Source organism: Pezoporus occidentalis, unplaced genomic scaffold, assembly GCF_034315485.1.
Source record: "Pezoporus occidentalis ecotype Australia unplaced genomic scaffold, CSIRO_AGI_Poc_V1 ctg71, whole genome shotgun sequence".
NCBI lineage: Eukaryota > Metazoa > Chordata > Aves > Psittaciformes > Psittacidae > Pezoporus > Pezoporus occidentalis.
Window position 1 is genome coordinate 1,657,151 of NW_026916062.1, and position 288,358 is coordinate 1,945,508.

A 288,358-nucleotide genomic window follows, 5' to 3' on the forward strand; every position below is an offset into this window, starting at 1 on the left:
CAACCAAACTGTCTGCACTGAACTGCCTCCTGAGCATTCTAGCACATGAGGAGGACTTTGCCTGTTTTGCAAAGAAAAGGTCCATTTTGAGGAAGCTGTATTGTTGGAGCAAAGGAGATCTGGGGTGGCTGAATATATATAAATACACTAACTCTGTCATACCTGGAACATGAATGTCCTTTACATAAGTTGTACGACTGGGCAAAGGAGATTTGCATCCCCCAGGACTGGTCATGGTTTGGTTGCACATTAGCAAGCCTCAGTTGTCTGGTAGCAATGTCCTGAAAGCACTGTAGATGCTTGGCTAGGCTCCCTAGGGCTCAGAGAGATAGATAGGAGCATCAGCAGTGCAGGGCTGGAGACACACAGGTGATTAGAGCTGCCCATCTTTTGCAAATGATGATTATTTTCCTTATATTATAGGCATTAAACTGAATGCACAGTAGTAAATGCCAGATTTTATCAGACAGAGAATGTAATTTAAGAAATGAGCATTGAGTTCTCAGGAAGACTTGCAGCAAAAGCCGGAAAGTTTGTAAATCACTTCTGAGATTTTAGACAACTTGTTCTATTCTACAGACACCCCAGTAGAATAGAAAAACCTCTTTGTAAGAAAAACTGCATAGACATCATATAATGTTTCATTATACTGCTGAGCTAGTCAATGGGATATACAAAATATTCAGACATCAATACCAAAGACTATTTGCTAACTACACCCAGTGGTAATATTATAGCATTGGGCACAGCTAGCCAGGAGAAAAATAATCTGATACCCATTAAAATTTGTCTGCTGTTTCAAGACAGATTATCTGACCAAGATCAGTATGACTCAGGAGTTACCTCAGAGGAGACCTCCTGAGCTATATGGTATTCAAAACAACATCTGAATGAATAAAAATGAACACAAGTAAGTTTCAGAACTAATGAGATATTTCATCATAAGTTCATCAGCGGACATCTTACCTCACAAATAAATAAATACAGAAGGAAAATGATCTCTACATTTACCTTGGTGTAACTTTGCATTTTTTGCTGAATGACAGAATTTATAACTTTCTGCCCAGAACTTCATTATACATCTGTTTTTGAGAACATTCACTCGTACAACTGTGATTGCCAGAGCAATCACACTTGCAGCCAAGCTACAAAATAATCCTCCACTTATGACTCGTCTACGCACAGAGGTGTAAGCACTCCAGTAAAGGTAGAACTTAATAGCTCATCCCACTTCTATTGATGGAATTAATCAGGACAAACTGATGGTAAGGCAGGCTTCCCTTTTAATAAGCAGAGAATAGTCATGAGTCTGCACACATAAAGAGATGCTATTTGATGCCCCTGAAATGTACAGCAAGGCAAAAGTCAAACTTTTGTATAAACTTATTAGAGATGAGATTGGAACAAAACAAATAAGTTATGTGTATGATTAAGTTGCCCCATGAATGAAGGTGGTCACAAAGGCCACCAGAATAAAAAAGTTTGGGTTCTAGCATGGTAAGAAAGCTGCTTTGTGAACCTACAGCTTTTCTATGGAGATTCCTGTGTCATCAGTTCCCTGTTGCTCATGTGCCATTAATTCACCAGTGTGATGTGCAAGCTCAATCACATAGATGCTGCATGAATTAGTGTGCAAATAAGTCTCAGGATGTCTACAAATCCTTTATATGTCTGTGCTGAGTCTCCGTATGGCTGTGCAAGGAGCTGAGCAGATGTGTTCACTCACACTTCCAACAGTTCTAAGTGCAGTGCTCTTTAGGTCTAGCTGATGAGATTACCTGTTACGCTATTTCTTTAAAGAGACACAAAGAAATCTTCACAAAAACCCTGAACATACCTAATATTTCACACCAAAGTGATGGGAATACTCTGCAGCATTCTTTGCATAAACTTGAAGTATGCACCAGGACAGGATGTTAATTCCCTCTTATGACTGCTGGTAAATGAAAGACAGTGAATACACATATATCTATCTCAGAAGATGCATTAATAAATTTCATGAGTGTTTTAGGAATTTCAGATGAACAAAACCAAAAACTATGAAGTGGCTTTTAATGATTTTCAAGACCAATAACTGTGTGTCTCAGACTCAATGCAACTTCTCTGAGTAAATAAAAAGCCTTGGCTTGTACAAAGAACTTGAGAATATGAAAAGTGTCTCCAATTTCAAACACGGCTTCTGTTAACCAGAGTCACCCAAGTTTTGTTTTAGGGAACAATTGATAAGATCTGCTTGGTTGGTTAGTAAAAGGGTATTAGAGTGAGTATGAAAAATGTGCATCTTTGATTACAAGCCAATATAACAAAATGAGTTGCATTAGTAAAAATGAACCTGAGCATTTTTATTTTTTTACTGTGTTAAAGACTGTTGTATACCTAAGGGATATTTGACGGAGGGTGTGGGAACAAGCCCTTATAAAATCTGTGAATGGTATAGCATCTGCAGCTGAGAATGCCTGATGACTGGGTAATGATGGGAGTGTTTTGTGTAAAGATGTGAGCTTATATCCTGTATGAACTCTTAGGGGTAAAGACCTTGCAATTTACTAGCAGAGAATTTTGCAGAATACTTTCCTGATACATTAATTGAACCCTTAGGTGCTTGTGTAATAGAGTAATAACGATTAACCATATAGCATGTGAGATGCAGAACAAAAGTTTAGGCTAAGAAAAAGACAAATAGGTGACTGCAGAGAAGTACAATAATTTGTAACTTAAAAATTGTATTAAAGAGTGAAGCAGCTTCTGAGCAAATAAAAATGTTCTCACAGAAATGTAAGATTACCTCTTAACGAGATTAATCTACATGGTGTTTAGATGTTTCACTCCTTGGTACTCTAAAGCGTATGATTTGCGGTAAGTCTATTAATCAAAGTGATGGAAGAATAAAATCTTCACACTCAACCAGGAAGACATCAAGTCAATATCAAAATCATAACATTTTAAGTTAAAGCTGTCTATCTGGACTTTGGAAATGTTTAGACTACACAACCAAAAGTTAGAAACCAAACATTTGAACTAAACTGATAACAAGTGATCATTAATTAAGACTGAAGTCAACAATCTGGCACTGACGAAATTTCTGGGAACCTGTGCCAAAAGTCTAAAGTAAGACATCCAAAGTAAGTTCATAATAATTCATCATCAATTTGAGATGAGATAAGCTCACTGGAGGAAGCCAGATGTGGATAATAAAGGGACTACAGGCAGTCTGTACAATAAGTATTAACTTATTTTCTGAGAAGTAGGCTAATGGGGACTCATGGTTCAGCTAATTTAGGACTTTTTTTTATAATTGGATAACCAGTAATTTAGGGCTGAGGATACTATTATTGATGCTGTCAAAGATTTATATTGAGATGCCATCTAACTACTAAACTCAGCTCTTGAACCCAGTTGTGCCAGGCTGTGTCCCAGCACATATTAGTGCCAACCCTTTCTTCACCTCCACTCTTGGTCTAAAACCCAACAGTTTATTACTACAGGAAGTGTACTAACAGCTTCAGGAATCATGGAATCATAGAATAGTTTGGGTTGGAAAGGACCTTAAGATCACCTAGTTCCAACCCCCCTGCCATGGGCAGGGACACCTCACACTAAACCATGTCACCCAAGGCTCTGTCCAGCCTGGCCTTGAACACTGCCAGGGATGAAGCATTTACCACTTCTTTGGGCAATCTGTTCCAGTGCCTCACCACCCTTACAGTAAAGAACTTCCTTATATCTATCCTGATCTTCACCCATTAAGTTTAAACCCATCAGACCTTGTCCTGTTGTTACAGTCCCTGATGAAGAGTCCTTCTCCAGCATCCTTGTAGGCCCCCTTCAGATACTGGAAGGCTGCTATGAGGTCTCCATGCAGCCTTCTCTTCTCCAGGCTGAACAGCCCCAACTTTCTCAGCCTGTCTTCATATGGGAGGTTCTCAAGCCCCCTGATCGTCCTCGTAGCCCTCCTTTGGACTTGTTCCAACAATTCCATGTAAACAGAAGTGAGATGTGCTCAGTTCACAGCTATTCAGTGGCAAAGATCCCAGCGCAGGTTATGAGCAGGGTATGCTCTGCTGGGCATTGGGGATTTTCAAGGAACAGCTCATAGGCTGCTGGTGGTCTGCAAGGCACTCAGAAGTGGGTAGCAAAGGCAGAAGTTGTATGTATCACTGTTTCTTCTGCTGTGACTACTTTTGCCCTATGAAATGGTTCCCAGTTTCTTTTAACCATCTACTGTCCTTCAAAAGCTTCTTGAAAAGGATGGTTGTCCACAGATTAGAAGACATAGGTGAGGAGCTGAAAGAGGACTCTGCAGTGACGTATTTTCTCTCAAGCTTTCGCACTTGCAAGAGGTAGCCCTGGAGAGTAAACAGCTGCCCGTATGCTATTTATATAAGCTATGACCACGGCACGCTGAGCACCCTCCTGTTTCTCTTCCCCAGGATAGTGTGACACATTTCTGTGGAGCTGCTGGCTATGCCTGAGGAGATGCTTGCAGTCTTGCATGGATGATTTGGACTTGGGGGTGGCCCAAGTGCAATCAGTGTAGGTCATCCCAGCCTTGCTCTGGGCAAATGCAAGCAGTGGGCAGTCGTGGCTGCTGGCAGGGAGGTGAGGTGAGGTGAGATGAGAGGCAGCTGAAGATAGCCAGAGACAGGGGAGGAGTGGGGAGGGAGAGACCTGTGGTGTATGAAATATCCACTTCCACCAGCAAACGGGACCCGACGTGGCGCTCTCACAACACTCCATGCAAACGGAGCTGCTGTGATGCCTGCAGCCTGGTGCCCCTGCAGGAGCCTTCCCACCAGAAAAGGGGTGTATGCTCCTTTTGCCCTCCTTGATACTGTAAACAACGTCATCCGGAGAAATACTCACTCTCCAAACTCTGTGTTAAGTCTCACTCCTCACACAACAGTCATGCACATTCTGTATCGTAATGGCCCTTCTGCAGCACACGCTCTGCACCAACAGAAACTGCTGCCAGAAGAGGAGAGTCCATTACATGTTTTCGGTTATGAATACCGCCTCTCCTATCATCTCTCAGCTACAAACAGCTCCTGCAATACCCCTATCCTGCACCGTAGATGGCGGTGTGCAGTTACTTTCCTTGGCATATTTACTTATTAGCTGCTTCCTTGACATTTGCTGGAAAACTACTTCACTCAATAAACAGCAAAATTGATAGCATCTGAGACTATATTTAAACACTATTAATTTCATATCTGAAATAGGAGTATTTGTTAAGTGTTTGCTGTAAACTTTAGTGTATCATAAATCCAGTTGTTTTTATAGGTCAGATCCCAGAAGAAATCTGAGCGGAGAGACTGAAATGTAGATAAGCAAAAGAAAATTTCCTCTGGTTGTTGTATATAAGAATAATAAGCTATTAATTCCCCAAGCACATGACTACATTCGGCATATGTGAATACATTCAAAGGCTAAATATTTTAAATCCATATTATTGCTCTCCAAAATAACTAATGTGTTCACCAAAGCATTTTATGAATCGACTCTTAGTTCTTTAAGATTAAGTCCTTTTTATGTTTCCTACATGGCAGAACGTAGCCTGTACTGGTTCCGCATTCAAAGATGTTTTCCCACTCAATTTTTTCCTTGTGTGACAATCAGACATCGCAACTGCGTTGCACCTACGTAGTGGTAATGCTCTAAAGTGGCAAAGGGTGAAATGGGCTTGTGCAGACCCTGCTGTTTGTGTCATGAAGTACAGTTGATGCCAGACAGGAGGATTTGAGCTGACTTTTCTTCCTTAAAGCTGGGCTTCAGGACAGTCATCTGATGACTAGTAACTAAGCATGAAGGAAGAGATAAAGCTTTTGTTCCTTCTCTCAAAGGTTTTATTTCCCAAGCAGGAAAATTGGTGTGGAGAACATGAAGAGAAAGGACAGAGTGTGCATGGGGCTGTCTGGCTTGAGCAGAAGTCACTTGTAGGCTGATGTCGGAGCCCCTAACAAGCCTCTAGGTTCAATGTTGCTGAGCAAGACTTTTCCTTTCCACTCCAGCAGAGCCATAAGCAGAGGTGAGATGGCTATAAAGCACACTCATAGCTGCCTGCTGAAAGTTCTCCAGTGAACATCTTGCCTGGAATATTAACCACTGCAAACCAACCCTAAGTCCTCTCAAGCTGAGGCCTGAGCAGCAGTAGCAGGCTTGAGTTAGTGACACCAACTTACCACTGAATGCACTGTTATTGCACTTGCATGAAAAAAGACGGAGGTTAAAGCGGTCCAGGCCCCTCAGGGAGCAGATACAGCATTTGAAAGTCACAATTCACTAAACAACAGTGACAGAGAAGCTGCTCACACACTTTGTGCCAGGGTTTTTATGCCATCTTGCAGGTACCCTCCACCTGGGGAAAGGCTCATGCCTGGCAGTTATTTGTGTGAAGGATGGTGTAGGGGGAGCAAAGATGGGAATATGTCATATCATCTCTCCAACTAAGATAAGTGGGTTGGTGCATCAAGTTAGGCAACAGTTTAGTTGGTGTATCTTCCTTGCCTTAGCTGGAGAGATGAGGTTACTCCAGGGAAAACCGGTCAGACTGTGCACACTGTGCCTGGAACTATTGAATCAGGTTTGTGGTGATGGCAAGAGCCAGTTTATAACTTACCAACTAGTTTGAGGTTAATAGGTCTCATATGACAGCCAAACAGAACAGCCAAGTTTAGAAGAATTGTGACAAGACCTGAGTGAATCAGGTGAGTGGACGACCCAAAGGCAAATGAAATGCAGTGCCTGCAAACATAAGGAATAGTGGCAAATACCCTTTAGAGAGAGGCACATTCAAACTTTAATTTAGACACTTCACAGGACTTTCAGTTCACTGTATTATTTCAGAAAAAAGATGACAGTTCAGTGAAGACATCTGCTCAGTGTTCAGCTGCCTTCAAAAAAATTTCTAGAAAGATTTTGCTGACAAGTATTAGTCCTGCTCTAGGACTTGAGTTAAAGCCAGTCCCCAATTATTACTCATCCAAAGTTTAAAACTATTCTGTACTGGACTCACTAGATAACACCTCTTTCCTGCACATAATGCCTCATTTGGGTAAATTTCAGGAATGTGCACTTGAGACCAGAATCTCCAAGTATTTCCTCTATGTGTACCCTGATCAGCTATTCAGCTTGCTCAAGGCACAGGGGAGGTGAAGGCGGTGTTTCTGTGGGGCTTTTTTACATCCCCTGAAGCAGTTATTGATGTCCAGAAAGATGAGTTTGGATTAGGTGAATGGCAGGACTCATCTTGCCTGGTATGTGGAAATGCAGCCTGTCAGAAGCAACAAGCAGCTGAGCGCAACTTGCAGCAACTCTGCAGCTACTCAAAATGATTCCAGTTTAACCCAGTCCCTGACTTGCCTTAGACTGTGAGGGGCTAAGGTAAAGCTCTTCCTTAAATCTACTCATCTCCAGCAAGAACAAAGAATATGGGTTTCACTCTTTAAATTCACCTAATCTTTACTTCACTGACTGGATTATCTTAAATATAGATCTAATTTATGTAATCAAATGCTATTTTTTTTTTCAGACCTGCAATGCCTTATGTACTTTGGGAAATCTGCTGTACATAGGAAGGGTTAAGAGTCATGCCAAAGACAGGACAAATACAAATACAAAACCTAACCATCTTTTATGAACATGCAATGATGTAAATGCTAACCTGAATGGGTGTTCCTCATCTGGGTGAAACAGCCTGAGGAAGCAGGTGTGAAGGACATGAGCCAGATGGACAGGGGGTATGCTCCCAAATTCAAAGATGCAGAATTTGGCCCTGATTTTTAGCATTGGATAGCAGCTATTTAATGCTAAGAATAATTTGGATACAGCAGTAATGCAAGCACATTTTAAATTCCTGATCGTTTAATAAAATTATCTAATTCGTTGCTGTATAAGTGTCAGGGACAGTTTATTTTACCAGGGTTAGTGCTACAAAGGAATTATTCTTTCAGATCCAGACGATCCCCTGATGATGAGCTATTTATGTAAAATTTTGATATGCTATAAAAATACTAGTGTTGGTTATTAATATATCCTACAGAACTAGCTCTCCCACAGTTCTGTAAAGGATACATCTTACTTAAGGCTTAAGACATTCTGTAACCCGTCCATCTGAAGATTTTACACAGCAATTGCTAGTTATTTTCATGCTTTACTTCGATAATAATAAAGGCATACTTTCAAACTTAGGCACGTTTATTAGGTACCCCGTTAATTAAGGATTGAAACAGTGCTCTCATGTTCAGCAGTATTTATTTTGAAAAAAAAAACCAACAAAAACCATTGGTATGTATTCAGTTTTTCTTTTTGAATGTTCAAATGCTCTTTTTCTCAGTGCAAGTGAAAAAAAACCCACAGCTGTCTTCATTCCCTGGTAAGGGACATTTTCTTTCTACACTCAAATGTCATGTTCTCTTGCATCCTTTCACTTTTCCTTTTGTCATTAATTCTGTTGCAAGGAAAAAGAACTGCACACTCCGCTGCAGAGCAAAGCAGGTCCGACTGATGCTCTCTCCTCTGATCTTTCTGTAGCACTATTCTCTAATATGACTACAGCACTAAGCCTTCTGTTTGGGGGTAGGCAACTGCAGGGCAATAGGACACAGCTTTCCAATTCTAGCTGCGAGGTTTGGTACTGTTTAAAAAATGGTTACAGCTATGACAATTGCTGGAAAACACAGTTATTTACCAGCAATAACTCATTCTTTCTCTGCAAGTTACCAAGAAAGAGGTATGTGCGTGCTCAAAATGTGGCCACATCTCAATCTTCTTTTGTTGTCAAAACATGTTTAGTGCTTTGAAAATAACTGTTAGAAATACAACAACTAAAAAACAAAAAAATAACAAAAATACATGCATTTTTTTTTTATTATTTTTGTTTTATTAATTGGCTTTTGTAGTTCTAGTGGTTGGTATAGTTATGCTTGTTGGGTTTTTTTCTTTTTTTTTTCTTAACCAGAATTTGGAACTGTTGCTTCAGGAATTTGTTAATTAAAATAAAAGCAAATTAAGTACCTCTTCAGAAAACCCTTGCTCGGTAGCCATAAGACAGGCTATTTAGCCTCAGCTGGAGTGAAGGAAGGGTAACTGCACATTCCATAAGATCACCAATTCCTATCTCTTCTAGACATCTGTCCTTGCTCTTTGACTTGTAAACAGCTCTATGCACACCTGGATGCTGAGACAGCACCACTATGGTTGTATAGAAAGGATACATTCGGTGAATATAAGTTACTGTATGTGAGTCTCTTCATCTTTTATGACATGGTCTATATAGAACTCAAGTGTAAGACATGAGTGACATCATAAAATGATAGATGGGGCATGGCTGGGATAATATGTTCCCCAAACAGGGATGACTGCACTGCTAGCTTGAAAATGTCTTCTGCTTTTGATGACTTAGAAAGAGAATAATGACTTCTGATGTCTGAACCTAACTCCTCCACCTAGCAGTGCTACAGATTTCAGATAGGAACATTACTGCAATATGAGTATATATATATAAAGATACCAGTAACCCAGCATCCTGCTTCTTGAGTAAACCCCAAGGCACTTACAGTGTGACTAATCTCACTTACTTTGCCAGTCATTAGGCTGAGATAGCCAGACTTGTACATTTTTCTCCAAAAGCTGTAACCGGCTTTCTCAATGGGTTCGTTGTGGGCAGGTGTAACTAGTGCTGCTTTTAACAGCCTGCCCACATAACATTACCCTCAGGTATTCTTGAGAGAGTTCAGAAAACATGGTGATATTCCTGATTGGGGTGAAAAACAAGGCAGTGCTGGTCACATCCCAGAAATATTTATTCAGAAATATATCCTAACAAGTTGACTATCAGAGCTGCAGCTCCCAAATCAGACCAGACCAGAACAATCCCTCCCTCCCAGATATGAAAGGATACTGAGAAAGAAGAAAGGCAAAAGAAAGAAGAAAAGCACCACATTTCCCCTCTATTCAGTCAACCAAAACACACTCTGTGCTTTTCAAGGTCTGTCTTAATTTGCTGATGTGGGCAACAGGATGAGGCTGTGCAGCCAGAGGAGTGGAGACATGGCAGGACCCTCTGGGGGTGCAGGGCAGAGGCTGAGGCACGACCCAAAGCTCCCATGAGCTGTCCCAGGCTGGGAGACGCATAGAATCACAGAATCATAGAATCGTTAGGGTTGGAAAGGACCTTAAGATCATCTAGTTCCAACCCCCCTGCCATGGGCAGGGACACCTCACACTAGACCATGTCACCCAAGGCTCTGTCCAACCTGGCCTTGAACACTGCCAGGGATGGAGCATTCACAACCTCCCTGGGCAACCCATTCCAGTGCCTCACCACCCTTACAGTAAAGAACTTCCTCCTTATATCCAGTCTAAACTTCCCCTGTTTAAGTTTTAACCCATTACCCCTTGTCCTGTCAGTTCCTGATGACAAGTCCCTCCCCAGCACGTGGCCTGGAAGGTGACAGGGATGCATGTGGCCCGGCAGGTGGCCGTCCAGCAAGGCGGTCGCAGGATAGGCTTTATTAACAACCAGCTAAGAATAAAGATGCAGTTTTAGAGAGTGGTACCAGGTTTTAGTCTGCCTGTGCTTAATGAAGCAACTCATGTAGCTTAAGGGTTTACAATTTGGACGGTGAATTGGTTTATTTTTAAATAAACAGCCTGCTTGCACCAGGCTGTTTTTAGAAGCTGGTAACTCAGTTTAGCCTTTATGTTCTTAGAAATTCAAGACAATCTTTAATGAAGAGCCAGGATGAAATGGCCAATCCTGATGGTGGTATCAAGCAAAATACAAGCTGAGATTGGAGTGTGGCATTATTTATGAGTGTTTGGAAGGTCCAGTCTCTTCTCGGACTCTATTAGCTGAGCCAGTGTCCCAGGGCTTTACTAACATTGGTAATGCCCCCCTAAAATGGTAACACAATTGGCTCTCATGCTAGAGCTTGCTTTATACACTGAAGGAACCCTGAAACTATCATAGTGAAAACAGGAAAAAAAAAAGAAAAAAGCAAGTGTAGTAAAATTATTAGTAGGAACTATGAATCTGTTTAAGGAGATTTTAATATCTGTTTTTATAATCAATCCATTTGGCAGAAGCAAAATAATTACTGCATGCATGGATGCAGTAATTCCAGAAGTCATTTAAGAAAAAATGTTTGATCTTCCACTGAAGCATATGAGGAGCACTATAATGTGCTTTCCCCATGGGTTTGCTGTGGGGACAGTAAGAAAATCCTGATGAATAATAATACATTAAATGAGAATGAAATTATCTTCTCTGCTTCTTATATGACTAATCTCACCTTCATTAGTATTAATGCTAAGCTTTTAAACAACAGCAGTCAGAGCAATAGCTAGATGAGCTTTTAAAAACACTGTTTTTCATTCAAAATTAATGATGACACACCACCTGGAAACTGGAAGGCTTCAGTTAAGAATAAGAAATAAGCAAAGCCAGCAGGCTTTTGCAGGAACATTACCCAACAAAAAGCAGTCTAAAAGTGAGGTACTCAGAACCATCTGATGTCCTCAAATTGCAGATGAAGGATGCTGCCCAACAGTCTGCATGATATTTTTTCCTCTATTTTTTATTATTTTTGGGTTTAGTTTAAAGTAAATAACATAAATAGACACAAATGAATTTGCTAGCATGTCAGACTCTTTAAGGATGCAACCTTTACAAAAGGGGAGCAGAGCAAAAGTTTTTTTTCTCTCCAGTTCAACTCCAGCAGAGTCACATCACCATTTCAGAACAAGCAAAAAATAAGCCCAAAAGGTCAGTTAAGACCTCAGCAGCTCATAGGAAAACTGCTCATGTATCTCCAGACTTTCAAGGTTGGCTGCGTTTGCAAAAGCAGTACTGAAGTCTGCCTCTGATTTTTATTTGGCACAAATGAGATAAATTCACTCGAGTGATTGAAATGCCATTTATCCACACAAAAATAAACCAACCACACATGCGCTTTCAAGCAAATACTTCAGCCCTTACAGGATTTTTCCTGCAGGATGGGGCAATTTGGGATTCAAATAAAAAGAAGGGTGACTGTGCCCGTTTGATGGAAATCCTGTACAGCTGCCATCAGCTTACACAAGAGGGGAGCAAAGAGTAGCCTCTCCCTAAAGGGGGGCCAACAAAGACAAACTTTACTCACTAGAGGTGCAACTCAGGAGAAATAAACCCAGGTCAAAATCTTGCTGATGCTTGTGGACTGGGAGCTCCCCTCTTTATACTCTCCCCCAACTCCCAACATCTCTGCAGTTCCTGCACTAGCTTAATAGATAAATAAATATATAAATATATCACAGACACATTTTTCCATACTTTTTTCTTTTTTTGATTTTTGAGTCTGCTGAATTAGCAAGACCAACATATGAACTGTGACACATCTACTCAGCAAGCCCTACCAAATGTGGCTTTCCTGCAAATCTGACAGGACAGCTCTGTTGTCTGTCTGTCCTCTGCACCTGAGGACAGACATCTAAATGTACCATGAGGACCTTACCAAGCTCCTGCTCCAAGCCTCATCTTGGTCAACAAAGAGATTCCTTTTGACCTTCCTGGAAGCTGGATTAGGCCTTTAAAAGCCTTACATGTTAAAACATTCCATGGAGGCTATGTTTGCTCTAAAACCACAGTGAAGTAAATGCAAAACTATATTAATATTTGACATTGGCCTGTAAAAACTAGGAACTCAGAGTCAGGACAGCTGGTACAAGTTTAATTCACATCATAATTTCAAAATGAAAAATGCAGAATATCACATCTTCACGTTCAAAATCTACTTGTTTTTCTTTCATATCCAGTTTTGTTATTTCTATACCTACACCTGTTAAATAGCCATGAAATATATTTGCATTTATGACAGTTTTTTGATTTGCTCTCCCTATCTGATTGTGCTGGTTACACTGAAAGAAATCAAAACAGAAAAAAAGGGTCAGAGTGGAAAAAGAAAAAGAGAGTAGATTAGTTAAAATAAAACCAAACACAAATATTGTGCTTGTGGACTGTATTGAGGGGTTGGCCAGAAGTCTAAGGTCTTGATAGATGGTTCTCGGCAAGCAGTTTTATTGCTGGTACACAGCACGCTTTGTTCCTTTTGTTTCACTAAACCTGTCAACTTTGGAAATTAGTGACACGGGCATTCCAAATGTTTGACAAGTGGTCAGGCTCCGATATACATATTCATACTCCAGTGGTAAATGATGGCAGGCAGCTTCAGATGCAGTAAAAATGAATTCTTTCGTTTAGCCCAACTTCAATATAACGCTAGTTTCGTAAGCACTTCCACTGCTGAGGCAGGAGTGCCTCTTAGATAGCACACAGGGGAGGCATTGTTTAAAGAAATGTTTCTTTGCTTGAACCAGAAGTCCAAATCTGCTCAGTTCATTTAAAACATATATATATATATATATATATATGTATTTTCTTTTCCTCTGGAATAAATGAATAAGCAGTTCCTTTTGTGGTTTTCCTGATGCTCAGTGACTTACTATTATTCTTCCAGCAGAAAAAGGATCAAACTGTCGTATGAACAGATGTGTTCCTCCTCCTCAACCCCACACTCGCCCTTTCTCTTTGGAAAATGAAAGCGACGAGCCTGGTGTTTGACTAAAAGAGGCTATAAATCTTCTGGGGATATGCTGCTATGTCTTTGCACATAAAAAGTGTCGAGGAAAGGAAAGAGGTTAAAAAGCAAAGAGTACTTGTAATAAATCATATGCTGGGCTTGAGTTTTTAACTCTTAGAAGGGCAGGGCTGTTTTCATACACTAACAAGGCAGGAAACCCTTCTGCTCCGGGGCTCAGGGCAGCGGGAAGGCAAGGGGCACATTCAGGTGTGCCCGCATGCCGGCTCCTCCCGCTCGCAGCGCCCAAGCTGCCGAGAGGAAGCAACCCCAGGAATGCAAACGCTGATCCGCCCGCAGTCGCCGCTCCGGCCGCGCTCTGCCCCGTCCCACCGACAGGTACGGAGCGCGAGCGGCAGCGACGTGCGGGGCGCCGGCGACCGGGAGCTCCTGCGGCGGTGGAGCGCGGACGGCGGTGAGACGGGGCGGCAGGTGAGGCGGGCGCGGGAGCGGCGGGGCGGCCCCGCGGGGGCGCGGCCGCGGGGGGCCGGAGGGGGAGCTGCCCCCCACCGCCGGACTCGGCGCATGAGGCCCCGCACCGCTCCCGGGGCCGCCCCCTGCCTGCCCCGGCGGGGCGGGCGGGCGGCGGCGGCTGCTGGGCGATGGCGGGGCGGCTGCGGGCGCTGCTGCGGGCGCTGCTGCTGCGCTGCCTCTTGCTGGGGCTGCTGGGCGGCGGCGGCGGCGGGCAGCCCGGCGGGGGGGAGTACTGCCACGGCTGGGTGGACGCGCAGGGCGGCTACCACGAGGGCTTCCAGTGCCCCGAGGGCTTCGACACGGCGGCCGCCACCATCTGCTGCGGCTCCTGCGCGCTGCGGTACTGCTGCGCCGCCGCCGAGGCGCGCCTGGAGCAGGGCGGCTGCACCAACGACCGGGACCCCCCCGACCCGGGAGTGACCGCTCGTGAGTGCCGGTTCCCGGGGCTGTCAGAGCCCGGCTCGGCTCGGCTCGGCCTGGCGCGGCGGGTGGGCAGGAGGCGGGCGCGGCTCCAGGTGCGCACAGGGAGGAGGCGCCGGATGCTCGGGGTTGGGAGCAGTGAGAGCGCCCCGGGATGCTCCTGGTGCGGTGGCTTCGCGGTGAGAAGCGCCACCAGCAGCTGGATCTATGCTAATTGGAAGGCGCGTTTGTGTTTTAAGTTAGCACTGGGAAACTTAACAGCGCCTGTTTAACTTCGTCTTTTCCCGGAGGTGCGGCTGGGCTCCCTCCTCCGGTGCTCTGCAGGCGAGACCCCGACGTGCAAGGGCCCATCGTTTTTTCAAAGAAAAGAAATCCGGCAGCGCACACGCAGAACACTTTCCCAAGTGGCACATTCTGTGCTTATTTTCCACGTTATGAGTGGGAGCGACTTAACAGCATCTGCAGCATTTTGAGTTTAGCTTGCAGGTTCAAGCTGTTAACATTGGACAGCCCCGGTGGTTTTGGGGGATGAGGGAGGGGAGGTTGAGTGTGATTCTTGGGCGAAGCTGAACTAGAACCAGCAAACGGGGCATGGTGTAGACAGCTTTTACCGCTGGTTACTGTTAAAACTGTCAACAGAAAGAAATTTTGAGTGGTATGTACAGGGTTTAAACCTTGATACTGTTCTACTGGTAATGGTTGAAAGCTCTGTTTTCTGAGCAGCTTCTCAGGGCGTTAGTGGGACTGAAAAGATATGTGAAACGATGGACTTTATATCTGCACAGCAGACCTGTTACTTCCGTATGCTAATATGCATGGCTTTTCTTATTCTTTCTTCTCTCAGAACCAATCTACATTCCATTCCTCATTGTGGGATCGATATTTATTGCCTTCATTATCATAGGCTCTCTGGTAGCGGTTTATTGTTGCACATGTTTAAGACCTAAACAGTCATCACAGCCGATACGATTTTCTCTGAGGAGCTATCAGACCGAGACTCTTCCCATGATCCTGTCCGCGACGAGCTTCAGGACACCGTCAAGGCAGTCTAGTACCGCGACAAGTTCCAGTTCAACTGGCGGATCAGTGCGCCGGTTCTCCTTTCCGCGGGCAGAGCCAGGGTGCCTTGTGGCATCGCCACCTCCGCCGTACACATCTGGCTGCTTCCAGACAGCCCACACAGTGCACCTGACCCAGCCGTCGGGATTTGTGGTGTCGCCACCGTACTTTGGGTATGCTCTCCAGCCAGAGCCTGCTCTGGCTGGGAAGAGCTGCTCCGATTTCAGTCAGAGCTGAAAGGAGTTGTGAAGGAATAGTGCAGCCTTGTAAAGGAAGCGCAGGGACTGCTGCTGTTGGGTGTCACACTGACATGATCGGTGGCTTCGGAAGTCAGAACTGTTCCTGTGGGTGAGTTGCCCTTGAAAAGTGCAAGGTCTCATTTGGGATCTCATTTCCCAAACTTGGATCACACTAACAAATGTATTGTAGAATATTCCAAACCGTTGCTCTAAAAACTGACTGTCCAGTCTAATTTGTGCAGAATGTCACAAGCAGAAAAAACATTTGGTGGGTACAGTTACTCATTTCATGGTGTTATAAATGACATTTTAACCCTGAATGCTAATAACTTAGTTAACAAATGGTGGCTGCATTCCACTGATAATAATCAGACTAGTTCTATAATGCAGCAAGGTGCCTGAGAAGTAAGAGAGAACTTGTATTTACCAGGGATCCTGAAAACAGCTGACTGCTTCCCAGTTCTATGAGCAGTGAATGTAAGAGGAAGAATTGTATTACAGCTATCAAAATGCTTAGGATTTTTAAAATATGCTTAATATACTTGAACATACACTGCATATTTGTGTTAGTAAACTTTAACTATGATAGATAAAACTAGTACTAATTAGGCTAGTTGAAAATGAATCAGTCCCAAGCAGCCAAATAATTGTCTGAGAGAAGCAGAAGGTATTCAGCGATATCACTAACAACTTCTCCACGTGAAATCCTAAAAATGGTGGGTGTTGTGTTAAAGCATTTCTCATAAGGCAGTATTTATTGCTGGCTTTTTGCTCAGCAATGTGTGTAAGTTGGAGAAACTGATCATAAAGTTCTATGTATAAAATGTAAAGACAAACTTGTAAATTATAATGTATTTACAGCATTGACGACACTAATTATTTAGTAGTCACACACACAAGATTATCAATAAACTGTGTGGTTGAAATGCTGTGTCATCTGTATGTCTCCGTACAGTGCTTGAAGAGCAAATTTTCACTTAGGTGTCATAACTATACTAGTTTTTTTTCCTGTTAAAAATAGTTATTTTTTCTTTTGTAAATGATTTACATTCTTAATTGCACCTGTTGTGCAGATTTAATATATAAAATTCTGACTGTATAGTAAACTAACAGAGTAATTAATGTCTCTTATATGTAACTGCAGTAAAAATGTGGTAAAACCTACACTGATTAGTTGGGTATTTTAATTTAAAACATCCTGCCCTATGAATAAATTCTGTTTGCCCTTCTACATTCCTTCACCCAAGTAAACCAACAAGCCAAATGGAAACGCATCTAAACCAAACACATGCAGCCAGCAAATGGAAAGTACACAAGAAAAAATGCAGTCATTGAAGGGTTTCTCTGTACACTTACTTTTGTGAACAAACAAAGTCATTCTGTGTGTCAGAATCTAAAGTATCGGGCTGAACTTATTTTATCAGCCCCAAACTCCCTGTGGGCAGATCTACAGTACATTATAGCTGAGCTGTTTCACAAGTACCAGTGTATTGGTGCATGTTAAAATTACAGCGCTTCTGTCCTGAATTACAGTATCTTTGTATTTTAGAAAAGCTTCATCGGATCTTCCTCAAGAGTTGAATAAATGCTCTTTCTTAGCAGATATGGAGCAATCAGTATCTTAGCATCGTGAAAAAAATGATTTTGAAATAACTATTTTAATATATTGCATAATTGATTTTACAATTCAACAGATACTACTACTGGAAATGTGATTTCTGAGCAGAAAGACAAGTTGTATACAATAATGTTTTAGGCAATAGGCTTTAGTTTGAATGCTGTAATTGTTAATTTCAGCCTAAAATCATGATACACAGTAGTGTACCCGTTTTATAAAAATCTGAAAAGTGTATACAAAAAAGTATATTTCAAGTATTGGGTATTTTCAAGTATTGGTAAAAAAGTGTATTTCAAGTATTTGGGAAATTAATTGAAAGGTAAGTGTTTTTTCTTGCAATTTTTTAGGGAAACAATCTTCAAGGAAGGGGGTGGTTAAATGTTTACCCACCTTTGGTGATGTTTCATAGGACTCTGCGCATTTTGAATGGGTAACAAATATGTTCATCAGGTAACTTCTGCAAAAATAATTTAATACTGCAACATATATCAGCGCTGTTGTCTGGAAGTGTTCCATGAGACCTGCTGATCGTTTTTAGCTAAGAAGGTGTAATTTTATGTACTTTTTGATTAACGAGTGATGAGTGATCGAGGCACTGACACAGGTGCTGGGTAGCTGAAATTTTGTATTCTCCTCAAAGACAGGCTGTACAGTGAAGTCAGGAGCTGGACGCAGTTACTGCCAGTTAACATTTGGCTGTGTATGCTGAACAGGCCAGGCTGCCTCATCGTCATGGTCTCAGTGGGCTCTACAGGCGATTTATTTGTGTTTTAACACAGGGACAGATTTTTGCTACAATTGTGTACAGTCTTATAGATTTTAATGATCATTCAGCTTAAGTCAGGGCTGTGAAGTTTGCTGTGCAGTGTGAAACTCAGCATAGCAGGGATGACCCCTCTGAGCTACTTCCTTTCCTGCCCTGATGCTGCATACTGGGCTTGACCTCATAAAATGCTTGAAGAACTTGACACACAGGAACAATTTCATTGAATCAGACTTCTGCAAGTCTCTTAAGATTATAGAGGGCTAAGCACTTTGCAGGTTGATAGCCAGAGTGCAACAAGTCCTGCAGATGGGGGTCTGAGGCTGGGAAAGATCAGGCATAGTTAAAATAGCTGTATAGGTTTACCTGTGAAGCAAGTGGGGTGGGGATTTTGCAAATAGAAGACTCTGTAAATTAAGAAGAATCTATATTATAGATGTACATATTCATATTCATGTAGCTACAGTGGCAGTGACCTCTGTAACTGAAGGGAGAGGAAAGGAGGTGGCCCACAAGCTTGTGAACAAAAATGCTATGCTCGTTGCCTGTGCCAGTAGTTTCCAACCCAGATGGATTCAGCTAAGAATGCTAAACGTCTTTCCTAGTGAAAAGGACCCGTTGGTACTAGGTGCTCCTATGATTTATAGGAAATAGTAATTTTTGTGAAACTTCCAGACAGAACACTGATACAGTTTTAGTGACTAAAGAAGCAGTTTGAAGGGCTAGATATGTGCTGGAACTAAAAGCAGTTGCTTGCTATCAGAAGTAACATTTACACAGTACTTGATTTACTGACGTTTATTTTTTAACAAAGTAGGTTTAAGTGTTTCTGTTGTAGTACTGGAGTTAGATTATTCCCTTTTTGCTAGAGTGATACCAATCTACAATAAATTAAAATGAAAAAAGAATCACACCCATTAAACTGGTTATTATAATTGCCCACATTATGCACAAAATCCTTTGATTGCCATTAAATGGTAATGGCATGTATGAAACTCAAGACTTCTGTGGGTAAAGAGTAATAGTGACAGGAATTAGATCAGCTGTTTGTGTTTTTACACTGTGGGTTTCTTCAGTGTGTTATCTTCGAAATGGATCAGAACTCTTCAGTTCTAGGAAAAACATTGCAGGTACTTGCAAGAATGTCCTGCAGGTTTTATTTGTAACTTGGTAAGCGGTACAGTACATGGCTATGTAAACCAGGGGGAATTACAGACCAGTCAGTCTCATCTCTGGTCCTGGCAAAATCTTGGAGCAGATTCTCCTGGAAGGCACGCTAAGGCGCATGAAAAACAACAAGGTGCTTTGTGACAGCCAGCATGGCTTCACTAAGGGGAAATCCTGCCTGACCAATTTGGTGGCCTTCTAGGATGGGGCTACAGAACTGATGGACAGGGGTAGAGCAGTTGATGTCATCTACCTGGACTTGTGCAAAGCGTTCGACACTGTCCCACACGACATCCTTGTCTCTAAATTGGAGCGACATCAATTTGATGGATGGACCGCTCGGTGGATAAAGAACTGGCTGGATGGCACACACAAAGAGTTGTGGTCAATGTCCCAGTGTCCAGCTGGAGACCAGTAACGAGTGGCATCCCTCAGGGATCGGTGTTGGGACCGGTCTTGTTTAACATCTTTGTTGCTGACATAGACAGTGGGATTGAGTGCGCCCTCAGCAAGTTTGCTGATGACACCAAGCTGTGTGGTTCGGTTGATAACCCTGGAGGGAAGGAATGCCATCCAGAGGGACCTGGACACGCTTGTGAGGTGGGCTGATGCCAACCTCATGAAGTTTAACCATAACAAGTGCAAGGTCCTACACCTGGGTCGGAGCAATCCCAGGCACAGCTACAGGTTGGGCAGAGAAGAGGTTCAGAGCAGCCCTGTGGAGAAGGACGTGGGGGTGTTGGTTGATGAGAAACTGAACATGAGCCGGCTTCAGTGTGCGCTCGCAGGCCAGAAAGCCAAGCGGATCCTGGGCTGCATCAAAAGGAGCGTGACCAGCAGGTCGAAGGAGGTGATCCTGCCCCTCTACTCTGCTCTTGTGAGACCTCACCTGGAGTATTGTGTGCAGTTCTGGTGTCCTCAACATAAAAAGGTCATGGAGCTGTTGGAACAAGTCCAGAGGGGGCCCATGAGGATGATCAGGGGACTGGAGCACCTCCCATATGAAGACAGGCTGAGAAAGTTGGGGCTGCTCAGCCTGGAGAAGAGAAGGCTGCATGGAGACCTCATAGCAGCCTTCCAGTATCTGAAGGGGGCCTATAGGGATGCTGGGGAGGGACTCTTCATTAGGGACTGTAGTGACAGGACAAGGGGTAATGGGTTAAAGCTTAAGCAGGGGAAATCTAGATTGGATATAAGAAGGAAGTTCTTTTCTGCAAGGGTGGTGAGACATTGGAATGGTTTGCCCAGGGAAGTTGTGAATGCTCCATCCCTGGTGGTGTGGTGTTCAAGGCCACGCTGGACAAAGCTTTGGGTGACATGGTTTAGTGTGAGTTGTCCCTGCCCATGGCAGGGGGTTGGAACTAGATGATCTTAAGGTCCTTTCCAACTCTAACTATTCTATGATTCTATGGATTGTTTGCAATACTAATCCCACTGGAATAATAACAATAAAAAAGTGAAAATGTCCAAATTATTTTGTCACTACTATTCAGTTACAGCTTGACCATGACATTAAAGAGATGGAATCAATTTTCAGTGCTGTTTTTCTGCATGGTGTAATGTGCTGTGTGGACTTAAACTACTCTGAACAGAGCTTCTATTTTTTGGGACGCGCACACACACACACACACCCTACTGCACCACAATAATCACATAAGCAGTGTTTGATCCACAATTACATTGAGGCTGTAATTCCATGTTAGGCTGTATTCAATAGCAAATTGAATTCAATAGCAGTATGTTAGGGCTCTGCTGAAAATCACTGAATGGCAGACTCATGTCCTCACCCCATCCTTTCTTTTTTTAACTTTTTCTGGACTTCACATGAGAACTGAAAAAGGCATCTCAGAGTAGGTGTTTAAAAAAAAACCCAACCAAAAACTTAAAACCGTTTTCTGATTTTTCAGTTTACCTTAACATAAGAATTCGTTGGTATCTGTGAAATGCTATATATAATATATCCCATTTTAAAGAATTCTAAAATAAGAGCGCTGACATACATGTTCTCCTTTGAAAGTAATTGCTACCATTTACAACAAATCAGTTCAACAAAGCTTCTTTATTTAATGGCAAAGTTTATTCATTTTTTAACAATTAAAAGACAAAACATTTAAAATTTGCAGTTCAAAACATGCACATTCACCAAATGCCAAATGACATGTAACACTGCATGGACCTGAACGTGTTACTAAAAGAGAAGAACTATTTAAAAAACACAGTGCATTTAACATCCAATTAAAACTAAACCTGAGAAACTACCATAAACACCGAGTCAAAAAGTCTTCATTCATGCAGCTTCATAATTTCCACAACAGTTTCAGCAGTAATGGCTTAGTGGAGCTGTAAAACCTCACTTTACCTTGAATGCAAATTTTGCTATTACAGGCTGACCACTTTCTGCAGCGGTTTATACATACCACACACTGAAAATCTTGATGGAAAATTACGCTGAAGTAAAAAAACCCAATATTAATACATTTAGTGCTTCTATTCTACAATAAAGAAACACCATAAAATATGATTTTTAAAAAAAACTTGTTCTGGTCACAGCTTTGCAATTACAAATCACTACATGAAAATGCTTTCATTTAAGTTAAAGTATCAAGCCTCCAAAGCGCCCAACTTGGCACATCATTGCTTAGATGAGTAGTCCTTATACTCACAGTCCAGTTGAAGCCTACATGAGTAACGGTTTGCATAAGCAGGAACCAGGTTTGGAATGCTAAAATATTCCTTTGTTTAATAAAGATCTATTGGTTAACAGCGAGGAAAGTGGGGGAGCGAGGGCAGAGGGGGAGAAGGAGAAACTCATTTGTTGAGTTTTGTTACCAGTGAAAACATCTACCAAGAAGGCTGAACTGACAAACTCATTTGCTTACACAGCGCTAGCTTCTTGATATATTATGAGCAGACTTTTAATGAAGGCATTAAAAAACAAGGAACAGCAACCACCATGCACTGCCTCAGAACACTTAGAAATATTGCCTCATGCAGACAGAATGATAAATCCATCAGAACTACAAATACTTTTACACAATACATAAGAAAAAAGGGAAAAAAACTTCTCCTTAAATTTAACACATATTCAAAATTACTCATCATTCAAGATGGGTTTAAATGTAACAAAAGAAGTCTTAAGACACTTAACACGCATCTTCGTAACTCAGTGAATTTTATGGATGCATGTGGACATACAGGAAACTTCAGCTATCTTTTAGTGTTTCAAAATATTTTATTTATTATTTTATACAAATAGAATGATGACTAAGTATAAATCTGTTGAAACTGCTTTGCAAAAATAAGTGTAAAATTAGGAAATGGCAAGAAAAAATTCCAAATACAAATTACCAATAGGTTTCCTAAAATTTGCTTCCTGTTACTTTTTGGACTCCTTTATATATATAGGTATATACGTAAAAATAATCAAGCAACAGTATGTATATAAGATACCCGATTTCTAAGTGGCACTGGTTCAACCTTTTGCTGGACGTTTTTAATACTAACTTGTAATCATTATGCAGTGCACAAGAAAGAGATGGAAAAGTCCATGTGATTTCTGTATTTAATACACATCTGAATGTTCAGGCAATAAGAACAGAGGCATTGTTATGAGCATTTTTGCCTAAACTGTTTTTTCTTTAAACAAACACCTGCACAATCCCCTTATTTTAACAAAGATGTACTAACAGGATGGTAATAGATTATATTACTGTGTATTCAACGTGAAAATAAAGTGCATACTGTATACTTGACCTGATTTAAAAATAGGCACACATAGCTAAAATTATCTTATATTTTAAAATGGAATTGTATGAGCAATCAAAAAACAGAACTGCCACACTGTCTTTTTTACTATTTCCAAGTGGTATCTTCCAACCACTAATTACCAGAAAAAGCAGAGAGATGGGAGAAAAACCCTTAATTATCCTAGAAAACTTAAATTACAGCTGAAATTTAGTACCTTAGAGCTGTTTGAGTTGCTTTCCTTCTTTTTTACATAGTTAAACTGGGGATATACTGTGTGTTATTCTCCACAAATTGTATTACAATAGTGAGACAGAATGCCATTTCAGAAGAGACCATCTACATTTCCCACTGTAAATATTTTACGATGTATTTTAGTCATCATGTCCTTTTCTGCAAAATCAGCTGGTAAACCATTTAGAATAAAAAAAAAATTCAGTAATAAAAATAAATTTGGATTGAGTCATTTTATATGAGTTAAGTACATTGAAAGATTATAAAGGAGCAACACTGTCATGGTTAATTTCAGAAATGTTTTGAAGTTGGTCATTGTCCCTTGGATGACAGAAAATAGGGATCCCCATTTCAGGAAAGGGGCATGCCCCCAAATTTTTTCTTCCGTTAGGTCAAGTGATTTGGCCCTCCCATATTGATCCATCTATTTATCTATGCCTGAAATCGCTTTTCTGAAGGCAGTTCTTGTCTGCATGACTGACTGGCAGTACTGTTTCTAGTGGGATACGTTCCTTTTGTCCCTGTAGCTTCTGTTTAAAGATCACTCCGGGAAACTGGGAGGAAGACATTGCATAACATGCATATGAAATGCAGACTGCCTTCCCATTGATACGCCTTCCTAAATATGTACTTCCATACAGTGCCTTTTGTTGGGCTTTCCACGTGTATTTATAAGTTTCTTTTAGAGCATAAGAAAATCTGATAGTGCAATAAAGTTGTATATTAAGTGTTTAGTTTTATGAAAGGCAAGGACATAAAGTCACCTTTAGTAAGTATATGACTAGTGAAGGAAGGCAGAGAAAAGATGGGATTGGATGAGTTGTTACTTTTGAGTTGAAAATAGGTAATTTGGAGAGAAAGAGGAAATTCTTAATTTAACAGATCACTGGGGATGCCATTGTTCTGTTTTTCCATCTAGTTCATCTCCACTCAAAGAAAAGAGAGAAAATCTCTGTGCAGTGCACAGAAATGCAATTAAAAAATAAAATCAACTGCTACTATAGAAAAAAATATTTTAAATGTGATTATGGTGGCTTTTAAACTTAGAATTAAACATGGACTAAAAAGCTACAAGATTTAACTGAATTCTGAAGTTAAAGTAGCTTTTCTTAGTTTGAAACCTGATGGTTGCTGGGAAGTAAGCTAAGAAATACCAATACTACTTTAAAAAGTTATCACAATGTTCTCATTTAACACCTCCCTTTTTTTCTTCTTTTTTTTTTTTTCTAAAATCAGGTGTGCATCTCTTTCTATAGCCATTTCCTCTCCATTTTTAATTAAAGATGAGAGCATACAGGTATTCTGCATGACCAGTAAGTTGTAAAGAGTCTGCTGCAATGCATTTCACACCTTTATAGGAAGTGGCTTTAGTGCAAATAAAACAGTACTTACCACAGGCTAGCAAAGGGCATGCTTTGCTCTCTGTTTCAATGTATGCATTTCAAATAATCTTAGTATAAAAATGTTGAAAATTTAATTATTTTTTTTAAAATAAGCTAAACTTTCTTTTGAACCTACAGTATAAGCAGATACAATTAAGCATTGCAAAAATAAAGTTTGCTAAAGGGAAGTAAGGCAGAGCAATTCTTAAAAATTGGACAAAATAATATGTGTACTCACTTTTACAAGGTGGCAGCCATTTTCAACATATGCAATATTAAATGAAAGTAAGGGGAAAGCTTCTATAAGGCCAAAGGTGCAAAGACTTGCAGTTTTGAAAGTAAATGCCATAAAGGCCACTCAAATTTGACTCACTGTAGTATAAATCTTTCTCCTCAAGTGCAGAGACTCAAGCATGCAGTTCTGAGATCAGGACTGGAGTTAATTTCCTTTCAAATTATTTCTAACAACAGAAAATTTATGGAACTTCTTTGGCAAACGTTTTTAGGTTAGTTTGACACAAACATCTATAAACATCTTGACCCAAAATCTTTCTTAAAGAAGGTGAATTAACACCATTGATATACTTTTTTTCAGCACTTGTTGAAATCAAAGGCTTTTTATCAACTGTATTTAAATATATTAACACTTAAAAACCTTCACAGATGCTAATGGTCTATCAATGTAAAGTATGTTTAGCATTCTGACCATTGCCTTCTATGACCAATACTGATTCAACTTCATTGTAAAATAAGCAAGCTGGCAAGATACAAGATAAATTCCAATCTGTTTACAAAGGCTAAGCAAATACTTGTTAAAAAATTTAGAGATGGTGTGTTACAGTATAGTTGCACAGTGCTTATGTCTACTGAGTACACAAATCCAATCTTTATGGAACAAGACCATCATAGATCTTTAGACCTCAGACAACTGGGCCATAGTTGCAGCTCCCAGCAAAGATCTAGTAGTCTGTCTCACAAAGTAACTACTAAGACCCAAATCTTGAGCTGTGTTTCTTCACCATTCCTCAGGCCTTTGTTTTGTTGTATCGTAAGCTCGTATTACTTCAGACTGGGAAACTATTCCATTTTCATCTTGAGAGAAGGCATAGCCATCTGCAGATATAAAACAAAATAGGAACCAATTAAGTGTTGATCTGAGTTTTTATTGAAGCTTTAATAAAAAGCTCTTAATAAAGGTCAAAAAAAGAGGAGAATAAACCTCTTTTCAGCACTTAGTAGCTGGAAAACCCATGACATTTCTTACATATTTTTTCACTTACAGAACAGCAGAAAGAACTCTGTGCATACAGTATTTTAGGAATAATGAGAAATCTACAAACAGGCAAAGAACATGGTCTACTGGGTTTAGGATACTGCATCTTTACTATAAAAAAAATTGTGATAGTTAAAGTTTCACTTCTATAGTATTAATGAGGATATTAACTTCTATTTGATTTTTAATTTACTTATTAAAGCTTTATTTAAACTTTTATTTATTAATTAACTTACGAAGCAAGTTTTGCTGCAGAGAGTCAGAGCGATACAAGTTCACATGGTTCTTCTTAAAAACATTCTTCAGTAGCTGGGCTCTTTCACTTAAGCTAGAAAGAAAGTGAAGGTATGAAAAATACTTATTAATTACAGTATCCCTCTGTTGTGGAGTCTGCGAAGCCAAGCCATCAATTATTAAAAGTGTCCATTATCCTTTTTCTTTTTTAATTGTGCCTGAACTAATTATTAAGAATGTGATTACAAGTGTGTGTGAAGGCAGATTCTGAAGTCCAGATCCCTGGTAAGGTTTTCACTCTTCACAGCAGAGGCAAAACATGTGTTTGAAGCACTTGTGCACTGACAATGCAAATTAATGAATAATATTGTAAACATCTGAGAGTGACTCCTTTAGAAACATGCAGTATAAACGGAAGGCACTGGCCTCCTTGACATAGCATGGTCTGATTAGTGCCAGGCTGTATTACAAGTCTTTTTCTTACAGAAGAAAGTGCTTTTATAGTACCCTAAAGGGAGGGCAAAAGAGATGAAAGTAAAGTGACATCTGTGGCCATCAGCTGTGTATACAGAAACATATGACTTCCATGAAAAGTGTTTTATCAAGGTGTATTCCCCATGAAACCTCTGAAGGTGTTTTTCTGGATTTCATACTACCAACTAGAGGTTGGTCACTTCAGCCTATCTCCCTCCTTCTCAGCAATACTGAGTCTGTTGTAGTACATATTTACTGTGCTCTAATGTGATCCAAGTAGAAAACAGAGTATTAAAGAGTATTAAACAGTTTTTAAACCAAGACTCAAGCATCAGCTGAATGCTGCAAACTGTAGTGAATGGAGTGGTGAAGTTACCAGGTTTCCTTTTCATCCACCTTTCTTACATGTAAAGTTCTGTCAAATAGGATTTACATTACTAAATAAATAACAGACTAGCCACAGCTCAGAAAGCTTTCAAAATCTGACAATTCTGATAACATATTAAAGATGTACAAGGGACTATATTAAAAAAGACTCACACGAACCCAATAATTTCTTCTTTTAGATTTGATATTCACTGTGAATTAGAGCTTGTTTTTCAGAGAAATACTAACCTCTCACTTAAACGTTTTCAAAGCTGAAAAATCCAGCCGCTTCCCATGCGAACTGGTCTAAAAATTACTTCACTTGGGAAAAAAAAAAAAAGTATTTTATGTTTATTCTGAGTATATAGTGATTTGACTTTGCTAGTTTTGCTAGATTACTGAAGTTGTTGCTTGTGTAAGGGCGTAGTAGGTAAAACGGACTTCACATACCTACTAAGCTTTGATCAGTCAAATTACTTTTTAATATTACTGTTAATTAGATCTGCAGACCTTCCTTCCCAGGCTACTGACCAGACAAAGTGGTGCAAAGAATAGCTAGATTGGTTCCCTTACTAGATTAGCATTCAAACCATTACATTAGAAAGGCTCATTCTTTCTTCAGTAAGTATATATTTCATATGTACGAAGTTGAACGACTGTGTTAAACTGCAGAGACTAACAAGTCACTACCTCCCCTTTCTGTTCCCCTCATCTGGTGGTGAAAACATATACCAGAAGGTGAAAGCTTGGCTCTTCAAAGCTGGAAGAGAGAAATAAACCTACACCCATAGAGGAATGCTAACTCCAAAATCTACAGGGTAATGGGATAGGCAGGGAAAGTGCTCCTGTGGCCATGGTTTGAACTGAAAGATGGAATGAGGCTTCCTTGCTAAAAAAAAAAACAAAAAAAAAACCAAAACCACAACAACACCCCCCACACACAAAAAAAAAAAAAAAACACAAACAAAACCCAGGAAACACAACAAAAAAAACAACCAACCAACCAATCAAAAAAAAAATTAGATATCAATTCCAGGAAAGCTGTTGGCATCTGCTGACTGGAGAGGTTGGAGTATGGAGACAGATCTTTGTCTCAGTGTTTTTATAAGCTAGCTCTTTGGGATTACTCTTGCCCACTCTCCCTGCCCACCAATTGCTCCTCTAGGCTGCACAGAAGCCTTGTCTTTTAGTTCAGAACTACAAACTATTAAAGTGACAAGATTAATAAAAAATTATGGACTGAGGTTTAAACCACATGGATACAGAGAGTGAATAAATATCTTCATGTAAGATGGGAAAGAGGTGGAAGACCATGTGAATACCTAGATACAGTTATCAGCTGTATCTGCTTTGCAACACACGTGAGAAATCCTTCTTAATGTGAGTTGACATCGGCTAATTTCTATGAAATTTTTGTTTTTGACAGGTGCTTTCTACCAAAGCCCCATTTTACTAAAAATATAGCAGGCATATTCTAGAATTTTTGGTACCATCATTATTCTTTGCTTGATGCCAGAATGAAATGTTCAGATTGTTTTAAGTGCCTTAAGTTTTACGAGAATATGAAGTATGCACGTTTCTTAGTTTATGTTTAATGAAACGAAGTTCCCACTGTGTAGGTCTGATTGCTGGTACAGAAAATACAAATAAAGAAGGAAATACATTTGGGGAAAGAAAAATGCTTCCAGCTATTCAGGTATCAAATTCTGCTCTACTTCTATACTTGAAATAGTGCAGACTCTTTATTATGAATCACCCTGTTGCCATTCAAAAGCATATTTAAAAAAACAAATGCAAAGCCAAGAAAACATGGTTTCATAATTAACCAATGATAAATCATAATACCTATGCTTATGCCTTACTAAATGCCTATGCTTACTATGTGTACCTTATGGACAAGCAGAATATTAAATATTTTTGAAGATGAAATGTATACAATTACGGGTATTTAATGGCATTTATAGAAAACATTTTTACTACTTGATATATTCTTGACCAACCACTTAGATGGTCTAAAAATAAATTCCAAGGGCACTGAATGAAAAACAGTAATTATATGAAGCAGCATTTGCAGTATATATATATATAAAGATGTTTCCACAAGTCTGGGCTGTTATTTATGTTACTGTTAGTCTATGCAGTATTCAATTCAGTAAAAATATTTTTGTACTATTAATAGTGTTATCTCAATTTAAGCATTATACACATGATATCAGAAAAACTGTTTTTGAACAATGATTTATATACAAAAAGTATCCTTTCACCTTAGTAATTTCAAGTAGAAATGGCCTTTTGGCATACCAACCACAAACACTGTAATGGCAGAATTAATACTTTTTGTGGAATAAATTTTTTAATCCACTGAAGCTATTCTAATTGCTGCATCAAAAGAAGTGTGACCAGCAGGTTGAAGGAAGTGACTCTGCCCTTCTACTCTGCTCTTGTGAGACCCCACTTGGAGTACTGTGTCCCTTCATCAGGGACTGTAGTGATAGGTAAGACTAATGGGTTCAAACTTAAATAGGGGAAGTTCAGTTTAGATATAAGGAGGAAATCCTTTCCTGTTAGGGTGGTGAGGCACTGGAATGGGTTGCCAAGGGAGGTTGTGAATGCTCCGTCCCTGGCACTGTTCAAGACCAGGTTGAATGAAGCCTTGGGTGAGATGGTTTAGTGTGAGGTGTCCCTGCCCATGGCAGGGGGGCTGGAACTAGATGGTCTTAAGGCCCTTTCCAACCCTAACCGTTCTATGACTCTATGCTATCAAAGCACCCTGAAGTCAATAGTGTTCCAACATGAAAGTTAATTTTTCTGTTGGAAAAGCGACCATGCAAAATTTTCACCTTCTTGATCAAGATGTATTTCTAGTTAACTGACAAATATATGTGATAAAACCAATTTCAATGTGTTGCCTATAGAATAACAGAATAAAGTATTTTCATAGAATCACAGAATGGTTTGGGTTGGAAGGGACCTTAAAGATCACCTAGTTCCAACCCCCTACCACCGGAAGGAACACCTTCCACTAGACCAGGTTGCTCAAAGCCCCGTCCAACATGGCCTTGATATTTTTGGAGAGTTCTGCGGAAAAATCTGATTGCACATCCTTACATACGCTGAAACAGCAAGATACAATAGGAATGCTTTTCCTGAGCCTTCAATGGTAACAATTTTAAATCCCCTTCAAAATCCCTTTCTGCAACTTATGAGACTCAAAAATATTCCTAATAGTTCAATCATATTTCTGAAGATGCAAGTCAGTTCATCATAGCAGTTCTTTAGTAAGAATACTTTCTCCATAAAGGGTGAAGTATTGGCTCCATTACCTGAATTCAAGATGTAATTTTTAAAAAATAATAGAGGGAATAAATGCTTAAGAGATATTAAGATGTCTAACATCCATTGATTTTCATGCTAGGTGGATGCTTGTATACTTCAAAGAATACAGGTCTAATAACTCCATGGAGAAGGAATGGACCTAAGAAAAGACATTCTGTCAGGTATCTAAACAACCTTCGTGAAGCTCTCTTAACTACTTAATTGCGGGATAAAAAGATAATTATAAAATTAGCGGTGAAACCCCCAAGTTCATCTTGCCTAAATAAGAAGGGATTTGGAAGACATTCTGCAGGATGAAGGAAGAGCATACTGCCTAGACAACTGAAGTAAAAGTAGCTAAATTTGGGAATACAGCAGTCTCAGGAATGCAAGTATGGAACACTAAAACCCTAGGTTTCCTTACTTTCTTCTGCATCCACAAGATGTTTCCCTTTTAGCACTGTCTAGTACTAATACCTGCTTTCTTTTCTGGAATTCATTCTTTTATTACTTTGCTCTTTGCAAAAGAGCAAACAGCACATATTGCTCCTGGCTCAAAGCTCAGCACATTGACATGTAGCTTTGTTAATTTAGAGGAAGATCTTGCCCTGAAGCTGCCTGAATAAGCACTGCCACTGGAGAGAGGCATCCATAACCATCAATTTAGATCACCTTTAAAGGTAAGAGTACTTATTCTTGCAAGCACTAGTTGGATCTTGCAGCAGTGAAGGAAAAGGATGCTCAGTGCAGGAACTGTCATCAACTAGGGGATTTTGCAGTACTTGCAGTCTGAAGCTGCTGCTACAAAGATAGCATACAGAGCCTCATAGGAGACACTATGCAGTTAAGTGCTCCTATGTTGTTGTGGTTTAAGCCCAGCCCGCAACCCAGAACCATGCAGCTGCTCGCTCACTTGCCCCCTTCCTCCCCCCGCTCCTGGAGGGATGGGGAGGAGAATCAAAAGAACGTAATTCCCATGGGTTGAGATAAGAACAGCCCAGTAACTAAGGCATAACACAAACCACTGCTGCTACCACCAATAGTAATAATGATAAGGGAAATAACAAGGGAAGAGAATACAACCTCTCATCACCCGCCGACCAATACCCAGCCCGACCTGAGCAGTGATCTAGGCCTTCCAGGTAACTGCCCCCAGTTTATATAGTGGGCATGATGTGCTGTGGTATGGAATACTCCTCTGGCTAGTTTGTGTCAGCTGTCCTGTCTCTGCTTCCTCCTGGCTTCCCCTACTCTCTGGCAGAGCCTGAGACTCAGAAAGTCCTTGGTCAGAGTAAGAATTACTGAGCAACATCTAAAAATGTCGGTGTTATCAGCACTGTTTCCAGGCTGAAAATCAAAATGATGGCACTGCACCAGCTACTAAGAAGGAGAAAAATGACTGCTACTGCTGAACCCAGGATATATGTATACCACCACACTAGACTAAGTGTTCCATAGGTGGTGGGATGAGCTATCAGGCCTCATGGTACCGCCTCTCATATTTGTCTGTGGTACCAGGGATGGTACTAGAATGCCACCACAGACAAAATGTTTTTGTGACAATAACTGCTAGGAAAAGAAAGGAAAAGTAGGAGCAAACACAAGCTGAATATTCCACCCATTAGAAATGGTGGTATCCAATATAATTTGGTTTCAGCCTGGCAAATCCTAGTAAGCTGATGAAGGAGGGATCCAGGGATTCAGTAAGACTGAAGGAGAAAGGAAACTTAAGTATCTTTATGAACAGAAGGTACTTCCTGAAAATTGAGCCTAAAATAAAAGAAGTGTCTGGGGTTTTTTTGTTTTTTTTTTTTTTGTTTTCTCCTGGGCTCTTTTCATGCGTAGCTTGGAAGGAAAAAAGCCTTCTTGGCTAAGTCGTTTGCCATGAAGATACTAAAAGAACAGCAATCCAAAGGAAAGAAAGAATGTGAAAATCAAGTATCAAGTTTTGGCTTTTTTTAGACTTCACAAAACTCAGGAAAATGAAGGAAAGAAAGCCCTATCTCAGCCAAATGGCATGAATGAATTGGAAGTGGGGGGAAAAGGGAGACTTTGACATCTCATAATCCCATCCAGCAAGTGCTTGCTATAGATTCAGTTGGGGTCAAAAAATCTGAAGTATTTTAGTGAGTGCACACCTTCAGGCTGAGTTTACACATATAAGAATGTCCAATTGCTCAAATTTACCTTCTCCCTTTTCAGATTACTTGCCTAACCCATGGAAGAGGATGTAATAAGGGAATTCTTGTGGAATCTTCAGTTACAATTATTTCTTACCTCATATAGATTAGTCAAATTTGTTTGCTCTGGACTGGCATTAGATTAAAAGCCAGCTTGTTATATTAAATTTCAGCAAATCCTAGACAGATTTTGCTCTTTGCCCTTATTTACCAACCAGGTCTTAAATGTGTGTGTATATGTATTTTTTTTTAATTGTGCTTAGGCCAAATTTATAACTATACTAGTGAATGATGTAGGTTTAAACTCACTGTGACTTTGTTAACACAGTCTAAAGTGACTCAATTAAAATCTGTCTCAAGTTACCTAGAAATGTATCAGTCAGCTACAATGAAACACATCACTTAAAGCCTTTGGTAAAAACTTATATCTAAGCATATGAAAAAACATACGGTCTCAGTAGACCTGAAACCTCTTACAAATGCTTTTTGTTTGTATGGCTTTTGAAAAATAACCTTTTGCCTTTTGTCTCTGATATATGCATAAGGCAGAAAATATTTAGATTTTTTTTTTTTCTTAAAGAAGAGAATGATCCACAGATTTTTACAGTACCTCTTGCCATGCACAACTGCTCCAGGATCCTCAGACTTCGCTTCCAGCTCCTGAACTTCATCTACCAGTGTCTTAAAAGTAGCTCTCTTTACTCTGTAAGTAATACAAAATACTGCCAGATTTACTCTTCTTGAAAGTAAAAGAACAGATTGTTTTCATACTTACATAAACATTCAATTTACAAATTCATTTTTCCCAGATGACTCAAAATTAAACTTTACAAGAAGAAATACAAAGCAGGTCTAAGTAACGTATTTTACCAGCTGTTCTGGCAAATTAGAAGCAACAAATATTTAATAAAAGACATTAAATTATTGAAACATTTAAAATACCACTAATGCTTGTAAAAAAGTTTGTCAAAAATAAACAAGGTGAAAAATATTTTTTTATGATAACCAGAGCTGATCTTAATTTGTTTTTCTTATGCTAGTAATTAGAACAAATATTTAAAAGTCAGTACTTTATCCCGTAAACCTCAGTATTTCTGTACTCACACTTTGTACACTACATCAAGAAGTAAAGCTGTCAGAGGAATACACAGAAGTCCCATCCAAAACACTCCAGAGCTGAACATCATAGCTGCCTGAAGGGAATAAAGCACAAAATGTAACAATGTCATTACAAGAACTGGGAAAAAAACCCTAGAAATCTAAATTACTTGGTTGAGAGTATCAAAAAAACAAATTTAAAGGAAACATTCTAGACTCTCTAATGTGAAATAAAACTTGAACTCCTTTCTAAAATCCCGAGTCACTACAGAAATCCAGTAGATAGTAAGTACTAATTCATGTTAAGAAGCTGGTAGAAAGACCACACCACTTAGCTCTTTGGGGGGGGGGGGGAATCTATCCCTCCACAACCCTGCTCTACACCACTGTGCTGACTGTAGATGTTTCCATTAAAACTAGATTTATTGAAATTCCCTCCTTCCCCAATCTCCGTCAATACATTATGAGCACAATTTCTTATTTGCAATCAACCCTAACAGATTTCTCAGAACCCTTGATATGGGTATCAAACACTGTTAACAATAATTTTGCAATATAACTCTGATCACTCATTGTACTGCAGTTCCCACACTGGTCTCCAAGAAACTGCTTAAAAATAAGAACCAAGAAAACTACAAATTATGGAAGTATGCAACATATTGCTTAATGAAGGTTTAACACATTAATGCATGGTGAAATATTTACAAACCAGATCACTGCTTTTAGCTGTGTGTTGGCTTTTTTATACACCACTTTACAATATATAACTATATATAGGATGTATATTTCTGCTGTTCATGACTTGGTCTGTAAGCATACTAAAAACTAAAACACAGTAAAAACCCAAAACAAACATAATGTACTGACATCATAGGAACAAAAAACAACCAAAACCACCTTTATTCTACCCTTGTAATTCATGTCCAAGTATCTACAACAACAATATTATGGATGCAAGGAGTATGATAAATACATAATGAAGTATATTACTGAAGATTGTTTTGCAGTCAGTATCAAAAATATCCCTATAATGTAATTAGATTGCACAGAAGCTGAATATAAGATTGCTACACAACAATACTCTTTCAAATCCTTTGCTTCATTACTTGGAGACTAATTCCTTTCAAAGGTTAAACCTCAGTATGCAACTAAAATAAATAAGTTGACATTTTCCTAATATTAATTAGAAGAAAACTGCAGGTAGCTTCAGCACCTGAGTCTAATTTCTGAATGTGCATACATGAACATTTTAGAATTATATGTGCTATGTCAATGCATAAAACCAAAAGTGAACTATTTTCAGAAAAAAAAAAATCTCATTCTCTTATGAATCACATAAAATGTTCTGTTTACCTTATTTTTGTATCCAAATTCTTACTGGCACGGATTCTTTGGAAAGCATAAGAATGTATTTCAACTGAAAATTCAAGAAACTTTCCATAACTACGTTAAAAGGACATAGCTATTCCCTGAAATTCTGGTAATTATTTCTGCCAACAGCTGTCAGCAAAGGTGTAAACACTGAGCAGTGCCAGGTTCAAAATAAAACAATTCATATTTTCAACAGAGTTAAAAAAAAAAAGAAAATTTTGTATCAGTAAGTGGAGAAAATGCATTAGCACAGTCACTTTATAAGCAAAACATGACTTGACATATTTGATGAAATAGTAATTTCTTTAAACTGCAACTAATAGGAAATGTCTACTGCAACTACATTTTGCAAGACATTTTATAATTACGTGGCAATCAGAGAGACCAAGTTTCCTATAAACAAGCACAAAATACAACTTGAAGTAATTATGACTTTAGCTTCCTATTATTAACAACATTTTTTTTAATTTGTAAGGACATAGAAAAGAGCTGTCCTTGCCTTAGCCACCCTGTATTAAATGTTTGCTGGTGAAACAGCAAAAGTGATAATGTAGGTCTTAGGATGTTAATTCTGACTATTGTAATGCTAACTATGAATGGAGGAACAACTGGCGCCTACTATTCAGTCCATCCAGCCTTTGGCTTTACAAATGAACAACATGAATTGAGAGAAAAAAAAAAAAAAAGAAAAAAGTTTTTCTGCGTCATATTTGAAAGCCTGTCAGATTTTTTTTTTCCTTTACAGAGTTAATCCAAACCTAAAAGATTTAAAGCTGACATTCGCATTAAAGACAGAGGGCCTCTTTGTATTTTTTGGATGAAGAAGGGAAAAAATAAAATCCCACAGAGGTATTTCCTTCCTTTCTGTACAAGAAAGCTCCCCCCTCACTCTGTAGAAAACATTTTTGTCTCTAACTTTTCACATCTCTCTACACATAGGCAGGTCATTTGGGAAATGGCAAACCAATCCTTTTCAGACAATGGCACTAACAGGAGCAGGCTGTTCTGGGGACGGACTCTGGCTGCCTCTGTTCGTGGTTTACAAATTGTTCCTAATGTGAGAGATTTGTGGTCTATGCCAAGTTTTCCCCCTTTAGGCCTTGTGAAACCAAATGGAATCTGCCACAAAAGTGGCTCCCAGGGGAATTCAGAAGTAATCCAAAATGAGAGCTGGGAAGCCTAGTTTATTGTAGGACTTACAAATCCTGCAGGGAGAATAAGTAATTTGTTGTATGTGTAGCTCATGCTTACTATTAGGACTTTCTAAAATGAATTAACATAGTTTATTCAGTGCAATGCACAGATTTTTGTATAAATTCTTATTAAAATGAAATAAATTCTGAGAAATACTCCCTTTCATTGCTTAGTGGCAGATTAGAAATATTGGCTGTAAAACATTTTTAATGCACTGACGAAGACGTACTGTTAGGAAATTACATGCCAAAATGAACAGAGAATATCCCCTTTTTCATTATGAAATGGTCTGCCAGAACAGCCAGCTCAGATTTTAAAAAGCCTTCTAGAAGAGAGAAAGATGAAAAGAACACTAAAACTCTTGCTGCAGAAAAGCTTATGAAAACACTATCGTAACACTTTGGTTTATCTATTTCAGATATCATCAGGGTATTTATCCTCTCCCTATAAACTACAGAACCATTCAAGTAATACCTCCTCAACACTATCAAATGAGCAAGAGCTTCTCTTCTCAACAACCTACAGAGACAACACCACTAGTTTCAGTTACCTGCATGTGTTCGCCTTCATACATGCCGAAATCTTACTGTTGCATTAAAACAGATCTGCAGTAACTCTTAGTGCAGTGAAGTTCCTACAACTGAGTTCTTGTAATGGCTCTTATCTTTCTTTATTATTTACAGTTTAAAAAACATCTCACAGTTACTATTAAGAACTACATAGGAACTCTGCTTATTAGGTATATTAAACAGGGAGTCCCTCCATTTTCTGCAAATACAAACCGAAGCCTTACTGGCTTCCCCAGAAAGGGATGAAATGCAAGACTGCACCTTATTACATATTCCTGTACTAGCTTAGAGCGGCATTTTAACTTTGTGAATTAAGTTTACAGACATTTAATTTCTTCCTTGCATTTTATGAAAGTTTCCGTTACCTCAATAGATATTTTACATTTGGGAAAAAAAGCCCAAAAACGTCAGCAATAAATCATAGTGCCAGAAATAGCAATTAGGAAAAGAAATTATCAGTTGCTATATTTGTTGACTTCAGACAGTGTTTTCAAAGATAAAAAGCAAAGAAAGAGTAAAGAAAAAAAGCTTCACAATACATATTAATACCTGGAAATTTCCTCAAAAAGCTGGAGAAGAGAATGACACACAAACAAAAAAAGCTTCCCTGAGAATTAGGAAGAGAAAGAGGTTCTGTTAGTAAAGGTTTGCCTAATGAGGTTGTGCTACATCTTGAACTAACACACCTGAAAAACAACCTTTAGAAAATTAAAAAGAATTAGCCACTTGGATGTGGAATCAGATAAGCTACCAAGACAACATGTATCACACTACTTTTAGTTGTGCTTGTAATCAGAGAATGTTAGTTGTTCTGCAAGAGAAAGCTACACTGTCCTCCTTTGCCTCAGAGTAAAAGATGCATAGGGAAACTCCAGTCGAATCAAAGATGATGTAAGAAATAGTATCTGGCAAAAGAAATGTAAAGCCATGAAGAACAGATGAGTTCTTGTGGTTCTACAGAGTTTGTCACCAGGATAGGGGCTGTCTGCATTGCAACAGGTGTAATAGGAAGGAGTACAGGAAACACTGAGTTTCAGTAGAATTTGTAAAGAACTGAAGTCATTCCTCACTACTGCACATCAGAAGATGAAGTTGCTATGGAGAAAGTAGGCATCTGAATATGATCAATCTTTTAAGCATTGCTGTATTCGGAACTACAACAGGAATGTGCACTGAATTTGATTAGTAACATTATAAACAGAAAAAAAAACACATAGCTTTTGATTAGAAAGGAGATTACAATAACATGCTGAGGAAAAACATTCAGTTAAATGCCAACCAGGACACTAATCAACAAAAAAGAATATTAGAATGGTAGTATCACCAAGACAGACCATCATAAACAGAAAAGTTAAATTTCGTAGTTCAAAGATCAGCTCTGTGGTTTCTGTTTGTACCTGTGCAGTCAAAGAAGAATGAGAATGTAACCACCGAATATGGAAAAGAATCTTTGAAGTGTATCTGGGAAAAGCATATTCTGGCTAACAGGTACCTAGTACCAGACTAAGTACAATTAAACCGTGAAGATCTGAGGACTCAAAATGAAAACTACGTAATGGGAAAAGAAAAACCCCTTCTGAAAATATTTTGGATTTCTGAAGTGAAAGACTAAAAGCAAACTTTAAAGAACTAGACAAGGTAAAATAAGTTAGTCTCAGTACGGTAACATAATTTTAGGCTCTCAGGTGAGGACAGATGAATAAAATGAATATGTGTTATGGGATGAATTCTGATTCACTTTAAAAAAAAAAAAATCAATAAATCACTGCGATTTTTAAAAGTAATATTCTCCACAAACATACACTGAAAATTTTTATTTCTCTAAACAAGAGGTTCATATATGTATAGAGGGGAAGACAGAAAAATATTACTGATTATTGTTTTGTAAAGACTCACAGGTCTGTAAAAGCAAGCTGGGAAAACTTGGGAAGGGGGTGAAAATGTGCTAAAAATGGGGAAAAGGCCTATAGGGGCCTTTTGCTGAGAATGCCTTGAAAATATTTTTGGATACGAAAGACCCCCCGACCTTTTGTTGTTTAATTTCAATGTTCTTAAAAACTGTAGTACAGACATGCTCTCTAAATAAGTAACAGTCCTTTGCTGAAAATTAGTAAACCCAATTACTTACCCCCAAAATGAAGAACCAGAATCTTGGATAATATTTTAATCCAGATCCTTAATAAGCAGTGAAGCGGGGAAACCCCCCCCTCAAACAAAACCAACAAACTGACCAACTCAGCATAACTACCTCAGATATTAGCGACTGAAGAATGGCTACTTTCCACAAGTTTTGTGATAATAAGAATTGAGAGACTTGGGTATTTGTTTACCATATAGGGCTCAAGAAATAAAGATTGTCAACTGAGTTATCTTACAGGTTTCCTTAAAAGCATGGCACAGTACTTTTCTTGTTTCATTGAGGAACTTAAATAGAATCATTATTTTTCAAATTTTAGAGGCATTATTTATAACTCCCCAGCTAACACTGAGGAAAAGTAACACAGTAATTTTCTTAAATATACAACCATTTAAATTTATTTATTCTGCTGTATCCTGCAAAAGTTATTAAAATAACACTCATCTGGTTTTAAAAATCCAAGAGACAAGTATCCATTAATAGCACCTTTTACAGCTGGAGGGACAACACAGCAGGGAATAAACCGCAAGAACCTCCTAGAGAAGCTGTTGATGATCAGGCTGGATGAACAGCCAGTGAGGTAGACTGAAAACTGGCTGAATGGCTGGTTCCAGAGGGTGGTGGCACAGACTATGGGGAGGCCACTAACTAACAGCATATCCCAGGCACTAATACTGTGGTCCAGTCCTGTTTAACATCTTCGTTAAAGATCTGGATGATGGGGTAGAGTGCACCCTCAGGAAGTTTGCTGATGACAAACTGGGAGGAGTGGCTGATGCACCAGAGGAACCTCAAAAGGCTGGAGAAATATTTAAGGAACTAATACTGTTAATATAGTATATTCTCATACATCTTTCCTATGTGGTGCAGGTAAATTAGCCTGCAAGGAGTATTACTGTTTTTCATAAAGATTCTGCAAACCTCAATCAAATGATCCAAAGTTCTGTAAAATACCTAAAAGGCTTGTTCTTTAACTTCAGTTTCCATCATTTTTTTTATAGATCCCCTGGGTCAGACAGAGCAGAAACAGATGGTGCTCTGGAGAACTTTACACTGCATTATCTACAGTACCACAATAAATTAAAAAGTTCTGCAGATATTGAACTTTTGCTTTTAATCTCAATGTCATACTTCTTATTCCAGTAAGTGTCATAATTTTAAGTTATTAGTCACACAGGTGTATAAAAAGAGGCCTAACAACTCAAACCACGTAATGGTAATCCAAGGAATCAGGAGTTGCATTGGTGTGAAATATACATCAGGTTGCTTTTTTTCTTCCCCAATTACAAGTTTTCATCTCAAAGCACAACCACACTTGAACAAGAAAGAGAGAACCATATCAGCTTAGAAATGTATCTATTTTATAATTTAAAAAAATCAGTCTACTTTTTTAAAGTGACATTACAACGAAAAGTAGCCTTTGGAATTGCACTGATGGCAGCATTAATGGAAGATTCTAGCAGCTTTATAGCTTACTGACATGAATGATAATGACTCTTAGTAGGTGATGCAAGTTACAGAAACTTCATTAGTTAATGCAATTATTGCAAAAGGACTGCACGGATATAAAACCATTTAATCACAGCACCACTTCTTTCAAGTGCTTACAATGCACAATACGACAAAACAAGGGCATCGGGAAACTTCTAGTTTTAATCACAGATTTAAAATGAATTTTGTTCAGCATCACAGAACAGCCTTTTGTGTACTGGAATTTCAAAGAAGGAAAAATTACACCTACACAGTAAATACCTCATCAAATATGAAGAGGCCTGGCATTTACTTTTAGATACTTATGCAAACTACATGTGGTTTAAACTTAGAGAATAGTGTAATTTGCTTTAAAAAATACTGAAAGAATAGTTAACTTACTCTGTTAAAGTTCCACATAAAGAAAAGTATCAACTTCAGTTATATCAATGTAGTGGAGAAAGAGATCTAGGCAGTTGATTTACTCAACTCTGCAATGAAAACATTCTAGTCTGCAGTGGTACCTTTTTTGAAAGCCAATGGAGATTATTTTATGTAATGGGTCAAAACAGATGTCCTGCACTATGACCCACTTCCCCATAATGGTGTTAAATCTAACAAAGAAGGTTTTTGGTTGGTTTGGTTGTAGATTTTTTTTCTTGGTTTTCTTTTTTGTTTGTTTGTTTATTTTCCCCATTTCTTTCCTGTATATCTATACTTAGAAGCACATTTTTTTACAGCTAAAACAGTAACAAAATAATCTTTAAAGCTAGTTGTTCAGATGTGAAGAGACATTACTGAAGATAAACACTGTTGCTGTAATAAAGACTCTGTTACAGGTACTGCAAGATTATTATAAAATCACTGAAAACTTTTGAAATGCTTTCCATGTTTCTCTCTCATATGCTGTGTATGAAGTTCCCTTCAACAGAAATCATGTTTTGCCACTACTGCTAAAATTGTCTTAGCAGAAAAGGTATTTTAACAGTTTGCTATAAGAAGATAAAACTCGAATTCCTAATATTTTAGGATCCTTGTCTAGGACTAGAAGAATATATTTCCTAATTCTTAGAATAAAGTTAAGAACAGAAATTTTAACATGAGTAAGTCCGAAGTACAAACAAAAATAATATGAAGATAAATAGTAGCTTTAGCTTTATTAATGCTAAAAAGTCTTGTTTTAGACTACTAAAACAATCTGCTACAGTACCTCAACTAGCCATGGATACTATATAATTAACTACTTAGGTTACCACCCCATTTTTACCACATATCCTTCAATTTTACAGCCCATTTTTCCATTTTGTTATGCTTCATAAATCCCATTGCTTCTCCCACACTTTTCATCCATTTTTCCTTCTAGGCTGTCTGCAGAAAGAGAATGGTAAACTGGCAGTTTTCATCTGAACATCATCAATCAGGGAAAATAAATGAAGTTTTCTTCACTACGAACTTTTTTAATTAAACTGGAATAGAAACTGTTTCAAGGCTGACAAAATGTAACTGGTTTCTTGTTTGAAGGTTGATTCTAAGATTTTGCTAGAATTTTACAAAGGAAACATTTTTCTGCTACTGTAATCCAGATGCCTGTTAATCAGTCTCTAACAGTGGCCTAGACGATCACAAAAACTGCTGGCACTTTGTCAGAAAGTCATCATTTTTCATTTCACTGTATTTTGTTTCAGAGCACAGCACTCTACAGTCTTTCCTTCTGTATTACTTCTGTATTACTAATGCATAGCAACATATGTAAAAGCTAACTTTAATTATCTTTTCTATAGTTGGAATGTTACACAAGAAGAAACAAAATTAGTTTAAAAAGCAGGGAAAACTTGCAAAATTATGTAAGATAATTGTTTCTTTGTTCAGTAAATTACTGGGTGATGCTTTGATACTAGAAGATGAACACAAACCAGTAATTCTTAGGATTTAACTTTGGGCTGCTAGTTTCAGTGCTCTAACATATGATTGTTTTTGCAGCATAAACAGACTCTTCTTCTGTTACAACTTTATTTTTCTCTTGAGGCATTATCTCGAGAGTTCTCTGTTTAAACATATTCATCAGACCTGTACGGGTATCTTATAGAAACAGATGAAAAATATGAGTTTCAAAATATTTAGATGACACTTCTCTGTATGAAATGAAGTCTTTCCACCATCTCCATATGTTTTTTTCTCGTCCCTTCAAAAGCATTCATTTTTTTTATAGAATCAGCAATAAACAGAAAAATCATATTTTTTTCATGACATTAAAATGAAGAAGGTAGTCTGAATCTTTTTTAGAGTGTTTCAATAGGTTTCTTTTCTGTCTAAAAGAAGCCATGAAAAAGGTGTTTGTAGAAGATGTATCATCATCTAGCTGGCACTCAGTGGTTGGACTAATATCAAGAATACTGACTGGTAAGACTATAAATCTACTAAGGTACAACTGTTGTTATCAGCTGTTAGGAGCTGAAAGAGAATACATTTAAACTTGATGAGGATTATTGGTAAAATCTCCTTATAAATATACAGTTTATTAAAAAGGGGCACTTTGAATAAACACATTTTGAGGGAAAAAAAGCCCCGAAAATCTCCTTCAGCATAATTTATGAGATCAGGCCAGGGCGAAACAGACAAAAAGCTACAAAAGCAGAGGTCAGCTTTTGACTTGTTCATTTAATTTCTGCCAAACTTACTTGGACGAAGTCTTCAAGTCTGACCTGCGCATTTGAAGAAGCTACATAAGCAGTATTTGCACAGGCAAGCAGAGATATCTAGATGGATGTTTCTATCATACCACAGTCTTGTCAACAGTTAGATTTGTGAATCTTTGAGTTTGAATACTTATGGAAGGCCTGGACTTGCTTCAGAGGTATCCAGTGAATTCTGCCCTGCCAGAGACCACTTGGTCAGTGAGGGTGCTTCGAAGAGAGCATACAAAAATCCTGCTTTCAATCTGAGCTGCAGTATTCCTTGACAGGACATTTAGCCACACAGAGTTCAGCTCAAAAAGCTAGACTAGACCTTTTAAAACAAGTTTTGTGGTCCCTGATGGGTTTAGGAGATTTTATTCAGACTTCTAACTGTATTTAGGAAGAAAACGAAACCAAAACCAACTTCACCCAACAATACCGCCCTCAAAAAATGTGTGAACCATACATACACACATCAAAATCTACTATATACACATGTGCATAAGCAAACATACTGACAAAATAAACTGCCCATTTCAAGTACAGTTACAGTTTTATCATAACAAATAAATGAATTTAGGTTCATAAAGTCAGACTAATTTGTTGTCATGCTGAACTGAAACCCCAAGAGTATTTATTTTTTTTGACAGTTTCCTCTTTACAAAGAATTGTTTTTCCAAGTTTGTATGAATTACATTCCCTTCAAAAATATATTTTTCTTACAACAACTTCAGAGACTGCACGAGTACTAAGAAAAATCAACACTGAAGTAGCCATCTTTATGTCATACCAAGTATAACACACCCTGCCAGTTCATTGTGCTTGTCAATATAGAAGTTCTTCTGTCTTAAAAAACAATGCATAAAGTTTTACAAAATGTCTAAAAATAAATTCCAACCCCATCCTATTTCTTCTACAAAATATGAGGAAAAAATAATATATATATCTTCTGTAATATATGAAGAAAAATGCTGAAGTATGACAGCTTCAACTACTTTAATTTAGAATAATGTACATAATTAATTTTGAGGTGGGAAGGCAACATACTAATGTAAAAAAATCTACATATATACATGGGTAAGAGGTTATAATAGAAAAAACAGCATGAAATTATATAATTTCAGTTTTTTTTTCTTAGGTGTACAAGTACTTAAGCTAATTTCTTGTGCTTTTCCATTAAAATGCAGTAGTTATATAAATGCCTACATACTATTTTTCCTATAGCTGCTTATGTAGGAGATGGAATTTGTGTGTCTGAATTACCTCCAAATGAAGGACAGATATGCACCTGAATTTCTACATCCTGCATGAATTTTTAAATTGCTGAATTCGGTAACAGTGGTGGAGTTAAAGGCACTCACACTTGTATGGGTGTAAGGCCTGATTTAGATGGTATGCTTTGACAACCATTAGAAGAATATTTTTCTGAAACAAGCAGGTATTCTCAGTTTTGATTCCCATTGAGAATACACATAGAACTCCTCAGCTCAGCAAGTACTGTCCATGCCCAGAAGCAGACATAAGTAGTCTGGGAAATTAATACTAAATTTCAGCTGTTTTGGGATCTCAATGGTTTTGAGAATTTGGAAGTTACAATTCGATCAGCACAGGCATCAAGTAAGCATCTTGTATGAATTCAGTTCTATTTGCAATACTCAGAGTAGGTTTACACAAATTGCATAATAAATGAAACAGAAACTGGTAATTACTGTGAAAAGGTTAAAGATAACAGTACAATGATGCATTCAAAGCAGCAAGTTAATAGAAAAGTAAATGAGTGCATGTCAAACAGCTGCTCATGCAATGTTACAGCACCTTAAATTTTTTGAGGTTTTACAGTTTCAAATACTTGGCAAATTCATAAACTGAAGATCAAGAAACTGCTTTAACCAATGCACTACTTGTGCTACCTCATTACAGAAAAAAAACTTCCAGCCAAATAAGCACTGTAATTCCAAGCTCTGAATTTTGAAAACTTATCTTTAGAAAATGAAAACTTACTAAAGAAGTGCAAAGCAGCTTACCTGTCTACTCTTCTTCCTAGACCCTATAATGATAGCCTGTTAGTTGAGCTCTATTTTCACAAGAGTAAAATTCATTATGCTTTAAATAAACATGGTTACCACATTGAACATACAAAAGAAGCAACCTTCTTATGCGCCTTTGGTTAACACAAGGATCTAATAGTGATTAGTACTAAAGATTGAAACACTATTTTTTGTGCACATTTGGATAGTAGTTAAAATATACTTTTACCTCTCCTGACATGTCGGGTGCCATAGGAATGACTGGCCACAAAGAAGAATAGATTCCAAAAAACACTACCCAAAGTGCTATGCTGCCCCAGATAGCTATATGGCTGAACTGTAAAAAAACACAAACAAAAAACCCAGAAAAATCATCACAGGTGCATTATGACACAAAAAAAATCTTTCCTACTTAGTATTTAAAATGCAAATCTGATGTATTGGATGAAATTTCCATGACTTGTATTAATTTAACTCTGTTACTTCAATTAGTTATTTCTTAACACAAAAATCATAGAATCATAGAGTAGTTAGGGGTAGAAAGGACCTCAAGATCATGTAGTTCCAACCCCCCTGCCATGGGCAGGAGCACCACACACTAAATCATGTCACCCAAGCCTCTGTCCAACCTCGCCTTGTACGCTGCCAGGGATGGAGCATTCACAACATTCTTAGGCAACCTGTGCTAGTGGCTCACCACCCTCACAGTAAAGAACTTCTTGCTTATATCTAACCTAAACTTTCTCTATTTAAGTTTAATCCCTTTTCCCCTTGTCCTGTTGCTACAACGATACTTTCAGCAGCAATATTACTGCATTTTAAGCAAACTTAAGTAAAGTTACAATCAGTTCAGAGTAATTTGATTTTTCTAGTTTAAGGATTACTTTTAAGTCTTATCCCAATGTCCTTCTTTTCAATATAAAGCATTACTTTTTGCATGTGGATATTCTTTCCATGCAGTAACCACAGTTTAGTTTGATACTGTGGGGAGGGCTGACAAACTGTGAGGGTGTAATACAATAAATGAGAAAAAAGAACATAGTTATTCATCACATTTTATAGAACATTTAAGAATATAGAAAAGACATTTGCTTACCAAAGTCCAATATGAGGTCTCTAATCCAGCCTTCAAACACACAGTCAGAACCACAAACTTGAAGAGAGAGAGAGGATTCAGAATTAAGATGAGAATCTTAGCATACAGAGTTCATTAGTTTGGTTGAACTTCCAGGAGAACAGAAGAAAAAGTTCAATGATTTTCATACTTCATGTTTACTTGCACAAATGCAATAAGGGAAAATATAATCAATCTCTTAAATTTAAATGTGATTTCCTTAATAATAGTCAACAAAGTACTATGTGTGTCCATGCACCTAGCTCCTTTTATGGAGCAGTCTCTGAAAACATCATGTTGTTGTCCTGTAGGACATGCTCCATTTTAGTTTAGATGAGCAGTAGGAGAAAATTTATAATTTCACAGCAAGGACTAGTTGATTCAGGAAAATCTCCTTCCTTTGAAATTCACACAAACAAAAATTCTTAGCAAAGAAATAGTTATTAAATTTTGTAAATCACATGTAAATATGTATCGCAACTTCTGCTTTATGTGCAATCTGAAGAACATGAGGCTGAAAGACTGAGTCACAAAGACCAAGCTCCAATGGTTACAGCTATAGTTTAAACTCTAGTTTGTTGTCCAGGTTGGCAGCAATGATGTACATGAATTTGTCTGTGGCTGAACTTCAAGAAGATTTAGAATTCAGAAATTTACTTCAATCGGAAGCTGAAAATAACTGGTTAAATATAAATGACAATGTCTGTGTACTATGTCTGGTGCACAGAAAGATACAAATCCTGCCAGAAAGCTTTCACTCTAGTTCTGTGTTTATACTTTTAATTCTGGAAGCTCCTATTTCAACTATTGCTGCATTATTAAGAACAAAGACAGAAAGAAACAAACAAAAAACACACACAAAAAAATCACAGTGCCACAACTTCCTTATATAAAACGTGTGAAATCTAATGAGAAGAAAAAGGGCCATGATGAGTTAGACTTAGTCTAACCATTTCTGGTGCTATATTTGGACAAATGAAATAAAGTAATTATGGCTAAAAAAGTACTCATCTGGTAATGCCTGCTTGCTACTGTTGTGTTGGTCATAAGAAAGAAAACATCCTTTAAGATCATGTCAGGAATTCTTATTGCATAGACAGAGTATACACAAAACAAACATTGCATGTCTCTATAAAAGGAGATAGACACTGTGTGAATATACACCCTCCCTGCATCTTAACTAACACCCCTAACAAAGTTACCAACTATACACAGCAGTTTCCTCAAGAATGTGGGTTTTATTGCTCCCTCTCCCCCACCTTGATCCAACCTAACAGTAGCTCACTAAATCCTACCCAGGAAACAAGAAATCAAACTGGTATTTTGTATAAGGCACTGAGCTTCTTTAAAAAGACCTCTCAAGAACAGTCATACAAATATTTTCATAGCACTCCTATTTGAAATTTATGGTTTAAGAAATGATTCCAGGACATGATATGAATTCCATGCACATTCCTGACCTCCTCTGTGGATCCAAAGAAATTATATTTATTTCTGAATTCTTTTGCTACTGATTTTTGCCCAACTGATAAATGTAGACTTCTTAAAACCAGATTAAAAGCTGTGGGAAGAATGAGAAGTACCTCAGCCTAATGATTTTGATATTTTAAAACGATGTCTGACAAATGTCAGTGCAGATACACTGCACAAGCACAGATATTTTTAGTCTTTAATTCTCCTTTCTGCTCCCCCAATTGTGAAACTCTCTCAGATCTTCATGTGTTTTCCAGACCTCCCTGAATTCCTGTGCAAGAGGAGGAATACATCAACTGCAACCTCCACCTCTCCCTAGATTTTCAATCTGAAGTGGATAATCTGGAAAACAAATGAAAAAGCAGGTTGTCTGGACTTAAAATTGTGAAATGATGATTTCTTGGGGATTCTTTGCCATTCTGCAGGTTAATAGCAAGCAGTTAGCCTCTGGAAATGGTGCAGTTTCAGCTCTCCTAGTTGAAAACCAGTTGCAGAAGGTGACAGAAAAATTACACTGACTTTTATTTTAGCATTTATGGATATGCTTTTCAAAAAGTAATGAGTAGCTCCAGATTACTATACTGAAAGTATCAGAAATTAATTTCTGAAGGTGGTGGAAAATATAATATTGCTACAAATGTGAAAATGCAAGCTTTTATGTTTATGTTTTATGTTTATCAACTGATGTCACAGATGATACTTGGATTTTCTGCAGTACTGTAAGATTTCTAGACTTATCCATTGATAGGTTACAATCTAAACAACAGCATTTTTCAAATGCTCAGTTTCAAAAGACCTAGTGTAATCCAGTAAACCCCTAGCACAATATATGTAACTTGTTTTCTCCTGGTGTCAAGCTTTGCTTTTGGAAAGAAGCACAGAGCAAAGTGATTTGGGCAGATGAAGTTCTGAGTTTGTTTCAGGAAAGAACACCAGCTGTGATTGCAGTATGTTGAATAGTTGGGTTTAGCAAGGGAACAGTGCTAACTCACTCTACAGAATGATGGCCAATACAAAGAATACTTTTAGAGCAATCAAGGAAAGCAGATGCTATCATAAAACCAGGCTTAGGTGATAGGACAGGTAAGGTTACGCAACTCATGTATACATACATAAAACTCATAAAATAAACTTCTGCTGAATTGAGCAACACTGCAACTTCTAAGTACATAGATCAGTGAAATTAGGATTAAAGTAAGGTGAAAACCTGGTCCTTAGAGTACCTCTTCTCAAGAAGAACATGTCTTACTTACAGCAACAGGTGGTTCTGGTAGATACTCTTATGAAGTACTTATCAATATTGGGGAATGCTGTGACACTCAGATAAATGCTGACTTCTAAACACTGCTCCGTGTTATGAGATCATAATACAAATAGACCCATGTCAGTTGAACTACTTCTGTCATGACTGAGCTATGACAATGACTGTGACCTTACATCTTAATTTTGTTAAGACGTGCACAGAAAACACCCAGAATATTCCACCCATCCCTAATGGAGATCAGTTCATCATATGATAGATTGCATGATCATATGCAACTACTGCTGACAAAACATGCTAGGCTTGCCTTTTGGAACATGGAAAGGGAAGTGTAGAGAAAATAAACTTTTAAGAGATTGTGTGAACAAACAAAGTGTGCCCAAAAGAACCAGTTTAAAGGCCAAGTACTGACTGGCAGAAGAAACATTTTATTTTAGCTGGCACAGAAGCAGGAAATACATAGAAGGGGCTGTGTTTACTCGGTCTTTTATGCTCTTCAACCTTTCTGGTCAGCTGTCCAGAAAACACTATTCAAAATGTTCTCTGATATGTAGATGTTGACAGTAGTTACATTCTCAGAGGACTATTTCTAGAACATTTTCCTTTTATCTATGTTATGGTATCTCCCTATTCCCTAAGGAAAGATTTTTGCAAGAATTATTTGTACTGAAAAACAGATCTTCAGCTTCATTAATTTATTCTAGGACATAAAAGATTAAAAGAACAAAACAAACCAATAATGACTAATATTTCTGAGAATAACAGATTACTGTCAGGTGTGGGTCAAGTAGGTGTCATTTTGGCAGTCTTCTTGTCTCTGAAGAGACATCCCACAAACCTTGGTTCCATGTGGCTCTAATTCCTCTTTCAAAGCCCCATGATAAATTAAGAAAGGGAGGACAGAACTGTATCTTCATAAATCCACAAACCAGTTCTAGTAAAGGATAGGTGTATCTTCTGCATTTTTATTGCTTTGTCATTATTTTATATGCTTTGTTTAAAAACTGGAATTAGAATACAAAATGTACTTCAAAGCTTCTCAAGGAGTCATTCAAGAGCTATTTCCTACTCTTAAGGTACTGCAATGAATCAAGTTTTCCCTGTAGAGAATTATAAATAAAAATAAACCCACATCACTTTAATAGTTAAAGATAGAGCCAATATAGATAGACAATACAGCACCACATAACTATAGGAAGACTTACAGTGTATACAGTGTTTCCCAGGAGCAGGTAATCTGAAGTTTTGCCATTGCCAAATACAGTACCTGGAGAAGGAAATAGCGATAAAAACATTTAAGCACTCACAATTGCAGTCCCTATATATAAAATCTTTTTGGTACAACAGAGATGGCAGCATCTCTAGAGGGTGCTAACACAAGATTCCACCTTGAACTCTATTGAACAGTAGAGAACTATGACTTCCGTAATTTTTAATCCCTTAAAATATTCAGTGACTTCAGGAATTATGCTAGAAATAGGAGCTTTTTGTAACATCATATATGAAATGAGTAATATTTTATTTGGCAATAATTTAGAGCAACTTTTACAATCAGAGATACAGTATCATACCTTCAGAATAATATGAAATATAATCACTGCAGTGCACATTGATTGTAGCATATAAGTAAACACAAAGGTTAGAGAATCAGATTTTCACTGATTCTGGATATTTCTGGTATAGAAATTTATCTTTGCTCTTATCCAAATTTCTACAGAATATACTCAATTTTAAATCTTGAGATGCTTGCTATGAGTAACATTTTCAAAATTTACCCAACAAATCTGTGGCTTCTTATAAATATATATCCATTTTACACACATGGGTACACACACAGCATTTACACAAAGAGTCAGTGCCCTAAAGAGATGTGTTTGCATAAAATTCACGTCTACTGTAGTTCTTAAATTCAGAATTCTGAAGCGGTGCATTTAGGCTTGTTTGACAAAACTTATTTTATGACTACTGCTAGAGCAAAGGCTTTCCTGATCCCAGTTCTATGGAAGTTCCTGGCAGACTTGGGACAACACACAACTAAACTACACAGAGGGAATTTCTCATTCTCAATTAGAAGTAATGAGCTTGCTAAATTTTCACATATTCGGTTTAGAAATGCTTTTAGCACTTAAGATTGTTCATATACTGCAACTAAACCAGGACACATATTCTGTTGTAGCAGTTCTAATCACTGGGATACTTTTTTTACTGCCATCATATAAAAATATATCAAGGTACTGTGCATGCACTAGGGAAAAATAAAAGTACAAGACCAAAAAAAAAAAAAAAAAGGAAAGAAAAGAAAAATAAAAGAAGAAGAATAAGAAATCCTGCTAATACTGAGACAGCATAGGAAAGGCTGTTTTTCAAAAGGTGTGTTGGGGGAAAGAATAATAAAGGTGTTTGTTCTTTTCCAACCTTCATATCACCTTTACAATGAAATTAATTTTAGTCATGGATCAAGACTGTTCCTTCTAAAAAGCTTTTCAGGACCTGTGAGGCCAGTTATCACACACACACAAAAAATCTATGTATTGATGATTGCCTCTTCTGGAAGAGACAGCAGGTGGAAGTTCATACAAATAGTCCTCCTTAACCAGCTGTCTCGCATTACACAATGAGGAGCTCACAATGGCTGCCTCCTTTGCTCTAGTGATACTGGTTGCATTCCTGGCACTTCCCTGATTTAACTTTCTTCCTGGACACACTAGCACATCACAAAGGACTACAAGAGTTCTAGAAGCCTGAAAACACAGCTGAGACTGTGGTTCATTTTAAAGGTTAGAAAAGAAGCAGCAGTTGTACACAAAAGTTTTGCTTCTGCCATTTACTGTCATGTTGACAAAGCTGTATCAGAAGAAGCCTTTGTAAAAATTTAGGTCCTTGTTGCCTTTCAAGTACACATGACAGTCCATAATGTACAAAGACTAGTTTTGTGTAGTGTTGTTCCAGAACATGGAGCAAGCTCTGACAAACAATTGCTACGACTCTATACCTATTCTCTGATTGCGTATTTCTTGGTACACTCTACCACAAAGCATGCAGCTTGAAATTTTCCACTTAGAGACAAGAAAGAGGTGAGACTACGTTGTAACTCAGACTAAATTGTAAACAGGAGAAAATACTCAAAAGAAAATCATAGAATGAGAGCTCAGACATTTTAATGATCTTCAAGATCTGATTATCAATATCAAATTGAGTAGGTATTCTAATAAATACCTGCTCAAACTTGCACTCCACTGCTTTACAATATATACATAACAGTAAAAGCATAATGAGCATAAAACAGAGGAACAGGCAGGCAGATAAGTCTGTTCCCATCACATGTGCTGGGACTCAGCACCCATATGAACTCTTATACACGAAGCTGAGCTATCCCCCATTCTTCCCATTCCTCCTTTTATGTCTCAGGATCCTCTCTGGGCCTCTTTGCTAAGACAAGGTAGAGATCTGTTCTCAGAAATTCCTCTCTCTGGTAGATCTCTCTGGCACTCATCAGCCCCTCCCAAGGAAACTAATAGCATTATTTCCTTTTCCTCTTCACATGCACAGACATCAGATTTAATTAACAGCAGCTCCCATCCTGTGCTCATCTCCCCTTCATGCAGAACTTCGCACCAGCTGGACCCATAGCAGGTTCTGATTATACCACCCATCAACTACACTATCTCCAGGTCCCAGTTCTGGTCCCTTACTCACCTGGCCTTTCTCTAAGAATGAAAGAGGAAGACAAGGCAATTTGTTCAGACATGTAGAGGCCACTTGCCAGCAGGTCAGTTCTAGCCCAGGGGCTTTGAGCTGAAGAGGCCTGTGCTACACTGCTCTCACAACCAATCATGCAAGTTATCTCAGCTTTGCCATTCACACATGAACTCTATTCTGCATCATCACATAGAATCATAGAATGGTTAGGATTGTAAAGGACCTTAAGATCATCTAGTTCCAACCCCCCTGCCATGGGTAGGGACACCTCACACTAAACCATCTCACCCAAGGCTTCGTTCAACCTGGTCTTGAACAGTGCCAGGGACGGAGCATTCACAACCTCCCTTGGCAGCCTTGCCTCACCACCCTAACAGGAAAGAATTTCCTCCTTATATCCAATCTAAACTTCCCCTGTTTAAACACTTTTCCACTGTGTAGAATCATAGAAAGGGTTGGAAAGGACCTTAAGATCGTCAAGTTCCAACACACCTGCCATGGGCAGGGACACCTCACACTAAACCATCTCACCCAAGGCTCTGTCCAACGTGGCCTTCAACACCACCAGGGATGGAGCAGTCACAACTTCCCTGGGAAACCCATTCCAGTGACTCACCACCCTTACAGTAAAGAGCTTCCTCCTTATATCCAATTTAAACTTCCCCTGTTTAAGTTTTAACCCATTACCCCTTGTCCTATCACTACAGTCCCTAGTGAAGAGTCCCTCCCCAGCATCCCTATAGGCCCCCTATTAGATACTGGAAGGCTGCTATGAGGTCTCCACACAGCTTTCTTCTTCTTCAGGCTGGCCAGGCCCAAATTTCTCAACCACTTGGCATGGTTAAACTTCATGAGGTTGGCATCAGACCACCTCACAAGTGTGTCGAGGTCCCTCTGGATGGCATTCCTTCCCTCCAGCGTATCAACCGAACCACACAGCTTGGTGTCATCAGCAAACTTGGTGAGGGCGCACTCAATCCCACTGTCCATGTCAGTGATGAAGATGTTGAACAAGACCGGCCCCAACACCGATCCCTGAGGGACGCCACTCGTTACTGGTCTCCAGTCGGACACTGAGCCATTGACCACAACTCTTTGCATGCAGCCATCCAGCCAGTTCTTTATCCACCGAGTGGTCCATCCATCAAATTGATGTATCTCCAATTTAGAGACAAGGATGTCGTGTGGGACGCTTTGCACAAGTCCAGGTAGATGACATCAGCTGCTCTAGCCCTGTCCATCAGTTCCATAGCCCCATTACAGAAGGCCACCAAATTGGTCAGGCAGGATTTCCCTTAGTGAAGCCATTCTGGCTGTCACCAACCACCTCACTGTTTTTCATGTGCCTTAGCACGCCTTCCAGGAGAATCTGCTCCAAGATTTTGCCAGGCACAGAGGTGAGACTGACTGGTCTGTAATTCCCCGAGTCATCCATTTTCCCCTTTTTGAAAATGAGGGTTATATTACCCTTTTCTAGTTGTTGGGAACTTCACCTGACTGCCATGATTTTTCAAGTATGATGGCCAGCAGCTTAGCAACTTCATTCGTCAGCTCCTTCATGACCCGGGGATGGATTTCATGAGGTCCCATGCACTTGTATACATTCAGGTTTTTAAGAAGGTCTCGAAGCAGATCCTCTCCTACAGTAGGTCTAGGGTCTTCATTCTCACAGTCGCTGTGTCTGACTTCCAAGTCAAAGAGGTCATTATGAACCTTAGCCTTCTCCAAATCCACGGTAGCCAGTGCTCCTGATAGCTGCCAGAGATGGCCCATGTTGTCCCTAGACTGTCTTTTATTTGCAATGTACCTGTAGAATCCCTTCCTGTTATCCTTAACATCCCCAGCCAAGTTGAATTCTAACTGGGCCTTAGCTTTCCTAACCTGGTCCCTAGCTTCCCAGACAGCATCCCTGTATTCTTCCCAGGGCACCTGTCCTTGCTTCCACCTTTTATAAGCCTCTTTTTTCCCCTCTAAGTTTCCTCAGCAGCTCCATATCCATTCAAGGAGGTCTCCTGGCCCTCCTGCTGCACTTCCTTCTAGTTGGGATGCAACATTCTTGAGCTTGTAGCAGGTGATCCTTCAATATCAACCAACAGTCATGGGCCCCCCTGCCCTCTAGGGCTATATCCCATGGAACCTTACTAAGCAGGTTCCTGAAGAGGTCAAGGTCTGCTCTCTAAATGTGCAATGCATAGATCTCTCACATGGACTGATAACAGCTTTGAACAGAGATTTTGGTTTGGATTTAGTTTTAGAGTATGCATTGACATTTTGGGACATCCTTCCTCCTGGTCTGTCTAAACCTCTCTAATGCAAACTACTGCCACTGAGCTCACTCAAATCCAGTGTGAGAGTGGCCTCTCAGAGAAAACAGCCTGCTACCTAATTCCCTTTACCCATCAGAAGTCACTGAGCATAAAATACTCTGCAACAAGTCTTCCCCTTAACCTTTTTGAGCACAAACAGCTGTGACCGTATCATTATCTAGTCTCAACAGTTAGAAAATGTTCATAGGAGTATTTCTATCTTATATGCTGGGCCAGACTGCCGGGTTGTTTCAGGGAAACTGAGCAGACTTTTAGTTTTACAGAAAAGCTGCAGCCCCCACAACACTGCCACAAACTGGAAGCAGTGCTTTAAAGTTTTGTCTAATTAACACAGCTTTCCTCCCAACCACTTCCTTCTGTAGCTCAGGTGCAAACACAACAGTTGAACTGGAAGAGTGATGAGACTGAGCTGTCCAAGATGTCCCAGTTTCCTCTGCCACAAGCCAACTTACACAGAGGTAAACTAATGGGTTAGTATGCCCTTTAAGTAACAGGAGAAAAGGTCAGCAATAAAAGTTTACAAAACGTAAATAAAATAAAAATAAAAAAAGTTTACAAAATGTAAGAGATAATGCAAGTGACAGCAGTAATTTAGGATCTTGTAGGTATTTATCATGGCAGTGTATTATATACAAAACCTAGCATAATTAAATAGCAATCTCTTTATCTCCATCTTGCTTCAGTTTGCTTAAAACCCATTCATATAGTTTAATGTATATGTACATAACATTACTCCTACTTTTCAACAGATTAAAAAAAAAAACACATTAAATATACTGCACTTACTCTAGTTCTAGAAATAGTATCTTGAAATTTAACCACACAAACCTGTTAGCATTCATAAAGTTTTATTAAGAACAAAGAAGGTATTAAGGTATTTCATACCTTTCAACACTTATATTTTTATTTTTTGTAAGACTTACCATGCTGGAGGGCTTTTAGTGGAAACCAGAACAGAATGAATGAGTGGAAGAGGCCATTTAAACAATGAAACCAGAAAACCTAAGGGAAAACAGAAAATCCATGAGAACCATTTGCAATAAACTAGCTCTGTGAACCCTGACCTTTCTTTTTATCTGTGTGTTGGAGTCACAAAATGTGTTTTTGTCAGGCCAACACTGTGAAGTAATATAACTGACAGGCACTTTCTGCCTCTTAGCTCTTCATGGGTCATTTGTTTATTTTTATGCTTTGAAAAAAAAAAAAAAGTGTGTATTATCTCCTTCTTTTAATTTCAAATCAGAAGGCAAATTAAAAAGTATACATATGGGAATATCATCAGAAAAATTAAACTAAACCAGACAACTGGAACGATTGCTGCATTCTAGGTAGAGACTTAAAAAGGAATCTAGCTTTTACAATTTACATTTTGTGTAACAAGAAATTTTGATGGCAGAACAATCAAAACCTGAGTTTTACATATACCCATCTACATACTTCCACATACAAACAAATTAAAAAAGGACAAATAAAAGTATCTTTTTGGATGCCTCCTTAGATGCTACATTCCTGAAGTACATAGCTTCATCAAAATAAACTTCCTTTAATGTATTTGCTAAATAATTCACATTTTAATTTTCATTTGTAAAACATGCTTTCTACGGAGAACAGTATTAAGGATAAACAAGCTACTGATGCTTTCCATAATATATTGTATAAAAACATAGAAAGACTTAAATAAAAAATATGTAACTGATTTCCTGTGGTATAGCAATCACGTTTTTTCATTAACAACTCTTCTGGCTATCACAGCCTTTATTGTAACTAACTGACTGATGCGCATTATGAGTGTTAAGGTGCTCAAACAATTGAAATGAAGTTGCCTGCCTCGCATTTTCCACAATGTCTCAAAGTCTTTTGTTTGATTATACAACTACACTAGGTTGTATGATCCAATTTACACTCCAATACTTTGCACATTTGAACTTGTGCTACTCATTAACCTTTGTCTCTCTTTCTTGCTCTGTCATTACCAGAAGTTTTTATTTGACAGAAAGCACAGGTGGGTGCAAGAAAAATTAGTTCTACTTTTCCATTTTCCTGACCAATTCTTATTTGTCACATGCTAATCCTTTAACCTCTGTCATGACCTTATAACCTTTGATCCCTTTTACCATAACAAACATCTGCATCAACATTCAAGGCAGTAATGTTTCCAAATCTTTAACACCAACTATTCAACTTATATAGGTGGGAATTTTGTAGCTGGGAAGTTTGTAGATGTTTACTCATAGAAGTGTTGTATGTGAATAGCCACAGAATTTCCAATGAAGTTAACAATACACCGGTACAATAATAAAAATAATAAGGCTTATTTAAAAGCAGGAGAAAAATCCAACAATTGTAACTCATGACTTAGATTATTTATTAAAGTCACAACACAAAAGTGGCTCTATTAATGGACTCTAAAAAGTCTGACATTTGTAAAGCATTCACTGTGACACATGAAACTATTTTCCCTAGTTTCCTTACAACTTTCAGGTTTGTTTTTTGTAGGTGAAGCAATGAAGTGCAGAAGTAGAAAAATCTCATGCGCTTCAGTGAACATAGATAGTTTAGACAAATAATTCTATATAGATAAGGGTATTCCAGTTTTACAGAACAAGTGGCACAGATATAAGAGCTAAGCATGCTGCGTTGGCTTTACACGTCTACTTACAGAGCAGGAATTGTTAATTCAATGACAGACTGAAAATATCCAAGTTCAACATACAATGATATTACTTGAAATGTCCGAATTATATTTAGAAAAATCAAATATAAACTCTTATGAATGCCACAGTATTCATGAAATGGAACTTATTCAGGGATAAGTTTAATTTAAATTTTTTAAGAGATTACTTATGGAATACGTCCATAGAAATTGCTTATATATTTAATATATAAAAGTGTCCTACATTCTTTTACTACTTCTTGTGCTAGTATCTCCAAAATGTTGTCCATTTCCCACTAAAAGTAGCCTTGGATACCTTTTGATCTACTCTGACACATTCTTAACTGACTCAAAGTATGTTTTCCTAAAACTCAAATTAAACCATAAAATCACAACTCCAAATTGACAAAGAATAGTACCAAGTCACTCCTTCTACAAATCTAATGACAGTTCTTATTGTCCTCTGCAACACTTCTCCACAGGCTTCAGTAATCCATTTCCATATAACAGTACAAACACATACAGCCCAGCAACAGAGAGGTCTAATCGCTTCTGCCTATAGAAGACAGCTTTATTACCAGCAGAGGAAATGAAATAAGGGCTGAGGAAAAAAAATGCTTACTGTCCACTTCCATGCTTGCTAAAAATGAATAAATATGATTTGTACCATGCACAGACTCATGGACAACTAGAAAGAGTAGTCATAAAAATGCCCTCCGTTTTAAAATATGAGCAGTCTAGTACAAAAAGAATAACAATACTGAATTCCTATTAATTTCTGCTTTAATTATATTTGAATTTTTTTTTTTTTTAAACATACCTTAGTATTGAAGTCCAGTGCATTTTGGGAAGTCTTGTATAACTCAGGATATTTCAGCATATTTTCTTTTCGGCAGGATCTCTCAAATATACCAAGAGTTAGTGGAGGCATTGCTGTAAACATCTAACAGTTGGATTGAAACAAACAAACAAAAACATACTGGAAAACTTTAGAGGACTTGCTTAAAGATTACTTACTCAAGAAAATTTCATGTTTATGGTTGAAAATAACTGAAACCACACAAATCATCTTACCACATTGTAAAGACCTATACACCATCTTTCAAAAAGAATTTGTCCAGAAAAACCATTTACAAATGCAAACCAGACCTGAAAAAGATGAGAGTCACATATTACTTAGATATCTTGCAAGGTATGATAAATACATTTTTCTTCAGCTTCACAAAAAAAAAAAAAAAAAGGTATCCCTAAAACATGTTTACAATGCAATTGAAAGTGTTCTGATTTAAATTTATGCAAGGAAAAAAAAACCAACAAAACCAACCAATTTGCGTTCAAGACCAGATAATGGACAATCTAGTCAAATATATGAGCAATTCCACCTAAATATAAAAACATTTAAAGGAAGTAGCTATTTTCAGAAGAAATGTCATATTCTGTAAGTATTTAAGAGTGATTTAAACTCATTGCATTTATACTGCACTTAATTCATGATGAAATGAAAATGGTCTGAGAAATATGGTGTGTGTGTGTGATCCAACACATAAGAAGCAGTCATTTTACCATTAGCAAATCTCCTAACTAACAGAATTCATACAGTAAAAGTTGCAGTTTGAAACTGAAAAATGTACCAATATTCCTTTCTCATACATGAAACTCATGAAAGGATAAGGCTTTACCACTAAATCAACTACAACTACTTCTTTAAAAAACACTAACTCAACTACAGAGTACATTAGAGAGGCAACTGGATATTTATCTCTTTCACTGCCTAAGTTTTATCACTTTTTGCTAAAAAGTTAAAAAAAAAAAATAGAAAGCCACAATAACACATTTTCTTAGGTCTTTTATAAAAGCATGTAGCATGGCTTTCTCCTATTTCTTCATTTGTCTCTTATTTCAATGACAAAGTGGAGAAGCAGCATATCTGATGAATCTTTATTAACAAGTTACACAGAAACTATATATTGCCTATGACAAAACATAAACTGAAAGCTGACAGAAGTGAGGATCATCTGAACAACGTTCTACTCAATTTAACACTCATGTTTTTCAAGTGAATTCTTAGTTGCTGCTTTGCAGAGACTTTCCTGCAGCTCATATTTCGTTTGACTTTACCATGGAAGCATGAATTGCTACAATCATAATGTATGTCTACCAGTATGTATGTACTCAGGCTGGCCTCCAGGTGACCAGACTCTATGGCGAAGCTCAAATTTTTTTAACATATGGTGGAATGTCTGAACATGTTTGTAACTACTTTGAGATGGCAAAAAATCCTGAAATTAATAACAATTTACATTAAAAATGAGAAGTAAAATCCAACTCAAAAACTGCTATTTGTTTAACCAATAAATGAAAACTAAATAGATTTTTTTTGGTGGCTAATTATTGCACACAAGGTCATGAATGTTAGAGGTTCCGATACAGAGATACAGAATTTACTGAATTTTCTGAAATCTTATAATGTTAATTTTATTTACTTTGGTTAACCAGTATTTTCTGACCTTTCACTCTATTCACACTGAAAAGACAGTAGAATTAATTTATGCCAGTAGAGTCAGGTTTTTATAAGCTCTTGTCTATTTTGATTTTTGACTTTTGCAACAGTAGTTATCATTTAACCATGATGAATTTAGCAGACATTCATTAGCAGCAGTTTCTCAGTTGCTGAGTATGAAGGAACGAGATGAGTGCATAATCAGTTGTTCACTGCTGAACACATAATCATGTACTCAACATCAGCACAGTTTTTTGGCTGCTTTAGAACTAAGCTAAGTATGTGAACCTAATCCAGGGTCACCTAATCCATCATCACTGCTTGTATACAAGTTGTGGTCCTCAACTGCCATCTCCCTTTTCAACCTTCTCACTATACATAGGTCCTACGTTACTTTATTCCCAACCTAGGAAGATTGTTAGGAAGACAGCTCTAGAGAGAGGAGTGAAAGAATAGATATTATTACGATTTACCTCCCTCTTCCTTTGTTGTTTTTTTTTTTTTTTATCAAATACTGAAGTAAATTTTCGAATTCTTACTTTGAAAGAGTTAGGGTGGTGGAAAAGGGTCTTTTCAGTAGAGATTACGTGATTCAGTACCTGGCCATAAATATATGTGCACCTCATTACTGGTAATTTTAGACAGTTTAACAGAAGTACTGCTTTCTAGGAAGAAAATAAGACACACCGCAAGTAGATGTATAATTGACCCTTCATAACCAAGGAGCATACAAACCAACATTAACTTTCTGTTGTGATTTAACTAGCAGTCAAAATGTTACAAAACTCTCATTTAAAAAGAAAGGACCAAATATATTTACTGGATTTATTCCACATGCTCACTGCTCTTAAAGATAAGTGATGTTAAGCAACACTTGAAAATATTTTGGAGTCACTTTTATAAATAAATGAAAGTATTTAAGAAAAAATTCATTTACAATGGAATGGCATATACAAAATCGCTCCCAAGCCTTTTATTCCTTAAAAAGCATGTTGCTTTCAGTTTTAGTTTGTACAGAACTTAAGAGTTAAAAATTTTCAAGCTATTTAAACTGAAACCAGTTTTACTGTAGAATTGTAAAGAAATGCTTTAAGGCATAACATTAACTTCCTTAAACACTAGCATTTACTTTCTTCTAAAGAAAGCATGAAAGGTACAAGCATTTTAGGTCAGTTTAGTGTAATAAGGGACTGGAACTTATGTCGGTCAGAGCTCTAGATCCAGGCCAAGAAGAAATGAAATTTGGTAGCACCCCTGGATTCTAAAGTTCTTGTTGAATCTATCAAAAACCGGTTGGGAAGAGGAACTTTTTAATGTGGCTAAAACACTGTGCCCTCTGTAGGAGAAACACTACTATTTAGTGGAATACCAGACATACTGCTTAAAGAGACAGAGCATCTTTTAGTATCTAAACAGAAACATGGATTTTCTGTTGTTTGCAATAGATAGTTTTTGAATGTTCACATTAAGAACACCAATGGCTCAAAAATAACTGGCAGATGTAGAGGGAAAAAAAAAAAGGCAGGAAGAATAAATACAGCCCTCATCTCAAACTGTAAGAGGGGAAGAAAATAAGCTACTTTTTTACAACTTTTTACTTACACGAAAAAGCTACTATGGAGTTTAATACATTATTAATAGCTATAGTGACAAACTCCTCACAGTGAGAAATTTATTCATGGAAAGTATATTTCATTCTGATTATGATGGACAATGAAGGCAGCTGTACCCGCAAAGTAAGTTTTTAGGACATGCTGTACCTGATACTAATTTAGCAGCAGACTCAGCCACTTCCCTCTTAGAGGACAGGTCCTGCTCTAACTCAAATTACTAATCCAGCATCCCTATACAGCAAGATAGGTGATAGGTGTCTTTAAGAAGTAATTTAGACTACATACATGAGGGGGAAGTAAAAATTCAGACCATTTTATAGTTTTAACAGCTACATAATTTCCATGGAAAACAAAAGAGTTAGGTTCACAGCCCTTCTAAGATGAGACGGGCCTCTGTGCAGAACCTTGTATTTCGAAGTTTTCAAACCTTATAATGCAAAAAAGGGGGCATGTGCACAATCACTTTCTCCTGTTGGTGCAGTTTGCATACATTAAGTAAAGCATGACATATTGAACAACAGCACCTAAACTCCACACCTCAGAACCAGGATGAGTATACACAGAAAGCCTGCTCACAATTGGGGTTATGCATAGTCTGGGTCTCAAAATGACCACAGGCACTCATCTGATGTGTGTCAGGCACAGGAAATCGGGAACAAAATGGTAAACTTCAGTTATGGACATGACCAGCACCAAGTGTGTAACTGCACTGGGTTTGGGGTGGGGGAAGGGAGAACTATCATCCAAAGTTTATGAAGCAACAACAACAAAAAAAGGGCATTGCAGCTCTAATTACTTAGTATAATTGAATTGTTTACATAGCATCACTTAAATTGTTACAAACAACCACGTTCAAGGATCTGTAAGTAAACTGTGAATGTGAACTCCATGCACGTGTTTTTTCTGTTTGTGTCCTCTTTTATTTGAATTTTTCCCCACATGAAACATGAACGGCCTATGAAGATCTTTAAATCCTTCTTTTTTTTTTAAATTGTAAGCCTTCTTTTTTAACATAAGCCAGTTTATTCAATGTTATTGCTAGTTATTGCTAGCTAGCAGAACAGAAAGTAGGAATAAGAAAATTTTGTCCTTTTGATGCTGAAGGGAGATTTGCTTAACTTCAAAAATGTATAGTTTAAAGACAGAGTATACACAGTAATGGTAATTATAAAACCCAACCCAATCCATGAAGGAGTTTTCAATCACTAGATCAATCTCAGTCCCAAACATCACTATAATGTAATGACAGCTCCCTCAAAATAAGGATGAGGCTCTGCATAGCTTATCATAGGCTGCATACAGGCACAGGCATAGTAATGCACATTAGCTGTCTACTGGAAATTCAAAGCTTTCACTTGCAATTTAGAATGATACTTCAAAACATAACCTCTAAAGCTACTGGGACTAGGCCTGGTCAAAAGAGAAAGCCCATGTTTTAATATCTACTGAATCAAGACACAGACTAGAAAAAGTTATTACAGAGAATTCTTATGAATAGCAGTTTAAATGTTGAGAAACACTAATTATTATAGACCTTTACCATTTTCTGAAACAAGAAACCAATGACACTTATTTTGCATCACTCCACTAATGCCTAAGAAAAAGGCTGTATTTTAGATTAAATCGAATCTATTACTTATTTGACTGGTATTGTGCAGAGATTTAAAAATGTAATATACATCTATTAAGTAAAGGCAGGTATTTTTTTTTTTTTTTTTAGTTATTGTCAGCTAATAATAAAGGGAAACGTGTTTAAAGCAACTTCCAGACATGCCTTTCATAGCATTATTTTCTAAACTCCAAGACAGAGGACGTGTGGCTACAAAAGCTTCACAGGCATTTTCCTGATACAGCATTTCTGCATATTAAGCAGCAGCTTACAAATACTCATTGAGCTCTGTGCTCCCACGCCTGATCCGTACAAAAACCTGAAAAGAGAGATTCAAGACTGGCAGTTGTCCTTTCTAGAGGCATTCAATGATGAATTTATGTCCATTCACTCACAGTATTGACATGAGCTATTAACATCTGTGAAAGTTTTCTGAGCTGACAAACGGGTATACAGGAATTCAAGTAGAAGTCATCTTGTCTTCCAGAGAAGGTGTATATGGTAAAATGCTTGTATGGATTACATATAAAGCGTCATAACTCATACAAAATGACCTCTTTGCCCTTCTGTCTGCTCAGGAGACAGAGACTACCTCTTCTAGTCTTTTGTACTTTTTAGGCTATGATCTCTGTACCTTGCATTTAATTTTCTTTCACAAAGAATACAAATGGTGGGATATTTACACCCAAGTTGTAAATTTACAATGTGTTTGTAGGTGACTGCCAGAAAATTGAGAAAAATAAGTTAGTATGCTCTAAAGCCCAACTTTGCATGTTTTCCATAAACACAAAGTATACATTAATTGTTTTTTCCAAACACTTCAAGAGCTACAGCTAATCAGTTCTGGAAGTCTGATCATTTAAGCAAATATTGAGTTTTTGAAATGCAGGATCTAAAGTCTCCCATCACTTCTAAAGTAAAAAGGATCTTTAAGGGACTTGCTTTTTCTACAGCTTCCTAGTTTATGTTTTTCTAAATGGGCTGCAAAATTGTTACTACTTAGATTGAAATCTGTTTGTTAATAACATAATAAAGAGGAAAACCAGGAAAACTTAGAACATGAAAAAAAAAAAAAGCGTCTTTTTGACTACAATACTTGTTTATACAAAGATGTTTGAATTACCTTCAAATATTGCAACATAGATATCAGAATCAGAAATATTAACCTAATGTTTACGACAGAAATGAGCCATGTTCTTTCAGTAAAACTGGATATATACTATGCAAGTTTAAGATATTAATTTGAAAATATATATAAAAACTATTAAAGTTTTTAAAATAACTCTAAACACCATGAATGTAAAGATACAGGAGACATACCAGTAAAAGTTATTTTATAATCAAGCTTTGCAGCAATCTTTTTTCCCACATTTTTAACACGAAGTATCATTGTGAATATAAAGTTTGACTCAATTCTAAACATAATTACTATACATATTTGGTTATAAGAAAGCGAGCAGCTGTTGAAAGAAAAAAGAGCAAATAAAGGTGGGGGGAATTTAAAAATAGATTCAAAAATTTAAGGATACCATCTAGTCATGAAGGTCATGAAAACTATAGCTATGCATGCTATTTTAACCATGTACCAATAAAGTACATTTATTTCAACACATGCCTCTCATACTACTGTATTTTTTACAAGACTCCAGTAAGAAAACTAGGTCAATTACTTTCAGATAAATATTCCTCTTCATGAGCTAGCGCCTAAGCAGGCATAGTTACCTCATCAACAAGTGAAAGGTATGCAACAGTGTAACTAACTAAACATGTATGTAAAAACCCAAAGTACTGTTCTGAACAGCAAGAGCCCTGCAGCTCAACAGTGACCTGAAAAAGAGCTTCAGATAGTGAACTGGACAGCTACTATAGCTCAAAAGCTGGTGTCACATTTATTTCTTGGTAAATCACCAGCACATGCATCTCCTGGTAAATTTAAGGGTATTTGTTACTCTATTCCTTAAATACTGTAATGATGTTACAGATATAGGATTTCAACAACCTAGCAGTATTATGCAACACAAACTTTGAGTGCTAATATTTGGTACATATTTTTAAGACAATTAGATCTTTGACAGTTAAGAAAAATCACTACTATTAATGAGCTTTTTAGAAAACAAGACTTAGTACAAGTGTGTATTGGCAGTTCAAATGCTACTTTGAAATCATACATAATAACTGAAAGCTCAAAATAATAATGTCTGTACTTTCAAGAAGTAACATTAACTGTACCATAAAATTACCTCGATAATATAAAGGACTATATTCTTGTAGAAACAATACAAGATGCATTTAGCTACTCTGTTATAATTCCAGGCTCCATGAACCAACAACAAGTTCTTCAAATACTTGAACTGCAAAAAATGAAAAATGAACATACAATGAAAATGTGAATACACCAATATTAATCTGATATCAAGCTATGTTACTATAATATACAGAGTAATGACTCACCTGAGCAATTGAGTAGTCTGAAGAATTTGCAGCTTGTAGACCTTCATTCCCACTAATACCAACACCAACGTGTGCTGTTTGTATCATACTAACATCATTTGCTCCATCACCAATTGCTAGAGTTACTACCTTAACTTGTTTTTTAACCATTTCTACAACTTCAGATTTTTGAAGCGGTGATACCCTAAGGGGTAACAAAAAGATAAAACAATACAGAACATTCAAATGAATGTACTTTTAAAACATACTACTTAACCTGTGAAAAGGTAACAAAAGCAAGCCAAATAACATCCTTGTCAGCAGCATGGTATTGCTATTGCCCTTTAGGCTGTATGTTAAAAGCACATTCTCAGCAAAATTCATAGTACATTTGGGTTTGCTGAAGCAAGATGTTAATAGGACTGGAGAGTCATAAGTCAAACAGCAATGGGCCCTTCAAACAGGGGTAATGGAAGGAACCCCAAACACTGCCACTACTAGTATTATAACTGCAGATTTTGGCATATTATATTGTTATGGTTTCTATTTTCCTCTCTGTTTAAACATGTATTTTATAAATAAACAAAAGTTATTTAAGACACAAATGTCAAATCAAACAGGAACAAACAAACAGAGTGGACAGCACTATGTTAACTTAGCCTACACCACTAAATTACAAAAAGCAACTTTGAACATTGACTTTTGATCCTCTACTTCATCTAACAGCTTGTAACTTCTCCCTCATTGTTTTCAGGACTATTTCAATTATCTTTCATTAAGAAAACATCCGTACACAGCTGAAGGGACAAATTATTCCAGGGATGACTCTCAAAAGCTCTATTGATGAAACTGTATCAATTTTGGCTCCATCTACCATTGTGTGTCACATATGTACCTTTCATTTCATGTTGTTAAAGTTCTATTCTGTATGCTGAATTTGAGTCCTTGTAGTATTTGAGATGTCACAACTGCAAATAATATATAGAAATCAAGTGCTAGGACTGGTGTTTTTCACAGGGTAACAAAGCAAAGGAGCAAGCCCTAAGCAGTGTGGCAATCCACTCTTGTGCTTCCTGGCACTGCAGGCAACGTTTAAACCCTGCCCCTCATTTCATGGTACAAACAGAAACAAGAAGAAATGTTAAGAGCTCTGTATGTCTCCCCCACCACTGCTGTTTACAGCTTTCTACAAAGGGAGCAATTCTAGTACCAAGGCATGACTCCTGCTTTGGAGCTGGTGATGTGCAGTTGGTGAACTGTCCTTTCCTCATCTACCTTTGAACTTTCCAGATCAACTCATTCCAGATGCCTCCATGCAAAAACTAGATGTGACAGGAAGCAGAACTTGCCACTGGACAGAACTGACACTAAGATCTGGGGAAAAACATGTATTTCTAATTAATTTCCTACTAGTCTATATGCACACTGATGGCAATGACCTGACTGGTACCGTAAGCTGCTGGAACTTCACAATTTGGGCTCTGAGAGATTCTCCCTGCAGTGACAAAATTTCAAGGTTAAGGCTTATGTAGGGATGTTCATAACCTGACCTAACTTTTCCAGGTCAAAAATTAAAATAACAGAAATATACAAGAAATTAAGAATACAGATTTTTTTGGGACAAATTTGCAAAGGAAAAGCACAAAAGAGCAATTACTTCTAAGTAACGTTCCTTCCTGAACATGCTCTGTATACTGCTACTCACTGGGATATTGGCAAGTAACACAGCCTATAAAGTTCATGGATACAGTTCTTGCCTGAACCATGACTGCTGTATGGCACTCAAGCTCCATAACAAAATGAAATACTACCAGCAGACACCAAAAATTCAGCTATATTATGGCATCTGTGCAGTCCTAAAATTCCTCACAAAAGATCCTGCAAGCTGAAGGTCTCAAAGGCACTATTCTTATAAGCATGTGAATACTGGAAGGTCTCATGATACTTGAGAAAATGGTACTATATTATTAATGAGATCCTGATAGGTGAGTCATAGAGTGGTTTGGGTTGGAATGGATCTAAGTTCCAACTTAGATCCGTTCATCTAGTTCTAACCTTCCTGCCATGGGCAGAGATACCTTCTGCTAGATCACGTTGCTCAAAGCCCTGGCCAGCCTTCCCTTGAACACTACGAGGGATGGGGCATACACAGCTTCCCTGGACAACCTGTTCCAGTGTTTCACCCCAGTCCAGGTAAAGAACTTCATCCTGATGTCTAGTCTAAATCTATCCTTTTTCAGTTAAAAGCTCTTTGTCGTATCCCTACATGTCTGTCGTGGTTTAAGCCCAGGCGGTAACTCAGAACCACACAGCTGCTCACTCACTCCCAGTTCCCCCATTCAACCACCCCATTCCTGGACGGATGGGGAGGAGAATCGAAAGAATGTAACTCCCATGGGTTGAGATAAGAGCAGTCCAGTAACTAAGGTACAACACAAACCACTACTGCTGCCACCAAAAATAGCAATGATAAGGGAAATAACAAGGGAAGAGAATACAACAGCTCACCACACACTGATCGATACCCAGCATGACCTGAGCAGTGATGTCACCTTTCTGGGTAACTGCCCCAGTTTATATACTGGGCATGACATGCTGTGGTATGGAATACTGTCCTGGGTTCAGCAGTAGCAGTCTATTTTTCTCCTGCTTGAAAGCTGGTGCAGTGCTGTGTTTTGACTTTCAGCCTGGGAACAGTGCTGATAATACCGATGTTTTCAGTTGTTGCTAAGGAATGTTTACCCTGACCAAGGACTTTGTGAGGCTTATGCTCTGGCAGGGAGGAGGGGAAGCCAGGAGGAAGCAGAGACAGGACACCTGACACAAGCTAGCCAAAGAGGTATTCCATACCACAGCATGTCATGCCCGGGAGAGGGCAATTGGGTGTCGTGGTTTAAACCCAGTCAGGCAACTTGTTCACTCACTCCCAGTGAGTGGTGCCGAGCTGACAACAATCGAGGGCCGTGCCACCCCCCCCCCCCCCCCCGGGGCTCTCCCCTTCCCCGCTCCCGGAGGAACGGGGAGGAGGATGGAAAGAGTGCAACTCCTACGGGTTGAGACAAGAACAGTCCAGCAACCAATGTACACAAATCACCACCGCTACTATCAACTACAACAATGATAAGGGAAAATAACAAGGGAAGAGAATACGATACCACTGGCCAAGAAACGAGTCCCACCCGGAAGCCTGTGTCCTTCCGGGTAACTCCCAGTTACCCCTCACCCCCGGCATGACGTGCTGTGGTATGGAATAACCTCCCTGGCTAGCCCGGGTCAGGCGCCCCATCGCTGCTTCCTCACGGCTTCCCCTCCTCCCTGGCAGAGCATGAGCCTCACAAAGTCCTTGGTCAGGGTAAACATCACTTAGCAACAACTGAAAACATCGGCTTCACCAACACTGTTCCCAGGCTGGAAGTCAAAACACAGCACTGCACCAGCTACCACAAAGGAAAAACATGACTGCTACTGCTGAACCCAGGACACTGGGCGTTCCCTGGAAGGACATGGGGTCTTCTGGGTTGGACTCGTTTCTCGGCGGGTGGTATTGTATTCTCTTCCCTTGTTATTTTCTCTTATCGTTGTTGTTGTTGGTAGCCGTGGTTGTGATTTGTGTTGTACATTGGTTGCTGGACTGTTCTTGTCTCAAGCCGTGGGAGTTGCACTCTTTCGATTCACCTCCCCATCCCTATGGGAGCGGGGAAGGGGAGAGCCCCATGGGGAGGGGGTGGGGGGGTGTGCTGGACGCAGGCCTCGATTGCTTCCAGCCTGGCACCACTCACTGGGAGTGAGTGAACAAGCTGTCTGGCTAGGTTTAAACTTAAACCACGTTTGGGTCAGGTGTCCTGTCTCTGCTTCCTCCCGGCTTCCCCTCCTCCCTGGCAGGGCATGAGCCTCACAAAGTCCTTGGTCAGGGTAAACATTACTTAGCAACAACTAAAAACATCAGTGTTATCAGTGTTGTTCCAAGGCTGAAAGTCAAAAACACAGCACTGCACCAGCTACTAAGGAGAAAAATGACTGCTACTGCTGAACCCAGGACAATATCCTCACGAGAAGCCTCTCCCTTTAGAGTCTGAAGAATTATAGGGCAAAAAAATCTACCAAATCTCGTAAGTGAATGTAGCAAAAAAACCCCTTTTTTTTATACTGATCTATTGTAAGATTACAAACCCAGTGCTAATGAGGGCAATAATAAAAGCAAATCACCTACAGAAGAAACAAAATCATTCCAATGATATACATTAGTAAAATTATTTTTCAGAACATAGTATAATAAAATGTAACAAAAGCCAAATGTATACTGGGCTGCATCAAAAGGAGCGTGACCAGCAGGTCAAAGGAGGTGATCCTGCCCCTCTAGTCTGCTCTTGTGAGACCTTACTTAGTGTATTATGTACAGTTCTGGTGTCCTCAAAGTAAGAAGGACATGGAACTGTTGGAACAAGTCCAGAGGAGGGCCACGAGGATGATCAGGGGACTGGAGCACCTCCCGTATGAAGACAGGCTGAGAAAGCTGGGGCTGTTCAGCCTGGAGAAGAGAAGGCTGCGTGGAGACCTCATAGCAGCCTTCCAGTATCTGAAGGGGGTCTATAGGGATGCTGGGCAGAGTTTCTTCATTAGGGACTAGAGTGACATGACAAGGGGTAACGAGTTAAACAGGGGAAGTTTAGATTGGATAAAAGAAGGAAGTTCTTTACTGTAAGGGTGGTGAGGCATTGGAATAGGTTGCACAAAGAAGTGACAAATGTTCCATCCCTGCCAGCGCTCAAGGCTGGGCTGGAGAGAGCCTTGGGTGACATGGTGTGATGTGTCCCTGGCCATGGCAGGGCGGTTGGAACTTGATGATCTTAAGGTTCTTTCCAACCCTAACTATATGATTCTATGGGTACTGTCTGCCCAGTGACCTTTGGCATTAAAGCCAAGCCTGAATGATTTGCCTGTCTTGACACTGGACAGATTGACACTATAGGTTAAAATGGATATTGCTTTCTATTTGGATCAAACTTTTGATCCATAACAGGATTTGAGAGGAAATGTTTCCTTTTCCAACTGGTGGTATAAATTCCCTCATCACACTTCTTCCTGAACTGCTTCCAAAAAAACAGAAACAGAACAACCCACCCATCTCTTTCAAAGCAATGAATTACACACTACATTATCCACATTTAACGGTAAGTTTTTACAGTTAAAGTACACTGAAACACCGATTATGTTCTTTTCATTAAGCACACAGATACTAATGGCAATACTTGGCCATTGCTTTTTCTAGCTATCTGTAAACCCAAACATACAACCAACAAGCAATTACACGATTGCTGTAGCTAATGGCATTGCCATCAGCCTTCTATTCTGCTTGAATAAGAATGCAATTAGAAGACAACTTTTAAAAACAACAACAAAAGAAAAAAATGCCCCCAAAACAAAACAGAGAGATAGCATAAAAAAAATTCCAATGTTCACATGACAGACAAATTATAGACTTAAGGAAACCAAACTTGTTCTTAGAATTGACAGCTGAGGCTGGTGACTGATTTCATGGTGTTAATTGAAAAAGTAAATGCAGCAGAGGGGTGAAAAAGTTCAGAAAAAATCCTAACTCTCTGACATCACACTGATGATATTATGCATTATCCATTTAATTTATTAACAAATCCAAACTAGAAAAAATTGAAACAGTCTTTCAGAAATTTTTATGAAAATGTCATTTAGAAATGCAAATTTCACCAAAGCTACATTAACTTCCTATTATAAAAAAGCCCTTTCCCACTAAAATAAAGGCTATTTAAGCTTTTAGCCAGCTAAAGTTTACGATGATTATTCTGAAACATACCTTAAAACTGTAGGAAAAAACAAAGGTTTTCTAGACATGCATTTTAAGTTCTGAAACATGCATTTATTCTTGTAACATCCTTGAAGAATTAAGTTTTGCCTAAACCAGTAAATTACAGTAACCATTACAGTTCTTACTAGTTAGAACATTTCTGAAACTCAAGACTACTTAAATACTGAGAGTATGCCAAACATTTCCTGGTGGAGGAAGTCAACTTACAAGCATATTAGAGAGCTGGTTTAAATCTAATTTTAAACAGAAATGATTAAGAAAAAAACAAATAAATTGAGTGATCATTATCTGCCTTCTTGTGTAATTTTATGCATTTTTACTTCTGAAATTAAAGCACACTATTTTTTTCCATAAAAACCCATTCGTTAATATCACATTTGAAGCATATTTGCTACATTATTATTTGTTTCAACCACAATCCCCCCTTGTTTCTTGTAGAACAAGATCTTATGGATGCATTATAATCACACAACTTCATTACACACCATATTTTCAATGGTATCAGTTTATGAATTCAGTCCTTATCACCAAGGTACTCTTTTCACTATGGAACAGACTGATACTCGATTCAATTTCAGTGTCACAGAAGAAATATGAAGGAATAGTATAAGTCTCATAGCTCATTGGGAAAAGAAAAAATATTTCCCATTTTTGTCTAGCAAATGTCACTATTTTTTCATTTTACCAACTCTATAAAGTTTCAATGAGTAGATTAAACCTCAACATTAGACAGATGACTGAGCTGCCAGCAAAGCAGGACACTAATGATGGTTGCCTCTCTTTCCTAGACCGTTGTGCTTAACATTGAGACAGTGCTGTGAAAGGAAACAAGGCACGTGGTATCTACGCTCATCTTTGCTCACATACAATACTCTAATTACCACTGGCTTCCAGGAACATCCTTGTAGCCCTTTCCATTCTCCTCTCCATTTGCCAGAGAACACCTTCTCATGGTTCACCTTTGGGTGATGCTCCACCAGTGGAATGAAATCTCCAATCCTACCCTGTGCCAATTAAGTTAAATTTCTTATGCTTTAAGTGCAATTAATCTGAGAAAATGGTTGCATAAAATTTAACTGCATGATTTTTCAAAAGCAAGAAATAAAGGAGTGAAAAATAATACAGCCTTTGGACTGAAGGTAGCTATTTAATTATTTTATTCAGCCTACAGAACATATGCTAGCTATCGGACTTTTGAAAAAGGTACCTGGGATGTGTACAGCCTTGTGATGAACCTGGGATGAAAGCTTCCGGGCAACAGTCCTTCAAAAAAAAATTCTGTGGTCCAAGTATATCAAAAAGTGTTCCTATGATCTTTTGTTACACGTTTTATTTGAACTGTGCTGATGAGTGTTGCATCAAGATTCACTATAGACGGCTTCTATAAAAGACTCCTGACCTGAGAACTTCTTTTTCATCTTTTTAACTTTCCAGGAATGGTGGCTTATTTTGCTTTCAGACAAGCTTACAGGGGCAGCAGGAAGGTGCATTTCCTCTCATTACCTGGTGCATCAATTTCATGGTGAAAATAATAAATAACTTTTGTTCATTTTGTTCACTCTTAGCTGTACATTTTTACAGAATACTGAATAATCCATTTAATGTTTTTCTCACACATACTGCTCTGAAGCCAATACAGAGTTGGAATTCAGTTTGTCAAAGTCTTTAAGCCAAACATCTGCTTGGAATTAACAACATAGAGATTTTTTTGAAGTGAAATATCTACTGAGTATTTGTCATCTTCATCTGTGTTATGGATAGTCTTAGGAAGAATCCACTGATAATAGAAACTTCAAAGAACGTGATATAATTTGTACTTTTAAAACCAAGGAGTGCTTAAAAGTTTACTGCCTTTATATGGGTGCAAAAAAGGACTAAATTTTCATTTAATCACGACAATATATATTTAAATTACTTACCTTAATTAAAAATTGACATTTTTAACTTTTTATTTTCACATTCACAAACAAGGAAATTAAATTTTTGCTACTAAAGACGGAACATTAACAGAAATTACTATTTTGACAGAATTTTTACTTTTGACAAGAATAATAGCTCACTAACCAATGAATGTTACAAACAAATATTTTAGTTTCAAACCTGCAGCCAATTTTCATACAACCACAAAATATGTCAGAGCATATACCTAGACACGTATTGAAACCAGCTGACCCAAGAATAGTACGGAAACGCAGAAATAACAGAGAGAATGCTACTAGAACAGAAAATTTAATTTTGCACTTTTTGTTGTTACATCATAAAAATGCTACCACTAACAGCTACATGTACAGAATAACCTTCAATGGTTCTATGGGTCAAAAGAAATGGCAATATTGTCTCTTCAAATGGCATAAAATGTATTTTCAAATCAAGGAAAAAGAAGTAGCATAGATGAATCTGCTTTATCTTAATTATTAAGAACATTATTAAACCCTTTACCTGAACACAAGAACCCTGAAATTATTTATCTTATTACTGAAAAGCAGATAATCTATTAAGGTGTATTTACAATAGTTTTCACATTTGTACAGACCATGTCTCTACCTTCAGGCAGATAACAGGATAGGCAATAATGAGGTAGTAGGAAGTAAGCTTATATCATTTATTGAAAGAAGATTTCAATAAGAAGTGATGCTTGCTTCTGCTTTTTGATAGACTGCTTGGCCTAAACCAAGTTTTTAAACATTGACAGAAGCAGTTCTTGTGTATCTAGTTATGAAGCACACAAATTCCTTTTTCATTCAATCATTCAAATGTAGAAAAGGTGCTCAGGAGATATTTGCCATTTTCGTGTTTAAAGACAAAAACACCAGAAGGTCCCAAAACACATAAACTAGCACTTATGCAGTCCTACGTATTTCTCCCTTAATGTAAATCTAGAAATATTAAAAGGCATGCCAAACTGCTTTCATATTGTGTATACTTAAAAAAAGCAGATATTTAATTTTCTTTTATCTGGACAAAGTTCCCATGTTACAGGGAGCTTAGAGCTTTAATAGCTGATGTTTACAGGAAAGGATGAAAGGTCTGATTGCGTAAAAGAACCCCTAAACAATCAGAATAATAATAACAACAACAAAAAAAGGTGTTTTAATCAGTTTCAGAAAATAAAAACCACCTGGAGTAGTACCTTTAACATTTTTGTTCACTTATGCAGTGTAATCCATAGCTTTCAGAAAAGTGGAGATATAAAATCCTGCCTGCAGAGGAAGCTCTACAAAAATCCCAGATGTGATAAAACCTGCAGTTAACTGTAGTATCAATTTAAAGGATAAGATTAGTGTCTCAATCTCACTGAGACTACCCTTGACAGATAACGAATTATTTTTCTGGGTATATGCAATCTGAATGACTCTGACAGGTACACTATGTTGCAGACTGCTTTACAAAAACATTTTGCTTGAATGACTATATCTCGTAACTTCAGCTACTGAAGTTTGTGGTTTTTTTAATATTTCATGGTTGTAAGACATAGATAATGTGTATTTTCTCTGAAACGGAAGTTTCTTAATTTTTATATGCCAATAAAACTACTGCAGAGAAAGAATAATGTAAGCCTTACCTGCAACAAATAACAGCTTTACAAGACAAAGCCAAATCCAGGAAATACTGTCTCACTCCAAATGTCAGAGCATACTTCAGAGATTTACCATCAATGATGAGAGCAAAATCATTTTCCTTCCTTAAAGTATCACCAAGAGTACTGCAGTGATGGCTAAGTGTCTCTCTTGTTCCCTGTTGCACAAAAAAAGTTGTGTCCATTATTTTTACTGCTCTTAAGTCCAACTTATAATTTTTTTTGTGTGATCAGAAACACTGGCATTTTCTGAGGAATTTCCTTTTTGATTAGGCTATCAAATAGACAGTATTAAATGAAAAAAGTCTTTGCAACAGCTGCACTATTAGAAACCACAGTAGAAACAGGGTGTAGGACTGCTCTCACACTGCCAAAAAATAATGTGTGTATAGATTATGGTGGAACTTCTCATGCTCTTTGAATGGCAACAATAGTTGCATAAATGTTTGCTAAAAATAATGTGTCCTATACACCTATTCAAAGGAAGATTCATATATTATACGTATCAGATGAAACAATTTGTGTTCACTTTTACATAAAAGGGTCTTAAATGTTTAGAAAAAAAGGAAGAGAAACCGAGATAATTCATAATGTAACTACAGGTATTATAATTGATAACTATATCACATTGAATTTATATTTTATGATAAGCCCATATCAACTAAATTTTATATAAGGGATCATATTTTTGATTTTTCAGTTGCTAAGGACAGTTTGAATCATAGCTACACATCACTAATCTGTGATGCAGAACTGAGAACTTTGGATTATATTCAGTAGATAATACATTCAACTGTAGGTCGAATTTGGAGAGATCGCTAATACCTACTTAATTACAGCTCTACCATAGAGTGCCATGAAGAAGGAAAAAAATGCTTGTTGCGTTTCCTTCTTTTTGAATGGTCTTCATAGATCTACAACATACTCTTCTGCTGTTTCCTGCTTCACTCAGCCCAGAAGAAAGAAACATTTTAGAGAAGAAAGGAAGATAGAAAAAAACTGCTTCTGCTTACAAAATACTGAACTTGGAAACCAGTAACATCTTATGACATCAATGTTCCTATTCTGCTGAGGGAACTGGGCTGTCCAGAAGCCCTCATAGGAGCACAGCACATTTATTTAAAAAAAAAAAAAATTGTTTAATATCTATTTATTCAACTTTTAATTATCACACCAGAAGTAGTTAATGTGCAACACTTGTTTAATGAGTTTTTATTGTACTTTTAGTAGTTAAATAAAACTACCTCACTTCACTTCATTACATATGAAGAAGTATACAAAATAATCAATCCTTGTCACTTCAGCTCTACTAAGTATTGCAGTAGTTCTGAAATCCAGAAGTCTCTGTAAATGACCTCAATATAGATCAGAAATAGTAGTAAAGAAATAATGTAGAAATTCTATAGAAAGCAGTAAGTATTTTAATTCTTGTTGTAGCCTACTCTTATGTGCTACCATGGAATCCTTCAGTTAAGGCACTCTTCCCATACTTTCTTTCCACTTTCTCTCCTTAAGTCCTATCTTGAGCAACCTGACCACAATATAGAGTAAAGGTAAACTTCATTTCAAGTTTTCCTCCTGAAGACTTCTGGTCAGTACGTTTTCCAATGGAGGAATTTCCTCCACTTTTAAGTTCATTTAAGGCTCCCTTAGAAAGGGTGGTAAAATGATTTCTTTTCCCTCATGGGATTTTTCACTTAATATTGCATTCCTACTTTACCTAAAGAATCTCTTCTCTACAAAGCAGTATATTTGAAAGTTTGTAGTTTTAACCCTTACTTGTATTTCAAAATCTGATTATAATTTCAGCTGTTTAACCACACAATTACAATTAACTTCTGTCAGATGGTAAGTATTCCATAAGGAACAGCATTAGCAAGGAACTTCAGTTAGCTTGTTTGGGTACTGCTAGGTACTACTAGAAGCATGTGAAGCTCCTGACTTTATGCCTGTATGGATGGAGTTATTTCATTATGTGGAATTGTTTGCTTATCATTCTGAAGTTCATTTGTGTAGTAGCCACACTGTAGTTCTGGAAGGTGTAGATAAGTTTCTATTAAGTAACATTTTGTCACAAAGACCATACAGTCTTTCAAGTATGCAATAATAAAATTAACTCAAATTTTCTCAAATCAAACAAAAAAAGCAACCTCCCAAACCAAAGAAACAGAAACACCCCGCCCAACTGTGGTTTTAGCAGAATTTTCAGCGTTTGTCCAGATGAAGTTATTTTTCAGGCTACCTCCACCATGATATCTGGATGTTTTAAGCGGTAACATTAAGTGGTTTCATTAACTGAAAACTGAGATTTTACTTACATCAAGAGAGCCTTCATTTATAACAATCAGCCCCATGTTCTTTCTCAGAAGTTTACAAGAGTGACCTGTCAAAAACATTTTTGTTTTCAAAAATTTGTTCCACAAAATCCATTATAACATAACAAAGCATTTTTTCCTGTAAGAGAACTACAGACAGAATTAAAAATAAGATTTCCACAATTGAAATCAGTGGTAAAAAATTACACTGCATACTATAAAAATTAGACACAGGTACTAAGTCAGAACAGCGTATCTTCCTTTCTGCAACTTGTGAGTTGTGCCTTACTCAGTGGTGCTCAGCAGAAGGACAAGAAACATCTTGACACAGAGTTACAGAAAAGAGCAAACAGATCTTCTTTAGCCTTGCAAAATTTTGGAATGCAACTTTCATTTCATACATAATTTGCATATATACACATTCCCATTCTTTTCTTATGTTCTTTGATGTTTTAAACATAATGTACACTGTATGCTAATGATGCAGGCTGCCTAGATAAATATGTATCACCATTCTTATCAAAATGAAAATACTGGTATTACATGTATTGCCTCAGACCTGGAGGTACTAATGAAAATAACCTTAGACCAAATGTATCATGTGCATACAAAAAGTTCTCTAATAGTAGTAATAAAAAGAAATAATACTTTATTTTAGGCACATTATGTAGGTTACTGCAGAAGGGCTGATATGCCCACATGCAAAGAATATTAAATCTTAAATGCAGCTTTCATGTATTACTATTTAAAAACACAGGTTTATTGCTGCTGAAATTAGTTAATGTGTGAGGGTTTTGTGGTTTTTTTTCCCCTCCTTTAAACAATAAAAGGAAACGTCTGATGGATGGTAAGAAGTTTATAGCACTTTAAAGTACAATCCATATTGTTTTGCTTCAGTTAAGATCATGGTCTCTACCAGCTTTCTTGGATAGACGAAAAAATACAGAATGGAAAATAAAAATACTTATATTTTCTTTTTATTATTCTTGCTGTCAAAACACAAACGACGTATTCAATTCATTGTAGATGCTACAAAAAAAAGTACAAATGTCTATTTTTTTCTCCTCTCTATGATAATATGACTTTTTCTTAGGAAGAACCCAACAGTCCCTTTTATCCACCTACCAGCGACTGAAAACCAAGTTAACATTTAAATTCTGGAATGCCATATTATTTTTACAAGATACATTTCTGTTCTGGAGCAATTTTATTCTAGCAACTTCTATAATTTGTAAATCTGTAACAAAGCCATCAAACAAATGCAAACATGATACCGATGTTAATGGCAGTCTCTTGTTTGTCCCCAGTAAGTATCCAAATTTTTATGTCTGCTTTCATGAGAGTCTCTATGGTTTCAGGCACTTTGTCTTGCAGTTTATCTTCAATTGCTGTTGCTCCAAGCAGCTGAAGATTCTGTGAACATACAATATTCAGTATACACAGGTTTTTTTTGATTTAAATTAAGTTTTAATATTCTTAAATTTCCTTTGTTTAACTTTACATATTTATGACTTGATTAATGCTCTCTAAATTCATTAATCAGATCTGGTATCAGCTAATAAAGATCCTCCAGTTTATTCCTATGAGCTTTAAGATAAATAACTATGTGGGCTTGCAAACTGCACAGTGAGACCATCCAAACTTCACCCATTATTCACAATCTCAGTGTTTGTTCAGCAACAGCTACCTTTTCCTGAGAGGTACCTCTCTGATTTGAAGACTTCAGGAGTTCTATTATGTCTTCTACCACTTGTAGTGATTTCCCCCGCAAGTGAAGGAAAACCCACCTGTGAATTCATCTTAATCTTAAAACTATAATCTTGATTATGTTGTTTTAAACTTCTCATGCAGCAGATCTATATGTTTTTTGTGAATATGTATGCTTGGCTACTCCAGCAGCGGCACTGCCAGAAACTCAAGGTAAAGTGATTATGGCTCTGCTCTTGTGAAGATGCATCTGGATATTATCTCCCTTTCTGGGCCTTCAGTACAGGAGTGGTTGACAAAGTGGAGTAAGTCCAGCAGAGGGACACAAAAATAGCTTGGGAACTGGAGCATTCTTGGGAGTGTCTGAAGAAGCAGGACGAGATTAAGATGGGGAAAATATAAAGCTAAGGGAAGAATTCCATGGCTGCCTTCTGCTAACTGAAGAGGGCTTGCAGAGAAGCCATCTTCCTCTAAGAGGTGCATGGTGAAAGGGCAAGAGGCAACAGTCCCATTCTGCAGTAACAGAAATTATAATTCAGAAAAAAAGAAGAGTTGAGCATGAAAATAACCAAATAATTGCTTACTGCAGCTGGGAAAACTCTCTCCTTGCAGAACCTCAAAACTTCATTGAAGTGCTGGTCAAACAAAATCAGCCCTGCTTTGAAGGATTTATGTCTACATGACCTCCCTAAGTCCTTCCAACCTTAACTACTCTATGTCTCTAAGCTAATCATAAAATAAAGCAGATGTTGCTTGCCTGTTGTTACACTTTTTTATACAATTGAGCAACTCTGAAAAAAGCTTTCCAGTAGTTCAACTCAAAATCATCACTTTCTGGGAAGAAAACTACTTGTTGCAAGCACTTTGTCAAATTAATCTTTCCTTCACTTTGACCATTTAATCTGCAGGGACTACATGACAGAGCTTCAGGATACTGCCAGATTTTTTTTCTGCTTAAGCATTAGTCCTCTGTAATGATTCACATTTCATGGTGTAGAAAGCAAGGACATTAATTAAAAAAAACCACTCTCCTCATGTGCCCCATCCTCTTCCCCCCCCCCTCTCAACCCAAGCCAACTAACATCCCCAGAAAGCTACACATACTTTTTCAATTAGTTCGTAGCTCTCCTCAAGTTTAAGTGCTCTGTTTTGTAAAGCTGTAGAAGCACGGTGATAGACATCTAACCACTCTTGATAATCACTTTCTGAAATCTCAGCCACAGCAAAACACAGAGTTCTTAAACCTAAAGAGAGAGCAGACAGTAAGTATGATTCAGTAGTTGTTAGTCCCTTCCCTGATATGCCTGCAATGAGTAACTACCAAAAGATGAATTTATTCTGTATTCTGTGTATGCTTATGCCTGATTTTCAACTTACTGCTGCATATTGAAGAACTTTCAAATATGTATACGGTAAACCAACATGACATAAATTTATCCAACAGAGTAACTGTTTTAAGGTAGCTGAATGCAATACAGGTGATGTACTTCAATGGAAAAAAAAAAAAATTCACACAAGTTTGATTTATCTTAAATTGTAAACAAAATATGAAGCAATCCCAAATGACACTTCCTGAATAAATATATATATATTAGATTTTTAGGAACATTAAAACTTTAAGATTAAATTATATTTCTGACAAAAAGAAATTATAAACTTAAATGTTGCTACACTGGAAAGCAGTATAACAGCATCATGTTACAACTACCCCTTTTCCAACCCTGTTCAATGTCCTCATGAAATTCTTGGCTGAAGTTTAAAATTCACTGTCTAGAAGCTGACCTTGAGTCTGCTCAGATTTAATTTTCCATCTCACAGATTCTTTCAGTTTCCCAAATTCTTAAAATAAAATCTTTTTGTACAGCAACATTTGTAGATTTTACCTAACAATCTTTGAGCTGCTTCTATTTCACAGGTTTTTTTCCTACAGCAGAAATCTGAATTAAGCACTACAGTGAGAATTTGAGGCTGCAAAATCATAAGAGATCTATTTTTTGACAACACACATTTACATTCAATTTAAGTATCCAGGTGTGAATGTTCTAACAGTTCATTTTCACCTATTACAGATTCTTATATTTCTAGAGCATGAAATTATTATAACTCTTTATATACAGAGAAGAGCAGTGCTCTAGCCAAATGATGTCTTATGAAGGCACAATTTTCAGGCATGTAGATTAAGGAGGGGGCTAAGCGGGACTTAGTGCCTTTGTTCATTTGCCCACTCTGCTCCAGGAGATGAACAAGCACCATAACCAAGGATGGCTAAATGCAATCTTTACTTGTTCATAGTTTTTTGTGTGTATAGTTCAACATCATCAGCAATTCTGAAGTGATCAAGAGGTGGGCATGAAATAATACATACGTGTCTCAGATTTAAGACAGTAATTTAGTATCTTCAGCATGAAAACCATGTGCAAACCTAATATCTTGACAGCTCAACAGTATTAGAAACACAGGTTCTCGCCATCCATACCTAGAGAGCAAACTTAAGACAGACAAACTGATTTTTTTTTTCCTCTGTGTAATAAGCATATACTAGCAGGGTCCAAAACAACGAATATGAGGTGAAGGGGTGGAAAGGAATTTATGCCTAATAGTAATACTATTTCCACAGTTCTTTCAAAATAGTCTATGCAGACGATAAAATGAAGAAATCAGTGTGTACCACCTCCCAGCAAACAAGCTTTTCAAGTAATTTTTCTTTTTAAAATCAGAGACTAATTTTTTTTTATTTTTTATTTTAAAAAAGATTCTTTTCATTGTGATTCAAAAGAATCTTCCAAATGAAAAGTGGAAAACAAAGTATCATTAAGTCTGCTTCTTAACAGACTGGAACAGCATAGGAAAATTACACACTTTTCCTATTTATCCAAGCAGACATTAACACTCGAGTTTAATAAATGCTTAAATGCTAATGCCAGCCATGCTAACCACTTCATTTTTGAACAACACACCAAGAGCATGCAGTAAATGCCAAGGACATACTGTACTGCCACATGAAAGGATACTCATGAGAAACTTTGCAACGTCATTGGCTGCAATTTAAATCTCATGCAAAAATAAATACTGATTTCCTTAATCGATTCCAGAGAGAAAGACATACTGATTTTTTTTTTTAAGACTGAATCTTATGCTTTTGAAAGGTTAGAAATTCACTCTCTGAACAGTAAATCTTTTCATCTGTTGAAAATAAGGATACATGAAGTACTTGAACAAACTTAACACTAATACTTATATACAGTGGTTTTAAAGATGGGTGGAATTTTTCATGTTTTATGTTGATTCACTTGGACCACCCTGACTGCTAAGGAAAAAAAATGATATCAGCTGTACCACTGATTTAATGAGAACAGTAATTAAGAATTGGATTGAAATTTTCGTATCAATTCACACAGGTAGCAGATACTGACCTATTTTTACCTTTTCTGTAACCCAGTACATAGTCTTATGGACCAAACTATCTTCACATTTAAGTACTTTTCCTTGACTGATCCTGATTTGACCTTTATAAAACCTCAAACTGGCCAATCAACTCATACAACTAGATTCAGGAGCTCAAAGGGTGTATCTGAAGTTTTATGTTGCATCATCAATCTTCTCTGGTTTTAGTTCCGCTTTAGACTTCATTGTATAATTTATTGTAACTTTGATACGCCAAGCTTATTTAAGGCTAACTGAACGTTCCCTGCAGAGATCTTGATATGGAAAACTAACAAAAGAAACAAAAGATGGCTTGCTCCTGCTGTCCTTACCACAATCAAGAGACTTAAAGTGCTGACCATGACACTAATAAAAATGCTGAATTCCATTATAAACCAAAAGAGAAAAATTAGAGAAGTTGTATGTATGACAGACAGGAAAAGGATCTTTCCTGATACAAGAAGATTTGGCCAAACATCAGTCATCAAAAGGCAAGGATTGTATTTTAGAAAGAAAAGATTTTAATAAAGTTTGATTTCCAGTGTAAGCTTATTTAAAAAAAAAAAAAGGTAAAATATTGCAGTTCAGAGTCCCACAGCTGTTATAATTCTGATTCCAACTGCCCTCTCCAAACTCATGAACAAATTAAACACGATGATACTTCACAAAGCAACTCTATAATCCTTTACTAAGACATCAGAAAGGGGCATGGCATTGAAGATCTAGGAACTGTGCTAGAAATACCTGGATGAAAACAGAAACATTTTCTACAGTCTGCTTTTGTAATCATCCAGTATGATTAAATAACTCGCTGCTTACATCAATCATCTTCATTTTGCAGTCTTTTAAATTTTTGTTACTATTTCTATTTCTTGAACCCTCATGAAGAAGTTCCCCACCATCAGCAGCTGCTTTGTAAGAGTGATTGTTAAAACAGCAGAGACACCAAAACAAACTGTATGGAACATTAGTGCTGGCAATTTCCTTTATTGTCATTGGTGACAGAAGTAATATAGCATAAAGCTACCTTAAAAGCACCATGCTAGTAATTTTTTTACGCATCTTCACTTTGGCTGCTTTTTCCTGTGTGCCTTCTGTACAGCATTCATTTGGTGTGGGACGTGAAAGTGATTGTAGGAAATGAGATTTTCACAGAAACAAACAATATGCAATGTGTTTGCTCTCTGGAAAAATATATTTTGTTTAAAAGACTCCATTGTAGTATGTGGGTGATTTTTTTGTTTTTTTTTAAAGCATGACCTTATTACTGAAATTTCTCAGTAAGATTTTTTTAGAAGGCATCACTAAAACATAATTTTCAAACTTAATGTGAATAAAACATTACAGCAACATAAAAGTGACAAAACTGAAAAGTTGAGGGGTAACTGAATTTCATGTTTAGTTTCATATTGAATAATATTACCCACCTTCCGTAGCAAACTGCTCTAGATGTTTTAAGGTGATTTCTTTGTATTTTGAACTTTCAGCAAGACGGTCATAAATTACAGTATCCTACAGAACACATAAAATGAACTCAGAACAGTTGAATAGGAAAAAAAGATAGCTTTTGGCGTAGGCAATACAAATCACATAGCAAAAAGAAATAAAAATATGCAAAACTGTGTTAATTTATTTCAGCATCAAAACTGAACAGAAGCAATTTTATCTCAGAGGATGGAAAAAAGGACATTCCAAATCCTTAGGATGATCTCAATTTACAAATTCTGCTATGATACAGTTTTTCTATCCTACATTTTTTGCTGTTATTTCCCTTCATTTTGAAAAGCACTGCTTCTTCCTTTGGCTTGCCATGTGAATTCTTTTGATCTCCTAAAATTCTGGTCTTCCTCCTTTTTAATACTAAGCCTACAAGGTAAAATTAGTGATTCAAAACTGCCATTCTCAGTTTTTTGTAGCTAGCTTGATATACAGAATATTAACAGTAGCTTCTTTCCATTTGAGAAGATACAGAATAGACATTTATATTCCATCAATTTATTTTTTTAAAGCCATTTAGCAATTGGATTTTCATTCCCCTCCTCCAAAACTGACTTAAGATACAGAACAAGAACTAATGAGCAATTTTGCCATTCCCAAATACATTATGATTAAGATATCTTCCCATAAATCCCATTTTTAGGAAAATTTACCTCTGGCATAATATCAATGGTAGGTTAAAATTTCATTTAGTACCTTATGCTAGATTACCATTTCTATCTAGTGATTCATGCTCAGCTACTCCAGCAAGTAACTAATAGATTAAACCATACAGTCATCCATTTCCTTGGAGTACAGAAGGAAAGAGTTAATAGGAAGCATGAAGTTATTAGTCCGGAACAAAGAATATGATGAACAAAGGTCTGTCATACTTTTATAGGCAGTTAGTAAAAAAGACATTAACTAGTCCATCACATTAAACAGCTACATAGTAAAATGATGTAAACTGAAAAAGACATCAACCTTCCTTCTGCCATGTTTTCAATATTTAAACTGCAGTTAAAACAACTTTTTGCTTTCATATTGTATTTGTTGCACATGTTGACACAGGGAAAACAGAATGAAACTCACAGCTCCTTTGCAGTAAAGTCTTAACTTTCCCGATGGTGTGCGAACAATCACTGACATTCTCTTCCTTGTGCTGAAAGAGAAATAAATGCCCTACATAAGGTGGCTTATAAATATAAATATTTACCAACATTTAACCTAAGAATATCAATCTTATATATGACAAAGAAAAAGAAGTAAGGGCTATCTGTTATGAATTATGTTGTCAGGTGACTGGGCTGAAAAAACAGTTTTATTGTCTAATAATTAGAGCGAAAGATGTTTTTCTGTGTATAATTCTGTAGGCCCATAAGTATGGGGAACAGCAAAGGTTCTGAACAATTCCTTGAGCTTATGGTACCACAGCAGTGGTGGCATCTGAGCAGAGTATATGCTGGAGGCAGTCTAAACTCAGCGCAAGTTATCAAAACACTATTTGGTCCACAGAGATTAGTACTATATTTAGGAATATTTTTCAGCTGGTTAAGGATTATCAGTTGCTTTCAGTATGCTGACCTGCCAGTTAGAGTGAGAGCTACTTCCTTGCTATGAAAAAAGTGTAATTAGCATATTGTATGTCTACTACTTCTCTTTCCACAGCCACAGCTATAATCACTGTAAAAGAGAATACCATAAAGGACGACTGTACCAAGAATTCCTAGAAGTTTTACTTCTGTAACGTACTTCTCTGAAAACTATCCTATCAAATGTTGACAATGCTGTACTCTGCTTGCAGAAGAGTCTTATGTGGCTTGTATTGGTAGGTGGCAAGGAATCAGTTTGCATTTTTTTCTGGGAAAAACTCGGAACACCTGGAAACACTTAATTCAATAGTTTAATCGCTACAGATTACTTCTCTGAAAGTACACGCTCCTACCCATAGACATAGTGCTATATTTTGAAACCGAAACTTCTCTTGCTGTGGAACAAGGGTGACCTCTAGTGCCTCTAACAAGTCAGTTCCAAGCAAAGTTAAGTAGAGTAAGAACAAAACCAGCTATAAAACTGAAAGCTTAATAAAGTTGGGTAATTGGTATCCACCAAAAAACTTAATCCTCCAAAGGTTAGGATTTAAAAGCAATTCTTCTTTCTTCATAAAGCACCACTGCTTAAATGACAATTTTAGACTGACACAGAAATTTAAAGAGATCTATGAAATCAAGACAAAGCTCAAAACCAGAAACAAAGGAATCCTTCACTACTACTCCATGAATGCAGTATGTCAAACATACTTTCACGTATGTCAAACTAACAATAAATGCACTTTGTGCTACATATTTGCTAACTTTCCAGAATAGAAAGTGAAAGTAGTTCCTACAGAAAAATGAAACCCTGGTATAAATCTGAAAAATTTCAAGTATTTCCTCTACAATATACAAAACTAACATTAATTACAAGCAGTCATGAAAAGACATGAAAAACTATAAAAATTGCTTTCTGTTGCTTCTCCCCCCAGCGCCAACTGTGGTGATCTTGATGCCTCACATTATTATCGTTATTATTGTAACTATAGGCAAATACTTCTTTCACCCAACCTCTACATGTTCAGTCTCTCTCCAGTATTGCCTTTGATTTTTATTTCTTGATATTTTTTTGCTTCTTTAGCTAAGCTCAAGTGAAACACAGTAGGTCAGAAAGGGAAACAATGAACACTTTCCACAGGCACAAGTAATCATTCTGAGAAAAAAAAAAAAAAAGTGCTTCCTCTACGTACAAATCCCTTCCCCATCCTGTGCCAAAGTAAGCAATGGGCCTACACAAACACTTAGAACACAGCCAGCATACATGGATACACTTTAAACAGATTTATATAACAAGTGAAACTACATCCAGATTTCTTATGGGTACCTTCACAATTCCAGGAGGTCTGACATTAAATTTTTACTGAAAGCAAAGCATGTGACTGACAAACTCAATTTCCAAGAAAACTATCTGGCCAGTGCTCTAGTGCTCAAAAAAGAATAGCTTTCAGTCTAGAGTATTTAAGTCTAGAGTATTTAAACAAGTCATAATTATGCAAGTGTATTTAAGGTCAAATGGAAAATTTCATTCTATCAGTCAAAGCAAACACAAGTTATGTTTTAAAATTACTTGAATCTTCTGCCCCCAAATATCCATTTTTAACAAATGACAGGGGGCCATGGTTTTCAGAAATACCTTTTCAAGTACTTTCTATCCTCTTTTTTCACATAATTTTTTAAAGTTTGAAATCAAAGGTCTTTGCACAAAAGCAAAAATGAAAAACATTAGCCAAGAAGGAGACAACAAGGAAAAATACATGCCTCTGAAAATATTTTACAATAAAACCAGAAGTATGATCTTAATCATATACACTGCTGTGCCTATAGTATGATATTATTATGTAATAATTACATATTATAGGCTTAAGAGATACACAACCTGCACACTTTGCCTGTATAAATTAAAAATGCAAACATTTTTATCGGTAAGAAAAATTCATATTTTCACAAAAAGACACTAAGTGCACAACATACTGCCTACCTTGTAAATTCTAGGACATTTAGCAGTTCATATCTCTCTTCCTGTCCCAACTGAAGAGCAATAAAAAAAAAAAGAGAATTAATGAAAAAAAACTCAAGAAATCAACCCAACCAACATCTCAATACATATGTACCATGTCGAAGTTATTTGAAATTATTTAACATAGCAGGAATAAATACAGCAAAATATGAAGTTACTCCAATGTACTTACAGACTCTATGATTACTGAGTCAGGTGTCCTTCCAGTGAATACAAAACTAAGATGCCTGGCTGCTCTGACCAACGCCCCTTCATCTGCAACAAGTCCAGTAGTTATTTTACAGATGTGCCAGAAACTGTTAGTTTACCCCATGTTTTAATGGACACAGTCCAAGCTTTTCTCTGTTTGACTTCCTTTTTCCTTTATAGATTTTAAGATCAGATGTGGTGCTGGAAAGAACTTTTTGTTTCTCCTGATGAAACTGATTAAATGAGTTTACGGTTCAGAGGAAATAAGTCCTCAAAGGAACATGCCTCTCAGATCAGTAATGACAGCACCCCCTTCAGAACACCTAGGTAAGCACTTTTCTCAGTAGGGCACTTGACAAGGTCCATTTCTTTCTGTGTAAATTCTGTTTTAGAAGTATGATCAGTCATGCCTACAAATAATAGGTAACTTCAATGCCTACTTTTAGGAAACACTTCAAGCAGCAACCCAGCCCCCCATAAGCATCAGCTGTTTTCAAAAAGCTTGGGATGTCGGAACAGAATTTGCTTGCAATGCTCAATAAAACATTGCCTTGGCCTAGTTAGTTTTATCTGTGGCCTTACCTCTGCCCTTGTCTTCCAATTGTTGAAGGACAGAATTTAGAGAAATAACCACCTAGGAACTGGGGCAGACAAAGAATATGAGGGCTGGAGACTCTGCACTTCATACCATTTCTCCCATTGTAACTTGTTATAATATATCAGTGCAGCAAAGCTGAGCATATTTTAATCATTTCGCCTTGCTTCATCACTTCCTGAATTAAAAAATTGCCTATGAACCACAGTAAGCCTGAACCACACCTTTTGCACTATAATCTTTTGTTACTCTCTAGTAGAGCTTTATCACAGCTTTTAGCCTATTAAAAACATTTTTCATTTTTGATTACAAACATGGTCTCTGATCTAAATCATGGTTACCAAGTAAAGAATAGATTCACAAGCAAGGACATCAATCTGTCTCCTGTTTTGATTTCTATTTGCATTTCAGCAGTTCCTTCAGAGCTCCACCACCTTAGGAGTTCTGTATGGTTAACCACATAATCCACAGGACATTTATATGTATTTTCTAAAGCAAATTAGAGAAGTCTAAATCCTTTTTTTGATAAAACTTATTTTAACTGACACCCATTCCTTTTTTTTTTTTTAAATGGATATATCCTTTGTTAATTTTGGAAGATACTTAAAAAAAACAACACAAACCAACAAATGTTGCATAAAATTTGCTTGTTGAGTTAATGGAATACTTTATGTTAACTCAGTTATCTGAGTCTCACCTGGAGATGCTGCCTGATATATAATTTTATCACCTTCTCTTTCTGGAACTGCTGTATGACACACTGCCATCATTGTCAAAAACTCACATATTATAGGTGCAGTTGGCTAAAAAAGATACAATGTCAGAGTGTGATTAAGCAATAACTAACTGAAATGTAATAACAGGTATGGACAAACAATAGTCATGTAAAATCTAATGAAAGATATTTTTACCCTCTTCTTTAAAAACTACCAACAACTAAACAAAACAGACATTATCTGTACAATAATTTCAGCATGCAGAATGACTTCAATACTGTCTATATAGATACCATTTAGTGTCATTTGCTATCATAACAATCAAAAGCAGATAATCACAAACCTATTACAATTAAGATTTCAATAAGCATTTTATAGGGAAGGTAAGTCTGAATGCTGTATTGAAAGACTTTTTACTCACTGTTGTCTCTTTGGAAGTTGGCTTTTTACTAGAAATACTCCCTTTTACATTACTTTTGTCTACTACTGTATTTGATAACACTTTTTAAGAACCTTTACAAAGATGTAGCAACCAAACCTGTAAACCATGCAGAAAACGATGCAAAATCAAGCAGTCATCTTTTAAAGAAAGACATTTAAATGAATGTCTCAGGCACTTTAGAGTCTACAAAGCTGAAACAATTTCAACTGATTTAGCCAAAAGAGGGGAAAAGAGTGTGTACAAGAAAACTAGTTGATTGTTATTGACAAATACAGCTAAAAACATTATTATAGCTGAAATTTGCAAAATGAATGGACTCCTGAATAGATATTCAAAAGAAATGCCAGCATTCCCCCTAAATGAGCTTAAAGCAGCTACCCACGTCAATCAATGATTTTTTTTGTAGCATATTTATTATATTGTGAGGCTGCCCCTTGAACACTGTGTTCAGTTTTGGGTCCCTCAGTACAAGAAAGACACTGAGGTGCTGGAGCGTGTCCAAAGAAGAGCAATAAAGCTGGTGAATGGCCTGGAGCACAGGTCTTATGAGAAGCAGCTGAGGGAACTGGGGTTGTTTAGTCTGGAGAAGGCTCAGGGGAAACATTGTCACTCCCTACAACTACTTGAAAGCAAGGTGGACATCAGTCTCTTCTCTCGCGTAACAAGTAATAGGACAAGAGGAAAGGGCCCCAAGTTGTACCAGGGGAGGTTTAGACTGGATATTAGGAAAAATTGCTTCACCAAAAGAAACACTGGCACAAATTGCCCAGGGAAGATGTTGAGTCATCATCCCTGGGCGTATGTAAAAGACATGTAGACATGGTGCTTAGGGACATGGTTTAGTGGTGGATTTAGCAGTGCTAGGTTAATGGTTGGACTGAATGATTTTAAGGGTCTTTTTCAATCTAAATGATTTTATGATTTGATAGCATCACAATTACTCTATAAAATACAATAATCTTTGAAAACCTAACTTAATTTGATAGTGCAGAAACATTAACGGAAGCAGGCTCCTATACTCTTCCACTGAGGGCCTCCAGATCCTCTAAGATTTATTCAGAAGCCTGAATTACACATTCTTTTCCAAAGCACCTCAGAACACATTTAACATACAGTGGTGAAATGTCTTTGAATGTGTGCCCAAATTTTTAACTTTAAGATGTATACAGATGCATTTTTATAGCTTGTATGCTCACATTATATATCCTTAATACTACATATCTAGCAGAAAACTTTTAAGATTCAGCCACTTGCGCACCAAGTGTGCTCACTCTAGACAACAGCAGTAACAGGATGATGCCTCTTCTGAGCAGTCTGTTCCTATCACTGAAGATAAAAATAGCCTGTGCAGTAAGTGTAAGAGCCCCCTCTGCCTTAGTAAAAAAATACTTCAGTCTGATAGTTACCCTGAAATTATCTTCCCGAGAAGAAAAAAAATTAAAGAAAAAAGTAATTTATTTACCCTCTTCCAAAACAGAACAGCTACACTATTAAAGGTAGGTGCTCTTGGTTATGACTAGGCAAAAACATCCCTTGTACAAATGACAGAAAATGGAAGGACAGTACTGTTGCTTTGTCAAATCATAAACTAAGCTATTGACTTTCTGTGAAATGTATTGACTTTTTTAGGGTAAATACCAGCCTCTACAATGTCTATTTCATTTCATCTCATCATCTGAACTGATGATCTAACCTCATGGAAGCATGTACGCAAAAACAACGTATATGGTTGACTCCTGTCAGAAATACTAGGTCATGTCAGGACAGAAGTTAAATTGACTGATCCTGAAAGCTTTCATGGATGTCATGACATCATACGGACAGCAAGAATAATGTTAAAACACCCACAGAATGAAGATTGTAAGACTATTGTATTTCAGATTCATAGCATCTGAATCATGCTATTTCCAAAAAAAGAAAAGGGGGGGGGGGGGGGGGGGAAGAAGGGCCATATCTAATATGTATTGACAACAAACAATTATAAAAATATTCATGAAGTCAAGTATTCATTTCTATTTTACGTAAATATATAATTTATTTATTTTCCTTCAAAGGACATAATCTTGACTTACAGAAAGCAGTGGTTTGATTTCACAAAACAATGGTAATTGTTTCTATATAACTTACATGATTGCTCTGAAGATTCTCCAGTAATGACGAGTCACTAAATGGTTTTTCTTCTCCATTTTGTAAGCCCTGCCTAAAAATAATTCAGTAGAAAAAAGAACATCATTAGCACATCCTTGACAATTCATATACAAATCATCCACATTACCATGCTAAGGTCTAGCACAAATTCTATTTTTTATCTGTTACAATAAAGGCTGCAATCACACACTGTGAGAAATGAAAAGGTACTTGTTTCACATCTCCAAAGCTCATCTAATTTTAAGAAACCTTAATTTATAGAAATACACTTAAACCCAGGGAAGTTTCCCTGGTGACTTCAACTAATGCAGGATGAAGTAAAAATATATCAACAATGTTAAGACTGTGGCTTCTTGCTTTTTGATCTCTAGCATGCAATTACAGTAGGGAGTCAGAAAAAGATATGTCTGAAGAGATAACATTTCATTGAGAAATCAGCAGTTTTGGAATAGGTTTGCAAATGCTTCAGAAAAGTCTGGTATCTGAACAAAGTAAGCAAATTGAATTCAGACATCAGGGAAGTCTGGATGAAGATGGTTTGTTCTCTATTACTCACAACCAAAAGGAACTCAGTAAACAGCCAAAGAACACAGCAACAGTGGTGAAGTAGGGACTGAAGAGATGCAAGATGGAGATGGTTCTGGAGAAACAAAGTCATACACTAACATCTCTCAAATTGCATAAATCTTCTGGCTGAAGCTGAGAGTTCAAAACTAGATACTTCTAGGAAGACCTGTTACTGCAGCTGACTTGAGTACATTGAGACAAGCTAATGGAGTTTGAAACTCAGGGAACTAAAACAGTGCTGAAAAGTAAACGCATTTGGAGGAAAGTATTCTTTTTCCATTTACTTTGGATCTTGCCTTGGATCACATAATCTTGCAAGACAGTGAACACATTCTGTGATTTAAGTTGAAGGATAAGCCATATACATCAAAGGCAGTCTAAAGGTTCTCCACAAAACCCAAAACTGAGCTGTTTTAGTCCTGCACTACCATGGAGGAGTATGGCTTCTATAACAGCCACTCAAGAACTACTTTTTCTAAAAAATGTATAATTAAAGTGAGAAATTCAAAGCATCCTTATTCACTGAAACTTTTTTTTTTAAAAAATGCAAAGCAAATAGATCTTGAAGTGTCAAATACTAACAACTTCAGATATGTTAAATATGGTTAGCGTCTAAGGTTTATACTTTGTTTGCTTTAAGCCTTCTCACAGAGAGACTTCAAAATACGTTCCAGATTCTCAGTGCTAAAAAAAGGAAGAACTTTTGCAGGTATATGTTATGTCCAACAGGAACACAATTCTTTCTAATTAAAAAAAAATATTTAAAAGATTTGGAATTAATGACTTTAGTCATTTTAGGACTAGAAATGCTACTATCAAACAGAGACCATTAATTGCAATAGATTTACACACAAAAAAATTCCTAAGTCTCTCATTTCGTAAGTATTTACAAGGCACTAATTGCTTATAGAAGGGAAGTATTGCCTTTTTTACTACTGTTCAGGCCTCAGTTCACACATTTCAGATATGCTTATGAAGATTTTGATGTCGATTAAGCCAAAACCAGCCTTATTTTATAAATATTTTATAAGCAAGTATGCTTAATTTCATTTAAGTATTGTATTATTTTAATGAAATCAACACTTTTGCAGTCAAACACACTTGTTCATCTTTCAAAGAAATACCTTGCTGCTACATCAAATGAGGATATTCAGGTCAGCTAAGACTTTGGGTTGTGCATATATGCCACTTTTCATGTGCACGTGGGGGGTATTTTTCAGTTTTTTTTTTTTTTTAATAATCTAAAGAAAGAGTTATTAATTCTACTTTAGCAATGCAATTTTTTTGATCTCAAACTTTTTAAACATAAGACAACACCACAGTTTTGTGTGACACATCTTGCTGTAACTTTCAAAAAATACAACAGTGATATTTTAAGTAAATGACATTTTTATCCTGATCTAATTTGAATGGCATTGAAAATACTTAGTTTAACAAAGTATGATGAAGTAGTACAAGGCATCATGCAAATGGTAGCAGCAAGGAAGCCAGGACTTAAGTCTTTCCTGAGTTCCCCATTAAGAGATTAACGTTGACCCCAGGAGTATATGTTTGATACACAGTTGAGAACTACGTAGTGCTAATATTCTGAAACTATCTATAGGAAGTAAAATATTAACAATAACTTATCAAATTTTCACTTTCAAATACGGACTTTGCATTCCAACATGTCAGAGGTTATTACTAACCTACTGCTAAGTTAACTGTAAAAAAGCGTGATAAAAGTTAATACCAGGTACTTATTGCTAAGTAACAGTAGAAAAGTGTGATAAAAGTTAATACCAGCTACCTTAATAAATTTTAAAACTTTCTCTCCAACAAGCAATTCTGAATTATACAAGATTGTCAGGAAAATAACTGTACTGTATCTCAGTGATCCTATTAGCAATTCTGTTCCAGAGTACACAACCTAATGCCACAGAATATGCCATAGCTGGCATAAATTTGTGTAAGATTGTCAATCTGCAACAATTTGAAGCTAAAATAACATTTCAGTAAAATACGTCACATATAGCCCTGGTTCTAAAAATCTTGCTCAGTGTTTTTAAGCTTGAATCTTCAGCAAACACCACATACTAAATCATTTTTAGAGCTTACCAATCATCTGAAGAAACACTATAATCCTCAGGCTCAGGGCAGTGGCTGCACAAGGAGTAAGGGAGGAACAGAAATAGGGAGAGGAAAAAGAATCACAAAGGCTAAAAAAATTGGTTATATATAGAAAGAAGTTAGTTAATGAAATCAAATTACTAAAAAAAGAAGTTTTAAAGGTATTTCAACAAAGTATTCTGCTAGTGCCTAGATAACAATAAAATACTGCAAATATATGATTTTTCTCTTGAGGCTTTATATACTATATTTTTTTTTCAATTGAAAGCTTGTCTACTTAATAACTTATACCAGTAGATATAAAGACAGTCGCTCTATTTACAAATATTGCTTTATATTTACAGCCAGCCATAGCACATGAAGGACTCTGCCCTGCGACGACACAGGTTTAAACATACCACAATTTATAGCACACTTAGAAAGAAGCAGCACAGGAGATGGAACAGTCACTTTTACCCTTCCCTGTGTTCCCAACTTCTTATTTGCATCAATACAGAAAAACAGAGTGACTCTGTTCTCTGAGTAGCTGTAAGAGATGCTGTAAGGCTATTCGCTGTAAAGAGAAACTGCTTTCTAAACAGCAGTGCTAACCAGAAAACTGGTAAGGAAAATTTGGTGGTTTTTTTTTTTTCCTAAAAACTACATTCACACCCAGGTTTCATAACGGAGAACTTTTAGAATTTGTGCTATACCAACTTGAGACGAAGAAATTTTGAACCAGATTATCAAATACTGATTTTAAGTGCCATGACCATTAAGGTACTTTTTATCTTAAAAAACTGCTATACAAAGAGCTCGAAAACAGTTCACAGCAGTTTCTCTGAAGTCACAGAGTTAGGTCAAGTGGTTGAAATTGAGCCATATATATGTATGTGTATGTGTTTGTGTGTGTATATGTGTATGTAAAACCACACACACTTATCTGTATTTTAATGCAACTAAAAAACCCATCAGAATAGTTAATGCATTAAAGATATAAGATTTTTTAAAAAACAAAAGTCTAGATCAGACTCACAAAAATTAGGATTTTTAAACGGATCCAAATCATAAAGCCACAAAAGCCAAGCCATCACACCTTTAGCACAAGCCCAACGCTTTATGACCGCAGCCTCCTCTCTACCTAGTACTAGAGGTGTCTAATGAACAGCTACTGAATGCACTGAGATTGGCCCAGGTCCAGCATCTCACATGCTGGTAAACCACACTGGCATTTAAAATATAGGTACTTCTGCCTTATTTACTGCTCTACTATATATTTTTTTTTTCCCAAGTAAACAGTCCTCAAAGTTTGAGGCTTTTATGAATTCTGTTGAAAAGAGCTGGCTGCACCTGCTGACAAAGAAACACTAAAATGCTTTGTTTAGCTTTATTTGGAGAGATTTAATAGGAATTGATATTTGGAGTTATGCCACTAGAACAGGATTCATAAAAGCCATCTGGATGGTGGCTACAGTACTGTAGTTCACGCTTCCATGCCGATGGAAGTTGTGTTACAGCAGCAAGCCTTCGATTTCTAAAATTTAGTTTTATTCCTCTTTGCAAAAAGAGATGTCATAACTGAAGTGATTATACCTCTTGTAAGTAACATTTCACAGCCACACACCGAATTATAGTTTTAGATAGTGCAAAGCTTAAGTCTATTTTAACTGTAGTTTATTTTAACTGTATTAAACAGACGGGTGCATATGGAGAGGAAAAGAAAGGTACACAGGTAATGGAAAGTATATAAAAATACGTACCCATAAGCAACTCCTGCTACAGTACACTTCTTGAACTGCATGACATTGCATGTCAGAGTACCCGTTTTGTCAGAAAATATGTATTTGACCTAAATGACAAAAGTCATTACACATCAACATTCAGCAGCTATTTACATATTTAATGCAATTCATGACTATCAACACACTAAGTATTTTTACCAGTTCTGTGGTCTTCATAGCTTATAGAAAAAAAACCAACAACCAGTAACCAACCAATATATAAATGTGGCAGATGCACATTCTGTGCCTGTGACAGATACCCATTTCCAAGCATATTAATCAACTGAGATGTCAGGAAGCTTAAGCTTGCTTCAGCACATGGTGGTATACTTAGCTCTCCATCACTTATTGAAATGCAAGAAACCAGTGAAGAACAATGTCTATACTAATAAAATATTCTATTTCTGACAGAAAGCAATACAGTAAAAGGGAAGTGTCTACATGCGTATTTAACCCCTCTTGACACTGAAATATCTTCTTAAAGCCTAAACATCAGTAAAAAAACAACAGTTCAGAAATGCCAAGTTCCAGGAATAGATGAAATATCTTTCTTTCTACATACTCTCCTATTTCCCTAACATCATAAACACTTCCTCTCTGGAAACTACTAGTTAGAGTATTTTAAAACTGAAGCTGAAATAAATTTATCTGTGATATATTTAAATATTGTTAAAACTTAATCTTAAGAAGAAAGTTAATCTATAAAGAAATTAAATGGTCTGTGATAAAGCAAAGGTTCTACTAGTCAAAGGTAAACCTCAACTTTAATTAAATTTAAATTAAAATTTATTTCTCATTAAAAAAACCTCACAGTATTCTTAATTAGGCATTAACTGCATTATATAAGAAGCTAATAAGGCTATGTGTTCGTAAAATTTATTCTGCTTTTCCTACTTAAAGATTCTGTTTTTGAGGGATTATGACTTAGCCAAATCAGCAGTTACAAGAAATCCTGCATGCCAGTTTTATGCCTCATCTGTATTTTTTGTTTTGTTTTGTTTTGTTCTTGTTGTGTGGGCACAACGGGAAAGCAGGAATGGAAGCTAAGAAAACTCAACTTTGGTTTTCCCAAAACCAAAGCAACAAAGTTTTGCCTTTCTTAAATCCTGAGGATCTCTTGGGGGAAATCTTTCCTTCATTATGTGCAGCCCTTATGTACTTTAGAAAAGAGATTTTCTCTTTTTGTTAACTCCCCACATATTGCAAAGTGTTTTTAAAAATATCTGACAAAAGGAAGAGAACAGAAATAAACAAAGACTATGGCAATAACGTAAGTTTTCTGGAATAAATCTTCACAAAATTTGCCGACATTGTTTAGTGCAAGGTGTCCCTACCCATGACAGGCAGGTTGGAACGAGATGATCTTAAGGCCCTTTCCAATCCTAGCTATTCTATGATTCTATGAGTAATTTCAACACACAGAGTCAGAACCAGTAATTTTTTTTCTACCTGTCCAAGTTCTTCATTGAGATTGGAAGTACGAGCCATTGCAGCAGTGTCTGTAGGTTCATAGTGCATATCTATGTCCTGCAGATTAAAAAAAAAAAATAAAAAAAATTAAATAATAGTCTTCCATAACTTATTACAAAAAAGTTCAGCATATAAATAGAAAACGTAAAAGAGCAGATCAAAAATGATACAAGTTATCTACTTATGATTATTTCAACAAGGGAAACCACAGATACAATCGGATCAGTGCCAAGAGTCCCCTGAAGAAATTTCCTCTTGAAAACAAAAAATCTGTACGATTCTTTGACATTTTACTGATTATTTCCAGTGATCCTTATTATTGAAAAACTGTTGTACCCATGTATCTAAAACTGTTTTAGCAACAAGCAGAGATACTACATTGTTACACATAGAAGTAGGTCTTATCTATTTATATTGTATACACAACCAGTCATTTCTAAGTAGCAAGATAAACATGCCTTGAGATAAAACCATAAAGATAAATTTAAGAGTACACAATAAATGTAGGGTACATTATAACTGGCGTGTTTGATTTAGTGTGGTTTTTTTTTTCTTTTTGGGTTGTTTTTTTTTTCCTTTTTTGTTAAAGAATGAATAAAATAAATCAGAGTGTATTTTTCAATACAGCAAAAGATTAAAACATTATGAAGTATGGCAATGTGGTGCGACAGACTGGAGATGACCAACTTCCCTATATCAACATGCACACACACAAAGAAAATGTTTCAGATAATGTCCTGAGTCCCAGATTAAGATAAATTAAAGACAACTAATCCCACCATGGAGTTACATGGCGGGGGGGAACAGAAGATAAAACCATCTTTTGGATTTGTATAAACAGTTGCCAATTTACACATTCAAAATGGGTGAGCCTTTGTTGAATATTTATTTTAAAATAAAGAACATTAAGGAAGACTTTAATTACATTCTCTTATTTGTCAACAATTTGTTCTACAGCACAAAAAAACCCGAAGAAATTAGAACTAGCTGGTGGCTCACAAAAAGACTGAACTATTAAAATCAAGCATACACTTCAACTGCTACTCCACATACATTTTTATCTGTATCTGCATGACATATCTTATATACAGAAATCCATTTCATACAGTTGATGAAGGAATCAGATTAAGGAGTTCAGAATTATATGAATAATTTACATTTGGGAAAAAAATGGAAAAATTGAAGGCATGCTATTAAGCACAATTACACAGCTTTAAGGAGAATACCTCACCCCCACCCCAAAGAGAGAAAGAGAGTAAACCCTTCTTTACCTGCCACTAATTCATTAAGGAAATAATAATAAAAAAATAAATAAAAAAAAAAGCCAAAGTGATTTTTATATATTTTTCAAGAGATAATACTAAAGACCCTGGCTTTGTACTAAAACCAGTGGGTTGTATAAAAACCAGTGGGAACAAAAAACACAGCAAAATACTGAAAAAAAAACAACAAAACATGAGCTACACTTAGAAAGAAGAAATAAAATTGGACAAAACTTCACTGGACGGCGAAACACTTTCTTTTAATCATTCTGGATGAAACATATACCTGAATATCAGTAATAAGAAAACACAAAACACAAAAAACAGGTTCCAAAAACGACTGCTGCAAGTATAAAATTACTCAATCAACCCATTTATTACTTTCTCAGATTCCAGTATTAATAAACAAAATATTTCAATATTTACATTGAGAAAAAGTCTGAAAAAAATGTATACTCTAAGAAGCAATCATTTCATTTACTTGTAAACCATTTGATTTTAGAAGTTAATGCATATTGTAAAAATAATATTTACCCAATTTATGAAATATGCCTGGATAAATTTAACAACTTCAAGTGTAACCAACAAACTGATTGGAATAAGATTATTGAAGAGAATGATAAAAGTCAAGAAATTCAACCCAAAGTTGCTTGCTCCACCATCTGCCAAAAGACAAAGCAAATAAAAAAGCATTTAAACGTTAGATTTAAAGGTATATATATATACAGTGCATTCAGAGTATTGCACTAATTCCTGATTTTTAAAGTACCTGTGTATAAGAAGAAACTTGAGAATTAAATATAGTATCACTTGCCTAGAAATGTGAACTTCGTTAGATTTAGTGATCTCTATTATAAAGTGGAGTTCAAATTTAGAGATCTTTGCCATCTTCTCCAATTTCTAAAAACCATTTTTACCAGCCACTCCCACTTTTGCGACATTTTACGATCATAATCTGGGAATATCTATATACAGCAACCAAATTCTACATTTTAGAGTTTCATATTTTTAAAGGGGGCAAATGTGTAGCGGAATGAGTTGTTTTTTTCCACTCACCCTCACACCTTCGTACTCCCCTCCTCAACCCAACAAAATATGATGAAAAAGGTAAATTCACACCATACAAGAAGGAGATGAAATTATAGTTTAACCAAATTTCAACAGAACTGGAAATGTGAATATTAATATGCAGTTTTAAAATACTTTTTCCTTTTAAAGCTTTAGATAACTCTAGTAGTAGCACTTCAGAGAAGATGTGAATGAGAAAGAGCAGTCTGCTCTCCAGTACTGCAAAAGGGTGAAAGATGTAGCATGCCTGTCTGTATTCAAAGATCAGACAAAGAAAAGCAGCCCCAGACAGGTTTCTGCTCTCTACGGAATGTGGGTCTGGTTGTTACTCTTAAGATCCAAGACAGCAGGTTTGGGATACTTTCATCAATATCAATTCCAGCATCAAAGGAAGTACAAGTCAAAGACCAGAGAGCTAACATACACCCTGACATTGATAATCTGGGTGACTACAAAAATCAGATGAAGTTTGAGCTATTGCTACCTGTAAATAAATCAATATTCAGATATTTATTGTTAATGTTACTACTTTTTTTTATCATCCATGGGCAACAGATTGTTCTAACTAAATGCTAAAAGCATTCAGAAAGATGTGGCAGTGTTGGGAACCTGTTTCATTACCACATAAAAATTAAATAACTGCAGGGAAAGGGGAATAAATTGTTTCTTACATATTAAAATTACCTGGTACATGAACAACTATGAGCTGAACGTAGCCCACAAAATCCAACACAATTCATTTAATCATGGGGCATATATCAGGCAATAGACTGTCAAGGATAATCACTTGAAGAACACAGAAAATATCAATGGCCACTATTTCATGTTTCCTTTTTTTTCCAAAATAAAACCAAAAGCTTCTGAACCACTTCACTACTGCGCTAACCACCATATTCTGAAAACTTCCACATTTCCCAGAAAAGAAAAAAAAATACAATGAAAAAAAAGAACCAGCTGAAAAAATAACAAATGAAGCACATGTAATGCAATTCTCTTATATTACTGGAAATTGTCAATATTCACTTTTTTCGATCTCACAATGCAAATATGAAAGTTAAGTTTCTTTCTTTAAATAGATCTCTTCCTCAGCATCAAAAAGAAGAGAAGCAAGGTTCTCAGTAAGGAAAAGTTAATCATAAATGCAGACAACTTTTGTTTAACAAAAACTTTAGCAGAGTGCCTTCAAACAGTAAGATTTTTCTTTAAAAACTGATCAAATTACTCCACAATCCCTACTTTGATGACCACATTCAGCAGTTTTGCATTCAAGACTGTTATTTAAAGATCAGAAAGCCTAATTCTGCTTCTACTGCCAAAGTAAAGAAGGCTCTAGGCCTATCATAAGAAATTCTGAAAACATGAATAACTGACCATAAAGTATATTTATGAAAACTTCCTTTAAATCTCTTTTCCTCGTGGAGGGTCAAATTACATCAATATGTTGCATCCTGGCAGGAAGACCCAAGTAACATCATATATGCCTTGCATCTACCATGAGTACAGCTGCACAGTATGTTAGATATTTGTGGTTTACCTTCTTTAGGAGCAGTCTGCTAAACTTGAGGTTTGCAGCCAGTAATTAGTTAGATCCCTGTACAGTAAAAATTCTAAAGCCACAGCACAGTTTCCTGGAATGAGGGAGTTTGAAAATTCAGAAAAGACACTACAGCTTTAAATGTAATCTATTGGTAATAGCTGAAAATAGCTTTAGTGTGATGTCTAGGAAGCTGACTGTTTACGCCAGTGGAGTGTTGATACAGACCTTGCAAAGCTGCAGTGATGTAGAGACTGAAAGATGTGTTGGTTTGAATTTAGCAAGAGCTCATACAGCACAGTAAGGTAATTTTATACTCCCTGTGATATACCCTGCCTGATTACTTTAGTCAACAACCAATACAGACAGACTGATAGAAAACACACTGTGGTTTTTGACACAAAGACAAGTGAAACACTAAAATATTAATATATTATTTTACATCTTACAATTTAGATCAAGATACCAGTCTCTTCCAGTATGCCTTCGATTCCATATAGCCGAACCAATAGAGCAGATCAAAGACATAGCAATGAGGATGCAGAACAGAATCAAAATCTGAATATTCGTAATTCGTTCCACATTAGACATTTTAAGAGGTGGACTTGTTGAATTCTGTAAAAGATATAAACCAACAGTGGCTATTAAATACTAGAAGAGGTATACACTTTTTGCTTTTCAAAACGCATGTTACTGCATTCTTTTCTAAGCATTCTTCCAAACACATCACTATAATAAATACTGTAACTTTTCCCCTCAAAAAAAAGAGGCTTATAAATCTATACATTAGAGCTTTAGTTTGTATTACAGTTTAAACAATCACACAGAACCTCATAACAGCAACAGCTAACAATATTAAAATGAATATGCATACACCTTACCAGCGCTATAGAAGACAATTGCTAATACAAACTTTTTCAAGTAACTGTTTTACAAATCAGGAAACCAATAAATAAGAGACATGCATGGCCAACTTGAAAGCATTATTTTTTGTCAACAAATGCATTTGAATTTCGATATTTCAAACAGCACTAGGAAAAGTAATTACATAGTCTGAGAATGGTTCTCTTCCCACCTAATTTTGCAAATAAAGTTTCACTTTGTTTTCTGACAAGACTGCTTACCTTTGTACTTGAAAGAAAGCTATACAAGAGAACAGTTTTAGGAGCAGTCAAAAATAAAAAAAGATGAACAGGCAAACATAATGATCCAGCTTGCTAATCTAACAGTTTTCAAAACATAAATTACAAAAACAGAATCAACAAATATGCTTACTAATGGAAAAACTACTCTGTAGCTAAACAACTAATAATCACAAGAAAGTACTTTCTTTTTATTGGTTTTATTTCATAAGAAAGATGCTCTATTACTGACATTTCAATTACTACATTAAGTCTAGCCATGTTCTCTGACACCATTTCCTATGCTGTGTAATGACATGATAATGTAACAAAACAGGTAATTTAGAAAAAATCTAAGTGACAAACCTGCATAAGTTTTGTGTCATGTCCTGTATAGACAACTATCCCATGAACCCACTGAGTATTTCTCAACTGAGCTCCTCGTAGAAGAATCTGATCAGCTCCCAGTGGAATAGTACTAGAAGGAAGGAGTTTTATATTTAGCATTAAAACAATGTCAATGAATAACATTACCATCAGTTGTTAAAACTAATTTTCAAAATTTAGACAATAAATATGCTAGGAGCCTAACTTTCATAGTTAACTTCTGGGGAGTGTTGACAGAGAGAAAACCTGTCAGTTAAAAGCAAGCCTAAGGGAATTAAGCATGAAAAATATTACTTACCAGTTCATTTTGTCTATGGACAACTAATTTTGATATGGTACTACTAGCATACTGAAACTATAAAAGGATATTTTTCCTGTGATTTATAATTATGCAGCTTTTTTCCCCAAGTCTATTCTTACAAAAATCTGCCAAAGCAATTTTCAAATTAAATAATTTTCTGAACTCTTAACTTTATCCGCTCTTCCAGTGAAATAAATATCCTTTATGAACATAATTATTTAAAATTCACAACATATTTTCTTCACCTTCTTTAAACTGCAAAACCAGCTACATTTACTTGTGCTACTCTTTTAGAACTGCACTGAGTAAATAAGCTATGAAACCTCAAAAGACATTGTAAACACTTAACTATTAAATTCAGACAGCTGACTTAATTCATATACTGTAGCTCAGGTTTTTCTTAAAATAGAAAAAAAAAATAGATTATCATTACTCTTTTCTTGGGACAAACAATACCCTATTTTGGCACTTTCCTTTCTATAAATACCAGCCAGCAGTTCAGACTTGTCGATAGTGTTCTACTGTTTGGCATTTTTATCTAAAACTATGATCTCTACAGTTGTTTGAAACCAACACATTGTGAAGATCACAAACTGCTTACTGACAGCAACTATATCTGAAATATAAGCTATAAAAAGTCTGAGGAAGTAATGATATTTGGTAACATTTTTGGTAGCACAAAGATCATGAAGTCAGTCTCAGCAAATAAATTTCAAGTAGTAATTTCCTCTGGATCATCATGCCCCTTTCCCTCCTCTCACACACAAGCTTTTAAGATTCAAAGAGCGCAAAGTAAAGAGGAAACAGCACATTCTTCCTCCCCTAAAATTAGCAGTGGCAATACAAGTTTTTTGGATCAGCTCTTGCAGAAACTAGAGAAAAAAAAAAAGTGTTCTTCCATAAAAACCAGAACAACCAACAAATGCCACCCCACTACAGCTTATTTCACTTTTGAGGAAACTAGCATGGAGCAAACTGGCTGTTTAAGGAATCATCCTCCCCACCAACTATGTATGCTTCAGCAACTGAAACTGAATGATATTGTTACAGAATATATTTCCAGCTGCAGGCATTTCATCAAAAGAAGGCATCAGGAAATAAAACAGAAATAGAAAACATACTGAGATTTACTTGCTTTCTGAATCTGACCCGTGCTGCTCCTGCACTTCAGATTTGTTCATATCATGGCAAAATTAAGAGAACAAATGTCTTTTCAAGTATGAAAGGAACTGCGGGGGTTTAAATTACCCAAGAATCATTAAGAGAGACTCCTGTTGCCATCAAAGACTGCTTCTGAACTTACATTTATCCATTCGCATTCTTGGAGAAGGATTCAAAGTCTTTTGGACCATCAGACAACAGGCAAACATTTCAGATAAGGGATGTATTACCTTCATTCCAAGAATAATTAGATATTATTAGCCTATTAACACTAACATGAATGCCACAGAAGGAGAAAGAAAAATAACTTTATTTCGTTATATGCAAGTCTCCCACGGACGGATTGGAAACCTTTTCGACTATCGACCTTCTCTGGAAGACCAAACGACTTTCTGGTCCTTCTAGTAATTCAAGAGGGTCTAGGCAGGCAGAAGGCAAAACCTTCCACCACTCTTAATTTTTGTATTCTTTAAAGAGTCACGGGAGTTCTTTGACTCTTCCTGTATCTTCCTCTTTGTTTTCTTAAGAAATACAAACAATATGCAATAAAGTCTTTTCTACTGCAGGATCCATTGATTCTTTTCTTCCACTGGGACACTATCTCTCAAATTCTCCAACTGTCCCAATTCTGCACCTTGGGACAGAAATTTATCCTTAAGGGTCTGTTACTGGGAAGACAATCAGAAGTTAATTGGGACTGCAGAACAAGTCCAATGGGACCTGTCTCCAGCAGACCTGGTGCACAGACCAAGGAAAGGAAAACACAGCAAAACAACCAGGGGCATAGAATGTCCAGATCTACCTGGTGTCATGCTAACAATCCTCAGTAACTCTCTAATAACGAGATGGTGTGATGATTTGATGGAGCTATTAAGTCACTATTTCCCAGTCTCAGCCTTGTCAAAACTGCTCCAACTCATCTGATTCTTCTTGTATGCTACATAACTAAGAACTCATCAGCAACATATTTGGGCTGCATTCAGTAAGGGATGTTCTCAATAGGAAATATTACCCTTTCAGCATATTTTCCTGCCAGAGCTGTCAAGGGTATATTAAGAACTCATAATTCCTAAGACACATTTGAAGGCTTACATACCAGAATGTCTTCATACTTCATTTTTACCTAAACTTTGTTTAAGAATGCCTTCAGGAAAACATTTACTTTAGGTGTGTATAAAAAATATCTGCCCTTGCTTTTAACTTGCTCACTCTTCCTCTCTGAGCCATTGTCTAATTATAATTTCACATTTATCCAAGCTAAGGAACTTTTCTTCTTTTTATAGATAACTGTCTTCATTGACTGAAACCAAGCTGAGGTTCTTCTGGATATTCATGAGCACAACAAAGAGCTGTATACTTTGGAGGATACAAAGAAAACCTTTTTGGCTTCTGTCCACAGATTAGCCATAAGGCAAAAGAACTGTAGTGAGGTTCTACCTCCTTGAATATTAAGAATTAAAAAAAAAGAAAAAAAAGAAAAGAGGACCTTTGTTTTTTTTGAGCTGCTCTCCCATGAAGGTAAAAAGAAAAGACTGAAAAAATCATCCAAATACAACATTTCTGGCACTGCAATGAGTTATCTAAAGGAAAAGAAGAAAGAAGAGGGAGATGCATTTTAAGTATTCTCTATGACTTTTGCAAAAGTTTTAAGATGGCAGTGGATAAACTGGAAATTGCAACAGCTGCAGCTACACAATCTGGTAGGAAGGTCTTAAAGATCTGAATGTCTACTGGTTAGATGAATTTTTGCTACCTCCAATATGGACAAAAAGAGAACTTATCTCTGATTTTTCAGGGCTGGCAATAAGAATCCAAAAAGAGTTACTTACCTGCAATTCTTTTTCACTGAAGGTAAATATTATATTAGAGCCACACTTTCGGAACTATTCTACTGCACAGGAACTATATTCAAAATATTCCAAAACTGAATTTCACAAATGAAAAACTGCTTGATCAGCAGATGGCGTGCTCCTACACATTCTTCAGGCATAATGGCCATCAGCACATTCCAGGTTTCTTTTTAGAGAAATTTAATTCTTAAAATTAAATAATTAGACTGAAAAGTATGTTTTTCCCTCTAGCCAGGGAGGAAAGATGAATGTGTGGATCTATTATAACTATTACCTTCAGAGAAGAATTACAGGTAAATGTTTTTCGCTTCTTAACAACAAGTACAGTGGAATTATAATAGATCCACACTCTTGCGACTGAAAACTCCCGGAATGCATCTGTAAGAAATCAGTAAATAAAAAAAGGAATATTAAGGGGAAGGAGTTAAAAAAAAAAAGTATTTAATAATTAGTTAGCACCATACATATCACTCTAAAACCACAAACACAAGTAACACTGTATATGGCAAAATACACGCCTACCAAAGAAAGAAGAAATCCTGTAAATCTTTGGGAATGAACGACTCAACAATCCTGTATCTATCAATGAACTTTATACTCCTAACGTACCACATTCAGTTCAAACCCACAGAGGACTCTAAATATCAATATTTACTTAGCACTTAAGTATTTTAAGAATTTTTGAAGCAGTTTTACAAGTATGTATGTTGTAATTGCACTGAGGCAATCTATTGTTATGGAAACATACTTTCAGTGAGCTAAGGTATTATATGTCTTTCAGGTAGCAAATTAGAAGAATTTGAGGTATACAGTGATGGACTCAATTTCACTCCATATTTAGACAAACAAAAGAAAACAGAAATAAAAAAAAAACAATGAAAAACTACTTCTACTCAGCTTCCATAATAGAAACTTAACAGAGGAGGTATCAGATACTTAAGCGAGTTACTAGAAACACATTCTATGACTATTACAATTTTAATAGCACTCTCATCTACTGTTAATAGCTATTGCTTTCTGAAGGTCAACCAGTACAAAAATTCAAGTTCTAGACACTAGAAGTAAGTTTTTATCCCTCAATATTTTTTTTTTAAGAATAAAGAATATATCAGAAAAGATGTTTTCTTTTCTCGTCTTAGCAGAACAGACTTTACTTTTCATATTTTAACTTAAATAGTTTAGTAACATATATTAATCTACTGATAGATTGAATCTTCCAAAAGGTCATCTTCCTTGGATCTACATACCCATGCCCATCCAGTCTGATGTTTCCAACAAAATCATAGAGGTGTCGGTTTGGGCTCTCACATTCAATTCTGCCAGAAAGACTCATCAAGCTTTCTATGTCCTTTATGTCTGATGTTAGTGGCAAACCCTGTAAACAAAATTTGTTTGTCATTACAGTAAGAATCACTTTCCAATATAAAAATGTATGTATTGGGTATTTGATGGTGCAAGACTAGAAAACCAGAACCCCTATGGCAGCAAAATGGAAATGCAACACTTTGCTGTCACACTGCTGGATGCTAAAGACAGTGAAAAAGTCACCTTAGTATCTTACAGCATCATGATGAAGACTGGGTTGTAACCAGTCATATAGCTCAGCAAGAATGTCCCTGAATACAGACAATGCACTCAGTCAAAAAATTATATTCCCTCCTTGCCTCTGACAGGTAATACTGGCACTACCAGCTTCTTTCTGCATGGTTTCTCTATCACCTATCCTCTAAAAACAAAACCAATACCCAAACTACTAATATTTCTACCTATTTTTCCAAAGAAAAAGCCCCCAAACAAAGCACAAAGAATGACTTAGGAGTACATCGATTCCTTCCACAATTAATTCGCAAAAACTTTTATGATGCCAATAACCTGCAGCCTTTTATTCAAACCACTGTAATTTCAACCTTCTAAACCAGCCATTAATGCTGTAAAAGAAGTTTTTATAAACAACAGATGAAAATAATATTAGCAGTATTCTCAAAAATTAAATTCATACCTGTCGAATTTTTAAGTTTGTCTCACCATCTAAGTTAGATGTTTCGATGTAGCACATAGCCTGTGGTTCACTATTAAGAAAACAAAATCCTTAATTTTAAATTATACTATCAAAATTCACAAACTTTCTGTAGTCTCTTAATGCCTATTCATGCAATCATTTTTTTTTTTTATCAAATCTTCAAAACAAATTTACAGGCAAATCTGTAAAAAATGGCAGTACTTTACACTTTCAGAAAAGTTTGCCTTAAAAAAAAAAAATTTTTCCTAAAAACTTAATGCTAAAAATGCTTTATACAGCAAAAGCTTTCTGTGTTTTTATATGAGATTAAGATACAGACACAAGCGTAGTGCATTTGCAGTGCCTACTGGTGTAGGCAGCAGTAGTTTAGACATGGAAGACTTTGTGTAAAAGGTTCTTTTATAAAAGAAAGTATTATTTATGGATAACACATTACAGTTTTTGAAATATGCCCTTTAAGACATTTAAAAGGCTGTTTTATAAATTGTTTTAAGTTTATGCAGAACATTATTACTTGAATGGTTAATCTATTTAACACTGATAAATGGCTTATCCTTTGCAATAAACTTTTTCAATACAATTTTCTGATATGAAACACAGCAGCAATTTTATCTTTTGTAAAATAGTTTTAGACTTTAAATCATATTACAACCATTACAGATCTCTTGACTAGGAAACCAGAGATTCAGCAGAACATGACTTTTCTTCAAGGAGACAGTAAGCAAGTATATGTCTAACAGGCCAGGATTTCTGAAGTACTCATCAGCTCCCATTTTCTGGGCGTGAAGACAGAGCACCTACTCCTTACATCTACAACAGATAGATGTTTTGATCCTATAAAGGATGAAATGAGTCATAAAACCCCCTTACAGCTTAAAAGAATAAATGTTTACTCTCTACACCACTCTAAAGCTTCTAATATTTTCCTTCTTTGCAGCATGAAATTCAAGCACCAAGCGTTTTGCAAAATTTCCTTTCTTAATGCAACAGTGCCTTCTGATTGCAGGATAAAATTAAGTAGGTTATTCTAACACATTTTTTTTGTAAAGCAAATGTATTAAAAAGTGATATACTGCTTTCAGGCTAGTGTTTCCTGGCAAACTTTTCTAAAATGTAAATAACCTCTATTTAGATTGTTTGTATGGAATCACTTGTATAAAACATTATTATAATTCTAGCATTTTTACTGGTTAATATAAAAACAAACAGTATTTTTGTGAAGCACTTTTAAAACAGACTGAGGCAGCAAAGCCATTTCAAGTCAGACACATGCTTAATTGTAATTACTGTAGCAGATAGCAGTGACCTCCAAAGTAAGTTACAATTAGATCAAGGCAGGCCCATTGATTTATTAGGGAAAAACAAAGTGTGGTAACAAGGCAGACAATAGCATAAAGCTGACACATCTAAGAAACATGCATTTTGTTACAATACACAAGAACAGTGCTGCTTTTGCCATTGCATGCAGCAGAAATTGTGCAACATCCAGTTTGTGCAGAGGGTCCTCTACCAGTCCTACCAACATTAAACTATATTCTTTGCTGAAAATAGTGGGTTGGTATAAACATGTATATTCTTAATTTGCTCTAAGGAATTAAAAATATATTTATACTGGTGTCTTCCCGTGTGTTTATTCAATGACAACTTGTTTGACAAAATTTCATGGCAGTAGTGCAAAAACAAAGAGGACTGAAATTTTGATTTCTTGGAGTGTTATCATGTATTTACACTTTAATGATCGGCATTTTTATCAACTCAACCCCTTCTAATTTTATAAATGTGTGGGTTTTGTTGAAGAAAGCTGAACAGCAAAGCAACTGTTATCAATATGGCAGTGTTCTTCATATTTGGTATATGAGGACCCACTTACACATCTCCTGTGAAACTAATTAATTCTAACCTTGATGACAGACTGATGAGATCAGCTGGGAGATGTTCCCCATTGGTCACTTTCACTACTTCCCCTACTGCCACCTACACATCCCAGTTTGAAAATGGTTAGAACAGAAAAATAAGTGACATGGAAAAAAACAAAACAAAAATGGACAAAGACAAAAAGACAGAGTTTGAAATTATTATTCAAACAATACATGTTAATTAAAATGTCTGATAATAATTTTTTCAAAATCTATTCTAATCAGGTCAGAAAGAAAAGAGCTAGAATACTTTTACTCAATTATATGGTTTTACTCTAAGGCACTGATTTTAAGCTGCAGAACACATTGACACTGTACAGTAAAAATAAAAAGCTGTTATGCTTATTTCTCAACTGACAAAGTTTTTAGATACTCCATATATTATCTATAAAAATAAAAGCCACAACAAAAGATTTTCCACCAACTTTTCAGAAAGTCTGATGATAAGAACCTTTTCTATATAGACATGCTGAATATTATTGTGTTTTGCTTCAGCTTTGTAAATTTCCAAGCACAATTAATTAGCAAGAACCAAACAGAATCAAACCTCAGAGGTCTGTATCCTTCTGGTGTAAGAAATTATAATTTCCTAAAATAATTAAGAGCCTCTTATTCTCCAGAAACTGCTATTGCTAGTAAAAGGAACCAAATACCATGAGTTTGAATTAAAACCAAGCCCACAAGCTTGCATTGCTATTGAAACCTAAAGTGTAATTGGGGACCAATAAACACCTGGAATGCAAAAAATTGATAAGATTGTCTTCCTGGAGAATGCACAGCCACATGGAGATGAGAAAGAGAGCACATTAGAGGTAACATTAAGTAGCACAGGCTTCTCTCCTGGAAGGAGGGCTGCAACAGGACCCTAGCAATACAACTAAGAAGGAAGCTGTAGCTCGAAGAAATGCCTGAACTGGGCTCAGAAAAGCAATCATGATTCAAGGAGTCTCCTTTGAAAACTGGATTCTAGAAGGAAACCTAACAGGAAAACTCAAGGTGAGTAACTGTCATAGCTGGGACAGTGTGTTCTGACAAGGGCAGTAAAGAGAGGTTAAACAAAGAGGTAATGATCTTAGCCAACTCCAGTAGCAGCTCTTACTTCAATATATCAGTTGGTCAATGAGAAACTTTACATAAGCTGGCAGTGTGTGCTTGCAGCCCAGAAAGCCAACCGCATCCTGGACTGCATCAAAAGGAGCGTGACCAGCACTGGAATGGGTTGCTCAGGGAAACTGTGAATGCTCCATCCCTGGTCGTGTTCAAGGCCACGTTGGACAGAGCCTTGGGTGACATGGTTTAGCGCGAGGTGTCCCTGCCCATGGCAGGGAGGTTGGAACCAGATGATCTTAAGGTCCTTTCCAACCCTAAGCACTCTATGATTCTATGACATAGGATTCCTCTAGAAGGGGGACAAGGCTCAGAGTAATGGTTTTGCAGGCAGCTGATAATTTTCTGTGTGTGAACTACAACTGGAGAACACTGTAATAATGCAAGTGGCCTCCAAATCCAAAAGGGCACACAAGAGAAGACATCAAGGCAAAGACTCAAATTTAGTTTACTCAGATTTCAAAGAAGCTGGTCTGAGAGGATGTAACCTTTTCTGCCTGTAAGACACTTGGGTTAGCATGACATAAGCTCTTATCAGGCCAACAGAACAAGTGTTCTTGCTGCATGGTATATTGCCAAAGAAGATCTTGGTGGAGAAGCACCAATAAAATTTATAAATGCTTCTCAAATTGCAGAAGTAAAGGTTTATTGAGGATACTCCATACAAAACCAGCTAAGTTATGACAAACAACCAGCTAAGTTATGACAAACATTAGCACTGAAGACAGACTGTGGAGAAAATTTACTGTATTATATGGCAACTACTTTACACTTGATAATAATAAAAGTGCTTTAGAAACTGCAACACTTAATTCTGAGATGCGATGGAAGATGGAATAAATAAGGTACTAATCTACGCTACAGTCTAGTCACAGAAACAGATAAGATCCTAACCTTCTTAATTGCATGTATGACTGGATTCATTAACTTCAGTGGAATCATAGAGGCTTTATACCTAATTCAGAATCATACACTTCACAATAATGCTTCTGCTTGTGCCAGAAAAAACATGGAAATTTCATTATAAACTTAGAGTAATAAATCAGAACGTTATTGATCATATTTAAATAATCTTCATTAAAACACTTCTTAAAATGTTTTCTACTGACCTGATCAAATAGATGTTGAAAAATGTTTATCTTCCACATAAGATGTGGATTTCTTAAATAAAACTGTCCAAGGAAATGATGATAAACAACCTCTGATTGTTCATGTAAGAAGAACTTATTATCAAAACATTTCATGCTATAAAACAAGTCTTGCTTTCAGTGCTGAAATTATTCATATTACGTATGTATATGAGAATTAAGTGAATATTCAGTTCATAAAGACAGCACTAATTTGATCATTCACATCTCACAATCACTTTTTTCCTGATTCAACTATCAAAATGGCGACTATATCCATTAAAAACCATGTCAGTTCCCTGTAATATATCAATTTTAATTTATTTATAGCACAAAATTTGTTAGGCACACACCAAAAAGCCAGCCAGTTTAAATATGGCAGTTGAAGTTCAATTTTTAGAAGAAGAATCACCCTTTTCTGTATTGTATTCAACAAGAAAACTATATATTCTTTTTCTTCTGGGTAAATTGAATGGCAGTGTAAACTTAAAACTGTAACTGTCACAGTTTAAAGAAACACTGCCTTAAATAAGTGCCAGAATGAACAAAAGGCTACACTTCAGAACAGAAGCATTTTTGTTTATTCTTTATTTCCTTGGAACAATCACAAATAAATAAATGCAGGGTAGAGAAACCAGCCTCTACATTGTAAGCATCAGTGGGCATCTCTACCTTGATGAGAGCAGTACAGTGTCAGCAGGTATATACTCTTTGCCTTTTATTATAACTATATCTCCAACATCTACCTGAAAGAAAACTGGGAATTGGTTAATGGTCTCAAACAAAGTATGTTATCCCTTTGTTTTAAGCACAGTAAATATTTACCTGCTGAATTTGCTAGAAAGATTGTTAGAAACACGCACTTAGAAAAGCCTAAAGGTATTAGGTACTCCAGTGACTCAGAGGTCATTGAAACTCTTTGGAGATCTGTCAGGTTTTTTAAACAGTCTTAATCCTGACCTTCTCTATGCAGTTCTTTACTTCTGCTACTTACTGCAAAATTCTTTATGGGAAGACTGAAGCTGAGTTAAAGAAGAAATTAATCTCCCCTAAGATCACAGCTCAGTTGCATCACACTACATACCATATCCTTGCTTCTCCAAGGATACAAACCAATTTCAGCTGAACCTGGTCTCCAAATTCCTGCGGGTCAAATTTTTATTCAAGTTTTCAGGTATGGAAACCAGTACAACTAGGGGACTAGGCAGGAATGGTAACATTTAGTCCTTTAAAGTTACCTTTAACAGTCCCTTCTTAGCCACTATGTAACAGTCTTTAAAGTTCTCGGGATTTAAGCCAAAGAAGTTCATTGAATACACAAAGTAATTGGTTACTGAAAAGAAGTTCCTGCTTTGGCACACCAACTACTACTATGGGACTGCATAATTTTGCCAAGTTAATCATATTATTTAAGCTATTTTTCAGTGAACTTAAAGTCCACCACTGAACAGCAGTTTTGCCTTACTCATATCATCAGAATTGATTTGACTTAAAAGTACATTTTAAGAGGGAAGTATTAACAAACAAAAAATAAATTACAAAAGACTACACCTTTCCCATCATACCAGTTCTTACGGATGACAATCATTTAGAGAAATAAAGCAAATATTAAATATGCATTATGCTCTAACAGTCACCAATACAGACACATACCTTTTCCCAGTGGACAATCTCCCATGCACCATTTCGTAGTACTGAAAAAAACAGGAAATAAAAAAGAAAGATTGTATAACTGGAAAATTCTCTAACTGCAGTATACAGGTATGTGTTAAACTCCATATGATAACCAAACACAGCTCATTTACACAACATCTTACAGCATGCCTTGTTTCTATGAATTCAGGTCAAACATTCCCATTTTACAGAGCATGTTCTGTATATTAGTTTTTGTACCATAGAATCTTACTAAATGTCAATGATGACATCTTACAGGGTTTAAGAATCAATTAAATCTGATACAGATTGTATGATAATGTAGTGTTCTAAAAAATAGATTAGTAATTGGGATAAAAAATGGCAAAGTGAAAAAGCTATGAAGTTATTGTGGGGGAGAAATCAACTAAATTTTTTTTTTCACAGTTCAAATATTGATGATGTTCATACAAAAAAGATCCATAAAAAGTCACCAGCAGGCTTCTTAGCATTCAGCTGTTTATACTGTTGCTGGCATGTCAGAGAAATTCAGAAACACTACAGCCATCTCCTCCATAAACATATTGGAAATCCCCCAAATCAACTCATGCCATTGAAGATTTAGTATAGCTTTTACCTGGCACTAGCAAGTTTTATTGCAAGCATGCTCCACTACTCTAGTTTTAAGTATTACTACCATGATATAAAACCCATGCCTTGTTTGTCAGTTAATTGCCAAGACTGTCTTTTCAGAGAATAATAAAGGTAACTTTTTATGATTAGCCCTAGTTACAAAGCTATTTAAGATTCATAGGCGAAAAGAAACTGAAAAGAAAACGTACTACCATGAATCGATACCCAGATAGATCCAAGAGGTTGTTCTCCTTCACTGTGCCCCCCAGCTTACGAACTGTCAGGATGCTTAAGTACCTGATCAGGATCCAGTTCTTATGCAAGCACTTGCTGATTTCAAAAAAGTGGATCAAAATGTGGGAATACACACAGAGTTTATATCTACTTCTTCCCTGAGGTTCTGTCCAGACTGAACCCCTCTTCCTGTATCTCAACAGTTCACTGAGTCATTACCTAACCTGCTTAATAATTCTTTGGGATAAGATAGATTTTCTTACCCTTCCTTCCCCTGTATTTATTAGTGCTGATATGCTCAGGGGAATGGTAAATAGAGCAGTCTCCCTTTCAGACAGTAAGCAAGATCTTTTAATGACTGTCACCAAACAGCTGATCATTATAAAAAATCTGTTTTGACAAACAATTCACCTCCACTGGGAAAACAACAGATCCAGAACAAGGATTGGTTGTAATAGTGTCCTTAAGGAACCCAAGAGGTCTGATAACTGTGCCACCACCTACTTCTATTCATTTTGTGCCAGCAATATTCTTTGTGGGGCCATGGTACCAACCAGATGAAAGAACTGATGAGGATCAAAAATATACCTTACTGCAATCCAGATGACTAAATCTCACAAATAGCTGTAGTAGAATCACTGCCAGTGGAGTTCTGCAGGTCTTATTTATAAGCTGCCAGAGGTGGCCAAGGGCTTCTTATGAAGTGCTGGCTGCAGAAGCACTTGCACTGCTGAAATATACCCTAAGGCTGTTTCATATGCTGCCAAGCTGCCCTAACATAGCATTGCCACTGCAAAGGGAAGGTCCTGTTCTGCCCTCCCCCCATGCAAAGGTGTGTGCCCCATTGCTTAATGCATGCTGCCTCTGGTGTTGGACACTTTGATGAGTCAGTTTAACCTACTAAACAGAAGGAAACTGTCAGCTTTTCATTCTGGATTTGTTTCCTGCTGGTTTAGCTGGTTCAAATCAGCTCACAGACAGATGAGTCAGACTTGAAAATATGAGACACCTGAAATCTCAAGAGTGCTCTAACCCTAGCTTGATCGAGTGACTTCTAAGCAAAATTAACATATACTGACATTCAATTAAATCCATTTTTTGTAAGACCCAAAAAAGAAGTGGTGTTGCTATACTCCTTTTATATAACAGTTAGAGAACTTGTGCCATAAAGTCTTCTGCTGCCTGGCTTTCACATTTGTAATTCCCATTTTTAGCTGTCTCTAACTTTCAAAAGCATGCTCCATCTGCCCTACACAAGACAACTTCACCACACTGCAGAAATATACGTTTCATTACATCAGTGTCTGCCAGTGTCCTGCTGTGTATGTATGCAGCCTGAGGTAACAAAAATCATCCCTAATGCAGCCTAATAAATCAAAATCCTCTGCAAAAGGTTTTTATAGTAACTGAAATTTAGAAAGTTAAGTACTTAAGGTTAATGGAGATACAGATGGTCTTTAAGGAATAGACAGATGAAGGGAAACTCATATACAGAATCTATACATGCAACTGTCATTTCATTAACAATTTCATACGTTTAAAAGACAATGGAAGGTGGAGCTGTATATATAATGTACTAAGCACATTTTATGTAATGTTACTTTTCAGGGTTACAGGACTGCTGAATACATGGTGAAAGAAAAAAAGGAGTACCATACTGATTAACTTTTTAATTATTGCTTTGACAATGGACTCTATTTGAAAATACATTGAAATATTGCTTTGACAGTATGGTAAGACTGATGCCGTAGTTAAGTGAATCCCACATTAGTTTAAGAAACTTGTTTCTCAGTACTAGCAATATTTATGCATCCTCATTACATTTCAACTTCCAAGATGCTGTTTTGCATGCATGAACATTCAGGAATTTTACGAACAGTCACCAAAGAGCCTAATGAGAGGCAACCAAGGAGAAGAGGCAGGAAAGACATTAAAATAAGACTTTTATTGATTTTAAACTCTGTACACTCTGAACAAAATATAGAATAAAACAAAAGGCACTCCGAGATTCACTGCTACCTAAAACTGCTGGTTGCAATCTCAAAAGCTATTAACATTTGATGAAAGAATTTTAGATGTCTACATAAAAAACAAAGGAAACCTTAATTTATAGATAAGAGGTTATCAATTTCTCCAAGCCTGTTCTCTTGAGATTTCTATTCCCAGTGGTTTCAGTCGATTGTCTCATTGTCTTTTTCAGTTACATGCTCAGTAGTTTCATAACTTATCTTCCTCCTCCATCCTCCATAAATTTTACAGTAAACTTCAAAACTTATGCACAATTTAGTTGGGCTTTAGAATTTATGTTCTTAAATCAGAGACATTTCCAGTAGTTGGCAGTGTTAAACATTTCTGATTTAGTCAATGACTGCATCCCTCCCTAAAAAACTAGAGGTTACATTTCTTTCTTATTTATGTAAGATCTCATGTAAGATTCTCCTCTTTGTGGTATTTTTCATACCTGCTGCAATCAAATTCACATGACGGTTATTTCTCCTCCTGTTTATAAAACCAGGACCAGCTCTATTAAGAGATGGTTGCCTCAGAACAAGTAACATGAAAATTTGAAAAGCAGCAAAGGAAGAACTTAAACTCAGACTTCCACACAAGAAACATGTTTAGGACATATTTCTCTCACTTTCTGAGCTAAAATAATGTTCTAAATTAATAGTTGTTCTCTATTTGAAAAAAGTAAATAAACACATTTCAAAGTTTTGGGTTAGGTACACTGCCATCTCATAATCTCTAATAAAACCATTATATTGATTTCATATTAAAAACCAAAACAACAAAAAACCCAAACCCCCTCTACTCATCTTTATCCACAGTTTCAAAGCAACATAGAAAGATAGTTCCATTTTATAACTTTCCCTTCCAATTGCAGAGTTTTGCAAAATCAAACTGTTCAAGATTTGATGGTCAAAAAAACCCAGTATGATTTGTGTACTCAGCAATGCATAGATTTTTCATCATAATCTAGGGCTACTAAATACAGTGGTGATTATGACCTTTTAATAGCTACAGCATCACCTATGTTAAATGAGTAAATGTTAAAGTTTCTTAGGAACCTCATAAAAATTTGGAACATATTCCATTTGGTGGGGCTAATGTGACTGCAAATTGTTATTGCAACTGTTCAGATTTAAACTTTTGAAGTAATGTGCATAAGCAATTTCCCACTCAATCACCTGTCAGCAGTTCAAATTACACTACCATCATTTGCAAAAAATTCAAAAAACAACACCTCCCCAACCCACAACTATTAACTGGCTTAAAAAAATTTCCTACCTTGAGTTTGTTTCTTGTTCACTGCATTATCAGCTTTATGCCTTTTCTAAATTAAAAATTCACAGTGGTTAAAGACTTCTATTGACATCATAAAGCTTTCACACTTAAGATAAAAATCACATGCAATACCCCTCCCACTCATCAATTCAATAAACTGACTTAAACATTTTAAAGATTTAAAGTCATGATTACTTGCATAATTATGATCATTAGGAAAGTCACACACAATTCCAGGCTAATTGCATTTTATTTGAATGTCCTCCCATGTGGGCAACTGCTACCTAAGCAAGCTCCTTATATAAGAAACAGTGTACTTGTGTACCATAACTTTGCCCTTTCCTGGGAGGTGATTCTACCAGAGCAAAGATTGTGAAACCATTCTTCGTACTAGTGTCTCTAAGTAACAAAAAGCTTAGGAGACTACTAGTTTAAACACAGTATTTAACGGTAATGAACTCAGTTCTTTCTGAACAAGAACATAATTTGAAAAATTAATTTAAATAAAATTAACTGTTTCAGGTAAGCTTTTTGAATAGAGCTGCATAAATTCAATGCCTTTGAAATACAAAGAAAAATCAGAAGCAACCTTGTAAACTGAAGGAAAATAAGTCAAGCTACTCAACAGATTTATTTCAAATAAAATGCCAGTACGACTGAGCTAGCAGCTCTTAAAAGGCCAACTTCTCACTTTTCAAAGACTAAGTTAAGGTATTATTTTTTACAAGATTTTCATAGATAATCAGCAGATTCGCCTTTCAAAAAGATGGCTGATTCTACAGATAAATAACCTTTGATCAATGGAAAGGCACATAACTTTATCAAAGCAGGTGTTTCTTGGCCCATGAAGAGAGTCTCCTCCAGGTTAAAACAGGTAAATGTTTAATGTCAGTTTCTTTCTGAGCTATGATGGGTGAAAATCATTGGAAACAGCTGATAATCTAGCACTGCATGTCACAAATTTTGCTAGCACTTCTGAAGCATATATGAAAAACACATTCTGTTCATGAATAACGTCTTCTGCATCTTGGGATTTCATTCCAGAAAAAGAAGCATTTGGTTCTTAAGCCAAAAGTGTTATTTCAGTAAGTATATTTATTGATATCAACATGTAAAGTTCCTATCCAAAAGCCAATTAATCTTGCTTTAGTAAAGAAGATAATCTTGGGTATCTCTCTGTGTAAAGAAACTAAGACATAACAAAAATTAAAGGTTGAGGGAAAACACACTCAATATTTTAGTATGTAGCAAGTGTTCAGCTTTCACAGGAAAAAAAGTGCAGGTGTCAGTCAAACATTCCTTCATGATATAACCAGCAGGCAACATTAAATTTCATACCTGTTTGACTACAGAACCAAAGCAAATAATTTTTATTTGGACTACAGTCCAAAAAACTCAGCTGTGTGATAAATTCATGAAGTTACATCACACACATACACACACACACACACGTGTGCACACAGAGCCCTTAAACTAGCACCTAAATTCTCCCAATCAGCTCCTTCATCTCTTTCCTTTCAATTAAGTGCGGCAGGAATCAACTACATACTGAAATAATGTAAACTTAACAGAAAAAAAAACAGTATTTAAAATGCTTTTAGGTATCCCAGTAGTATTTAGTAATGAGAATTTTACTGGTTTAGCTGACACATGCAAAAAACACTAAACCTCTTCCCTGTCTTCCGCCCCACGCCAAACTCCACACTTCCAAGTTGCAAAGAGCAAATGGTAGAAACAAATGGCAGAAAAGCAAAGTGGATGAAGAAATTTTTAAAAAAGGACACTTTGTGCAGTTAGCAGCAGCCTCAGTTTTATATTTGCCTAGACACTGACAGATGGTGCAAGTCTAAAGCATTAACAGCAGAATGGTTAAAAATATCTGAAAGAACATGAACTGATTTTATGGCTTTTTTAAAAGTGATTTTGTTTACATAAAGAGAAAGCAACAAAGACATTTAAGGAGAAGGTGACTATTGGGCACCAAATACTACAAATGCAACACAGAATAAAAACATTTATTTGAAACACTGTTGCCTCTTGCAGGACCACTCAACTCTGTGGCCCAGGAGTTCACACAACCCTCAGGACAAGGTATCTTGCCTGCCATACATTCACAGAGGTAACTGAGAAGACTGAGATCACTGTATCAAGTGTAACAAGCTGCCCTCCACTTCAGAGCTTATTTGTGGCTCACCACTCTTCCTCTTAATCATGTTTCTGCACCTACATTGTAACTCTGCTCAAACACAATAAAAATGATGTTCCCAGGAGCAGAGAAAGACTCTACTACTTGCAACCCTTTACAATAATCAAGGGAACAGTGAAGGGAGAAAAAAAAAGCACCAAACAAAAAATTAAAAAAAAAAAAGAAAAGTATTTAAAGGTTATTTGGTTTTAAATAAGATTCCACCCAAGATGAATTCAGTAGCTTTCAATCTTCTTTTAGCAGAGCCATTGTTTGAGAAAACTAGCAATGTTCTGGTCTTGACTGGGTTCTGTGGAGTCTTTCCAGTTCACACTTTGAAAATATGCTTCATTATCAAGAACTGTTGACTAGAAACAATCTATATAATAAACACAACAGTCTCTGTTTTGCCATGTTACTGTCACATGTATATATAGTTAACACACTTTCAAATTGTAACACCATGTTCTAAAGATTTCATCTCAAGTAGCTTCAGAAGCTTTCAAAAGCATCTGTAAGGCAAGAATGGCCCAACATCAAATTATTCAACAAAATTTTTGTAATATAATCTATGAAAAATTTGAAAGCTGTTTTCAAAATATTGGTATTAAATACTTACAATATCCTCTATTATCTCCTTCACTGCAGCTACAGCTAAAATAAATAAGAGAGGGACCAATGTTGTGTAACGGCCTGTTGGTGACACATCTGGTATTTGCTATTAAAAAAAAAAAAAAAAAAGAGAAAATTTGTTTGCGTTGCTGGTTGAAAATATATTTTTAACACAAGAATCAGTACTTTATGTGCAAATACAGACAAGGCAAGGCAACTGGATTCACTTTTTACACATGTTGCTGATTATTTCCAAGTGAGGATTATTGTCTTCAATTTAAAAGCAGCTGATACAATAGAACAACATTTGCATTTTAAATAGCATGCTATTCAGCAGTTGCTTTCAGAGGTTTTGGTGGCTGCAGAATATTCATCTTCCTCTTCTGTATTTCAAATTAAATTAAAATATATATTTATAAAACAATTTTTTCAGTTTAGATTTTTGTTAGAATGGACACAAGTATAAGGTAGTTTTACTTTAAGCCTTACAGTTTTAAAATATTTTGTATCATACTAGTTATTAATTGACAAAGAGCTGCTTTCTGCCAGACTGTTGTAAGAAACCCATTTTTGCTAAGCAGGTATTGGCAAATGATGCAAGTGAATGTGTATGTAAATGCTGAGAAAATGCAGCTACTCATGTGACACACATGGATGCTTATCCATAATTATACTGACTAGAGCTCTTAAATGGCGACATTGCCAGGTGAGAGGATTGCTGCCTTAACAGATTCATAATAGGAAATGCATCCAATTTGACTACAATGAGACCTTTGGAAGCAGAGTATGCTAATAAGTGGTGCCTCAATGTGGTTAGAAGACATCCTCATAAAACGTTCTGAAAAACATCCACTGTTACTTATGATTTATATAATTTCTTTTTGCTACCACCACACTATGCTTCTGAAAGAGAAAAGGATGTTATGCACACATATACATCCTGTGTTTCTTGGAGTAAGACCAATATAAATCTCTATTTTCCAGGTTACTCCAGACTGCATTTTTCAAGCGATTAAATGGAAACCAGGCAGAAAGCTATTGTTGTGCAAATGTCTATGTGTTGGCTACAAGGGAAAGGGATGTATCACTTCTTCAGCTATTCCTACCCTTTTATTCCTCCACATGTATGCCTGAATTCCCCCATTCCAATTACACATTATTTTCCAGGCAAAGTATGAAAGCAAAAGGGGCATCCGCCTTGTACCCTCATTTCATTACCTCATGTTCCTTACTCCCGTTCAGTCTTACTGATAGCCTGACAGATGGTGGGCTTGTAAATCCTAACATTCCACTTCCTCCACCTCAAATACCTACCTGCCAGCCTTTCACCCAATCATGCCAAGCCTTAAACAGCTTCTGAAAGCTCACATTCCAAATCATGAGTTTGATGTGCCCGGTGGCACCACAAGAAACACTGCTGAACCACTGGATTAGCCTGAGATGTCCCATGTGGTCAAAACAATGTTTAAAAGCCACAGATTTGCAGGCAGACAACATAGTGAAACTACGAACTTCAGATTTTTTTTCCCCTGTGGAAAACAGTGCAAGTTACCTGTGCAGATGTATCCTAAGCAACTGCTCCGAGCACTTACAGTAGGAACTAAGAAACATAAGTACAGAGGAATCAACTTTTATGTACTAAAACATCTGAAGCGAGGGAAGAAAAAGCACACAGGGCAGTACATATGCCATGATACTAGTAATTTTTGTTTGGTATGTCAATTCCTAACACGATGATCTCCACAAGAGAAAAATCAGCACATTCTAAAAAATGCACTATAAACTGCACAGAAAATGTGTTTTAATCAAATATGACTGTAATACAGAACTAGCCAATGGTAATTATCACTGCATCTGCCCACAGTTCAATCAATTACTGCATTCACAGAATAGCACAACCCACCCCAATCTGCTTTATCAACCTGAACTACTGCAAAATGAAAAACTCTGATAGATCTGCAAAAGTTATGTACTACTTCAAAAAACTTTCAGTAAGCTGGATCAGGGATAGCCCATTTTTACAAACACACTAGCTACAATGAAGGTACAGAAAAAGACTGCGTGCTTTCTTCCTAATGAGCACATCTAACCAGCTGGCATATGGGAAGTAGCTGCTATAGTACTGGACTCCACTGCTGTTTTCTTCATCTAGGCTCAACTTCAATCCTTATCAGCTTCACTCTAAGAACAAATATTCACTTCTCCTCAGCTGCAACTCCTGCCTCTCAAAACAGACTACAGGATTAAAGTTCATTAAATTCAGTTTTTTAGGGGGTACTTTCTATTACGAGAGTTGCCAACCAGAGGTAACATTTTTTCTGTGTATGCAAGGTATTATTAAATGGGATTTTCCTGTCACAACAGTCTTTTTCACCTAAAAGTATTTCAGCTATACTTAACCTGTTTTACAGAAAAATCTTTGTGTGTATTTTGTTATCTCCAAGAAGCAAAAAAGCCCCACAAACCCAAACATTCATTAAAGATATTTCTGCACAATACAGCAGACAATACAGAATACTGAGAGGCTAACAAGCTCAGAAAAAACGCTACACAACCTCAGTATCTCTGCAAAAACGTTGTCTATGGTGTAAATACTCCCTTAAAAAGTTTCAAACGTTAGTATCTAATTGTTTATCTTACCTGTAGTAATGCAATAAAAAGAAAAAATGCATTAGCAGCTCTTCTGAACTGGGAATAAAGGAACCTTGGCAAGAATGTGATTATGTTGTACTTTGCAGTGCTGAAAGAAAGAGAAAAAACCCACTCTGTTATTACACTACAAAAAATTCTCCAAGTTTATGCTTTTCCTCGCAGTTAGGCAAACTTTCAAATAAAACTATCTATCTCTTGTGATTTCTGTGCTACCAAGCAGATTTGTTTTGGCCAAAACAGAAACTGAAAGACTTCTACAGAGATGGTCCTGCAGGCATCCATGACATGTCTAACACAGAGAACTGCCTGTCACCCACAGCTTCCACGTTGAGGTAAGAAGTTCCCTCATCACCTCTGCCTGCTCTGTGGAAAGCAGTTGAGCTCTGCTGCCATGCAGTTATAGGCAATGAGGAGAGGAAAAAAACAAAGAGAAGGTAGTGGGCAAGCAGTTACACCAACACCAAGGAGCAGGTAGGGCAGGTTCTCCAGCCCAGACAAGTACCCTGTCCTGGAAGCCATGGCATACACTGGACAGGTAAAACTCATGACGAAAAAGGTATAACAAGCATAATGAGGAGGGTGCTAAATCAGGTCTGAGCAGCTGTGGAGTTTCCGCGCTGGGTATGATTTTACTCAACGCAAAAAAAACCTAACAGGATCAACTGAATTGAAACAGTGTGTTTAAGAAATAATTAAAATTATGAAAATCTGTTAAAAGATAAAAACCTTCACTGAATGAAAAGTTCATTTTTTTTTATTTTAAACTGCAAAATATTTGATAGTAAGTATAGTTTTGCTAGTTTGGAAGAACATAATACATCTTATCCCAGCATAATAATCTCTGCTAAACCATCATCACAAAATGTTTGAGCTCCCAGTTCTTTGTCAGCCCTATATTTGTTTAAGAACAGACCACTACCACCTAGGGTCCTAAAAACAATAATACTGAAAATAATCATGTCAGAAACTTACAAGCAAAAGACTTGTAAGAATATTTTAACCCCTTTTAAAGTTAGTAATATTTTCCTTGACTTTGCATAGGACAGTCAATTTAAAAGGGAGTGTGAATGTATCCTGCAGAAAAGCTCAGCACTGTCAAGAAACAAAGCAAAAAAGTGAAAAAGTTTTGCACACAAACAAAAAGCATTATAAAGTTTCTCAAGTCCATGGAAAAGCCTCATTATTTTTAATGTGTATAAATTTCTGCATACTATCAAAGGTACCTCCAGAAAACACATGTACTTAGGACAGAGGTATCTTTGCCACTTATTTACTTTGAATTTCAACAACAGAACTGAGGGCATTACCAGATTTAAACATGTTACTTATGAGTATTCAGTACATGACTTGAAATTCAACGAAAGAAAAAAACAAAACAACACCTCAACATAAATTATCAGCAGAGTCCTAAAGCCTGAACTTGAAACTCAAACCCAGTTTTACTGTAACTAGCTGACTGAAAAAGACAAGAGTTTCCAGAACACAAACCATGCCATGCTCAAGTGAAGTACATCTGCATTGGCATCCAGTTACCAGAAATACATTCAAAGATGAACTCAGCTGAAAGCTGAAGAAGAAATCCATGCTCTACGGACAAGCTGATGGTGCAGCTGTAAAGCATCCGTACATTCCTCACCCTGTTCTTAAAAATTTAGAAGGTCAGGTTTGCAATTGCAACAGTTCCGCTGCTCTCATTTCACTATATTCCCCCTTCCAGAGTCTGAGACTTCATTTTTGTTACACAACATGCAACGTTATGAAATTAAATATGTACTAAAAAACCACCAGTTAATACCTGACATGATTATTGCAGAATTTGGTTAGCTGGGGCTGGTTGATGAATATAGTTCTCAGTTCCTCTTGATCAGCTAGAGAAGTTTTCTCTGAAACATCATCTGTCTTCTCATAGCCTGAAAAACACAACATGATTTTTCATATAAATAGATTTGTATATGCACATACACAAGACTCAAGGCACTTCATGACAAAAAAGGACATCCATTGTGAATGTGAACTCAATGCATTACCATTTATCACAACTAACGACCCATTAAAAAAAATTATATAGTCAAGGTGCTTTGTAAAGCTATAATACTGAATAATAATTGTAAAATTCACTGATCACATCAGATCACATGGACTTCTGTATTCCCAGGTTAATTGTTCCCTATCCTGATCTTCCTCCACCAAGGTACATCCTTCTTACTTCATCATTTCAAACTGGTATAAGGAACCTGTGGTTTCTGAAGACTGATCTTATCAGCAGACACTAAAGTGGAGAAGGCACTATGTACCACATCCTTTCCTGCGTCCTTTGCTCCAGGTTGCCTGCCCTATTCAGCAGGTAGGGCCACATGTCTTCTTCCTACTGTTACATCTGAAGGAGAATAAGAAGAGCTTCTACAGGCACCTCACCAAATTAAATGCCAGGAAGGCTTTGGCTTTGTCAGACAAGTCCATTCCTCTATACTCTTCTCTAGCCACCCATCCCTGCTTTTTCCTCTCTTATGTTCCCTTTTTACACTTGAGTTTCGTCAGGGACTCCTTGCTAACTGGCACAGTCTCACTGCCACCTTGGCTTGATTTCCTGCTCATTGTGATGGGCCAGTCTTGAATTGGAAGGACATGATCCTTGGAAACTAAGACCACTAATCATCCGTTGGTTAATGGGATACCTTCCCTTCATCTGCTACAAATTTTCTGCAGGACACTAGCCATATTATTCCTAGAGAAGCAACATCAGTATATTCTTCATTTTGTGTGTACTCAACTTGAAATGGTATTATTAGACTTACTGATATTCTCAGTACCTGCCTTCACCAGCCAGTGAAACCTGTGCTTTGTGTATATTCTTCTATAAACGATAAGGAACCTTGTACTAATCTGCATCACGACTTCCATCAGTAAAAGGGGATACCAATGTATTCTTTTCTCTCAAGACTTTTCACTAAGTCAACCACTCAGCCACTACACTGATGACCAACAGGTATAAGCAGTCCATTCAGCCTGGAGCTTGTAAACACAGGCATAGAAAATCAATCACCAAGAAGTTGTAAAATGATAGCAATAAATCTCTGTGTGTATAGCTGCTTGTTAAATAAGCACTCTTCATTCTGCATGCCAAATGAGAAACATACATAGAAGAAAATTATGTTGCAATCATAGAATAGAATCACAGAATAGTCAGGGTTGAAAAGGGCCTTAGGATCATCAAGTTCCAACTCCCCCTGCCGTGGGCAGGGACACCATGTACTAAACCATGTCACCCAAGGCTCTCTCCAACCTGGCCTTGAACACCGCCAGGGATGGAGCCTTCACAACTTCCTTGGGCAACACATTCCAGTGCCTCACCACCCTCACAGTAAAGAACTTCTTCCTTATATCTAATCTAAACTTACCCTGTTTTAAGTCTGAACCCATTAACCCTTGTCCTGTCACTACAGTCCTTAATGAAGGGTCCCTTCCCAGCACCCTTACAGGCCCCAGATGCAACTGAATACATGAGAATGTATATGCATGTCAAGGATAATTAAAACTGTAGATGAAAACTTAAAGCTTATTTCTAGCATTTTTTATAAATCCTTACAAACAGGTTATGCAAAATCCAAGTCATCCTCCAGACCACTGGCTTTCTACATAGCCTCTTACCCATTATATCCAAAACACACATTTCACATGCAACCTTGCAAGATCAAGTCTCCACGCATTGTGAAAGACTCAGCAGAAATTTGTGATTTCATGCTATTTGCCATTCAGAATTCACAGATTCTATTATGACACATGACATCCCTCTATTACATTCATCCACTGTGATGTCTCTATTTCTTTCCTTCCAAATCCCCCAATGTAAGGCACACATTCAACACCCTTCTATTCAAATTTCGGTATGTATTTCAAGGAGTTTGGAAGTTTCAGAGGAAGGGCAGCCAGTTTAACAGACTGGGCCCACCTCAACCATCATACAACCATCATGACAACCATCATACAACTGGCTATGTATGACCTCCAGCACACAATTTCATGAACATATATCCCTATAACAGAACTGTATATAGGTACATCTTTAAGATTAGGTTTCAGTCAAGCTGCAGGTGGACAATCAGTCACACGTTTATACCTGATGCGCCCAAATCCATCACATGGCAAGTGCATCTTCATTCCAGCTATAGGACATTTACTGTCCAGTTGCTCAATGAAGAAGTAAAACCAAAACATGGCTCCTATGAGAGCACACGGTTAGAAAAGTTGGAAACTATTGTGTCAAAACACCAACCTAGCCTGACTAAGTTCAGGAAATACAGAAATATTTTACACATCTGCGGAATGTACTAGTTTAAAGCATTCATTTAAATTAAAACTTACAGCAGAATAACACTTGAATACTGTGATAGAGTTAAAGCAAATGTTATCAGGCATTAAACACTACATATTACCTGTTTGTTAGACTGATAAACTACAGGTATTTATTTTGATGTATCAGCATTCCAGCATTCATTTGTTCTCCTCTAATCAAAAAGACAGCAAAAAATTGCTGAGGAGATTTATAAACGTTCACTGTCTCGCTTCTTACTACCTTGAATTCACTTAATTTCCACACACAAAAAAACCTAAAACAAAAAAACAATCCCCCCCGACCCCCCAAAAAAAACCACACCACAAAAACAAACAAAAAAAAACAAACCCAATATTGATCTTAGGAGTTAAGTTCCGTAGCCTTCTACACTCCACAGCTTCAGTAAAACCATCTCTCCTGCCCTAGAAGCATTATACTACTACTCTGAAAGCTTTAAAGGTTACACATCACTTCCCTGTGTAAACTTTAGAATACATTCACTAGAGTATGCAGACTTGACTGATACATAAAGTTCAGTATCGAGATACAATTTTTCTTTCCTGTTTGTGTGTTTGTCTACATGTGTATACACATACACAAAAATATCTAAACCTTACGCATTTTGTCTCAAACCTGACCTTAAAGAGCTACCTTTCTATGAAATGTTAAAAAAACCAAACTATAAGATAGAGCTTAACTGCTGACTAACATAAGAAAAGGTCTCACATATCAGTGCAGGAAATCTACATAAAAATTCACTACTTTGCAAAAAAAGAAGCTACCAACTGCTTTATTTCTTCCTCTGGAAGTGAGGACCCACTAGCATCAAGCCAATTTGTATGAACTCAGCCTTCTAATCAAATAAGCAGAAGCTGGCCTGTTGTAAGAATCTTGTCCACAAGTAACCACAGTAACAAATAAAAGCATACCCATGCTTAAGAATGGAAGGGAAATCATCTCTTGATCTAGTAGCTACATTTTTGATAAAGATGTGTTTGAAAAGGATGCATTTAACACATAACAAGAAATAAAAAGTGTTGTTTGCTTCTGTAATCTATTAGAAGGTTCCAAGACAACAGAAGAGTGTTGACTCAAACATTCAGAAAGTTGTCAAAGAAAAAAAAAATATACCTGAAGTACAGAATCTAGACAGGAAGAATAAAAATCCCTCAACGCATGCACAAACAATAGCAAAGAATCAGCTGTTACAAAATGCTTGTTAGGAGAAAGTCAGTGTGAAGAATAAAAGAAAATAAGATGGAGCCATCATTCTATTTTTTTTTTCCACGTGTACTTACTGCTGTGTAACAGGTATTAAACTAATGTCCACCTAAGCTGCTTCTTGTTTGTTCACTGCACTTAACATTTTTCCAGGGCTTAAAATTAAGAGCAGCATCACTCTTCTTGGCCTAAAGGCCAAAATTTAAGGTTACAAAAAATTATTAAGCACCTATTAATAATAATTTTGAAGTCTCACATCTAGCAAACAGCAGTTATCACATTTCAGACAGGAACTGTGATGCTGTAAGACCTCCCATTCAGAATGAAGAACAAGTATATTGTGTGATCTTGCGAGACCTCACTTGGCAGTACTGTGTGTAGTTCTGGTGTCCTCAACACAAAAAGGACATGGAACTGTTGGAACAAGTCCAGAGGAGGGCTACGAGGATGATCAGGGGACTGGAGCACCTCCCGTATGAAGACAGACTGAGAAAGGTGGGGCAGTTCAGCCTGGAGAAGAGAAGGCTGTGTGGAGACCTCATAGCAGCCTTCCAGTATCTGAACAGGGGCTACAGGGATGCTGGGAATGGACTACTCATTAGGGAATGTAGTGATAGGACAAGTGGTAACGGGTTCAAACTTAAACAGGGGAAGTTTAGATTGGATATAAGGAGGAAATTCTTTACTGTAAGGGTGGTGAGGCACTGGAATGTGTTGCCCAAGGAAACTGTGAATGCCCCATCCCTGGCGGTGTTCAAGGCCAGGCTGGACAGAGCCTTGGGTGACAGTTTAGTGGGAGGTGTCCCTGCCCATGGCAGGGTGGTTGGAACTTGATGGTCCTAAGGCCCTTTTCAACCCTAACTGTTCTATGATTCTATTATATGATATTCCAAGACTTCTCTTCCTCTGCTGTGGAGTGCAACATTGCCTATATTTAATTATAGCTGAGTTGATATTTAACCACAGCTGAATTATCAAGCAGATTCTATGACATACATTCATACATGCCCCCACTGATGGAAAAGCATCTGACTTGAAAATAGTTGTAAGTCAGCACTTTAAACAGAATTATAAGAAATGTTAACACATCACATTGAAAGTTTATTATGCAGAAATGACAAGTTTCAGAACTGATTTCCTCTTAACATTCAGAATCCCACTTTCTAATAATATAGTTTGATTATTTTATAATTTTGTCGCTACAGGGCCAAACCCAACTAAAAATATGCTTTGATATCAGAGGAATGCAACTATTACTCTCATCAGAAAGTTCACTTGCAAAGCTGTTCCATAAACTAGAATCACTGTACATAATTTTTTGTTCTGCACTCTGAAAGTTATTTCCTAGTGGAACACAGAATCTTATTGTCCTTATCCATAAGATACAAGATAAGAACAAAACACCACGAATTTCATTCAAAGTCACTCAATAACTCAGGTTTTGGTTCAGGATTTCTTTTAATCTGTTCAAAATTAAAGAATGGAAGCAAATTTTATGCAAGAGTGGGAAAAGTCAAGAAAACATTGAAAACAGAATTGCTGTCAATTCTGAGAATATGGAGACTGGGTAGTTACTTCCCAGGGTACAAGCTGTACCTGAAAAAATGTGTTTTGCACAGAATACATATTTTCAGTTTTGCCAGTAAAAATAACTTTCAACAATAACAAAGCCCAAATAAATAAGCAGCCAATGAAACAAAGCCCCCAAGTAATTAATTTGAGCTTTCTTCAACAAGAGAACCCACCAAAGACTGTATTTTCCTTCTAGTAAATTTCCAAGAAGCAGCTTTGTTCCAACACATAATATTTGCAGAAACTGTTCCTAAACCAGTTCTGATTAACAAGCAACAACAATAAATTCTAAAGAGTAAACATTATCCAAATATTTTCCACATATCCAACTTTTCCTTTAGGTAACGTAGTTTAACAGCTCCAAAGAAAAAGAAGAGACTGCTTTCATTCCTTAAAGCAGTCTCACTTTCATTGTAAGAAATGGATAAAGATACATACTGATAAACTGCAATACAGAAAGAAAGGGAATGAAACAAAACACTCAACTCAGAATTATTTTGATTCACTTCCCTTAATAATCATTTTTTTTTTTTTTTTAATTCTTAAAGCACAGCATTCAAAAGCTTTAAAAGCTGGTGCTGTAGCCAACAACCTCTTACATGAGTAAGTGTTGTGGTTTAACCTGACGGGCAGCTAGCCACCACACAGCCATTTGCTCACTTCCCATCTCTGCTCCCAGGTGCGATGGGGGAGAGAACTGGAGAAGAGGTGGAACTTGTGGGTTGAGATAAAGACAGTTTAGCAGGGCAGAAAAAGAAGGAAAAATAATAATAACAAAATAAAAGACTATACAAAATAAATGATGCACAATTGCTCACCACCCACTGACCAATGCCCAGCCACCCACCAGTCAACTCCCCCCCAGTTTTGTTGTTCAGCTTCTTGTGCACCCCTAACCTACTTGCTGGCATAGCAGTATGAGAAGTGGAAAAGTCCTTGACTCCATTCCAGCAGTGCTCAGCAACAACTAAAGCATCAGTGTGTTATCAACATTATTCTCATCCTAAATCCAAAACACTGACTTGTACCAGCTACTAGGAAGAAAATTAACTCTATCCCAGCCAAAACCAGAACTGTAAGTCTGCTAGCTCATATTCCTGAAGAATGCAGCACAGTTTGAAGAGGGAATCAGTATGAAAAGAAGGTACCTTTATTCGTTGTAATGCGGTTAATGACCTTCAATGACAGAACACGCACTGGGAACCTGACCAATCAGTCTGTTCTGAGGAGTCAGAGCACAAAAGGGAACTGGAATGACCTGCTTGAACTTGCTGGTACTGCTGAGATGGCCAAGCTTGCACTAGAACTAGACCATGTGTTTTTCCCATTGCGAACCACTGTGAGTCTGCAAAACAGACTTGGCAGAAATAAAAACAGTCACAAGTGACTGTGAGCATTACATCTGGTAAAATGCTACATAATTCTACAGTCCATGAGTAGAAACACCAAAGGACATATTAGGCATTAAAAAAACAGATGATCTGCCAAAGACTATCTGATGACTGCTACAGAATTTTAAAACTCTTTCCCTCTTCCTGTGAAAGTCATCTCATCTTGCACAAGTTCAGCTTCACCTAGTTTTCATACAGGCATTTACCTCCACTAATATGAAGAACAAGTTATTGTCTACTTTTGCTGGTAGTCAGCACCACAGCACCCTGAAATCTCTTATCCTTTCTTGATGACCTAATAGAATTAACTGAACTCCATCAACACGTGGAAGAAAACCATTAATGCTTCAATCTTCAGACAACACCGTAAGAACTACCACAATTCCACTCTCCTAAACCCTCTCAAAAGAAATTAAATGCTTTGAATGATTCTATTTCATATTATTTAATAGATGCATATATCAACTGTGCAGCTACATATAGCTAAAATAACCATAGTTAATTACTGTGTTTAATGAAGCTAGATGTCAGCTACACAACTCAAAGATTCCCCATCTGTTTTGCAACTGCAGAATACATGACACCAATGTGAGTACCACAGCACCAAGTTTCTGAAGCCCAGGTATAGTTTTAAATTAAAGTTACTGGTGGTGAAAAAGCATGTAGTAATAGCCTAATTTTTTTTTAGGAGGGCCACATCTTTCACACCTTGAGCCAGACTTTATTGATACAGATACCACTTCAGAACTGTGGCATTTCCTAAGCTTATGATGAACTGCAGGGTGTTCTTTGCAACAGGGGTGGTAGGCACAAGAAGATCTATTTAAAAAAGGCTGTAAGTGTTTCTGGTTATCCTTCATTTGCCATGAAGAGCACAAGAACCTGAATATGTTGTCTTACAGATGTTAAAACACATACAATTTTTATTTTGTAATAATTTACTACCTTTAGCATCAATTCTGTGCAACTGTCAACCAATTCTTGGGAACACATATGTGCATCATTTTGACAGTTCTGACTTGCTTTATTTCATCTGAGCACAACAGCCGATCTTCTCTAATAACAGTATTACTATCTCTTCACAGAGAGCTTAGTTCAGAGATGATGTCAAGACAGTCCAGCCTGATAAGGTACCTCATGATCCATGGAAAAGATCTCTGAAGCAGAAAATAGATACTGCAGTTGACAAGAGAGAAAAAAAAAAAAAAAAAAGAGGTTTTAATTCCAAAGACACATTACAAAAACTCTAGATTAAGGGAAGTAATATTAAGTTTGTCTATCAGATCCCCACAAGTCTTAAAGTACTCAAAGGAATGGGTCCATGCTGTAACAGCATTCATGGAAGCTGCTGTATGTGATTACAGAATTACCAGTAACTTCCAAAGAACATAGAGGGACCATGCCAGTAACAACTCTGCACTGCAGGTCCAACTTCAGTGGAGGTCTCTGAAGGCAGCCTTATCATCATGTTGCACAGTGCTTATTACATGCTTATCAAAGAGACTTGTGTGATGGGCAGAGCTAGGGTTTAAAAGTCCCTTTATGTCACTGTTAAATGCTAGGGATGAGACCCACACTGCAGAACTCTGGAGTTCTCTTTTTTTAGAAAGTAGCAACACTTACTTATAAAGAACTGTTTAGAAACACCAGCTATATATAGTGTAGACTATCTAGACTTGGAAGCCATTTATCTCAAAAAGAAAAAAAAGGAATTAAAAGACTCATCAACAATGGCTTCACTGTGAATGAACTGAGCATAAATAGATTTAACTGAATATGAATAAAACCAACTAGTGTAGCATTAAGAAAATGGTAAAAGTTTCTAAACGATTTTTCTTAGAGTAGTATAGTGTGAGTCAATAACTCCACTGCTATGATGAAAAATAATCATGTCATTTTCCAAAAGTTAAGTTTCTTAAAATGTTTCACATCTACTTTCAGTCTTAAAGTATTTTTGAGAAGCCTCTTAAACCCTGTATTCAGCTGTTTTACCGTCATCCAGCCTATTCAAATAAGACAGACTAAATAAGACAGACTTCTCCCCAACCCCCCAGCTTTTACTGCATCTCCACATCTCAGATAGATGTTTACCTTTAGGAAACACCACATTTGTTCATTTAATAATCATCAAGATTCTTTTAATTAGATCACTTTAAAGAGAGCATCAATGGCGCCAATTTATTTGTGCTAAACTTGCAATGAAACCCAACTGTCTGGAAAAAGACTAACTGGAAAAGAACTGAAATTAAGCTCTGAAAATTTGGACATTTAACTAGCCCCATTATAAGCATCTACTAATCACTGTGGGTGGAGCAGCACAGCTGCTTTGGTTGTAACAGCATTTCAAAAGTGCTCCTAGATGGAGGTAGCTTCTTTTCTAATAAAGATGCATTCTTCTATTTCTTGGCCAGCTAATATTACCTAGGTAGAGCCAGACCTCCTACAAACCTTGGAAGGCTTGTAACAGAAAAGAACCTCAAGATAACAGCCTACTTCCAATCTATGTTTCTTCACGCTCTTCCTAGCACAAATACATAAATAAACGTCCTTTGTTTGGAAGAAGGAAGAAAGGTACAAGGAGAAAGTTTCTATCTCCCTATATAGCTAAACAAAGCCAGAAAAGAACCAACCTGACGTAATGGTTTCAAGTGCAAAAACTTTCAGACAAAGGGATAAAACCTGCCTACCTGCCTCCAGAAGTATGCGTCACCACAGTGACACTGCCATCGTTGCCTACAGCCACTGAAAATTATAACCTGCCCCAACAGACTACTGCTCTGCTTTCACGGTCTTCAGCTTTTACTTTCACATGCAATACATTTTATTTTAGTACCATTTCACTGAAGTGATTCTTTTCACAAGGCAGCCCTTGACACACTGTTATCTGAAAGCTTAAGCAATCCTAACCCCTTAGGTTAGGTATAAAAAAGCAGCAAGGTCTAGAGCTTTCAGGCACGCTCCCTGTACCAGAAACGCTTATTTCTGATGATCAGCGTGCACTTACACATTACATATAAAAGAGATGTGTCAGCTTATTCCTAGGACGAATATCCCTGGACAGATATACCCGGTCACGAGCCACTGCCGCCTCCCGCCTCGCCTCTTGGGGCCGGCAGACCGTGTAGCCAGACACACCGGTAGGAAGAAAACAACGGCTCGCCCCTTAATGTTGCCACCGCCGACGCGCAAACCGTTGCCCAGGGACTCGCCACCCCAGCAGACAACGGGCAGCCATGCACACACGACCGCCTAAGAAGCACCAGCACCGCTCCCTCCCCACCGGTGGGGTCGATACCCGGTCGCGGTAAGCGCCCGCCGCCGTAGCATGAGGGGTCATAGCACGACCGGAGGCCGCGGTGTGAGGCGGGCGGAGTTGCAGCACCGGCTCCCGCCGCCTCGCCTTCCCACCATCCGCTCCCGGCCAGACGGCGCACACCTCGCCTCGGAGGGTCGCGGAGCGCCGGGCAGGCTCCTCCGTGCCTCCCTGTGGGCGGGGAGCGGCGGGCACCAAGCAGCACTTACCCTCTGCGCGGGAGCGGATCTCGGACACCGTTTTCTGCACCGCCGGCATCGCCGCCGGGCGGGGGGTTGTGGGGCGGCCGCCCGCACCTCCTGCACCTGCCGCACGCCGGAGAGCGCCCCGCGCTGCGGAGGGGCCCGGGACGAGGGCGGCGGGTACCGGCAGCGGCGGGTCCCGGCAGCGGCGGATCCGCGCCCCAGCTGCGCCTCCCTCCGCCGGCGGCGCCGCTCCTCAGTGACAGCTGCGTCGCCAGCCCTCAGCGCCCGCCTGCCCCCTCCGGAACCTACCAACTCCGCCCCCCACACGCCTCCTCGTCCCTTCACCATCTCCCGTGCGCACTGGCTCGGCCTTGTGGGGCCGTTGCGCCGAACCGGGCACCGGCACTGCGAGCGGTTTATGTCCCTTTCCAGAGCGAGTAAGGGGTATCCAATGTGCCCCTCACCCCGTGTCGCGGGGGAAATGGAACGTGCCGAGCACAGAGCCACTGCCCGGCGCTAGGAGAGGGCGGGGGCCGCTTCGAGAAGGCACGGCTGCCGACTCCGGCAGAGCTCGGCCTCGGCGGGGCGGGAAGCGGTGGGGCGCCGGGCGGGGCGAGGTGGGCTGGTAGGGGCGGCGATGCTTGTCAGGGCGGCTGGGGCAGAGAGCGGCCGGGTTGCGGAGGTCGGAGAAGGGAGGGGAGCGGCGAGCAGCAGGCTGGGCCGGGGAGTGTGCAGAGCTGCCCAGCCTTGTAATCTGCGGGGCGGACTCCTCCGTTCTTTGATCTCTTCCATAGTTTAGCGAGGTGTAGATGAAACGGAGGGGAGCGGTGGGGCAACTTGAAACATTGGTCTAAGTCCCTCATTCAGGGGGAGAGGGTCGGAGCCGCTCTCCGTCTGACAGGCAGCTTTCAAACTGTTGCCCAGCTTTTTATTTTTAACCTCTCCTTAGTCGGAGTGCCGCAGTTTGACAGCCTGAGTCAGAGTGAAGCCCAGCTCTCCTCCTGTGTGGGCTGGTAGAGAGGAGGTCCCAGTTGCAGGCGCGTCGGGCTGAAGCAGGGGCGGCAGTTCTGTTTCCAGGCTGTTATGCGTGACACTCGGGCGACTGCAACAGGCTGAGCAATCTTGTCCTTATGTCTCGATCAAAACAGCCACCGTACAAACGGGATGGAGAGGAAAATAGGAAAGGTGATAGGATTTAGAGGTAGGTTGTCTTGGCGTAATTGTGTTTTGCATCCATTTCAGTCAGGCGTAAAGCATACTGACTGCCGAGAGGACGAAAGAGGGTGTGGAATAGAATAAAGCTACTATTGTCTTACGAATGTTGAGAGGATTTGAGGCATACGTTCGCTAAAGGCCACTGTTGTCCCCCACAGAAAATACGGAGATTACGGGTGTGAGATTGCTGCTGGTTTCTTTACAGACCATACATATGAATGTAGTATTAACAGGAGCAGAGTCTGCCTTTTTGTTTGATAAAATTGCATAAATTTAATTTGTGTATATTGATCAAGCAGCACTTTATTCGTGGAGAAAAAAGTGACCCAAGAATATATTTTTCTTAAATGCCAAGCTCAGATACCAGGGAAGAGGAAAACTTCGCTTCACAGAAGACTGCATTGGGAAATAAATGCAGGGTTTTTTAAAAAGCCATGGGTCAGAAAACCTGCTGGATACTCCTTTTCAAAAGGGAATGCTCTTCTGCATCATCCTGTGCAGCAATCTGTGTGGGTTGTTTGTGTTCTTTGTGTTGGGTTTTTGTGTTTGTGGTTTTTTTTTCTGAACCAGAAACAAAGATTGTCGAAACAACTATCTTTAATGCTTTTTTACTGGAAAACCAAAATGCATGGAAAGAACATGCACTGCTCATCTAGTTTTAATAAACACTCGGTGTAGGTCACAAGGCCATGGACAGATGCTTGGCCAATGCAAGTTATGTTCTGTGAGAAACAGCTTTTAGTTTTCTGTTGAGATTCCATTGAAGCCTGACTGAAGCAGTCATTTTGGAGACTCAGCATATATATAACCCTCCCAGCATAAATAGGGCCCTTTTGTGAAAAGGGATCTTGTGTGGGTCTGGTTTTTTTTTTATGCAATTCATAGCAGCTACACTACTGTTAAAAGGCTGCAGCCAGACTGTGAAACCCTACAAATTTATATACATGCCAGTCAACATGCATTTTCCCCTGAATCACTGCAATGCTGGTGACAAATAGGATTGTCATTTAAATACACTTTTAAATCACATTTTATGTCTAAAGCGTGGTTTTTTGGCTCTAAGATCCCTGGCAAATAGTGGTTATTGATGATATCTTTAGGCAACTGGAAATTTACCCACTTAAGTACAGAAGATACTAAACCAGTGTTGCCAAGTGCTATTTAAAATTGTGAATAGTTGCTTTAGAAACTGTTTGCATCACAAAGTAGCACAGCAGCAAAACTGGTAGCTTTATTTGTGGTAAACTTTTGTGTACTCTGAGTTATCGTGAATGCTTAATACCCAATTATTTTCTTTTTTAAATAAGAGCCTTTATTAATTTATAGTCTGAATACTGATTGAAAAGAAATAAGGAATAAGGTTCTATTAAATCTTACCATCACTTAAGAACGTCTCCAGTTTCCCGGTTTTCATTCTACAAAGCCTCAATGGTAAGCTAAAAAGTTTAACCATTAGTTGCACAACAAAGAGTTAATCCAGTTGTCATCCAAATGTTGGAAACTCCACTACATCTCGTAACAATGCCCTCCACCTTCAGTGTTATGCCAGAAGCCCAGTAGCTTCTATCTTCTCCTCCTTCCCCCTACGAGATCTGCCAGCAGAACCGACTGGCCCTTGTATTTATTTCTTTTCTTTGGTAACCAAGTGTACGAGCTCCATCCCTTCACTTCTGTGCTAAATACAGATTGTGTCACTGAAGCAGTTTCCATTTCTGCACACCACCAGTCTTGTTTTGCTATAAACAGGTCAGAAAAGGCTTCTGCAGTTTTTCTTAGCTGAGAGTATGCACAGTTTATACACTTGGGAGTATGGTCTGTATTTAGGGAATCCAATATTTGTTTCTGGATCATCACTTGTTGAAATGGTGAGCTAGTAAAAGAAAATTATTAAAGGCCTTGGTTACAAGCCTGTTTATATGTCAAAGATATCCCATATACTATTACATTGTTTTATAGGTTAGAGCAAGGCAGTCTATGATGAGGCCGTATTATCTCCCTAGTTAATCTCTAATGGCTTTCAGTGGTATAGAGTACGTAACCCAACTAAAATCTGTTCTTGCAAATCATATAAACGCTTATTTGATTGGAACTTTAAAGAGAGAAGTTTCCATTATTTCTGATATACCAACTGTCTACTGTAGCAGCCTTCCAGAGAAGGAAATACTCTCTTTAACATGAATGCTTGTATAAACAGGGAAAACGAGCTCTGCAGGCTTGAATTTTTCACAAACTTGACATATATAAATATTTGCTCTATATTTTTCCTGTAATGCTATTAATGTATATGAAGTGGTGGGATCTTTCTTTGTGATATATGGCAAAAAACAGGTTGCCTGGTTACATGCAATAGTGGAAGGGAAAATTAATACTAACTGTTGCTTCTTTTCGAGAGTTGTCTGGAAAGGATTTCTGGCTTATGCCTTTTTCTGCTTCGTAAGATACTGCAGCAACTGGAGGCTGTGCAGTTAAACTCTCATTCTGATACCTTTGTATTTGAATATATTAAATATTCCCATAGCATGGGAAGTTCTTAATGAAATTGTATAAATAGCTACATCTAAAATTTAAAAAGGTACAGGGAAGGAACCATTTTAGCTCACATGGGTCTAATTTTCCTATCAGCTAGAAGTCTATGTATGGTATTGCTGGAGACTAAAACAGCAATGTGCTCAAAAGAGCAAAAGCACATTCTTGATTTCTTGACCTTCTTTGACCCTCTGAAAGAATAATGCAGGCTTTGTGTACTGATTTTAAAATCCATTATGTGTATATCTAAGCATAAGCTTCTTCTGTCTACGCTATGAGCAGAACAGATAAAGTGCTTTGAAATTCTACTGGAAGCCATTAAAATGGTGAAAAGAAATTTTATTTAAGAAATTATATGTTCAGTCATTGATATTTTCTGAACTTCAAAATCTCTCAGGTTTGTTTAATCTTCTCAGATAAATATATCTCTAAAGTAAGTTTATTTAAATTATTTGGCATTTCTCAGCTGATATTTCAAATACTCCCAGTGAATTTCTGTGTGATTTAACAGGAACGAAAGAATCTTTTGTTTTCTCAAGTGTGACATCAAATACATCAACTAGCCTATACTCTATAAGGAAGCAAAGTCTATCCAATGTTCACATAAACTTACCAGTATCTCACTGCAAGATATGAAGAATTAATTTGTCTTCTGCTTGCTATTGTTTATGTAATGGTACTTTGCTCTTAACTGTTCTGTACCCCATCCCTTGGGCTTAAAAATATATCACCTCTGGAAACAGGCTGTGAAGTTTTCATTATAGAATGTGTTTGATCTTTACAAACCAGTGTAAATTTATATTGTGTGTATCCTTTGTGATTATGAAAGACAAAATTTCTCCTTCCCTGAGGCAAGACAAATTAATAAAAGAAACCTCAAACCCCGTAAGTGGATGTTTAGACATATAGAACATACCACAAAACACATCAGATAATTTAACCTTTAGGCTGATTTATAGAAACTCTAGCATGTGTTCCTGTTATTCTCTCACTCAGTTGTTGTAGCAGTGTCTGAGTGCATAAGAAAAGCATAGGAAAGCAAAAAAACCCAGAGAAACAAAGCAGATCCAGGGTGTAACAAACAGATGATACATCCATATATCCTTTCTTTGTAGACCCAGATCTACACCTGAGCCTAGATGTCCTTTACTCAAATTTCCTTTATACACTGTTAGATTCACATTCGGGGCACTGGAGGAAAAAGACTTAGGGATACATAGTTCCTTAGCACAGACCTAAACTCGCAGTTGTTTGGCAGTGGAAATCTGCAAGGGCAAGTTCTCTAATGTGCATCCTGTAACACCATGTGTTACAAGACCTAGGTGTTCTGTTACAACAGCCCACATCAGGTAGGCTAGTTCCTAAAAATATACAATCTCACATGCTAAAAGGAACTGTGGTAGTTGGAAGCAGCTAACCTACAGATATGTTCACAATGGTGCAATGTAGTTACAGTCAGTTCTTGTTCTGTTTTGTGATTTGGCCTTGAAAATACTGTACAGATAGTATTAAATGTGCAATCAGGAACATTCATTCTGGTCAACAAAAGTGGATGTATCAATATTTCTTCAAATCCACCTCACTATCCTTTTCTGAGAAATATCTTGGGTTTTTTTTTACATGTGGAGAGAAGGGAAGTTATTCTTTTATCTTTTCCTGAAATAGGCTTTCCCATAATTCAATTTGCACATAAGAATAGCAGAATGGATATAGACACAGAGAGAGGCTATGTGAAAGGAGATACTTGAGGATCTCTGGTGTCTTGATTGTGCCATACACTTTTTTAGGAGTTGACACGCATGACTTCCAAATTCTCAACTTTGGAAGATTTCTTTTATCTTTCAAATGTATTTTAGGGTAACTTCATGACATAGCAAAGGTTATATGTTTGGGGATTGCGTATTTGTTTGTACCTTTACAGGAATGTGAAAAAGTGAGATACCTATATTATTTTTCTGAGTGTGCCTTGGGCCCTGTTGTGTGACCTTACATAAACACTTACTGGCTGCTTTAATTCCATTTATTTATGATTTGAGCTGTTTTCAGGAAAGTTCCTTTCTTGATACTCATTTGACTAGCGCTAGCTCCACTGCAGTGGGGTCCTGGCCTCAGTAACAGTGCAAACAGCAGTGCTTAGCCTTTCACCAGCAGTGTCCAATGTCATGCAAGGCTGGGCTGAAATGACTACCATCTTGGGCTTCCATGGTCTCAAGTACTGGATATAGGTCCACAGTAGAGATGGTTACAGGATTGCCAATACCTATCTGCTGTACCCACAGGACTTTATATGCTACAACAGGGTAAACAGGACAAGCAGTCATACAAAAGCAGACAGCTAAAGGCGAATGTGAATCTCTAGGTCTGTATGTGACTCTCTTGATAATCACTCACAGCTGTAGAAAATATGAGAAGGAAGAACACTATGCCTGGCATAAAAACTCTGCTAGAAAACGAGGCAAAGATTTGCACTCTTGGCAGATTACTTGGCATTCATAGCAGGTTCAAGGCTATTGTAGCATTCTGCAGGTATCCCTTGATGTTTGTGAAGCTGTGACAAAACACACAAGCACATTGCTCAGCCGACAGAAACTGAAAGAGTTGTGCTGGTACTTTCAGTATAGTATTGTGGTGAGCAGATTTATCACACAAGGAACATGGCACAGGAGCAAGTATTGTTGGCATGTGAAGAAAATGGATCAGGAAGAGTGTGGCCAACCAGATGGCCACTTTTGTGGCTGATCACACACTTACGCAAATACTAGTTTAAAACCACAGAAGAGAAACAAAATGCAGATGTTCATATGAGATTGGTTTCTTATGTGAGGGCAGACCATCTAAGAAAATGCTAAAAGGGCAATGACAAGTCCTGTACACAGGTCTTAATTATACAGCATGACCATTTCATCCCTCTGTTCAGTGATTACTTTAAGAAATTGATGCAAATTTAAATTATACGGCTTTGTATTGATAGCAACAGTAAAATTTGCTGCTGCTTTCTTCCATTTTATGCTGGCTTTAACCCTTTTTAAAGATGTTGTGACACTGTAAACATGGAATAACTGGATGGTGAGCAAGGCCCCTGGAGTTTAAATTTATAACAGTTGCAGATACTTTTCAGATAAAATACTCGTATCAAATCAGATACATGTTTCAGGGAGAATAAGGAAAGAGAATAGGGGAACCTCTTTCAAAATAAATGCTTTCAGTTTTCCAGGCAGTTACACAAAGGACTTAGAAGAGGTTTAAATATCTACCCGTATAGATACCACCGGGAGCTGCAGTAATAGGAATATTCAAATGTTAGTAAGGAGAAGGAAACCATAAACCAAAAATGCATCATCAATCTGAAATCTACCCAAAGCGGAATAGATTCTGTTAAACAAAGAAATGTAGTGCATGAGTCAGCTCTGTGTTTTGGAGAGAGTGAGCAAGTGTCACTCTATCTGGTAGCAGTGCAATGGGCACTATCAGTTGCCCTGCAGTATAGCAGATGTGAGCTTGAAGACAGATCTCCATACCTTCTGGTCTCTCCCTGATATGACTGCACCCAAATATGAGCAGATAGCCTTATAAGAGAGAGAAAATAATATGTGGTGGGGGACTCCTGTGTTAACTGATCGTTTAGCTGAGGAACTGCAGAGCCTTTGCAGAGATGCAGGGGATCTGCCTCATCATCAGGGGAATGCTTTATGACATTGCTCAGAAAAAAGTGAAAATAAAGTCAACTGAAACTGGGCGAGTCATGACTCTGAACATCTGAGCTTTCACATTCTCAGCACAGTCAGCATTTGACAGCCAAATCTCTGAAGGTTACACAGTTTTCCAGGACAATGGGGACAGAACAGGATTCTCTCCTGTAATGGCTCTTCCCAGTGTCTTCCCCAGTACCAGGAAGGCCATTACTAGACTAACATTAAACCAAGACAAAAAATCAAATTTCTGTGCTTTTCAGTGTCACTTCTGGATTCAACCATGTGCCAAGGAGAATGAAGTGTGATTAGGGCATTGAGAACTGAAGTCAAGAAATAGTTGTGGGTAGGGAAGATAAGAGTAAGAGAACATTGCGTAAATCAGAGGAAGAGAGGTCTGGCCTGGGAGTTAAAACAATGGATAAAGTTTCTTTAGCTACCAAAGTACAGTGCTTTTAGGACATCAAGAAGCTCATGCTATCTACAGACTCATAAACAAACGTCTGGTGTTCAGCACTGAGGTGGGTGCTTGTTCTAGTCCTTGGTTAGGAGTGTCTAACTCTTGGGCTGTTTGGGTAATAATCAAATGTGTAATAACTCTGGCAACAGGTAAGGTTTGACTTGTTACTGTCAGGGTACTCCTGAAGTTTACTGCTCATTTCAGCAAGTGATGAGTCCATCTGTAAAAGAATAATTTTGACAGTAAAGGCATCAGACAGTTTAGATTTAAATCTGATAGTTTTAATGGAAAGTGAAAATAACCTGCATGATGGAATTTTTATCTTTGTCTCTAGAATGTCTTTAAAAATGTAGAAAATAAAGGTTACAAAGCCAGTTTGTCACAAGTTAGAAGTCACAGCATGCTGGCTATGACAGGCTTTAGCACACACTCGAAACACTGCCCAGTTTAGACTTTGATCAGAAATCATTTTTCTAAAGTTCCTAAAGAAGTTTCATTTTCATACTTCCGTCTTTTGACATATTCTACATCTGTCAATAAAAGGAAGAGCTCAGAAAGAAATCCTGGACACGCTGAACATGACAGTCCCTTTTGCTATTGACCCTAGGAGTGCAAGGATACTGCCCAGATCTTTTTCAGTAGTTTTGAACCCATCATGTTACTGTCTAGTCAGTAAAACAAACAAAAAACCTGCTTCTGACTAAAAAAAAAGCCCAACAGTGACATGTTGTGCTGTAAATCATTATTATAATAATAAGTATTATTCCACAATGACCTTACTGTTGCATTGTCCAGTTTCTTTCTGTCCTCTCTAGAGCAAGGTAATGTGGGACAATTAAAAAAAGATGAAGGACAGAAGGGCAATTTTATATAAACTTTGAAAGAATGTTACTACTAATGAAGAATGTAATCATGTTGGATGTACATGACATGGAATTTTACTTTCTAATACAGCAGAGTCCATCTTCAGCATTCATTTAGCTCTGCAGTGTCACAATGAAAAAGCTATGACTACCTAGACAGCAAGGCAGCCATACTACGTTTGATAAAGAAGATTCATCTATATTTTGTTTCAGGAGCTTTTGAACAGCCAATGTAACAAACTAAAACACCTCACTTGCAGTTTAACTACACATTTGTTTGCACACACTTTATCTAGTGTATACCTAGTCACACAGAGGTAATATTTACCATTATAGAACAACAGTATTTTGATTTTTGTCTTTGATAGATTTATCTGTTGTGTCGATATTTTTGTAGGCATTTACAATGTGTATTCTTTCATGTAGGTGATAAATACAGATGGATCTGGAGAATGAGGTCATTGCTCCTGTGCTCAAAACCTTGCAACATTGGGCCCTTATGAAATATTCTAATCATGTGCATTTATGAAATAGTTTACTTACAGAGTGTTCTGAGCTGATGCTTTGCGTGACCTTTAACAAAATAATGTCCTTGTTCTGGGTTCATTGCAAAATGAAAACATGCAGCATGATAGTCTCTGAAAAGCTCATAGAGGTCCTAATATAGATGGAGTGAATGTAACATGACAGATGCCCATTCTTCAGTGTTAAGGAGGTGAGAATTCATGTTTTATTTTTGAGATGTTTGACATACCAAAAAATATCAGTCTGGTAATCAGCAGTCTAACAAATGATTTAGCTCATTCTCCTTCCCTCCCTTTTTATTTATGTATCTTCACACTGTAACAATTATGTACTGTTCTATTTCTGTTTTCAGAAACATAACTTGTTACGTTATTATTCTGTTAAATCTGTGTATGCATGTTGTCTATTACTTTGTTTATATCTTAATAGGTCAAATTCATTTCAGATATACTGAGATAAAGGCAGTGGAATGAAATCAAATTAAATAAGCATTGACTGGCAAGTGGAATGTTAGAAAGGTATACAAGGAGCCAGATATACAATTATCTTCCATTAATCCAAAGTTATGCCTAATAACTGACTGGATGACTTGACCGAAACAAGATGATCACAGGTCCTACTTGCTGAGCACTTAGAACAAGTGGCTGTACTTTATGTACCTATCCCCAGGTGTAGCAGGTTATCTATCTGCTCTAAATTTGAATGTAGCTGAGTATGTCAGTTTAACACGAGACCTCAGAGGTAAAGATGGGCTTAATGTTTCTGTACAGATGGCATCACTCAAGGGTGGAAGCTTAGCAGAGTTCTTGCTATTGAAGCTGAAAATGCCAAGTCTTATCTGTGTCTGTGCTGATGATAGTTCTTCCTCAGAACTCAGAAATTGTAGCTTTTATGATAGCATTGGGAATGTGTGAGATGCTTTCCAATCCTCTGCAGAGATCTAGCTAAACTTCCAACCAAATTTCTGGTATCACATGGGGTCTGTTTTCTTCTGTATTATGAATGTATAGATTTTCAGCAGGACCTCTGAAAGTTCTCATGGACATTAGTGGTCCTTAGCGAATCTGCAGATTTTTATTACCATGAGCAAGGAAGTGGTGTTTGTTTTAATCATCAGCAAGGAAGTGTTTCTTTTTTGTTTTGTTTTGTTTTTTTACTATGAGCAAGGAAGTGGTGTTTTTGGTTTTTTTTTTGTTTTTGTTTTTTTTCTTATTGTGAGCTAGGAAGTGAATCTTTTTTTTTGACCAGCAGCAGTCACAAATTTCTGCATACAGAATTTCCTCATCTTCTGCAGTGCAGAACTTCCATATAAGTTCTGAAAAGGTCACAAAACCTGTGAAGTGCATATTGCATGCATTATGCCTTCAGGATATGCTCTGCATCAAGATGTCATTGATACTTCCCATCATCTACATTGAATGGCTTCTGTATTGTAGAGATCATTAAGACTATAGCCACGGTACACCAGTGCAATATCTCTCTCTCTGAGTCAGAGCCTAGTGGCAATACAAGGCCTGCAACAGCTGCTACAGAAATCTGTGACTCATCTGAAATCCTACTATGAATAAAGCACTAATACAGCATCATAGCCTATTCTGCTGGCCTCAGAAATATGGTAAATATAAGTAAATCTGTAACAGCATACAAATATTGTGGAAGGTTGGTAAGATTTCAGAGAAGTAAAAAAGCTCTATTTTCCCAAAAAAGAAAAATTGAAGAGGAAATGAGAAAACTGTTTTCTCTAAGTGTTCCATTTTTCATTTCTCTTTTAGTTCTCTACAGATACCAACATCTATTTAGACATCATGAAACTAATCTAATGTTTATCTGAGAGAGAAGAATCATAAAATATAGATTACCAAGTGAAATCACTATTGCATCAGATGTTTGGAAATTAAAGCTAATGATTATTCAGCTTCTGAAATGTAGGACGGTGTTCACTGTGAGTGAAGTTTAACTCGTTCATCTATTGTCGGCAGCAGCAAAACTCTGTCAGCTTCAGCAATGCAAGTATCTCTTACCAAGCTGATTTAGTGCATGCTAGGATATAAGGATTAGCTTCCTCTAAGCCAAAAAAAAAAAAAAAAAAAACCAAAACGAAAATTGCTTTATACATTCTTTTAATTCTTAAATGTTAGCCTGCTGAAAAGAAGGCTATTCCTACTCAAAGAAATACTTGCTGTAAACTTGGGTCCGGAAAAATTACTTTGTCACTTTTCTCTGCAGTGCTCTGCAATAAACTGAATGTAACTGAATGTAAAGATCAGGATTAATAGAACTGAATGCCCTTTGTGCAATGTCTCAGTTTTAATAAGCTTAGTTGTGGCTTTAAAACCCACTGAGATGGTAATCCATTTATATCTCAGCAACACCAGGCACAGCTGCATTGTGCTTAGGACCCAGAGAACTGAGTGGTCTTGAGCCAAATGGGACTCTATGCAGAGCTGATTTAAGGGGAAAGTATAGTTTACCAGAGACAAATATGAGGAAAAACAGGAAAGAAAATTATTTTTTGCTAAACTGGGTGCTTTTCTGGTTAGGTTCTTCACCCTCTGTCATTGAGGAGCGGCATGCATTCGTACTACTGACAGCGTCCTCTTTTTATTTACTTGTTTTCTTTGCTAAGCTAGAAAGCAGACATGAATTTAGCTCCAGATAATGCCTCTAATTTCCTGCAGTGATTTCCACAATTGCCTCATTACTGGTAAAATGTAGCTGTTAATAGCTTTGGGTAACGTTTATAAAATTCTTAGTTTAGAACAAATGAATAGTGTTGCTCACTTTTCATTCTTCTCTAGTAAAGGGGCAAATATAGAAAAACAACTAAAACAAGTTTTAAAAATAAAAATCTATAAAATTGTGTATTATTTTAGTCATACTAAGCATTTCCTGTATATTTATGGAGACCATTTTAGCTGTGGAGATGAGTTGACTCTAATGATTGGCAATGTTGAATCATTACTCAACATGCAGTGATCAAACACAAACTGCAACAGACTCGTAAATCAAAGCAATGACTCAGCATTCAGCACATGATCTTGGCCTTGCTTTTCTTTCCCAAAGAAAATGTGGGAATGAAAAGAAACTGATTCCTTTCTACCATAGAGAAGGAGCAGAGAGGAACGCAAACCTGCTCAGGTTCCCGTGGGCTCCCTCCCCTGCTCTTGGTTCTCTCTGTGAGTGTAGCCAGTAGCTTCACTCCCAGTGCTTTCACTCTTACAGCCTTCCTCTTTCTAATAGGAACTGTCTGTTGCTGCCTGGAAAGAAAACTGTAGCCTCTGCTACAACTGCCTTGTTAAGGTGGAAACTATATTTGGTATTTGGGCACCCATGTAGAGCAAAGGCAGATGCAGGCCCAGTCTAAAGGGGAAGCTGAAGAGTTGTGCTAATGTACTGCATGGTATGAGTGTGTTGGTCAGTGCAAAACTCCACTGTTTCAAGAATGTTTGCTTGCACAAGGCTGAGACAGAAGCCGTGAAAGCTGCATCCCTTTTTTAATGCCAGAAGAGTCAAGATAAACCCAAGTAGACACATACACTAATTAGATTCTCATTGATTCCACAAAAACATTATCTTTACTTGGCTTTGTGATTAAATCATTCTAGGGATGGGGCTTTAGCAGTGAAAAAGCACCTGTTACAAACTGCATTTGACAGCTAATAAAGAAGCAGTTGTGAGCATCTCCGTACAATCTCTGACCCAAACAACAACTTTAGAATGTTTTTTTTTTGTATTTTTTTTTCCTGTAAAATGAGTTTGATCTGAGTCCTGTGCATGAAAGTCCTATTTCTATGGAAGACAAATGTCTGGTTTAATGCTGCACGATTTTTGAAAATAATATAAACTGCAAGAGAAAAAGAAAAAAAATCTTAGCTGGCAACAATCATGTATGTTCTATGCATAATGATGGCACAGAAGGAAAAAAGCAGTGAGTGGTCAGTTACGAAACAGATACGTAAAGGGGAGTACTGGGAACCCCATGAGATGCTGGTAATCACTTTTATAAGAATTAGTACAGGAAACTCATTCATTCCCCATTTCACAGCACCTATGAATTATTCAGTTAATCCTGTCTGGGGAGATAAATGTTTCATGCTATAGGAGCACATGTCATATTATTTATGGTACTTATTAATTTAGTTAGATGTTTGACAGGCTTCAAATCTGCTTTTCTAGAACACCAAATATTATTGTTTTAGTTTCTGTATTTTGCTTCTTATCACTAAGTTTACAAGAACCACCCCCATCTGTGTTTCTACTTAACAAGTTTTCTGAAATGAATCAATTAAAAATGTTTGATGTTTTAAAAATGTACTGTAGACATTTTGTCTCAGGTACTAACAATTTCTGTCAGCCACCAAATAAACACAGCTTATCTGGACTCTTTTCATGCCTTCTAACAATTCATTAGGTTTTAAATTTTATTTTTAATCTAGGTCTTATGTTGACAGTGATGTAAAGATTGAACTGAAATGTGTTTGTGACCTGATAAAAACCAATCTATTTGATGAACACTCTGGCAAAGTTCTGAACAAATCTCATTTGGATGAATAAAGTTTGGCTGATTTTGAAGTGCTGGCTGGAGTATCATAAAGTGCCTTATGGCACATTAGTCCTACCTTGTACTCTGTCTCAGGGCTGCTGTCCTCAAAAGCTCAATGTATTTGGAATTCCTTTTAAACCAGTCCATGTATTTCATAGATTCCCCCCCCCCCCCCCCCCCCCCCTTTTGGTTCTTATTTCACAATGAAATACCTAGTATATTGATTCAAAGCCACTATTTATATGGTTAAAGTGGACATGTGGTGCTCTGGTGAGTGCCTTTCTTACTAAAATTATGCCTTGATTACAGTGGGAGCAAAAGGGATGCAGTGAAAAGTTTGTATTACACAGTGAAATGGGATATGCCCACTGCCTGATGCAATTTTTCATTTTGCAGTCCTTTACTCTCTCCCTGCAGCAGGCAGCTGAGTGGCCAAAGGGCAACTTGACTGTGTTTGGTCTGCTTCACTGCAGCACTGCAATCGCACTGCCCCTGTGCACCCTTAGTGTTCTAAGCAAACACATCTGTCAGCTGCATGCTAGTAGTTAGTATGCTGACAAAAAGCCAGTAGTTTTCCCAAGTCCTTTCCTTCTAGGAGAAAAGCTGGCCTTTTGTCCGGCCTAGAAACATCTCTACTCTCAGTGTGTGCTTAATCTGTCATTGTCCTCTTGTAAAAAGATGTAAGGATGGTTCGATCTGACACAAAGCCTGTCTCTGGGACAGCCAGGTGAGGTGGCTGGAAGAGTCTCTGTCAAAAATATTTTTCTGATGGCATCACGATGTAAATGGACTAGATTATTCTGAAAATATATGGGAGAGCACATGTAAGTGGACAGTGCTTGATAATTCTGCCACAGATTTAACCATGGAAGACTATTCACTACTGAACTGACAATCCACCTTCAGGATATAAAATAAATGAAAACAAAGGCTGTGTGGATGAATCTATTTTAGTGATCAGCCTATTGTATTAATAGAAGATGAGCACAGTCCTTGTGCTCAAGGCACCTGCACAGAGAGTTTAGCTGCCATCCCCAGTGAGGGCTGTGCACATACCAGACCAGTCCCTGCCTTGCCTGGGCTCCCCACCCCTATTTCCAGATTCACACGTTCCTGAGAGCTTTTTCTGTCTCCGTGTCAGAAGAAGGGTAAAGTCTTAATCCTCAAAATAGGGTAGAAAATGGCTTTTGTGTGTATGCATATGTGCATGTGTGGGACACACGGGCCAGTATTTCTTTATGAAAACAAAGAAGGAAATCGTTTCAGGTGATTTCAGGTGCCCAGGTCCCAGATGTGTTAATCATTAGAAGCAAAAGACAAAAAGAAATGAAGCTTCAAATAAAATAGTTAGCAGAGATATATTTGTAAGTATTACAAAGTAACCATTCTCTGAGCTGTATATACAGCTGTGATGCTATAATTATATGTTATTCTCTGGAAATTCTTATTTCTGCGGAGAAGAGGAAGGGAGTGATGGATGCTTTAATACAGCGATAGTTTTTCCCCTTGTGTTTATGAGTAGGCCTTTAGTTCTCCTCCTGGGTTTTACATCATTGTAATTCCACTTGATCTGAATCTTCCTTACATATTTTGATTTTATGACAACATTAAGTTTATTTGGCAGTGGAGTTATTTTCATCCTAATTACTTTTCTTCTCTGTGTTTATTATTTTCACAAAGTGAGACAGACTAGGGTAAAAAAAAGTAACCATAAAAGTCCTAATATTTTCTTACTATTCTATTTTGTTTAGCCTAGTAACTCCCCACTTCTCCACTGTGAAACATGCTGGTGATCAGTGCTGGACCTGGCTGGAAAAAATCTGAGTTACCAGTTAGGTGACACATTATTAGAACTCCTTTAGAGAATGCAAGGCCACACAGGTTCCAGCTTCACCAACCTTATAATTTAGGAAATTTAGGTCAAACTTTATTTTCTTGAGAAGGACTGACATATTCTTAGTTTTTTTCCTACTTGATTATTTTTACTCCACCAGAACACCAGCATCTTGCTAAGTGTGTGCTTTTTGCAGAAATTCATTGCCTCAGTTACATTTCTTTGTCTTTTTCTCCCACCCACCCCCAAGTGATATTGGATGCATCCCTTGTATTTAGCATCTTTAACGTGATGTTAATCATGCATTTGCTAACTTTGCCGTATTTTTATTTATCTGAGTTTTCTCTTTTTATCTGCTGTTGTTTGGTGTTGAAGTTTAATTAACTCACCTTATGGAATACTTCTCAGATTGTAGATGAATTATCTAGCAGGGATAATAATTCATCCAGATAAGCGTTTTTTTTTTGAAAACTAGAAGATAGTAAAGACATTTCTTTTTCACTTAATAGTGAAATATACATTGATTTCTTCCTTTTTCACTCTAGGCCATGTGTTCCAACATGATGACCAAACCAACGAGAACTCCTATCTTATGGTTCTTATTAAAAAAATTTTTTTTTTTTTTTCCCTTTTTTTTTCTTACCCCTCCTCCTGGTACACAAGAGAAAAGCTGCTCAACCACTTCAATTGTTTTGCTTGGACTGCTGATTCTGCTTCCATTTTGGGGACACATTTAAGGTTTATATACTGTTGTATCATTTTTTTTTTCTCATTTTCTGGACCTATTTTATATGGGAACTTTTCTTTGCTCTGAAAAAGTTTTTTAATTTTCATTTTCTTTTTTCTTGTAATACAGTTACACACTATACCAAATGAGAAAGAAAAAAAAAGAAATCATTAAGAGACAATAGTAAGTGAAAAATGAAAGCCTCAGTCTAGAAATTCAGGATCCACCATTTCAAGAGTGGTGATTTTGTCTTATCTCCTGGCTTTGCCAACATTGCTCTCTTATGACCTGAGATGCTGAGACAGTAGGATAACATGCATCTGTCTCTCAAATGTAACTGTAGTAGTAGTCGTAACACTGGAATTCAGTTTTACTTTAAGCCTTTTCTTTTAAACCAGCTACTAAATCACCCTAGAAAAAATTGTCCAGAAGGGCCTGGGAATCTGATTGCGCCAAGATTAACTATCCAAACTCTTCACTCGGCAGTGCCAGTTTGAAACGTTTGCTGCTTCCTGTCACCTCTCCTGCTCACCCCCTCCCTGTCCCTGGTTTCCCCTCTTGCTTTTCTTTTCACATTTCAAAACCTTTGAGCATCTTAACATGAACAATTATGGATAAAGATGATACAAATAAATCAATTATTTTCTCCTCCCCTTCTTAAAAAAAAAATTCTTTTGCAGTTGTGTTCTTTAAAGTGTCTACAGATGATCATTTCACTGTCTTGAATTTTGAAAGGGAATAGGATATAATTTAAAATCCATTTTACATTATTCTATCAAGAGATACTCCAATTTATATTTTAATTGGGAGATATGCTGTGTAAAATAAGAAAAAACACTAGATATGTTTTAAAAATCTGATTAAAGTGGTTTTGTAATGGCTTATATGTCATGAAAGGACAATAATATTAGACTTACTCTTCTATTTTTGGGTGCCTAGTTTCTAAAAATACAGCAAAGTCTTCTGACAATATGACAAAGAATTGCAGTTACATTTTTATGCCAACCTTGAAAATATGTGGGGTTATTTTTATTTTTATTTTTTGTTCATTAGGAAAGGTCTTGCTACAAAGCACAACTTTCACAGATACATGGTCAGCTTGTATGATACAGAGGGTGTTTTGTTGGTATTGCTGATGCCCAGTAGCACAGGAAGAAAGCAGGAGCAGACATCGTGCGTTGCACAGACTCCTCCAGGATTAGAAAAGAAATATTTCACTCAACTGCCAACAGTTTCACAACAGCAGCTTACTTGTGCTTGACTACAGAAGTACTGAGCCTTCTTCATTCTTTAAGGCTTATTTTGGTTTCTGTGAGATTGGTGAAATTTGGCTTCAAATACCAGGCTCTATGCAGCACTGGATGTGTCTCTGCTATGGAGATAACTTGAATGAGTTTATTTTTTTGGGTTAAACCAGCATAGGTGGGACTGTCCACACAGGAAATTATATTTGGGCTTTTGTAATCGTCTTCCTGATGGAGTGACTACCACTGATGTTACAAGCTCTGGGGACCAACCCAAGCCTCTCCTTGCTGCAGTCTGTTTCTCTGATAGGCCCTGCCTAGTGAACAGGGGGAAAATCAGTTGAAACCATTTTGTCTGTACTCTCATTTTCTCACTTCATTTAAGTCTTTTCTGTGCAGTATCTCACACTCAGCAGCATGGTTAGGGATTTGTTGTTTTTTCCTTTTCCTATTCAGAACAATTTTAGTAGTTCTGTTAAGTTGTTCTTTACATCTGGAAGTTGGCAAATCTTCTTCAATTAGTTCTTGAGGGGATAACAAATCTCTGTAACAATGATAACTAGAAAAACTGGAAGAATTTTTGGGTTTGTGCCCCTCATTTTTATTTTTTTGAAGAGCCTTTTATCTTCATGTTTGCCTTGCTTTTGCTATAGACTCTAATGAGAACAGAGATTGTACTGTGCTGGGAGCTCTGTCACTAAGAAATGGAGTTGGTTTGGGTTCATAGTGATTTTACCCTATCTTTTGAGCCAGCAATAAGGTCTATCGTATTGAATTCCACAGTTAAGTTTCAAGATAGCAATTTGTGTAGTTTTTCCACTTTAGTCAATAAGCACAGTTACTAGAAGTTCAGTCTTCTATGTTACTTTAACTTTCTAGACTAGCTGTTTTGTTCTAACCACCTAGTCATTCATTGCTGGCATCACACTCACACTTCCTTTGTCTCCACTTCCCTGAAGAGACTTACTTTTAAATATTAAATCAATGTTAAGTGCTGAATAACTTGAAATGTCTAGGAAATCAAATTTTAAGCACTGATCTGAGTTATTCTCTCTATGTCAGATATTATCCATATTACTTGAAGCAGTTCTGTGCCATCGGATGTCATGCACCACCACAGATTACTGGATTGAAAGCATGGTCATTAAAAACAGGATGATGGGAGAGAGAACGATGGCTGTTAGTGGTTTTTTTTTCATCTTTCAGCTCCCTGGCCAACATGACACAAGGACTGCACTCCACTCTGCAGAAAGACACAGACTAATACAGTCAAACTTGTGTTACTGTCTATGGTATTCCAGCTACCTCTTTTCTCATTATCCACAATCAGCATGCAACTTTAGGCCTAATATTGTTTGTTTTAATGTACTTACTTTACTTATGCATAATATGAAATCCACAACTGTAGACATCCCCAGGATGGTGCAAAACTCCAAAGGGAGGGTTTTGCTCCTCTGTTTGGGACCTTTTTGATTTCCCTTGCTTTGTTTCAACGGAAAAATGAAAAATCCCAGAGCAGCCAGTGACCTCTTCCTTTGTGCCAGTCCTCAAACCTACCAGGCAGCAATGGAGCTGGAGGAGCTTCCTCAAAATCCTGGGGGAGGGCCCTAGCCACTGCAACACAAAGTGGATGAGTAGGGGCTGAGGGCACCCCATTCTCTGCCCATGGAAAGGGTTGGAGGTAGATGAAAAAATCCCTCCCAACTCAAACCATTCTGTGATTCTGTGAGAAAAATATGAAACAAATCTTCCTACAACAGTGGAAGTGGTTCTGGAGGCTGACAGGAAGGGCAGAAACTAGCAAGACTTGAATCGCTGCAGGGGCTGAAAAGCCTTTTATTATAGCACTGTCATCACCATGACACTATATTTCATTGCTTAGATATGATTTTTTTCCTTCTTAGAGTATTCCTGCACCATTTCATATAAATATGGTTATTTTTTCCAAGAGCAGTCACTGTTAAAACCTCACCTTGTTTTACCCTCTTTGTGTATCAGCAAGGTGACAATAAATAAAACTTTAGGGTACCCTTATGTCTCTCGTTATTTTCTTGGGAGAATAATTGCTGATTGTGGTGCTATGGCTGTGAGTGTATTGTAGGGAGAGGCTTCCATCCAGCCAAAGGGCAGGGAAAATCACTACCATTAACCTGGTGCAGATGTAAAGTGCAGCCCTTCATGCGACTTGGCAGGAACACCTGAGCAATGCTTTCCTTAATTTAGACTATTTATCTATTTTAGCTTTATGATAGCTGTTTTTCATTTGTGTTTGGCAGCAAAAAGCTACAGCTAGGTTTTACCAGAGGAAAACAGGGAGTCCTGAGCAGCAAGTGCAATGAAAATTTTCCAGTCAGTAAGTGTCAATGCGAAGGAACATGCCACCTTGCAAAGGTAACGTGCAATAATATCCACCACTCTAGTTTGATAAGATATGTATTTCCAGGTTAAGTCTCTGGTTTCAGACTAAAGGTCATCCCAGGCTGTTAAACAATTGCTCTACTGTTTAGTTTTATAAGTTAGAATTTCACTTTTGCATCATTTTATTTCCATACCTCACACTGAGGCTACCTGTGCTTACAGGGGTCCACAGAAAGACCAGAGTCTGGGAAATTTTATAGCTGCAAAGTGTAAATTCCTTTAGAAATAGAAACATAATAATCAGCAACAGAAGGCTGACTGCTTTAAATCATCATGCTTTTTCTTTTTTTCCTACATTTACTAGGTCAGCAGAAGGAATCAAAAACTTCTCTGAGATGTAAACATTTCCAAGACTTTCCAAAGAATAAGCACATGTCTACTTTTGCTGTGTACTCTGGAAAGTTGATCATGGTCAAATATTCTGTTAGTCTACAGCAGATTAAACAGCTGCATTACTGTAAACTGAGTTTGATTCTCCATGATTCAGCTTTTGCAATTCCTAGCTATAACTGTTTAAAATAGAGACTGTCCAGGGTGTTCCCTTTTGCTCTGCTGGTGATAAGAAACATATACTGAGACAGCTTAGAGAAAGATTTACCTCTTCTCTTTCAGTTACATCTTTTAAGAGGCTAGTCATAAACTTTGGTTTTGTTCTCTCTTTTTTTTTTTTTCTGAGACATACTTTCAAACAAACTCTACATGTGATTGGGAGCAGTTTACTTTCAAAGTGTCGTGATGAGCCTAACTTCTCTAATTGTGTCCTAAAGAAGCAGGCTTCAGCCTCAGGCACAAGCATCCTGGCACAGCTCAGAAGGAAAAGGGCACACTGGGAACTGTGCAAAACGAGCACCCCTAAGCACTGAGGGCTTTAAACTTCCTAATGGATAAAAAATAGAAGGGTACTGTGGTATATTTGGTAAAAGCTTTATGCCAAACAGTGGCAAGGATGAGGGCATTCAGTTGTAAAGTTACTCAAGTGTAAGCAAATTGGCAAACAGAGTCTTCATGTTGGTGTGCCCTACTTCGGAGACGGAGTAAATGTAAAAGGAGGTTTTATTTCCTCTAAACTTTTAAAATATGTATATACCAAAAAAGGAGGGGGAGAGGAAAACAAAATGCTGTGATTCATTATGTTACTAATTTTCAGTAGTTGCATAGAAAAATTCTGATCTCTGACTGTCATGGTTTAAGCCCAGTCGGCAACTCAGCCGCACAGCCCACTCTCTCACTCCCCTCCCTTTCCTCCCCCCCCCAACTCCCGGGGGGATGGGGAGGAGAATCGTAAGAATGTAACTGCCACGGGTTGAAATAAGAACAGCCCAGTAACTAAGGTATAACACAAATCACTGCTGCTACCACCAATAATAATAACGATAAGGGAAATAACAAGGGAAGAGAATACAACACCTCACCACCCACCGACTGATACCCAGCCCGACCCAGCAGTGATCTAGCCCTTCTGGGTAACTGCCCCCAGTTTTACATCCTCGGCATGAAGTGCTGTGGTATGGAATACCTCTTTGGTCAGTTTGGGTCAGGTGTCCTGTCTCTGCTTCCTCCCAGCTTCCCCTCCTCCCTGGCAGAGCATGAGGCTCAGTCCTTGGTCAGAGTAAACATTACTGAGCAGCAACTAAAAACATTGGTGTTATCAGCGCTGTTCCCAGGCTGAAAGTCAAAAACACAGCACTGCACCAGCTACTAAGAAGGAGGAAAAAACTGCTACTGATGAACCCAGGACACCGACTTTTAAAGAAAATATTATGTAGGCCCCATATTAATATGGACATAGGTAACTCAGTATTGGCGAAGATTATTCAGTGCACTATATGGAAAGAAGTTTTGCATTTTCAGAGCATGCACTGCATTAAAACTGCACAACCTGTTCTATTTCCAGTCTCAAGTGAATGGTTTTCATCCTATTCCCAATTGAGAATAGCTCCTTGATAACCACAAGCTATAATTAGGTGTAATAACATTAGAAAAGAATGTATGTGATTTTTCATTTTTTTGCTTTTTTTTTAAAAAAAGATTACTCTGTGTACTTATGCACAGACGCACTTATTTAATTTCCTTCTCTCCTTTCCTCTGCTTTATCCCCTTATTCTTACAGCTAGAAGAAAAAGGAAGAAATACTGTACTAACCAGCTCCCTGCAGCTTGGAAATATCTGTGGTAAGGAACTTCACTAAGAAAATAATCTTTTGACTTTGCTTGTGAATCAGCACATCCTAAGACTGTGCTTAGGAAAAATGTAATGACTGTTTTTGAAAGATAAATGTTAAGTAGGTTCATTGTCAATTTAAGTCACTAATTCTGCAAACTTAAATTTCAGTGGGTTCATTTGGGCTGCTAGCCATATTTGTCACTTACATGGATGATTCAAATGGGAGCTTTATGTGTTGCATTACATGATAAACCACTTCTCTGTTTCTACTAAGCATGCAGTAACACACTTCAGAGCAGCACTTTGCACTTGCTGTGTATTGCTTCAGGGAGGATTGTCTTTCCCCATGGGTTTTTAGTGTTGTGAAAACACTCATTCACATAACCGAGAGAAACATTTCACTTTTCTACACAAAATACCTTTCTCAGTTCTCTTCCCTGTTTCTTTCTGAGATATTTTTTGTGTTAGATATTGGTATTTAAAAGCAAAATCTCTTTCACCCATGGCTCAAGCAAATGAGCTGTTTGCAGGGAATCTGCTGGAACTTGCAGTGAAGGAAGAAATCTTCCTATAAAACTACCAAACAACTGCAGTCCCAGAATAGCAATGAGCTCCAGGAAGCTCTTTCTTAGTTACCAGAATTGCTTGCCATCACTAGTTTACGGCAAGAATGTGTATGCCATGTGCTATCTTGCACCCAGGAGATGCTATCTGTGAACTCTAAGAAGAGCCCTCCCTTGATGAGGGACAAGGATGCTAAACTTCACCTCATATAATAAAGTAAGGCCGAGGTCTTTAAAATAGCTATATTCCATTCATTAACTGTCTGGCATAAGGAATGATCTGCAGAATCCTAACAGCAGCTTATCATGGCTCTGTGGTTTCTGATGGGAAAACAAATATATCATGTAAGGGAATAAAGTGCATTTCTCTGGTTATCATTCCTCTCCAGGCTTTTGTGTCGCAGATTGTCTGGCAGACTCTCACAATTGTTTCCTCCTGCAGCTTCTGGAAATGATATGCTCTTTTCTTCACTAAAGGAAAATATGCCCACAGCAGAGATAGGTTTTCTTTTGTATTCTTTTGTATTTTTCCATTTTGCCATTAACTGATCTTTAGCTTTCAATCTCATTCAAGTGCATGAACATAATTTGTGTCAGGACTTGTACACTGCTTCAGGTAACTGTTGAAATTTGTGTTCTCTTAATGTATTCATATTTTTGTTAAATCTTTGATAAGCACACTAGACCTGAGTCACCACACAGATTGCATTGAGCAAATGACAGTGCACTTCGGTAGTGCAAATCTGGCTGCACATGAGGAGCTGAAGGAGTGCACAGAGCAGATCCCAGAGAGGTGGGTCCCATGCAAAGGTGCAAAGATGAAAGTAATACTTTTTAAATGGACTTTCCTCTTTGATTTGCTGAAATTTATCTCTTCAGGCTATCATGAAATCTACTATGTGTGGTGGGCTATGGAAGAAAAATATCCAAGACAACTGCTTTTCACTTTGAATCTGATTATCTAGCTAATGAAAGGGAACAGCAGGCTTTTGTATATGAGCTATCTGGCTGGTTCCTGCTCAGAAAGTGCTTTCCCCCTCCCCTTGTCCTCCTCCTTGGTAGCTAAAGCAGACCCTTCTCCTGAGGCTGCTCCCTGAGTGCTGGGCTGTGGGGTGCCAGCTGGCTCCTTCCTCTTGCCTGGCTACTGTGCCACCTTGGAGACACACCAAGTCCCCACCTGTGCAAGGGTTGGATACTGGCCTGTGAATTGCCAGAAATTTGACTATGATTCAAATGGATACCACTGAAAAAAAGTCTTTTCTTTTTCTTTCTCCTTTTTTCTTATTTTTTCCCCTGGTCAATGTGACTGCAAAGCACATTTCCTTGAGAGCTGGGGAAGAGCATATTTAGCCTGACACCTGATGAAGTGGTTAGTCTCTGCCTGGCATCCCTTATTTGATGGAAGATGTCACATGTGAAAGGTAGCATTGCTATCTGTTTTCCTCACAATGCCTCAAATGCCTCAGAATGAAAGGGTTCAAAAATGAGCAATTTCCTGCCTCTCAATCCCTTCCAACCCCTCCACAGAACATGTTTATTTTTTCAGTTACTTTCTTCAGTGATTTAAGTTACTTCCTGTGTATGCAGCAGTATGCCTGTGCTTGTGATTCATTACATTGCTTATGGGTGTTTAGAGTTTGGTAGCCTCCTGTAAAACATGATTTGTAAATACATCCTCCATGTGAGACGAGGAGGAAGAGATGACTAGTACTTTGCTACCTTCTGCACTGATCAAGTAGGAAATAAGCAGTCCAAAGAAATTTGTTCTCTATTGAAAGAACTTAAAATGGAGGTTTAAAATTAAGAGGAAAGTTAAATTACATATACACGTACATTTAACAGGAAGATAACCAACTGCTTGGTTTTAAATCATAAATGCAAAACCAATTCCCTCTTAGTTTTGAGAGACAGTGAGAGCTGGAGGGACTGAGAGTTGCCCAGGCTCTTCCTCTCAGCCCTTCTGCCTGTTCATAGAACCATAGAATCATAGAATCGTTAGGGTTGGAAAGGACCTTAAGATCATCTAGTTCCAGCCCACCTGCCACGGGCAGGGACACCTCACACTAAACCATGTCACCCAAGGCTCTGTCCAACATGGCCTTGAACACTGCCAGGGATGGAGCATTCACAAATTCCCTGGGCAACCCATTCCAGTGCCTCACCACCCCCACAGTAGAGAACTTCCTCCTCATATCCAGTTTAAACTTCCCCTACTTAAGTTTTAACCCATTACCCCTTGTCCTATCACTACAGTCCCTAATGAAGAGCTCCTCCCCAGCATCCCTACAGGCCCCCTTCAGATACTGGAAGGCTGCTATGAGGTCTCCATGCAGCCTTCTCTTTTCTAGGCTGAACAGCCCCAACTTTCTCAGCCTATCTTCATACAGGAGGTGCTCCAGTTCCCTGATCATCCTCGTGGCCCTCCTCTGGACTTGTTCCAACAGTTCCATGTCCTTTCTATGTTGAGGACACCAGAACTGCACACAATACTCCAGGTGAGGTGTCACGAGAGTGGAGTAGAGGGGCAGGATCACCTCCCTCAACCTGCTGGTCACGCTCCTTTTGGTGCAAGCCCAGGATACGGTTGGTTTTCTGGGCTGCAAGTGCACACTGAAGCTGGCTCATGTTCATTTTCTCATCGACCCCAAGTCCTTCTCATCAGGGCTGCTCTGAATCTCTTTTCTGCCCAACCTGTAGCTGTGCCTGGGATTGCTCCAACCCAGGTGTAGGACCTTGCACTTGTCATGGCTAAACTTCATGAGGTTGGCATCAGCCCACCTCACAAGCGTGTCGAGGTCCCTCTGGATGGCATTCCTTCCCTCCAGTGTATCAACCAAAAAACACACCTTGGTGTCATCGGCAAACTTGGTGAGGGCGCACTCAATCCCACTGTCCATGTCAGCGACGAAGATGTTGAACAAGACCGGTCCCAACACTGATCCCTGAGGGACACCACTCGTTACTGGTCTCCAGCCGGACATCGAGCCATTGACCACAACTCTTTGCATGCAGCCATCCAGCCAGTTCTTTATCCACCGAGTGGTCCATCCATCAAATTGATGTCGCTCCAATTTAGAGACAAGGATGTCGCGTGGGACAGTGTCAAACGCTTTGCACAAGTCCAGGTAGATGACATCAACTGCTCTGCCCCTGTCCATCAGTTCCGTAGCCCCATAGAATGGGTTCCATAGTTCTATGGTTCCATAGAAGGCCACCAAATTGATCAGGCAGGATTTCCCCTTAGTGAAGCCATGCTGGCTGTCACCAACCACCTCATTGTTTTTCATGCATCTTAGCATGCTCCAGGAGAATCTGCTCCAAGGTTTTGCCAGGCACAGAAGTGAGACTGACTGGTCTGTAATTCCCCAGGTCATCCATTTTCTCCTTCTTGAAAATGGGGGTTATATTTCCCTTTTTCCAGTCATCAGCAACTTCACCTGACTGCCATAATTTTTCAAATATGATGGCCAGTGGCTTAGTAACTTCATTTGCCAGCTCCTTCAGGACCCGTGGATGGATTTCATCAGGTCCCATGCACTTGTATACATTCAGGATTTTAAGACAGTCTCAAAGCAGATCCTCTCCTACAGTGGGCGCAAGGTCTTCATTCTCACAGTCCCTGCATCTGCCTTCCAAGACTTGGGTGGTGCAGTCAGAGCCTTTGCAGTGAAGACCAAGTCAAAGAGGTCATTATGAACCTTAGCCTTCTCCAAATCCAGGGTAGCCAGTGCTCCTGATAGCTGCCAGAGATGGCCCACGTTGTCCCTAGACTGTCTTTTATTTGCAATGTACCTATAGAATCCCTTCCTGTTATCCTTAACATCCCCAGCCAAGTTTAATTCTAACTGGGCCTTAGCTTTCCTAACCTGGTCCCTAGCTTCCCGGACAACATCCCTGTACTCTTCCCAGGCAGCCTGTCCTTGCTTCCACCATTTGTAAGCCTCTTTTTTTCCCTCTAAGTTTCCTCAGGAGCTCCTTATCCATCCAAGGAGGTCTCCTGTCCCTCCTGCTGCACTTCCTTCTAGGTGGGATGCAACACTCCTGAGCTTGTAGCAGGTGATCCTTGAATATCAACCAAGAGTCTTAGGCCCCCTGCCCTCTAGGGCTGTATCCCATGGAACCTTCCGAAGCAGGTTCTTGAGAGGCCAAAGTCTGCTCTTTTGAAGTCCAGGGCAGTGAGCTTGCTGCACGCTCTTCTCACTGTCCTGAGGATCTCAAATTTGACCATCTCATGATCGCTGCATCCAAGGCTGCCCTGGAGAGTCACATTTCCAACGAGCCCTTCCCTGTTGGTGAGCACGAGGTCAAGCATGGCACCTCTCCTTGTCGGCTCCTCTATTACTTGCAGAAGGAAGTTGTCTTCTACACAATCGAGGAACCTCCTGGATTGCTTGTGCCAGGCCGTACCGTCCTTCCAACAGATGTCAGGGTGGTTGAAGTCACCCACGAGAACAAGGGCCTGTGAGCGTGAGGCTTTTCCCATCTGTCTATGGAGTGCTTCATCCGCAGGTTCTCCTTGATCAGGCAGTCTGTAACAGATCCCCACAGTAATGTCTCCCATAGCTGTTCTCCCTTTAACCCTGACCCACAAACTCTCTGTTAACTGCTCACCTGTCCCCAGACAGAGTTCCATACTTTCCAGCCTATCCCTAACACAAAGGGCAACTCCCCTTCCCTGCCTGCCGGGCCTGTGTTTTCTAAAGAGCCTGTAGCCTTCTATTCCAATACTCCAGTCATAGGAGCCTCCCACCATGTTTCTGTTCTAAACTATCAGTTAGTGCTCCTTTTTGCTCCAAGCCTGTAAACAGAACTGCAGCTAAATGCTGTAAGAAATTAAAGGGAGCAATCGCACATGAGATTTAGTGGGAAATAGAGTCAATCTTTAATCTATTTTTCAGTAACTTTGATGTCACTGACTTTGCAACTTATCTCTATGTTTTTTCCTGTGTATTTCCTAGATTTCAGGACTTCAAGAACTAAGGAAACCAATGCTGCCATGGAAATATCTATAATAACATGGCAGGGTCAATCAACAGCATTGAACATTTTAAATCCAATACACAAATCTCTTCACTTTATCACTAGGTCAAATAACTTGTCAGTCTGTTCTCAGAGCAGCCATATGATGAGGACAAAATGAGCTTCTGCTGGCAGTGGAAGGGTGGGGATTCTGGTGATCTCATGGGGTTTGAAGCAGATAGTGCTTTCTGGTGCAAGCCCAAGGCTGTACTCCTCTCCCTTTGCCCTCTCCCTCCCTTACGTGGAGATTCTGTCTGTCTGACCCCAACACTCTCTCCTTCTCTTCTTTGAGACACCAGTTTCTCACAAAATGGTTAGAATCAGCCTCTATCTAGCTGGTAATAATCTCCCTGAAACCAAAAAGGAGATCTAACCTTGCTTTACTCAAGCACCTCTACTCTACTGCAGCTTTCAGCAGCCAGGTGCTTTTTTCCATAGCCACACAAATCCAGCCACTTGATCAGTTGCAGCACCTCACAAGGACTGTGAAAAACAATGGCAAGCAGATTCCTGTTTGTTTAATTGAACTGTTTCAGCAGTGTGGAAAAAGCAGTGCATTCCCCTCCTCCATCAGCTCTGCTCTCTGACTCTGCAGAGTATTCTTTTCCTTGCAATGCTTCCAATAAAGCTCAGCCTGAGGCAGAGAATCTGGCATAGAAAATTTTAGTCCATATAGTTAGGCAGAGATATAAACAACCAAAATAGTATCTTTCAATGGCAATTGTCAGCCGACTAACAATAGGTGCTATTACTAGCTCTGTATACTGCTGCATGTATCCAGCCTTCCTGTGCGCACTGTGCTCACTGGGGCAAGCTTGGAGGAAAGGAAGACTTGAACAAGGGGGCTGGGCGTTTCTCCGTGAGTTGCCTCCAGCTGTTCAGATGTTTTCCATTTCATCAACATCTGTGGCAGGATGTAGCATAATGAATGCATGAGCATTAGTAAAAAATTGGCCAGGTGACATTTTTGGATTTTATATTACCCTCTAGTAAAGGTGTAACACTCACACATTAGTGAGTAAGTATTCTGCTGGGTCTCAGACCATATGTGCCATTTTAAGGACAGCCAAAGGAGCAATGTAAAATGCTTGAATGAAAAAAGGGAAAAAGCAGAGAAAAACAGACAATTCTCTACAAGATGAGAAAGAGCTCAGGATATGCACTAGCTTGTACTTACAAGATACTGATGCAGCATGATGCACTTAAAAATTCAGCTGCATCAGTACCTGATAGTGATGTGGACTATTGTACAGGGGGGTTGTACAAGGGGGTATTGCTTAGGTTACATAGCTTGCTTAACAGATATATCGCTCAGCAAATACCTATCGTGCTTTACCAGGCAGTACCAGAACATAACCTCCTGATAAGGAAAACACTTACTTAAGTTTCAGCAAAAACCGTTTGGACAGAGACCAGACTCATCCAGGCTCCTAAAGAGCATGCGTGAGGACCAAGGATGAAAAGTTCAGGTCCGAGGAAGACTTGTTTACTTCATCTGTAAGACCCCTGCCCACGATCACCAGGAGGCACTGCGTATGAGCAGAAGATCTTTGAGCTCATTATAATACGAAGCAGGGATAGGACATAAATATGTATAGGCGTAACCTAATGCATATGTAGAACTTTAGAGGAGAAATGTAGAGGAAAATGACACTGAGGCACGCATGCCTTTGGAGGAGTAATCCCCCATGTGTCTTCAGCTGAATAAACGCATACCTACTTTACAACTTTAACTAGTTCTGGAGTCTATTCCGATATCAGTAGGAAAAAAATTAGTAAAATGATACCTCTGCTGATGTGAGACTGAAGCAGAACTGCTGTCCCGCCCCCCGCAAGATATTTGAATCCTTGCCAGGTTAGACTAAGTAGACTAAGAGTACTGCACTTGTAGTAATAGTAGATGACTAAGCAGTGCATTGATCCAAGAGTGAGTGCTTTTCCCCTTCCCTGTTTGATAGCAGTGGAGAGAGATGGAAGTCAGTTCCATCACAGAATCCACATGCAATTAAAAGCATTAACAATAACAACCACTGCAACAATAAGAAATGCAGCTAGGCTTGTTTTCTACCACCTCCTCCACAGACTTATCTCTGTTCCTCCAGTGGGTTGCATGTTCACAAGAGCATCCTGCAAAATGATTGGGACTTTCTAGAGATGATCTGGGAGTCCAGCATCTTCTGCCAGTGTTGTAAGGCTGGCTGTCCTCCTCCTCCTGAGAGAGGCCAGATAGCAACAGAAGCCTCAGATACTTACCAGTTGCATGCAACAGCTAGGCTGATGGTGGAGTCCTAATGGAAGAAGAAAAGCAAGGCTTTCCTGACTGGTGGGGCCTGGGATATGCTCTTTTGCAACTGTATGGGATGCCCCGCCTCTTTCCAATATGTAGCTGGAAATAAATGTTATTGTTTCAGAACTGCTGCTTGGAGGAAGGTTGGCATTTGCCTTCCTGTTTCTGCTATATGTCATACCTATGAACTGCTTAAAGTAATTTTCTAAGCCACACCAACCCAGACTCCTTGAAACTAACCCTTGATGGATGATGTAATTTAAAGGATGGATTTCTGTATCTCCTTCCAGATGCACCTTAGCTGTTCCTCCTTCAGATGTTTTACAACCAGCAGTAACAATAAAAAGAAAACCTTGAAACCTATTCTTATTTTTCCTATTGTTATGGAAACTATTTTTTTATTCCCCCTCCCCCCCCCCCCATCAGTGCATGCTATTATGCTTTATTATGAAACTCTGGTAAGGTTTATCTTCTTATAATGAAGAGCTTTTGTGTAACTTATGTAACCTCCCTTGAATTATTGCAGAAGTGGTAAGTCTAGACTATGAAATAATGCTTTACAGTACTATTTTAACTTGAGATACCAGCCTCTGTGATCAAAATGATGAGGGCTTCCCTGCCTGCCTGAGAGAAATTTAGGTGGGTTATTTGAAGATACAAGAAAAACAGAGCTACAAGTGATGTCTCCAGGCAGACACTGAAGGTACAAGAGATCTGAAACACATCTTTCTATATCCAGTGAAGACAATATTTCAGGTATGCCCTTAGATGCAGACATCCCTCTGGAGATCTCATTACATGCTGTTATAATCTCACTTCTGTGATCTACTATGTGGACTTCTTTCATGCTGTGCTGTGGGATCTCTTAATTTGTTTCCTCATTCTGGGTGCCTCTGCTATTCTCAATATTCATACCTAGACCAGCTGTGGAAGCAAAACACCTTTTTCCTTAGAGTGTTAAATAGGCATTATGTCCTGTCACATACTCTACAAACAGTCAGATATTTCAGAAAAGCTGAAAATTATTTAATAGTCCATGCCCTTTTCATGTTGCAAATGCTGGGTTTTTTGAAGTCTTATGGAAAACATAATTTTGACAGATACTTGCCTTGACGTGAAGCAGCTCCAACTGTCTAATGCCATCCCATAAACTGGTCAAGCTTGTGTTTATTGGGTGTTGGTGGAAAGGTGTTGGTAGTGGGTGAGCTGCAAGGTGGCCTCTGAGTTGATACTGAGGGCTGTCCCATTCTGGACACAGGTGGTTCCAGCCAGCAGCCTTGCTGCAGAACACAGTTGAGCCAACCAGCAAAGATGATGGTGCCTTGATGAAAACATTTTTAGGAATATTTTTTTTTCTGTCAGGGCAGAAAAATAAAAACCAAATGATGGGGCATCCTTTTCCCCTGTACGATAATCAGAAGAAGAGACACATGAGCAAACCTCTGTTAACCCCAGTTCCTTGCAGAAGACCGTAGGAATATGCCTTAAGGCCTTTGGTTCCCAAGCTCAGGTATTGGCTGGATGCTCAGCTGGATTGTGCTCACTCACCTGCCCAGGAGGAGTTTCTAATCTCATGCTCAGCACCTTCTAGGAGTCCGAGAGCTGTGTGACCAACCAGAGAGGTCATTCCAGCCCCACCTCCCCTTGAGTCCACTAGGGTCTCCCAGGTATCCTGTCATTTAGCTTTCACTATAAGTGACAAAGAGTAAGGGAAGGTTCAGGATCAGACTGAATGGTCCTGACAAATAGCTCTTGCAGCTGCTGTCAATCCAGCTCTCTCTTGGGGCTCATAAACTAAAAGCTACTATTACAGTCTGCCTGCTGAGAAAAAAATATTTCCTATATTTGGCTATGTACTCTCTCTGCTACTAGTGCCAGTCCTTCTGAGTCTGCTTCCTTCTCTGCTGGACCAGCATCTGTATCTCTGACTTCACACCACCTGTGTTATCAGTTTATCAATTTTCTAGCACCTTTGAGCACATAGTGGAAGGTAGGGCTAAAACCAGAGACAGCACTTTTGTACTGCATATCTGGAGGTCTTTTGCAAAGCTGTATAGATGAGAAAAAAAAACCTACTCAGCACACCACTGCTTCCTGGACTTCATGCAGACACTGCCACAGAACCTATCTATCCACTGTCAACTGGTTCAGGTGCAAGATAACGGCTGGGGCTTTTTGCTTAAACAGTGAATATGCTTGCTGGAGTGGTGTTTATGATCATATCAGCTATTGCTGAAGTCTTTTTTCACAGACAGTGTGGCCTCTTGGGTTCCTACAGGAGCATGCAGCAAGGAGGTTGCATTCTTTTTTTCTGCCATGGAAAATTTGAGGTTTCCAGAAGGTAATCTTCCAAAAGGCTCAACCTGCTCACAGAAGAGATGCTTCACTGACCTGTATCTATCACCCCCACTTCCGGTGATCATGGTAGTAAACCATCTTGGAAATTATCTACCTGCAGTCCTATTTGGGACTGGACTATGTATGGGATTTTAGATGCTAGAAAGAAGCCATGACTTATATGTGTCTCTCATCTGGGGTAATATGGGTGCTGAAACCATAATTCTGGGGTGGTGGCATCATAGGAGGAGAGAAATGATAAATTAGATCTGCCTATATCCAGACAATCATAGGAATAAGCACCTAAGATAGTTAATATTAGGGGTGGAATTGCCAAATAGTGGCCAGTTATGAGGTAGGGTGGGAAAAAGGGGGATATAATGCTATGGAGGTGTACGCATGGCCAGGTGAACACTGGGCAGGGCTTAATCCAGGCCAGTATTCATCACCAGCAGGCTGAAACTTTAGAGGGGAAGTTTAATGGAAATGAATCATACAGTAGGGGTTTTAAAGATTTGCTTATTTGATGTAAATTCATGATTAAATGTCTCTCTTTGTTTAATGGGGACAAGACCAGGCCATTAAAACCACTGAATAATTTCTAATAATACTTGGTGGCTGATTTTTACATATTAAAAATCTGTGGTGGTATTGAAGTAGAAAACTTTGAACATGGTTAACCATTTTGCTTTGTCAAAATACTGTAATTTCACTGTCTTTGATTTAAATGTAGTTCCCTAAATCTCGCACAAGAAGTGAATCATGAATTTAAATAGCACAGATTAAAGTCTAACAAAAAATATTCATCATTTTCACAGGAGATACTGATTTTCTCTGTCCTTCATATTGTAGTTTTATGTAAACCAACTTGGCTGCTGCTGTCATTGGAGTATGTTCACACGAGAAGGAAGAGTTTCCAGTAAAAATATTGTTTCTTGTTGAATGCCAGTGTATCTGCAGAGCATAAATTCTTTTAAAAATATCTGTGATAGCAGCTTTCATGTTTTCTGTTCTCATTTCTAGAAGGGACACACTTTGCATTCTTTGCCCAGAGCATATAGCCTGGCCATTTCTGAAAGACGCATTGAAGTGAAACATGATGCATTAAAGTAAAACATTATAGGTATGTGTTAGGTGGGAGCACTGAAGCAAATAAAGGTTGGGTTTTTTGTTTATGTGTTTTGTTTTTTTTTTTTTGTTGGGTTTAGCATTTTTTTTTCTAAGTGGGAAAATGTTAGAATTTCAAGCTCTGACTTTAAACCTAAATACTTGAAATGACAAACTTCTCTGGATAAACATAGCTCCTACAAATGTTCCTCTTACACCTCTGAACTGTAAGGAACTGTTTGTGCAGACCTTCCATTGACTTTAGATTTATCAAGATCTCTGCTACCTGGATAGCTATGTTCTCCATGGTTTGTTCAGTAATGGCAATAGTTTACAATATATGTAAATAGATGTATGTTCCTTTGTATATATGTAAATGCATACATAAATACATACGGAGTTATATATATATATATGTTCCAGAATCCTGCCTTGTGAAGATTTCAAGAATACTCTGCCAGCATACTGGCTACGGGGAAGAGGGATTGGAGAGTGTTGTAGGGACATTTCCCAGCAGTCTCATCATTGCATCTTCTCTTACATGATGCAGCATGTCTCCTTCTGAGAGCTAGTCTCCAGGCTCTGTACGTGCCCTGGGGATGCTGAGGTGCAATAGGTAAGGTTTCAGTTACACCAGGTTATTAAATAGACTTTACAACACAGAAAGAAGTGATATTCATACTTATATTTCCTTTTTTTTTTTTTAAAATGCTGTAATGTTGTAGAAATGCATATGTATAATTCATTCTCTATCTTCTTTCCTCAGGTCTGCTTTTGCATTTGTTGGCATAGTGCTTGTAGATATAAGATTTGATGTCAAGTTCTGGCCCATTGCTTCTACATTTCATATGGTGAATCGTAAGCTTTGTTCCTGTAAATGAAGAGGGATTATCTCGCTTGATTTTCTGGGACTTATTGTCACCCTGTGGGCAAATTATCACCATGTTTTTTCCATTGACCTGCTGCCATCTTAAGATCTTTGTACTGTAAAATATTTTCCTCACACAGCTTCCACGTGTATGTGTGAGAGCTTTTGGGGATTCAGTTATCTCTCTTAATCTAACTTCAGTGTTGGTTTTTCTGTTTTTCTCTTTATTTTTCCTTTTTCTTCATCTGGATCTTTTTCTCTTTAATTTGCCCCATTTCCACTCTTATTTTGTGTAGGCTTATTTGATCTTCTCTTTCCTGGACCCATTTCACCCTTGACCAGTCTTTTCTATTGGACAGTTCATCTCCTATTGGCCTGAGATGCTATCTGCTAACATTGGGGTCTAAAAAAGTAAAGAATAATTATCATATAATGGCATAGTTAAAGCTGGATAGAAAAAGCTAGGGGTCAGGAAAGAGGTGATAAGGATCTGAGTATGTGTCAAGACAGAGAAGATTTACTGCCTCTGAAACAACCAAAACAGTGTGTAACAGGAGATGAAATCATCTGGAAAATTGCTATAATTCTCACTCTAAAGCAATCTTCTACTAGGTGAAGATATCAAGATGAGCAACTGAAAACCATATGAGAGAAACCTGTTGCATTTTTCACTTAAAGACTCAGAATCAGAACACATTCTTGTAGAATATCCAAATGTTTGGAATTTCTGTTTCCTGATGCTCTTTGACATCTTGTATATCCCATGCAATAGATACGTTTGTACATTTTTCTCTTACCACTTTTGTAGAGAGTAAAGAAGGGTAAGTGATAATATGAAAATCAATCTTGAGATCCAATAGAAGGCGAAATTAGATGACCCTATGCTAAGCTGCAAGGAGCCAGCCAGGAAGCCACTGAAGCAAGGTAGTTAGCAAAGTGCTTTAGGAAGAAGGTAACAGTGAAAGTAGGGCTAGAGAGATGCATAACGCTAATTTGGCCTGAAGCAAGGCTGATGTTTTATGGTGGTGAAATTTTATTTTTTTAATAAAAGGAGGGGGAGAGAAGTAGCTTTCAGTGAGATGGGTAATTCGGTGAGGAAAAAGTAGCTGACTTGTAATACTGAGAGATACCCTGTGGAATGAATGTGAGGTGAAAACTGGAACTGGAAAGATCTAGTGGAGTGGTTCATTTAATTAGAACGTCAGCTTAACATTTGTTTAACTAAGAACAGAAGAACTGATGAAGTGGTGAAAGGAAAAGACAACAAGAACAGATATGAGTTTAAGTCTGTATTTAACAGATGTTTGTCCTGTTGTACATTTAGTAAGTTATTATCTTATTCTTCAGACAACATTAAGGTCCAAATCACTCCAAAATAGGAAAGAAGCAGTCATTTTCAAAATATCTACCCTGGTACATAAAATGATCTACTGTGGCTTTTAAACTTGAAAGAGGAATGAACTTACTCAATTAGGGCTGATGGACCTTCAGTCCTTGCATAGTTTTTAGAAGAATGACACCAAATTGCTGCAATATTCAGGTTTTTTATTGAGAAATAAGTGATAAAGCTGTTGTGTTGGTAAAGGAAACAAAGCCAGCCTAGGTGTGCTTAATGGACTGTCTGATATAAAAAAAAGCTATTTATATATTAGCTGCAAGAGGATATTGTAATTACAGTGTTGTAAAGTGTTCCACTCTATACTTAAGAACTTACATTAACCCTTAGAAAACGAGTTTCTGTAGGTCAGTGCCTGAGGAAGAGCAGCAGCAAAGACTAAGTCAGATGACTAAGAGATTGTTTACTTGGAGGAAAACCTTGTAGATCCCTTTTCATAGCACTCACCGGGAGAAGCAGTGGTTAGAGAACTGATGGGTTATGTTGTGAGAAGTCATTTTTAACTAAATTTGGGACTTTGGATCATCCTTGCCGTCTTTGATTATTATTATAAAAGACTGTCATTAATTTGGTGGCAGGCAGAAGCTTTGTATATCCACCTTTACATAAAGAGCTTGAAAGAAAGTTCATTGTAACCATTATTTTTGAACTCTGTATTCATCTCCAGAACATTCCCCAGACAGTAACAGCAGAACAAGATAAAATAATTTTGCTTTTGATCATATAAGTAATCCAGATGGAGAACTGTCTTTTGCTTTGAGCTTTTATGTGGAGCGTCCATTTTCTCTGTCAACAGCTGCTTTCAAATTTCTTGTAGTTGAACAGGCACACATCGCTTACCTCTTTACCTGATTTATAATACTGTTTTCACCTAATCAGGGGAGACATATGCAGTGATTTCAGACTCCCAGGTCTCACTGTAAGAATGAAAGCAATGAGACACTCCAGGGACTACAGCTTTGAAATTAAATGTTCAGATTCTGTTCAAGGTTGCTGTGCAAGTATTTTTTGCAATTGAGTTTCTGTTTACATATTTTGCAAAAGTAGAATTATATACCAAGAAATGTTTACATGTGGATGTGAGCAAATGACCTTGGTACAAAACTTTACTTTGTTCAAACCACTGTTATTGTGCTTTCATTTTTATTGTGATAATTCAACAACCTTAGGAAAAACACTGAGCTGGAAGAAGTACATAATGTCTTAATATTATCATTGCCAGGTTCTCCAGGCTGCTATTCTTTCTTACAGCCTCATTTTAATTTTTTTTTCAGGAGCAGCCAAATTTATTTGTTTTCAAGAATTTTTTTGAAGGATTTTACTTAGAACTCTAATTTGAGAAAAAAAAACAACTCAACAAAACAACAAAATTACTTTTGTCAGTTTTCTAGAAAGAGACTGATTGGCTGCTGCCCTGTTAGGCAACTTAGGATATTGACTTTTTGTCAAGTGTCAGTTTTGTAATGAAATTCTAGCTGGAGGTATGCAAGAAATGGATTTAAGTTAGACGTATACAGAAATCCTATAACATATATGAGAAACATGCATCTGCATTGTGTTAAAAGTGTCATAAATAGACATCTGCAATTTCTGTGAACTGTTTTAATGGTGATTGTCACAGGGCACTTTTTATCGTCAGTCACAAGTATTCTGTATACACCCCATATATTTGGTCTTTTATGTTTTTGTTTCGTTTTGTAATGTTTGTGTGTTTTTTCATAATTGAGAAACAAGGGAATGTAGTAAGAGAATGCAGATTTCTTTACACTAACTATAATCCATACTACTTTAGCTCTTTGATAACATAATTAATGGGGAGAATTTAGCATATTTTGTTCATATCATATAAAACTTCCATGTTTTATAATATTTTAACTCTTCAGAAAGGAGATCTGATATCTGCACTAAAAATATGTAGACATGACCATATTTGTACCAGAGTTTCAGGTTTCATGTGCAATTTCACACCTGGGTGTAATTTCATGCTCAGTTAAGGTGATTGATTATCTGCCTGTCTAGACACCTGTACTCACAATTATACTAACTTGCACAAAATCTCAGTAAAGGAATGGATGATTTCTACAAGCTGTTGTATAACTGTAATTTAAAACTAGATGTAGTTGGTCATAACAGTAAAGAAATACAGTGAAATACATTCTTAATTAATACATATATATTTTTTTCTATTTCTTTTGAGTTTTTCTGGGAATTGCAAAAGCAAAGAACATCCCTAGGCCTCCATTAATGTTTATTGCTTGATCCTGAATATCAAGTTAGAAAGACTTTTTGTCCTCTGGCTTAATATAGCCCTTTATATATTTTTTTAAAAAGCAGTTTAAAAAAAAAACTGGGATTTTTCTCCTTTATAGAATATTAAATCAATTTCACTTTGCAAGGATGTTGCCATTCTTTCAATATAGAAATACTTCGGAGGTACAGTAGTGCTCTAAGAAAAGGAAGAATGTAGAATACCTGGATTCATTTTATACAGTGTCTTTTGCTCTTATCAATAAAGATAATAAAGCCTGTATTTTCAGTGCATCTGAAATACATTAATTTTAAAACTCCTGTGTTTAAGACCTACTGTATTATTACCCTGTAAATTCAGTTACAAAAGGAACAAAACAAATTTTCTTGTGTGTTACTACTGGCTTTCTTTCTAATGATTGAAAAAATCCTGGAACATTCTTCTAATCTCTGGAGATTAAAGTAAAAAGATTAAAGTAAAGCAATCATGCATCGTGTGCTTGAAAACTTGGTTAAGCAAAAGTAATATTATTTTTTTTTCCAGTGTTAGTGTATTAGCTGTAGTAGGATTTACAACAAATAGACTATTTCTGCAGTTTTAATTAAATCTGACTGGTTGAAAATGTGAAAGTGGTAAACAGGAATTACAAATTGCTATTTACCTGAGGATGAGGTTTAGCATTTGAAATTTAGAAGCACATTTTTAACTTGAAAATGACATTTAGATGAGTGTTTCAATATACAGAATATGAATCAAACCCAGAAAAGAGTCATTTGTGGACTCAAAGGACTGAATAAATATTGAAGAAAACATTATAATCCTATGGTATATAAAGGTATTGCTAATAGAAACAGAGGTGGCCACTGTGCATCAGTTTCCATTCTGCAGTCTGCCAGCCCTGCCAGAGGAACATCAGCTATCATATTAACATAGTCAAACAGCAAGGTTTATATTAGAAATTATTACGTGATTCACAGTCACCTTGGTTGTGGAGTTTACTTGAAAGAAGCAGGGGTCCTCCTTATGGCTAAAACGAGAGGGAGGCTTTGTGCCATGGCTGGCCTGCTGCTCAGCATTATGGCAGATCCCATCTTCTTTAGTTCATTTGTGAAACACATTTTTGTAGCTGCAGATATGTGGAAGTTTTAATTCATTTTTCTGCTAGACCTTCCTCTGTGTCTCCTTCAGCAATAAGGTTTGTACTCTTATGGGTCTACTCAGCATATCCTCTGGAAGCCCTGGTGTACTTTGGAACATGCAAGGGATTTTTGTGTTCCTTTTACACCATTTATAAAACACCTGCTGATGGGAGAAAGGCTCTTGGCAGACAGTTGAGTAAATTGAAGCTCACCTGGCTCTCATCAGTAGGGGACTCTTCCCTCCATGGCCAGGTGACAAGAGTAGGATTTGACTGAAAAGCTCTAGGGCGCATGCAGCCTCTGCAGTACTGTCATATTGACATTACTCTGCATTATCTTAATGAAGACGTTTAAAAAATACTATGGTGGAATCTCTCAAGGGAAAAATGATACATTTTAGCCAGTAAACTGGTGTCAAGAGAACTAAACTAGGATTAATTGGACTTGTATTGAAGATGATGGAATTCAGTATTAATTGAATATTGAATGTAGTATTCGTTGAATTAGTGAGATGCTTTCCATTGACTGCTGTGGATTTGACTCAGGGCTTTGTTATCCCTTTTTGCTGGATCATTCCACTTGGCCTCAAAGCAGTCAAAACTGTTTTCATCAAGTAAATCAGAGGAAAGACTTAAAACACTGCTTTGTCTGCTTTCCCTGGACTTAATTTCTTCTTCTTGGGAAATAGGTTGTTTTTCAGTTAAGAAAATGTTATTGAGAAATGCATGGAACTGATATTTTTATTCATACAACTGAAAGCATGCCACTAATTCTATTTTTTTTTTTTTCTTTGTCAAGATGAAGGAAAATAAGAGAATTCCACCTTGAGCTATGCCCAGGTATTGCATACAACTGACAGGCTCCTTAATGCTGTGTGAGCACACTTGAAAATGACAAAACTATGTCTGAGTTTGTGTTGGTGTATAACTGTAGATTGCAAAGTATATGCTCAGTGAAAGTGAAGAATAGAAGGGTACAGTGTTTGTTGCAATTTCATGCCACAGAAGTGTGCTGTATGATTTATCATCTCTTTCAGCTGCCATATAAATCTTTTTCTTCTACATCAATGGCAACTTCCAGCCTTGATTCTTCAAACACAGATGCAAATATCATTTGCTTTCTTGCAGTCAGTGGCACTCCCCATAATGACCAACATTATGCTTGTGCTTACAGGTCTGAACAAGTAGGCACTTGCATATTATTGAAGGTTTTATTTTCTGCTCCAGAAAAAAAGATATGTTTTTGACAATACATTTATTTTGCAGTACTGAAAAAACCCATATCTATGGGGGTATTAAGCGTCTCCTATGGCAGTGGCTACTGCAGTGCTGTGAAAGTAAAAATGGGCAAATTTTCTGTTGGAGTAATAATGTCAGAAAATCTGCAACTTTTGTTAACAGGTTTGCTTTCTTTTCATTTTACTTGTGTTCCTGTTTTTTAAGTTCTGGTTTCTTGTTACTCATCTATTCAAATTCCTATAGTTTTAATTATCACTATCATAAAAAACTGAGACTCATAGAAATGGGAAAATTGTTGAGGAAATACTTCTATAGTTGCATTATCACTTTCCTATACTTTTTCTCTTTATGGCCATTTATTTTACTTTTTTTTTTCTTCACAGAATTTGCAATTTAAATTCTTTTGAACCATCCTTAATGTTCTTGAAGTGTTCTTTTAAAATTACTTCTTACATTTGCTGCTACTGCCTTTTGTAATAATGATTTTTCTCTTAAAAGTATATTTATATGGTCTGACACACTTTCTTCATTTTATTCACACTGGATATAACAGTGAAAGCTTGCATTTATTATCTCATTTCCCAAGCACATTAAGACCTGGATCGTTAATTGAATTCTAAACATCTAATCTACAACAAAAGTTGCTGTCTTTCATGGCTTTATATGGAGTCTCAAGATGCTTGGAGAATCTCAATAAATCTTTCCTTCCTGGAGTTATATTATTATTCTCTTTCTGGAAAAAAAAGTAAAACTGGAGCTATGAAAGCACCATAATTCAGAAGTCAAAGACAAGAACTTCAACAGCATTTTAACTCGTAAGTTTTAAGCCAACCTGTCTAAAGGTTTAGCATTTACCAGATACAGTGGCCCAGCCATTGCCTCTCCATGTGTTATCTCGTTACCTGTAACCTAGCCAGAATTCTTTGTGTGCTCTGTCTCTCTTATGCAGGGTGTGAGTACTTGAGTGCAAGGAGAACTTTGTTCATTTGACATAGTGGAGATAGATATATATCCAGGCTTTGAGTTAATATGAATCCTATATTAATATTTACAGTTTCTTGTAATCTTATTCTATATGTAATCACAACCAGATTTTTGCACTAATTTTGCCATTAGTTTTCAAATATACATACGTTTTTTCAGAATTTACTAATAGAACCTGAACAATTTGGGGGTGTCTGATCCCAGAATTAAGCATAATGTGCCACACCTGTGCAGCGGGTGTGATGACAGCCCACAGAATGTAAAGCTCTCCACAATAAGTTTTCTGTGTCTATTATCTTTGGCTCAGCACTTTCTGGAAAAGTTTTCCTCATCCCTTTTCTTAATAGAGAAAGCCAATGACAGTATATTTATAGCCCATCTTTCTTCTTTCTTTATCCTTCCTACTATTGTACCTACTTCTTTACTCCTACTTTGCAAGTAATTCTGCAGTAAGAATGAGTCATTGCCCAAGGACAACTACTGCCTAAATATTGCAAAAGCAAGTAAGGGAAACAAAAACAGAGAAGAAATATTCCAATTTGTTTCCTAGCAGTGACACAAATCTTTTAATAATGTTTTCATTTATTACACTCTCTTGCTCAGCATTTACACTAACAGAAAAATTATTATAGTCTGTAATGTGCAAGACAAGCACTGATGAATGATTTACTGTGTCTATCAGCTACTTAATTAGAATTAATTATTCATAGACTTCCCTGACTAAAGACCTCATTGTTACAATAATCTTATAATGTCGGTTGTCAGTGTGTTCTGAAATACCTTGCCTAATGGGGTCAGCGAAATTGCTTGTGATTTCAGTCTAGCAAAAACAAAGATTAGAAGGAAACCCTGACATGTGGTCTGACAGAGTTTTGTCATTCCTCTACATGAAAGCAATCCAGCAGACTGCACAGCCCAGTGCCTGGCCCAGACCAGCCTCTCCATAGGAGCATGGGGTAAGGAGGTGGCATTGTTCAAGTAGACATTGAGAGGTGCAGGGTGTTCCTAGGTGGGCTGTGGCAGGACCACAGCAAACATGATGGAGGACGGAAGTCTGGGGAGGAAGAGAGCAGGTGAGTGGCAGTTTGGTCTGCAGGCAGACCTCTGCAGACTACAGAGGCACTGGGCTGAAACCTGTCAAGAAGTGAAAATGCTTCTCTAGAGAAGTCAGCTGTTGGTGTTAACTAATGCTAGCAGATCACAGATGTTAACTTGTGAAAGGCAGGTGGAGGAGAGCAGGGGTGGCAGGATCTCTGGAGCAGCTGGAGAGCAAGGCTCTGTGGACTCAGCACTCAGCATGGGAGCATTAAAATTCCCAGCGCTGCATGCTTTCCTTGCAGATCCAGATGAGATGTTGTCTTAATCATCCCTGAACATTTTCCCTTTTTGAGGTGTTCTCCCTTAGAGTTTACTTATTTTAGGGTTGAGTTCCTTCAATTTCAGATGAGAAGAAATAACAGATACATGGTAGAACAAAGTTAAGCTCACTGGAAAGGAGTACTTTCTCTGCCATGTGCTGCCTTTGTCTTCATCAAATACGTTGTAGCACGGCAGCAGCCCCTGAAAAGAGGTCAGTGATTAGCAAACAAAATGTATGGCACAGAGAAAACCAAGTGTAAACTGAAGTTCCCTATATTTACTTTGTGACCAACAAAAAGCTTTCAGAATTCCTCCTTTGCATTTTTTTTAGATAGCATTTCCCAATGGTGCTAGCTATGCTATCTGATGTGTCAAAGGAGAAAGAAACAAACAGGAGTAGTTTGATAGCCAGTGTTTTATCTAGACCAGAAAAAGAAAGAGAGAATGAAAGCAATATGGAAATGTGTCATCTTCTTACAAAAGTGAATTTCTGCCATGAAACATAAGGTCTAGCTCCTTATTTTGTCTTGATGTTCTTTGTGCAGCCGTGTCTTTGGTGTGAGATTTCCAATCTGAACTTTTAGATATGAACTTAGATATTCTGTATCTATTTTTAAGGTGCTTGGGAAGATATCTGAGCCAGGGCAACTAGCATCTATCCATCTATTCTTGGAAATAAGGTTAAGTTTGTCTAACTGATGCCATGGATTAACCAGAATCATGGAGGAAGATCTCAACCTGTCTAAGCAGCAAACGATCTGAACTGCCTTCTGTATTGTGATTGATGGTGGCAGTCAAGCCAAGCTGCTGAAGTATCTCACTTAGGCTTATCAGTAGTGGTGAGATTGATTGAATGATTCAGGCTGAGTTTCATCTCTGACAAACTTTCAGTGTTCAGCACATACCTATAAATACCTAGTAAGAACAAAGCCCAAGACAACTGCTCTGGTAATTGCTAGATTGCTGGCTATTACCTTTGAGCTGTTGAGGTTGTGAAGATAAGAAACATGAAAATGCAAGTCACAGAAATGTGGGGAAAGAGGAAGAAAAGGAGAGGGTTGGGAAGGAAGGGGAAAGGAAATGGAGCAATCCCCTTCCCTCCTTTTGCAAAGAATGTGAGATACTTTGTGTGGTTAATATTGCTCATCTGACAAAAAACATTTAAACAATTTTTAAGTTTTCAGTGAAGTTATTGTAAAATAGCAGTGCTTAGAATAGCACACCATTATTAATTCTGAAATTGTTTCCAAGTCCTCCTTTTCCTCCTACTCCACACATTACATAGACACTGTTACTGTTATTTTTATGCTTAACTCCCTGGATAGCTGGCAATGAACAAGGAAGTATGCTCATATAATAGAATCAGGAAAAAATACATTATTGAATTCTGCTTCAGTTACATAGGTCTATAGCATGTATAGGGAAGCCTGTTCCTCTGCTCTGGACTGAAACTGATTTAGCTGAAGGTAATAGTAGCCCCTTAGATTTTTCAGCATTTGAATCAGTTTAACAAATTTCTATTTGTTGACCTTTTTCAATTGCCTGGGCACTTCCATTGTCTACTCGACAGTCAAAGTTGACCTGACTGGAAATATCAAGACTTGCCTGCATAAAGCTATTGCACTATCATCTTGTTTTCACAGGAGTAGGTGTAAAGTTATAGATTTTTATCCAAGCCTGTCAAATAATTGTGGTCATGTAGGAATCATAACATTACAGAACGATTTGGGTTGGAATGGACCTTAACGACTGTCTAGTTCCAACCCCCCTGCCACAGGCAGGGACAACTTCCTCTAGAACAGGTTGCTCAAAGCCCTGTCCAACCTGGCCTTGAACACTTCCAGGGATGGGGCATCCACAACTTATCTGGGCAACCTGATCTGTGCCTCACCACCCTCCCAGTAAAGATATTTTTCCTAATGTTTAATTTAAATCTCTCCTTTTTCAGGATAAAGTGGTTCCCCCTTGTCCTGTCATTACATTCCCTTGTGAAAAGTCCCTCTCCCTCTTTTTTGTAAGCCCCTTCTGAGTGCTGGAATGCTGCTGTAAGGTCTTCATGGAGCCTTTTATTCTCAAGGCTGAACAAGCCCAACTGTCTCAGCCTGTCTTCATAGGAGAGGTGCTCTAGCTTCTGATCATCTTTGTGGCCCTGCTCTGGACTTGCTTGAGCAAGTCCATGTCCCTCTTGTTTTGGAGGCCCCAGAGCTGAATGCAGTGCTCCAGGTGGGGTCTCACAAGAGCAGAGTAGAGGGGCTGAATCAACTCCCTTAACCTGCTGGTCATGCTCATTTTGATGCAGCCCAGCATATGGTTGGTTTCTGGGCTGTAGCTGCACATGCTGAGTCATGTTCAGCTTCTCATCAACAAACACCCCCAGGTCCTTCTCCTCAGGGCTGCTTTGAATCCAGTCTCTGCCCAGCCTGTATTTGTGCTTGGGATTGCCCTGACCTAGGTGCGGGACCTTGCACTTGGCCTTGCTGAACTTCATGACGTTTGTACTGGCCCACCAGCCTGTCAAGGTCCCTTTGGATGAAATCCCTTCCTTCCAGCATGTTGGCTGCACCACAGAGCTTAGTGTCATCTTGTAAATGACAAGTTGGTTTTACCTGAAGTTTTTGCCATGATGTTATCGTGTCTCCTATTGGCACAGGGCTGGTGGGAGTGTGATATTGCTGCCCTCAGAAAATGCATCAAGCTTGTAGTGCCACCCAGTTCGTACTGGTCAGGAGAAGGTGTAAATGATGAAGTACACTTCGGTGTCTTTATTTACTGGGATGCATACCCTCGTGTGGCAGCCTGCATGTATTGCATCGACATGGAAAAGGGGAGGCTTGGAAAGGTTCAAAATACCTTTGCCATTACTGTGGGAAAATTCAGCACAAATAGATGTCATGACGTATATCTAAAGGAAGGGTCAACTGCCAGAGAGAAGGAAGAAGCTGCTCATCATTTTGCTTTTTCTTTCTGTGAGCTTGAATGGGTTGAGCTCAGAATCAGGCCTCATGGATTTTTGTTTTTCCCCAGATATTTGGGAATGGTCATCTGGGATGGTACTAAGAACAAGCCAAAACAACTCTTATCTTCCTAAAAGAAAAAGTATTCTCACTTATGCCTGCGACTCAAATTAATTTCACTTACCATATGAATCAAATATGAATCATGATGGATAGAAGCATAATTCTTGATTGTCTTGTAATCATTTGATCTTTCTGAAAGCCCTGTGTATGTATATGCTAGGTGATTTTTTTTATTTTTATTTTTTTACTATATCAGTACATTTTAACCTGTCATTACATTTTTTCTGAACCAAAAATATTTTTCTGTAGTGTATTCAACATCTTCATTCTACAACTGTTCATAATTCACCATTTATACTGCCATAAAAGGCTACATCTGTTGAGAGGGATTGAGGCAATGTTTACACCTAAGCTAGCGTAGGACTAGGCATTATAATAACAAGATTATAAAATATTTCAGTCACCACTTTGAATACAAGTGTATTTACTCACTGGATTTCTTAATGTGCATTCCTTCATAGGGAGCTGGAAAAACAATGCAGTCTTATCTGTGATAGGAAAAAAGTTGTGTCAAAATTAACATGACTGACAGGCTTGGAGAGAGCATAAGAGTAGTATAAGCACCGTGGTTTGTTCTGATGTTTTACAAAACACACATGGCTGTCACTAAGGTGTGGCTTCTATCTGTTCCTGGACTGAGCTGAGTCCCTTGAGTGTTCCTTATAGGTATCCAACTTGATTTTATGACGTTAATTTGCATTTGGCTTCAGTCTCTCACATTCCATGGTGTTTGAATGGAGCTGGACACAAACTTAGAACTGAGTATTGTCATGGCTAAATAACATGATGCTGTGTCTGGTTAAAGAACCTTTGGCTAATTTTGAGCAAACTGGCATGTGTTCACAATGTAGGGCAATTTTATGCCGAAGCCTAGCACAAATTCTGGAAGCAATTGAGGAGGGGATGGCACAGGGAGCAAACAACCCTTGCCTCTCTGCTCAGTTTGTCTGCATTGTGCTGCTGCGGCTGTACCACTTTCACTGCTAGCTTGACAAACAGGCTAATATCTTGGCCAGTGCTGCAGCATGTTCACATTTCTCTGCTCTAGAGTACTTTTTCCAGTCTTGAATCACTTCTTTCACTCTTGCTTGCACTGCTTGCAAGCATGCACTTGACCTTTATTACCATACTCTAACACCAGGCTTATCAGTACCGGATCCACTAACTTGCATTCTTTTTTCCAGCAGTTGAGATGACTTTCTGGATCTAATCTTACTCAGAGGTATTTTTCAGATTCATTACTCTTCTGATTCATTTCTTTTGGCTGCATAGTTTTTATTCATTGTTTGTAGATGTAAAAACCTTGCATTTTGCTGAATTGAACTGTGACTTTGAATTTTGGCTCTTCTCTCCCCCCCCCCCCCCCATTTCTTAGCTGTTTCTTAACATTTTTAACATTCACTTTATCAATACTGTGTAATAGTGATCTGTAGTCATATTTTGTCTTGTTGCAGTTGTCCTGGGTTCAGCAGTAGCAGTCATTTTTCTCCTTCTTGGTAGCTGGTGCAGTGCAGTGTTTTGACTTTCAGCTCGGGAACAGAGCTGATAACAATGATGTTTTGGTTTGGCCAAGGAATTTGTGAGCCTCATGCTCTGCCAGGGAGGAGGGGAAGCCGGGAGGAAGCAGAGACAGGACAGCTGACCCAAACTGACCAAAGAGGTATTCCATACCACAGCACGTCATGCCCAGGAGGTAAACTGAGAGTTGCCCAGAAGGGCTGGGAGACTGCAGGGTTGGAGGAGGTATCGGTCAGAGCTTGGTCGGGCTGGGGGGGCGAGTTATCGGTCGGCTGGTGGTGAGGTGTTGTATTCTCTTCCCTTGTTATTTCCTTTATCATTATTATCATTGGTGGTAGCAGTAGTGATTTGTGTTATACCTTAGTAACTAAACTGTTCTTATCTCAACCCGTGGGAGTTGCATTCTTTTCGATTCTCTTCTCTGTCCCTCCAGGAGTAGGGGGAGCACAAGAAGGGGGGGAGGTGAGTGAACAAGCTGTACAAGTAAGCTATAAGAGGCATGTGAAGCACTGTCTACACTCAAGATTTTCCTTTAGCCTAAAATCTCACCACTTTGTGGATCATAGAATCATATAATTGCTTAGGTTGGAAAATATGGGGACATCCTGCATTTGGACTTCAGATCTGACCTATAAGATGCTCCACATAGCAGTGTACATGCAAACATTGGGATTTAACAAAATTGCAAAGCTTACAGACAGTGAAGTTTGAAGCCACTCGGTCTTAGAGACAAGGCTTTCTTGTAGATCTATGACTGATCTCATGGCCATTTTCTCTTTCTTCTCTTTCAGTGGTCAAAGTTTCAAGTTGCAAAATCTTCTGTTATACAGCCTGAGAGGCAAATAAATAGATGAACTCAAGGACTGCACATGTAGTAAGTATGAAACTATAACTTTACCATCAGGGGATACAACAACATATGAGTCCACAAAGAATAGTCTTTGGGATAGTGCATCATAGAGATCCATGCCAGAGTCCAAAAATTCTAGTGGCCTACTTCTGCTACCAGTATCATAGGATTGCCAACACGCTGTCCTAAGAAACAGCTTTTAATTTAGTACATGCTCCATTCAGAGTTTAAATCCAGACTTATAGTGTGGCTGGTGTAGGAAAACAGCTCTGAAAAAAAAAACAACAGAACAGCAAATGTTTCCCCTTCAAATTCAGAGCTCGCTTATACAGAGCTTGCTTAGGCTTTTCCAGGTCTTTAGGGTTTACATAATTTATATCTCACTTCTACACAACTTCATAAGTTGTCTCTAAGCTGGTCCAAGCTGGTGGGGCTGCAAGGTTTTTTTTCTCCTCTGTGGGGTTTCAGTAATTCCTGTTATGGAATGAGCATTATTTTCATCAGTACAGCTGTCCTGGTTTCAGTTGGAATAGAGTTAACTTCCTAGTAGCTGGTACAGTGTTTTAGCTTTAGTCTGAGAACAATGCTGATAACACACCAATGTTTTAGTTGTTGCTAAGTAGTGCTTACTCTGATCAAATATTTTTCAGTCTCTCATGAGACTGTGCCCAGTGAAGAGGGCACAAGAAGCCAGGTGGGAGCAGCCATTCAATAGTAGTTATGTGTGTTTCATAATACTTAAATGATAATAACATATCTGTAATTGTATGCGATAATTATGCAAAACGGTATAACTAAGTCAGCAGTAGTGATATGCTGGTTAATTATTTTTTTAGGCAATTACTCTCTTAGTAATGTATTGCTTAATCATTGGAGTCTCTTACATCAGTAACATGCCAAGGCTGCAGGTTACAGTGTATGAGTTAGAGCCATAAAGCAGCAATATCCAAAGTAGAACATACTTAAACCAGCAAGGATATAAATATCAAATCTTATTTTGTAGTGTTGAACTGTAGATATGAAAAAGGCTATCTGCCTTGTCAAATTGTTTAGATATTTAAACAAGCAATTAGTTTAATCAATGAGAATTGCAGTTACTGCCTCAGTTCAAGCTCCATTTGAAAAGACATTTTCATTTCTTATTCTTGCATAAATTTGGGTTCTTTCACAATTCCAATAAAGGAAATAAAAATTGAAATCCCCAGATCAACGGAAATACTACGTTTCTTCCTTGAAAATATTGTTTTTTTAGAAACACTGCAGACAGATTGCTTTCTCAGATCAAAAAGTTGAAAAAAAAGCACTGTTAAAGTGCACTTCAGGAATATGTTTGTTTCCTGAGACAATGCATTCAACTGTAAAGTTAGTTTGAGGATAATACATATAATTCTGGTATAATAAAATTATTTCATTGCAGGAACCAGAGAGGTATGAAATCACCTCTTGCATTACACCATCTATTGATCATGAAACAGCAGATTGCATAGTTTGATAATCTGTTGGAAAATTACTTTGCTGTAATCTGTCTTGTTCCAGTCAGAGGAACTATGTATTTCTTGTATACAACTAATAAAGCAGGACTTTACTGAACACAAATATTGCTGGAAGTTTACAAGCTAGAAATTCTAAATAATTTATTTTTTTAATTTTTTTTTACTTTAAAAAGTAGTGTGGAGATTCAACTCCTCCAAGGAAGGATCCAAGGAGATCAAATACAGAAGGCAGGTGAAGCAGCAAGGCTGAGAGGTGGGGGAAGCAGACCAAGCAGGGGATCAAAGCAAAGGAAATCAAAACCAGGACCATGGAAGCTTTGCTTGATAGGCAAACATTTCTTCTCTGACTGCTCTATTTGCCAGGAACTTTGAATCTGATTAAAACACTTTCACAAAATTGGTTGTAACAAAATATTTGCTCCTAATGAAGTCATTACTTTTGAAGCTGAAGGAAACTTACACAAATTAATACCTTTCTCAATTACTGTACAAATTAATAGATCTCTAGAGGTTATTTTCTAGTTAATGGTGCCTGAAAGTTAGAGGAAAATGTTTCAAGTTGGGAGAAGTTTGGACAGAAGTAGGGAGATGCAAGTACAGCAAATACGATACTGAAGCAAAAACGCTAACATACATACAAATAGTTTGACAAATTGAACAGCATATGCCAAAGAAATTGATGTACATGTGAAATGCACCAATACATGTGCTGTTTGTTGGGGTTTTTTCTTTTTTTTGGGGGGGGGGGGTGTTTGTGGTTTTTGAGCTTATTTTAAATCACCAGTATTTTTTATTTTCTCTGAGGTGAAGTGAAACTCATGACTTCAGCTGGTGGCACTAAGGAAACCTACCAGCCCTGGAAATGGGTCATCTTATGTATGCAGTCTGATGAAATAAGGGCTACAACTATGTACCAGCAGGGAGGGAACAATTTTCTTCCAAAATGGAAAACAAGACAGTTTCAGACACTTAATTCTGGTGAATGTGCATGTGTGTACATCTACTCCATCTGTAGTCATGGACAACCAAAACTTGGACTTAAACTTTATGTTTGTTCTAATCAAGTATTTATCATGATAAAGCAGTAATTTTACCGTACATCTGTATTTTCAGTAATATGATTATGGTATTCTTGTAAGCTATATCATCACACTAAATGCCTACTTTTGTACTAAAAAATGAACATTTTTTAATACCTATAAGCCATGTTATGTAGTAATTTCCTAAGTAACATAAATATGTTATAAAAGGTGTATAAATTTCCAATTTTTCACCAATGTTTGCTTAAAGTATTCTCTGTATAACTGTGGGTATCATTTACACAGAAACTGGCATTCTTAGGTCTCAGAAAAGTAATCTGTATTACATGAACAAATAATGGTAATACAGAACTCAAAACCAAGGCATTCTGCACTAATTCATCTTTTTTTTCTCAAAATGTGGCAAATTAATGTTTGGATTTTTTTTTTAAAGCAATATTTTAATGTTAACTCTAAGCAAATACTGTGTTAAAGCTGAGTTTCCAAAGCCAGACCCCCATGTTTTTAGTGTGCCTGACATGAATTTTATCCTATTTGCTCATGTAGATGATAACTCAGTCGTGCTGCTGCACGCTGTGGTGTCAACTCTCAAGCTGCCTGAGGGAGACAGCAGGAAAAGTCCTCACTTTACCACTTGACCCTCTCTTGTCTCGGTGTATGTTTAACCTTGTGGCTTACTGCTTGCTTCAGATATTTGTAAAGGAAAGGAGGGCTGAAACAAAAAAGATAAAATTTGGCAGGTGGTGCAGAGTTCATTTTTATCAAGAAGTCTGGGACAGCCATTTGAGTGCTAACAGTGGGCCAGTTCAGGTCAATGCTGTACATATTACTGCACTTGCTGTGCAGTCTGTCTTTGAACTGCTAAAAAACTCCAGTTCCTATTAAGAAACTTTAGGTCTGTTCAGTAGGAGTGAACTGCCTGAAGGGTCTGTGTAATGGCATAACATATATAGTTACTTCAGAGTGGCTGTGCTGTTAGCTGCTGGTGTCCATATTGTGTTTATACCAAACTTCACAAGTCTCATCTACCCTTGTAGCAAGCAACATGGGCATTCCTCTGAGAAAGGTCTATATTGACTTGCTCTATAATGAAATATCAAAATGCTATCACAAAAATGCCAGGTAAGACAGTTAAGGCAATGTGAACTACAGATGGTGCTGTATCCAGACTCTGTAAAGAAGTTCACCCCTGAGGTCACACCAAATCACAAGTCATTCCACAGAAAGGGATAATGACTTGCTTCCCAGCTGTTCCCGGGTTAAACTATGTGGGCAGCTGATGAATGCTTCTGCACCTCATTGTGAACATGTTCTACAAACAGATTAGGTGCTTACACACTGCAGTAACAGGAACCCAGTCAGAACTGCAAGTAGAAATCCACGTAAGTAGGTGCCTGATGGATTAGCAGGTGCCAGGTTTTGAGGTCTCTTCTCACTGTAACGCTGTGTGTTAATGACTAAATCTTTTGCTAGCCTATACCTTACATGATAAACTGTACTGGGGATGTTTGAGAGAAATGCAAGGTGCTCTATGCACCCTGTGGTGCCTCATCCTAAGAGACTAGATTCAGCAATTCTTACAATTCTGTTGTATCACAGTAACTGGTGATCTTCAGCAAAAAAGTGAAAAATGTAGAGATACTGAAAATATGATTGGACATGGTCCTGGGCAAATGCATAACTACTAATATAAAAAGGATTGCAGGAAGTTCTCAGCTTCTGTGAAAAATGTGGTTACTGTCTATGTTGTTACAGGGGAAGGTTTGAAAATATCAAAGGAGTGCAATAAAAGGATCAAGATAAAAGAGAAAAGAAATATGTATGTTTTAAAATTGTACAGTATTTACCCGGTCTGAATATCTTAGGGGACCTGGCTCATGATTTTGGAGCATTTAGGACATATCATTGATGGCTAAGGTTCATTCAGGTCACTTGTTGGGACATCCTTAAATAATCTGGTATCTGTTATAGAGCTAAACTACCAAAAGGCTTCCTTATTTGAACAGAATCTTCACCTGCCCAGCTGATTTAGCTTTTATCTGGGTTTTTGTTGCTGAAAATAAATGAAGCCTCTTGCAGAAAACTGAGAATCAGCCCCACAAAATGTAATTTGCAGGAAAATTGGTGAGGGAAACCTCACAAATTACTTGGCCTGGAACTGACGTGCCATTGGAAGGGAGATTTTAAGTCCAATAAATGAAAGTCTCTGGAGACCACAATAAAATGTGATTTTAGTGACAGTGCATGTGTATGAAAATTCACTGCAGTAGCAGACATCCCAGGTGCCTATTTTATCAGGAATTGTTATGCTGCTCAGTGTTCCAGGAACAGTTCTGGACAATGAAATAGCTTTTGCGTTCAAGGAGGTGACATTTAGTCACCAGGTATTTTGCTGCCAGGCATAAAGTCCCCTGCTTGTAAAAGGGATTTGTTTTAAAGAAGAGAGTGCATGTATGTTATTAACTGGAGACAAAGGGTAAACTCTTAAATTAAATGTGCTGCAGCTCATCAATATGTTGAGCTCAGCATCACTGATGGCAGGTGATGGGGAGGTCTGAGTTCCTGCTGAGCTTACTTAGAGAAATGACTACCACTGAACCTCACCAAAGATTTAGTTTGAAATCTTGCCTTCGTGAATACATATATCAAATATAAGAATCTAATAAAGTGAGAGTGTCTATCTGAATTTGCCTCTGATGAATACAAACCACAGAGCAAGTAGTCATTTATATACCAGTGCTCAGTGGAAGGCTGCATCCTGTGGGAACCGATGTAATTCAGCAGTCTTCTCAGCTCCGGGAGCAAATAAATAAGAAATAGTAAGCAAACAGTTACAGTAAAGCTAATTAAACCAAAGCAAATTGATACAGACCAAAAAGCCCCTCCAAAATGTATTCTGACCAGAAAACCATTTTATAAATTAAGGAATCTTGCATTCATGGGAAGAATCTTGTAAGTAAAAGGTGGAACAATAATGTGATTCGTAATAACATTATGGGGTTGGGTGCTCTGAAGAGGTCTGACAGGCAGGCTCATGACACAGCCCTCAGACATGCCTGCTGTGAACAGTGTTGAATACTGTCACTGTTCCTCAGCTGTGACAAATAGAAGTAGAGCTAGAAAGAAAGAGATACAGAGAGAGAAAGAAATATTTCTTTAATTTTTAAAAAGTTTTAATATGAATCATAAGAAAAATGTGGTTTAGCACAAAAGCCTGTTGGGAAGTTAGTCATTATTTGTAAAGATTTGACCAGGAAGCCTATAGAGATTAAAATGCAATTTAATATTTACTGGGGAAAAAGCATTACAATTTTCGGTTTCTTTTCCACTTTCTTCACCTGTTGGATTCTATTTTGGATTGCAGGTATAAGAAAGCAGACTCATGCTGCAGCAGGAGCTCCTGCAGTTTTAAAACCCAGGGACTGTTCTAACATTGAGGATTCCTGTGGAGACACACTGACTTTCGCTTTCATTTGCACTGGTTAATGAGCCTGTAAATTGAATTAGCTCAGTCTAAGTGCTCAAAATCCTTAGCTGAAATGAAAACAAGATTAGTATAGTGTATGGAGGCTATGCTTATTTTGGTGTCTTTGGTTTCCTGAGGAATGCAGTAAGGCTGAAATAATAATAGTAATAGCAAACAAATAAGTGACTGAAGGTATATAATTCATTATAATGTACAAGCCGACGTATTAAACACTGTTCAAATATCAGAGTGCTGGGTACTCAGCTGATGAATTGGTGTTTTCTGGTTCTAAAGAGATTAAGGGCACTGTATTTGTGGTTCCTCTCCCCCAGTTCTATGGTATGTGCCTATCCTTTTGGACGATGTTTGGCAATGTTTAGCTTTTTGTTTTTTTTTAATAGCAAGTGAGTGGCCCAGGGAAATGACTGCAAATTAGAGTTGTAAATAACTGGATTTATGGTAGCAACAGTGCACTGAAGCAGAAGGAAAAATCTGGACAGCACTGCACCATTTTTTTTCCCAGTGATTTTGAAGGAATCAGTGCCAAAAGAAGAAAACATAATCTGTCCTCCTAAGCTTTTCCTTCTTCTATCGATCAAAAAGTACTCATTTTTCTGTTAGTAAACAGAAAAGGAAAGGTTCTCTCCTCTGTTGGTGGTGCCTCTCTAGCCCCCTCTGCACCTGCCTGGGGCTGCTGTGTGCCAATCTCACCCAGTGACTGGCTCCAACAGCACTTGACATCCCTGAGCCCACATGAATCACCAGCCCAGGCTCCTTCATTTGCACTAAGCTCTGAATTTCTGTTGTTATAAGGCAGCAATCATTGGCATGTTTTCGTCAGTCCAGACAAGCATTTGCTGACATTATTTCCCTGAACATGGTAAGGGTTTCTGAATCACAGAATCAAATTAAGGCAATTCCCAATTCAGTGGCTGAGATCCACAGTCTAATTGACTTAAAGATTAATCCCTCTTGCAATTATCTCAGGCATTAAACAGACCAATATCCTAATCACCTGCCCTCTGCCTACTTGTCCCGGTTCAAGCCCAGCCGTGCACCAGCTCTCTCACTCTCCCCCCTTCCTCCCCCCAGCTCCCAGAGGGATGGGGAGGAGAATCGAAGGAATGTAACTCCCATGGGTTGAGGTAAGAACAGTCCAGTAACTAAGGTATGACACAAACCACTGCTGCTACTACCAATAACAATAACAATAAAGGAAATAACAAGGAAAGAGAATACAACTGCTCACCACCCACTGACCGATACCCAGCCTGACCTGAGCAGTGATCTAACCCTTCCGGGTAACTGTCCCCAGTTTACATACTGGGCATGAAGTGCTGTGGTATGGAATACCTCTTTGGCTAGTTTGGGTCAGGTGTCCTGTCTCTGCTTCCTCCCGGCTTCCCCTCCTCCCTGGCAGAGCATGAGGCTCACAAAATCCTTGGTCAGGGTAAACATCACTGAGCAGCAACTAAAACCATCGGTGTTATCAGCGTGGTTCCCAGGCTGAAAGTCAAAACCATAGCACTGCACCAGCTACCAAGAAGGAGAAAAATGACTGCAACTGCTGAACCCTGGACACTAGTCTTTTTCTGTTTACCCTAGACTTAGTTATTTGTTACTGTCAAGTGGAAAAGTTAAAGCAGTCTCACCTCTTCTGTGTCCATGGATGGCTCTTACCTTTGAGAAGGCAGGGCTATTAAACTCTCCTCACAGGCACACAAGACATAGCTGATATGTTTCTGATATCATGAAGGCTGAATGAAGTGTTAGCCTTTCCTTTCCAACTAGCATTTAATACATTTGCATATACGTAAATAACTCCTTGCCAAAAATTGTATCTTAAATTAAAAATTTAATTGTGGGATTGGACATATTTTCTTATCAGTTACTGGCCATATGGGAAAACAGTGTATGCAGATTGTCTTCCTCAAACAGGGGTCAGTCTGATGTTTACATACATGAACAGCAGTTAAAAAAACCCAAATTCACAAGATTTTGGACTCTTTCTTTTCTTGGAAATGATCTGAAGACATGGAGAACAAACAATATATAAGAATTTATCAAGTTTTGAATAAAAGAAATTCACAGAAAGAATACTAGTGGTAATATTTACTAGTAGCAATAGAACTAAATGAAAGTCCTTTGTCTTTTTTTCATCACTCTTATTCCTACGTGCGAAATAAGAGCTAAGCTGCATTATTGTAGGTTACTACCTTTAGAGTATCTACTGTCTACAGTCACAATAATGATGTCGTTTTCTAAAGAGGATAAAATGATAGGAAGAAAACTTTGAATGTGATTTTCTTCTGTGAAAGCAAGAAATCAAAGAAATTTTAAATCACCAGTAGTCATATTTTTGACTCAAAAATCTATGCAAAAAATACTACATAGTGGAATGTTTGAGAAAGGCATGCAAGATCGGTGCTTCAAATCATATTTAGGGTTTTGATTGACATTTGCATGCTCAGCAGCAGATTTTCCATACAGTGTGCAAGCAGTAGCTTGTGTGTACTCCCACAGAAGAATAAATATGACCAAAAGACGGCTGCTTACATGTTAGCATTGATTCACTCTGAATTAAAGTCCCAAAATAAATATTGCCTATCTAAAAACCCAGGTGGATATAAACTGACCTGAAAAACATTTTTGTAATCTAAGAATAAAATTTAAAGACCACAAGCCTACTCACAGTATTTATAAATACTTTTTGTTTCTTTATAAGAATCTCAGAGTTCTTCCAGTAAAAGTACATAATTAAATCTTTCTTGTCTCCAAGGAACATTTAAGAGATGTGTTTAAATAAGGTCACTCACTAATGAAGTATTGACAGCTCAGCAGTAGGACTCAGCAGCTGTTTAACGGAACATAACAACATGAGGGGAAGACCACCACATATAAAATTTAACAATGCAGCATTCAATGATTTATTTAGAATTTATTCAAAATATTGGAAGCAACATGTAGGCCTAAGATACCTTCCTTACAAAAAGGTCTATAAGGATTTTGTGCCTGGAATGCATATGTGTTTATGAGTCGAGAGATGAAGTTTGATAGAATTTGTTTTAAATTTTATTAAGTTGATATTACCCAGAGATGCTATCCATGAACATGGGTAGCCTGGAATGCTATCATGGATAGCTATTAACAAACATAATTAATCGTATGAGAAAGAGCAGTATTAAACTGAATTTCACCAGAGTTAGTTCTTTCCACCCATTTTATTTCAATGTAACTGAATGTCAGATGCCTTTAATCCCTATACTTGTGTTGTTTTCATTTTTCAGTTATAGGCCTAACGCAGAAAGATGGCCTGTGTCTCTAGGGGGAGCTAAGAGAAATAGATGCATGAGGAATCTTATGACAGGGTTCAGGTATCTTTGCTTCCGTTTCATGTGGAGTTCTGAGAATGGAAATGACTCTCAGAAGCTTTCATATTGATTTTTTCATTTTTGTTCACAACAAACAGGGACTGTTAGCAATCCCTGAAAATTAGCCTTGAAAAATACCATGAGTCTGTGCATCATTTTTCTTTCCAAGCAAAGAATTATTATCTTTTTAAAGTTCCTGTTGTTCCTTTGTCATTGAAGCAATGAAAAATTAAGAATGGGCACAGAAGAGGATGTTCTTCCTAATGAATCAGTGCTTCCTGTAGCAGGTTCTTCTTCCAAATCTTTGGTAGTATTTGGATTGTGACATTTGATGGGCAGTCAGATTTTAGGCCAGATTTCAAACAAACGTGTTATAAACCACACCAAAAAAGAGGGGAGCACATTTTCACATTTAATAAGTTTAAGCAGAACTTACAAGAAATGTTTACAAATATTTTGCTCTTCTAATCTCCATTTTTTTTCTTTTGCCACACAACCTCACCTATAGTTTCCCATATTAATGACAGTAAACCTGATCTGAGATGGGATCAAGCAGAGCCATTGTGGAAACATCAGACAGAAAACAATATTTTTGTCGTATATTTTCATGGTTGCTACACAGCAATCCTTTAGTTGACAGTGACCCTCAGATACATCCTGCGCTAGATTCTGGCATCTAGACCTTCCTCAGGGCTCACTTGTCGTGCTCAGTTGGGAGGTAGATTGTGGGAGAGGTGTACGTTCTGTTCTTCATCTTACAATGAGTAGGACTGGACTGAATGTCTGTACTGAATATGTGGCCCCACGGACCGGTAAGTTCACAATTCACTGCGGTGTTACTTGCGTAGACAGAACTTAATGTCTTGCTTAATAACTAGCCAGTACATTATATAAGGGAACAGTCTGGGTGAGCAATTACCTCTTATGACATGCTTTTTTGTTCTCTGCTGAATTTTTTTTTTTTTTCCTGATTCATTTTATCTATAAAACAATCTTTTTTCATAGAACATTTCTTTCCTCTACAAATTGCTGCTAGAATGGAAATATTTTTCTGTCACTATTTTTCCTGTTCAACTAGAACACAGGAGGAAAATATATCAAAGGTCTTAATGGAGATCAGCATAAAAATTCAATCTTATTCTGGACTCTAAAATTTCTGACCACCAAAGATTTTGATGGCCAGCTACTGATTAAAGCTTATGGAGAGAGAGCTAACGCCTAAACACAGCCTTTGGTGATGACTTATGTGACTAGAAAAAGTGGAGCTACAAACAGTGAATTTTAAGACTGGTTGTGTTAGAGAAGAAATAAACAATTATCCTTGTTATGAACCACAGGACATGGATCAAGGTTCCCAGCCACTATTCCTACTATTCTTACTACTGTAGTCAGTAGGCTAGAAGTATGACATACTGTCCTGAAGGAGAACTGGTCTGTACCTCATATAACTCAGATATTTAACACATTTAAGAGCTGATCTTTTAATTTATTTAGAGTAAATAAACAAAACACTTCTTCAGCAGAAGCTGAACTACTGCATAAAGACAGAAGGACTTCATGAGCTGCTGCTTCTGCATTTGGCTCTGCAGCTTGGCTCCTGTGTAAACCTACTGTGGAAAAAAGAAAAAATAAAAGAATATGCTTGAATGGCTGTGAATTTCTAGTTAAAGATAGTCTTTGACTACCTTTCCAGGTACAATGCAGAGCACTTCTACCTAAAGAGTTTGGAAATGGAGGCTTTCTGCTACCCCTGCAAGAAGGGTAGCAGAAAGATCCCATATGTCTTCTTACCTCCATTTGCACTTGTGTACATGGCCTAGATACATGTGTTGATTTCCTCTTTCAACTCCTTCATTATATAAATTGAAAAAACAATGCAACCAACTCACTGATGTAAAGAGTAATAGAGACACAGAAACCCTGCCATTCTGTCTAACAATGGTTTATCAGAAGTTAAATGAAATCTACAAATAAAATGAAATGGCAGTGTAAAGCACTTGTCATATGAATAATTAGACGTTATAATAGCAACAGTATGGTCTGTCTGTTTTCATCTGTAGTATTTCAGTTTAGCAGCTGCTATGCCTAGCAAAGAGCTGCCAGATGCAGAAGTTCCCTGATGGGTACCTGAACATGCTCTTTGTCCTCTTGACCTTCACTACAGTTAAAATGTTATTCTGGACCAGCAGAAAAGTAGACAGATGTTTTGCCAGCTTGGCAAATATAAATATTCCTTCTCTGAAAAAGTGGGAAGTGCACTATATTTGTCTCAGCTAGAAACAATATTTGTGTTCACTCTTCAAACCATCTGCTTTTGTAATATCTAAAGCATAGATCATGTTGTTCAAAAAATTTACATATTTGTAACTGAACAAACTCAACTTTCCACACACGCTTTTACAAACCAAAATACCTGCTTCCCAACAATAGATGGGAAATGTAGGGCTCTTAAATATCTGGGTTCTGATGACTGCTCTGCTAATTGTGCTTTAATAATTAGAGATTACAGATTAGGCTTCTGATTACTACCCATGTAATATAGTCAGAGGCAGTTGCAAACAGACTTTGTAGAGTGAAGAAACATTAGTATCACAAGACATGTCACTGTGAATCCATGCCATCTGTGTAATGACGAATGACACCAGCTTGGATGGTATCAAGTCAGCCTACAGATTTTCTATATATATTTAATAATCTGCAAATACATAAGGCAAAATGGCCCTACTTACACATTACATCAAAACAGAGAGTGTAACCCTTTGTCATAGCGTAAACTGGTCTATTAAAATTATCACATCATCATAAATGAAGAAGGCACTTGTTTATTTCAACCTATTTTATTTCTTTCTTCTTTGGGCATGTTTCTGTCTCATATTCACTATTCACCTTTCATTTTACTGCTATTTTAATACTACCAGTTCTATCAGTTCTTTATAACTTTTATTGTCTAATCAATGAGAATGTCATGAGATCCATTTTTACAGTAGTTTCAAATAACATATTTACGTTTCTTCAGAAAAATGCAAACAATCTTTGCTGCTTAAAACACATGGCTAAATACTCTCTCAAGAATTTTGCTACAGTTTAATGTTATCAATCTGTGGTCCTTTCCTGAGGTGAAGCTGGTAATAATGGAGAGTCTAGGACAGAATCTTTACCTGTATAAGCTGCTGAAATTGAAGTATATATGTGTATATATATATGATGAACTCTGACAGCTAGATCTCACCTATATATTAAAGAAATAATGTCAGGGTTATAAATGAGACTAGAATCATGGGACACCTTCTGCTAGACCAGGTTGCTCAAAGCCCTATTCAGCCTGGCCTTGAACAATGCCAGGGATGGGCAGCCACAGCTTCTTGGCTCAACCTGTTCCACTGCTTCACCCTCACAATAAAGAATTTCTTCCTTATATCTAACCTACTTTTCATCAAATGAAATAATGCTTTGAATGAAAAAAAAATTCTTTAAAGAAGCTAGAAAAAGATACATACAAATATAACGACTGGCAGGATGCAGTGTCAAAATGGGTAAGTGGAGTTAGTGTCAGCATTAGCTACAGATTTTATTCTATAGGAGGGACAGAGATGCTTAGTCAGTTCATCCTTTCTGTCTTTGTTCAGAACATGCACGCAGCAGATGGTACAAATATATTCATTTAAGGTCTTTGAACTCTCAAGTGTCATATCATGAATACAATCATGAGTACACACGAGTCTGTAATCTATTTTGTGCTGGCTCTGTGCACTTACCCCCAAAGTCACATGTTTCTTCAGATAAGGTCCACAGCTGGAACATCAAGATGAAATCCCAATGAAAGTGTGTGTACATGCCTCTATCAGGGGTACACTCCACAGTCAGTTAACTTATTTTGCTGCAGAGAAAACTGTGCATTCAGTTTCCCATTTGTCATAACCAAACATAAAAATAATGGAATTGCCGTGAAACTAAATGATGAACTAATTTCCTACTAACAGAGAATAAGATGCTAACAGTATTTGGAGTGTTTTTAAAATGTGATGCTGATTAAGTCTTCATTTATTCACTGCTACATTAACTCTTTAAATCACTCAGCATCATGTCCTTTGTACTACAGACTTTCCCAGTGGTTGCAACAAGAATAAAGTGGTTTCTATGTTAAAGAGTATATAGCATCAATTAGAGGGCATAAAAATATTATAAAAGTATTGTACAACATATTTCTGTTATCAAAGCTCAGAATTCTGTATCTGTGGCAATTCATTGCAAAGGACTTGAGTTTTATTATTTAATTAAAATTAATATAAAAAAATTACTGCAGGTTTCTAAGAGGAGATCTCTCAGATAATCATGGAAACACTATGATATAGTTAACTTTGGGTTTGGCACCAAGCAAAGTGGTTTCTTTAGGTATCTTGCAACCCTGCTTGGATAACTCCATAAAAGATATTTCAAAATATTAATTTTGCTACCAAGAATGTTCTTAGTTCTCAGTTTTTAGTAATAATAATCTGTACTTGTTAAAGCACCTGTGGGCAAGCAGCTATATCACAATCAGTGATTCAAACCACCCCTCCCAAATGAATTTCACAAGGTGTCTTATAACTGTATTCGTTATTAGTACAGACATTGATTCAAGCTATTTTTCTTCTCTGAAAGATGAGTATCAATACATTTTAACTCTCATAACATTATTTTTACCTTTTTTTCCTGTGTAAATCAATAATTGATAACACAGTGAATTATCTCTTTTAGAAAGAAATGTGACAACCACAAGAGCTATGAGATGCCACTAGTAATTTGTTTTTCCATTTTGTAGATGGAAAATAAGTAATTTTAGAGTTTAGTCACAAGAACTGTGATTTTGCTTAAGCTGAAGAGCAGTATTTTCATGCCTCTTGTTCAAAAGAAAGTTCCAATAACCACCACCTTAATTGAAGAAAGATTTGAGCCTGCATTTCCAAAGTCTTGGCCAGAAAGCCTCTTCAGGTGCTTGAAGCCCTGCAGCTGCTCGTGACTGCAGGCTGGTTTGGCTGAGTATCTAGGGACTCATTTCATACCTATACCTGTCAGGGAGTCACAGGTTTGAGGAAGCAATTCAGTATTCATGAGTCTAAAAAAAAAAATGAAGCTGGAGTGTGTAGGGAATGCTTGCCAGGAAAGTGAGAAGGAGGTGGAGTTCTTGATGCTGCTGTAATGAATGCTTTGCATTTTGCTTTAAATGAAGAAAATGCAGGAGTAGCACTGTAAGTAGGGATCATCATGCAAACTCAGGACCAGCCTGGGGGTCTAAGGTGCTACTACATGATAGTGAGTTGACATAAGCTAGAAGCCTCAAGCATGGCTTTGTTATATTTACATCTAGTGCTGGGTGCTTAACACCACACCAACCTCTACTTGTGATTTGCTGGGATAGGGTAATTTGCTTCCCCTGTGGTTGATTCCACCTTTTCTTTGGTTTATGCCTGTTGCCCCAATTAATTAGCTTTTTCCACTTCCTTGTTGAGATTCCTTGGCCCAGTCCCTTGAATAATTGACAAATTAGACAGAGGCTGTGGTTAATGTGTAGTACTAGCTGTGGCTCAGTTTTATTTAATAATGCTGTGTTACTCTGTGCAGTGAATTGTGACTAATTGCTTCTCCACTACTCTGCCAGTCTGTGAAAAGGCCAGCATTGCAAAAGACCGAATCAGAACTCCCCACCAAATCTCTGTAAGCATATTTAAAAGGTAAACTTTGGTGAATGAGGTCTGATTGGTAGAGGAATGAAGTGTTTTCATGAAAGAAATGTGCTCATCTCTGACCTCTTCAAGTTTGCAATTTTCCCCTCAGGTGTAATGATAGAATCAACTGGTTGGAAAAGACCTTTAAGATCATCAAGTCCAACCTTTACATTAGCACTGTCAAGTCTACCACTAAACCATGTACAAAACAGGTTTAACCTGCAGATCTTGTGAAAAGCTCTTCCTCTTTGTCTTTCTCAGCAAACAAAAACTGTGTTATATAAACCTGTGTAGTTTCTGTTATTTGGTTTATCACGTGTGGTTTTGATTTTTTATTTTAATCAATAAATATAATTTCTCCCTCTCTTGCTTGCTTTCTTAGTGGCAAAAAGTACACAATGGCTTTTTAATATTTAATTAATGGGATCATTTTACAGGTTTTAGTTTAAAGGTAACCATAGCACAAATACATTCATTATTAACTGCAGAACGGCAGGGTAGCTTCTTGGGAACCCTCTTTAGTATAATATGAGAACCCCTGTCAACAGAAAACAGCGCTGATATTGTTGTTAAGTGTGACAAACTGGCAAATACAATGGGCACCACACTGGAACAATGCAAACTGCTCATATCAATGGAAGAGGCGATGTTTAAAAGTGAGGTGAAGGGAGACAACGAGAGGCTCTCGAGGAAGGTTCGATTCCGTGTTGCATCCTCGCACAGTGGGAGAGTGCTGAAAGAGGTGTATGCCGACGGGGAGGCTGCTGACTCGCTGGACTCTGAGTATGCTAGTAGCTCGGAGACCGACCAAACCAGCCGGCTGAGTGAAGTGGATGGCCAGCAGAATGGACACGTAGGGTCTGAGTGTGACGAAAATGAGAATGAGCAGGACGACTTGCTCATTTTAGTCAGAGCCACTAAAGAGAGAGGTTTTGGTACAAAGCGAGTCAACATCCTCAGCAAAAATGGCACAGTCAGGGGAGTCAAGCATAAAGTCAGTGCTGGTCAAGCCCTCTTTGACAATTTGGCAAAAGTATTTCAGGTAGGTGATGCGGTTCTGCTGGCTTTAAGCCCTGTGTCTGTCCCTTTTAACTCCCCGTGTTATTCTTCCCTTTGTCCGAACCTCTCTCATTTTTGATTTCTCAATATTATACCTCATTCCCATTGCTATCCAATTGCTGCTGTTGCACAGAAGGGGCTCATTGCTCTATCTGGTACACGACAGCTCCACACTCCAAACTGACTGAATCTTTTCTTTCAAAATTGACCTAAGGTTTGCTGAGTTGAAATGTGTAAGCTGTGCTTCCCATCTATGGACCAGGAAAGAAACATAACATAAGAATTAACTGGGGCTTTATTGGAGATCTCTATAGATCCACTGTACACAGACAGATCCTGTTTCCACTCCTATTATATTAGTCCTAATGAGTTTACGATGTTATCTGCTGTCACCCACCTGTAAATATGTATACTTGCAAATTCCATTGTGTTTAAACTGCAAAGTAGATCAAATTAGATGCAGGATGGCAGCAATGATGGTTTTCCCACATGAAAACTTCAGAGGAATTAAACTGTAGTCAGTGGTCTCTTACTAACATCTTTTTTCCATTTATTTTGTAGAAGGAGCAGAATATCTGTATTTGAAAGAGTATATGCCATATTGATGCTTTACACAGAGAAACTGAGGCCTCAGAAAAGTCAAGATGAAAGTTCTAAAAAATTTAGCTCATGTATCTAATTTATCTATATACACCATTCAAGCCTTTATATCATTAATATACCACTGAAAGAGCAACAAATACGAAACTAAACACTTTCTAAAGGTTTTTATAATACAAAATTATGAAGGTCAGTTAAATTAACCTATAATTGGTTTCAAGGCATTGTTTTAAAAAACATTTATGCAGTTTTAAAGCACGAGAAATTTGATATTAGTAATGACTTTTTGTCAATTGAAATGAAATCTTCAGTTGTTTTGTACTTTGAGGCTAAGTAATTTCATAATTCATTTAGGAATGGCTATAGAATAACAGTTTCTTGCTTCTGAGTATAAATTTATTCTCTGTGTTGTACATAACTTATAAGTCTTTCTGTCAATACCGATGTTTATGTGAAAGTTGGATGTTTCAAAGATGAATTAGCTGCTCATTTCTGTTCTTTACATCACATAGCACTCAAGTAGCTTGCTCTCTTTCAAGCCACTCACTGAAGAGTTTGTCCTTGAGTTCTCTACTCTGATAAAATGTGTAAAAAACTCACTTTCTCTAAATAGGTATGAGTTAGGAAGTGTTAACTGGAGCATGTCTGGGTTCTCCAAACTCGATTCCTAACACTTTTCTGTGTTGTTTCACTACATGGAGTACATCATTCCATCTCAGTAGCCTCATTCCCTCCTAAAAGCTTTTTTCTGTTGCATCAGTGACACCTAGATAAGAAATCTGAATCAGCTAAAAAAATGGGCCCATCTGAAGACATACGTACCTTATTAGTGTCCCGGTCACCATACTGTTTCTACTTCTGTTTTTGGGTTGGAAGTTCTTCAGACGAGGTTCATGAAATCAATGTACTTTGATTGCAGTGTTCTTTCTTTTATTCCTAGAAGAGCTACAGCTAGAACCAGCGCTATTGCCATGAGGTGTTTTGCTGGAAGAAAGTAATGCTTGAGAGGAGGCATGGCCATTTGATAACTTCATGAATTTCTATGTAGCTAAGTTTACCACAGACTATAATTAAAACCTGCAAAACACTGAATGGTTTACAAGATGATGAGGATTTTGTATTGACAATATTTTACAGCAGAAGAAAGTGGAAGAATTAAATTGTCAGGTGAAAACAAACAAAACAGTTTTTCATTGAGTATGTAATTAAATTTAAGAATTCTCTGCTACAGGCCAAAAGAATAGAATCATAGAATCACAGAATCAAGTAGGTTGTAAAGACCTTTAAGATCATCAAGCCAAACCATTATCCCAGAACTGCCAAGACCACCACTAAACCATGTCACCGAGGGCCTCATCTACACAGTTTTTGAACACTTCCAGGGACGGTGATTCCACCACTTCTCTGGGCAGCCTGTTCCAATACCTGACCACCCTCTCTGTAAAGAAATTTTTCCTAATATCCAATCTAAACCTTCCCTGGCACAGCTTGAAGCCATTACCTCTTGTCCTAGGCAGGTTTTGAAAGCAGATGTGGGAAAAAAATGGGAAACTGAGCAGCTTCTGCTTAGGCAAGTCTGGATAGCTGATTTCCAGAAGTAGCTGTATATTCTTACCTAAAGCATCTACTGGGTCAAAGACATAGTAATACAGAGAACATAATGATTTGAAGTTTCTACACAAACAAGTTCCCATTTCCCCAGAGATAAGAGTATAGTGAAGCAGAATGACAATTTGCATATCTTTTATGTCATACTGTGAGCCAGTTTTCTGTGCCACATAGTGAACACAGAGGAGAGAAAAGCACAAGGGTTGGCTTTGGGACTGATTTGGAACTGTCTGATCCCAATGTGAAATATGATAAAAATCCATCCAATTACAAGTGAAGTAATGACCTTCAGGGTGAGATTAGAGGATGATTTCTAGTTTTCTGTAAGTATATTCCAGATAAGTAATTGCACAGTAATGCCACTTAGAGAGCACTAGAGTTCTTTATTCAAATATATGACAAAATAGAAATATGTCTTTATTAAAAGATACAACTCAAAATCTCTTGATCTGGGCATTTTTGTAAATTCTCTCCTTGATTATGGGAGGTCATCTGCAGTTACAGGTTTCATTTCTCTTAGGTAAGAACCAGCAGGTATATAACAATAGTTAACATGTACAAAGTCCCTCACCCCTGAGGAGAGCCCATCTATGCCCCTTTGATGATTCAGCAGTAGATGAGCTCATTACACATTTCTAAGAGTCAGTGTCAAAGCAGGTATTTATAATCTGAGCATGCACATGAACTCTTGACACTCCTAAATCCAGAGCACTGATAAATTCTTGAATGCAGACACTTCTTATTCTTATTTAATGGATCACTTATTAACTAAAATGTGCATACAAGAAGCCAAATACTGAGTATGTGTGTATCCTGTGAGAAAAAAACTAAATTTTTGGTGATTTTCTGCAGTGTCAGCATTCTGATTCTTCAGCTTTTATCTGCAAGCTCCTCTACTGTGCTATTACTGTAAATCTACAGATGCTTCCTGTGATAGAGGAGAGGTCCTTTAATACAAATAATTCTGCTCAGATAGTCAGGGATTCATTAAATGGGCTTTGTTAGGTCATGCTGTCAAGATCTTTGGTGTTTTCTGTTAAAATATCTGTGCTAAAAGCACTCATGTATTTTTATGTTCCATACAATATTTTTTTCCATGTTTTCTAACTACAGTCTTTCTACAGAATTGGTTCAGGCAGTTTCTTTCCACACCAGACTCATCTGAAAAAGTCACACCTTCTGTAGTTTTGGGGAATTTTAAGAGAGTGATGTAATACAGGAAGTATTTCTAGATGAAAAGGTGGTTTTAGTTGTTGTTGTTATATGATACAAGCCTGGCCTGAGAATATATATCTCCTGCCAAGCAGGCATGCATCCCCTACTACATCCTCTGTACACTGAGCACTGCTTCTGTATTATGCTTTTATACACTGAGCACTTCTATCAGCAGCAGAACCAGCGATTTCCTATTTTTACTGTTCTCTGAGAAGAGAAGCTTGCAATGACTGTCTGTGTCCCTGGATGTGAGCTGCTCCAGTTCTGTGATAGCCAAAGGCCTGCCCTGCACCACTGCTGAAGCTGCTGTGAGCCCATTGGGAGCAGCTGTGTGTGGCTAGGACCAGCATGGCCATGGGGACAGGGTTGGATAGAACAGGACATGTCCAGGGATTTTCTGAGCTTCATGGCAGGACATTCTGTGGGCAGAAAGGTGAGGGAAAGACCAGCCTTATTGATGCTTACAGGGATCATGGTTTCTATGGCAATCTCTCCAGCCTTTCCCTCCCAGGGGTGGATGCCATAAGGAGAACATTGACATGGCAACCACATCCTGGGGTGGATCCTGCTTGGTGGAGAAGGCAGAAGGCCAGTGGTCATCACTGGAGGGCAGGGATGGTCACATATGTCCACCTGTCATGTGCACCTATCCTGGGACTGGAGGGGTGGCCTCCTACAGGGCTGGCAATACAGCAATCAAACAGTTGAGAATATTTTATTTGTGAAAAATGTGCACTACTGAAAAACCTGAATAACAGAAAGGATCTGGAGCTCCCAGTTTCCCTATTCATGCACCTCCTTAGTATAAGTGAGATTATCTCCGGCTGAAACACTAAAACTGATGGCATCAGCAGCTCTGGATCTGGCCTGGGATGTGACCTGCTAATTGCATAAGAAGCATAAGTCCCTTCTCTGCATATCCAAAGCAATTGTGGTCTTATTTCAGAACATTACTAAAATTTTATTTTCTAATGCTTGGAATACTGTTAAAATGCAGATGGGTATGAGTATTTCTTAAATTTTCCCATAGAAAGTAGTAGAGAAATGGTTCTTGTTTCCTTGAAATAAATATAATTCTCTTCATTTCCAATTTTTATGACTAGGCCAACCCTATGATGTCTTCTAGGTGACACAAAGCAATAATCCTTGGGTTTCCTGCACTAAGTAGTGCAGCAATCATTTCATGCCAGACTGCATTTCCTTCAATGTAATGGAGCTCAGCCAAAGGTTTTACACAGGTGTCTCCTCATTTGCACTGTTTCAGCATGTGTCTGTTCCTCCATTTCTGTACTTACACACTCCACTGGCCTTCCAGCCTCCTCTGAAAGGTCACCTTCTGCTAAATTAGCTACAGATCTCACTCTCAGGCAGCACCTGCTGACATCTATTATGAAAGGGCAGGCCTGGTTAACAAATGTGATTAATGCCTTTGTGAGCATTGCATCAGAGGGCATATGGGTCAAAAGTCAGACATAATGTACCTTGCCTTTACCATATTTTCCAGCTCAGTGTCTCAGCTAGAGCTAACATCTAAGGTTGCCAAGTGCAAGTCAGTGTTCAGCCTGATAAAGAATTAGCTTATCAATGCTTAGATAGAGAGGTAAGAAAGAGTTAAGAATTCGATGGAAGCTTGTTAAGAGGAGAGCTTCTGGGATATTTAGGTTCACCTTTGCATTTCTTTACTTGTAGGTGACCTGGAAAAGTGAGTACACAGCAGGACATGCAGAGTTTACAGATCAGCAGGGCTAGGTGATACCATAGAGAAAATAAAATTAAAGTCAGCAGCAAAACCAACTGTCTCCCAAAGAAGGCAGATACAGAAAAGTGCCATTAAGGAAAGTTTCTGGTTCAATAGTACAAGCAAAGGTTCTAGGGTGAGTGGTGCATTGGATACCACTCCAGTCCCTGGAGCATCTATCACTACAATCCCCCAATCTCTGGGGAAAGGAGAGAGAGAGAGAAAGGTCTGCACTTCCACTGGAGAAATCATGAGGTTGTTCTCCTCACTTCTTCGGTAGATGATCAGAGCTGTCACTCCAGCATCAATGGACTGTGAACTCACAGACTTCTGATAGGACTGGACTAAGATTGTAAAAGGTCTCCTGAATTTTCCCTTCATATTTTTATCCATACACACTGATCTGTGACTCCCAAGTAACCATAGCTTGTAAAATGAAAATACATGCTTGTACCTACTTATAGCAATGTTAGGGAAACCTGACAACAACCTAAAGCCTTAGCATTTGCTGTGGTAATACCGCTTACATGGGTGGAGATGAATCTCAGTGAGCTATAGGTATGTAGGTACTTACTCTGAGATATAATGTTCCAGTCTATGCTTCTAGTGCTAGCAAGTCTAGGAAACTAATTATTGAACAGTGCCACACTGAAATCCACTGAAGAACGGGAAAAATTGTAATGATGCAGGGCATCAAGTGATTATGAAAAGTAAGTTTCTGTTGTTACAGAAAAACTGTTGTTAGGACAAGTGGATCACCACTGGACAAGGCATCATGTACTTTCACCACTTCCTTTGTGCTTTCCTAAGTGCTTTGATCTGTGATCACAGTGCATGGGACAGTGTTTCAGCTAATCCAGCTGATTAAGTCACAGTTAAACCAGGCAGTTTCTGGAGCTGGTGGGTGAGCAGCCACACTGTTCCTTAAAAAGGAAGATGTTTGGGTCTGTGAGATTTTAAAAGGAGTCTGGGGTTAGTGAGTAGTTAGGATATTGTATTGGCATTTATTGTTCTCATAGAATCCTATAAATCAGCTGTAAAGCACTGAGCTCAGACAAGTGTATTATTAGACTGTTCATGATATTTTAGGGTTTGCTGTTATTGGACTTGAAATACATATTTGACATGGACTTGAAATGATCATTAAATAGACTTTAAACCTCTGAAAGTGATATACAAACTTTGAGTTAAAAATGTAAGTAATAGATAAGGGATATCTTGACTTTTCAGCACGCTCAACACTAGGAAGCTTAGTAACAAAACCATGGTTAAATTTGCCACTTCTTCAAGACTGAATCAATAAGTGAAGAAAAAAAAAATTGTTAAACTTCTATGCTGGTGGTGTGATGGGCCTGCACTGGACACATTTCGAGAGCACCACATGGCCTCCAAGTTATCTTTGCTGTGATGCATCTTGATCCTTAAATGAAGATATATAAATGAGGACACGTTCTTGAGACACTCAGGTGCACTGTATGAGACAAAGCAGAGGGAAGCCCTGACACAATAAATATTTCTGCTCTGTGTTCACACATATTTCTGCTTCAGAAGATATAAAAAGCAGGTACTTCGTTTGTTTCTTGAATTACACCTACATTTACAAGTGAGTGAAAATTGTTATGACACTGAATTAATATTTCTCCACTCCCTCCATAAACATATTTTTGTGTTTAGCATAGGCAATGACTACATAAATTGCAAGACAACTGAGAATTAACTTTCACGAATTTTGCAGTAGACATCAAGCATTAGTGGCATGAGCCGTACAATTCTGAATCTGTGCACACCAGCCTTCCCTGAGATAGAGACTGAACTGGCACACTTCCTAGTAAGGGTCTGTGCAACACACTGGAGTCTCACAGAATCACAGGATCAGCTAGGTTGGAAAAGACTTTTAAGATCATCAAGTCCAACCATTACCGCAGGACTACCAAGACTAAACAATTATCACTGAGGGCCTCATCCACATGTGTTTTGAACATTTCCAGGGATGAAAGCAGCAGTAAGGAAAAGATAATTTTGCACTTCATTAGCACATTCTCTCTTCTGTTGTTGTTAGAAAACAGCTAATAACAACTGACTGGTACTGAGTAGTATTGTCTCAGGCTTGCCCCAGCCAGGGTCTCGGTACCTGTGGTCTAAGCAGGCTGTGCAGCCTGTAGGAAAATACAGAGCTGCTGCCCTGGGCTGTGAAAGAGAACAAAATTAAATTGTTCCCTCTTGTAAAGTCTACGCCATGTGTCTACTTTTCCAAACAGAGTCACTTATTAATAAGCCTCATTCCCTTTGCATGACAAAAGGCACAGTACCAAAGAAGGTATGGTGATACTGCAGAAAATATCACTATACAGAATATGTAGTACTAGAGTGAACTAAGACTTCAGGTCTTCAGATTCAAAAAACCCATAGACTTCTGTCTTAGACATCAAGATCCAAAACTGTGATACTCCAAACCTCTCTTTGGTGCCATCTTGTCTCAAATGCAGCAAAAGCCTTTTAGTGATGAAAATTTGACTAGTGATCTGCCTTGGCCTTGTGTCTCAATATCTCAAATATTGACAGGACATGACAGTTACCTCTCACTCATGTCCCATGGAACCACAAAAACAGGCGTTTCTTTGCCTGTTTCACCTGCAGAGGACTTGATGCATTCCTAGTGGATCAAATCCTACACAAACTCTACATAAGCAGACGCTGCTTTGTACAGATTGTGTCTGCAGGAGGCAGTGGTAGGAGTTATACTTTTAATTAGACAGTCACAAGACAGCATGAATAAGTTACTGGAGCAGGAGTGGGACATAGGCTTGCTGATTCCCAACTTGCCATAACAAATACTACTAATATACAGCATCATGCTTGACTTCCATTTCTTCCTTTTCTGCCATTAAGCATTATAGTGATGGCATCGCGTTAGCATGGAGATATTCTATGAAAAAGCTAGAAAAGCTGTGACTTGCTTGCTAGGGACAAGAGGTAGAGAGGAGATTGTATCCAAGTAGCCCAGACATGAGAGGCTGTGAATATACATGTTTTCCCACCTTGTTTCATCCTCTCTCTTTAAATCTAAAAATAAATTTGCTTTCTTTTTGAAAGAAAGAACCAGTGTACTTGCTCTCAGGCAATGTATGTGAATGCCAAATGGAAAAAGACTCCTCCTAGTTGTACTGAGATTCCTGAAACATATTGGCCTCAGGAAATTCTCTGAGCTGAAAATAGTAAAAAAAATGAGAGAATATTAAAAGGAAATACCATATATGTTTGTCATCCTCTTACTTTTAATTATCTGTCTGATAGAAAACCTGGAATACCAGATGAACACTAAGTCCATGCCTACGTAGTGCTCTGGGACTCTTGTATAATGTGCCTTTGTGGAACTGCTCAATAAGGTGCTCAATCTTTGAATTAACATGTAAAATCCTTCATCTTACTTCAAATGGACTTGAAAAAGAGTAATGCTATATAAACAGCCTATGAAAAAAATCTTAGGATGCCAGTACAGAATTTCTTCTATTTATTCTAACAGGATTTTTTTTTTCTGAATTCCCTCTTATAACAGAGATGAAAAAAGTGAACTGATTACTCTTAATCATTATTAGTAGCAATAACCCTTCACTTTTTCAAGCTGTGAAGCTCAACTCAGTAGCTCAGCAGGACAATTAAGAGAAAATATTTTTTGAAGTATTCTTAAAACTAGGAATGTCAAGAAAATTTGGGGCTATTCCCAACCTGCTAGCTCATCTGCTCCTGAATATCTTCATACATTTGGCACAGCACATACAAATTTTGTGGAACATATAAAGCTGAAATAAATTTCCTACAAATATGAGCTGTTCTATATGCTTAATTGCTAGCATAATTTTTGGCCTTTATTTTATGACTCTGCAAGCAAATATTTAAGGGTCCTCATTGCATCTTGAGTGTCTTAGGTGAGGTGTGTTTTAGTTAAATTTACAAATACGGAAGCAAACATTTGGCTACACTGGACCAATGTGTCACAAGATCGCACAGCTTTGCAGTTGTGCAATTACAGAAATAGGGTAATAAGGAAGATGAAACACAGCTCCATTATCAAAAAAAAAAAAAAAAAATTCAACAAAGTGAGGAAGTTTTACCTTAGTGGTATGATTCTCCAGGCATGAGCTAATGCATTGGTTTCATGCCATTATAAGGCATTAGCAAAGTTCTTCTAATAAGTTAATTATATTACAATCCCATCTAATTTACAGATTTCAGAACTTTTTGAGTTCTGAACTAGGATTTGCAATTAATTTTACTAGAAATCTGACACAAACTACACAAATATATATGTACATATGCCCTAGTTACTGTGTTACAATGACCCAGGAAAAGTGTATTTTAGCAGTTGACCAAAACCACATTTCAGGAGTCACCTGCTGCCAATTTAATTGGCATATAGGTGTCATTGAAGACTATTTCCTTCCCTAAGAGAGAAGAAATGATGCCATGCTTTATTTGCAGATAACACTTGCAAGACTTCTCTGGTCTGTCAGCAGCCTGCTCTGACATTTGTCTCCCAGTATTGACAGTTTATTACTCGCTACACCAACACAAGGTACACGATTAACAGCTTGAAATAAATAGTCAAGAAATACCACTTTTTTTTTTTTTTAATTTTTCTGGAGCTATAACCTGTGTTTGGAAGTGTCGTGGTTTAAACCCAGTCAGGTAATTCGTTCGCTCACTTCCCCCCCTTTCTTGCCCTCCCCCTGCTCTCGGAGGGACGGAGAGGAGAATCGAAAAGAATGCAACTCCCACGGGTTGAGATAAGAACAGTTTAGTAACTAAGGTATAACACAAATCACTACTGCTACCACCAATAATAACAATGATAAAGGAAATAACAAGGGAAGAGAATACAACACCTCACCACCAGCCGACCGATAACTTGCCCCCCCTCAGCCCGACCAAGCACCGACCCATACCTCCTCCAGCCCTGCAGTCTCCCAGCCCTTCCGGCTAACTCCCAATTACATCCTGGGCATGACGTGCTGTGGTATGGAATACCTCTTTGGTCAGTTTGGGTCAGGTGTCCTGTCTCTGCTTCCTCCTGGCTTCCCCTCCTCCCTGGCAGAGCATGAGGCTCACAAAGTCCTTGGCCAAACCAAAACATCCTTGTTATCAGCTCTGTTCCCGAGCTGAAAGTCAAAACACTGCACTGCACCAGCTACCAAGAAGGGGAAAAATGACTGCTACTGCTGAACCCACGACAGGAAGCATCGTAAATTTATAGCTTAAGTTCAGTAAAATGTGCTTCAGAATGGAATTTGCAGCTAGAGAGAAAAGGGTACAGCTTTAATCCATCATTGCTGCAACATTCAGTACTAGGTAGTACAAAGCATGAAACTCGGATATCACTGATTTTTTCTAAAACTTGATGACAAATAATAATAAAGCATCCCCATTCTGTTGATTTTGAAAAGGAGCTGGAAAAATACATCTCCTCATCCAAACAAGGTAATATTGTGGTTTTGGTCAACAGAGCAGTTATGTTGTGGAGAGGCTGCCACAGCGCAACTCTTTACAGCCTCCATCATACAAAGCAACAGAAATGGTCACAGATGAGCAGCTGGAGTCAGTGAAGTAGAGACTCATTTCACACATGGCAGAAAGAAGACAGGAAAGCCATCATTCATTGCTAGTGCACATTGTGGAAAGCATTTTAACAACCATAGTACAATTTTGCTTTGGAACTATATCTGGAGACACCATCCATCAGTAATATCAGAGGAGAATGTCTTCTGTACTGCAGAAGTACCACACACAGGCTTATTCTTTCTCTTCTTACAAAGAAATATAGAAAATCTTACTGGCCAATACTTTCACATGGTATATTCTGCATTGACAAATCAGTCAATGCTGGTGCAAAGGCATAGAATTTTTTCTTTGGGATTGACTCCTGCTAGCTGTGCTTGGAATACTACTGATTGATAGTCATCTAACAAGCTTTAAAAATATTAAGAATTGACAGCAGTCATACACTATTACTTAAGTCTATTTCTGCACATAACTTCTGTAAGACGGAAAGCAGTCAGTTTCTAAATCTGCAACTGAAGTTACAGTGTTTTAAAGAAAATGGGATCTTTTCTTGCCCAGTTTCTCATGTCCTGCTCTTGGTTTACTAAAACTAAATGCAAAGGACTCTGCTTCCTAGCCCCACAGGCAACTGCGAAGCATTCTGTTGCTGCTCAAGTGGAGAATGCCATAAGAGACATAATGATCGACACAGCAAAATATGAGACTTTAAACATTATTGCTGGAGTTTTTGCCATGTATCACAGGTCTTAATCTACCTCTTGAGAACTTCCCTTTCTAGGTGTGGGCTGATGCTTTCAATCATATTCTCAAACATGCAGCGGATAAGTCCAGTTGCTCTTCCAAATCCCACCATGATCCAAAAATATAGCCACCTAATATAGTCCCTCCAAGCCCAAACTTAAGCTGTCATAAAGATTTAAAAGAGACAGACGTTTCTAAATGACTTGTTCGGTAAATAGATTCTGTTCATTTAAATCTGTCTGCAAAATTTTGCTGGGGCACCTGGTGTTTTTGTATCTGCTGGGTGGTCAGGCAAACAGACAAACCTGTGTGCTTGGTACATGATGCTCTCATGGATCCTCATGTGAGATACTGTGGGGTAGAAGGGTACTTCTACAGGCCAGTATTTGCAGCTGGATACAGGTGACTGACACTATTTTTTTTTTTTTTAATCTGCTGCCACTGATCAGAAGCAGCCTTGAACCATGTAATTCCTTCAGCCAGGTTGTTTTATCCTCAGCTGCTCCAGCAGTTCTCTTTTGAAGTCACAATAGATAAGGGCAAGAGTTGTCAAAAGAGGAGAGATGTCTTGTGAATTTTCTGACCTGTCTTTCATGCTGTCTCAATTCTCATTTTGGCACAAGGTTACACAACTGGCAGAAGTGTAATCAGTTTGGAGTTTCAGCATTGTTTGAAGACATGATATAATATTAGACTAAAGCTTATTATTGATTTGTCTTGCTGCAGGGGATTAAATGATACCTATGCAAAGGAGACGCTGAAATATTTTTCCAAAAGAAAAACAGATAGCCAATTTAATCACCTCAGTATCTGCAGATGTAGTCGTATTCCTTGACAAGAATGCATTTAACTCTGTGACATGATATAGATTTTAACCCTATTATATGAACATTATGAGATGAAAAGCATGATTATACGAATATCAATTTTTGGTTTATTTTAAAAATAGACATCTTTGGGCCAAATTCTGAATCAGACTACAGCATAGAGCTGTTCACACTGACCTTTCTGAAAAATTACCCCAATCACAGATATGATATATATGGAATAACAAACTTGGCAGTTATTTTGACTAACAGGTTTAGGAGCCAATATAAAGCATACAACATGGTACAGTCTTATTTTACCTGTTTGGTTAAAAAGTAATAAAAAAAAAAGCTTACACCTTAGGGTTTTTTTCAGCAACAATATTTGTAATTCTGCTCCATGGAGATGTGTTCTATTTTGCTCACACAGAAATGGTGGATGAAATGTCTGTCCCCTTTTGTACACCAAAAGGGTAGCAGCTGCAGTATAGGATATTCTAGGGCAGAGCTGGTTTATGTATGCTGTCTAGGAGTTGTATCCTCTATTTCTGTACCAAAATATCAAGCCCTTTATCTTTCCTTTTGGAATCTATTGTATGAGAAAATGAATGAAGCACTGTATGTGTGCAATGAAGATGAATTTTTAATTTAAAGAAATGAAGATTGAGTGTATAACTAGTAATTAACTACTCCAGCTTTAAAAATGGAGGTACCAAAGTGCTTGGTATTATTAAGTAATGAGATAGCTGAGAGTGTAGTTCCAATTAGATTAAGTAATATAGGAGGGAAACAAGGTCCTTCATCACTCAGTGCTAATACAGAACAAAGTAGTGCTATAACAACAGATTCCATTTCATCACTCCTATATATTGAGTGATATAAGGCTCTCTCTCATTGAGGAGTAAAGACTGAATCAGCACTTTATCAGCACTTTGTTGCACTAAGCTTGATCTAACTTTGCCTCATTCAAAGACCTGTGCAAAATTCGTGACAGGGTGCAGAGTGCTTTGTGACTCTATGTGAGTGAATGCTCTGTGTCCACCTGCACAATGGTCATCCTTTTCCTTAACTGTGCAGTACCAATGGCAACTTCACCTTTTACAGAATAGCCTGTTTTTATCTCAGCCCAGATGAGTAACATTTTTAGGTAAAATTTTAATTGTATGAAGTGTCAGGAGGAAAAAAAGTACGTTTGCCAGATGTCTGGAAATGAAAACGAACCATACTGGGAAGGGCAGGGTTTCCCAGTTGTGTTCAACACTCCTTGGGAATTTCAGGATCTCAATGCATCTCACTTTAGCTTCCATTCACAGGAATGCAGTAAAATAATAACTTTTGACAGAAACCTTTTTATCTGCCAAACTTAAAAAAAACCCCAGGTATCTGTATCAAAACCAGACTTCATTTAACTATTTCCTCTGATTTTATTTCTTAGGAAGATCAATTGTGAAGAATGGATTGTAATTTTGAACTTTCTCTGCAATTGCAGTTGAGAATTCTGCAATTTCATATATAATATATAGCATATGTTTCATATATGCTATTACATTCTTGAATTGTATTCCAAATGAGCAGAAGTAGTTCTGTTGTATAAGCCAGACTGACTCTAAGGTGTAATTAATCCATGACGAAAGGCTGAAATATCTGCCAATGGAAATGCAGTAGATTTTCAACTGAGTTAAGTCTAACTGAGATGGGCTTTCCTGAACACCAGTTTTTATATGCTGATTATCTTTAACGCTAAGAAAATCAGCAGTTGCAGTACAGGTGCAAATAAGTCAGAAGTCATTCTTTCTTGGACTCTTGTGCTCTTTCCTATGATATTCTGGTATACAGAAGGTAAGTCTCAGGAAAACAGATCCATTAACCATGCAAAGCATAGCCTGGCAAAGAAGGAAGAGCCATGTAAAATCATAAGCAGGAACTCACCAGCTAAATGTTTTATTCACCAGTCAGAAATATGATGAATCACATTTGTAATAAGCTCAACAGACTAGAATTCGTTTTCATAGACCACTAATGCCTTTTAATTAACCAAACTGTAATTGACATTTGAGAACTATAAAGGGGATCACTGCATGAGTAAACTGCACCTGGCTATGTTTAAATGTAAAACAACTGAGTCAGAGATTCATGTGTTTTTTCATTATTATTATTAGCATCTGCCAGTGTCTCCAGCAGTATAAGGATACATAGGGAGTATTTTAGAAAGCATAAATGCGCGTCTCATCAAAGAGAAAAGAAAAAGAGGGAAGGGATAACAGTCTTTGTTTTTTTAAAACAACCTTTATCTGCCTGCCATAGAACACTAAACAGGGTGGGTTTTCCAAAGCTGCTGCCAAGTTAAAGAGAAATGGACTAGGGCAGGCATAGTAATTTTCATGACAGCCATTTGCTGCTGATCGACACAAGTCTGTTTCTCTGCAGTATGAAATATTCTGTTGAGTGAAGCAGCAGTCTTTACAGACAGATGGGCCAGCGTGCACATGATCTATCAAACACCTCCTTCTTTAACTGCCCCCCTCAGCAAGTCCTCCTCTAGTTTACTTCTGGCTAAAGCCATCCTTACTTACAAGGATGTTAAGTGCCTTACCTCAAAGAGGACATGAGCTCCTCAGTGATCCTCCCCAGAGAGGCGACTAAAGATTTAAACATCTGAACAGTGTGATAAATAAGCAAAATAAAAAGCTGCTTACAGCAAGAGAAAATAGGATTTGGCCCCCATAGCTAAGGGTGCTGTTTAGGACAAATGTAGTGTGAGGTTTTGTTGTTTTCTAATAATTCTGGATGACATCCTGAGAAACGGTACATAAGTAAATAGTAAAACTACCACCAACGTCTGTATAAGTAACAGGACATTTCCTCTCAAGACAATTAAGCATATTTAAAAAATACTATTTGTATTACTGAAAAGCAAGCCCTAATGTAACTTAAAATTTGAACTGATAGTAAGAAAAATAACTTCACAAGAAAAATAACTACTCACTTATTCAAGTATTTCATAGAAATATAGCAAGTCTAGATATATTTAGCAGTTCTTTTTGGGTAAGTGACCAGTGATAGTCATAACTCATTCAAGTTGACCTACATGCTCTCTTCTTTTATTTCTAGACCTCCTTTTGTTTTGAGTCGAACCAGAAAACAGGAAGGCCCAGAAAAAAATGAATGCAAAAAAAAATGAACATTTTTAAACTTTAAAGCTCCATTTTATTGAAGTTTGATTCTCATTTTACTGTGTCTATTTCACTCTGTTTCTAAAGAGATAGAAGTAAAATAAACACTGATCAAATGTTGAAGAATAATTATTGTTCATACTCCTACATTTAATTGTTATCACTTGGTTGTAATTCACTACTGTTAAGCAATAGGAAATAAAATGGAGGATAAATCTTCTTCTAAGAATAGAGACTTATTTTCAGCTTTCCAGGGCTTGCACATTGTTTGGAATTGTATAATTAATACTAGCATTCTTTTCATGACCCATCTGCTATCCGTTGTTTCAGTTCTCTGGTCTTCTACACTATTTACAGACATGACTTTAGGCAGGCAGATGCTATGCAGCTCAAGCCATACATTTTTAATTTACTGACAGCAGCATTTCTTTAGGTGACATACAGTCGGTTTGTTTTTTGTTTTTTCTTTTTTTTCTTTCCTTACATTAATTAGTTTCTGTTTGCAAAGTATGTTGGAGAAGTAACAATGACCTCCCGATTTGCCTGTTCTCTGACTAACTTCATGTTGTCTTATAGCAGGCACAGAAAATGGGTAGGGATGATAAATTGTGAATCTACTATTTTTATGTTCAAATTTTGTTTGAATTCCTGGCTTTCTGGACATTTAAAGATGCCTGCTCCTTTCTCATGTCAAAGCTACCTTGCATAAACTGTTATGCATAAACTGTTCTGTGATCAGAGTCTTCAGAAAACTGTCTCAAGGTAAACAGCAGCAGCCAGTGAAAGTAGAAATTTAGCTTTTTTTCTTTCCTTGTTTTTCTTGTTGATGTAACACAATCATAAACCCTCACTGGGTTAATTAAAAAGCTATATCCCCTTAGTTTTGCATACATCAGATATGCTACCGGAGCCAAAATTAGTCTAATATGCAATGAAAGTTCAGGTCAAAATTTAGACCTAATCCAAAACACCTCCAAGTGGTCACATGGTTTATGCAAAAATATTCATATGATCTTCATATGAAAGAATAAGATGTGTGACACTTTCAGCGATTAAGACATCTCCAGAAACCTGGAAACTGTGTTCACTGCAAATGCCTCTAGGTTTCCATCTGATTAGTGTTGTGGGTCCTCTGGTGGGCTTCTGTCCCGTTTCGGCTAATTCATTATATGCTCAGCTCTACTGAAATACAGGGCGGAGGCACTGGCTACTTTTGTGCTGGCACCATGGACATCTCTGTCTCCCAGTTATTCTTGTATCCCTTGGGCAGCTTCTAACTCTAACCTTGCGTAAATCTTAAGAAAAGATAAGGGCTGCACTTAAATCAGTTCCTCAATAGCTGCCAAAAACGTCAAGTGTGGCAGTGAAGAGCTCTGTCCTGAGAGAATAAAGTAGAAAGCAAGAGACAGAAGAAAGGCTTCTGAATGCTGGCAGTGTTGGAATAAGCACAGATCTCTCCTGGAGGCCTGGGGAAAACTGCTTGTTAAAGTCCTGAGAGATTACTTTGACCTGGAAGAGAGGTGAAGAGTAATCAGCTTTGCTGGAGGGGTAGGAAATATTACTCTGCAGTCCCATCAGTTCTCTGAAGTAAAGAGAAAGAAAAATAGACTAGGGAAACATGAGGTTTGAATGAAACATGAATTCAACATGAAATGAAACATTTGAATTGAAACATGAGCTTGAAGTCAGAAGGTTTGACAAAGCGTGGTGAATGGGACGACATAGCCTGTTTTTTACACTGCACCGCAACAGCACCTGTTGGTGAGCAAAATTAAGAATAATCCTTTTGTTCATTCTTTTGATTACAATTTAAAAAATACCTGTATGTTAACCACATCTATGGAGAGTTTCCTCCCTAACTTTGTTTTAGCCAGAAGAACAATCTGTAGCATAATTTTCCACCAGAACTTCAGTCTTGACCACAAGGGAATTCGAAGTTTTGCAACATTTTTGCAGTTTTTACCATTTAATCTTCCTGAAATAAACTGCTCATCTGGCACAGCCTATTTCTTAATGGGTGATACAAAAATTTAATAAGCATTTCTAATTAATATTTATTTTATGCATTCAAGGACCGAAGCAGCAAATCAGAGAGATTATATATCCTGTAATTTTTCAGAAGTGTAGTGTTCAATTTCCTAGTCCAGCAATTACATCAAACAAAGGGAAGTTTTTTATGTTGTCACTCACATTGTTCAACTAAGAGGCGTTTATCAAACATAGCAGATAATCAAATATCAGCAAAATTAGAATCATAGAATAGTTAGGGTTGGAAAGGGCCTTAAGATCATCAAGTTCCACCCCCCCGCCATGGGCAGGGACACCTCACACTAAACCATCTCACCCAAGGCTTCGTTGAACCTGGTCTTGAGCACTGCCAGGGATGGAGCATTCACAACCTCCCTGGGCAACCCATTCCAGTGCCTCACCACTCTAACAGGAAAGAACTTCCTCTTTATATCCAATCTAAACTTCCCCTGTTTTAACCCATTACCCCTGTCCTGTCACTACAGTCCCTAATGAAGAGTCCCTCCCCAGCATCCCTACAGGCCCCTTTCAGATACTGGAAGGCTGCTATGAGGTCTCCATGCAGCCTTCTCTTCTCCAGGCTGAACAGCCCCAACTTTCTCAGCCTATCTTCATACGGGAGGTGCTGCAGTCCCCTGATCATCCTCGTGGCCCTCCTCTGGACTTGTTCCAACAGTTCCATGTCCTTTTTATGTTGAGGACACCAGAACTGCACACAATACTCCAAGTGAGGTCTCACAGGAGCAGAGTAGAGGGATAGGATCACCTCCTTCGACCTGCTGGTCACGCTCCTTTTGAGGCAGCCCAGGATACAGTTGGCTTTCTGGGCTGCAAGCGCACACTGAAGCCGGCTCATGATCATTTTCTCACCAACCAACACCCCCAAGTCTTTCTCCACAGGGCTGTTCTGAACCTCTTCTCTGCCCAACCTGTAGCTGTGCCTGGGATTGCTCCAACCCAGGTGTAGGACCTTGCACTTGTCATGGTTAAACTTCATGAGGTTGGCATCAGCCCACCTCACAAGTGTGTTGAGGTCCCTCTGGATGGCATTCCTTCCCTCTAGGGTATCAACCGAACCACACAGCTTGGTGTCATCGGCAAACTTGCTGAGGGCGCACTCAATCCCACTGTCCATGTCAGTGACAAACATGTTGAACAAGACTGGTCCCAACACCGATCCCTGAGGGACACCACTCGTTACTGGTCTCCAGCAGGACATTGAGTCATTGACTACAACTCTTTGCATGCGGCCATCCAGCCAGTTCTTTATCCACCAAGTGCTCCATCCATCAAATTGATGTCTCCAATTTAGAGACAAGGATGTCGCGTGGGACAGTGTCAAACACTTTCCACAAGTCCAGGTAGATGACATCAACTGCTCTACCCCTGTCCATCAGTTCTGTAGCCCCATCATAGAAGGCCACCAAATTGGTCAGGCAGGATTTCCCCTTAGTGAAGCCATGCTGGCTGTCACCAAGCACCTTGTTGATTTTCATGTGCCTTAGCATGCCTTCCAGGAGAATCTGCTCCAAGATTTTGCCAGGCACAGAGGTGAGACTGACTGGTCTGCAATTCCCTGGGTCATCCATTTTCCCCTTCCTGAAAATGGGGGTTATATTTCCCTTTTTCCAGTCATCGGGAACTTCACCTGACTGCCATGATTCCTCAAATATGATGGCCAGTGACTTAGCAACTTCATTCACCAGCTCCTTCAGGACCCAGGGATGGATCTCATCAGGACCCATGGACTTGTGCACGTTCAGATTTTTAAGATGGTCTTGAACCAGATCCTCTCCTACAGTGGGCGCAAGGTCTTCATTCTCACAGTCCCTGCATCTGCCTTCCAAGACTTGGGTCTTTGGTCAGAGCCTTTGCCAGTGAAGACCGAGGCAAAGAAGTCATTGAGAACCTCAGCCTTCTCCAAATCCTGCGTAACGTGGTCTGCTGATAGCTTCTGGAGGGGGCCTACGTTCTCCCTAGTCTGTTTTTTATTCGCTACATACCTGTAGAATCCCTTAGGCCTTAACATCCCTAGCCAAGTTTAATTCTAACTGGGCCTTAGCTTATAACTCTTCTACTAATGCTGCACCTGTAGAAAACAATTGTTTCCGTGGTTGGATGCCAGGTTACAGCACACTCAAATCAGTCTTTCAACAGAGAGTAGGCACAGAGGGCAAATATGGAATAACCCTTGCCAAAGAAAGTTCATTGTTAGGACAGGTGCTGGCTGAAGTTCGTATGATGTGTTCTCTATAGGCGAAGGTAGGTATGAAGTGTTTTCATATTAAATATACTGTAAAACAGCTATGAAAAGTGAAAACTATTATAAACCTCAGCATTTCCCCACTGAAAACCTGAGTTTGTTCTGCCTGAGGAAAAGTCGTATAGGTCAGTGTTGGTCATTGGCTCAAAAGAGCCATTCTGCAAACGCTGTTTATAAGTAATCTAGCACATTTCCTCTTGTGTAAGAAGTCTTGTTACTCTGAAATGAATTGATGAGAGAAAAGGAGGGTAACAGGCTATTTGATGAGTAGCATCAGAGCAATTTTTAACTTCCTTTACTCTCCCTTTTCCCTATTAGCTGATTTCAGAGCTGATATTACAGTTACTGAGCTAAGAGATGGAAGAACAAGACTGGGTTGTGCTGTGGCCCTGCCACTGAAGGCTGAGAAGCAATCAAGCTCTCAGTGAAGACAAAGATCAGTATCAGGAGAAGCAAGCGTACTTCCCATGTGGTTTGAGGACACTTTGCTCACCTGACAAGCAAACACTGTATTTTGTAAAATGCATACAAGCAGGAACTCCCTTGCAACTATATCCGGGTGAATTGTCACTGATGTGTGCCCAAGGGATTGTGGTCCAAGACACAGGAAATCACTGTAATTTACTTCCAGTCAACCTTCTTAGTGACAAATACTTTCACTTTCCATAGTGTATTCTAGGAAATCCTGCTGTTTCATTCACTTTCTTTAATGAATGCCTCACAAATTGCAAAGTATTCCCTCCATCACGTTTACTTTTACATAGCTGAATCTTGGTTATCAATTTGAACTAGCTAAAAACCTCCAAATGTGTCTGTATCATTAGACAAATTAATTGATGTAAAATAATCATCACAGAGTAATACTTTCCATGACTTGTTATGATTGATATGCTCAAAAAACCTCTAAAGCAATGGGACAACACCAAAATCCTGATTTTAAGAGCTACTTAATCCAAGAAATATATGTCTCCAGAGCCATATTTTGTAGGCAAGATCATAACACTGAAAGATAGCATATCAGGTTTCAACTATTTTGGTGTAAGATCCCACAGCACACTTTGGAAATGAAGGGGAAAGTTATATACCTTGCTGAAACTTGGTTTAGATATTTCTTGACTGCTGCCTTAAAATTGCACTGAGAGTTTCCTGTGCAAATGGCAAAGTAAGAACTGAATCTGCCTGTCCTAAAAACATAATTGCACATTATTTTTGCATGGTTATTGCACTGGTTTATGAACACTTTCTGAAATCAGTTTTTCTGGCTATTGCTGTTAAGAAAAGTGGTGAATTATATGTCAGATTTTTCAGATATGGACAGAGTCATAAGAACTTTCTTTGTAATGGTAGTGGCAGTTTCAAAGTTATTAGCAGTCCAAAGTTTATACAGGCCATCTTTAAAAAGATTATCTGTGGGACCATATGTCTGTCTCTAATATTTTGTTGCTATTTTCTTTGTGCTTCCTAAAATTGCATTTTTCTTGGTGTCTTTGTAAGGCTGATAAGAGGGAAGGAGGATTCTAGCCAAGAGCATCACAGAGACCTCATTATTTTTAAATGAAAAACTGAAATAAATTAAGTAACAAACACCCATGCTTCATCATTGGACTACCTGAGAAAGATTTTTCAACTGCATTTTAAGGACAACACAACAGCATTTTGTAAATTAACACTGTAAATTATATTTCACTTATAAGCAACTTTTTTAGGCAGTTACATTAATAGATACATAAATAGTATTTGATGAGAAGTGTGTCATTTGAAGGCTTTTCACAACACACCAGGACTGTGTTGGAAGGCTTTGCATGGAAATTGAAAAAGGGAGACCAAATTTTGGCAATTTTGTGGTATCTGTTGTTTCCAGAATGATATTTTGGCCATTATTACTCTTTGCTGTAATATTTTTATCTACTGTTCTCCATGAATAGATGGAGATTATGATGGTTGCATCTGTCGTGGTTTAAACCCAGTCAGGTAACTTGTTCGCTCACTTCCTCCCCCTTTCTTGCCCTCCCCCTGCTCTCGGAGGGACGGAGAGGAGAATCGAAAAGAATGCAACTCCCACGGGTTGAGATAAGAACAGTTTAGTAACTAAGGTATAACACAAATCACTACTGCTACCACCAATGATAATAATGATAAAGGAAATAACAAGGGAAGAGAATACATCATCTCACCACCAGCCGACTGATAACTCGCCGCCCCAGCCCCACCAAGCTCTGACTGATACCTCCTCCAACCCTGCAGTCTCCCAGCCCTTCCGGCTAACTCCCAGTTACATCCTGGGCATGACGTGCTGTGGTATGGAATACCTCTTTGGTCAGTTTGGGTCAGGTGTCCTGTCTCTGCTTCCTCCCGGCTTCCCCTCCTCCCTGGCAGAGCATGAGGCTCACAAAGTCCTTGGCCAAACCAAAACATCCTTGTTATCAGCTCTGTTCCCGAGCTGAAAGTCAAAACATTGCACTGCACCAGCTACCAAGAAGGGAAAAAATGACTGCTACTGCTGAACCCAGGACAGCATCATAAAAAGGGATAAGAAAGATAACACTTCACTGAGATGTGGTTTGATCCTCTAAATGCTTACCTTTTATCAGCTATAAAATACATTACTGTGCTAACTATGTAGCATAAGATACTTCAGGGACCAAAAACACACTACCACTTCTTCTGAGTCACTATATTTCCTTTGGAAAGAAAAAGAAAAATAAGATCTACTAATCTGACAAAGAATGTAAGGTATGGAAGACAGAAACACAACTTGTCCATTTTCAGGCCTCTTCTGTTGAATGCAGGAACTGTTCAAAGATCTGCATGATGTGAAACAAGAATGTTGGACACTTCTTTTTTTAAACAGCTTCTAGTGCCTCATGTAAACTGCAAAGGACAAAACCTCCTTGTTTGGACCAGATGACCTTTGAAGGTCCCTTCCAATCCAAACTATTCTATGATTCTATGCTTTTCAGTAGCTCTTTCTTCTTCCCTTCTGTCTTTGTGGCAGTTTCCTTGCACAACAAAGAAATGCTTCTCCTTTCTTGCAAACCTATGTACCATTTCCAAGGGTCTTCTGAGAGACACTTTATCTTTTTAATCTGGGAAGAATTTATTGGAGATGGGTAAATATGAAAAGAGAATTAAAGAGCGAGTGAGCAAGCAAGAGATCAACAAGCATTATATCACAGTGTTGTTTCTTCCTGGGACAATTGCAGAATGGCATAAATAAACTAATAAGAAAATATTGATAGTTCTTCCAGTGCTTGGTAAGTAAAATCCAATTAGGAATGGGCAGATATGGATCTTCTTTTGACTCATTTGAATACTGTAATAAATTTTTCCCAGGCTAAATTCCACAGCACAGCTGTACCTCATTGAACAGCAACTACTATTTTCCCAAGAGTTAGTGCCAGCAGGCAGTTTGACTTTAGAAAGTCTATGCAAGAAGAGGCGCCAGGGTCTATCAGAGACCATGAACCCAAGGGAGATAACCTGTTCTCTTATCTGAGCTCTGGTCAACTGAGAGCAGGATGTAGCATGGTTGCATGGGTGTGTGCTGGATGAACAGTAATAAGGACATTGGAGACAAGCTCAGCTGCGGTCTTTGTACTTTCTGAACCTGCTGATAGACGAAACATTGCAAAGAGCAGGGAGAGGCAGGGTCATGCCCTGTACTCCTTTGCTCTGGTATTGTAAGTATTTTATCTGCTTTGAAATGAAAACAGTTTGACTTCCCCTGAATGGCGATCTGAGCCAGAAGATACGTGGGAAAGCCTGCAGTGGCAGAAAAAAAGGTATGATGTTACACCGTATTATCTGAGGAACAGAAAGGTTAATAGCACACATGTACATGGTGTCAGAGCATGGAAAGACCTCCTTCGGATTTCTTTTTTTTTTACTGTTCAGTCAAGTGATTTTAGGATTAAAGGAACAATATAAATATCACATGCAATATTATTACTATTTTTGTTATTTTCATCTAACCTCTCCCCAAAATTGATACAGCCTGAAAAGTATGAATTAATTACAGACATATATGAATATACAATACGAATGTCTTAGTTAAAATGACATCCTATATTTTTTTATGCTGCAGCTGATGAACAATTTTGAGGATGCCAACCTTGAGGTAAAACTGTGCTATATTACAATCAGCAGTGTGTGGCAATTGTGTGGGTAAGAGAGACAAGAGTTGCTCAGAAGTTAGAAGGTCAAAGAATTCAGGTTCTTCCAGGATCACATCCTTTCTGTATAACTGTAACCAGCTCCTCAGTTATCTATCCCTATGAAACTGGATTATATGGTACATTCCCTGAGTTGGAACCCTTGACCCAGCAGAGGAGCCTCAGCTCCTGTGCAGTTTTTGGAAAATGATATATTCCTAGGGTGTTCTTTGTGGGGGAGGTGAGTGTCAGAATACAGGCACATGAGTATTTGTTCTGTTTTAAAAGATGAAAAGAAATGTGACCTGACTGCTTTCTTAGGGAAAACAAAACTAGTATCTTTGTTTGGGAGTGTCCCAGACTCTTTGGCTACCTTGTTTAGGAGTGCAGCTCTTGATGCTCTTGATTGTAAAGTGGCATTGATAGACTTTCCTAGTTTGCTGATGGTTATGAGGATGATAACTGGTGATATCATTCCATTGTAGACACCAAGTCCTACAGTTATGGTCCCTGTAGCTACCAAAACTGGTAAGAAAAAGTGCAGTGTTTTTGAAGTGATGTATTTAAGAGAAGGTGACATGAGTATACAACTTGCACTATTGCAGAAATTAGTCTTTATTCCACTGAGCTTTGCTGATATGCATAGTTATCTGAATTTAGTATAGTTCAAGTTCTAAATAAATATTGATATAATGCCAGACACTTGAACACAGTGCAAACTGGGCCTAACGTAATAAAGCACTTAAGAAAGTACTTAAATTTAACTGTGCACTGTGATCTGCTGTGTGAGATCCAATGGAGAGTTGGAACTGCAAACAGTTAAGTAGAAGGGAATGTGATTTTGTACTGAGTGCACACTGTGGCTGGGGACTGCAATTCCTCCTGTATGTGTACATAGATCTTACCTGCCAAAGAAAAATATTTTACTTTGGTTGATAAAGTCTGTTTGTTGGAAGAGGTCTTCTGGCAAGTGAATCAATTCTTGCTGAAAAATGTCAGTGAACCTTTCATTTGAAGCAGGCAACCAGCAACGACAGACAGAAGGGACTGGCTCACAACTCCATTATCATTGTATAATGGTGTTGTGATAGCAAATATTGTAGTTTTCACTAGAACACAAACCTTCAGTCTCTAGCCATTTATTTCAAAGAATGTTCCCCCTTTTCATCTAAACAGTGACATGATGGAAAGTACACGTTTCATTAAAAGCTATACATTTTGGAAAATGTATGTTCTGATGAAGTGTCATGTAGATAAAAATTGATACATTTTGCTGATGATAGATTTTTAATTGAAAATTATCTTTCAGAACATATTCATTACTTTCAGTATACAATTTGAAAGCCTTTTAAAACTCAGAAGCTAGTAAGAGCTTTTCAACCTTGCAGAAATGAAAAGTTTAAATTGATTTTAGTATTTTAATTTTTTTTTTCCTGCAGAAGTTCTTCAACAAAAAAGTCATAGCTGTTTTCTTCCCTTCTGTTTCTGAGTGGAAAATGAAAAGCCCAAACCAGACTGTGGTCAGAAAATTAATGTTAGACAATAATTCTTCTTGCCACTCAGTTATTGGTACTGATTCAAGCTATAAGCTATACAATACCGACTACAAAGTGAGCAGCTTAACTCAAAGCTTCTACAAATGCAGGGCTACATAAATATATATATGTATGCACATATATGCATAGATACATATATGTATGCTTGTTTTCTCTTGCTCAACATTTTCACATTTCCTCTACATCATGAATGATGCATTTTCTCACCGAAGTATCTCTGGAACAGGGATTGTAATGTGCTCTAGATTTCTGCCTCAGCCTACTTAGCGGACAGCAGATACTTCTTCCAGTCTGATAGTATCTAATTACAGAGCCAAGGGGTGCGTATTTCAGTAGAACAGTCTGGGATGCTGAAAGGTGATATTCTGAGACAGAGAAGGGCATATCAGCCATTAATTTAGGTCACAGAAGCAATTCACTATCGCGTGAATAACATTAAGTTGAATGTTATAGCCGAACATAATAAAAACCTATACGAATCTCATATGAGAGACAGGTTTGTGTTAACATTTCACATTTGTGGAAGTACTATACCAGCTCACTACTCTTAGCAGAAAAATATTCTGCCTTTTCTGGAATACAGTTGCTCACATAATGAATATTATGTATAGAGTGGGTTTGGTGGTGGAAATTTTTTTTTTTCATTTTTTACTTTGTACTCTGAAAGAACTGACTCCAAATTTATGAGTGACGCCACCACCGAAATAGACTATACATGGATGTGACGGTAAATAGCTGTTCTTTTCACACCAATGAGGTAAAAAAAGTTTATCCTTTCTACCCAGAGAGAAGACTTAAAAATTAAATAGTCCATGGTTACTTTCGCAGTGGTGTTGTCATAGTTTTCATTTGCAACAAAATAGAAGTGAGGCTGAAGTCATGAGTGTTCTTACTGCGGGGCTTGTCTGCCTACTTGCTTACAGACATGATTGTATACAACGGTTTTCAAAAACCAAATATTACTACCAATTATTCCGCAGGGTCCAGCAGTGGTCCTTACACCACGAGTAGAAAAGCATTGGCTTGGACCACTTCCTGTGCTCTGAATTTGGCCAGCTCTTGGCTGTGCTGCAAAAATATCCATGTTATGAGTTCTGGTCCAAAGATAAAGAGCCAGTCAAAGTCAGCAAGGCAGATATAAAAATGCCATGAAAGATAATCTATAGTCTTGGGAAAGCAATTTGTGTCAGACATGCCGAAGAAATTATCTAGTATTATTATTCAGTAATTCATTTTATAAATTCCCCTCAGAAATAGAAGTGTGAGAGATAACTTCTCAAGGTAGGGGGGCAGGACAGAGCAAGAGCAGTTATGGAACAAACACAGAAACACAAAATGCTGTTGCTGCTACTTCAGTTGCAGCTGGATCCAGAAGCTAAGGATAGAATACAGTGGGGAAGGTCTGAACCCAGTGACGTCCATGGGAGCTTAATACCATACATATTCAGCTGGTTTTCAGAAGCACCATGGAAACACCTGACTGTTACACTGTATTTTCAGAGCTGCTGAGAAGATTGTTATTATTGTCATGGAAGCTAATACAGAAAAGGGAAATTCTCAAACACATATTTTAGGAGTAAAATTGCCAAACATTTTATATTTCTGCAGCTCCAGTAACACACAAAGCTTTCTTAAAAAATATTCCAAAATATTAAAACCACTTGGAGATTCACATATTTGTTGTTGGACACTTACACTGACTACCAGGATTTCTTTTAAAAAAAGATGTCATATTTCAGTGACCTTCTCTACTTTATCATTTACCTTGTTTTGTTTTACAGTCTCTTTCTTGTTAGATTTTTAAGCTGTTTGTTTACACATCTTTATACTACTCTTCCTTTGTCAGTATCCTGACATATCAGATTTTGGTTTATTATATTTTTTTTGTTATTTCTGGCTTTTTCACCCTTTTCAAGTTCCTTGCATCCCTCCATTTCTTGCTTACCTGCTCGCTCTATGAGGCTTTCTCTATTTCACCAGCAATTTCTTCCTTTGTTCTGTGGTGTCTCTTGATACTAAGCTCATGTATTTAGCCTCATGGGATGACATCCCTCATGCTTTTTGCAGAAGATTTGCTCAGTTAATGATTGCAATTAATTGCAACCATGTCAGATGGATGCCAGTGGGATGGCAGAGGGATAGATTTCCCCAGTTGTGCACCAAAGTGTAACTAACTCCTCATTTGCAGAAGTTATGATCCACCTGGTAGAGAAGTCTGTGAAAAGACTGAGTCAGGTGCAAAATAAGAAAGATCTTTTCTCATGTATTCTCATGTTCAGCCTTGAACTGATGAAACAATTCCTTTTTGTCTCTGGACTGATCAAAAAAGGGCAGCTGTTCCTAAGTACTGAGAGTGGCGTGTGTGCCATGAAGTGATGCTGGTCATGCTACTGCTATTGCTTGTTGCCTGATGCTCCCAAGCAAAAGACAAGCTCTGCAGGCTGATGTAGTAAAACAAATACTGCATTTGGACCTCTGGGGAGATGGTATCACTGTTAAAATAAGACCCATGAATGTTGTAGAGGATTATTACTAAAGCGACTTTAATTCCCTCTGAAACCTTAATCCGTCTTTGGCAGCCTTTCTACGTGGATGCTTTCTCTGAAGCAGGTTCTAGGCCCATGTGCCTGGGGTTTTCTGAATCTGACACAAAAGTTGCCACATGAGGCCAAATGATATCTGTAAACTTTAGGTTTCAATGAAAATCCCACTTAGAGGAAGTATGAGAAAGTGGTCAGTTGCTCCAACCTTTTGTTCCACAGCCTAAGTAAAGTTTTTTTCATGCTCACTAACCAGAAAATTACCCTCTTCTTAACTTCAGCTAAAATTTTATGTGTATTTGTGAGTTATATGAGATTATTCTAATTTGAAGCTTGTTATGCAAAAGTGCCTAAACTAATTTTCTACAATATCTTTCTATTCATTTGTTTACATAGCTTGTCATTTGTTATGTTTTTGCCACAGGAATTGCGCAACCTGGGAAGAGCACAGCGTTCAAACGTTATTCAAAGGCATATTCTAGTAACTGAATATTACAAGCTGTAGCCAGTGAGTTGGGTAGCAAAAAAAAATTAGTATATATTCTCATTAATAAAAACCTTGTAAATCTCTCTGTCTTGACTCCTATTTTTAATTACCAGTGTGGTTCCAGGCAGGTGACAGGAATAATTTTCCTGGTATGATAAAGTCCTACCAAGGACAAGTTCTGTGGCATTTGTAGGAGAGAAAACAAGTGTTTACTAAAATGTCCCTAAAGAATTATTTAGTCTTTGTGCTTGATGTTTCTTCACAGGGGAAACAAGGATATTTCTCCACTGCCACATGAGGAAAAAACAAAGGAATAAACATAAAAGTGACTCTACATACACACCTACCACTTGATATCTTTCCAGATCACTTTACAACTTTCCATTTTTCCATCTCTTCAGCTGCTTATTTGTATGCTGCAGAGACACCACAGTCCTGATGCTTCACTAGATAGTGACTGTCTGTATCTATGCTGCCAGCCTCTGGTGTCTAGGAACAAACAGAATTTCCATCCAGTTGAATATTTTTGTACTTCAAAATGTGTTTTCACTCCAAAAAGGAGAAAAGCAGCCCCCCTTTTTTATACCATTTGTTAATCTGGATTTTTGCATCCAAAGAGAAATAAATACTGACCAACCACAACATGCTTCCTTCCAGAATGGGAGCTGGAAAGCCATTACATTACATATGTTTGCATTTACACTTCCAGTGATCTATAAATGAGCTGTGAAATACAAATGTTTTTCCTAAGAACTCTTCTCTGTATGTTGAACCTTGTAAACACCTTTCTAAGCAGAATATGCTTTTTGATACGACCTTTTTTTTTTGGTAAGATAAATCATGACTTTGTTATGAGGCAAAATCTGCAATGGCATCTGCCCAATTTTACAACTATGTCTTTACAGTTATTACATGGCATTGTTCAAAAATTACCTATTCATCCATCAAGGTTCATTTTCCATAGGTTGCTACATTATTGCCTAACTTGTGGTTTTACTCTGAAATACTGCTGAAATAATTAAATATCAGTTGGTGAATGTAATGGATAATTTGAAAAGCTTGAAAATGTCTTTTTAAAAAAGCTAGAGTTTTAGCTATTTTTCTGAACATAATATCTTCATTTAAGGCAATAATTCTCAGGCTCTTTGAAAAAGTACCACAGTCTTGGGCAAACTAATTCCTGCAATGTTTACACTCCCTAATTGTTTTCATCCCAGAAAGGAAAGATGGGGCATAAACGTTTATGTGCAAAGAAGTGGGTAAAAAGTCAAAACTGAACTGAATTGTATTATGAAACTTTTTACAGCCAAGGGAACTGCCTCCTCTAGCTGCAGCAGGCTTTGAATCAGATGCTGAATATTCACAGAAGGTACTTTTTAAATTGTCTGTTGGATGTTAGAGTAACTCGATGTGGATCTGTGCTAAAAATTAGAGATATGTCTCCTCTGCGGTCATAATCTAGTTTAGAGTGGAGAGACCTAAAGTGTTCTAAGTTAACAGTGGCTTATGGATGTGATGAGGCTTAGACTTAGGCTGCCACCCTTGCTTAAAGGAGGCTGTCAACAGCACCTGAGCTAGCACGTTTTGACTTAGTCTGGGTACTGCTAGGCTGTGGTTGTGGAACCATGAGTCACTGTTATAACAGAATCAGACATCAACAAAACAGTGATGATTTATTCACATTTCAAATTCTGCCAGGATCTAAAATATATCTGTTTTTTGAAAATGTTTAACTTGTTTCACCATCTCCAAAACTTTCCAAAAGAAATAAAGTTGCATCTTGCTTAGAGAAATGGCTTAGATTTCCTTAAGTTGGGCATTGCAAGACCTTAATTCCTCCCTTTCCATCTTTACATTTGGAAAAAGTAGAATGTTGGATTGTGTTTTCAAGATGCAATTCTTTTTTCCTTAAATAAGAATTGAAATGAATTTTTTTAACACTTGGAAGTTATTAACATCTTAATGATAATAGAACCTTTTTCTTTTTTGCAGGTATCAACGGTGCTGGAGTTTGGCCGCATAGTGATTTATACTACCAGCCTTCGTGTGGTGAGAACCACTTTTGAACGCTGTGAACTGGTTAGAAAGATCTTTCAAAATCACAGAGTTAAATTTGAAGAAAAAAACATTGCTCTGAACAGCGATTATGGAAAAGAACTAGAGGAAAGATGTAGGAGGGTCTGTGAAGTTCCCTCACTCCCTGTGGTGTTTATTGATGGCCATTATCTTGGGGTAAGTAAAGCAGAAGCCTATGTTTTATTTTGCAGTTTGGAAGAGCAGATGAAAATCTTGATGAATTAGAAACAGGGCTTTTAGAAAATTGCTTGCAATGCTGGAATGATGGGTACAATCAAAGACTGAGATCCCTTTGGGGTATGTGCTGGACAGATACACACTGGTAGGTTTGACCTGAAGATGCAATAGACAGCCTGAGAGAAGCTATCAGGAAGGGAATAAGAGTTAGTAACACAATCTAAGCTGTCCCATGTTTCTTCAGTAATAGCTTTGTAGCTGAAACTGAAAATCTAGAGAAATAGATTTTATTTTTTCTTCCCCTTATGGGAAGTTGTATGTAAGATTGATGCAAGAAGATGAATACATATAGCATAAGCCTGTATTTTAGTAATATCTATTGTGAATATGAAACTAACAGCTGAGGAGCCAGACCTGAAACACATACTAAATTTTATGATGTAGTCTGTATGAGGATCTGTAACCAACTGAACATTATTTTCAGTACAGAATTGATCACTACTTCCTTTTACAAAAGTCCAGCAGTAAGAGATAAAAAAACAGCCCAACTCTGTCCTGTTGCCAGACATAAATTCCAAATGGATAACTCTAGTCCAAGTTTGGTCTCTGGTACTCTGGGTATAAAAGCCTGTTGATATTTGAAATTACCTTTCCATTAACGGCAGCCTGTACTTTCAAAATGCGTTTCTTGGAAACTGAAGAAATCAGAGTTTAGAAGAAAAAGATTCTAGAAAGTGGCATAAAAAAAACCAGCTTGAGAGCTCAGACAAGGTATTTGTCTTAAGTGGTAAAGAACTAGCAATTAGCTCCAACAGTGAGACTGTGATTTGTGAAGGCAAACTATATTTAAACACAGTGGGGTTATTGTGTTTGTATCGCTTAGCACTTTCATTTTCACAAAAGAGTTAAGTAACGAAATGAAATGTAATCAACGATCAGCCCTAATTGATATTGGGCCTGTATAAACACTTGAATACCCTTTCTCCTCTTCCTCCTCATCTCCTTCTTAGCTCTCTATGTGCTTTGCATGAAGCAGGCTTTCTGAGCACCATAACAAATGCATTTGCTGCGACAGGGCTCACCAGACTGCTACAGCAACTGCAAAATCACCTATGTGCAGAATAATAGCAGACAGTAAATTTTACTTCATAATAGAAGATGCTTTTATCAAACCCCTGAATTGGAGAGTTCCCCAGGAGGGGCAGAAGTGCTTTATTCAAAAGCAGCTTAAAATTCAGCAGGATTCAGACTAAGATTCACACACCTAATTATAATGTTAAAAATAAAAGTAATGAATTATGATGGACTAAGAAAATCTCCGTGAGTGATCAATTTGTCAAAAGAATTTAGTTAAAATACTGAAATGGATTGAATAAATTATTTGCTCAGCTGTAGGGGAAACCTGATTACAGTCATTTTGATATGATGGATAGCTCATTAATTCACTGCTTCTCCTTTTTTTTTTTTTTTTCCTAAAGATGATAGAATCGTCATAGAATCATAGAGTAGAATCATGGTATAGCTAGGGTTGGAAAGACCTTACGATCACCTAGTTCCAGACCCTCTGCCATGGGCAGGGACACCTCACACTAAACCATGTCACCCAAGGCTCTGTCCACCCTGGCCTTGAACACTGCCAGGGATGGAGCATTCACAACTTCCTTGGGCAACCCATTCCAGTGCCTCACCACCCTAACAGGAAAGAATTTCTTCCTTATATCCAATCTAAACTTCCCCTGTTTAAGTTTTAACCCATTACCCCTTGTCCTATCACTACAGTCTCTAATGAAGAGTCCCTCCCCAGCATCCCTATAGCCCCCCTTCAAATACCGGAAGGCTGCTATGAGCTCAAAGCATAAGATCATGGGAAACTTGTCTTTTAACAGAGGAACAACAGTGTAACAAGCAACACAATCTCGTTAGAACTCTTAGCATTGTATTAGATTCTTTGGAGAGGTATAGGAATAGAAAGCAAGTGAGTTAGGAAGGTAGCTGTCTGTGGGAGAGACAAATCTAGCTGGCCAACTACCTGCTTCCAGGTAGTCAAGAGGTTTTATCTCCTGTAGGTTAAAAAAAAGAAAAAAGAATTTTGTGTTCTGGTCTACAGACATGACAGCTGTATTCACACTGTATAACACAAGAAAACAAAAGGGGTTGATCTTCTAAAAATAACGGAAGAAAATCAGGCATGGGCAGTGTTTTTTTTCTTCTCCCCGCCCTTTTTCTTTTTTTCATTAAATCCATGAGGAACACTGTAATTAAATGGAACAGATGTTAGGTTGAGGAGAGGATTAAAGTTACTCCATGTAAAAGTGCTATTTTTGTGGAGAATCTGCTTTGTGGGCAGGGAGAAGTCCAGGAGATGCCAGCCAGGATAGCAGCAGCCCTTAACTTTGCCAGTGTGGGAGCCCCCAACCTCTGCTTGCAGACAAGGTATCTGTCCTCGAATGCTCTCCACTAACTGCCATCATGCTGGGGGAGCACTGCTGCTTGCTACAGCACCACTTTCTATTGTGTTTTAGTTAAGATGAACCAGGATGGGAAAACCAAGTTTATTGTGCCGCCAATGGAGCACAGTCAGGGTGATGGGAAAGGAGACCCCCAGAGTGAATCTGTCATAGAATCAAAGGATCAACTAGGTTGGAAAAGACCTCATCAAGTCCAACCGTTACTTTAGGACTGCCAAGACCACCACTAAATCATGTCGCTAAGGGACTCATCTGAAGTTTTTTTTGAACAGTTCCTGTTTTGAACACTTGCATGGGCAAGGGACCTGTGCTCACACACTCTGGTAAATGTGGCAAACCCCATTATTTTATGGCAGAGTTTTTCCTTCATAAGAGAGGCTGGCATTCATCCATTTAGGAAAAGAAATAAGAATGGGGGAACTCTGCTTATTGGCAAGGTCTGGAAATGAACTATTCATCTCCCAGATATGTCAATGCCTGGTGGATTTGGCACCTTAAGAAGACAATGCATCAGTGACTCCAAAGACAGCAAGTTGGTTGGAACCTGTGCTGAGGTTCCATTTTTATGTTTTTCATTTTTATGTTTCATTAAAATGAAATTGAGAACTATTTACAGAATTTGGTCTCATTGGTAACAGTGGACATTTCTATAATGTTTTTTATGATAATTATATTCTGACATACAAAAGCAACACAAGTTCAGAAGCCTGGTGTGTCGGTGAATTAATAATGCAATATTTTTTTCCCTCTTCTCTTTTAATTTTGAATATTTTTTTTTCTGGCAAATCCCTTCCTGATGGAGTATGCCTGTAGCAATACAAAAGGGAATCTATATTAAGCCATCCATGCAACTTTTGGTGAGTCATAAGGAGCAAAAAACCCACAAAACCACATACAACCCCTAATTAAAATAGGTACAGTTTTGAAAGGGAACAAGATTATTTTTAATGAGATAAATGTAACAAAAGCACCATAACACAGCATATGTGCATCTAACAGAGTGTACAGTATCCAAGCCATTAGAAGCATGGACAAGGTTGCTACAGCACTGCAGGCTGTGAGGGGAAATCTTCACAGTGCTGTGGAATTTACCGTTATCTGCACAGGAGGAATGAAGCAAACCTATGACTTGGGCAGAAGCAATAGAAAAATCATATTTAGCTTCTGTCAAGCAAAGCATGACAGAGGCTAAATATGAAGTACAGCAGGTATTTTAATCTTCTCATATTTTTACGATTGATTTATGGTATTTCCTGACACACACTGTCTAAATATCAGTCTGTCAGGAAATTGCAGGTTTTTTCTGCAGCATGCTCTTTACCAGCTGATCTAATCCCTCCTTTTCACCTGAGGCTGTTTCCATTTGAAATAGAATTATGCCATCTGCTGGGACACCAAAGAAGAATAAAAAGTGACTTCCAAAAAATAGCTACACAGAAAAAAAAAAAAAAACCAACCAAACATTTATTTATGCTTTTACAAAGGCACTTGGACTGTTAGATGCTCATGTTGTGCAAAGACCATTCTGCTGGAAAAGGGATGCACATAAAAAAGGCCAAATAGAGTAATCCTTATTAAACATGTTACCTCACTGTATAATGGATTTAAAATACATTTATTTTTCACTTTGAATACATGATTGAACTCTGGTGTTCACTTGCTATGCAAACCTACTTGAATCTTTTTTGTATATGTGAATTCAACATTTTTTTCCTGACGAAACTTTCCTATTTATTTTTCCCAGATGTAACGAATTCACAACAGCATGAGATTTACAGTAAAATTATTTTAACTCATTGCTTATTATTATTTCCCAAGAACGATGAAGCTATTTTTGTAACTGACTTTTAGAAAATATCTGTGTAACATATTTTTAGTTGTGCAAGAATTATTATATATATTATTTATAAGCTTATTTTTGCTGCTCACCAGTGCCCATATATAATTAGTAGCTCTCAGTTGCCTCCAGGTTTTGTCAGAGTAAACACATTCTCCTGGTGTTCACTTGGTGGGGTGGATATGAATGGCTTTGTGTCAGTAGAACCATGATATAATTATTGCAACGTGTCACCTAGCATGTTCCCATGTATTTCCTCCATTCTGCAATTTAACATTTCAGGAGCAGCAGGGTTCAATTCATTTTATAGCTCTTTATTTAAATCTTTTCCATATCAAATCCAACATTTCTGGTACTGGTACTACACTGCAGTGTCAATTTTCTCAGTTAATGGGCAGATTTCCAGGCATTTAATCATGCCCCATGTGTTTGTGACCAAGGGGCACCTCACTGTAGGAGGTGTAGTGGTGTATGTTGACAAGTGTGTGAGCTCTGAGCAGACAAGGGTGTATATACAGCCTGTCTCCTTGGTAAGCCACAGTGAAAAATCATTGCAGTTCCAGCGTTGGTAAGATGTGTGATTACATTCTGATGCGTTAGCAAGAGGTCTTGCCTGTATACATAGCCAAAGTTCATTTTTAAGAAAATAAGGGACACAGAGTAAGTGTGCGGCACAAAAGAGATGTCCCAGTGACATGCTGATTTTTGCCTGTAGAGAAAAAAAAAGATGTGGAAGAGAGACTGCTTCCCAAAATAAGCATTCTGTATTCTAGTATAGCCAAATGCAGAGCCATATACCTACCTATGTGTATTCCTTGATGAAGAATTACATCATGAAAATTGTAATGTTGCATCCAAGACAGGTGAGCAACAGACAGGTTTAATGACAGGTCAGGACTGGGGCAGTAGGAAATGTAGTGGACTTTGGATTTGTCCTAGTTCGGCAATTAGTGCGATAATACCTGAAATACTATGCTAATTTCTGGATGTTATCAAGAGAAAACTGGGAAAATATTTTGAAGAATGAAAATGATCTAAAAATGTGTTGAGTGATTTGTCATTTCCTTGCAAAAAGAAGGGTGAAGACCTGACCACAGCTCTGAGGCTCCTCCACAAAGATATGGAGCTATTGAAGGGAGTAGGTAAAGATTCACAGGCTGGTAGTTTAAAATGTCACTGGTTAACAAAACTGAAAACTCAGTTCTCCCTGCTGCTTCTCTAACTGTTATGGCCACTGTCCCTCATGCTCCCTATGTGTGTCTTAGGGGGGACAGACTCTTTAATGTTTCACATCCCCTTGTGGGTGAATAGTGACTGAGCACAATGCAGGAATAAAAAGAAAGCATTTTCTGGTTAGAAAACAGCTAATGGGCTTATTTAACAGTTGCTTTAATTATTCTGTTAATTATAGACTCTTGTGTTAAAATTGACAGATCCGAAGGGAAGGTTAACCTCTGCAAAGTATCTTGCAAATTTCACTTGAGGCAGCCATTAATCTGAAAAGATATGCTGAAACACTTAAAAATTTTGATAGCCATTTGGATGTTTGTTTTTTAATTTTAAAATCATAATAACAGGGCTTTCCACTTTGCAAGTAACACAGCTGGCCAAGTGAATGTCATCTGAAATATAAATCTTTTAAAGTATGAATCTATAACGGAAAGCCTGTCAGAGTTGTAATTATACTGCTGTAAAAGCCAGTCAGCATTGTCATACAGCAGCACTGTCACATGGAGCAGGAGTCACAAGAATGTTTTTGCCAACTGCTGCCTTAGAGATCCTTTCCTAAACAGCAGCAAACCAGGGCTTGTCCAGCTTAGGTAATTTGCAGTGCTGCAATTACATCAATAAAGCTGCAAATTCTTAATGCCTCTGCATTAGATGGGCAGTGAAAGCTTTCTCTTAAGATGCTGCAGTGTACTCAGGCCCAGAGCAAACACTTTGCGGGCTGCCTTGGCAAACCCTCACTTTGTAATGCCAATCACTCCTATTGCCTGTTCTGTGTGCAAGAAGAAAAAATTAGACAGCAAGCGCGAAAGGGGCCGATAGACTGCTAATAGCTGCTCTGCTGGGGACACAGGGAGCCATAATGCATATGTCAAAGTTGGTAGACTATGTACCCATGATCTGTAACAGATTTCAATAGAAGAATCAGCACAAGTAGGGTTACGCAATCTGTCTTCTGTCATTTTCTGTGACTAATTAATCACACTAAATACCTTGTAGATAGTTTTTTTTTTTTTTTTTAAATAATGCTTTTTGGCATGCACATCCACTAAAATACTATATTGCTTTCTAACTGAAATGAAAATAATAAAAAAGCTGAGTCAAAAGTGCTTCTTTTTATATGTATATATATTTGTGCAAAGCCAGAATAAAACACTTTCTGTAGGGAAACTAACCTTAGTAGGGTGCCATATAAAATCCTTTGCAATATTTTGCTGGCCTTTAGTTGACTTTTTGCCTGCGCACTTGCAGCCTTTGCAGTCCCCAGCAAGGCACTATGAATGGCTGGACGCTAACAAGTACATTAGTGATCCTAATGTGTTCACTGCGCTCTGCAGCAGCTTTTCCTGTGCCTTCCAGTAACAGGAAGAGCAGTACTGGTGGGGGGCTGGGGCTGAGACCCCCTTTGGCTGACTGTGGGCAGCTCAAAGTAATGGGACATTCCAGCCATGTGTCAGCATCCCACCGCACCTCAGCTGTGTACCACCATCCCACCACACTGCAGATGTGTACCAGCATCTGACCAAACCTTGCAGCTCATGCCAGAAGCAAACTCAATGATAAAATTTAACAGTCTACACCTGCAGGGATCAGCAAACTGGGGCAGAGTGATGGCAAAAATCCACCATGGTTTAGATGTGGCCAGTCACCCTTAGCAGCAGGTACCTCACTTTCAGCCTCAGTTTCCTCAATTTTCATTGATTTCTCTTGATCCACTGATTGAAAGGGCCTATAAGTATTTGGTAATATTTAGTATTCAGTGAATTTGGTTACATAAGTAAAATGTAAACATTCAAATGTGTCCATCCAATTAAAAAAAATAAAAATAAAGTTTTATGTCATCTTTGACACTTTAATTTTGTCTGCAATAATCCCTTAGCATTTACCTTCAGGAGGAAAATAGAAAACCCACTTCAGTACTGCTCAGGTTCAGATCATAGAACCCCTCAGAGGCCCAATGCAGTTGCACTAAATTATTATTATTCATTGCTGTGTCTGACTTTAATGTTTTTGCAGTATTTTCATAACCCTTTCTCTCCTTGTGTTATACATTAGGCATATTATGTCTTAATTCAATGCTCAACTGCCAGAATAGTTGAAATACAATTTCCTCCTTTAATTTTGCTACACTCTCTGATGTGTTGTATATTTCTGTAATTGTAATTTTTGACAAGGTAACTAGACATATTTTTTTATTCTGTCAGGACAGAGAATGTTTGTAAAATAAAGAGAACCATATCAGAATTCCAAAGCTGTGTCAACTTTTCCCAAAAGGCAACGTGATATACCACCTGGTAACAAACTTCAGGCACTACTGTCAGAACTGCAATTCTGTTCTCCTTCTAGCTTTCCTAAGTTTGACCTAAGGACAAAATACTTTATTTTGAGTCAAATTTGTCCTCAGCCTGATAAAATTTTCAAACCCAAATCTTCTAATTATCTGTGGTTTTTTTTTTTCATGCTAAAATAGCTGACCTTTTCCTTTTTCTTCTTCAAATAGGGTGCTGAGAAAATTCTACTAATGAATGAATCTGGGGAACTGCAGGATCTCTTAACCAAAATTGAGGTAATTGTATTTCTGCAAATAAATGTAAGACATTGCATTGGATATTTTCAATTGAATAAATTTCCTGTTTTAACAGTTACTTGTCTTCTGTTAGGAACTTATGATCCCAAATGTTTGTTTTTTTCTCTTTGAATGAACGATATGAGAGTGTCACAACCCAATTAGTTTGAGAAATGTGTATGACAAGAACTTCAAACCAAAATGTCCACCCTTATTTTCTCTTGATTTTGTCACAGCAGGAAAGGCAGGTAATTTTTACTTTCCCATAACTTTTGACACCGTTTTTAATATTTAACCTTCACCATGCCCTGGGGGATGCAAGCCTCTTGTGTGGATGCTGAACCCCTTCCCTGTGTACTGCCATGAATAGGCTGGGTACCTGCACATCTGCATTCTGACCAGAACTGAAGCTGCGCATCTACAAAATCTGGACAAATGCTGGAAGTTTCTGAATCCACCAATTTGCACAGATTTCAAATTACAAGTTATCACGCTTTTTTTCCAGCTCCTAGCTTGCCATGTACATTGAAGTTCTCTGGGTTAAGTTTGCCTCTTATCGTGGTCAGCTGATGCATGCTCCCTGAAGACTCTTGAAGTGTGAGTTTGCTCCCACAGCTTTGCTGTAAACTAGGAGCTCTACTGGTCACCAGTTTTCTGCTGGTCTTGTGCTCTTGGCCGCTCAAGGCATTTTCTGTTTTCCTTTGGATAGTCTGCAGCAAAGTACATTTTGGGGAGACCTGCGTCATAATGTCTGGGTTATATGGATAGCTGTGTCCTTAGAAAAGGAATGTATTGCTTTTAATTATCTTGTTATTTTGAAAACACCCCTAATCAAATTAAGATAACACGAAGTATGTAGTATCAACATTAAAAATAGATAATGAGGATATGATATTTGTAAAACACACCGATGAAAAAGCAAAGATACATCTAGTTAATTTAACCCCAAAGTTTTTCTTGCCCTGCATTTAGCCAAACTACAGCATATGCTTTCCTAACATGCTCTCAGTAACTCTTTGTATACCATACACCTTTGAGTTTACCACTTTGTGAGGCATGTTGGTTTCTCATAGCCAATCTCCTTCTTGATCTCCACCAGAAGTTCCAGTCAGGCTGAGCCCAAGGGTTGTTCACCCCTGTCTTATTCAGGAGATAGATTTAATACTGTCCAGCAAATCATGAACTGCCTCATCCCCTAAAAATACAGGTGGTACCTTCTGCATTTGTGTGGCCTGTTCCTTAACTCAGCAAAACTTTCCTTGCCTCATGATGTTTTATGTGTTTCTGTATAAAATGCAGAAGAACCTGTTGATATTGAACCACATTGGATAACTAACCAGAAACTATTAAACAAAACTACAGATATGATTAAAACATGCATCATTCTTATGGATGAATACGAAGGTTAGCTAATACACCTCCTTAATATGTTTCATTATTTCGGAATTAAAGATCCTCAGATCCTACTTTGGGGGGGTTGCATAACATTATTACCTAGAGCAATGTGTGTCCTAAACTTGGGAAAGAAATTACATCTCTAAACCAAACAATGCCAGACTATAGCAGACTGATAACTGCTTATTGAATACAATCACTGCTTCACTGGCTTTTGTTTGTTTGTTTTTTGCTGTTGTTTTTTTTTTTTTTTTAATGGGTTTGCTACAATTGTAAGGGTCAGTCAGGTTTTTCCATTACTGAAGATGCAGAAGGTGATGACGGAAGCTGTCATCAGGTCAAGAAAGGAATGGCCATTTTTCAAGGAACTGAGCTAAAGCAATTTTTCATTTGTATTTTTTTTTTTGTAAGTTCTCTTAACTACATGGAAGGGTAGTTACTTACAAACCTAACAAACAATAATGAATGTAGAGATTAAAATATTATTCTCTTAAGATTTTAAGATTATTTACAGTAATGTCCAATGAAATAAAATGCCATCATAAATTATAAAAGACGTGAGTACTTCTGAGATAATAGGAATGTTAATTTTACATTAAATATTTATCAAAAAGTTAATAGTAACTTTTAAATTAACATGTAGCTAATCAAGTAGCTTGCACGATGAAGAACAGCAAGTTTATGAGCTACTGAGCAAAAAGCACCTTTTTTTTGTGTGTTCATCTGAGTTGTCTATAAGTGACTGCTATTATTAATGGTTTTGCAGAAAACTCTAGTTTTCTCTATGAAGCTACTAGAAAGACTATCTTATCTGTATATATTTTAGTATACGCTGGTAACAATTTGTGACTGATTTTTTAGTGGTGCATAATTCCTCAGACTATGGAATTGTCTGGATTTTTCTTCCTTTGTCAATAAATCTGTAAAGTCTTTACTCAACAGTGTAATGTTAAAACCACTTATCTGTACTGTGGGAAGTCCCCAGCTTGGTGTACCTTTTATTTCTCTGATAGAGAACTTTAAGGCTATCGTTAAACAAACCAGCCACATTTTCAGCAAGTTAAAATTAAAAATGTCTTTGAATTCTCTTATTGTGTTCCCCAATGCCTTTAATCCAATACAAAATACAGTAAAATTATTGTTTTACTCAGGAATTAGGACAATTGAGGGAGCCCAAGCCTTGCTTGCAACAATTTTCTCTAGGTCTAACTGTTGAACACAGATAATTCTTCTTTACACTTAAAGCTTCAGCATTTTACACCCATAAATTTGAATATACCACTTATTTCCTCAAGCAGTACTTGTCAGAAGCTATGAATTGCTTTCTGATATGACCAACTCTAACTGTAATGGGAACAATATGTTCAACACAAGCATGCAAATGCTAGAAATCATAATATCTTAATGTACAGCATAGGAAATATCAACATAAACTGCCTAGAGTTTAGATTCAATCAATTGCAATACTTCTTAAAATTGATCTAGACCTAAACTATATCAGCGTAATGTACGAAAGCTATCCTTTAGCTAACTATTTTGGCAAGTATAGACACAGGCTACTAAGGTATAATGTGACTGATGATCCTGCAGTGAGCCTCTCTGACCATTGCATATAGATCTGACCAAAGGAAAAGGCAGACATAATGGCCTTCCATGGTGGTATACTGTGAGATAGGGCAGTGGGTGTTGCTCAAGATGGGAACCAGAATGTGTGCTCTCATCTGTCCTGAAGCCCTCATTTTCTAGAGCTTATGGTAGTTGATAAGGTAACATTTTTGTCTTTCTCACACTCTTCTTTAAGCAGAGAGTCCAGCATCCTCACGAGTGCACCTCTTGTGGTGGCTTTGGTTTCCTGCCGTGCTCAGCGTGCCATGGGAGCAAGATGTCTGTGTTTCGGAACTGCTTTACAGACTCATTCAAAGCCCTCAAGTGTACTGCTTGTAATGAAAATGGGCTACAGCGCTGCAGGAGCTGTGCAGGCTAAGAATGGCATCTCCACATGTACAAACTGATTTTATGGCACTGCACCAGTTTGTAATATGATTTTTTAAAATTAATCTGTTTATCCAGTTCAGTCAATAAAACTCCATTTGTAGTATACTTCTGCTTGCTTGGTCATTTCTCCTGTTTTAAATTTAGGTCTCTGACCATAAATATATATTTTCTCTCTAACCATAAATATATTTTTCTACTTCCTTTATAAAGACATTTGTAGTCTTTAAAAGTTATTGTATAATCAGCCCTTTGGATGTGGCGTCTTTCCTTTTTCTATAGGGTATCATGAGCGAGAGTATGTGTTTCTGCACAATGCCCTCAACATTACAGCAAAATGAAATTTAAGCTTCAGATAATTGAATAGTTGCTGCTTTCAAGATCAGTGAGAATGCAGATTTTGTGATATGGATTAGCCTAAGATGGCTGAATTCTAGCCTGAATTTTATGTGGCAAGAGAGCAGAAATGTTTCTTGAATGTCTATGAATCAGTTTTCTTTTTCAGTACTGCTTTGTGTTTTGTACTAAATAAATGTTGTTAAAGTTACATAAATTATTAATATAGTAGATATTAATAACTGTTGTACTATCTCAGAGATTTATGATCCTATATATTACAGTAGATCTTACAGTGATCAACTGAGAATACCAAATAGCTTTATAAATTACATATAAAACAACTGAAGATGAGATTTCTGCTTTTTCAGGTTAGTAACTGTTGTGGTTTGATTGGCTAGCCTGGCATGAGTGGTTTAGGGATTCTGTTCCCTACAGGAGGGCCACTTCTCTATCCCTAGACAGTACAAACACTATACACACCTTTGTCATTTTTGGTGTGTTTTCCCAAGAGCACAAGAGACAGCAAATAGACTCATTGCACTGTGTACTTTCCATATTGAAGATATTTCAGTTTGGAATAGCACTTATACACGTCCACAGAGTATTTTTTAATAGGGTACTTTACTGGAGCACCACCTTCTGCTTATGTAGACCTTGCACATCTTCCTCCTGTTCTTACAGTCAGTTTGTACTGGCACAAGCAATACATAGGTTTAGCATATTGTTGAAATTGGTGTTGGTTGTAAAAGACTTCCAAAATAAATGGTAGGCATTCTATCCTGCCCAAACTGCTTTAACAAATGTCAAGCCATGTAAATTCTTTTGCTTTTTGTTCATTCTTTGTAAAGCTGTGCTCATTAGGGTTAGGTAAGTGGAGTTGACTTTACCAGATGCTGCTTAATCTGGTGGGGATCCCATTTTCCTTCTCACTTCCCCATACAACCTTCATTTGTCTGTGATGGGAAACTTGGCTTTCCATGTTTTTGGGCACAGCATAGTTGTGGTATAAAATAGGACAGCTACAGTTGCACAATGTGTGGCTTACAAAAAAAAGCCTCTTCTGATAACGTTTGTGTTTCCTGATGCCTTATTTCCCTCATCTGAAACAGCAGACAACAAACTTTCCTCTACCTCCTCTCACTTGTTATGTCTAGAGGTGGCAGCTGTGCTGAAGAGTTGGACAAGCTGGGCTAACTAATCTTTTTGACCATTTCAATCTAAGGGAATTATACATATTCTATGAGATATTGAATGTGCAGGCTTGATTCTACTGCTCCTACAGCTTCTACAGTGAGCCTCAGAGGGAGTGTCTGGATTCTGTTTCTGATAAGAGGAGAGAGACGGTTTTCTGCAGAGGTCATTCACAGTGCTTAGCATCACTCCAGCTATAAAACTCTGAACTGCAGATGTGCTTAACTTATTACTGCCTGGATAAGAAGAAAAGAAAGAAAATACAGTTCCCTTTTTCTATTACTGTCATGTAGCCTCCACGTCTAGCTAATATTGTAGACTAGACTGCTATGATAAGGAATGGAATGTAACATAAATATTAATACCAATATGTAGAATGTTGTCATTACTGACGCACGAAAACTTACTTCAGTTGTTAACATGCTATGGATCTAGGGAGTGAGCACATTCGCAGTAGTGAATACTGCACTTAAGATGTCATAAGCAAATCTGTCCTTGAAGGAAATTACTGTTGAAGAAAATGCCAGGTTTTTTTTTGTGATACTGCAATTCCACAGTCTTCGCCCCAAGACATTTTGCTTGATGAGATATCACCATTCTTCTAGTAAAGAACCATGTGTCCAAACTTCTATAACTCGTCAAAGTATGTTACACATTTTCGGTTTCATTGTAAATGTTCTTCATTGACCTGGAATAAGGGTTTGAAGCAGGTTTTCCCACCACTCAGGCAGTCAAAAGATGACTTATTTTCAGAGTAAGACAAATACACTAAGAAACTAAAAGTTTATTTCCTGATTTATCTCAGGGGCCATGAAAGAAACCTAGAGAGTCCTAGTCAATGCACTACTTTTCTAACAGAGGCGCTTAACTTCTTCAAGCAAAGATGCAGGAAAACCTCCTTAGTTCTCCTTTTAGAAGAAGAAATGATGAAAGCAAAAGGTCATGTTCAGTAAACCCTTTTTTTCAGATACTTTTTATGGGAGACTAGAAGATGACAATAAAACACATGAAACGTAGTACTCTCAAATAGAGCATTCCTCAGACACTATATATTTCTCAAGACACCTATAACAAGTTTCCAATACTGGAAAAGTTCTTTTCTCCTCTGTCATGGACTGAATTACCATCTTTTTCTCTCCAGCTCTATTTTCCTTGTAACAGCCTTCATGAAAAAAAAAAAAAAAAGTTTTTTTTTTGTTTTTTTTTTAAAGAGGGTGTTTTTATTACATGCTTTACCACCTTTGCTGGGGTTTTGAGTCTGGCTTCTTTGCTTGCTCTGTCCTATAAGGACTAAAGGTGACAGAATGGCAACATTACTAAGGCAAACCTAGGAACCAGCTCGGGGATATGACAGTTCCTGGTATAAGGTATGTATCAGGAAGCTAGCAATACAACTTTCAAGTCATTCTGAGACAGGACAAAGGAATGCAGCTCAGGTCTGATTTATATTGGTATTGCAGCTTTGCTTTCAAGGAGTTAGCAGCAATCTCCTCTGATAAATAAAATTAATTCAGCTTTATCTTTGTATAGGAAACTTTCTAAGTTCATTAAGCTCTGCTGCTCTTGTTTCTTCCCTCATCACTACACTAAAGTAAGGATCCAAGTAGATGTTCTTTGGCTGTCGGCTCAGCATATTAACATATATTATAACATCTGTCAGAGAGCAAGGTAATCCATAGGCTTTGCAAAATAATCTTTTTGATCCTGAGATCTTGAGTTCTCAATCTTGTAATTTGCAGCATGTTTTCCAGTGGGCTATGTATTTTCCATACTTACATGCTACAGCCATCAGATGGCTTGGCTTTACCAGGATTCACGTCCTAGTACTTGACATGATGTAATTTGTTCTCTGATGTTTCTATAAATTCAGTTTTTCACTTCTTTTTTTTTCCTCATGGGCTCTAGCTAGTGGTTACCTTCATGTAAAAGAACTAAAAAGTAGAAACTGAAATACAGGGAACTGGCTTCCACATCAGGGGCATGTGAGGTCTTGGGTGCTTGAACCTTCATGGTTAAATGCACGCCCTGCCATGGCAAAGGCTCTTACTGACTGACAAATAAAAGAATTGTTTTAGGTACAAGCAACAAACACTTTGTGACTCTTGCTCTGGGGATTGTATATATCGCCCTGACTGACTAAACAAATATGATGTTGCAGTATATAATGACCTGCAGAATACACATGCTTTGGTGACTTCATGACAATTCTGAAAGGAGAAAACTTTTGAACTAACTTTACCTAACTGGAGAAACTTGAAACAAAAAGAAATAAGAAGAGTGTTTAAAACAGAGGGGGAAATGAAACAGATTTAGACAGAAAACACTAGACTGGATATGGATAACTTCCTCTGGTGAATTTTTGGGAAAGAAGCAACTGCCTGTTGTGAGGTAGAGGAAAATATAGACGAGTACTTTCTAAAACAAAATCAAATGCTGATGCGATAGGGACTAGCAACCTAATTCATACCTGGCCCAAGATGTCTGCAGAGGTTAGGTGCCTGTTCAGTATCTACACACAATCATGCATGTGAATTCAGACCCATCCGAGATGAAAAAGTACTCAGAGAAGTTGTGTATGTGAAATTTTAGTGACCAGATGGTGATTAGGAGCTTTTTTTGAGATTTCTTTTCCTGAATTTTGACCCCAAGGCTGAAGTAGTAGGTTTTCCTCTGTAGGTTTTGACTTAAAATATTTTTTCTTCACTTCATGTTATTAATATTGATCTGATGAATTTTAAGAAAAGAATGAATGTTTCTAATGCATGTGGCACTTTCCAAGTAAAAAGCCACGTCATACTGAAGAAAATAATGGCATACTCAATTTTAGCAGATGATCACATGTTGACAAGCCTACATGTACTTTCATTTCACATAGTCTCAGGCTGGAATCTGAGCATATGACTGGTCTTCTACTCTGCAGAAAATTTTACTGTTCATAAGAGCAGAGTGTAAGCAAATTTCTTACTCTAAATAGGGAGGAACACTTTAAGCAGAGTGTTCATCTTCCTCACTTTATTTTTTTTTTGCAATAATATTGGGATATTTCAGAGTAATGTATTTCTCAATTGCACAGTTTAAGACCATAGTGATTATGAATTTGATCTAATATTACACTATTTAATATTACACCACTTAATAAACTTTTCTGGGTTTGCTCTGTTAGGGAGTAGCTTAGATTTTTAACACACTAATGGATATTCATATGCTGTGGAAAAAAATCCAGCTGTTTTCAATAAAAACTAGTGTGTCTGGGAGTTGATTTCCATTCAATCTCTGGTTGTTTCCTTGGAGTACTGTTTCTAAAGATGCATAAAAGAGATAGACTGTCTTACCTGCCAGCAGCTTACTGTAATAAAGTTTTTTATATTCATTTGGAATGATGAGAGTTTTTGCAGGCAATGCTACAAAACCAAGTTATCTTTCAGCTCATATCTAAAAATTACATCAGGTATAGAGCTTACTGACCTCCGAACCTAATTCTAAAATTTGCTGAACTCAGACACAGTCCTCTTAAATCAATGCAAAACATTCTAATGTTTTAAATTCTTGGTTGATTTGGTCTAGGCTATCTTCCCTTTGTAAGTGATGCACTGTGAAATACAGAGTTACATAATTAATGCTATATAGCATATAGTATAAATGCCTCTTTTAAAATAAGAATGCAGTGTGTCTTGATGCTCTCCAAGGTGTTCAATCACTCTGAGTTATTTTGCCGCACCTGTTAACTCATAATTATGAATGAATAGAACATGACAGGCCTTAAAAGAAGAGAAATTAATTATGCTGTAAGGAAACACGTATTGGAAGAAAACTTCCTACTTTTGACTCCAGTGTCACATGAAAAAAGGAACAAAAAGTTCCTGAGGGTTTTGGGGTTTTATTAATGAAAATAAGAAACAAATTTTACTGAGCTAAATTTTACAATTTTTATGAGTCAATACATAATGGAAGACACTGCAGGTACTTCTTTTAGTTATTGCCTTTGTATTATTGCATTAAAATTAATTTTATTCCTTAGCCTGAGATACATTATTTGACCACAAAAACTTTCAACAGGATATATTTATGGTCTAAATAATTAAGTAAGGAAAAGAATTTAGATTGGTTAACTTTTAATAATGTAGAGATGATAGTAAAGAACATTGTCATCCATTGATAATTTGAAAAGTAAAAATTATTAGAAATAAATCTTTATGTTTAGTCTTATTTTTCTTTCCTCTTGCAATGATTTGTTTAGGGGTGATGAATCAGGAAATAATTGCATTAGAAGGAAATGGCTGTTAAAAATGCTTGCAGCTTAAGCTGCTTCTAGTTTCTAGACTCTACTTTGAAAAATTGGTTTCAAATTAATTAAAAGTTTTTTGAAATCCAAGAAGTTTTCCAAAGAAAAACCCTGTTGCAATAAGACATGAGGCCTCATTTTTTTCCCCACTAAGTGAAGGATCATCTTATTGAAAACCAAGGTTTATTTAAAAGATACTCCTCCCAACAATCAGATAATAAGTTCAACAAAAATTATTACCCTTTAGTGACCCAAAAGTTTAAAGCATATAAAAGAAATATGCTGCAGGTTACTGCCTTCTGATGACTGACAGTCATATTTTGATTTGGAGAAAAAAACTTTTGTAACTGTACAAAACAGGCAAGGGCTATGTAATCAGTCATAAGGGTTGATTACAAGTTATTATTTTCATTATTGACCTGATTTGTTCAAAGTAGAAAAATAATGGTAGATAGAAAGCCTTCAAATGTCACAATTTTAATGTGAATGCTCATCAAATTGCCACTTAACAGTGGCTATTTTACTTTATAAGTATTAAACCTGGTGGATGCATTTTTGCCTGTCATATATGGGAGAAATCCCTCTCTGATGTCAAGTCAGGTAAATTATAAATAAGTGAGAATGATAAATCTAAGAAGCATCATCTAAATCTGAGTATCCTCTGAGCTAACCCCGGATACCAATTTTAAAGTGTTCCTGTTTGGGATTCTGCCCCTGATTTGAGCCAATGTCTGAGACTTTGAAGAACATCTAGACTGTGTCTTACCCCCAAAATTAATTTGCACATTATTTTTTCCCATCATATGACAGGTGGGAATAGCACACAGTATGACAGAGACATTGTACTCCAGCAAAAAGTCTCTAAACCTGTGGATGATACATTTATGTTAAACTTTATGTACTAAAATAGCTGCACTGAAAATGAGTGTTTTATACTGCCTCAGGGATCTAATAAGGCAGAGAGAAGAGTTCAATACCTCAGTCTGCAAAATTAAACAACTCAGTAAAAACTTGTAACTTTTTGTTAAGTAAGCACAAATACAATAAACAGTAATCTCATATGTTTGAGATAATGCAATCATTGCTTTTAGTGTTATAGGAAAATCAAGCAGCCTCTCATTACAGCTGGATGGCAATAACTGATGCTGATAAGTTTTTCTTTTCATCATAATCACAGAATAAAATTTATTAGAATACTGTCAAACAGCTGAACTACTTCTAACTTAAGTAGACTATCCCTCAAACAGCTGAGAAGCAAGAATAACTAAAGCAAGACAGACAAACAAAAACCTATCAGAAAGTTTAATCTGTACTCCTCTTCCTCAGTGTTCTAGAGAAACCCATTAGAGTGCTTTCTATGGGATGCAGGTTCGCTACCAGGCTTTTTGATATTTGGTGTTGCATTATTGCGATATCCCCCACAATGCCACAGGGCACTGAGTTGACTAGTTCTGTGCTGCCTTTTTCCATGTCCCCCATTTTTTTACCAGCTTGGGGAATAATGATCCTAAATTTATCAGTCTTTTCTCACATTCTCAACCAAATGTTCACATCCTGTATCAGAGAAAATTTAACAATAAAGTCCTCTCCTCTTTCTATAGCCACCATATCTGATCTTCCAGGACATTCTTCATGAGAAATATGGTTTAAAAAACCCTATAATATTTTTCCACATTTATCCTCCACTCCTTTCTCAGGTTTATGATGTCAGTAACTCATTCCTATTGCAGCCTATACTTGAAGAACATCTAATGCTCAATAATGCCAAATATATCATGCTGCACGTTATGCTTACCTACAGCCAACTTGGTATATCTATAGCCCCAGTGCCCAGACGGAAATCCTACTGTCCTGTCTTGGAGATTTCCTACTACCTGTCTTTCCTTACTGTGCTATAACTTATGATCCAGAATATCTTGCTATACCATAACTTGGTTTTAGAATTTGATCCCAGATTCACTCATTTCATCTATCCCTCAAGGAGTTTAACTTTGCTTAATGGAGGTAGTTTATTCCACCCTCCTCTCCTAAATCCTCAGTTTGTGTGAGCCTTTGTCCTCTGACAAAGCCACCCTGAGTGGGTCTGTTCTCATCCTGTAACCAGCTGTCTTAAACCAATGTCGATCTGCAGAGAGGCAGCTCCTCTCCTCTCCTCTCCTCTCCTCTCCTCTCCTCTCCTCTCCTCTCCTCTCCTCTCCTCTCCTCTCCTCTCCTCTCCTCTCCTCTCCTCTCCTCTCTCCTCTCCTCTCCTCTCCTCTCCTCTCTCTCCTCTCCTCTCCTCTCCTCTCCTCTCCTCTCCTCTCCTCTCCTCTCCTCTCCTCTCCTCTCCTCTCCTCTCCTCTCCTCTCCTCTCCTCTCCTCTCCTCTCCTCCTCTCCTCTCCTCTCCTCTCCTCTCCTCTCCTCTCCTCTCCTCTCCTCTCCTCTCCTCTCCTCTCCTCTCCTCTCCTCTCCTCTCCTCTCCTCTCCTCTCCTCTCCTCTCCTCTCCTCTCCCTCCTCTCCTCTCCCCTCCCCTCTCCCCTCCCCTCCCCTCCCCTCCCCTCCCCTCCCCTCCCCTCTCCTTTCCTTTTCCCCTCCCTTTCCTTTCCTTTTTTTTTGGCATAACTTCATTTTAAGTTTTATTTTCAAGACTTTCATTCACTCCCCGAAGCACTTCTTTTCCCCAACATGGCCTTTCATATCAATAGTAATAGAAATAATTGCAAATTGATAAAGGGCTTACTGACTGTGAATCTGAAAGTATTTCACAATAGTGAAGATCAGCACAGCAGTAACGAATGGTAAATCAGATTTAACATCCCTGTTTTAACATCCTTGCTTGCCTCAGGGACACTGAGGGAGAGAAAATTAATCTGAAGCTCCAGACAAAAAACAATCTTTGTTGATGCCCAGATTCATGCAGATGTTATCAGGAAGAAACTGGAATACAGTAAATTTTCTCACCCTAAAATTTTCTTTGCAGTATTTCCCCCTTTTTAAAGTGTAAAGTTTCTGTTTATATCTGAAAACCTAGCAATTTCTGACTTTCCTTCTTTCCTTTCTCAGTTGATTCTATTAGATAACTAGAAATGATTAAATTAAGCATAGCTGTAACATAACTGTTTTCCCTTTTTAAATCTGATCGTGTATAAAAATCAAATATGTTGTAATGCAAATAAAAAAATTGAGCTTTCTGTTGGAAATCTGCTACATAACACTGAGTGGCAGATTCACCACGTCATCCCTGTTTATTCTGAGTGCATTTTACATGATATCACAAAAGGATCATATTTTGTCTGAAGAAACAAGGATTTATTTTTCATACTAAGAAAAGATGTCACAAGTTTTTGGAGCTCTTCTTCACTTTTGAGCTTTTTTGCTTAGTGATATTTTTTCTCCTGTAAGATACAATTGAAGCTGGCCGCAAATATTTTGTCATTTCACACAGAGATTAAGTGCTGCTTCTGTTGGCTAAATACTGGAAAACATCATATCTATGAGTGACCACCATTGCCTTAATTGCAAGAGAAAATGCTTAATGATGATGACACTTGCATTAGGTGGATGCTTCCCCTAATTGAAGGAAAGAAAACAGCCACCCTTCATGGATGAAATAGTTTATGTGTTTTGTTATTAAATTAAATCAACCAAGTTAAAACTATTAACTAGATTTTAGCTTCCTATTCTTGTGCACTTCTGTTCTGTAGCTTGATATATATGTGTTCTGTGCAGAATGTTCTCTTTCATTTGAAGGGAGATTATGGAAAAAATATAAGTATTATTGACCACAAGTAACATCAGTTATTGAAAAAAAAAACCTTCATAGACCTCATATCTTCCTCTCTTCAACCCTGGAAAGCTCCTTGCTGTATTTTGCTGTGTCTTCTAACTTCTCAGATTTTTTTTTTTCTATTATGGAAATTCTTCACTCATTTTCTTTCTTTTATACCATAGAACCTTGAGTTGTTCGCAGAAATTTGGGGTTTCTTTATTGAAAGAAAACAAAAAGAAACAGCTGTCTTTCTGGTCTGAGCTGGGGCAGAACACCATACAGACTCATTACTCCTTGGATAGGGAATTACATGAAATTTTGAAATCACATGTAAGTTGCTGGCTGGACATTTTTGTGTTCTGGAAAACAGCCACTTATATTCTGACTCTGAGCATTGACCCTCTGAAGCACAGAACAAAAGTTAAATCATTCCTTGGCATCTTCAGCAGTTCCTTTTAGGTCTACTTGATTCACCTTTAATTTCTACTGTGTCAATAATCCAGCTAACATAATTAAATAAACAAAATTTGTGTGTCTTGTATTATAATTATATTACGTCACACTAAATTCCTAATGGTTTGAATAGTGAAAAGATATTTTGGTACACAGCATTATTGGAATCAAAGTCTTCTAGTGCAAGTAAGGAGGAATTTTTTCCTTTCCTTTAGAATTAATTGATTTTTTTTTTTTAATGACAGTGAAAATTAATCTGATTAAATCTATTAGAGCCTTCCAACAAATGGAAATTGCTGTCTCAGTCCAAAGTCAATGGTCATATTTAGGATACATTGAAACAGAGCAATCTCAAAAATCGTATTCAAGTGGTGTTAATGTATAACTTCACTGAAGGGGTCGGATAGATCTCTGATGACACTCTGGTCTCATGTTGCCTGTAAGATGCAATGAAATTACTTGCACTCTAGCATTAATTGTGAACATCCTTGCTGTGAAATTACTATATTCCTTTTATTTTTCCCCTGTCCTGTGATATTGGAGCAAATCACCATCCAGCACAAAGAAGTTTATAATAGTTACATTAAAACGCATGTCCTTTCTTCTTAATATAACTTCATTTATGCATAAATCTTATTTCTATGGGGGGAAAAGGACTGAGCAGAATAGCCCTAACCCAGAAGTGGTCTAGGTCGCAGTGTAGGCAAGCCAGAGTAGACAGTAAGACTGTGAGACCTGTAATGGGAAAAAAATAATGACACATAATGCTGTAGTTTGTTTTACTTATGCCATGTGGCCTTTTGTAGATATTCTATCAAGTTTAGGATTTTTAGCAATGTATCTTCTGCTGCAAACTCTGAAGAAGATCCTCTGCAGCAGTTGAACTTGTTAATGCATTTTTTTTGATAGATTTTTGCAGCATTGCTTTCTTTAAAAAAATAAAATATTTGAAACTTGCACACAGTAGTAGCTGTAGAGAAGCCAGAGGCTGGACAGCAACGTTGCCTAGATGTGCTCAAAGTGATGTGATCTGGGGGCAGTCATTCATGGTTCTATTTTTACTTCATTGGGGAAGGTCATAGAAACATGAAAAATATTGCTTGAAAATGACAGGCTGCCAGTAGCAATCATGCAAAGAGGACATGTCTTCATGACTGAATGAAACAGAAATTGTGGCACAGTAAATGGGATGTTGACTTTGAGAGCAATCCTAAAGTAATCAGTAACAGAGGGGCAGAAGTGTTAGTTATTTCTGAGGAAAGTAGGGATACCTTTGAGAAACAAGATCAGCCAAAAGGTGTCATTGCTTCTCTCCAACCTTGCTTAATGATATATCTATATGAATGATGTAAATAAGATGGGGATTTTTGTAAATGAGAACTATGATGAGCAGGAGTGAACAGGCAGTGAAACCCGTTCTAGAAGAAATGTTGATTTCCTTTGGATTTTAAGTTCCTGCTAAAAAATAGATGCTGGTTGTTAAGATACCTCTCTTCAGGGGTTTACTCACTCTAATTTAAGCTGCTCTAATTTAAGCTGCTCTAAACTCATGACTTAAGTGCATATCATATATCACAAGAGATCAGTTAGATGAGTTGGCTGAATTTTAATGTGGTGGAAGAAATCCCTTTTGTGAGTGTTCTTGGTGTGCCAGTGTGATAGCTCAGGTGTCAAAGCTGCACAAATATTCCTTAGCATCACTTGATCCTGTATTTTTCTTGAAAGAAAATACTTTCTGCTTAGATATTTCACACCTAATGTCATATGTGGCCATAGTACCTGCACTGACAACAGGCCTGAGCCTATCATGTTACCCAGTATGCCAATGTGAAATATGACACAAAGGAACTATGTAACCTCTGTAATATGACACAAGTTGGAACCATTATCTCAGCCACTCATGATCTCTGTGGAAGGTGAATAAAATGCTGTCAAAACCCAAAATGCTGATGCTGGCCTCAGTTTGGAAGGTGCCTTGTCAGCTTTGGCACACATTTATTATAGACCTGGAAGTCAAGAAGAAAGTTTTAGAATATTTTGGGGATTTGTCTAGTTTTCCATTCTCAGAGATAAGATAATACCAATCGGGGAACGAAGTTAAATAATTTGGCTTTTGCTAAATACTTGGAAACTGTGAAAGAGCCAGGTTTTCAAAGTAAAGTCCGCTTCTTTACTTCATCTTGAATTGAGGAATAATAATAAAAAAATATATGGTGTTTTAATAGTAGGGCGATACAAGAGATAGGTTCCTCATGGGGAAAAGGAGACTCATATTTTATTTTGGAATACCCGGCATAAGTTAAAAAGCTTAATGAAAGTGAAAAATAAATAAATGAAAAAAATCCCTAAGAAACTTCGGATTCCCAAAGCTGAAGCTACTATCTTCTTCTTACTTCTTTAGTCTTGTTTGACAAATCCAGGCCTGCTGCCAGAGATGCTGAGTGCCTTTAGCTTTGAGCAGCTCTTGGAGGACCTCTTGAAGCACCACTCAAAAGAGGTACAAAGTGATGGTGTAGGAGAGCTGAAGTGCTTTCCTTTGCTTTCTTACTGCTGTACTGAATCATGATTTAGGTGGACAAAAGACAGGAAAGAATCTGCCTATGGCACGCTGGAGCTAATTCATCCTTTAGATCTGCACCATTCCTTCTGAGTGCTGCATGCTTAGTATTCCTCACTGAGAAAGTGCACAGTCATGCATAGGTGCAATTGCAGTCAAAACCTGCCATGTGTGGTTTGTGCTCTGAACTTTCACATCCCAATAACAGCTGTTTTTGGAAGTACGACATACACTGTAATATTGGCAATGAACCGAAGGTTCATTTTTGTGTGATATCACAACTTTGATGAAAATGATGGAAACGGCATCTGGAGCACATCAGAAGACAATGTTCTTCCTAATAAGGTTGTAAATAAGAAACCAGCAGAGTAGGTAGAAGCCCATATGGGATATGCTGTATATTATCAGAGAAATTTTGTGCTGAAAGCATTTTATTGTCAGCAGTTTTACAAGATACCAGAAGCAATTCAAAGCATTTGGGAAGCTCCTTAATGACTGTATTGTTCACACGTTGGGTAAAATTTGTAGTCACACTGAGACAACTAGTGATACCACAGACTTGTCAATCACACATTGTTACAATATCGTTTTGTCATATTGTTGCCTTTTCTGGTAATAAAAAAATACACAAGAATAAGAAAATGCCAAGAAGCTAGCTGAACTTGATGGTTGTCCAGGAGTGTTTTCAGTGGTCCCAGTTGTTTCTGTCCCAGGCAATGCAGCTCTGCAACCTCAGCCTCAAGCTCTCTTTTATCATGGTAGCAAAATTGTCACTGCTTTTCCCAGAGCTGCTCTTGCTTCTTGAGGGCTCACAGGTAATGCTGTGTACAGCGATGTAAGAGAGAAAGATCTGTTTACTTGCCTGCTGCTTTCTCTGCTGGCAGCACAATTCCCTGTTTCCCTCTTCTGTTGCTTAGAAAGCTTCTGTCACTTTGATCAAAAATCAATCATAAGAAAAAGGCACAGTAATATGAGAGAAAATTTCTGTTTGAATAAGAAACAGGGTCACTACAGCTCCTGAAATTTCAGGACAGGATAAGGTTAAAAGTGAAGGACAAAGCCTCCAGCTCTGGAACACTGGGTTTATGTTTTCACAAGAATAATTAGTTGCCAGTGGAAAAGGGCTGTTCTTTTTCATAGGAGATAGATTTCACAGAGACAACCCAGACCACACTACTGGTGGACAAGGAGATGTCTGGTGAGCATCAGCGTAAGCTGTGGACCTTCATTCACAGGCAGTTATACAGGAAGAGAGGCAACCCAGGATGAGATTAAAGGAACAAATAATGTACTGACATAAAAGGGAGCCACTTCTTTTGCTCTAATGTGCCTAAACCATAGCTTAAAAGAATCTTCTTCAAAGAAATAATCTTCAGCAAGTCAGTCTTTTTCAACCCAGAGGAACAAACAAATAGATTGTTGTTGTGGTGTTTCCTCTTCTGACCCATGCAAATATTACTGCATTTAAGCTCATAAAATTACATGAAAACAAGTTTTTAAAATGCTTGTGATTGTTTGGATGATGTAAGCAGGTTTGAAAATATAGGAATGGATCCATACTGTTTGTGCAACTGTAAATATGTATATGCAGATAATACCTTCCAAATTGAAACCATGCCTCAGAATATTTTAAGTAGGTCATGGGCATATTAATGATACACAAGTATGTGTGTGTGTATATATATATAATATATATGAACACCAAGCGTTCATAGCGATGTCGTTTTCTGATCCTTCGATGTCTGCTCTTCCTATCATTGTGAAGCAGAGTTCACCAAGCGTTGAATTGTTCACCCACTAATAGGGAACGTGAGCTGGGATTAGACCGTCGTGAGACAGGTTAGTTTTACCCTACTGATGATGTGTTGTTGCAATAGTAATCTTGCTCAGCATGAGAGGAACAGTGGGTTCAGACCCCTGATGCTTACACGTGGCTGAGTAGCCACTAGCATGAGGCTACCGTCTGCAGGCTTATGACTGAATGCTTCTGAGTCAGAATCCCACCTAGATGTTTGGTGTTGTGCTGTTGAGTCATCTGTCACTTGAGATTGAGCCAGGAGATGACAGTCTTATTCAGAATATGTGAGTTAAAGCCCTTCCTGAATCTTCGTTAGCGAAGACAGGCCTTCCTCATCGGAGAAGGAAAACTCTTCTCTTCAAACCCGGGCTGATGGAGCTCCTCTAGCCTTGTATGGTCTTCCACCAGAGAAGGACACTCTTACAAAACCTACGACCTGTGGACTTTGCTGTCACCGTCCTAGCTTGCTAGGCCGTGGCAGTTAAACCTCAGGTGTAAAGGGTGGGACTAGTTCTACGCACACTGCCCTCACCTAAAAATCCACTGCACAGGCTGGAAGGGCTTACTCTCACTTGTCTATATGGACAGGCGAGGGTCAAAACCGCTGGTGACAAGGTGCATGGGAAGCTGCAGACCCAACCTTGCATGTGGATGGACCAGTGCATGGGTAGCTTTAGATCGCTCAGGAGATGACAGTCCTGGTCAGACACTTCCTGATTGCCTAAGCACCCTTTTTTCCAACCAGATTTGCATATCCCACATGCCTTTGGTCATCGTGCTTGTAGTAAGCATGGGTACGCGAAGCCAAGCCATCAATCAATATATACTATTGATATAACATCTATATGTATACACATATATATAAACAATAATGTTTACACCATGAGCAACCATATGGGTGTCTGTAAGCTTTCCCTTTCATGCTTTGATATGCATCATCAACTATTCATCAAACTCGTATTCAGAGTGCATGCACTTCAGGATGCTGAATGCTTTCTCTGAAACATTTTTTTTGGAGAAAATGCAACAAATAACAAGGATATTTACGATAACATTATTTTTTATATTGTCTGATAATTTTTCTGAGGTCTTCCAGCATCACTGAGAGTTCAAGAAACAAGACTGCTCATGATTTAGTAAGACACAGATTTTCCCTCCAGACTTGGCTCTGAAACTGAACCAAACTAAAGCGTTATCTTTACAGGGCATTTCTGCAGTCTGCCAAGAGATGACAGATTATAAAAATGCTGATGAATTCATGTAGGAAGTTACCAAGGTAGAGCTGTCTCTAAATAAAAATATAATATTTGTCATACAGATAAAACATGAAACTATACTGATCACTGATGATACTATGAACTGTGGATGAAAATGTAAAATAAAATGTGCTTGTGTAGAATAAAAAATATTCTATAATTCATAATTTATAATATACAGTAATTTATATTTTTCTCCTGTAACATCAAATCCTGCTAATATAGTTTTCATTTGTCAGTGATGATAAGTTCATATCAGATAAATGTTTTGGTAGTAATTAATGAGCTTGGGGTATATGAAGGTTTTAGGCTGGGTTATATGCAGTGAAAAAAAGATCATTCAGTTCCTAATTTCAAAACAATGTTGTTTCTCATGTTCCTTTTCCTTCCTTCCTGCACCTTCTAACCCCACACTGACCAAGCACAGCACTTCAAATGTGAGGTTAAATGTACTGTAAAACACACTGGGCTCCTGTAATTCCCACCAAAATACCATTAAATAAAGAAAAGCTGCCAGGCGTAAAACCTGCTGATCCTTAGGGATGATCTAGAGGACATTTTGCTTTTAATAGTTTCATTCTTTGCCAGATGATTATTTGCTTATATTTCTGTCAACAGCTTCATCAGTGTATGATTATGACTTTCATGAAAATTACTGTACTATAAAACTTTCTTAACTGTGTGATCTTAATTGATTTACAGGAGCAGAAAGACAATGGAAATGCGACACCTTATTATTTTGCCCTCTGTTCTCAATAACATGGAATAAAACGACAGGCAAACAGTTCTTACATGTCTTTGAAAAGACCATAAGCTAAAGGGCAAGCAACCTTAACCAGCAGTAATCTACAAAGGTGTTTTAAAAAGGCACCTGAAGTGAAACACGCTGCTCAGGCTGGGGTTGGTAAGTTAGTCCAGCCCATGAGTAGCAGAGTTCATATGCAAGGCACTGCTTTGAAAAATGAGGCTTTGCAGTCTCTGAGCACTAGGAAGAATTGTCAGCCTAGCATTTACTGGGAGATACTGATATCAATATGACAATCATTATAGCAACACAGGAAGAAATAGTTATTTTTGTCTGTGTACATTAGATGAGCTGGGTCACACTGTAAAATGCAAGGGAAGACTGAAAACATTTTGAGGATGGCTTTGGCCTTACCCTAAAGGCAATGGCATTTTGGTGAAGGAAGCCCATAGGAATAAGACTCAGGCTTCTATAAGCAAACTGTGTAAGAGAGGTGGCAATGAAAGCTGCCTTGTCCAGTGTGGAAAACTCAGCTTGCATTGATTGAGTCAGTGTGGTCACACTGGAAACAGCTGGTTATGAGGGAATTTAATTGACTTTGGCAAAATTTGGGAAAAGACAGATGTTGCAGGGCTGGCTGTGTTCCTGCAATGCGATTGTCATAGTGTAATTTCCCACTGGTGTGTTTCACATCCTCGAAAGCCCAATTAACCAACCAAGCTTTGCTTGCAGCAAGCAGAGCTAGGAATGCACTGGTTTTCCCTGGGGCAGCTACTTTCTTTTTTTTTTACGTGCAAGAAAGAATAAAAAGTTGTGTTTTCAGTTAACTGAACCAGAGCACCAGCAATTTGTATACTATCAAGGCTTTGAAAAGAGGCTATTCTGTACATTCACAGTATCTTGTATCTCCAGTGCACTTTAATGCTTTCCTTTCAGAATGACACACTCAGGACTTTTTGTTACTTTTGTTGGGCAGCACATAGCTTTATAGCCGGCTCAACACTCCTCTCTCATTTCCCCTCCTGCAAGCAATTTCCAAAACACACTGTTTCTTTAGCTGTACAGCTCTACAATCACTCTTTTCAGGAACTTAGACCTCTCAGCTAGGTGATTCTGCTTACTCTTCTTCTCTGGATTCTCCTATTCCCCTTATATCTATCAAAACCAGCTGCTCTCCAGCCAGCTCCACATATACAGCATCCTTTCAATTCTTTAAAGAATTCAGGGAAGATACCAGAGGTGCTCTGCCCTATGAAAGTTAGTATGTGTACTCTACCTCTTTCACGTGGACAGAATGTGTTGAACACTGCATCTATTAAAGAACAAATCTGACATCAGATGATTGAGGTTATTCCTCTTATTGTCAGAGAAACAGTTTCCTAGATTTCTCCTACCTCTCCCCAAGACAAGATGTGTGGTTGAATTTCTTGCCAGTCATGACCTGGGGAAGGTGATTGTTCACATTTGTATGAGCTCCATCATATTTAGTCAAGCTATCAGCATTTATTTTCTATGTAAGCCTTGTGCATTGCCAAAGATACTGCAAAAGATACTTCTCATTCAATTGACTGGTGCTTTGGAGAATGTTGTTCATTACCATAGGATCCATACTGGAAATGATTTTGATAACCCTTATCTTATGGTACAAGATGTCAAGATCAGCATTTGGAGACTGATTACCAACACATGGTCAACAACAAGAGTTTCCACTGGTACTCTGGATGACTTGAAAATGTATATGAATAGTCCAAACTTCTTCATCTGTGGAATCCAAAGGTGTTGAGGGAGAAGAATAATTCCTGCTTTTTGCAGCAACCCTAGAACCAGGCCCCACTGTGAAACAGAAGAAATGCACAAACAGAAAGTCCATACACATAAAAATGAAAGTTATAATGGAGAGTTACTAACTCTCCATAAAACTCATGTAATTAGCAAAGATGATAATCTACCTCCATCTGTTGAAGTTCCAGGCTTACCAAAACACCAAACTGAAAGTTTGTTGTATATTAACTCACAAAAAATGTCCTATTATGATCAGCAGTGAGAGCTGGATGCTCGCAAATAGAAAAGAGGACTTTAACACAAAATATGACATCGGTACTGTATGTGAATTATTAGCATTATCAGGTGTTCTCAGACATCCCCAATGAAACATGACTGTAGCCATTGTCGTGGCTTAAACCCTAGCCAGACAGCTTGTTCACTCACTATGAGTGGCGCCGGGCTGAGAGCAATCGAGGGCCCCCCCTCCGGGGCTCTCCCCTTCCCCGCTCCCAGAGGGATGGGGAGGAGGATGGAAAGAGTGCAGCTCCCACGGGTTGAGACAAGAACAGTCCAGCAACCAATGTACAACACAAATCACCACCGCTACCACCAACGACAACAGTGATAAGGGAAAATAACAAGGGAAGAGAATACGATACCACCGGCGAAGAAACGAGTCCCACCCGGAAGCCCGTGTCCTTCTGGGTAACTCCCAGTTACCCCCCACCCCGGGCATGACGTGCTGTGGTATGGAATACCTCCCTGGCTAGCCCGGGTCAGGTGCCCCATCTCTGCTTCCTCCTGGCTTCCCCTCCTCCCTGGCAGAGCATGAGCCTCACAAAGTCCTTGGTCAGGGTAAACATTACTTAGCAACAACTGTTCCCAGGCTGGAAGTCAAAACACAGAGCTGCACCAGCTACCATGAAGGAGAAAAAATGACTGCTACTGCTAAACCCAGGACAGCCATATACATCCTTCCACGTAGGTTAATAGCTTCAGAAGATAAAACAGTTACTGGTGTATAGATCTGCAGGATTTATGAACATTACAGGATCTTGAATAATTTTCTTTCACTTAGTTAACACCAGACAGGTTGCATTTAACAAATGTGTACCTTCAGGAGAAACTTTTAATCTTGAAACAAAGACATGAAACAATTACAAATTCACCGTTTCCCTTAGGATTTCCCTATAACGATTAATCATCTTCATTGCAGGAAAAATGTCATGCCAGAAATGTCTGGCATTACCTTCTCTCCATATGTTCTTATTATGACCCTACTGTATTAATTATCCCCTTAATACATGATTTATTGCTGTGAAGGCACTTGCAAGCAATAATCAAGTCACCTCTTAGTTCCCTGTTCTTGGGCTAAACAGACTGGGCTCTCAGATTCTCACTGCAAAGAAATTTCTCCAGCCTTTAAATTGTTTATGATGTGACTTTCATCTAGAGATTTCCAAGCTAGCTTTTTATTATGCAGACAGTTTTGTAATATTAGTAATGGCATAGCTAAAAAGAAATTAATTTATTTTCTCATATACCTATTATTAATTTAAGTATCATGTGACAGCTGGGTCCTTTTTAGTGCTGCATCGGATGGGAGCTTATGTGAAGTTGTTTTTTTATTAGCAATATGATACCAGATCCGTTATTTTTTTGAAGCCTGCGCTTGGTTTCTAGTGTTAAAACCTTGCTTAGATGTTTTATTTGAGTGTTCACACAAATATTAATCTAGTTAACTCATCCTGCTAACCTATTCATCTTTTTTGCCGTTGGCCCTGTGTCCCCCAAGGAATCATAGAATCAGCTAGGCTGGAAAAGGCTTTAAAGATGATCAAGTCCAACCATTACCCCAGGACTGCCAAGACCACCACTAAACCATATCACTGCAGGCCTCATCTACTTTGTGTCTCAACGCTTCCAGGGACAGTGACTCCACCACTTCCCTGGGCAGCCTGTTCCAACGCCAGATCATCTTCTCTGTGAATAAATTTCTCCTAATATCCAACCTAAACCTTTCTTGGTGCAGCCTGAGGGCCATATCCTCTTGTCCTGTTGCTTGTTACTTGGGAGAAGAGAAGAACACCACCTCACTACAGCCTCCTGTCAGGTAGTTGTAGAGAACAATAAGATCCCCCCTGAGCCTTCTTTTCTCCAGACTAATCAACCCCAGTTCCCTCAGCCGTTCCTCTTATGCTCCAGACAGTTCATCAGCTTTGTTGCCCTTTTCTGGATCTGCTACAGCACCTCAATGTCTTTCTTGTAGTGAGGGGAACAGAACTGAACAGAGTATTCCATAATTTCACTTCTCTATCCTATTCACTATGAATAAATATTTTAACACTTCTGCTGATTGCTAATGGACAAAGGCACTTCATAATGCCTGGAGTAGAAACATAAAATACTATCACAAGAAAAAAAAAAATTAAAGAAACAATACCAGACTAGTTATGAACATGTTTGCACTTCCCACATCCTGAGTGGCTGTGCGGACTGTTTCTTAGGTTTCTAACTTTTTTTTTTCTTTTTGTTCTTACCACAATTTTAAACTTTTTACAAACCTTAGCTCTCTTTGGCATAGTGATCAATGTTTTTCATTGAGATCTTTAGCTTTGGTTTTTCATTCACAGCAAATTGATTGCTCATAAGCTGCATTGATTCTATTTCTATTTTCCTCTCTCCATGTGCATTTGCCAGACACTGATTTCCCACCCCATCCAAACTGGTGCCTTGACTTCAGTCTTGATCCAAGTCTTCTAAATAAGATTTTCCTCAGTCTTGGAAATAGAGTTCTTAAGGCAGACCCATCTTTTATGGGTCTTTAACAATACTCTAGGAAAAGGTTCCTCATGTTTCCTGTAGATCTCTTACCCTTATTTTTTTCCTCAGTCATAAATATAGTCAGTTTGGAAATGCAGACTTACTGGGCCCCGTCTGTCCTTCCTTAAAAAGCTGTGTCTTTAGCTCTTATTACTGATATTACTAATATTACTTATTGCCAATTGTAGAAAAATCTTCAAGAACGCAAGGGCCACAAAAATACCTGGCAAGGGTTAGGATATAAACATGCACAATAGAGAAACATAAAAAAAACCTCAGCATAAACCACAAAATGAACAGCTAGACTGCACTGCTTGAAGAGGTTTATTTTTACCTGACTAAAAGCTTGTTCTGCTTAAATAAGCAGACCAAACAAACAAGTTACAGCCTGGTAACCTACATATAGCTTGAAAATAAGCAGAGGCAGAAGGAAAATAAATCACTCCTTTGCCTTAACAGAGCCTACCTAATCCTCTAGTGTTTTCCCTCTTTTTTTTTTATTTTATTTTTCTTTTTGTTCTCTCTTTTTAATGTATATCCTAGGTTTTTATTTTAAAATGGTTTTGAGATTAAATATATTCAGATGCAAACAGTTACTTCCCAGCTGAGATGTCACCAAGCCTAAATGCTGATTCAACTTGCTTGGTACCTGCTCACAGCCTAGCAAACAAAGGTCATATCTTTAGGGGAAGGACTCTGTTGCTGAGAGCTGCTAAACCCATGTGTATCTTCCCTTAAGTAGTACAGGAAAAAAAACTGCTCTCTCACCCCTCAGTTTGTTGTCCTGCAGTTCTGTGGTGCTGTAGTATAAATGCAGCCTTGGCAGTCTGTATTACAGCAGAGTAAATTCATTGTGCCTTTGCAATGCCTTAAAGCTTAGAACCTATTCCTGGGGTGAAACCAGTCCCTTTGGTAATGTTGTGGGATTGCTCTCACCTTTGCAGTCATGGAAGAAGAGACAGACTTTGGTCTTCCTCTGTGAACTTTAGAAAACCCTAGTTGTTGGAGGAATATTTAAAGCACTTTTTTGATGCTTGGTTGATATTATTACCCCCCCCCCTTTTCATTTCCTTTTTCTTTTTGTGCCCTTCCTTCCACTGCAGCCCAAGGGATCTGTACTGCATTTTCAGAAGAAGCTGTCTCTCCTGCTGTGTGGAATCTTATTCTATCTTAAATAGGAGATATTCATGAAAGGAAACACCCAGAGGTTACTAAGAGGTTCACCATAACCTCAGATGCAGCTTCCTTGGTATTAGAATTAGCACAATGGCTAGGCAAAATATGCTAAGTAACTGTAATTGAATGCCCTAGATTTTCCGCCAGATTAACAGCTGAGGTGTGAGAAGTATACATGTAGTCCCAGAGATGGTGAAGCCAGTATCCCTTAAAAGTTTATGTGCAAAATAGCAAACATTTCACTAGAGTATGATTAAAAAAAAAAGAAAAAAAGAAAAAAAGTTTCTTTTTCTTGTCTTTCAAACTGGTACTTAACACTTGGTTGAGATCAAGCACAGGAAAAATTTCCTCAGCAACCCCTTGTTTCAATTTTTTTTTTTTTTCCTCCAGTCTGGCCCCTTAAAGCTTAACAATGAAGGAAAAATAATTCTTTGTTTAGCATATCTGCAAACAGTCAGGATTTGGTCAGAAAAATGCTTTCCCTGTCTTTGGTGTTATAGCTCTTGAACTGGATTCAGTGTTGGATGAGTTAATGGCTACATACCAACCTGAGGTCTCCTAAGAAGGTGTTCTCTCATCGGTTGTGTTTACTTTGCTCCCCCTCTGCACCAGCCAGATTTTCTTGAAAGAAGCTGTAAAATACAGGTTTCACTGGTTTCTATCCAAAATTCTCATCCTAACAGTACCTCAGATAATTTTATTTGGTGGGCATAGGAAGTGAAAATGCTGATTTACAATTTTTTATGAGTAACATGAAAATTATTCATTTTGACATAAAATCTATCTTATCTAGAAAAGACACAATCTTCTGAATTAAAAGTAAGTAGATCTTGAGATGACATTGTTAATGTATTTCTACTGAGTCATCTTTGATGAGGGGACTTTTATTGCAATCTGACCTGCTTTCACTACTCATCTTGGTATCAGCGGGCTGCTACAAGTAAATCTCTTACCTATGCTGGTATCTGGGTAAAGCTCTGCAGAAGCAGTTTCAGCAGATGGAGCTAGTGTGCTTCCAATCTCTGACAGCTGTGCTCACCGTAGGAAAAGATGAGCAGAAAAGTGTACAGGGCTGTGGTTAGGGATATGTCAGGGTCAGTGGTGAAGATTTTCTTTTGGCTTAGCGGAAAAGTAGCAAGCATAAATGGGAATTAACCATCCTTTATTGAGCACTGGTGGATAAGAGGAGTGCAGCTTTGTGATTTGGATACCAGCGATGGAAAAAACTCCGAGAAAAATATTGAACATTGCTGTGATCTCCAAAGGTTTTATGTTCTTTTGCGCTGTTATTCTCAAAAAGTGTCATAAAATATTAAAGTATTCAGAAAATGTGTAGTCAAATGTTTAGGTCTTATGGGATATGGTGGTTATAGTGGTCTACAATAAACAAGGAGATGCCTCTGTTGAGCTGTAGTCACTTAATTCAAGCCTGTACTGACCTGAATAACATACTTCAGTTGTGTTCTGTGACAAGGGCTTTGTACATTGAAATTTACTGAATCTTTAGAGTAGGGAGATGCTAGAATCATCCTGCTTCACGCAGAGTGGTCATAAGATGTCTGATAATTAGTAAAAAATTAAGCCTGTTGTTTTCCAATTCTTAAACCATGAATTTCCACACTGAAGTCCAAGTTTCCTAGCTCCAGAGGTACTTCCAGCCCCTCAACAGTGAGGGTATACGTTGCAGTGAGAGCTCATCAACAGTTCATAGTAATAAAAAGTTCTCTCCTTTTTAGCTCTGAGCTAATTTAAAGGGCCCTTTCCTGCAAAGGGTGTTCCTGGAATAGTAGCTCTTGCTTATGTGAACATCCATGGCTGTCCAAAGGTCAAAAATTTAGGAGAAAAGGATAGGTTCTCGGATATAATGAACAGGTATGTGGCACCTATAATCCATATAGAGGTCTATGGACACATGTGGCATTTCTTCCTAGCAGAAGGCCATGAGCTATACTGAGCAGTGTATGTAAGGGAGACAAAGAGATCATGTATATACACCAGCAGGTCTGTCTTTGCTGTGGCAATTGTGCTGGGTTCAGTTCTGAACTTCAGTGGTTATTATTCAATATACTAACAAGCACAGAAGGTGAAAGCTTGTCACAAACATCTGCTTCAATACAGTGCTGGAGGTAAGCAGCAGATTAAAGAAAATGCTCGGAGAACTCAGCCAATTTTTGGAGTTGTCCTGTCTTGGGTAGACCACGTAAGAGACTTGGGATTTGATTTGCATATCCATATGTGCAGGCAGGGAAGGCAAGGCAAAAAAGAAAGGTTCAGGAAACTTTCTAGTCGGCACAAAATTTCAGGATTTTCTGTGTGTGACATAACCCTTTGATAGCAAAATATGCAGATGCTGATGGTAGTGAGTGGCTGTGCTCTGCCTCAGGGTGGGCAAGGATTCACCCTATTCATACTCCTGGGAACTTTATTTCAGTGAGCTGAGAAGCAGAGTTATGTGCTACTTTAGCAGAAGTTAATATGCGGTACCAGGGCTATCATGTCGTACCTCTCTGCAGTTCTTACACTGTGATTTAGTGTTGCGTGTTATCAGAGCAGTGTGTGAAAGTTTCAAAGCCATCATTGGTCATTGTTACAGCAGCATAACGCTGACAAGCAACTGATGGAAAGAAAGGTTTTATTGCCGTACTGCTCTCTACTCCTTGCCTGTTTAGGTCTTCAGCTTCTGTACTTTAGTGACTCCATGTGCTATTGAATTCTTGAACAAAGTTTCACTAGGTATGAAGTAAGGCATTATTTTGTTATCTGCATGCCTGATACTGAACGGACAATTATACTTTACTGTAAATTGCCTACTGCAGCAATAAACTGAGCCATGGTTTGCACACACAAATATAAAATTATTGTTCTGCTATTGAATTCACACTGTTTTCATTTCATGACCTAATTTACATTTAGTTGACTTTAAAAGATTCTCTTGTGCAAATTGTTACCTAGTGTTAGTATTTCAAGACTTTGTCCCATACATCTGTAAGATTTTATTAATCCTGAACCCTTACTGGGGATTACTGCTCTCCAGCACTGGGAATGTAGTATAAAAACATGCATAGGCAAAAGAATTAATCATTTATCAGAATCTCCTGTTTTCATACACCCAATATCAGTTACATATAGCATACATCCATCACCAATTATACTTGAAATGTAATTTGCTTTAGAGGAGTGAATACTATAAAGTGTTGCTTAATGTTTCCTGTTACAGTGACTCAGCTGAATACTGATGCTAAATTCCAGCTGTAAACCCAGAGATCTGAGAGCTGTCACACATCTCTGACTGAAGTCCTGAATTGTGTCGCTTGCAGTCTCAGTTTCTAAAACAGCACTTGTGCTCATCTGTTTCTATAAATTCCTTAAAATCAATGGATGAAAAGAGTCTAAAAGTTTGGTTTAACTTTGCAGCATTGTCTGCAAAAGATGTCCACAGTTGCCTTTTTTTGCCACGAATGACTCGTCTATATGGGAAGCTGGCGCACAGTAACTTACAGTGTGAATTTACAGTATGATTTACTTTGCACTGGCTCCAGGTGAGGGCATTCTCAGCATAATTATCCATCTTGCCTAGCTGCAGGTGTCCCTAGTTTTCTGCATTGCCAATAGAGAGCCTCAAGCAAAGGGAGATTCAGAGCACGTAAATTAGACATATGCTGTGATCTTCACTTAAGAAAAACCTCTTTTCCTCTTTCCCCCTTCCTGCTCTCCCTTCTCTTTTCCTCTTCCTCCCCTACCAGCCCCCCATCAATGACTATAAAAAGAGTTTAAGGAGATTAACTTCCAGTTCAAATGATGTAATAACTTTCCTTTCACCTGCTCTGCCTCTTACCACTGCCTGCAAGGCAAATTCTTGCAGTTTGGAATTAATTGTGTGTGCTCTAAGGGGTTTACTAGTGGGCACAGACTCCTTCTAATCCCTGAAACTGATTCAGAACAGGAGATTGAAATAGGTGTAAGAGAGATGCTTCTGCTTCTCTCTCTCTCGCATTCCTTATTAGAAAAGTTAACAGACTATTCTTCCAAGCATAAAGTTAACCTTTGTGATGAGCAGATAAGAGAGTGCCATGAAGGAACTCAGAATTCACAAAATGCCTAGTTTACAGCACTCTCTAACTTCTTCAAGTTTTGAAGTCAAAGAGATACATAGTTTAAGAACAAAAATGCTGTCTGTGTAGAAATTCCCAGAAAGCAAATCAGGGGCCCAGGGCCAAAGACTCCACATCCACTTCTGGGAGTTGTTGCAGTCCAGGTATTGCCGGCAGAATGCTTCGATAAGCCACATGTGGTATTATTTTCCCAGTGGTAATACTTAATGAAACTAAAAGTACTTTTGGTCTTTACTACTGTGAAACTTGGTACTTTGCTTTTACAACTGATATGACTATTGCAATGAAATATCATCATCTTACTCATGCCGTGTTTTTAAACCCATGTGACCCACCAAAACTGCATTATGCAGAAAAATAACTTTAAAGGAAATGGGATCATATAGGATGGCCAACAACAGCACATGAGAGGCAGAGCTGTGCAAAGACTTATGTAGGAATTGCAGATTTGCTAATAAATGCTTCCTGTCAGGTTTGTGGCAGGAAACAGAAAAGCTGTAAATCTATTGCAAAGACAAGTAGAGATGCTGTCGTCTTGAACACCAGATAAAGTCTGATGACCTGCAGACGAGACCTGAATTCGGGGCTGGCAAAGAGATCCCACCCTCTTGACAACATTGGTAAAGCACTCATCAAGGGCTGGAGTACTGAAAGTATGTGATGGAAAAGAGCTTCTATATTTTATCAGTTATGGTTAAGGAATGCATCAATTAATAATTATTGAACAAAATTCAGAACATTATGTAATAACATTTTCCTTTGAATTATCCCTGCACACAACTTCATGAACAATTGCAGTGATGAATGAGATCTTAAATAGTCTTTCCAAAAGTGGGGGGGGGCAGGAAGTAGAAGAGGGAGAAAGAGGTATAACTGTTGAAGTTGTTTTGATTCTTCCTTAATAAGGAACCTACTCTTAACTACCTTATGTTCTAAGAGTTGTGAATGCCAAAGATTGTTTATTACAATATGAAAGGTTTTTTTTCTGTGCTGTGTATTATAGGATCTAACATAGTAGGCTTTTGGTATTAATTAGCTACGTTAGTATAAACAATTATTAATAATGGAACTGAGAGATCAGCCTACAGTGAGATAAATCCCCTCAGCCAAATATAATCTGAATTTTATGGATTGTTTCCTTTGAAGTTAGCTGAAAATTTTTCTGTATTAATATTTAACATTTTCTCCCCCAGCGTGGATGTTTCATTTTTATCTTTGGCATTGTCGTGGTTTAAACCCTAGCCAGACAGCTTGTTCACTCACTCCCAGTGAGTGGTGCCGGGCTGAGAGCAGTTGAGGGCCTCCCCCCCCGGGGCTCTCCCCTTCCCCACTCCTGGAGGAATGGGGAGGAGGATCGGAAGAGTGCAACTCCTACGGCTTGAGACAAGAACAGTCCAGCAATCAATGTACAACACAAATCACCACCGCTACCACCGATGACAACAATGATAAGAGAAAATAACAAGGGAAGAGAATACGATACCACCGGACAAGAAACAAGTCCCACCCGGAAGCCCGTGTCCTTCTGGGTAACTCCCAGTTACCCCCCACCCCGGGCATGATGTGCTTTGGTATGGAATACCTCCCTGGCTAGCCCGGGTCAGGTGCCCCATCTCTGCTTCCTCACAGCTTCTCCTCCTCCCTGGCAGAGCATGAGCCTCACAAAGTCCTTGGTCAGGGTAAACATCACTTAGCAACAACTGTTCCCAGGCTGGAAGTCAAAACACAGAGCTGCACCAGCTACCACAAAGGAGAAACATGACTGCTACTGCTGAACCTAGGACAGGCATACATTGGTTACTTATCATTCTCCATTATCTTTGCTGATAGGAAAATAGGCAGTAGAAAGTATTTTTAACGCTCTTCTTTTGTACATAACAACTCTGTGTGGAGCAGATGGAAAGTGTCCTATGCAATATATTTCATTTGGCTGACTATTCATGGGTTGTATATCTTGTTTAAAACTCAGGAGTTTTGTAAATGCTGTAAGAGTTTCAGTTTGGTTTACAGACTATTTTGTCTGGAGATTTATTTTTATTAACATGCATACGTGCACTTTTTTCTTGGTTCAAGGTTCTTGGTTCAACTTCCAAACTAAACTTCCCCTGTTTAAGTTTTAACCCGTTACCACTCGTCCTATCCCTAAAGTCCGTAAAGTTCCCACAGTTCTCCCCTGCCCTAGGGCTATTGCATACACCTTCAGTCTCACATTGTGAAAACACCACTTCAGATGTAGGCACCTATGTAATCTACTCAACATCCTTCCCTTTCTGGGCAGTTTTACAAAACAGGGATGAAGACATATAGAACTGCCCAGGTAGGTGAGGAGTGTAAAAAATAGAAAGCCTCTCATGTAGAAATTAAAGGCAATCCTCGCTGCCTTTATGGGCAATATTTTGCCATTTTGGGATGTCAACATTACAAAAATGTCATGGGTAGAAGCTGGGTAGAAGCAGGGTAGAAGCTATCAACAATAGTGTTGAAAAGCATGTTTGACAGGAGAAAGAAAACACATTAAACTTCCCACAGCACAGAAGAATGTACTGATGAGAGGAATGCTGTTTTCATCTGCGGAGTGACAGAAAAAGTCTCAGAGGCCCTTGTTGCTCTTTAGAGTCTCAAAGACAGCATTGATTAAAAAAATAAACTATTCTGAGTGCCACACTATTGATGAAAACAACACCTGGAAAACTTGTCTCTTGATTGTGTCACAACAGATGGTGCTTCCTTTAGTATGTTGAGCCAAAGGGGTGTTGCAGCACTTATGAACAAAAAAAGTTGTAGAGTCTGGAGATGAAGACACTGTTTTATTCATTTGCAAACTCTTACTGCACACCTCCTTAAAATGGAGCATGTCATTGATGTTAAATCTATGAAAATCTTCATACCCAAAAGCTTAGTCCTCTGGAAGACAATAAAGCTGAATTTAGAGATGATGTGTATTCACAGCAATTCAGTGGTAATGAGGGGTGCAGACCTAAAGCACATTTGGTTTGTTTTGTTTTGTGGGAGGACTTAGATGTATTTCTGCAAAAGTGGAACAAAGCTAACACTACCTATGAGGTACTGGCTGGGACTGCATGAGCTGTTTCAGTTTTTTCATATCTCAGTGAAGTGAAACAGAAGCTGTGCAGTGGCAGAAGTTCCCATCTGCCCTAACGGACTGTATGAAATCTTTGAAGAGAAATCTCAAAATACTGCAGAAGCATTAGAAGCAGAGTGACACTGACAGGTTGCAGCGAAGGAGGAGCTAGTGGGGGGAAAAAATTCCTTCAGGATGTGAGAAACAAAGGTCTTTATCCAAGTCCTTAGAGATGTTAGGGCTCTTCCAGGAGCAATTCTTGGATCTGCAAGCAAACACTTGTTCTTTTCAAATGTGACCCAAGAAGTGCTCTGGAGATGTGCAGGTATGTATTTTTTACCTCAGGTGGACTGTGAAAGCAAAGATAACATAGCAAGAATAATGTCTTCCTATTTTCCATGAAAACTTTAATTATGAACCTTCCTAACTACTCCTGGCACTCCTACAATGTTATGATTTCTCTTCAAAGAATACCCATTTGTGAGCAAATATTAATACATTTACTTTGTGATCATGACAGACCAATGGTCACTTTATATCATTCTTTTGCATTATGTCAAGTTTCAAACTCATGTCACCACTAGTAATCAGCAATAAAAATCTGCTGTGCAAGTCCCAGCCAACCATAAATTAAATAATGATACTAAATTCCCCTTTGTATATATGTGAATATACACAAGAATATACATCTGTGAAACTTTCTGAAGTCTTGCATTGCAGATGGGACATTTTTCTATGACTTGGAGCTTGATGCACATTCAGTATATCTCTTCTGAATAAATTTGTAGGGGGAACACCTGAAACAGATGTTTCTAAGGTAACAGTCAGCTTTTACATATGATTCTGGATTTTTCCTCTTTTTGGAATGCCCCAGATACAAAAAAACTAAAATGGATCCAGCTGGCAAAAAATGAGTGAACATCAGGATTTCACCTCATATACCCCTGGAATCTAGTTCTCAGAGCGCTGATTTTGCAATAGATTAGCTACTCTAAAAGTAATGTGTATCAAAATAAGAAAAATCTATTGGAATTTCCTTAACAACAAGGGTATGCCCCTTGATTTTTAGCACACAGAGTTACTGACTCTTTGGAATGACTATAGCTTTTGTTGAAAGCAAAAATGACTGTGTCCTGCTCTCTGCTGAGGTAGAGTTGTTCTTCTTCCTAGTAGCTGGTGCAGTACTGTGTTTTGGCTTTAGTCTGAGAACAGTACTGATAACACACCAATGTTTTAGTTGTTGCTCAGTAGTGCTTACCCTGATCAAGGACTTTTCAGTTTTTCATGATTTGCCAGTGAGGAGGGGCACAAGAAACCAGGAGGAAGCAGAGACAGAACACCTGATTCAAAGTAGCCAAAGGGGTATTCCATACCACAGCATGTCATACCCAGTATATAAACTGGGGGGAGTTACCCAGAAGGGGTTCTTATTTCAGCCTAAGGGTTTTTACATTTCTCCCGATTCTCTTCCCCTCCTCATCCTACTACGGTGAGTGAGTTGCTGTGTGGTACTTAGTTTCTGGCTGGGTTTAAACCATGATGGACTGTGACAAAAAATGCTACTTCTAGACATAAAGGAGCTTTCTAACTTTCCTGCCACAGTTTCAGTTGGTTTACTTAGGATATCATCCGCCTTTTCAGAACTGTTGGTTTCACAATTTATTTTCTTTAGGAAGCAGAGCTGTTGCAGTGGACTGCTGTCCATGCCCTCTACTGTTTTTTTGTTGAGTTTCTTTTCACTTTAACAGTGCAGTCTGGGAACAGGGGTTGTATGGTATCTGTTTGCTGATCTAAAAGTATTTTCCCACCTTGCTGTTTCCTTTTGCTTTACAGCTAGTGTCATGGTTTAAACCCAGTCAGGCAACTCGTTCACTCACCCCCCCTTCTTTCCCTCCCCCTACTCCTGGAGGGACGGAGAGCAGAATAGAAAAGAATGCAACTCCCACGGGTTGAGATAAGAACAGTTTAGTAACTAAGGTATAACACAAATCACTACTGCTACTATCAATAATAACAATGATAAAGGAAATAACAAGGGAAGAGAATACAACACCTCAGCACCAGCTGACCGATAACTCGCCCCCCAAACCCGACCAAGCACCGACCGATACCTCCTCCAACCCTGCAGTGTCCCAGCCCTTCCAGCTAACTCCCAGTTACATCCTGGACATGACGTGCTGTGGTATGGAATACCTCTTTGGTCACTTTGGGTCAGGTGTCCTGTCTCTGCTTCCTCCTGGCTTCCCCTCCTCCCTGGCAGAGCATGAGGCTCACAAAGTCCTTGGCCAAACCAAAACAGCCTTGGTATCAGCTCTGTTCCCGAGCTGAAAGTCAAAACACTGCACTACACTAGCTACCAAGAAGGACAAAAATGACTGCTACTGCTGAACCAAGGACAGCTAGGAAAGGTACAAAGCAGAGAGAGAGTTCTGAATTTTTCATATTCTACAACTTCAGGTTCCTTAATAGCAAATAAAATCCACTGTCTGTAACAACACTCTGGAAAGCTGTGCCAGGCAAGCTGAAGTGTGCAGGTTGGGGTGACCATGTACAGCTTCATGTCTAAGACTTTTTGCCAGTCATACCAATGGTCATGGCCAAACATAATTTTTTCCTTACATACACAGAGAAAAATGGGTGTGTGCATGTAGATGTTATATTTGCATCCATATATATGCATACTTCTAGTTTACACGGATATGTAACCCACTGAATCAAGACAAAACCCCTTTGTCAGTTTGAGAGAGAGACAGCTAGATGTTTTGGGGTTCAGGATTTGAGAATCTCACCATTTATGTTCGTTCTGTAAAGAACATAATGGGTCTTGGCTGTGCCTCCATCCTGGAAAATGCTAAAGGTAGCAACAGCTCTAGTTCACATATATCCAGTAGTTCTTCATGAAAAATAAATTAACAATGGAACAAGTCCAAGTTGTGATGATACTTCTGGCTCTAGGAAATGCTTTAGAATAGTTTATCACAAATATATATCTGAAGAATGAGTGCTCAGAATGTATTTCCTTAGGTATTATAATCCAAAAGAGTTGCTTTAAAAGAGTTTCTTTTTTTTTCTTTTGTTTTTTTTTTAATTTTTCTTATAGAAATGACACTTTTTCTTTCTTTCTTGTCATCCTAAAACAGTGATGTTTTTTGAAGCCTGAGTTTTCTCAAAAATGGGAAGAGCAAGCAGCTAACACTTAAAACTGCAGTATGCAGTACCTGTTGTTTTGTGCGAATGTGACTGCAGGGCCAAGATCACCTTTGAGCTGAAGGGACAACTAATTAAACCACACTGCAAGTTCCAGCGCCCCTGCCTTAGAGTTATCTAGCTTCTAAAGTAAACAGTGTATTTGCTAAATGCAACTTGTTACTGCTTCACTGGAGTTTGTGACATACTGAAGCAAAAGCTAGAGGGCAAGTGGAATGAATTAGCACCTGTTTGGTCCTTGGATAGCATGTTTACATACTTCTGGAGAATAACAAAGAATAATGTTCTGCAGGATTTTGCCTGAGTACCTGTTGTGGTGGTAAATTAAAGGAGTGGAGCTCCAGGTTTCTCGGAGCTACTCATTTCACACAGTTCTGGTTGGGAAACATGCAGCTACCTTGTCTCTGCTTTGGTCCAAACAAACCTTGAGAGACAGTAGAATAAAGTCAGTGGCCCATCTGAGCAAAGGGGTGATTCATGATCTAGTGTGAAATATCCGTGTCTGTTATTGAATCAAGTGTCTCATAAGGAGAAGGTGAGATATCTTAAACATTTACTCCTTCTGAAGCAAGTAAAAAAATTCAGTAATTAAATGAGGAAAAAAAAAACCCAAACAATCCTCCCCCCAAAAAGCAGACAAAACTCTCCCACAAACAAAGGTGTTGCTTAAATATATTGCAGAGCTGCAGCAGTTTTCTGGTTTTCATATGTCATAATCAAGTAATAGGATGCTGTCTCTAAGGGACCAAGTTACTGTTGGTATATGGAGCTAGAGAGGGGACAGCCTGGTACCACTTTGGCCAATTGTGTGACCAAGGGGGATTGCATTGGCAGCATTTTACTCTAGGAGAGATGCAGAGGAAAGAGCAGAGTTGGTTGCCTTAGATCTTCTTCACCACAACTTCTTAGAGAGTCCTCTAAGATGCAGTGAATCTTTTAGTATCTGATAAAACTATTCCTCTCCAATGCCAGAGATAGTAATGCTTAACATGAAGGAGTAAAGCTTTCAGCGTGGTTGATGCAAAAATGTTATCTGATGTGTCATGCTTCTCACAAAATGATGCCGATCTGAAAACCTTAAAAAGGCTTTATTTTGTATTTGTTTAATAAATATTGTCAAGAAAGACTCACTATTATTAACCAATGATGTTCTATATATGCATTATTTTGGACCTTTAATATACCAAGCTTTCACTACCTTTAATCTACTTAATCATCTATAGTTGCAGAAACAAACCATCAGGCAGCTTTAAAGTTTCTAAAATACTTTACTTTTCTTTCTTTTATTTTACTCAAATGACAAATCCTTGTTTGATAACTTTTAGCTCTCAGATTTCTCTTTTAAATCTGATTAAGCATTACCAGATCTTTGAAAGATTCAGTTTTTCACTTCTCATGCTTTTTGTGATTAAGGAGATTACCAAGTTTTCAACAATTCAGAAATGAGTCCACAGTAATTAATACCTTTTTGTGTCATCTGTTTGCTCAGCTAATTTCAAAATAGGCATTTTGGCATTTTGATAAAAAATACATAAAGACTCCCCATAAAGACTCATATAAAGACTTTTTAAAAGTCTGCATAGAGACATTTAAATACTGTGAAAATTAATGTATGAGGAATCTGAAGAATGTTAATCACATTTGAATATTGGGTGTTGAAACTTGTAAGAGGTGATGTAGACAGCTTTCTCTCTAGCCGAAACCAGGACAGGGGTAGTTACAGCCATAGCACACTGATTAGGTGTTACATCCCATGGTCTGTGAGGTGCACAGCTCACAGGTTCCTTAAACCCTACCATTTTCCTGTGGAAAATCCAGACCTTCACTGCTGTTTATCTTAGATCAGATCTCAATAATGGCATCAGTAACCTCTCTGCAATGATTGGTGTCACCTTCTAACTCGCATCCCGTGCTCTTGAAGGATTTTGAATCTCAAGCATTCAGAAGTCATGAACTAGTCTAATAATTTACCAGAGTAATTTTTATTTGTTTTTTTTTTTTTGGTAAAGTAAATAGAAAATGAGAGGGAATGAAATACTAAGTTTGGGAGCAGACTTTCCTTTTAGTGCTGATATATTTAGAATTCATGCTTCTGATTCCCAGAATGAAGGAACTTTTGTATTTAACGTAAACTGAGGTTCCAAGCAATACCATGATTGTGATATTTGATAACTGTGGTGAGACTTGCTGAAGAGCTAGATATGCTGGAGTTAATGTGACAGGAATAAAAAAGGAAAAAATGGTTATTCAGCTTCCTGAATGCTATGCTTCTTGGAATAGGTTGGTGTTATTTGGCGCTTGCCTTAAATGTGGTTGAAAGGTTGGAATAAGTTAGCAGGGTAAAAGCAGGAATTAGAAACAAATTAAGTTATTTAATGTTTTATACATCTGCATTAGAGTTTCCTGTAGTGCTTGTTACTATAATGCCTAAGTGTACCCTAAGTAATTTAGATCTGCTCTGTGGAGGTATTAATGGACTTCAGTTGAATCATCTGCTCTTTTACTTTTCCCAGTAGAGAGATATTGCTCAGGATCCCTCTCTCCATTTTTCTTACTTGCTAGGTTTTCCTCATGCTGTTAACAGTGGAAAAGCTTTCTTGGAAAACATAATTTTGCATGCATTCTGATGGTGGTGAGATATTTCTGAAAGCTGACTGCAGCTATACCTGTCTAACTGAATGCTTTCTGTTTCTGGTTTTCATGCTCTTCACTCTTTGCGAACTGCCAAGCTGCAGCATAGCCAGCCATGGCTAGAGATGCATTTGCTTGGGGTCCCAGGTGACTTTTAAGAGCAGAACTTATGTTCTTGAAAAAGTAATAAAAATACCCTGGAACTGAGAGAAATGGAACACAAGCATCATGTGGTTTAAAATCACAACAGTATTAAGGAAGCAGCACTAGGCAGCCTCTCAAATCAGTAGAGCAATGACTTTCCGTAAAACTGTGTGGAATAACCTAAGAAAAGCTAATGTTGCCAGAGCTTCCTCAACCAGTTATTTAATTTGGTTTAATACTTGCTTATGGAGTGCAAGGCCTTGGCATCATAACAGTGCTAGTTTAGTACCTGGAAAGACTGCGATAGGAGGCTCAGTGCTTAATTATTATTGACTTATTTTTGAAAAACGTTTTAAAATCTTATGAAGCACCTACCTGCCTCTTCTAATCCCTAATTATTTCTGTGTATCCCCTTATTAAAAGGCTGTACCTTCTCATTAGTGCGCTTTTCATTCATTCCAATAGGGCAATCTTCAGTCCAGTCTGTCACCATAACTATCCAGGACTGGCATTACCAGGACTAACAGTACAGTTAGTACTGCTCCTAAACAATAATTGTATTTGCAGATTATTGCTTGGAATGTGTTCATGTATGTGTTCACTTCCTTCAGTATTTTTACATGCTTGTTACAATGATAAATGTTACTTGGTTACTTGTACCTGTTTGCAGTACTCTCACTAACATTCACTTTTTCAATAAGGTGTATGAAAAACTGCCAGTGGAGGTGTGGCAATATATACTTTCCGATTTACAAGATAATGGGAGGATGTGGAAAACATAGGTGTATCTGATTGCACACCTTCTTTTCTGCCTTTCTTCTTAGGTCAACAGTCCTTAATCTTTGACAAACTGAGAAGTTGAAACCATACAAGCCGTAATCCATATTCCTTTCAGCCATAATGAAACTGAATTATAGTTTGAAGCGGAATGAAACTGAAGGAGATTATAGTTTTTTTGAAAATAGCTTTTGGTCTGCTGAGATATAACCCTATGACTGAGACCACTTGATTTCAATTAGCAAGCAATGCATGTATATATGTATTCATAGAGCTTTTAATGCCATAGATGTTCATCTCTGGACAGCAAAGATACTTATATTTGAAAAATGCACTCATGTGAAGAACACATAATAAAAAATCATGGTCTGCTAGTGTTCCTTCCTACACAGTCTTCCTTTCAATTTTTTTTTGTTTTCAACAACATAGTATTTGGGAGGGTTTTTTTAATTCTTATTGAATCTAGCAGAAAAGATAAAGCCAAAGGCAGTTATCGCCTTTTGTGAGCTGTCTAATTCTTTCCTTAAGTCAGGTATTCTTATATTTTTGTCTTCTCTTCAAGATGTGCCGTGTGAGATTCATTGAATGAACAGTGCTGACTGGAATATTGTTAAAAAGAATTGTTGAGGGGATGGTATAAGAACTTGGCTTGTCTGGTGAGACTTTTGAAATAGTTCAGGACAATTTCAGAAGGAAGAGAACTGTAATGTATAGAGCTGACAGATATCATCAGCTTCATCTCTCTAGGCTTTAAGGAGCCTAATTAATGACAAATCTACAAGAAAGGCATGCCTGTTAATACCCTGTAGATATTCTGCTACTGATCTGGGATAAAACATCTGAATACTCAGGTCACTTAGGATGACATTTGGCTCTCTGAATGATGTTGGTTCCAGTCTAATCTTGTCATCAGACCTGAAATCTGAGATCTTCAGCTCAATCTAGAGCTGAAAGAACTTTAGAGGGTATTTTTTTTTAGCTCAGAAGCTGGTAGTGGAAGAAGGAATAGTGAGAAACAACCCTGTTTAAACAGGATCCATGCAGCTCCAGTAGTTACTTTTCTGGAATCTGATTTTATGCTCTGCAAACAATACATGAGAATACTAGCTATCTTTCAAAAATTGCATTATTGTAAGATACATAGCTGCATAGTATTTCAGGGATGTGTGCTGGCTGATATTTGTAGCAGAAATCTTTGTATATGGAAAGCAGAAAATATCAGTGGAGGTGCTGGAGAATGAAACTTGTCAGCAGTATTTAGCTTTTGTAAGAAGACACTAGAGATAAACTGTGGGAATTTGTTGCTGTGCTAAGCAGCACAGTCAATCTGAGTAGCTCAATTTCAATCCACTAGAGGTCTGTGAAATCATTTCCGAAGTATGTTCTTAATCTTGTTTTGAAGCAACCTTGCTGAGCCTGATTAAATAAAATAAACTTTTTATCCAGTTCCTATTGTTTCCAAATGAAAGACTACAGCTATATAGAGATCTATTTAATATACATGACTGAGTTGGAAAACAGTCCTAGCTGGTCCTTTATTCTTGTATCAGCATAGAGAATTGCTCTAACTACCAACTGACTAATATTTTAGGGGAAAAAAGGCTTTCTTTACAAATAGTTGTTCTTTTTTTTTTTTTTTTAAACAGGAGAAGAGTATTGTGGTGCAGAGAGTTCACTAGTACAAAATACCCATCCCACCATGGTTCTTCATATTACTAGATTTACTTAAGAGGTAAAGGAGACAAGATCCATGGTCTGACATGGCTAATGAGCCATTCCAGAGCACCAGAAAGACACAGGTTGTTATTTATTAGAAACTAGCTCAGACTGTTTGACTTGCTTTCAAATCGCTTGTTAAATCTGAAAGCTTGAGGCTCCAAATATTTCTAAGGTAATAGTTTGGGTTTGTGGTGGTTTTGTTTTTTTTTTTTTTTTCTATGTTAACTCATTTCCTTTAATTTCTATCCTAATTACAGTTATATTAGAGCATATTTTATCCCTAATTATATGTTGCATATGTAGTCATTTCAACTTGGCACATAAATAACAGCTGAAATAATGTTCTAAAAGGTGTTAGTAAATTTGTGATTTCCATAATAAAACCAGCGCCTGGCAATAGCATTCAAGAGCAAGAGCACAGCATTACATATTGTAAGATAATTGTAGCTATTCAGAAAAATTCAGGTAAGCTCCATACAGCCTAATCTTTAATCCCAGTTGCTGCAGTTGTTGAAAGCATAAGCTTCAGTAGAAATGATGGCATTCAAAATTGCCTGAATTAATTTGAATGCATGTTTTTCATCTATGTTCAGAATTTAATATTTCACTTGGTTTCAGTTAAATTCCTTGTATTTGGTTCCTTTTCAGTATGTGGTTCATTTGTGCATCACTGGAGTGCTGCTGCACAATGGTTTCTATGTGCCTTGAAATATAATTAATGTAAAGCTGGGTATCATTGATAAATGGAAGCTACTTATCAGTATTTAGCATATAGGGAAATATGAAAGGAATAATGTAATTTGTCTGAAGCAATTAGTTGTCTAAATTAGAGATAAAGGATTAAGGATGAGACATTTAAAGAACCAAACTGAATAAATACATTGAATGTTCAAAAATACAAACATGATGCTTTGCAGTCCATAGCACCTTGTAAAATGATGAATGCCTTTGTACTTTCTATGAGCAAACACAGAGTACACAGTATTAAATGATGCCTAGGTGTGATATATATAATCACCTTGAAAAGTAGCAGATAGGAAAGGCTACAATGCATTAGTCTTGAAGCATGCTCATTGTGGCATATTTCCATTAAAATGAGTGGGAACTACTGGCATAATAAAGTGACGGAGAGCCAAATGCTTCACTTAAAGAGACAGAAAATAGTATGTTAAGTACCTTACAACAGCATTACTTTCATTGTTTGAAATACGTTGTTATGCCTTATTTGAATGAAAGGTACTGGTCCATTAGGCAGCTTGAGAAACAAGTACAAGAGAATGAGCCTGCTCCAAAGGGTAGAATCAATTGCAAAACAAGGACCTTAATTCAAACAAGAATACAACACATTTTTCTTATTTCTGTGAAATATGGGCTGGTGTAGTCATCATCACTACTATCATGAATAAACTGTGGTACAGTAATGAAAAAAAGTACCTTTGAAATAATTTTTCATGTATAATTTTTAGAACAAAATATAGAAGTATTGGGATGACTTTGTAAATTTATTTTATGGGCAATTTCACAGCCTTTCTCTCCTGTTGAGAATTTGATAATTGATATTGATTGTCTCTAAAGTGAGTGCAGGAATGTGTGCAATGGTATTGCTATGGTCTATTTGCTTTACATGCATTGTAGCTAGGAAAATAAATAAGAGTCCCCATGTTAACAATTATGTCATAAAGAGATCACTTTTGCATTTCTGGATCATGGGAATATACTACCAAGCAGAGATGAATCCTCAGTGTAAGATATAAAGTGTCTACTCTCACTTAAATGTCTACGTTCAGATCCAGAATGCAAGACTTCATACAGTGCCATTCTAATCTGTGATTCTGGAAGGTGAAAAAGCAAACCATAATGATTCTGGAACAGCCTTTAGATAAAAGATTGACCATTTTTTGTAACAGGAAACAAATACACTGTATTTAGCATAGACCTACTGTGCTGTGTGTTATCAGTGTGTTTTTACTGACTACTATGGTTATCAACCCACTGAAACTGAAGAGAAGCAGAGTGAAGTGTTATTTTCTTCTGTCCTGCGAAGTGCAGATGTGAGGGTCAGTAAAAGCTCAAGAATGACTTCATGCCACTCTATTTGCTTGTACAGTGCAGAGATTTAATGCCAATGAGTAGAACCAAAGAGCAGATAAACCTGCATCCAGCAGTACATTATGGCTTGCATGTGGAAGTTACAGTGGTTTTTAGATGGGCACTGGATTTGTAGGAATGTGAGAAGATCAGAATCCTGAATTCACACTGCCTGTGTTTCAAAAGTAGATTGGACTTGTAACCAGACCAGCAGCATGTTCCTTTTGTATTGCATATGAATATTCAGCACATTAGCTACAGTTAATTTGTTTTGTGTAAGTTACACTGCTTGCTCCTGCTTGCATTAGAAGGTGAAAAACTAAGAATAAAAACTTTGAAGATTCTGCTCTCTCTTGCTCCCTCCCATGTTTTCTTAGAAAGTCTTACTAGCATTTGCATTTCTTATCAGTTTGACAATTTTTAGAGTGAAACTGTGGTTTTAGAGGATTGAAAGAACTTCCACAAGGAGGTATGCACCATTGTCAGAGTCCAATACACTCTGTCCAGGTTCTTTTAGATATTCCATACATGGAGGCTGTAATCTTTAATATCAAATTTATTTATTTGAAGATATTTGATGTTACATGGGATTTCTGATTTATTAAAGTGAGACAAAATATACTGAAACCACAATACACATTGATTTGTAGAAAAATTCTAGGAACTTACCAACAAAGTTTGACAAGCAGGTATTCTTTATTGCAGCACCGGGAGACGTGTGGGATAGCTCCTCTGAGCTTGTCTTGCTTGAGCACCAAACAAGCCATGATTATATAGTCATCGAACATACATATTCATTACATTACATGGATACTCATAAAGCTACTTATACACAACATCATTCTTCGAGAAAATTCCTCCCACATGTGCACAATAATGTGGTAGTGGTCTCTGGAACCCCTGGTGGTCGTTTCTTCATCATCTTCCTCTTCAACACTCCGTCCTTCAGCTGAACTTTGGAGTTGGCCAGCCTTGTGTTTCGTTAGCCAGCTCCTTAGTTGGTTCTAACTGGTTTCCCTAAACGTTAACTGAAAAGTTCTCTTCCTTATCATTATAGACTCCACCTGGAGTCCAGGTTGCTTAGTTACAAGCAAAATGTTCGTTCTGTTTACAATGAGCTGTCCTTCATCCTGTCTTTCTTGTTCTTTCCCCATCTCAACATAAGTTACGCTTAGCAAAATAGCAATTGTACTGCACATCCTCAATCACCAGGAAGGAATATGTGGGTTGAAGCCAGCTCAAGCCCATTGCTTTCTTCAGAATTATTTTGCTAGTTGTCTAGATTTATACTTTATATTGGTCTGAGCCCCTTATTCACTCCCCTGCTCCCATGCTGTATTGGCTAACTCAGGCAGACATTCACACTCTTCATGGAGATAGTTTTTCACCACAAGTTAATCTATTCAGCTGTTGGTAGCTTTTTCTAAAACAAATTCCACCTTCTACTCCCCTTTGTGTTGAGATAAAGTCAATTTCTATGCAACAGCTTTAGTCAGTCACAGCCAGCATTATTCCTGAGCTTCACAGGTTGTCCCCTGAGCCCATCTCATCTGAGCCTTCTTCCTTTGTAGGGGTTTATTGTCCAGTCATAAGTAAGAAAAGCAGCACTTTTTTGCTTTTCCTTATAAATATTGAAATGACATGATCCATGACCACACCATGTACCAAAGTGGATGTAAAACAGTAGTGCAGTTCTCCAGGATCCTCAAAGTACCCCTGGCTTTTCTATACCAATGTCTTTTTAGAGGATGAACACATGTAGTGTTGAATGTCTGAACAAATTTCTGTCTATATTGATACAGAGCTCCCAATAGTCTACTTCTAGTTGTGTCCTCAAAGAAACACCTATTTAATAAATGCATGTAGCAGCTCACTACTGTAATGATCCCTCAAGAGGAATTTAATTTTTAATTAAGTGAAGCAGTGTGTTTACTCTTGCTATATAACTGATTAATCAGGGCTTTGTTAGCTGTGTAGGGGAAAGAGGCTAAATTAAATGCACCTTTAATGAGATGATAGGGAATTGACTTTTGCTGTCATGTGGAGGGCAATATATAAACAGTCTTTCAGGAGATTGTTTCAGAGAGGTCAGATTATTCATTAAAAGGCATCTTAACTAGTAGCAGATTGGTGGTGTCCTGGGTTCAGCAGTAGCACTCATTTTTCTCCTTAGTAGCTGGTGCAGTGCTGTGTTTTTGACTTTTAGCCTGGGAACAGCGCTGATAACACCGATGTTTTTAGTTGCTGCTCAGTAATGTTTACTCTGACCAAGGACTTTCTGAGTCTCATGCTCTGCCAGGGAGGAGGGGAAGCTGGGGGGAAGCAGAGACGGGGCACCTGACCCAAACTACTAAAATACCCAAAATACCAAAGAGGTATTCCACATACCACAGCACGTCATGCCCAGTATATAAACTGGGGGCAGTTACTCAGAAGGGTGAGATCACTGCTTGGGTTGGACTGGGTATCGGTTGGTGTATGGTGAGCAGTTGTATTCTCTCCCCTTGTTATTTCCCTTATCATCATTATTACTATAGGTAGTAGCAGTAGTGGTTTTGCATTATACCTTAGTTCTTATCTCAACCCATGGGAGTTACATTCTTTTGATTCTCTTCACCACCCCTCCGGGAGTGGGAGGAGGAAGGAGTGGCAAGTGAGCGAGTGGCTGTGTGGCTCTGGGTTGCCACCTGGGCTTAAACCATGACAGGTGGCAAAAAACCTAACCCATATAACTGAAAGAGTTTCATGGAAATTGTTGAAGCACCTCTAGATTATTAATGATCGGGTCTGACAAAGGATCTAGTGTAACACAGTTCACCCCTTTAGAAATATTAAATGATTTTAGGGTCCCCTGCTGTTAAGGTCCTTAGTAAAATACATGTTTTATCGAAAGATCATTGTTATTTTCCTGAATATCTTAGTTGGGAATTTGAGCAATGAAGAAAGGTGACTTAGAAGTAGCACTAAGAGATTTCTAGTCAAATTTCACTGCAGTGAAGTTGGTGGCAAAACTACCAATTATTTCTATAGGACAGAAATTTCATACATTTTCCTACTCCATCCCTACTGTAGTTATAATCTTTCTGTAAGTGCTTCTTTCAGACAGATAACAACCGTTATTTTGTCAGTAAAGTCATTTTACTGGGTTAAATAGATCTGAGCACACACATCTTGGCAAGTCAGAGGCTAGGGAGTATATTGACTCTATCAGTGTGCTGGTGACTCAAGGCAGAATATATCTTGGCATATCATGCCTGTAACAGCAATAAATTTGTAACCTGAGAAATTTGTAACTTGTACTTTTATCTCTGAAAAGGTACTTTGTGGGATGGTTATTACATATTATACTTTAACAAGGGATCATATTTTATGATATGAGGTTATATTGCAAAAACTTCAAGGATTCAGTGGTTAAGAAATAGAAAAAAAAAGTTATTCATTGAGAGAAAATTGGTTTTGTGTTTTCCTGTCTTGAATAAAGTATTGCATAAAACCAGTATTAACAAATTCTTCCTCTACCATTCAATCAGTAGAAAGAATATTTCTTCAGACTTTATATTATCTTTTCTCTCCTCTGGCCATTTTGGTTAAATAGGTATGTGGTCTCTGTACTCAGGACACCAAGGGGAAGTAACCTCAATGATTTCTTCAGGTGTCTCTGTCCTCATTTATACCTTAGGCCCCACTCCAGGGATACAACTAGAAGGTAATTATCTAGACACAAGGGAAGGGAAAGTTAATGAATTGGAAAGCAGTATTGAGATGTAGCCTTTACTAACATACACATTTGTCAGCTCCATGGAATAATATCCATGGAAAGGCAGATGCAATAATGGCAAAGTTTCAAAGGGAAACTCTTTAGATATCTCCTCAAGTCTTTATTATATGCAATTGTGCATTGACTTACAGATGTGGACTCATGAAATCGTACAAAGTGACATTCCGAAGCAACCTTCCAATACGGGTTGTAGGGCTGAAAGTCAAATTGGTTTTAAGGTGGATCCTATTTAGTTTATGAAAAAAAAAATCATGTGTTTGAAAACTAGTGATTGGACTGGACCATATCAATCTCACATGGTTTTGACTGTCTATGTTACCTAGTGGTTGATCATGAAGTCTTTTTGATCAAAAAAGATCAAACTTTGAGCAAATTGCTCATGACTTCTTCACAATGATTTGTTTTCTTCCTGATGAAACAGAGTCAAAGAACTTTGAAAACTGCAATGTATACTTACAGAATAAGATAATACAAAACACCTTTCTGCCTGATGCCCATAGCTAAGTTGCCCTCTGTTTTCTGCTAAGAAATACATCTGGCATGTTGGATAGAGGTGGAGATGAGTGACTCACACTATGCATACATGGTGTGTGAAGAAATCATGATTCTCCTTAGGAATACCAAACGGTGCAAATGATGCAGGCACGCAGTTGAACCTGCATATAGCTACCTCTTTAGCTCTGTAGCCATTCCCAATGTATAGGGAAAAGAAGGATGTTTCCCTTTTGCTTCTTCTTTCAGGTACTACATATTCAGAGGCTGAGAATGCACTCAGCGAAGCCTCTCTGGTCTACACTTACTGTCAGAAATGAGTGGCTTATTCTTTCCTGCTAGAAGGAGGTAGCCTAATTCCTAAATAAGATGTCTTCCTTTCCCTTTGTTGGAGGATGCTGGTGTGAACTTTGCTTTCCCTGGTATCAACACATTGCCATATGTGTTCTGTCACCAGTTTGCCCTTGTAAGTCACCAATTTGTGAGCTGGGTATTTTGAGATGTCAGGGTCAGGCTGTTTCCCAAATTCCATTCAAGGTCTCTTTCCCATATGGCTAATTACAGAAGATGTGTTCATCTAACATCTAGCATGAGGTTTAAATCTCACTGTTGTAACTTCAGGAGGTTCCAGCATAGGTGGTGAGATAAAAGGCCCTGCTGTGAGGTCTCAGAGTTATTTGTGTCTATATATCTCCATGACCACTTCAATGCATGAGTTTTACTCCAGTGCTTCTGACTTGTTCTGCACTGGTCTGGGATCAAAAGGCCTGTCTTCTGTATGGAAGAATATATAACCTTTCCTTCCATTCTGTAAAAGAAGATGGCTATATTGTTGATTTGTCTTACATGGTAACTCTGGGACTGCAAGACCCTGGGCAAAGAGAATTTTCATTGTGCTTTATTTCTTTCATCCTCAAGAGGCACAGACATAATTTGATCTAAAGAAAAGCCATACTGAGAGAAATTACATATCTTTGAGCCATTATTACTATATTGTAATGGCTGCACATCATGGACAAGCAGAATTTCTGAGTTTGCTTTAGTGACTGAACCCTGCCAACAGATTGGTTCATATTCTGGGAGCTATTTTTCCACTTCAGTTCCTTCTGTTCACAGGTTTTTGTAAATGACAACTTAGGATGTGATTTACTGCTCCTAACTACTGTCTCTACCATATCAATTAAATAAATACATATTAAGCATAATGATAATTGGCTGACGTTCCTCAGGGTTCACTCCCTGGCCTTCTGTTCTGTGCAGTTCACACAGTTCATATCTGTACATTATAATGACGATCAATCAGTGTTGTAGTAGAAATATCTTTTGCTTACTATAAACATGTTTCAGTCTCTATTAGTGATGGTGTTTTGCTGAACCGATGAACTGAATGTCCATAAAAAAACTGTGCTTTAGTGGAGATCAGATTTAGCATTTGAAATAGTTAGCTGAGTAACTACTGTCAAGAACTTCAGTACTCTGCCTTTGACTGGCACATTTTACAGTAAAGACACTATTCATCATTGCCATAATAAAAGGTATTTATTTACATTTTAGTTTCTAAGACAAACAATAGGAAAAAAAACCTTTCTTTATGTTTTTCAATAAATCTCCGTTGCGTAATGATATATAAAATGCATGAAATGTATTTTTTTACCCTTTGCTTTCTATCAGGATCGAGTAACAGAAATTCTGATTAGTCTTATGGATGGCTTGTATATTTTTCTCTTTTAGACTAATTTATATTTTACACTTTTCTAATTAAATTGCATTAATACTTTAAGAAGTTACTCCTAAAGTGGCTGGGAGGGGCCAATCACAAAAAATTGTTTTGATTTTATTTC

At 38.0% G+C, this 288,358-nt stretch overlaps 3 protein-coding genes and 1 long non-coding RNA gene across 9 annotated transcripts; 3 read left to right on the forward strand and 1 right to left on the reverse strand.

The window, feature by feature from the left end:
• Positions 1-14,215: 14,215 nt before the first annotated feature.
• On the forward strand, positions 14,216-16,624 carry SHISA3 (shisa family member 3). Its single transcript, XM_062642424.1, has 2 exons — positions 14,216-14,513; positions 15,352-16,624. The coding sequence occupies exons 1-2, from the start codon at positions 14,216-14,218 to the stop codon at positions 15,801-15,803; spliced, it is 750 nt and encodes a 249-aa protein (XP_062498408.1). The 3' UTR covers positions 15,804-16,624.
• A 4,784-nt stretch (positions 16,625-21,408) lies between these two features.
• On the reverse strand, positions 21,409-136,004 carry ATP8A1 (ATPase phospholipid transporting 8A1). Of its 6 annotated transcripts, none has more exons than XM_062642407.1 (37): positions 135,847-136,004; positions 125,603-125,717; positions 123,796-123,895; positions 121,163-121,261; positions 118,362-118,407; positions 114,228-114,268; positions 110,325-110,398; positions 108,404-108,473; positions 107,652-107,779; positions 103,072-103,183; positions 102,034-102,199; positions 99,517-99,644; positions 97,700-97,777; positions 96,230-96,318; positions 94,479-94,523; positions 91,794-91,866; positions 89,206-89,311; positions 87,897-87,979; positions 87,686-87,735; positions 85,208-85,277; positions 84,067-84,151; positions 80,321-80,460; positions 78,784-78,922; positions 77,513-77,577; positions 75,180-75,352; positions 65,797-65,980; positions 65,586-65,696; positions 58,698-58,772; positions 58,444-58,566; positions 55,894-55,972; positions 50,150-50,211; positions 46,193-46,249; positions 45,326-45,433; positions 33,660-33,748; positions 33,166-33,258; positions 26,223-26,314; positions 21,409-25,826 (listed from the first exon to the last, which is right to left on the reverse strand). In XM_062642407.1, the coding sequence occupies exons 1-37, from the start codon at positions 135,893-135,895 to the stop codon at positions 25,729-25,731; spliced, it is 3,495 nt and encodes a 1,164-aa protein (XP_062498391.1). In that variant the 5' UTR covers positions 135,896-136,004; the 3' UTR covers positions 21,409-25,728. The 6 variants fall into 6 exon arrangements, with proteins under 6 accessions (XP_062498391.1, XP_062498392.1, XP_062498394.1 ...); XM_062642408.1 differs by lacking the exon at positions 110,325-110,398 and adding an exon at positions 113,247-113,320; XM_062642410.1 differs by lacking the exon at positions 135,847-136,004 and adding an exon at positions 135,329-135,352.
• Positions 136,005-136,030: 26 nt separating this feature from the next.
• Positions 136,031-156,880, forward strand: LOC134175950 (uncharacterized). The gene is made up of 3 exons (XR_009969209.1): positions 136,031-136,259; positions 155,725-155,839; positions 156,171-156,880. It is a non-coding gene; the product is annotated as an uncharacterized LOC134175950 (long non-coding RNA).
• A 42,860-nt stretch (positions 156,881-199,740) lies between these two features.
• On the forward strand, positions 199,741-242,461 carry GRXCR1 (glutaredoxin and cysteine rich domain containing 1). Its single transcript, XM_062642428.1, has 5 exons — positions 199,741-200,136; positions 202,893-202,895; positions 230,608-230,847; positions 238,901-238,966; positions 242,166-242,461. The coding sequence occupies exons 1-5, from the start codon at positions 199,741-199,743 to the stop codon at positions 242,343-242,345; spliced, it is 885 nt and encodes a 294-aa protein (XP_062498412.1). The 3' UTR covers positions 242,346-242,461.
• The last annotated feature ends 45,897 nt before the right edge of the window (positions 242,462-288,358 follow it).

Bases quoted from the DNA above. Each gene is read 5' to 3' on its own strand.
- SHISA3 (XM_062642424.1), top strand. From the start codon at position 14,216: ATGGCGGGGCGGCTGCGGGCGCTGCTGCGGGCGCTGCTGCTGCGCTGC. The intron at 14,514-15,351 runs GTGAGTGCCGGT...TTCTTCTCTCAG, and splicing joins CGACCCGGGAGTGACCGCTC to AACCAATCTACATTCCATTC.
- ATP8A1 (XM_062642407.1), bottom strand. From the start codon at position 135,895: ATGCCGGCGGTGCAGAAAACGGTGTCCGAGATCCGCTCCCGCGCAGAG. The intron at 91,867-94,478 runs GTAAGCTCTAAA...AATTATTTTTAG, and splicing joins AGTGTTTCTTCAGATGATTG to GCAGGGCTTACAAAATGGAG. The intron at 25,827-26,222 runs GTAAGTTAATTA...TTATATCTGCAG, and splicing joins TCTGCAGCAAAACTTGCTTC to ATGGCTATGCCTTCTCTCAA.
- GRXCR1 (XM_062642428.1), top strand. From the start codon at position 199,741: ATGTTTAAAAGTGAGGTGAAGGGAGACAACGAGAGGCTCTCGAGGAAG. The intron at 230,848-238,900 runs GTAAGTAAAGCA...TTCTTCAAATAG, and splicing joins TTGATGGCCATTATCTTGGG to GGTGCTGAGAAAATTCTACT. The intron at 238,967-242,165 runs GTAATTGTATTT...TTCTTTAAGCAG, and splicing joins ATCTCTTAACCAAAATTGAG to AGAGTCCAGCATCCTCACGA.